Genomic DNA, 288,358 nt, shown 5'->3' with positions numbered 1-288,358 from the left:
TGGCAGCAGTTCTTGAAAATCATTGTTACTCAGGCAGTGGCGCATTTCTAAACGTGAAAAGCAAACTAAGTTGAGGCTCGTTTGAAAATACGAAGATCAGGCTTTAGAGTAATATTATACGATATAAAAAATTCACTCTATACGAGAGATCTTAATTCTTGTATTGATGCGATAAATCGCTTCTTTGAACTATGGTCGGAAAGGAGTGGCTCGGGGCCCTTGGAGTGCAGGCATTACAGCTCAATATTTTTAGGAAGCCCTCATGGCGACTAGAGTTTCGACTCAGTCTGTTGAAGCATGGTCCGCCTGTAGTGAATGAATCCACCAACAAAACGCCCTCCTTCCCCACCCCTCATTTGCCGTGTTCATGAGTTGATACCTAAACCAGTGGGTCATTGTGGCTCTCTTGCCAAATCGAGCGAACGCAGCTGTCCACATGGTCACGCAAGACCGAGTTTCGTATCCCTTTGCTGTGCATGCGCGAGCCGATGTGAGCGAAAACAGGGAGGCGCGGATTCTCGTTTTCCCCAAGGGGGAGAAGGACACGACCGTTTTCGTCATCGAAGCGTTCGCTTTCGAGCGCAGTCAAACTGTGCTCTGTGAATGATGCCAGAGACATCGAACATCCATCCAGTATACGCAGAGACCACGGTAACTTTTAACTTTTTCATCTCGGTGTCTTCCAGTTCATTTAAGTGGGAGGTTAAAATTTTTGATGGAGTTCAGTCGCAGAATGTTTCCGAGTGTGGCTCTGTGTCCTATCGTTTACCTTCACCGCGGTGTACTGGGCTTCAACAAGCGTCGAAGAAGGTGAGCGAAAACGAGTTGTGATATGGGGAACAGTAACGCTAAAACTAACCGCTTACTTATTAAGAACATCTGTGGAAAGGAAAGAATGCCATTGGTAATTACCTTGCTGTCAGGCTAGCGTTCCAATATTCGATTAGCATTTACAATAATTGCAAGCTCCACCCTCAGAGCTGTGACGCAATTGCCGAAAGTGTCATGCAAGGCTGCCATTGATCAGTACAAGGGAGCCTTGGTAGGATATTCTATTTGATGAGTAAATACTTTTTCGCGGCTCATGTAACTACTTATCATTTTAGTAATTCAACTGTTTGTCTTCTGTACTTTAAAGTACACTAAAGAGAAACAATTACTTCGTTTTGATGAATAAACTGCACTCTCACAACTTTAACGTCACCAGTATCACTATCATAAGTTCATTACTAACTGTAAAAAACAAGTTGAGGTTATTTTTTTTTTAATTTCGAACGAACTCTCTACGTGTGGTGTCAGAAGTTTAAATATACATTTTTCATACTTTTGCGACATTGGCTCGACAAAAGTTCTTGAAATTTGGTATGCTAGATATATGGCGCCCACAGATAACAATGCTTTTCATTTTTACCGATTAAAATTTGCGTAAGACTCAGTAGACGCTGTCAGAATTTGTGACGTAACGGTGTTTGTTGCGGGAATATCAATGTGGCGTTTCCACCCGTCCTTTTTTTGTGTGTGTTTTCTCGCTTACAAAGCGTGGTTTTCTGGTAAATGTGTGCTTTTCCTGATCGTGAAATTGTTCTCTACTAAAACGCGAAAAATTTTTCTTTTTTTTCTTTACTGTCCCTTTAAAATTGATAAGTTGTGCTAAGTAGTCAAGCCGTAATCTTCGGCTGTATTTGAACAGGAAGATGAAGGTTTCTACAGAAAATCGACTTCACTAGCACGAGTATGTGTGATGAAATAACGTACCTGAAGTACGCGAAAGGTGCTGGATGTTCCAAAAACTTTCTGTTACAGAGATGACTGTAGGCGGAGCATGCACTTATTGTTAGTTTGTGACCGACAATTACCTCACGTTTATATCGGTGTATTTTTGTTACACTACCAAAACACTTTTGTTTAAGTGTTAATTATGTAGTGATTTGCATGAGTTTTATTTTTTATCTTTAATCAGGAGTTCAGTGGTGCTATGGGCGGCAGGTGCAAGCAATACACAAGGCCTTCGACTGCAAACCGCCTTCAAATATTGCTTTTTTTGAATGTGTTGTCTCTTCAAGTGCATTCACAGTATCGTAGTAAAGGCCCTTAAGGAGGTCTCTGTCATCGATGACGCGGCCAGAGACAGGGGCACGTGGCGACTTTCAATGTAGTACATTTTGACATTGTTCTCAATCACCTGCTGGGGGAGCTCATACAATGGACAGGCTGATCGACACGGACATGGCCTCGAAGCATACCATTTCGAGTAATCCGTTTGCCAGGGCCAAGTACAACGAATAGAAACGACTGGGTTTCTTAAACGCTGTGCATATAATTTCTATTCGCATAAATGGACCGACAAGGCGTCGACTTAGAGAGGGCCATTCTACGCTAAAGCACCCAGAAAATTTTGTCGCAGGCTTAGTGTAGTCAGCAGGCACAAGCGTAACGTTTCGATGACTTTTTAAAATTTTTGAACCTTTACAAAAGCCATTGTGAATGAAGGGCATCATGGGACGCTCGCGCAAGCTAGGTAAGGGTAACTTTTCTTTCTTTTTTTGGCGAATGAAAAGTTGACAAAGCTCCCGGAAGGCATCATCATTCTAACTAAGGGATAGGCTTTTTTTCTCCTTTATCATTTGTCAAGTTATGTCGGGCAGGGCAGCCATCGCAGTTAGACAATCAATGGATTAAGAGGCGTGATTTTCTATGAAGTACAGCTCCTAATGCGGGCATTTCGACACAATAGGAACCCCCTCCCACCTCGGCACCGCCTTTGGGAAATTTCAGTGCTTTGAGATTGTACTACTGACCCGTAGATGAGACGTGAGACTAACAAATGTATTGCTGCTTTGTTACACTTCAATTGCTTATCGATAGCTACGCAATAATTCCCAGTAGGTTCCATGAGGATCTAAATGGCATAGTGCTCTATGTAGCTCACCAAAATATCGACCTCGTTTCTATATCCTCACAAAAAAATAACTTTGATTTATCGGGTGATTGGTGAAATCATTTTTAATGGGTCCTGCAGGACGCGTCGTAATGCTAAATAACCGACAGGGGGGGGGGGGGTATAAATTCATTGTGAACATCACATACATGTTCGTTTTCCCAGAAGTGACTGCACGTCGAGAGACCAGCACGCCTTGCAAGGTGAAAGGCCTCAACAGAACTCACTTTGCTGATCGGAAAGTGTGAACCCTGAATCCATCAGTGACAAGTTCCCAGATTAAGAGAAAGCAATGTGTTTCGATCACTGTTAGGTACACTTTGCGAGTTTGTCGGTACACTGAAATCACCGCACGCTGATCTCGTACTATGTTCTATATCTAGTACTTCCAAACATTCAGTAGGTGCCATAACTGCACGGTCTACAGTAAAATAGGTTACGCCTGAAACGCTGCGTCAATGACTGTCGGGCGCAGCAGTGTTCTGTAACCTAGCTCACTTGACCTTTTATTTATGTTACCTTCTTTCAATGTTTTTATATTTTCACCCCTTAATCCCCTTCCTCCAGCGTAGGATAGAAAACCAGACTCGTGTCTCGTTCATCTTCCTGCCCTTCTTCCTGCTTTCTTTCTTCCTTCCTTCCTTTCTTCCTTCCTTTCTTTCGTCCTTCCTTGATAGAACTGATGAAGAAAAAGCGATAGAAGTAGGGCAAATTAGCGTTACCATGAGGCCATGCGTCAACTCGTGAGGAGCTTGAATAATGAGGATAAATATTATTCTGCTCCGAGAAATAAAAGAAAGGAAGTCAGAAAATGAGTGATGCAGAGACAATGATCACGTGACGGTGTCACCGTATTACGTCGGCATAACTGCAATGTCATCAGAACTTGTGACATCGTTATGACGTAATCGTGACATCACGTTTGACGTCATCATAAGACATTATTATTTAAATTCAACTACGGCAGTTCTATGAAAACCTATTGCAGGAGTGCAGTACATTTGTTGTAAACAAAAACCGTGTTAGCAAAGTTGACATCACAGCAAAAAAAAACAGTCACAAAAAACAACAACACAATTATGCAAGTGCATCTACGAAATATGACACGGATAGTTAATGAACTATGAGTAATTTGTTCCACCTTTTAATAATTATTTCAAAATAACTGTTTTTGAGAATGTTCTCGGTCGTAAAGCGAAACTTTGAAAAGGCTCTATTGGTAAAGTACAACTTCACAATTCCGAAAACACCACCCTGACCTCGACACGACGCTTCGTAAGCGAGAAAACGTGCGAAAATAAAGTGCGGCTGGAGATGCCAGCTTGAAATTCCCGCAGCAAACGCCACGACGTCATCAATTTTGAAGGCGGCTACTGTGTCCTACGTGGCATCTAATCGATAAAGATGAAGTGCATTGTTATCTGTGGGTGCCATTGACCTAGCATACGTAGCTTCAGCAAATACCATCGAGCCAACGTCACGAAAACACGAAAGATACACGTTGAAATTTATGACGTCACTCACGTAGATTTCAGCACGAAATTTCAAATTCAAACTAGAACCTCAATTTTCTCCGCTAATAATAAGCGTACAGTACTTAAATATGTACCTTCTAAGACTACAGTGGGGGAATACTGATCATGTCATTGTTCCCATTTAGTGTTGAGGCTCTGGTGACGTCCAGTTGAAAGAGTATTAGCGTACGAGATGTAATCGTCTGACCAAAATCGATGAGATGAATGAAGACATCGTGGCTTGTTCAACGATGGGCCGATGAGGGAGGCACTGCAAAACCAGATGAGGTACCCACGGTCTTTAGGGCAATGCAAAACTGTGCACATAACGTGCTTTTAATGGGTGGTGGGCCACAATCAAAACATGGAGGGAGACGAAAGTAGCTTTCGCCGTCCAGTCGTCTTTGATGCAGGCATAAGAAACACTGAGTTTTTATGGTGTGACAAGAAAAAGAATTAGCCCCGTATTTGCATGTTTCACTGCAAATGTCGTCGAAAGACGGTAGTGTTGCATGTGAAGAGAGTGGAGAAAACAGTTATTTGAAGTTCTGTGCGAGAAAATCAGTGACTTGCATTCTGGAATCACTGCGTCAGAGAGTCTTGATCCGTGCAGCGAAGGCCAACGAGGGCATCGAGGCACGTTAGACACGAGCGCCATCTGGCAGTTATCTTCTAAAACGAAGGAAGGCGTGCGTCCGTGCAGAAAGATGCGTGCCTGTCTCGGAGGTGATAAGGAGTAGAACGCAAAGCGACGGGCAGGTGCCAACACCGTGTAATCTCAGCAAAGCGTTGGAAACACTTGCCTTTCTGAGCATCGCATTGCACTGTCAGCGCAGCGTGACAAACGCTACAGTTCTTAAAAGTACTTGTTTATTGTTTGATATGTGGGGTTTAACGTCCCAAAACCACCATACGAGTATGAGAGACGCTGTAGTGGAGGGCTCCGGAAATTTCGACCATCTGGGGTTCTTTAACGTGCACCCGAATCTGAGCACACGAGCCCACATCATTTCCGCCTCCATCGGAAATGCAACAGCCGCAGCCGGTATTGGATCCTGCAACCTGCAGCCAAATACCTTAGCCACTAGAACACCGCGGCGGGGCATTAAAATTACTTGTGTGTGCCTTCTCTAGTAAAAAGGCACACATACAAAACATCGAGGTGTTGTTATGGTGCCTCGGATATGTGCAATAATTGCTTTTTAATTGACAATTACACAAGTATGAACGCTGAAACATGACAAATATTGGTGGTAGCTCCAGATAAGGTTGGCTGTTTGAGGTATCATTCGGTGCCGTTAGAGGGATTGTTACCGCGGACAAACAGACAAAGGTACAGAGAGACTAACCAAAACTTTTGCGTCGGAGGTCCTCAAGAAAGGCTATCGTCAAGTAAAAAACTCTTATGTGACGATAGAAAAACGGCAAAGTGATACGCCTCCGTTACCAGTTCAGTGTCTATAGCCCACTCTTCCTCGGCACACGAGCGAGCATGCTCTAGTGACGGAACATTTTCCGTAGCTTTTCCTGTGACATCACGTAGGCGGGCCTGTTTACTGCTTGTCAATCGTATATGTTTAGCCGTTAGTCAGAGTTGTGTCTGTGTGCCCGTTTTTGCGATGCCTTCTTGTCTTACTCTTTCTCACTATTTTGTGCGGAATGCCTCGCATACATGCTGTTGCATAAGGCTTTCACTGGGAGATCGATCGACTCCCTCGTCCCGACCTCTCCACCGAAAACTCGCTGAATTCCTTCTCTCATTGATATTGTGAAACGAGGGCAGCTGCCTTGCATCTGTCGAGCATTCCTTTTCGCCGGTTGTTTGTCTGGGTGATCGAATTTTCTCCCGTCTGGACGACCGTGTCGGCTGTCCAGGCGACATCAGCGAGACAAGGTCACGTGGCTGCCTGTCAGCAGTTCCCCGGAGAAGGCAGGCAGATATTTTGCCCACAAGAGGAATAAAAACAGACACTCAGTACGTTTCGGCAGCGTTTTTCGAGACACTGGGTTTTCTCTTCGGAAGCTGATGTATCGGAAACGGTGTTGGCCAGCGAAGAAAATGCAGCAAATCCAGATTAAACGAAGAGAAGGAAGCGGAAAAGTGTTGAATGCGTTGGTCATCGTGATTGCCGGAGTTCGCAGACCTGTTCCGAGTTGCGGCGGCGCCTTGCTGTCAAAAACTCGCTGGTATGTATTTAGATGTTGTTAGGGCCGTAGCCGAAACTTGCTTGCTCTTCCTCCGGAAGCAATATTCGTTACCCACGTAACATCGTATAATGACTAGTCAGGTGATCAAAATACTAATGTCACCCGAGCAGCCACACGTCTAAAAACACGCAACATCACGTAATGGATATAGTAATATGACTAAAATTACGTGTCCCGTAACAACCAGTCGCGTGACCAAAATCGCGTAGTGAGTGGGTGAGTATTAGAAGGCAGAGAGGTCGAAAAATTGCGTAACATCACATAGCTTGTCACGCGAATGTAATTATGTGACATAAGCTAACTAACACCTGTGTAGCGTAGGGTGAATAACCAAACAAGGCAAGAATAGCCTACACTTAGGTCCCACAAGCAAAAAATAGGCATCTCTAGCGTAAGGCTGGCATTACCGCAGAAACTTCGTTATGGCGAAGATTAACCATGCAACTGGTTTCAAGCTTGCGTCAGCTGAACTTGAGCAGAAAGTGCTGTGGTGCGACGGGGCTCTTTGCCAGCAGTATTGCAGAAGTCGTTTATCAGTTCCTGTTTATTTAAAGAACAGCTACCATCAAATGTGTGCTGATGAGATGTGTATTTGTATGCACTGCTTTCTAATAAATAGTGTTCTCTCGTTTACGAACTTGATTAGCCGCTTTTTATATAGAAATCTGATCGTTTATCGAAGTCCTTTGTCATTTGCTATTGCTACATTTAAATATTTTGATACAAAGTGATGAGTGTTTCTGTTGCTTGTATACTTGGAAGTATTGTGCAGCTAGGTATGTAAATGTATGCCCGATTCCCAGAATACACGAGAAAAACATTTGGGCTTAAGCATTGCGTAAAGCAATGCGAATGAGTGGCTCAGGAAAAAACTCGTGCTCTACCCACCGCTACTTTCATTTACCGTATGCATTTCTTCATACTCTTTACATGTGAATAGCAGATTTCTTCTTGCAAGCTCTTTCTCGAGGTCGTTTTCCTTCGAACTGCATTGAGTTTGCTACGTGCCGCTGAAACGCAGTGACACGTGGCCATCGTGTTGCACTTTTCACGGCAAGAAGGAAACTGACACCACTTTGGCCGCCGCACTGTATTTCCTTTACAAATGCTTAATATACTTCAAAGCGGTTGCAAAACGTCCGAAAACTGAAAGGACTGGCATTCTTCGCAAAGTTGAAAAAGATTATATTCTTCAGCCTGTCCACAAGAAGCGACATTCCAGCACTTTTGTCACATTGTGAAAGAAGCTACAAAACCGAAGAGACGAATGTTTGCTCGATGGACCATGGCGGAACAAATTTCCCTTGCGGCCATTCTTACGCACCTGACCATTGAAACGCCATTCGCATGGGTTGCAGCCTTAGGAAATCCATGAGAAGGATTCGACACCCTCTGCTTTTTGTGTTGCTCATCACCAGCACGCAAAAAGTGCGACGACCTTCGCTTTCTGTTTCTCAATTGCACTGAGAGGGAACTCTGAGGCGATTTGTGTGATAACCGCAATTTCATACCATTCAAGAATCCGCACGTTGCGTTGCGTGGTTCGAAATTTTGAGACGACCTTTGGGCTTCTTCTCCGAAGAAAGGGCATTTATATAGTGCGAGTCAAAGAGGTGATCTTTGAAAACTCCGGCTGTTCTTGTTCTGACACATTTGAGTAGCTTGGAAAATTTCGAGGGGTTGAGACTAAGGTATTTATTGAGAGACTGTCATCTACGTGTCCCAACGGAAGGAACTGGCTTCAGCGTATTGGTGTTAACAGACTTAGGGAAGCTCATCTACTGTTCACTATGCTTGACAAGACAGCACCAACGACTGCTACAATTGCAATAATAGATTACATCAAGAGTATAATGAATTTGACACCAGGCTTTGAGAAGACCATTGTGTTACGTGGTCGTTTTACACATGCATCACCTCTTTTTGTCCCCGTCATCATATTTCTCCCTTTTTTCCTCCGTTTTTCTTTGTGCTGATTTGCAGGACAGAACGAACAAGCTTAGGCTGACCTCTCAGCTTCGTAATAGGTTCACCCTCTCTCTTGGCAATGCGCAACAGATGCTGCGAAACAGAGTGAAAGAAGACTGGTTACAAAGCTTGGTGAACGGCTTTATGAAGGGCTTCGTGAAAGATTCAATGAAAGTGAATTTTCGAAAGACTTAACCAGAAACTTGATAAATTTGTAATGAAACACTGTATGAAAAACTTAATTGAAGATTTTTTGAAGAATGTTCAAGTTTGTGAGAAAACGTAGTCGAGACATGGTGCGAGACTGAGTGCCACAGATTCCATGGCACAGTTACAAAAAAACTTGAAAGACTTGGTGAAAGTCTGTTAATGACTTCGTCTAAAGAAAAGTGCAAAGCGCAAGGAAACCCTGAAGAACGAGCAATGGTATACGCAATCGTTTGGGGTGCATGTCAGTTACAGGCTAATCCTCGCCGTTACCTCGAGTCCGCTATGAGTTTCAGCAGAACGAGTGTGAAGTGACACTTGTTTTCCCTTCGAGCAAATTGAACGAAGCACTAACATCGCGTTTTTTTTTAATTCATGAAAATCCTTAATAACTATGAAAACAAAGGTTGACTAACTCATGACGTTAAAGAAGCGGAGCGTCGAGTTCATATAAAAATGCAAAAGGAAGCAATCACCATTAAAAGTACATAATTATAAAGTTGCTAACTGTATATACAAATATGAGGGGGGAGGAAGCAACAAAAAGGGAGAAGGCAGGGAGGTTAACCAGAAAGACATCCGGTTGGCTACCCTACACTGGGGGATTAGGGAAGGGGATAAGAAAGACGAGAAAGAGGGAAGAGAGGGAAAAGAAAAAAAAGGTAGGGGAGAGACTGACAGTAATTTCACTGCAGCGTGTAGAACTCTACCGCATATCAGAGGCGTTCACACAAGCCTGTCTTTCTCAGGAAACACAGCAGGGCTTTCACTGCCTTGTGGGCTGTCGAGGCATCTGGACGTTGCTGTAATAGCACCTGCACAGAAAGAGGCCGATTATCCATCCGCCGCATTGCGTTGGCAAGTACTTGTCTATCTGAGGCAAATCGAGGACAATGGCACAGCAGGTGTTCGATATTTTCGTCGGTGCCGCAAACATCGCACGCCGCACTGTCAGTAATTCCGATTAACGTGGTATAAGCTTTCGTGAAAGCAACTCCTAGCCAAAGGCGATAAAGAAGCGAAGCTGCACGTCGATGTAGGCTGGGTGGAGGCCGGAATTGTAGTGAAGGGTCGAGCTCGTGCAGTCTTGTACGTCGTATGCTTGGTGTGTTCCACTCAGTCAGTGTGAGACTGCGGGCCAGTTGACGAATCTGCCTCGCCGCATCCGCTCTTGAAAGCGGAATCGGAACGCTGTTCGCTTCTTTATGTGATGTGCGAGCAGCATGATCTGCAGAATCATTGCCGCCTATACCACTATGCCCAGGTAACCACTGAAAGACGATGTCATGGCCTTTTTGTATTAAAAGGTGGTGAAGTTTCACGGTTTGGTAGGTCAACTGGTCATGGCATCCGCGTCGGAGAACTGATATCAGGCACTGTAACGCTGGTTTTGAGTCAGAAAACACAGCCCAATTACCTGGTCTTTTTTCTGAATTGATGTGTTCCAGTGCGTTGCGCAAAGCCTCAAGTTCTGCCGTCGTTGAAGTTGTCACATGTGAAGTCTTAAAACACCGGGTTACCCCTTGTGATGGTATAACCACTGCTCCACCTGAACTAGACAGCGTAGTAGAGCCATCCGTGTAATTGTGCACGTGGTTACTGTAGTTTTGTTCCAGTAGGAATAGACTCAGTTGTTTCAGGGCATGTGCCGGTAAGTCCGATTTTCTCCTCATTCCTGGAATCATTAAGTTAACTGGCGGCCGGCTCAAGCTCCAAGGAGGAAGCAGTGGCTTTGATGCAGGTGCGTATGTCTCAGCAAACGATGAACGATGCTTGTAGACAATAGTGCCGTATGTCGTGCGGGGACTTTCAGCAGCTAGGCTCGCCAGGTGGTGAGAAGGGGTCCTGGCATAATGCCTGAGGTGCATGCGCATTGTCTCGGTGTAATAATATGCGTATTTATCGAGTGATCTTGAGCGATGGCAATGGTTTCAGCCGTTGAAGCACTGCGGGGTAATCCAAGGCAAATCTTAAGTGCTTGGGCTTGAATGCTCTGAATTGCGCGCAGGTTGGTCTTGCCGGTGTTAGATATTGCAGGTAAGCTGTACCGTACGAATCCGATAAACAGCACTCTGTACAGTTGTAGCATGGATGGTATAGGCACTCCCCAATTCTTTCCTGCAAGGAATTTGAACAAGTGGCATGTTGCGATCAGCCGCCTCTTCACGTAGTTCACGTGTGGAGTCCACGACATGTTTCTATCTATTATGACTCCCAAGAACCAGTGGCTTCTGCTGAACGATATGTATTCTTCATTAATCGATATACTGTAAGCATACATTGGTTTCCGCGTGAACGCTACCACTGCACATTTTCCGCAGGACACCTCGAGGCCTTGTTTACGAAGATAGCATGACGTCGTTGTAGCAGCCTTCTGAAGGCGGGCGCGTAGCTGAGGCCTTGTCACACCTGATGTCCAAATGCAGATGTCATCGGCATAGACAGAAAGTTCTACAGTGCTAGGTAGCTGCTCGACTAGACTAATGAGAGTTAGGTCGAAAAGGGTAGGGCTTATCACTCCTCCCTGAGGAACTCCTCGGCTGCTGTAATAATCAGGTTTTGGGCCATTCGCTGTCAGCACGTAAAATGTTCTCAGCCTTAAGTAGCTGTACACCCACATATATATCTTGCCACCAAGACCTACTGTTTCCAAAGCACTAAGGATGGCTTCATGGGTGACATTGTCGTAAGCCCCCTTAACGTCTAGAAACAGGGCGGCGCACAGTCTCTTACAGGCTTTCTGGTGTTGAACATATGTCACCAGATCAACAACGTTGTCGATTGACGAATGGCCACGCCTGAATCCGGTATTGGATACTGGATAGATTTCGTAGTGCTCTAAATACCACTTCATTCGTGTTAGAATCATTCGTTCCATCGTTTTTTCCACACAACTTGCAAGTGCGATAGGACGGTATGAGGCATATCCAAAGGAGATTTACCAGCCTTTAGAAGGGGAATGAGGCGACTTGACTTCCATGCCTGGGGAACCGTACCAGTCTGCCACGAGTCGTTTATAAGCGTAAGAGTGCCTTCCGAGCTTCGTCTCCAAGATTACAAAGGGCACGATAGGTAATGCCGTCAGGTCCGGGTGCTGAAGAACGTCTGCACAGAGCCAGTGCCGCCTCCAGCTCATCCATAGAAAACTGGCATTCCATACGGGGTTCACGTGAGGGCGGTGGGTTGTCAAATGTTCCCGTTCTTGATACTGTGAAATTGGAATCACCGGCAATTCTTCTACAGAAAGATTCTGCGACGTCAATCTCTCTGCATCGAAGGTGAAGTGCCAGAGATGTAAACGGGTGTCGCTGACCCAAGGTTGTGCTAAGACCCCGGACAGTTCGCCATATCAGTGATAGGGGCTTTCGTGGATCCAACGACTCGCAAAAGGATGTCCAACGTCGCCTAGCCAGTTTATCCATGTGCCACTGCATTTTCTTTTGAATGCGTCTTGCCAGCCTCAAATCATCCATGCACTTTGTCCGTCGGTACCTTCGTTCTGCACGACGGCGTACTGCGCGAAGTTTCTCAAGCTCGATGTCAAAATCGGTGCGCTTGTGACTAGTCAAATGTGTATGCGTGATACGCCTGAGTACCGCGTGCTCGTTTCGCACCCGCGGGCAATCTTTGGATGAGGCCTCATGAGCGCCGTGGCAGTTTGGACATCGTAGCAAGGTGGCACTGCAGGCGTCTTTTGAGTGAGACTCAGTGCACCGCGGACACACAACTTTGTTCTCACAGACGCCTTTGACGTGTCCCATCTTGAAGCACTTGTAGCATTGCAGTGGCTTCGGTATGTAAGGACGCACTGAGTGGCGAACATGGCCAACTTTGACATACGAGAGAAGGCTGTCTCCCTCGAACACAAGCCTCAAGCAGCGTGAGTTGCCGAGTCTGGTAATGTGCGTGATTCGGGTGCCTTCAGTCGCTGGCTTTATTAGTATTGGCAGGTCATTAGCTGAGATGGAAAGATCCAAATCATAAATGACGCCTACAGTGCCATTACAACCTGTAGCGACCATTGGCCGAACTTTCACGTTGCCGATTCTGTTATGTGCCGAAGGCTTTGCAATGCGCTACGGTGCATAACGTCTACAGCAAGGACATTCTTTCGTGCATTGATCCTCACGTCTTTGACCTAATTCGGAGCGGTTTCCTCGAGAAGAAGCACAGAAAGAACTTGCCTGTTCAGGAGTCGCAAGTTAGGTGCAGGGTCTTCGGGCATAAACAGCATGGTGTGCGGCCACCGCTGTGGTGCAGTCTTAACGGTGGAAACACTTGCCGACGATGCCGTCCGCAGCAGTCTTCGTTTTGTAGATCGATTCATGACGACCATGAAGTCATCATCTGATGATTCAAAGCCATCCGAGTACAAATCGGTTGCCTCACTGTCGGTGTCGCTCGACGCGTTGCTACGTTTCCTGGACGACGAAGTCCGACGCGATGATTGCACGCCTGGAACATGCTCAGGTGTGTCCTGAAAAGTCACCGCAAAGGAGGGAGTGGCAGCTCCCAGGATTTCCAGGAAAACAAATTGAAAATACTGAGACACGAGCACAAGCGTTCTGTGAGAGAATCACTTCGTCGTCGTCCTCCTATATATATATACGAATATGAAGAGCCAAATTTTTTAATGGCAATGTCGGTATAAAGCAGGCCAATAATGTCGGTATTTCTCGCGAAATCACCTATTCAAGGCGCGGAACTGCCCAACGAGGATTTCGATATAGTAATATTGGCCGAGACCAGGTTGCTTACGAAGCGTTTGTTCAAAAAGAAAGAGATGTAACAGTCTACTTCCCATCCCGGAAAAAAAAAATTGCCCGCAGCTTCCCTCGGGGGAACACTGAGGAGGATGCGGAGCATATAATTGGTTAACGGGGTGTTAAAGTGCGACTTACTTGGGTCGATGGCTAAATTGGTTAACGTGGTTGTGAAATGGGGTGTTAAATTGCGGCTTACTTGGGTCGATGGCTAAATTGGTTAACGTGGTTGTGGGAGGGGGTGTTAAATGAGTGAACACGTACACACGTATGCGAAAGGGCGGCGCTGGTCGAAGGGACGTCGATCATTGTGTTTGTGGATTCGTTGGAATTCATTTCACCGCGACCTTGGACGTCGACGCGCCGTACAAACCAACCGACGAGCGGCAACTGAGCGAGCGAGCGCCGACCTTGAGTATATATATATACAGCTCGACGGCGCATGCACTGTCAGCTGTTGAATGTTCTCGAAGCGCGACGCCACATGCGCGTCCACTGGAGAATCAGGAGAATTGTAGATGTCGAACGCGGTGTGTAGAGGAGGAAGGGTGCACAGATGGTGGAGGAGTGAAGCACGCGCGGTGTGTAGAGGAGGAAGGGATGCACAGATGGTGGAAGAGTGGGCGACGGCGCGACGGCGCATGCGCGCGCGTCAGCTGTCGAATGTTCGAGAAGCGGTGCGGACGGCGCGCACGGCGCGGACGGCGCACTACAAGGCGCGAGTATAAGATGCTTCCGCATCTAAAAAACGGAAAAGCGCTCCCGGCGTAACTCCGTTCTAAAACGGCATAATGCAGTGTTAGAAGGGTGGTGCTGCTTCCACAGTGCTGCTTCCAGATACTGTAGACGTCGTATGAGCAACAGTAAAATTTTCTGTCTTAGTAATTTGTGACAAAAATGTGCGAAAGAATAAGAGCAGATGAAAACACAGGCGAGCTGGCTAGTTCTTAGAATGTCTTTGTACAGTGCACTGGGGCAGGGCAGACAGTGGGAATGAAAGAACAATGTAAGAGACTCTACAAAAAACGAAAACAAAGAAATTACGACAGAAACAAAAACACATTGTAAAGTAGCTCGCAAAGCGTTCTTATTTCTATTTCAACGACTGGTTGTCATTCTTGATGCGGAACTTTCTAAACAATTAAAAAAAGTCCTCGGAAATTTTCATGCGTGCCGGTAATGTCGCTTAACCCGTGATATGAGTCAGATATTCGATCTTACATGTTGGTAAGAAAAAAATATGCCCTTGTTTCAAAGTTTAGTTCAGTACAGTGTATTCTCTTCTTCTTTACCTCTCTTGTTAAGCCTCGTAGTTTCTTTCTGTATCTGAAAATTTCACTTTCTTTCTATCGTTTTTAAGCTACATGTATACCCGCTTCCAATTTTTTTGCAGACCAGACGTCTTGTATAGATATGTAAAAAAATGGACAACCATTTTACTTTCTTCTTTTTCTGAAACGCTAACAAAGCCCGCATTTAGGCAATGTGAATACTGGAAAGTGAAACAAGAAAACATAAATTGTGGTCAATATCACATACGGATGTTTCCATTGACATTGTTTTCAAGCACTCAGCAAACCAACTGTGAATTCACAGACTTCGCGAGGCACGTTTTTGGGGACTACGGAAAACGCGGATTGTACAGGTTATTAGTTTTTTTTCTTTCGTGGGGGTCATGAATCCAATAAGACAAATAGCTAGAAAAGTACTTTATGGCTAAGCAAAGGAAGATTTTCTTTAGATGAATGGTTCAAATCTGCTTTCAATAGCAAACTCAAGGCAAGACCACTTTGCACCGCGAGTCGAACAAAGCGCAAAAGTTTTGCCGGGCAATCGCCGTATCGACGTCGAACAAGTCATAATTAAATTTCCGAGGCGTAAGCCTTTTCCTGGTCACTTCACTTCGGGAATTCCCGCCGAGGCCTCACTTTGATAGAGGCAATAAGCTTGAAGACCGTGTACTTAGATTTAGTTGCATGTTAAAGAGCCCTAAGTGGTCGACATTTCTGAAGACTTCCACTGCAGCGTTTCTCATAATCGTATCGTGGTTTTGCGTCATTAATCCCAAACAGTAACTAGAATTACTTCGCGAAGTCATGGTGCGTAAAAAAGTGAATAAAATATACACTGACATTTTTTTTCATAATTCTTGTTCAGCGAGGTCACTGAGTGCATGCGTCAAACTAGTCATTATCCGAGAGTGGCTCATCAAGAAGCCAAGCGCAGGTGTTAGGCCCGCCGTGCAAACTAGACTAAAAAAAAAAGGACGTTCTGCGCTCGTCTGTTCTCTTTTGACTGTTCTAGCAAAACTTTCCTTTTTTCATGAACAAAGTTTGATGCATATTTGTGCTTCAGCCTCAAAATTCTAGCTCCACAAAATTCTAACTCTACAGTTGCGCATACCCCTAGAAGAGATTTGCCCAAGATACTCAGGATTATGCGTAGAAGTTGTTAGAACTATGTTCATACAGCTCACTTTCCCGCCATAAGTATACATTTAGCCTGCGTAATGTTTGCCTCGGCAGGAACATTGCTGACGGGGCTCGGCTGCCAGCCCAAAGGTTGCGGATTCGATCCTGGCTGTGGCAGCCGCATTTTGAAGGAGCCAGGTGGAATCCCAGGGGTCCGTGTACTGTGCGATATCACTGTGCGTAAAGAATACCAGATTGTCAAAATATCCGGAGCCCTCTACTACAGTATCTTTTACGGGGGTATCGTGTGTTTCAGGACGTAAAATTCCAGATACCATTATTAGAAATATTTGCTTAATCAGACCCTCGCAAATATATTTATGTGTACAGTTCATTTTAGCTTAACTGTAGCATGCGCAAAAGTTAGATACCAGATCTTATAGGCTGATAGGGCAAAAATCGGAGCCTTATTCTGTTCCTACGTTTTTTCTTTCATATTCGGCTCTTTTAGAACTCTTTTAACGCTTACTTGATTAATTTCGCTACGCATCAACGAGCTCAGCAGCCGCTACAACGTTTTGTGTTAACTGTTTTGTGCATCCCTCAAACTTATGTGCACAACAGTGACCTGAACAAGGAGTATCGCGTCATAGAATAGTCAAGACTGCCATGGAATAAAGTTGTGAAAGAATAACAGCACTGACCCTGTTTTTGACACTCGTCTTTTCAATGCTTCGTCACAATCAACATTGACACAGACTAGGGTTTTTCCTCGGACATGCGCAAAAGGAAAGTCTTTTGTAAAACTTTCGGAAATCACACCAAAAGATAAGAAACGGCGTCGTGTTGGCACTTGCTTTATCGCTGTAACGGTTCCTTATCGGCAATCCATCTGCCTGTTACATCACTCTGTCCGATGAAGAGTCCTTTCCCCATCTGCAAAATCGATTGCTTTTTCTCTTGTCCTACAGGCACTTTCTATCATTTTCACGATTTATTTTGTTTTTAGTGCAATCATGTTGTCGAGGCATGCCTTTTCATTTTCTCCTGTTCTGTTTCCGTTCAATGTATTTCGACTTATGCTTTTTGATTGTATTTCCTTGTGTCAGTATTGCAGATAGCGTTGTGCTACTCTGATTGTTTATATTTCAAACTTTACTAACAATATTGGTTATACGATTTACGTGCATTCATGTACGCTAGGTACTTATGTGCATGTACGATTTGAGGGAGTGTGGAGCGCTGCAGTTTAATGAATAACACTGACATGCGCTTACCTCTATGGTACTCACGGCTTCAAACACACCAAAGTTTCAGCATAACAATTTCTTGAGAAAAAGTTTCGCATATCAAAAGAAAAAATGTGTACGCAATTTCTTCCTTATGAAAATATGATTCCATTCAATGATTGACTGATTGATGGATTGATTGATCTTTTGAATGACATCGTGACACCGCCAGTAACCTGGCCACCAAAAGTACTGACTCGTTTATAGGTGTTTTAATCAAAAGTACGCCGATATGACCCACGCCGAAACGTGTCAAATAAGTATATGCATTTTATAGCCCAATATTTTTATATTTAAATTCGTAAGAACTGTACTCGGTAGCACTTTTATTCCTGCCTTTAATAATCGCGAATCGGGAAGCACAGGTCGTTTCAGTTAAGTGAAGTCTAATTCATTACCGAACAGACGCGTTTTCTCGTTCTAATCTTGGGTTGCTGCAAGTTCAAGAGTCACTGGTAGCTGAAATTGTTTCGCCTAAAACTTTAATAAAATACGTTTAGTGGCACGAGCACAGAGTCATGTTTACATAACTAATGTTTGCATATGAACCACATCGGGTTAAGCACTTATTTTCTGTTTCAAGAAGTCTCTTCACTACTGCAAGTGCACAACGCACTAATAAAACAAAAAGATTGTATAGTCAGCACCGATTCTACAGGATTTATTGAAAACTACAGAGGAGCGCCTTAAGAGATTACTGGCGAGGGCGCGAAGGGTATGCACGGGAGTCTCACAGGCAACATCGAGTTCTCTAGTAATCGCCGAAGCTCGTCATCCGCCATTCTCCGTAATGCGAACGGTCGAAACTTGTCGCCATAGTTTGCGTATTGTATTTCAGCACGAGTTGCATCCATTGAGCCTCGCACTTACAGAAAAAGATAAATGTAAGCTACCGAAAATTGCGCAGGAACATAAAGCATTACTACTGAGGTATGAGATAAAGAGAGAAGAGTTTATTTTCCTTCTTGGACGCTGCCAAGACCAATAATACAGTTGTCGGTCGAGGGAATAATATTTAAAAAGGACATGTTCGTGACATTTGCACAGCAGCTGGCACTATTTCAGATTTATTCTCTATATTCCCAATATATTCACGTGTACACAGATAGTTCTTGCAATGCAAACTTCTCTTCTTCAGCTTTTGTCATCTCATACTTGGCAATAGAGCAGACATTTGAATTATGTCTAGTGACATATTCTGCTGCAGCGGAGATGTTTTCAATTCCATCTGCGCTACGTTTCGTAACATCCGGAAAAGAAGCACAGAAATTGGTAATTTTTAGCGATTCAATGGTTGCTCTAGCGTCACTGCAAAGTGATGAAAGCCTCTTTCAGAACGTTTCCCTCTTATATGACACCTTAAAAGAACACGCAAAAGCAAGAAAAAATTAACCACGTGATCGAGTTTCAATGAATTAATGTCACTGCAGCATTTCAGTAAACACTGCAGAGGACGCCGAGGCCAATAGCGCCCACAATAACGAAACGAGATTTGTTCTGCAAATTTCACACACTGAAATGCGTTCACTTCTCGGACAGCTAACCTGTAGCATCACCAAAGACAAATGGTTCGATGAAAAATTTAAAAGATCAGACTTACACTTAATAGACCCTTGCATAAAATTAAGAATCCCATCAGAGTTAGGAGAAAACAGAAGATTTCAAACATTGCTCTACCGGCTACAGCTTCGTAGAGCATTTACACGGCACTTCCTACACAGTATAAAGCGTGCACCTAGTACAGAGTGCCCCTGCGGCCACCCTAGCGAAGATGTACTTCACCTGCTTCTGGAGTGCCCGATATATGACACACAAAGACAAGTATTACAAGGAAGTTGGAAACATTTAGATACGAGGCCCTTCACACTGTCAAAAATACTAGGTCCATGGCCAACTGCAGGTCTTCAGAAAAGAGTACTTGTTGCCTTCTAGACGTTTCTAGAGCAATCAAGTATATTATGAAAATATTGACCGTACGTGATGTCCTCTTCATACAAAAGGAAGTATGTGATTATTATATAGTGTGTTTAATATGTGTAAGCATCTGTCTCAGTGTGAACTGATCTTGTATGTTGAAATTGCGTACAATTGTATCTAGTGTGAACTGACCTTTTATGTGTAGATTATGTACGTATGTAACCATTAGGGGAATATGAACTGTCATGTGAGGAGAACTGGCCTTGTGTGTTGAACATATGAACCCATTAATCTGTATGTGAACTGACCTGTGAAGTTTCGTTAATCTGTACATTCACATCATATGTTGTACAGACTCACATTTTGTGCCATCATTGCTGATCTTACGGCATACCGTACCTGCTAAGAGAAAAAGAGTAGCCGGTTTCACCATAATTGCACCAAGTTCTCCTATTTGATCATTTGATTAAAAAAACACATGTAAACCAGCAGGCAGCCAACAAATACGAACGGGAAAGTGAATTCCAGGCAGTTGCGCGATTGCCCAAAGCTGCTCGGCAAACCAGCTCTCTTCCAACTGACCAGAAAAATGAGTCAATGAGGCATTGCAACGACCTAGTGATTCGTAATGAAGGCTGTACGACATGAGATATGTACCATGCACAACTGCAAAACACATTCTGTGCTAAATACCTTTTTCAAGCATCGGTAAATCATACTCTTGTGCTTTCCGCACTTGTCGTTTTTCATCTTCGACTACTGAAACCCACAAGGATGCTGATATGTGGTAGCAAATATAATCAAACCCCAGAATTCGAATGGAGTCACTTTTTTGAAGACCGAAAAAGGGACCTAGGCAGGCGTCTAGGGAACCTATGAATAAACATCGATATTTTGAAAATTTTAACGCAGCACCTGAAATCGTGCCATACTCCGCAAAAAGTCGTAGACTACGGGATAAACTGTCTTCATTCTTCAAATACAACGTAATGTCACCAGCAAATGCTGTCACCGTCACAATACCACTACCTGGAAGAGGAAGGCCTCAAACGTATGGATCAGTGATTAGCGAGCGAAAGAATGGCTCTAGGCTGAGTACAAAAAGTGAAAGGGTAGAGGACAACACTAGAGAGTTTTAGTACTGCGTACGTTGCGTACGTGGCGGCGTTGCGTACGTGAGGACGCCACGTTCTGCGTAGTGCGCATGCGCAGACCGCAACGCGCCCGTATCGCATTACGTACGCAGCCGCTGCGTACGCACGCATGAGATGCGTGCGTGCGTACGTATGAGGTGATCGCGCCGCTCTCGAACAAGTTCGCGACAGCGCGAAACTTCGTTTTGCAAAATGGCGGCATCGAAGGCAAGCACCGACCGGCTCTGTGGCTTAAAATATGGCCATAATCTGGCTATAACACTTAGATTGGCTCACATTGGCTGTCAACAACACGTGCTTCTATTTTGATCTACCAGATGGCGCAACACACTTCTCGCTCGTTACGTACAGGGGTGCTACGGCGTACTAAAAGCCGATTAGTGCCAAACGACGCCACGTAACGCAAGGCGCTTGCGTGATGCGTACGTAGCACCATTCCGCAGTACTAAAACTCTCTACTGGTGAACCCAACGGGTAGCAGGATAGGCACACTCTCTGAATCATCAAGAACAACGTGCTGCGTATATTTCGGTAAGCGTTTCTGAGAGACTCAATGAATTTTAGGGAGAATCCAAATACTGCCATTGCGCTAAATATAAAGCTTTGTTCGAGGCGACCGAATGCCTTTTCTTGGTCTCGTGAAACCAAGAGTCCCCAAAGCTGATCTTGCTAACGTGTGAGCAACTATGTCATGCGTAACAAAGAAGAGACTGCGGATTTTTCTCCCAGGAATAGAGCACGCCTGATGATGACCTATTAAGGAGGGCATTAGGCTTCTCGAACACCGAGTGATAACTGCTACAAAAGTTTTGTAATCAACGTTGAAAAGCGTTATTGGTCTCCGCTCCTCTGGGCGAACCAACGATGGGTCATGTTTAGGTATTAAACCAATTTCACCATCGGGAAAGCTATCAAGGAGATCAAAGTTTTCAAAACAGCAGCAAAGCACAGAGCTTAAAAGAGCACCCATGTCGTCCTAAAACGACAAGTAAAACTCAACAAGCAACCCGTCCGGCCCGATGGCCGATACATGCATCATGAAAGACAGTGCCTCTTTCACTTCGTCAGCTGACGGACTTGTGCAAAGTTGTTCAGCTACTTTAGATGACATTAAAGGGAGTTTGCTTAACCTTTTGGCTGTCTCGGTGGTACCACGATGTGATGACATTGTCGTGCGGGCTATGTTGGCAAAATGAGCTAGAAAAACTGATTGATTATGAGCCGGCGGCAACGCAGTTGGCAAGGATCTGGCGGCCTGAGTTTCTGGTGGAATCGATGGGCTGAGAAGCGAGCTTTTCGCAAAGCACAGAACCTCAGGGTGAGCACATAATTACGTCTGCAATGCCAAGCAGCCGCCATCAACGGCGACGCTGCAATAAAGCGTTGAAAACGACCCCTTAACTCTCGCTGCCATGCGCGCATCAAGAAAATTGGCCGCTCAACCCGAAGAGCAATACGCAGCTTTGTGGCAGTGTCCGCTAGTTCTTCGGACGTACGGCGTCTAAGGGCACGCCCTGCTACTGAGCAGTGTAAACGCCATTGTGTCTTCAGCGCGTCCCACACCTCCGGACCAGATTCCAAAAGAGAGGCGCGCAAGATTCTAGATAAACTGGAGCGTGAACGCGCGTCGTGCAGAATGCGGATGTCAAGACGCCAAGGTCTCACAAATGATGAAAAGGGAAATCAAGCCTCGAGCGTCACTGGTCAGTGGTCTGTAAACAGGGGATAATGTAATATGTAACAGGGGATAATGGTAATGTTTCTACATCGGAGTGTGATACGTAAGAAGCTAACGCGCTCGGCACATAGAAAAGATCCAACCGACTAGACGACGTGCTACGCCGCCAAGTCCAGGCATACTCTTGTCCATGCATACTCTTGTCCATGCAACTGTGTCTGTACGTATCTATCATGGAGAGATGTTCGACCAGGCGACGCAGCTTCCGCGCGTTCCAATCAGAGCGACCCCATCCTGGACCCTGCACGTCAGCTCACGTGTCTAATGCACAATTATAATCTACATATGTATTTAGATAAAGTGTTGAACGATTTCGAGAGCTTCGTACTAAACTATGGGAGAGCAGTGTGCCGTCGCTTCCTAAAGCGAGCCCAGATATTTAAGAGCATTTTATTTCTGAAAAAATCTTACATACACAGAAGACAATTATGTGATCCATTGGTCGTTCTCACGGCATGCTGATACATCTTAAAAGGCATGGAGCATGTATGAGTAACCATTCAGAACATTACTACTTCTGCCCTCATTTCGTACCATCATCATTATTGCTCAGCCGAAATACGACGACTTTACGCATTGGCCGCTTTTTATGTCATTGAAATATAGGCAACCAAAATTGAATGAATGATCTTTTCGTCTATGCCCTTAGTCTTTTATGAGAGTGTCTCATTAGTTGAGCCTGAAAGCACATTTATTTAGCTTTTTTCAGTGTACACAATGTACGAGCGCGTTATGTATTAAACAATAAGACAGCTTTGCACTAGTGTGGGCAAGCCTGAAGGAAACTTGTAGCTGGGCAGCCTTCCTTGTTTCTCTTCGGTGTTCCTATTCGTTCTTCCCCTCTTAATTTTTCCCAGTTTCTGTCTTTTACTGTGTTCATTTTTAATGTGAAGCATTCCTTGGCAAACATCGGGGACTTTTAGCTTGACGATAGTTATAGCGCGAGAGCAAAACGACGACACAGAGACATGAAGGACACGAAAGTTTTGTTCTCGCACTATAACTATCGTCATGCCATACCAACTAGCCCAAGCTGCCACACTTTTAGCTTGAGCTTTGCATTCAAAACACGCTCGAAGAAATAGCAGAAGCCCAAGAGAGAGCACAGTTTGCAAGGTTATCTACAACAACGTGAAAGAAAATGATCCTGCAGGAGCTGGGCCAACACCCAATGGCAATCAGACGCAATTACAATTATATCCCCTACAACATCAGGAAGAATATCATGGTGTCTCCTATACCAAGAAACATGCATCCAGAACACAACGTCGGAAGAAGAGTAGCGAGGGCCAGGACTATACTTCGTCAAGTCTCAAACGGGGAACGAGAGGTCGTATTTGTTGACGCGGCTTCCTACGCCAATGGGAAAGCGTTCGTGGCAGTGGTGGTCGATGCGGCTGGCCATGTCGTCAACTCAGCGATGGTCAGGACGAAAGACCCAATCAGTGCGGAACAGGTGACATCGCGTTAGCACTCAAGATGGATAACATTGAAGTCGTCTACAGTAATTCCATGGCAGCCCTACGGGCGTTCGCCAAGGGAATGGTCTCTGAACAAACGCTGAAAATACTGCAAGGCAAGAACATAACACATCATCTTCTGAGTTTGTTCCCAGCTCACTTTGGGCAAATCAACGATTCCCCTCCCAATCTCAATGAAGCAGCACACGAGGCGGTGCGAGAACTCTCCAACCGCGCCTCCCCGGGGATGCGTTCTACCGGTGAAGGGGATAACCGGGAAATTCTTACAACATACAACGAGCTCACTAAACATTTCTACCTGTCTAGAAGGATTTACCCTCCACCTCACAAAAATCTAACCCGGCCCCAAGCACTTACATTAAGGCTTTTGCAAACGCGGATGTACCTTACTTTGAAAATGTTACACTTCATGTACCCAGACCTATACCCAAGTAATCTTTGTCCACATTGTGGGGAAACAGCTTAATTAGAACACATTCTTTGGCAGTGCACCAAATTCGCTCATTTATCGAACATCACCTCTGCCAGATGGGAGGCGGCAATCCGCAGCTCGTCCTTTGCAGATCAGCTCTGGGCTGTCCACCAAGCCCGCAAGGCGGCTGAGGAGCTTGGCATCTCAGTCCCCACGTGGGAGCTGCCCGCAACACAGTGATCTGTGTTTTGAAGGACCAAATAAAAGTTTATCCAATCCAATCCAATTTAGCTTATCTATCGATCTAGCCGCCTACGACGTTTAGCTCTCCTGGCCATTTCGATGATGGTATCGATACCTAACTTGGTATGGCATCATATGATTGTATCAATAACATATTTGACTAGTCATAAGATGAAAATTATGACATGTGTGTCATGAATGTCATGATTTACAATTTATGTTCCTGCAGCTCTTGCGGTAGTTTCATTCACATGGCATGTTGCAAAACTGGTATGGTATGACATTTTTGCATGGCGAACACAAGCGACAGACCCTAAATTGAAAATCATAACACCCGTTTCCTGTACAACATGACTACCTGCCACGCTCATGATGCACTGGCGGCCGTTACATTAGCTTCATTTATACCAAATTTGGTATTACGGGACATGAATGGATCACGAAGGTATAAATAATACTAGTGCAAACATGATAAACATGAGATGCGTGTCATGTAACAACATGACTACATGGTATGCTCATGATGCACTCGCGGCCGTTTCGCTAGCTTCACATATGCCAAATTTGGTATCACATTGCGTCAATGGATGATAGTATGGACTGTCGCAAACATGATAATCATGAGATGCGTGTCATGTGAGTACATGACTACATGCCATAGTCAAGGCACCCGTACATTTTAACGTGGTGCAGTTTGCGTGTTCGCCGGTGTTCATTTCGAGGCCTCACGCCGGCGTTGCCACGCCAGGCTCCGGTCCTGTCATATATTCGCAGGCACGCACCACGCTGCGTTTCTTTGACGCATGCGCGTTTGGGCGCATCTGGCGTCCCTCCGTCACGAAAAGAGAGAGACGCAGTGTTGTCTGGGTAACGCATCGGTGCGAAATGCAGCATGTCGCATTTCACGCCGGTCGCCGTTGGGCCCCACCGCGGTACCGACGCTGGTCACGCCTGGCGTCAAACTATATAGTGCTAGCGTTTTGCTAACCTAGCGTTGCTGTGCCCAGCGTGCGTGCGCGTCAATGCTACATTGGAGTAATTTGGGCCCTTCATGATACGCTCGCGGCCGTTTTGCTAGCTCGACATATACCAAATTCGGTGTTACGGTACGTGAATGGATGACAAAAGTATATGACTGGTGCAAACATGATAATCCTGACACGTGTGTCATGTAAGGACATGAAAACATACCACGCTTGCAGAGTGCTCGCGGTTGTTTCGCTAGTTTCACATATACTGAATTTGTTATCACATGACGTGAATAGATGACGAAGGTAAACGACACATCCAAACGTGATCATCATGACACAGAAGTCATGTACAGCATCATTTGCCTCCCCGTTTTAACGGTGTGCTGATTTTAAAGTAGCATAGCAACCTTTCTCATTTGTGCTTCTCAAATCATCGATTCCCACTGTACATAGGATCTGCCATTTTTTTAGTTCTTTCAACTTTTCATGGTATTTTTAAATGCGAAGCATTTCTTAGCGAACTTTGGTGACTTTGAGCGTGTTTATCTATCTATCAATCTGTCTGTCTATATATCTATCTATCTATCAAGCCACCTACGACTTTTAGCTCTCCTGGCCGTTTCGGTAATAGTATCAATACCAAACTTGGTATGACATAACATGACTGTATGAAGAACATATTTGACTAGTTATAACACGAAAATCATGATATGCGTGTCAGGTAACTACATGACTACATGCCACGCCCATGATGCCCTCGCAGCCGTTTCGCAAGCGTCACATATACAAAATTTGGTATTACACTACGTGAATGAATGACGAAGGTATGTGACTGGTGTAAACATGATAATCCTGAGATGCATGTCCTGTAACAACATGACTACATGCCACGCTCATGATGCGCTGGCGTACGTTTCATGGCTTCACATGTGCCAAATTTGGTATTACGCGACGCAAACGGATGACATAGGTAAATGACACATCCAAACATGATAATCTCGACATGCGGGTCATGTAACAACATGACTACATTCCACACTGATGATGCACTCGCGGCTGTTTTGCTACCATCACATAGGCCAAATTTGGTATAACGTGACGCCAATGGATGACGAAGGCATGTGACTGCTGCAAACAAAATAATCATGAGATGCGTGTCATGTGAGAACATGGCTGCATGCCACAGTCAAGGTGCCAATACGTTTTGACGTAGGTGAGCGTGCTCACCGGCGTTCATTTTTTCGCGTCACGCCGGCGTTGCCACGCCAGATGCCGGTCCTGCCATGTACTCGCAGGTGTGCACCGGGCTGCGTTGCTTTGACGCATTCGTGCTTCAGCGTGTCCAGCGTCCCTCCGTCACGAAAAGAGGCAGACACCGTGTTGTCTGGGTAACGCACCCGGCGCAAAATGCTGCATGTCGCATCTCGCGCCTGTTGCCGTGGAGTCGTGCCGACGGACGCTGGCGCGCCTGGCGTCAGACTATAGAGTTTTTTGCGTTTTGCTAACGTAGCGTCGCTGTGACCGGCGTGCGCGCGCGTCAACGCTACATTGGAGTATATTGGGCCCTTCGTGATGCGTTCGTGGCAGTTTTTTTAGCTACACATATACCAAATTTGGTGTTACGTTAAGTCTATGGATGACGAAAGTATATGACAGGTGCAAACATTATAATCCTGACGCGGGTGTCATGTAAGTACATGACAACATACCACGCTGGTAGCGTGCTCACGGCTGTTTCACTAGCTCCACATATACTAAATTTGGTATCACGTGACCTGAATAGATGACGAAGGTAAGCCACATATCCAAACAAGATAACCATGACGCGGAAGTCACGTATGGCATCATTTACCTCCATCTCGTAACGTTGTGCTGATTTGAAAGTGACATATCAACATTTCTCTTACGTGCTTCGCCTATTATCGATTCCCACTGTACGTGGGATCTGCCAATTTTTCTTTCTTTTTCTTTTAATTTCACGCTTGCTACTTCTTGTTTTCAATTTTCATACGTTAATTTTTGCCAGCATTACGTCAAGCAATGATAGCATCGAGCGGCTGAAGTTCTCCGCCCTTCAAAAACAAAATTAGCCCTGTATCTGCATGTTACAGTGCAAATGTCGTCGAACGAAGATAGTCTTGCATCTGGAGAGAGTGAACAAAACGTTCATTTGATGTTCTGCGCAAGAAAATCGAAGAATGGTATTTTGAGGGCACTGCGTTAGAGTGCCTCGTGCATGCAGCGGGGGCGAACTAGCGCATCAAGTCACGTCACACGTGAGACATGAGCGCCATCTCGCAGTTATCTTAGAAAACCGAGCGCGCGCCGTGCGTGCCCGTCTCAGAGGGGATAAGGTGTAGAAGGCAAGACGACGGTTAGCTGCCACCACCGTGTCGTCTTAGCAAAGCGTTGAAAACACTCGCCTTTTCGTGCAAGCGTTGCATGGTCAGCGCAGCGTGATAAGCGCTACAGTCCTTTAAATTACTTATGTATGCCTTTTCTAGTAAAAGACGCACATGCAGAATAGATACGTGTTGTTGTGGTGCCTCAGATATCCGCAATAATTGCTTTTTAATTGACAATCGCACAAGTATGAACGCTGAACCTTGAGCAATATTTGTAGGCGCTGCGGATTGGGTCGGCCGTTTGAAGTATCGTTTGGCCATTTTGGTGCCGCTTAGGGTACCGTTACAGTGAACTAGATTGGGGTAGTAAATGAATCGGGTGAATTCACTCGGCTGTGTATGTAGGATCTGCGTTTTTTTTTCCACAAGCATCTTTTAGCGAGATGGCTTTATGCTCTCCCATAGTAGAGTACCTAGTACTTTGAATCGTTAACCGTTTATTTTAAAAACTAACAAACCCATAGCAGAGTACCTAGTGCTATGAATCGTTACCAACGTTTTCTAAACACAGATAGGGGTAGTGAGACGAGGGCGGTTCTCCCGGGGAGGCCGTTCGCACGGAAACCACTACGTGGCGCTATGGCGCCTTTCTCCTGAAGCGCGCCACAGTGGGCGTTTGTTTGCCGCACTTTGAAATGACGAGTGTGACATGTTTAACATTGATGCTAACTATTTATTGCCTAAGTTGTACACTGAGTCCACAAAAAAAGAATAAATAGTTTGGTGTCGGAAGCTCGAAGACGAGAGATTTTAGGTACAAGCCTGTCAGTGAGAAAGTTTTTGCAACTGCACGTGGCTACTCATACATAATCGGTGCGGCCCTGCACAGCCAATGCCGTCGACACAAACAAAGAAGAGACAGTGACAGAAAAACAATTGAAAGAATGGATCAAACCGTTTGAATTAACGCAAAGACTTTGTGCCACAACCATATGTGTGAACACAAACCCAGGCTTCTAGGTCGTTCGGCTGAGCTTTTTTTAGGGGCGAAGCTCCTTAAGGCTGGATCAGTCCATCCTCGGCATATGTATGTAGCCACCTCTAGTTTAGTTCTTGCATTGTTTACTAGATGGCGGGAAGCGTTGTAATAAAATCCGTTCGCTGTTGGCGCGCGCTCGGAGTTGCCCGATGGATACGGCCGCTGAGCGGTGAGTGCGCAAGGCGGCGGCAGCGCGTGCTCGCAGACAGAATCCCGATGTGCGAGCCCGCTAAGCAGAAGCGCTCCGTGAAGCTACGCGACGCCGCCGCCAAGATCCCAGCGTTCGAGAACGAGAGGCCCAAGCGTCACGGCAACGGCGCGAGGACCCTGCCGTACATATACACACACAGTGTTTCTCACGTCTTTCTTTATGATGTAGTGGGCGAACTTTCACTGAACAGTAACAGTTTTACCGATGATTTCCCCTCAAGAGCTTCGCCCACTCATCATCATTCACCCCCTGGATATGCTTTGAATTTTTTTTGCTCTCTGTTCCAGCGCAGGTGCGTGAAGAGACAGACGAAATAATTCTCACGTTTTTCTCTCTCTTGTGATTGTCGCACAGAATAACCATTGGAGCAGAGCAAGTTGTTCTTCACAAGGGCCACAATCATACGAGTGCTGTTCTTGTGTAGCTTCGAGACAATGGAGTGCGTCTCTGCACATAATTCAGGACCGGGAAGAGACACTCATCAAAGTATTCTGATAGTACAAATATCAAAATACACGTACTGGAAGACTAAAAATATAAATACCGAAAAAAAAAATTTACAGAAGACATAACGGCGTATCACGAAGACAGTTTGAAAAAAAGACGAAGATGAAAAAAAGTATCCCGGAATACACTTCCAATAATACATATACAATACAGACACTAAAATATCTTAAAGTTACATGTGTATTGATGTTCCACATGTACATTGATTAAGTGTACCGTAACAATGTCGATAATGTTGCGGATAATTAAAATGCCGCCAGCCGTATCGCTCTACTCAATAACAAACCACTGATGAGAAGTGATGTATGCGTTTATTTTCCACATATAATTGATCTGTTTTGCCGAGAAGGTTTACACTAACTAAGGTAACAGAAGCTCTAAAAATAGACTGCCAGCAGGCAGGGCGCCGGTAAAGTTTCAATTTAAGACTGGCGATATATAGGAAAGACTTTCCATTATTGTAGGCGAACACAACTTCCTGTTATAACTACTAAATACCGATATTGTACCCCAATAATAAATAAAACTTACAGTGCTTCACCGGCCTTGAGCGAGATCCAAGACTGCCGCATCGATTCGGCCGTCAGTCGCATCAAACACTTAACCATATAGAACATTTAATTTTGTGTCTATGGAGGATTGCTGGCTGATCTCCACGTGTCGCCGACTGGTGGGACGCTTTTGGCTAGCTATGAGCATACAAGCTTTTCTTTCGATATCTGATACACACATGTCAGCTCAGTTACGACAAGAGTAGCGAGATAACCGTGTTTTTGCAGTATTTTGATGCATTCGATACAAAGAAAAAGTATTTCACTATTGCAATACAAATATATTTTTCAAATGTATCTCGGTATAGGAACTCAAAAGTATCTCTGAAATACTACTGCATCGCGATACTGTCCAGTCCTGTACTACAAATTTCGTGAAGGATACAAATGGCCACCGAAGTCATTCAGTGTAGTCAGTATGGCAGCAGTTTTATTCTTATACCCAGTTTTACAACCTGGCGGAAAAGAATACTTCTTCTGCCAAGGTTTTTCTAACTCAGCGTTACTTCAATCACACCAGCAAAAATACCACGCACAAACGACTACAATCTTCACCGCCTGTTGGTCTGTGAGGAAGCAGGATTCAGGAGAAAGACGCAGTGGCGCCACCACGCCATGCAGGAAAATTTTCCTGTGTTTCGCCTCGCCGCCGCTGCTTGCTTCCGCTCTCCACTCATCCCACTACCCCTATCTAGAGCACTGTAGTATAGTTAAGGGCGGACAAACAGACAATTGTGCAGACAGAAAGACCAAAATTTTTGCGTCGAAGGTCCTATCGTCTTTAAGGAAATGGAGCCACCTGAAGATCGAGGTGATGAAAGCCTTAGTACCAAATCGAAATGTCGAAAAAACAAAGGGGCTAACAGCTAAATCCTTTAGCGAACACGTACGTCGCAGCGAGATTGTAGTGACCTTCCTACGGTCTATGCCTTCAACGCAAACATGGCGACGGAAGAGATAAGGACACCACCGCAGGCGGCACCAGAGGTGACACCACAGCCAACAAAATAGGGCACTGGAGACGGGCAGCCCCATTCCTGTTAAATACCGGAATCGGGAAGGGGGGAGATACCCCCACGTAGGCGTGACCATGACGAATACGTCAGTGAGCGTGTTGAAGGCTAAACTATATAATCGGGGCCAGTTTGTGCCTGAAAAATGAAAATAGAACGTGCAAGCGGTGCACACTGTAAGTAAGGGCCAAACCTCATAAGCGCGAAAATGCACGCGACAGCGACGAGCGACGCGACGTAGATCGGCTTCGCGCGATCAGTCGCTAGCGCAGGCAAACCTCATTCACGCGACGGCTTCGGCGAGCGAATTCCACTGTTGCTGGCATGAGGCCGTCTACTCGCACCATGAAAACCACGTAGCGAGCGGTATGCAATTTAAAAACAAGATTTATTGTTGTGTAATGAAACGGAAAGTGTTTATTATTGCCTTGCAGCACTTTTTTATATGCACATGCGTAATAAACATTGCGTTATTTCTTGTTGCACATACGTGACTCGGGCAGGGTTAAGTGCACCTATGTAGTCTTTGTCTTTTCCGGTATTTCGCTATTGGCTGCTTGAGCCCAGCACTTCCGGGCGATGAGCGATGGTTTCCCAATCTGGAGAACCAAGCGATCGCGCGAAAACGAGCAGGCGACACGTCGCGTGAGCGCCCTGTTTTGTCGCTCCTAGCGTCGCTCGTCGCTGTCGCGTGCATTTTCGCGCTTATCAGGTTTGGCCCTAACAGTTGTCGGCCATTCAGTAAGCCGATCATCGGAGGAGCATTCATCCTTTATAAAGCAGTCATCAAAACTTCAGGTGTTATCGGCTGGTGCACACCCAAGCTCTTAAATAAACTTCAATAATGACCCCCGAAAATCGCGAAACTCTCATAAGCACTGTTGCCCGGTCACGCCGAGAGTTGCCAACAGTTCTCGGGGCTTAAACCCTTATGCATCAAAATGAAGTATATCAATGCCTGTACCAACATGCGCGAATGGACGGTATTCGCTGCGTTGGAAAGCTCGTGTGAACACAAAAGTTTGGACATGTGCGTAGAACAAATGATCTACGACGTAAAGTGCGAGGTACTCTACTAAGGGAGAGCAATGAGCTCCTCCTCCCTCGCCCCAAGTATTTTTTATCGCATGTGTGTTTAGAAAAAGTTAAAATTAGGAGCACTAGGTACTGTACTACGAGAGAGCATAAAGTCGTCCTTCATGGGCATCACACTTGATGAGGCCGAGTTGACAAATATTACAGCAAAATCATCCGTCATCGCACTGCTTCCAACGACACCCTCAACCGGCATCTGAAAGAAAGCAAGAGTGTTTAGAAAAAGTTTATTCTATCATGGGACGCAACAAACCTATAGAACCAGTGTCTATACAACAAGCCCAATTACAAAATGACAAAGCACAAAACATATTACACATTCAAACAAAAGTGTCCAAGTCCGTAGGGTGTCCCTATCACATGTTACTAATGACTAAATACACTAAATATATACACTAATCACAATGTGGACAATGTGCATGATGATATATGTAGAGAACCAGGCCAGGTGGAAGACTAATCGAACACGTCTGTCAACTACGGACAGAAAGCGGCACGACTATTGCCGTAGAAATTCTTCCTCCCCAAGGAAGAACAATTCCTTCGATAGAAACGATGGAAGTTCAGAATATACATCTTTTCACAGGAGGAAAAAAAAAACACTGCCATGATGGGCTGCACGTGGGAGTACGAAGGCTAAGGGCACAGCCTTGTGAGTGCACTTTTCATTTATTTTTTTTTATTTACAGATACTACTGTCTCTTGTTTGAGACATTGCAGCAGTGGTGACAGTAAACTAAAGAAACAGAAGAAATAAAAAAACATAAAATTGCGTAATTAGACACCTGTTCAACAAACAATAAATGATCAAACAAAAGGAACAACAGCAAAATCAAAACATCAAATTACATAACTGTACACCTGTTTAACAAACAGCGCATGTGGTAGTCGTTTCAAAGTAGCGTCCAGATTATTCCAAGTGTCAACTGTGACCGTAAAAAAAGAGTATTTATGAAAATCAATAAAACATATGAATGGCACAATGTTCAACGGATTGAATCAGTGAGTCACATGGGTAGGATGATTGTCGATGGGTCACGCCATGGGTAGGATGATTGTTTGAGGGGTCACGCCAATTCGCACAGCCTAAAGAGTACATCCCAATGGGGACAGCCCAAAGCGGACAAAGAGCACGCAGAAAATTTGGTCTGTTTGTCTGTACAATTGTCTGTTCGTCCAGCCTTAACGTCACCTTGAAAGGCACCGGAGTGACCACCCGTTACTCCAAACTGGCCGACCCCATCCGCAGCGCCTACCAATATTGATGAAGGTTCAGCGTTCATACTTGTGCGATTGCCAATTAAAAAGCAATTATTGGGCATATCTGAGGCACCATAACAACACGTATATATTATGCATGTGCATCTTTTACTAGAAAAGGCATACATAAGAAATTCTAAAGACCGTAGCGTTTATCACGCTGTGCTGACCATGCAACGCTTGCACGAAAAGGCGAGTGTTTCCACCGCTTTGCTAAAACGAGATGGTGGTGGCACCTATCCGTCGCCTCGCGTTCTACACCTCATCACATCTGAGACGGGCGCGCACGGCCACGCACTTTGTTTTCCAAAAGAAACTGCCAGATGGTGCTAAATGCCTCACGGGTGACGTGACTTAACGCGCTCATTCGCCTCCGCTGCCCGCTCGAAGCACTATAACGCCGTGCCTATGCGGAATACCAATCACCGATTTTCTTGTGCAGAACATCAAATAAATGCTTTGTTCACTCTCTCCACATGCGAGACTATCGTTTTTGACGACATTTGCAGATTACATGGAGATACGAGGCGAATTTTTTTAAAAGGTCTATAAGCGTTCCAGAATCGGAAAAAAAGCATGACGACGATGGCCTGCCGCAACAGCCTCGCACCTATTACGCCACTAACAAAAAGCTCCCGCAGCTATTAAAGGCGTGCAAAGCGACTACGTGAGCTGCGACAAGATGTGACAAGGCGATTAACACCTAGGCCACGGAAACCAGTGTTAATGGCCTTCGAAGAGACCTTTGCAATCAAAAGAGGATTGGCACCACCAAGAAAACAGTACCAGTGCACGCCCCATCCAGGTATTGAGGACGACTTTAACATCGAGGAGATCAGAAGAGCCTTGCATGATCTCAACGGCAGGTCGGCCCGAGGCCCGGACAGTATATCAAACAAGGCCCTTCGTAACCTTGATGACGATTCAATTGAAACCCTGAAGGATAAGATCAATGCAGCGTGGAAAGAAGGCAAGGTGCCAGAGCAGTGGAAGCTGGCCAGCACGATCCTTATTCCTAAGCCAGGAAAGCCCCCTTACTTGGACAACATGAGGCCAATATCCGTGACATCATGTATCGGCAAATTTGCAGAACATGCCATACTGCACAGGATAAACAAGTACCTGGAAGATAACGACATATATACACACAATATGGTTGGATTCAGGGCAGGGCTATCCACACAAGATGCATTGAAGCTTATCAAACACCAGGTCATCGACAATGAAACCAGAGACGTGCGATCCATTCAGTGCCTAGATCTATAAAAAGCGTTTGACAAAATCCACTACTCATTCATACTCGAAGCAATTTCCAAGCTTGGTCTGGAGAAAGCCTTATATGACTACATATTGTCATTTCTTACAGATCGGAAAGCCATGATGAAGATTGCAGATATCGAGACCGCAGCAATCCAACTGAAGCAAGGGGCACGCCGCAAGGGGTAGTGATTTCACCAATGCTGTTCAACATTGCCATGATTGGACTGTCAAAGAAATTATCGAGCATCGAAGTACTGAAGCACAGCGTCTACGCAGATGACATTACCATCTGGTGCACAGGTGGAAACGAGGGGCAGATTTAGAGCACTCTGAAAGAGGCGATTGACACCGTAGAAGAGTACCTTCGTACTACCGGGCTCAAGTGCTCCTCGAGTAAGTCAGAACATTTACTGTATCGAACTGTACGCCAGGGACCGAAGCCCAGGGGATGGAAGCCGTTAAACCAGATAGACATCCACCTTGGTACAAATCAAGCGGATGCCATCCAGAGGGTCGACTCCATCAAAGTCCTGGGCATGCTGATAGAGTCTTCCAGCGCCAACAAAAAATCTATAGCCAAGTTAACTTGGAAAACAGACAGTGCGGTGCACCTCATACGCAGAGCGGCCAACAAAAGAAATGGGATCAAGGAAGACAACCTCATCAGGTTGATGCATGCGTTTGTTCTAAGCCACTTCACATACGAGGCAGCAATGCACAACTGGTCCTGAGCAGAGTCCGAGACACTGAATGTGCTCCTCAGGAAAGTTATCAAGAAGGTCCTGGGCCTACCAATACATACCAGCACCGAGCGTCAGCTTGAGCTTGAAATTCACAACACGCTCGAAAAAATAGCAGAAGCCCAAGAGAGAGCACAGTTTGCAATGTTATCTACAACAACTTAAGGTCGGGGAGAATGATCCTGCAGGAGCTGGGCCAACACCCAATCGCAATCAGACGCAATTACATTGATATGCACGACAACATCAGGGAGAATATCACGGTATCTCCTATACCAAGAAACATGCATCCAGAACACAACGTCGGAAGAAGAGTAGCGAGGGCCAGGACTATACTTCGTCAAGTCTCAAACGAGGAACGAGGGGTCGTATTTGTTGACGCGGCTTCCTCCGCCAATGGGAAAGCGTTTGTGGCAGTGGTGGTCGATGGGGCTGGCCATAACGTCAACTCAGCGACGGTCAGCACGAAAGACCCAATCATTGCGGAACAGGTGGCCATCGCCTTAGCACTAAAGATGGATAACATTGAAGTCGTCTACAGTGATTTCATGGCAGCACTAAGGGCGTTCGCCAAGGGGATGATCTCTGAAGAAACGCTGAGAATACTGCAAGGCAATTACATATCGCATCATCTTCTGAGTTGGTTCCCAGCTCGCCTTGGACAAATCAACGATTCCCCTCCCAATCTCAATGAAGCAGAACACGAGGCGGTGCGAGACCTCTCCAACCGCGCGTCCCCGGGGATGCGTTCTACCGGTGAAGGGGATAACCGGGAAATTCTTACAACAAATAACGAGCTCACTAAACATTTCTACCTGTCTAGAAGGATTTTCCCTCCACCTCACAAAAATCTAACTCGGCCCCAAGCACTTACATTGAGGCTTTTCCAAACGCAGATGCACCCTACTTTGAAAATGTTACACATCATGTACCCTGACCTATAGCCAAGTAATCTTTCTCCACATTGTGGGGAAATAGCTTCATTAGAACACATGCTCTAGCAGTGCACCGAATTCGCCCATTTATCGAACATCACCTCTGCCAGATGGGAGGCGGAAATCCGCAGCTCGTCCTTGGCAGATCAGCCCTGGGCTGTCCACGAAGCCCGTGAGGCGGCTAAGGAGATTGGCATCTCAGTCCCCACGTGGGAGCTGCCCGCAACACAGTGATCTGTGTTTTGGAGGGCCAAATAAAGGTTTATCCAATCCAATCCAATACCAAAATTTTCCTAGGTACACCGTTTGAGTTAATTATCGGCATTCCAAGAGGGGGGATTTGAAGTTTCTGGCTGCTTTGATATCACTTTGAAGAGTTTGTACAACGAATGACCAGATGCTATCCTGTACACCAAATGGAGTGAAAGTAACTCCGAGTATTGCAATCCCAGGAGACCACTGTAAAGGCGACGTGATTATGATCGCTGGGGTTGCTAATGAAAAAATACTGGCTTTTAGAAAAGTTATACCTTGCACCGGAGATAATGCCGAAATCATGGAAAGTATCAAGAACATGCTGCAGCGACTGTTCATTAAGTACATATAGAGTAATGTCATATGCATATACAGTGACCTTTACTTGAGTGTCACCAGGTAGAGGTAAGCTACGAATTTCCGGATGACGTTCAACGGCCCTTAAGAAGGATTCTAATGGAAGAATAAACAACACTGGTGAGAGGGGACATCCTTGACGGACCCCACGCGTGACTCTAAATGCGTCTCTCACGGGAATCTAACTAAAGGGTACTTTCTTTGAATTAGTGTACATCGCGTGAATGAGGTCAATGGACTTATCCGGGATTCCGAATGCATGTAAAACATTTAGTAAGTAGCCATGTACTATGAAATCAAAAGCTTTCTCCTTATCTAAGGAAACCAACAGTCTTTGCGCACATCGGCTAGTGGTGCATTCAATCATGTGTGTTCAGAAGAAGTGGTTAACGATTTAGAGTATTTGGTACTCTACTATGGGAAAGCTGAAAGCCGTCCCAAATAAAATGCATAATCAATTTGTAATGGCACACTTCGCTTAGTAGCACATCTTATGGAGCTGCTCACAATAAGATGCAGCATCCGGCTTTATTTCGTTCCGCCATCATTGTTTCTCAAACACAATTACAAGGATTCACGCAGTGCACGGTCTTCATGAAAGTAAAATGTGGGAAACCAACGATGAATGAAAGATACTTTGGCCTCTACAGTTCGTCCTTTATGAGAGTATCTCTATAATTGTTCCTAAGAACGCATTTCTTAGCTTTTAGTTGTGTGAACTACACAATGAAGATTTACACAGTGTAGATGGCTATGAGAAGCGTATCTTGGAATGTCATCTTTGGACAGTTCCCACCACGAACATACATTGTGAGAGATTCCAGATTTCTTTTCATTCGTAGGTGGATTAAACAGTTCAAGGTCCGTAAGAATTTTCGCTGCCTAATGTTACAGGATGCTCGCACAAATTAATGGCATGTGACGTAAAGTGCAGGCATGATCGGGAACGTATAAGCAAAGCTCATTTAGGAAACATTTTGGTTTCAAATACTTATTTAGGTGGCGTAAAAATGCACGTTTTTATCCACAAGGCAGTGCAAGATATTGAGTGATAACACAAAGACAATTTGTGTTGCGCTTTGTGTTATCAGTCGGACATAAACGTAACGAACGTAGATATGCAAAATGATCTGCTTAAAGTAAGTTTATTTATTTATTTTTTTATTGTGTAAAATTGTGGAACATGTTACTTTCTTTCTTGCTTCTCCACAGATCACAAGCATGGATTTCTCAAGTCATATTCATGTCAAACACAACTTTCCATATTCACCCATGACCCGAATTCCATTCTTGACTGGAGTTCTATTGTCGACTGCATATTCCTAGACTTCTCAAAAGCGTTTGACAAAAGTTTCTCATCAACTGCTTCGTTTAAAACTCGGCAAACTTGACATCGATACTAACTTTCTTCCATAGCTTCACTTTTTTCTCACTGATCGTTCGCAATTTGTCACTGTGAATAACACCTCATCCACCACTTCTGCAGTTGAATCGGGCCTGCGTCAAGGCTCTGTGCTGGGACCTTAGCTTTTGCTCATCTACATAAAGGACTTACCTGATAATCTATGTTCATCATTTAACCTGTTCGCTGGTGACTGCTTTATATACCGTGTTATTTACAGTGACTCTGACGTTGATCTTCTGCAGTCAAATATAAACCGTTTTCTTTACTGGACTAACACGTGGAAAATAGAATTAAACCCTAACAAATGCAAGCACATGCGCGTTTCATGTCGCGATACAACACTGCCCTCTTATTGTTTTAATAATACTTACCTAGAACCTTGGTCATGTTACAAATATCTAAGCGTACTCCTCTCTCTTGATCTTTCCTGGAAGATGCATGTAGCCTATGTAACCAATAACGCTAATTGTACGATGGGCTTTAAACGCCGTAATTTTCATCTTTCTTCCTTTCCGGCAAAATTCATTCTGTAAAAATCATTATTCTCTTCCGAAATGGCATATGCTGCATCTGTGTAGGACCCCAGCCAAAAACACCTAAAAACAATTCATCCAGACTCGGGCTGCTCGTTTCGTTCTTTTTAACTATCATCGCACTTCCAGCATCACTTCCTTAAAACCAACTTTATAATTTACTCTGCTTTCACAACGTAGGAAAATAGCTCGTCTCTGCCTGTTCCACAAGATATATTACGACAATCCGGACCTCAAGAATAAATTTATAACTCCTTCTTACGTATCCGCACGCATGGATCATTGTCGTAAGGTTGGCATTCACACATACCTCACCAACCATTTTTACAATTCATTCATCTCCCGCGCGTCAACAATTTGGAATCTCCTTCCCCGATCTGCAGTCGAGATTACTAGTAACTTAGAAAACTAAGTTTCAGGCTGTTATAACTAACCTGCTATTGTCATAATTTTAGAAATATCGTATTTCCATTTTTCAGTGGCACTTCTTTTTATTTTTTACCCATCTGTATCTTGAGATATGCAGCTGCAACGATGCTTTTTTTTTTCATAGGCACTTGCGTTTACTTGAGTGTTAGTTTTGTTTGCTTGATTTTTTTTGTACTAGACTTGATAAGTTTTGTAGTTCTTAAATACCTGTTTTTGTTGTTATAATGTGGACTATTTCTTTTTGGATTTCCTCACTAATCCATGTATCCGCCAATTTTTCGCTTTTAACATTGTTGTGTTAAAAATTTAACCCACTGCCCTCTGTAATGCCCTCTGGCCCAGAGGGTATTGAAATAAATAAACTAAAATAATTAAACGTACGGGCGTGTTCCCTATTCAAAATTAAGGCAGCTTCTCACTAGGGATAACAAGTTTGAAGAAACTGCGCAGCCGAGCTGCCTTCTTTGTTCCTCTTCAGTGTTATTCTGTCTTCCTCTCTTACTTTCATTATTATGTTTTATTATTTTCTTGTGTTTTGCCTATCTCTACTTTCTTCCTATTTTTCCTTTCCGTGTCCTTTCTATTTTTCGCTGGCTTCGTCTAGTTTTCGATTTGTATACGTAGCTTTGGAAGTGTTACGCGAAGGGGCGACAGCATGCGACAGCCGGAGAAATTAACTAAAGTGCTCCGCATTTTCAAAAGAACTTACGCCATCTAGCACTAGAGTTAAGCATGAGTAGAATGCGCAGTAGCACATGCGTCGATTTCCATTCATCACGGGCACATTGCCCGATGTCAGCACGCCCTTCCAAGTGATTTGATTGAGAGGTGGGGTTTGATTTGATATGTGGGATTTAACGTCCCAAAACCACCATATGAATATGAGAGACGCCGTAGTGGAGGGCTCCGGAAATTTCAACCACCTGGGGTTCTTTAACGTGCACCCACATCTGAGCACACGAGCCTACAACATTCCTGCCTCCATCGAAAAAGCAGCCGGGATTTGATCCCGCGACCTGCGGGTCAGCAGTCGAGTACCTCAGCCACTAGACCACCGCGGCGGGGTGCGTCCTTCCATGTAGAGCACGCAATCAATTCACTTTATTTTAGGGGCGAAACTCCTCATAGCGGTACCCGTTCGTCCCTCGTAGTCGTAGTCGTAGTCTTAGTGTGTAACCAGTCTTACGCTTTGACCTTCAAGGAGGTGCCGGTGGGAGAATTCTCCTGTGCGTTGTTGAACAAAAAAAAATTCCCAGCGTGCGCGTTAACTAAAAACCGAATTCTTCTGTCTCTCATTCCCCATTAGCAGCCATTGGCATGTTCCAGTAGGGAACATTAGTCGAAGTAGAAGTGTTAAAAGCCGACTTCTGCTGTCTCTCATCCCCATTAGCAACCATAGTTTACCTCCAAGGTAGTGCCTGGTGAGATTTCTCCTGTGCGTGATTAAACAATGAAAAATTTTTCTTCAAAACGCCGTTAATTGATGAAATAAACCAACGAAAGACGCCAGATTTCTTTAATGAAAAGGTATGGGTAGATGGAGGAAACCTTCCAGTAGAATGGAAGGACCCAAACATCATGTTAATACCAAAACCAGGGAAACCAAGAGATATTAAGAACCTCCGACCAATCTCCCTTACCTCATGCTTGGGTAAGCTTTTTGAAAAAACAATATTGACTAGATTGACAGACTATGTAGAGAGAGAGGGTCTGCTACCGGTGAATATGTTCGGTTTCCGACCACATGTATCGGCCCAGGATGTTTTCCTGCTGTTGCAAAATGACGTCATGAGCCCAAACAGAGGTTCAAGCGACGAATTCGTACTAGCACTAGATATCAAGAAAGCATTCGATACAATATCACACAAGGTGATAATGGAAGGCCTCGAATCGATTAACTGCGGCCAACGAATATATGAGTATGTCCGGTCATTTCTGACAAGCAGGAAAGCTACCATTTCTTTAGGCTCGGTTACATCTGAAACCTTCGACTACCCAAATAGAGGCACCCCCCAGGGAGCCATGCTATCCCCGATACTATTTAATATCGGCCTGAGAAAGCTCGCATGTGAGCTGGAAAATATAAAAGGTCTAGGAGCAGCTCTTTACGCAGGCGATGTCACCTTATGGACAAAGGGTGGCTCTTATGCGGACAAAGAAAACGCCCTCCAGGAGGCAGTAGATAAAATACAGGCTTTCGTGACAGCTGCAGGAATGCAATGCTCGCCGGAAAAAACTGAAATGGTTAGAATTAGGGCAAGATACGCAAAGAAAAAAGACTTAATACCGGTAGCAGTACTGCTGGATGGGAGACAAATCAGGGAGGCAGATGTAATACGCGTGCTTGGCATGTGGATACAAGGAAATTCGGGAACGTCACACACACTACAAAGGCTACGGGGAACCACGGCGAATGTGGCCCGGATGATCAGGCGGATAGCAAATAGCGAAATGGGGCTAGAGGAGAAAGAAACCATTGCACTCGTTCATGCATTTGTGATCAGCCGTGTTACGTACGCGCTACCGTACCAGAGAATGACAAACCAGGAGACAAAGCAAATAAACACAATAATAAGGAAAGCATTCAAAGCAGCATTGGGGATTCCGGAAAATGCCAAAACCGAGAGGGTAGAGAAATTGGGCATATACAATACCTTTGAGGAGTATGCGAATGCGGTGCTTTTATCTCAAAAGGAAAGGCTCAATTCAAGCTATCATGGGAGAAGAATTCTGGAAAAGATGGGATATACATTGCGACCGTTATATTGTGACGAGGAAACGGTGCTAATAGATGCGGAAAAACGCACACATTTAACTGTAGCACCTATTCCCAGAAATATGCATCCGACGTATCACGCAGGAAGGAGGAAAGCGAGAGCAGACTCCTTACGCAAAGCATTTCAGAATAGCTCAGAAGCCGTCTTTACAGACGTAAGTAAAGCGAGCAGAGGGTCACATGTAGTGGCAATTGTAGCACAAAATCACACCACAATGGCGTCGGTTAAAACTTGTTTCACACGAGTGGCAGAGGCGGCAGCAATAGCCATAGCCATATCCAACGCAGAAATCAGGGGAGAATCAGTGGTTGTGCTCTCCGATTCACAGGCGGCATGCCGAATGTTTCTCCGAGGAACGCTACCTAAAATAGCGTGTAAATTTTTAAATAAACCCATAACAGGAGACCATAACATTATATGGTGTCCTGCTCACGAAGGTTTGGAGGGGAACGTCGTGGCAGACCGTATAGCTCGAGGCATCACCAACCGAGCGACGGCAGGCCACAACGTTGAACCTCTTTCCAATTCGCGTGACATCCTCCTCCAACAAAGGAAGCAACGAAAAAAATATGGGCTTCCACATAAGGACTTGGATAGCCAGCAAAGCAGGGATTGGAGACGCATACAAACCAATAGCTTTCCCAATTTGTACCATCTAAGTAGAATATATCCCGCAAGATATAAAGACACCTGTCCGTGGTGTTCACAAGTACCAACACTCAGCCACATAACATGGGAGTGCACCCAGAGGCCCAGACACATCGACAGCCCACACATCACGAAGCAACCACACATGTTTCACAGGCAGTGGGAGGCATGGCTTGCGGACGAGGACAAGCAGAGCCAAATAGCTTTGCTTTACCAGGTCCAGCAAGCCGCTCGTGCCAGCGGAGCCCTGGACTGAGGGCCCTACCAAACTGCCTGCATTTCAATTATTTTTTCTCTCTGAATAAAGTTTCTTCCTCCTCTCCTGTGTGTGATTAAACAATAAAAAACTTTTGTTCAAAACGCCGTTGATTGATGAAATAAACCAACGACAGACGCCAGATGTTTCTAAAGCAAAACAAAAAGAAGACGCCAGCTGCTTAACGATAGACGCCAGGTGTTTTCTAAAGCAACGGTTTCAAGTGTGAATACACTTTATAAGCGACCCCAAACCATCCACCGCCGTCGGCGGCGTACGCAGTCTTCTCTCTATCTTTAAAAGAAAGAGGACTTGGCGGGCAGCAGCGCGACGCTCTACCGAATAAGCCACGGACGCGACGCTGATATCGGTGTCAGTAACGTGCCTTATATCTTTAACGCCGCTGCGCGCGTCCCCCTCCCCCTTCGCTCGCTCCTCCGCTCTCCTCGCTCGCTGCAGCTGCGCGCACACCCCTCTCTCTCGCGCGCCCGCCGTCTCTCTCAGTCTCCCGTCGAGAGCGGGTCGTGCGATGGATGTCCCGGAAGCAACGCTACCATCAACAACGAATGCAGTACAACCGAATGCCAGCACTGCAACCGTCGTTGGAGGTCACGGTACCGCGGTGGTTTCGCCGACGTTGGAAGACAAGGCGGCGCTGCGAAGGGCTCGTGAGACCGAACGTAAGCGGGCGAAACGTGCAGAGGATGCCGAACTTCGCGCTCGCGAGGCCGAGGACAAGCGGGCGAAGCGTGCAGCGGATGGTGAGCTGCGCGCTCGCGAGGCCGAGATGAGGCGTCAGCATCGAGCCGCGAACGCGGCCCAAGAAGCGGAACGACAACGCAAGCGTCAGGCGGAGAAGGGTGATAAAGGCCGGCGTCAAGACGCCGCTCGCAATCGTCAACGGCGAGTGGACGTTCCCGAAGTCGTTCGAGTCGGTGAACGTGCCGCGTGGGAGAGGGTGCGAGCCCTGGACTTTGCTCGTCCGGACGCGCGTTTCAAACGCGACTTTGTGGATCGCAGCTTCGGTCACAGCTGCGCCGTGTCTGAGCGGCTGTGGTTCGATAACAACCTGAGCTGCATTTCCGGCGTGAGGAACGAGACCAACAGGTTGAACGCGTTGCGGGTTCTTTGGAACGAGTTCGGAAGACGGTCGGGCGAACACCGATGCGACGACATGGATGCGCAAGACCCGCGGCTGGCTCCCTTCTGTGCGTTCCGGGTGTGTGCGTCTTGCCGAGAGTCCCTGCTGGCCGGGCGGGTTTCGCCGTTGAGCAAGAGCCACGGCTACGCGTACCCGCCTCGTCCCGCGGACCTCCCCGATCTGAACCCGGTAGAAGAGCGCCTCATCTCGCATCGACTCCCCTTTATGAGCATCAGGCGGCTCACGCGGGGCAACGGTCAGTCTACACCAGTGCCTACTCCGGCGATGCCGTCCTGGTTGAGACCGTCTACCTGGCCCCGAACCTCTCGAGAGATGACGTCTTGGAGCAGATGGATGCGGCGATGGAGAGTGAATCTGTGCGCGCGCGTCCCTCGGTTCCGATTGTGGTGGTGGGTGACTTTAACATGGACGTTAGAAAGGACAATGGCTGGTTGGTTGACCACATGCTGAACAATTACTCAATGACGTGTCTGTCTCTCGAGTTTCCGACCACGATCAATGGTGGCTTCCTAGACTTGGCGTTCAGTAGGAACGGTACGGTACGCTCCGTCTTGCCGGATCCGCTCACCGTACATTTCTCGGATCACAAAGCGCTGGTACTAACCGTGAGCTACAACGATAACACGAATAGGTGCTAATCTGTAGTGTAGTTTGTGTGTGTGTGTGTGTGAAGCGCTCGCGATGTGTGCATTTAATGCATCGTACGAAAATCGTGAAGTGTAAATAAATAATACTTCGTATATAATGTATCTGTGTACAAATGCTTCATGACAAACAACACTTAAATTCATTATTACACTTTAATCATCATCATCAGTAATAAAACTCCCAAGCATTTCCCCGAGGGTGAACGTGGTTAAGTGCGAATGCACGGGGTGATGCTATGAGGGGAGTAAAGTTAAAATCCGTTGGCATTCGCCAGCGAATTAACGTAAACTCCCCCGTGTGATTAAATTGCGATTCCCAGGAACCATTACACCATAAAGGCACCATAGTGTGATTAATAAATATAATAGTGCGAATTAATAAATACCCCTCATAGCATCACCCCGTGCATTCGCACTTAACCATGTTCACCCTCGGGGAAATGCTTGGGAGACTTTTTAATCAAAACCATATCGATACAGGTTTATAGTTGCCGATGCTTGTTGCCGTCGGTGTGTGCTCGTATGGATATGTATGTCGAAAGGCGGGCGCGCAGGGCAGCGGCGGCGCGCACTCGCAGACAGGACCCTGAAGTGAGAGCACGCGAGGCAGAAGCGCACCGGGAAGCGAAGCTGTGCGACGTCGCCGCCAAGATCCTGCTGTACGGGAACAAGAAGCCACATCAGCAAGGCAGCGTCGGCAAGATCCCGCCGTACGTGAACGAGAAGCTGCAGCGGCACGTCAGCGTCGGCAAGATCCTTCCGTACGGGAACGAGAGGCCGAGGCAGCACGTCAACGTCGCGAAGCAGATCTTGAAAACGTTCGACAATGGGAAGCGGCGAGGAAACGCGCATATCACCAGGAGAATTAACGGAAGAAACTTTCACTGTATTACTTCCAGGAGCTTCGCCCAATCTCATCATCATTCACCTCGTGCATCTGTCGTTAAGTTTTTTTCTGTTGCTCTTACTCGTCTCCAACTACAATGGCTGCTAATGGGGAATGAGAGACGGAACATTCGGCTTTTAGTCAACGCGCACCCTGCGATTTCCATTAGCAGCCATTGGCATGTACATTGAGCACTATCTGACAAGAAAGGGTTGCTACGCTATACTCGCTAGTTGTAACCTCCTTACTTTTAGAAAGGTTCAGCGAACGCTGAGCCGCAGTGCCTTGAATACAATGAACTAGTATATACCATGAATGAACTCGAGGTGGTTAAAGCTGGGAAGTAGATACGAAGTGCAAGTCGTAAGAAAGTAAAAGCCGAATTCTCCTGTCTCTCATTTCCCATTAGCAGCCATTGGCTTGTACATTGAGCACTATCTGACAGGAAGAGGTTGCTACGTTATACTCGCTGGGCGTAACCTCCTTGGTTTTAGAAAGGTTAAGAGAGCGTTGGGCCGCAGTGCCATCAATACAGTGAACTAGTATATACCATAAACTCGATGTGGTTAAAGGTGGGAAGTAGACACGAAGCGCAAGCCGTAAAAAAGCGTGCGTGTGCCACCTGTCGTTTAGTCCTTGGAATGGCCACTGGATGGCGGTGCTTCTATTTGGGGAATATATGATTGAATATGTAATATGAATATCTATTTGGGGAATGCCTCGCCCCACTCTCCATCATTCACTCCGTGGATATGCTGCCAATTTTTAGAGACACCTCATTCCTCAAATTGAATGCATAACACCTTAGCAGCTTGAACGTATTCTGCGTCTCCTGGAAATAGCTTTCTGAATCCTCCAAAGCGCAATGTCTTACATTGGCAGTGTTTAAAAGAGCACCAGACAGATAGCAATACTGATCAAAAATGTCCATGAATGTACTATAGCTGGACAAGTTACGACAAAATACCGAAGTATCATCGCCGTATGCGACAATTTCAAAGGTTTCCTATCTTGACATCGGATAACCCACTATGCGCTCGCAGTTGCGAGTTTTTCTAATGAAAGGCTCTAGAGACAAGATAAATATTACCGGAGACAACGGACAGCCTTGTCTCACTCCTTTTTTTAATTGCAAAGCTTCTGGTCACTTCTTTGTTGAAATAAAGACAGCTTGATAGATCTTGATAAACAACTTCTACCAGTCACACATACTGCTCTGGGAGGCCAGAGATGCGCAAACTAGAGAAAACATACCCGTGTTCAACTCTATCAAATGCTTTGACCTGATCAAAACAAATAAATACTCCTGAGATCTCTTTTTCTTTGGCATATGCAAAGAGGTCACTGATGATTGTAAGAGGTATGAAGACGAAACGTCCTGGCAGTGCACATGACTGCAAGGGCGACACAATCTTTTCCTTGAAAGGCCGCAGACGCCGTGATAGCAACGTGGCTACTAACTTATAGTCTGTGTTTAGAAGAGAATGCGCCTCCACGATTTCGGATCTGACGGCTCCATACCCTCTTTCAGCAATAGAGTCATCCTCCATTCGCAGAAAAAGTGCGGTTTTTAGCCATCACGCAACAAAATATTCACGAGATCGGTGATCGCATTTCCCAAGATATCGTAGAAACACAGATAAAATTCCGTGAGTATTCTGTCCGGGCCTGGTGACGTGGACGTATTCATTGATTTTAGGGCGTACCATACCTCTTCTTTATCCGTTTCTGCATCTAATATTAAACCAGCTTCCGAGCCTAGCGATGGCAAACCTTCGCAAAAGGCTGAGAGTTTGGCACCAATCTCATCGTCCTGTTCGTCATGGTCTGCAGTAGAAAGTTTTGAAAAGTAGTCTCGGAAAACTTCTTGAATTTTATCCGGGTCATTAACAATGGTACCATTTTCTTTCAGCCCCTCATCGATGTAACGGGGTTGGCTTCGACGGTCTCGGTTTCTTTGCGCATAAGTCAAGTTCTCGGTTTCATCTATCGATGAGTGCATTTCTTTTGCAAGCCTTGTAGCCGGAGACCTCTGCTTCAAAAGATTTTGATATTTGATTTTTTTTGTGCTTCAACGTATTCGAGCATAGCGAAACTGGTTGACCGACCTGTTTCCGTTATTTCGAATGACTCGGAGGATCTAATTCAATCTGGCCGTGAGGCGAGCATGGCGTGCTTTTTCTGCCTGCTGAATTATGAGGCGGCAGCAAGACTTCAAGAGGTTCAATGTAGTCGGATATATGCAACCCACTTCTCCCAGTGAGGCCACCAACTCAGTTTGAAGCACGTAAATGCTTTCGTCATCGCGAAGAATAGTTGGGTCTATCCTCCATGGTTTGTGGATTCTCGTTGTTGTGCACACGATAAAGGTGAAGAGTAACGGAGCGTGATCACTGAGTTTCTTCTGGCTTGGAGCAAGCTGGACCGCCTCACTTGCGTGTAGGTTCACTAAAAAGTCGTCGGTCACATATACTCTATCAATTCGGCTTTGGTGAATGCCAAAAGTGCGGGTTGCGACGAGCCCGACTCCATGAATTAACCACCCATCTGTCAGCTTGAGATCTTGAACTAATTGCTGTAGTTTTCTGGCGTAAAAATTCTTGGCGCCTTGGCCGGGACCCCTGACGTCCAGTGTGGTATCGCGCACGCTGTGGAAATCTCCTACAAGCACATATTTCATTTGGTCATGACGTGGACCAATGGAGCACACTGCGAATCGAATAATAAACAGTTTATTTGAGTGAACCTGTGCCCAGTAAATATAAAGTCGTATTACAGTAGCAGTCTTGAACTGATAGCGGCAAACGGAGCGTCGGCCGTCGATCAATTGACAAGCGGCGAAGCATGTCGGCATTTATACTTTTGTCATCGCATATTCTAGCGTTATTTGTGACGTTCCCGAAGTGGCCGTAATCTTAACGAAACGATCGACTAAACGATAGTGATAGCGCGAGAAGAGAACAACGACAAAGAGACACGAAGGACACGAAGTTCCTTCCTGTCCTTCTTATCCCTTCTTATATCTTTGTCATCACGACAAAGATACAAGAAGGACACGAAGTTCTTTCCTGTACTTCTTGTCCCTTCTTGTATCTTTGTGATCGCTCTTTCATGTTTCTTGTCTCTTGGTCGTCGTTTTGTTTTCACGCTATCACTATCGTCATACCAACTAGCCCAAGCTACCACACTTATAAGATCTACTAAATCCTCGAAACTTCTCGAACATCATAGGCGGGGTTTGCGCTGAAGCTAAACTGTAACCAGGTGATAACAAAACTTGCGGAAAGTAACGTAGCATTATAATATAGGCTTGATCAAAAAATTTCTGACACCTTTATAGAACCCCTTCGTTTCTGTCCTTTCTATGGGCGCATATACGTTGACAAATGTGACTTGTTTGCAGTTAAGTGCCACATAGGCTGTTATGATGCGGCCTTCGGCGTCAGCAAGACAGTGAGCATCCTTCCTCAGCGTTGCGTTCATGAGAAACACTCCTGTGCCACGTGCACGCCCATCTGTGAGTGAGAAGAAGGTCGCAACATGAAACCTTCCCGAAACTCTGCAACGTCAAGCTTAGTACGAAAGTTTACCTACTGCAATAAGAGCCTGTCCCCGTGATGCGCCCGCGCGAGGTGAAGTACTGCCAACTGCTTCACCGAGTTTTAAAAACCGCGAACATTGAACAACATAAAAAAAAGTGATGCCATAGTTGAAATGTAAGTGAGGAAGTTGCTCAAAGGAAAGAAAGGTAAGAGTGATGAGGGCCAAATGCTGAAAGTACATATCGTCGTCGCTCGCAGTTGGTGACGTTTTCCGTGGCGGGGATCCAACGCGGGGTTTCTTAAATGTTCTGTGTTTAGCCGAGTCACTGCCGCTGCTCACACTGCCTGGCTTGGAACAGAGTGTTGAATTCGAAGGACTCGATGCGTCTGTAGATCGTGCGTAATTGGAAGAAACCTCGATGTCCGCCGGTTTGCTACACGTTGGTGGTCGGCTTCTTATTTGCTTCGTCGATGTCGAAGACGTAGCGTTCATGTTCTTCAAGGCCATCGATATTCCAAGGTTAGCGTTCGGTGTGCTGTCACAGCCGTCTGTTGCTGTCGTGGCAGAGGAAATCCAAGCAGTGTTTTCTGCGATGCCTCTTGTAATGGGTAGCTAGTCGTCCGGCGTTTTGCGCTCCTCGGACGCCATTGACGCGCTGCAGCTATGTCAAATTTCGATGCTACCTACTAGTGAATAAACAGGACTGGACGTTTCCATGGAACTCCAATTTGAGTGTTCACGTTGCGTCTGAACGGGCTGTTTATCGGTAGTTGCCCCATTTAACGTACTGGCCGGCTTGACGCGAGTAGTGTCTTCCGACTGTGCGTCTATGAATTCATTCGTCAGGCTCTCTTCATTCCAGTAGTTTTTCTCGCACGAATAATCAGAGTAACGTGGCAACCTTTAGGGCTCAAATAGTGCTCAAAGTGCGTCCTTGTGTTACTAGTTTTCTCTAGTAAGCCTCGAATTTATGGCAAGTTTTATTGGAGATGAAATCACCTGTACTAGTCGTTGCGAGTATTCTTTCGGAAATAACTATCTTTTATTATATTATTAACGTAGCCTTTAGACTAACACATCAAAGCCACTTAATGTCTAAGTGGGCACCACTAGAACATAGCATGTTTCTGAGACCTTTGGAGGGCAAAAGCTGGCTTGATGACTGCTGGAAAACCATTGCGGGAGCTCCCACACCAACAATTTTCGCTAAAACCACCTTGGCGAGAACAGGCAACAACACCCTCTCGGCCAAAATACGGAGCTATATGCAGGCAGCCCCAACGTTGTTATAAATGGGAAGAAGGGACATATAGTCAAAAGGCCCTGACGTTGATGAAGGTATCAGTCAGCGTGTTCAAGAATAAACTTTTAATTTGGGCTGACTTGTTCCTGGAAAATGAAAATTCAACGTGCCATTGATACGCGGGCTTAGACTTTTATTTCGGATAATATGCCATAGGACCCTCCTCCCCGTACACAATGTACACCTAAAGAACGAGAAAGAACTCAAACCTACATTACCAGGGTATCTAATAAAAAATCCACCACCTGTTTTGTTCGTTGCATTACAGGATACGAGGCCCCTAGATCAGTTTATCATCCTAATCTTACGTTTCAGTACCTGTAATTAGGTAATGACATAATGTAGAGTAAGCAAGCAGTGTTCAAACTCTGGTAATTAGGCTGATGGGCCCGCTGCCGCAAGTACCTCCCGTAAAAGAAAAATAATCGCATCTTTCATGAATATTGCTAAAACGAACCAGGGTCGAGAGCCATCATCTCCTTTGTGTTCACAGTCGGTCGTATTTAGCTCTCTACCTCCCCCGCCCCTGGGAAAGTTCTCTGTGCCAAGCTTTTTTTTGCCCTGCCTCGGATCACGGAGGCAGAGCGGAAACCACGCTTACAAAAGCACAGCTAACAAAGGCAACTTCCAATAGAAAAATCTCCAATTCAAAAGCTTCGATGTCGGCAAAACTGGAGCCTATAGGCTACTTGCGTGCTTTTGCAGTGTACAAGAGGCCTACCTTCCATTCCAAAATGTCATATGATGTCGTCATCATTGAAGTAACGTGATTTACATCACGGTAACTTCATGATGATGCCCCAAATGTCGGCTCTGAGCTGTGATGGTGATGTCGCATGGTGACAACACGGGAATTTTTTCATCTCACACGTTGACCGGGAACTCCGATAAAGAACTGCCTTTGAGTGGGTATCTAAGAATATTTCTTTAGTGTTATTCGCTGCTAAAAAACACTGTTCTTGTGCAGGTATGTGAATGGAGCCTTGCAGCGTGTCATGCACATCCTGTGCTGCTGGTCGAGGTCGCCGAGCTCTTCAAAGTGGAGAAATTAGAACTCGTGAACTCGATACGAGACTGGCTGGAAGGACTGGAAACCTTGGACGGATTCATGAAGTTGGCAGGAGTCGCCAAGGAGAGAGTCGTCTGCCATCCTTCCGACGATGGCTGCACGCAACTGGATGCCTTGAATGAAGACTGCTGGAGGCACGTCCGACAATATCTGTTCATCGATGACGTCAAAGAGGGCATCGGGCTCCATAAAAAGTTCTTAGCTGGAGGAAGTTAACACGTGACAATGATGCGTGAACAATGACATGAGCATCACGGTCCGTTCCTGCTCTAAACGAGTACCTAGAAGCGGTGATGCCAAAAATTACGCAGACAATCAGACACCTCTTTCTCCGAAAACAGGCAATGTTGGCAGCTGTGTTGAGAAGACTTGTGCAAATGTTGGCACAAAACATTCCCCTACGTCTACTTCTGTAAGGTAAATGAATATGCATCTTTAAACTCACCCATTGTCATTGTAATTTTCGCAGGCTCAGCACAGTGAATGTGGCTTGTTCTTAGTTCACCAAGGCCTATTAGTACCTCTGAACTGAACACGCTTCTTTGCGAGCTAACTGCATGGGTTAATTTGTCTAACGAAACTTTTCTTCATTTAATTGGGTAACGAAGCACGAGTCACCGAACGTTTCACCCGCACGTACAGCCTGCTGATAAAATAAACGTGTGTGTTATCAAATGAAATTGTTAAGACCTGTTCAAACGCCCTTCCATCTACGAAGAGCAAGCAAGAGATGGCAAGCAAGTGATGAGAATGATGACGAAGAGATGACGAAGTATTTAGCCTGTTTGGTGCTTGATAATCAAATCTCTTCCTTTCAACAGCTCAGTTATTACTATTTTCATATCAGGTGAGTGACCTTTTCTTTTATTACAGGTTCCCAAACCACTCCAAGTTTCAAGACCACAAAGTGGTTTTCTTCTTGGATTTATTTCCCTTCCCACAGGCGCAATTGCTTCCTCGTTACTTGTTCGTTCACCATACACATCGAGAATGCCAGCGCGAAGCGTGCAGCTTGTCAGGATTTCACACTTTTGGATACAGACGCTGGTATTTGCAGTTGCGCAGCTGCAAGCGCACAAACCGACGTGAAATCAGCTGATCTAGCGTGATGGTCCTGCTGGACAAGGTAGGTCTGATCATCGACGGTGATCTACCAGGTAAGTGAATATTCGGGGACCCCGCCGCACACTGTAGAGAATGGTAATTGAGCATGGTTGTGACGACCCACCTGCCGAGGTGGTTTAGGGGTTAAGGTGCTTGAAAGTTGATCCGATGATCACGGGATCATATAAACCTGCGCATTCATTCGAAGAAAGCTGGATGCTGAACTGTTACCGTTTTATTATGTTATTACAGTAAGAAAATTTAAATACATCTCATTTTTAAATGATTTTAAATACATCTCATTCACAGCCTCGTCGATACGGCGTCACGCCTTATCCGTTACATATTTGGTGGAGGTGGAACCTTCTCCGTCCTCACCACGAAGCTTCGCAGTGGCCGCATCGTTCAGTCTCTGGCCATGGCTAACAATGACAACAACCCTTCAGCGCCTCCGTCTGTACCTCATGCCACAACATAGCTAACGATGCCCTAACCCCGTGATTACGGTACATTGTCCGCACAATCTGGGCTTGACGTTGACAAGTGGCTCCGTATGTTCAAGCCACACACACTGATTGGACCCTACCATGATGCTCGCCACCGTAATCTTTTACTTGGACGGCACCCCACGTGTTTGGTTTGACACCCACGTGATCGAGATCACCAGCTGGGATATCTTGAAGGAATGACTACGCTACACTTTTGGGAGCCCGTCTGGTCGCCAAATAGAAGCGCAAAAAGAACTCGCCATATGTTTTCAGTCCTCAACTGAGTCGTATATGTCATACATACAGGACGTGCTCGCGTTGTGCCGGAAAGTTGACGAGCAAATGACAGAGAGTGACAAGGTGGGTCACATACTCAAATGATGATGAGCCTTTTGCTTTGCTGGCACTTGCCCACAAAAGGGGATCGGCCAAGAACCGGCTGGCAGGATCATCGAGTTAGTTATGCATTTAAAATTGTTAAAGAGAATTTTAGTATAAAGCATAAACAAATCTTAAAAATGTATGAAAATGCTACACGAGCTAGCGGTCAGCGATTCAGGTAGTCTCAGAGCCGAAAATATTATTAACAATAGACTAAAGAGGTAATCTTTTTGTTGCCATTATGTACGCACAGACAGCAGAGCGAACCTCTCTGTGGCTATAACCTAATGTTATCCCTCCAAAGGGTAAAATTACTGCCACGTTTATTTTTAAACCTAGCTTCTCAATTGGTTCGACCAGGTATCTTTTCTTTTGATAAGAATATCGGTGACAGAATAAAAAGAAAATATCTATTGTTTTTAATTCCTTGAAAAAAGACATACGGAGAGGCGGTGAGTCCAGCTTTATGTAGGTATTAATTCAGGTGCGGATTTCTGCATCGTAATCTGGTGATTGTAATTTAAAAATGCCAAGATACACACCACTGTTTGTTCCAGTAAAATCTTAGATGTACGAAGTCTTTGACTTTATGCAATGATAACTTTTCTATTTCCTTGTGCAAACAAGCATTTCTATATCTGAGTGCTGTTACATAAGCGAAATCTTGTAAAATAAGTCAGAGTGGTCCGCTTAATGATGCTTTGGCTAACGAGTCTGCCATCTCATTCGGATAAATTCCGCAGTGGTCAGGTACCCATAAAAAGTGGAAATTTCTATGGTCTGCCGGTAATAAACTGCTGTTCGTACTCAATAATGTCAAATTTTTTTGCTGCAGATAGCGCAGTACATACTGAGAGAGAATCAGTAATTATTACTGCTTCTGATTCGCTTGCGAGAAGTTTACAAAGTGCTAAAATTATAGCGAATAATTCAGCGATGAATATATGCGTACGATCTGGTAATCGAACTGAAAAAAAAACAGTCGAGAGCAGTACAAAATATGCCTGCTCCAGCCTTTTCGTTTAATATGGATGCATCTATCGCAATTTTGTTGCTAATTGACCTATGAGTCAAGTAATCTTGTAACTGCTTATTTAAATACTTAAGGGGCATTTGTTTCGCATTATAGAGAAAAATATCATCAAATTCTATTTCAAGTTGTGAATTAGACATCTTCGGTGAGGTAATTTGATGAATATTTACACTCAAGGGCATCGCGGAGGCAACCCTTCGTCTTCCTCGTAAGGCACACATGCGCGTCGCCACCCAGATTATTGCCTCGTGCATGCATGATGCATATTGCCATTTTGGGCGGTGACGCACGTGTGCACCTTACAAGGAAGAAGAAGGGTTGTCTCCGCTCGTTCGTTGGGGAACTGTTCACCGGTCAACGACAACGACAACTGGTCGCGTCATTACTGCTGATTTTAAATATCTCCTATCCACAGCCTCATCGCTGCTTGAATGCGTGCCGTTGGAGCCGTGGTTGGCACACTCGACAACGATGGAGGCACAGTCGTCGCTTCGGCAGTCCGAAGCCACGCTCGCCGCTTCCTCGCAGCCGCCATCATCGTTCGGAGACGCCATTGCCTGGTCCGACTGCAAGCTCCTCTGGTCGTGCTCTTTCGAATTTGTGGCTGCCTCCAGTGGATGGTGGTAGACGTACATCCAATAAGTGGCCTCAAAGTGGCAGGCCAGCTCCCACCAACTTCCGCAGCGCGCCAGGCATTGGACGCAGACAGGCAACTGAATCACGGGCGACGACTCGGCCGCAAAGAGCCGGACCACGTGGCAGCGGCAGGTGAAGCGCAGTCGGCAGCGGTGACGCTTGTGGTCGAGCAGCTTCTGCAGGCTCGGAAACAGCTCCCGACAGTTGCCACAGATGAAGATGTCCGGCTCGGCGTACGTGCGCAGTTTCTTCTTGGCGACGACCTTGTTGCCACCGTTGATGGCGCTGGCTGGCCGGAATGTGAGCGGCTCGATGCGGGCGCATTTCACAGGCGAGGCCAGCTGCCGGAAGGTGGCGAACAGGTCTGGTGCGAGGTTCTGCCGTTTGCGGTTAACTTCGTGAGGCTTGGATTCAGAAACCATGTTAACGTTCAGAATCTGGCCAGCTATGGTGCGTCCGTCTTCTCCGAGCACCGCGTTGCGTGCGTCGTATGCGTCCGTGTACTGGACGAAGGCGTAGCCTTTGTGCTTAAAGAGGCCGATGATGCGGCCGTAGCGCTTGAAGAGCCACTCCACGGCCTTTTTGAACACTACGTGTGTGTTTAGGTTGCCGACGAAGATGCGTGAGTTGACCGCTGCCGGATCAGAACTGTTGGTCTGGTCACCCACGCGCGTCATGCCACCTGTCGGCGCCAGCTCCATCACGAACAACATACGGGAGAGCCAAGTATACCCGCGGTATCTGGACAATATGTGATGTTCATTTGCTGAAGTTCCGGAGTGATTGCTTGAATATTGGCGTGATAAAACCTGTATTCGACTATATTCGATCTTGCATGGCGAGTCTTCTTTTTCTTCTTTTTAGAAGGTGGTGCATTACTGTCACAATTCTAAAGCTGCACCTTTTTCCTCGAAGGCCTTCGCATGATTCGTCCTTGTCCTCGTTCACGTTCTACTGTACGGGTGGTGTGGCACTGAGATCTGTGCATGTAGATGTAACAGCCGTGGTTGGTGGCCGCGAAAATTTAGGCAGGTCACGGCAGCTTTTGGCCATTTCGAAACGGCGGCATTCCTTATTAATCTTATCGACAGTCGCGACGTTAGTGTACAAGATCAAGTTGAAGGCATCGCCCGAGCCGTAGTGGAGGCTCCGGATGACGCCGTAGAGACGCCGTAGTGGAGACGCAGTAGAGGAGGGCTCCGGAAATGTCGAGCACCTGGGTTATTTTAACGTGAACAAAAATTTGAGCAGACGGATCTGCAGCACTTTCGCCTCCATCGAAAATGCGGCCGCCGACCCCGGGATTCAAATCCCGCGACCTGTGGGTCAGCAGCCGAGTACCTTAGCCACAAAACCACTGTGGCGGGGCTTGGGCAGCCACGTAATTTTCCTGATTAGGATGTCCTACTACATTAATTTCACTGAGAACATTAGAAAACGTGTTGATAAGTAGTGGTTATCTCAGCTCCTTTCCCAAGCCTGTGGAATTCTTTCTCAGTTATTTTTTTCTGTACCAGCGTGCATGTGCAAAAGAATGAATTCAATTGCACTACCGCGCAGTGCGTAATAGGGGGGACACAAGCTAAAGACTTAGAAATAAATATACAACAAACGTAACATAGTGCGAAAAACGCAAACAGTCGCCACCAACGTGCACATCCCTTTCAATGACGGATAGCGTCTCTCTGAAAACTAGTGGTAACGATCGGCGAGCTTCATGCAGTTATTCGGCGATGGAAAAACATTACGTGAAGCCTGCTGTCAACGCATTTTATTCACCGACTATCGGCTTACACCACTCACAAAAAAGTGCTGCTGCGCACGTTGGAGTGTGCACCACCAGCCACCAATCCACACTAGCGCGGTGACGGTGCGGCGACCTATATCTTGAACTCGGGGCTAATAAGGACTTGCTTTAGTGTGTTTAGAAAGACTTCTAAGTGACCCTATTTCCTGAAATCCGTCTGGTAGTGGTCCTCAGACGTCTGTTTTCATGTTCACTGTTTTATGCCTCGTGTTATAAACTACAGTTGTCCTCCACATTGGTTATGCACATTGGATTGCAACAACCTGTAAATATTTCGAGTAGCGCAATGCACTGCGTACTTAGAATAAACTTTGAATGTTTAAGAGCACCATACGCACTCTACTATGGGAGAGCTGTAAGCTCTCCCAGTCATCGCCGAGTTGGTAGCAGCCTACTATCCTTAAGGTTTGAGTATATAAAACAAGTGGTTAAAGATTTAGGGTACTCGGTATTATACTATGGGAGAGATGAAAGCCATTCCTTGAGCCTCACACCTGAATGATAGCAGCTTCTGTGTTTTGAAGAAGTTTATAACGATTTAGAGTAGTGGCTACTCTAGTAAGGGCGAGCATAAAGCCATCCTGTTACAGGAACAACTGCGTTTAGAAAAAGTTAATTGTATCGTGGGACGCAACAAACCTATGAAAGGAGCGACTATACAACAAGCAAAATAACAAACAAATGACAAAGCACAACATACATGACGCATTCAAACAAAAGCGTCCAAGTCCGTTGGGTGTCCATAGTTCATGGTACTAATAACTACATACACTTCGTATATACACTGATCACATTATGGACAGTGTACATGATAATATATGTACAGAATTTACAAGGCTTGGTGAAGACGTTATCAAGTGTATACAGCAGGTATCAATATTCGTGCTATTTGTATAATTTACAGCGTTAGATTGAACTGCATGTGTACAAAATCTCACTACCATATGGGGCACACATAAACACATAGAAATAGTAAATACATACAGATTACATGCACTAATCGGACACTGAGAGGTGACCTGGCTATAGTGACCAGGCCAGGTGGAATACTAATCGAACACGTCTATCAAGTACGGACAGAAAGCGGCACGACCATTGTCGTAGAAAGTCTTCCTCCACAAGGAAGAACGATTCCTCTGACAGAAAGGTACTTCAGAGTATGGGCGTTCCAGAATTGAAAAGAGAGGACGACGATGATGATCTGCTGCAACAGCATCGCACCCATTACGCCACAAACAAAAAGCTCCTGCAACTATGAGAAGGCGTGCAAAGTGACTACGGGAGCAGCGACCAGATGTGACAAAGCGATTAACACCTAATTGATTGATTGATATGTGGGGTTTAACGTCCCAAAACCACCATATGATTATGAGAGACGCCGTAGTGGAGGGCTCCGGAAATTTTGACCACCTGGGGTTCTTTAACGTGCACCCAAATCTGAGCATACGGGCCTACAGCGTTTCCGCCTCCATCGGAAACGCAGCCGCCGCAGCCCGAATTTGATCCCGCGAACTGCGGGTCAGCAGCCGAGTACCTTAGCCACTAGACCACCGCCGCGGGGCGCGATTAACACCTAGGCCACGAGAAATAGTGTTACCAGACTTTCAAGATACCTTTGCAATGACACATTGCTGCAGCATATGCTGATTAGACTCCTCTAACTGGCAGTTTGGACAAGTGGAAGATGGGACCATGCCCCAATTCTCCAGTCTGGCCCGTATTGGGAGCACTTTCTTTCCAAGACGCTACATGAAGTCTTAGAGGTGACCAGGCACAAACGATGCCTTTATCGCGCTCCACGAGACATGTATCGATCGTGCTAGACAGGCTGGAGGAACCAGAGGAAGCAGAAGAGCCGCCATTTTATCTACAATGCGGCTCTCGAGAATGTCCACATCGGGACAAACGTGCTGCGTGTGTCGATAAAACGCAGTTGCAACACGTACCAACGTCAATAGAAAAACGAGAAAAGGCGTTGATGCGGACGGCCAATTCTTTTTTCCTTTGCGCATTGGTCATTCTTTTCCCACCTCACTGCCTCGCTCGTCGCCGCCTTATCCCCTTGATCAGCGCTACTCGTGATGCGCCAAATAAAATAAAAACAACAGCCGTATAAGCCCCCCGTAGCCGAACTTGGAATGTTCTGAAAAGTTTCTCCTGTGGTATTTGACAGCAAATGCGTAGTTAGGGCTGTCACCTTCGTTTTATCAATTTAAAACGCACGCGTTCTGGAAAACGCCGCAATAAAGCAATATCAGCGTAAGTTACGCACGTTATATTTAACAGATCATTTCCGTAGGTTTTCCCGCGCCGAAACCGAAATAAGATTACGAGGTGTGCACTAGTGGAGGGCTCTGGATATATCAACCGTTTGCGGTTCTTTAACGTGAACTGGCATCACACAGTGCACGGACCACAGCAATGTACATACGCATGAACAACAATGTATATCTTTTGTGTACACAAGTTATGTAAGATACATCTGGAAATGAAATTCTCTTAAATGACCACAACAGGATACCGCCTCCATGAAAATCCGATTGCCGTGGCTTAAGCCGCGCGATCGAACCCAGACAGAGAAGCCTGTTTCTTTGTTGGCAAAGAAGAACATACTGTGCAAGAAAACGCAAAATAAATAGTTTACTAATATAAGACTGATCTATATCAAGAAGTTGCTGGTATTTGATTTTCACAAACAGTTTAAAGCAATGGTTTTCTAGTGGGGTTCCGTGGGGCCTTAAGGTTCAACGGAGCCGTCGTAAGAGTTCCGCGGTGTCATTGCCTACGAAAAAAATAAAAGTTTTTGGAGGCGAGTTTCGACCTATCCCCACTTCCAGATCCTGCGTATGGATCCATAGCGACATTACGAACAAGATCGCCTCGGCTGCCCCAAAGCATCTATTCAAAAGCAAGCCTGCTAGATGAGTCACAGTAGCACTGCGTTTACTTCGCCTGTTTTGTCTTCCATTTATTAAGGTAGGGAGTGCGTCTCGTAGTGCAGGCGGGCGGCAGACGTCCCACGCCTGGCAACTGGAACGAGACGCGACGGGCGCCAGCATTGCCCGCTACGCGAAGCAGTGAGCCCCGCACTCGCCGAAGCACAAACAATGATTCGGCCGACGATGCGGCCATCTATTCTCACAACACACAACAAAAACGAGTGCACACGTGATTGGTCACAGGTAATCACGTGTCCCGTTACACAACGACATCTACTACAACAATTCACAAGTATGCGTGCGCATACAGTGCACATGCAGCTGAACGAGTGACACCACCGATACACACGTCTCAACCCCTCCCCCCCCCCCCACCTTCCGGTTCTTTACGCCAGAGTCCTTCAGTTACACCAAAGGGTCCGCCATCGCTTCAACGGTTGAGAACCACCGCTTTAACAGCATTCGGATAAGGCCATATAGCCCCTATAGCCACAAGGGTCGAGTAATAAGGGCAAGTTGCTGAATGCATTTCCATGTGCAGGTGTTTCCAGAAGGTAAAGTGACGATTCAAAGCAGACCCCGCCCCCCTTCCACCTCACCCCCCTTAATCCTGTACGCAAGAAACAAGCAAAGAGGAAAATAAAGCCATGAGATGCTTGCAACAGCGGCCTGGCAACGGCCTGTCTCTAGTTCCCGGCTGTTCGGAGGTACAAGTAGGCAGTTCTTCGAATAAATCTGCGGTCTCCTGCCGCCCATAGCGTCAAACACTGCATGACCATAACGCGACATGACGGGCACCTGAGCAACGGTAAATAGCACACCATGCGTCTTTCTTGCGTGATTAGGGATGTACCTATAGTGTCCCCCTCACCCCACTAAAGCATTTACAATCAGGATGAAGTGCAAATACGAGGTATTAGGGGGAAATGGCGCAGACTTTTCGAGCTCCACAATGAAAAAAAAAAAAATCGGTGAAGAAACGGGACAACACAAGCACGGCAACACAACATTTGCGCTTGTGTTGTCCCATTTCTTTTCTTTATTCATTGACTTATTTTCATTGCAGCACACAAAACGTTTACGCTATGTACAACATACTGGCCTTTATCCTGGCTCTTCCTCTTCTGCGGGGAAATGGGCGGGTGCGACTAGGGTCGGCGCGATCAAAGGATAAGGATGGAGGGGGGGGGGGGGGGGGGGGGGGGCTGGAGCTTCGCTAAAATTTTCGCCTGCCCCCCCCCCTCCAGCATATGGTGACAATACAACGCATAAATTTCAAGCTTCCCTGTCCCCTTGAAGGAACTCACTTCTCATGTGTGCCCCCTCTTCCCAGTATGAAAATTCTGGCACCACCCCTGTTGCGTACGCCCTTCCATGTTTCCCTTGTTCGCACGACTGTGAGCTCTTGGAGTGAAGCAGCGTCCTCCAAAATCGGACGGCCTTCCTCGCTCCTTCCACCCCACAGCATCTCTAACTTATGCTTCATAGTCCGGCCATGGCTTCTAGACGTGGGATGTTCGCTGTAGCAACTTTGTTTCCAGTGACCTTAACATCGCCACATCATGTGCGTCCAATGGGCAAGGAAACACCACGGCGTGGTTTAGAAAAGCGCGTGCGGTTGGCGCCATCGAGGGGCTGGTAACCACGCCCACACTGAAGCAACAAAGGGGATAAAATTGGCAGATACCATGTACAGTGGGAATCAATGATATGCGCAGCACGAATAAGAAAGGTTGATATGTCACTTTAAAATCCACACGCGTTAGGAGTTCAAGGTAAATGATACCGTACATGAATTGCGTGTCGTGATTATCATGTTTGAATGTACGTTTACCTTCGTCATCTATTAACGTCACGTGATACCAAATTTACTATATGTGGAGCTAGCGTACCGGCCGCGAGCACGCTATTAGCGTGGTATGTTGCCATGTTCTTACCTGACACACGTGTCATAATTATCCTGTTTGCACCAGTCATATACTTCGTCATTCATTGACGTCACGTAACACCAAACTATGTATATGTGGAGCTAGCAAAACGGCAGCGAGCGCAGCATGAAAGGCCCAATGTACTCCAATGTATCGCTCAGCGCGCGCACGATGGGCAAAGCGACGCTACGTTAGCAAAACACGAGCACTGTATAACCTGACGCGACCGGTGCGACCAGCGTCGGTCAGCGTCGTCCGACGGCAACCGGCGCGAAATTCGCACCGATGCGTTACCCAGACAACACTGCGTCTCTCTCTTTTCATTACGAAGGAACGCCGTACGCGCTGAAACGCACATGCGTCAAAGCAAGGCAGCGCGGCGCACGCCTGCGAGTGGCGTCGCAACGCTGGCATTGCGCGACTAAATGAACGCCGGCGAGCACGCGCACCGCGTCACGTCCAAATGTATTGGCACCTTGATTGTGGCATGTAGTCATGTTCCCACATGACACGCATTTTTATGGTATTCCTGAAACAATCACAAAAGAAAGCTTCGCCCAGTCGGAGCAACTAATTATTGACATCTGTCGCAATCAATTAGGCGCTAGTGTAGACCCAAAGGAAATCGACCGTGCACACCGTCCAGGTAAATTCAGCGAAAACCGACGTCGTCCTATAGTAGTTAAGCTTACCTTTTACAAGACTAAATCCGCAATCCTTTCCTGTGGCCGCAAATTCAAGGGCACAGAATACAGCGTGGGATAGGATTTTTCTGCTGCAGTCCGTACTGCGCGAAAACAGCTTCTTGCATTTGCTAAATCTAAAGCTGCTCCCTTTTCTCTGCGGTACAAAACGCTATACATCGGGCCCCACCGTTACATTTTTTATTCATCTTCCGAAATGATAAAAGAATCTACTATCTAGCAATCACCTCCTAAACAAAAAAACGCACTGTCACGCAAAAACCACCCCTTCAAATGATCTGTCCTTTTCTATAATTTTCACAAACATACGTAGCTTTTTACCGAAAAGAGAGGCCATATCAAATCCTGTATCGTCTTCCGCTAGTAACCTGCTGGTACTCACAGAGACCTGGCTGTCTAATGATGTCAACGACGTCGAACTTCTCACTGACTTGCCAAATTTCGATATTTTCCGGAAAGATCGCGAGGGCTCCCGAGGGGGAGGCGTGCTCATTGCTGCTAGTCGGAAGCTTTCATGATCCGTTATTAATGTCGGGACTGACGTAGAAATATTATGGCTTGTATGTCGAGCTAGACCAAAAACAGTCTTACTTGGCGTATGTTACAGACCACCACGAAACAGCCCATACTTTCCAGAGAAACTGAATGATATGCTAAGCCAGCTTCTTACAACACACAGTAATGCCAGTGTCGTACTTCTCGGCGACTTTAACTACCCAAGTATTGACTGGTGTAACCAAGTCTCCACTATAAACAACTCCGAAGCAACCAAATTCATTGACGTTTGCCTTAATTTCAGTCTTACACAATTGGTCTCTGAACCAACACGCATCACGCAGGAATGGGCAAACACTTTGGATTTAATACTAACAAACAGTCCCGAATGCTTATCATTCATTACTTACCTCAAAGAAGTTTGTGACCATAAGGTTATCCAAGCCATATTTCAGTTTGCGTCAGTTCCACGCCACACATTTTTAAAGACCATTCGTCTTTATGATAAAGCTAACTATCAAGCAATCAATGACTATTTAATCAAGTTTTATCCTCTGTTTGAAGTGAACTTTCAAAGCCGAAGCATTGAGGACAACTGGACCGTCTACAAAGCTAAAATAAATGAACTTTTATATAAGTACATACCTAAAGTCACTTTCCACTCAAATTCTCAAAAACCATGGTTCACAAAATCGCTCAAAAGATTAGAAAACAAAAAGAAGCGGCTTTATCGTGCAGCTAAACTTGTAAACAGTGCGCACGCATGGGAAAAATACTATGCAGCTGAAAATTCTTATTTGAAAAAAACTCGAACCGCTAAATATCTCTTTTTTTATGTTGAACTTTCTTAACTATTAGAAAATAATGCTGAGAAGTTTTGGGAAGTAATTAACCCTCACAGGGCTCATACAGTAAGCCTTACGAATGAGCTCGATGAAGTTTTGTCCGGTGATGAGTGTTCTCATGAATTTAATCGCAGTTTTTCATCTGTTTATACCATGGAGAATGACACGCTTTTTTCTTATTTAGTTCCCTCCGGCCTCATTCAATCGAGAATGCCACCTGTTGTTCTTTCTGTCTGTGGTATATCTTCTCGGATTGAGAACATCAAACTCTCCTCGTCTGCGGGCATTGATGAAATCGCATCGAAGTTTCTTAAAAATAGTAAATTCACCTCTGCTGCCTATCTATGTTTGTTATTTTTGCAGTCTCTTGCCACTGCCACTCTACCCGTGGATTGGAAAGTGGACAAGGTCCTTCCAATCTACAAAGCCGGTAACAAAAACTCTCCACTTAACTACCGACCCATTTCATCAACCAGTGTACCTTGCAAGATCATGGAACACGTCATATACTCTCACATCATGAATCATCTAGACTCGTTCTGGTTATTTCACTATTCACAGCATGGTTTCCGCAGAGGTCTATCATGCGAAACCCAACTAGCCATCTTCCTTCACGATTTACACACTAACCTTGACCTCAACGTTCAGGCTGACGCCATCTTTTTAGATTATGCTAAAGCATTTGACAAAATAGCCCATAAAAGATTAATACTAAAATTTGGTTAGTTGAACATAGATCCCAATATTCTCGAATGGATAAAGGCTTTTCTAACAAAGCGCTCTCAAACTGTTCCTATTAGTAGCACGACATCTTGCCTGCTCCCAGTAACCTCAGGCGTGCCTTAAGGATCCATCCTTGAACCCCTTCTGTTCTTAATTTATATCATTGATTTGCCTTCAACAGTTTCAGCTAACATCAGAATGTTCGCAGATGACTGCGTCATTTATTCAACTATAAATAACCCTCTCGACCAACATGCTTTACAGACTGCTCTTAACCACGTCATAGACTGGTGCCAGCAATGGCTAATGGCTCTAAATTCGAGTAAATGTAAATCTGTAACCTTCTCTCGACGTTCTCCTGCCCTTTTTTTCCGTATTCAATTTCTGCAGTTCACATCGAAGCCGTTAACTCGTTAAAATATTTAGGGGTGACCTTATGCAATGACCTATCTTGGCGCACTCATATTACAAATATCGTAGCATCTGCCAATAAAACACTGGGATTCCTGAAACGCAATCTTTATCATGCCCCCACACACGTAAAACTACTAGCCTACAAATCACTCATCAGATCGAAACTGGAATACGTATACGCTATCTGGAGCCCACACCAGTCCTACCTCGCATCTGCCCTGGAAGCTGTCCAAAACAGTGCTACTAGATTCATTCATTCCACATAATATTACCGAGCTAGCGTATCATCACTGAAAGCGGAATCCGGTTTGTCTAATCTCTGTCTTCGTCGTCGTAATGCCACGCTATCATTATTCTACAAATTTTATTACAGTGATCTCTGTCATCCACCTTACATCGCTCACCTTACGCGCATTCCTCATCGCCGCGGACATGAATTGCAAGTGTCACACCCACGTGCTCGCACCCTCACATTTTCCTCTTCATTTTTCCCGCGAGCAGCAACAGATTGCAAAAGTCTTTCCCACATCATTGCAGCCATTACTAATCCATCAAACTTCTTGGACAAAGTAACAAACTTTCTTACCGGGTGAAGTCACCTGGCTACACTGTATACCCACCCCTTATGTAATACCCCCTTGAGGGGTCTTTAAGGAAATAAAGTGATGTGATGTGATGTGATGCATCTCATGACTATGGTGTTTGCACCATGCACATACGTTCGTCATCCGTTCACCTCTCATTATACCAAATTCATAACAATTGAAGTGATTTATAATATAAGTTAAGTTACAGAAGCAGCCACATGGCCTTTATGAGCATGGCATGTATTCATGTTGTTACATGACACGCATGTCATGATTTTCATGTTACGGTCTGTCACTTGTGTTCACCATGCAATCATGTGATACCATAGCAGGTTTGCAACATAACATGTGAACGAAACCACCGCAAGAGCTGGAGGACCGTGGAATGTAAATCATGACATTCATGACGTAAATGTTATTATTTTCATGTCATTAGTAGTCAAATATGTTCTCCATACAGTCATATTATGCCATACCAAGTTTGGTAACGATACCATTATCGGAACTGCCAGAAGAGCTAAAGTCGTAGGCAGATGGGTCACGAAGGTATGTGACTGGTGCAAACATGATAGTCATGAGATGTGTGTCATGCGAGAACATGACTACATGCCAAATTCAAAGTGCCAATACATTTAGACGTGAACCGTGCGCGCACTCGCCGGTGTTCATTTCGTCGGACCACGCCGGCGTTGCCGCGCCAGGCGCCGGTCCTGTCATATACTCGCAGGCGGGCGCCGCGCTACGTTGCTTTGACGCTTGCGCGTTTCAGCGCATCCGGCGTCCCTCCGTCACAAAAGAGGGAGACGCTGCACCCCCTCCTGGGCACCCCTTGAATGCTGGCTCGTGTACTCTTGCACGTTTCCGTAGACCGAGGGAGCAGAGGCAAGCGCTGCATCTCCGACCAACAGAGGAACTCGAAGAACAGAGACGTGGCCAATTTCGGGTCCTATGTTGACTAGGGGTACCGACTCACCATTCAGCAGGATGGTGCCTCGGTTCTTATATTTCATTGCTGCAGTCTGCTTTGCGGTAGCAGCGCTGAGCTTTACACCTCCCATATGTTGGAGGGACTTTATTCCGGCAGAGCCAGTTACAGCTTCAAGAGCGTCGATGACGTCGTCGACAGTACTGCCCTCTGGAGAACTAAGGACAAACCAGAGGGCTCATAGAGAAACATGCTATACGGAGGGATTTCGGCGGAGGCGTGGCGTAGGTCACCGACGGCATGGTTGAGCCCTGGCTTCCACTGCGAAACGCTGTGGTGCCCGGGCGACGAAGTGGGAGCGCTCCTGACCGATTCCGATGTGGGCTGTATCCAGGGTCTTCCCTGATGAACAGGTCGCAGATGGACAGCAACGTAGCCTCGCTGACTACGGTTACCCCGGCACCAGGTAAGGGCACAATAGGGCACGAACTGTTTTTAAGACTCATACACTATCACACCGCTGCACGCTTTATTGATGCTTGTTCAGGACTTATTCCGTTCCACCATCGTTGTTACGCAAACACAATACCACGGCTTTACGCAGTACCCGCTTTTCAAATGTGGAAAAGATCGGAAGACAACAATCAGTGAATAACAATTTAGGCTGTACAATAGGCCTTTATGAGACTGTCGTTGTCTGTACCTAAAAGCGCTTTTTTAGCTTTTTGGTGTGTCAATTCTAGGACTTACGGACGTGTTTCCAATTCAAAATTAGGGCATATTCTTCATATGCCTGAAAGCTGATTCCACGAGAGATCGAAAGGCGCCAAAATGTTGATGTTTTGGATTTGATTGTTGATTTTATATTAAATGAGAAGCAATTCTTAGCGAACTTCGGTGACTTTGAGCGTATACCTATCTATTTACCCACCTACGAACTTTAGCGCTCCTGGCCGTTTCAATAATGGTATCGAAACCAAACTTGGTATGACATAGCATGACTGTTCGAAGAACGTATGTGACTTCTCATAACAAGAAAATCATGAAATGTTTGTCATGAATGTCGAGATTGACAACAAGGTCCTGTAGCTCTTGAGGTGGTTTCATTCACATGGCATGTTGCAAAACTGGTATGGTATGGCATGATTGCACGACGAACACAAGCGACAAACCCTAACATGAAAATCATGACATGCTGTCATGTAACAACATGACTACATGCCACACTCACGATGCACCGCAGCCGTTTCGCAGCTTTACATATGCGAAAATTGGTATTACGCCACGTGAATGGAGGACGAATGTATGTGACTTGTGCAAACATGATAATCATGACATGCGTGTCATGTGAGAACACTACTACACACCATAGTAATGGCGCCAATAGATTTCGACGCGACGCGGTGCGCGTGCTTGCCAGCGTGCCTTTCGTCACATCACGCCGGTGTTAGCACGCGAGGCGCCGGTCCTGTCTTATACTCGCAGGCGCACGTCACCCTGCGTTGTTTGACACATCCACGTTTCAGCGCGTCCAGCGTCCCTCCGTCAAGAAAAGAGAGAAACGCAGTGTTGTCTGGGTAACACATCGGCGCGAAATGCAGCATATCGCATCGACAGACGCTGTTCGCGCCTGGCGTCAGACTATAGAGTGTTCGCGTTTTGCTAACGTAGCGTCGCTGTGCCCAGCGTGCGCGCCCATCAACGCTTCATTGGAGTATGGTAGGCCCTTCAAGATAAGCCCGTGGCCGTTTTGCTAGCTCCACGTATAGCAAATATGGTGATTACGAAATATATGACTGGTGCAAACATGATAATCCTGACAAGCGTGTGATGTAAGAACATGACAATTTACCACGCTCACAACGTGCTCGCGGCCGTTTCGCTAGCTCCACATATTCTAAATTCTGTATCACGTGACGTGAACAGATGAAGGTAAAACGACACATCCGAACTGAATATTCATGACATGGAAGTCATGTACGGCATCATTTACCTCCACCTCGTAACGTTGTGCTAATTTTAAAGTGACATATCAACATTTCTCATTCGTGCTTAGCATAACATCGATTGCCATTCTACGTGGGATCTACCAACTTCTTTTTTTTTTTTTGTGCACAGACCACCCAGTAGCCCGAAGGTCACGTCGTATTTTATTAAATGCATAGTCAGGGAGAAAAAATATTGAGCTTGTTTTGTACAAAAGGACCTGTTTCGTCTCTTGTCATTTTCAAAAATTAACGACAATATAGAAAGACAAATTTTAGCTTGAAGAACCTGATTTTAAACTAATAAATGTACGCGTAATGAAGAGTGAAGCAGCATTGTTTGAAGTTAATATTGCCGCGAACCATGCATTGGGTTTGTTTATTTGTGTTTTGTTTTAGATGCGGAGCATCTTATACTCGCGCCTTGTAGTGCGCCGTCCGCACCGCTTCTCGAACATTCGACAGCTGACGCGCGCGCATGCGCCGTCGCGCCGTCGCCCACTCTTCCACCATCTGTGCATCCCTTCCTCCTCTACACACCGCGCGCGCTTCACTCCTCCACCATCTGTGCACCCTTCCTCCTCTACACACCGCGTTCGACATCTACAATTCTCCTGATTCTCCAGTGGACGCGCATGTGGCGTCGCGCTTCGAGAACATTCAACAGCTGACAGTGCATGCGCCGCCGTGCTGTATATATACTCAAGGTCGGCGCTCGCTCGCTCAGTTGCCGCTCGTCGGTTGGTTTGTACGGCGCGTCGACGTCCAAGGTCGCGGTGAAATGAATTCCAACGAATCCACAAACACAATGATCGACGTCCCTTCGACCAGCGCCGCCCTTTCGCATACGTGTGTACGTGTTCACTCATTTAACACCCCCTCCTACAACCACGTTAACCAATTTAGCCATCGACCCAAGTAAGTCGCAATTTAACACCCCATTTCACAACCACGTTAACCAATTTAGCCATCGACCCAAGTAAGTCGCACTTTAACACCCCGTTAACCAATTATATGGTCCGCATCCTCCTCAGTGTTCCCCCGAGGGAAGCTGCGGGCAATTTTTTTCTGCCTGGCTGCGCCGGCCTGTGCTATCGCCGTTTTCACAGCGTTTCGATCAAACGCTATCGAACAACGCTTCAGGCGTTGTTCTATAGAAACAACGCTTCAAGCGTTGTTTCTTAGAAACGCTGTTCGAACGAACAGCGTTTCTAACAAACGCTATCACGGCGTTCCCGATACAATTCCACTATTCGGGAAACCCTCGCGCCGAGGGATATCAATTCCCTCACAGCCGATTCCGCGTCATTCGATCGCCGACGCTCACTAGCGTGCCCGTCGTTTTGGCGGCCGCTGCTTCACCGCCTGTGTATTTTTTCAGTTGTTAGGGGAGCACAGGTTTGCTCCAATAAACTTGGTTTCCTCATAGACAACTGCGTCGTCCTTTGCTGCGTGACATCTGGTGGAGGTGCGGGGTAGCAGGGTGACATGATCGTCGGCGATCCTTACAGCAGCACGGTGTCCGAGGTTCGGCTGCGGCGTCGTGGAAAGATCGGAAGAAAACGTTATCGACCTGGTCTGCAGATCAATTATTGCGCCATTGTCCGTCAAAAAATCCATTCCGAAAATTACGTCACGGGAGCAGTTAGGCAAAATGACGAACTCCGAAGGGTACGTAGTGCCGTCTATGGTGACGCGCCATGTGCACATTCCACTTGGGGTCACGAGGTGGCCTCCTGCTGTGCGTATGTGCGGACCGTCCCATCTGGTCGTAACTTTCTTTAGCTTGGACGCGAATGACGCGCTCATGACCGAGTAGTCGGCTCCCGTGTCGATGAGGGCGACTACGTCAAGGCCGTCGATGGAAAACTGGACGTCGGATGCCGCTTTCCTCGAACTTCAGGTGCGTCGGGGCGTCGTATCGCGGCTTGCGCGTGTTGATGGTCGGGCACTATGCGTCGTCATCGTCGTCTTCTCAGCAGCAGGCTTCGTCATTTCGGGTACGCGTCGCGCAGCGTAGCTGTCGTCGTTTTCGGGGGTCTCGTCAGGGTGTCGTCGGGTCGTCGGGATAAGGGCATGTCGTGAATCACGGTCTTGCGTCGTTGGAGGGTTTTCATTTTCTCGCCGTCGTGCAACTTCACCTCCAGAAGTTGCTGCTTTTAGTTTTCCCCTCGTGGGCTGGGGGACCTTCCACGGGTAAAGTCAGCATTGCTGCGACGGTTGGAAAATTGGTACGGGTAAGGTGACGGCAAACGGTTTAAACGGGATGGTCCACGGCTGGTGTTCGACAGGTATTCTTCGATCTCAAATGGGCGCTGGCCGGCTCGCGGGCGGGGTGCGTCGACGGAGAACCCACGCAAACCCAGCCTCTTGTATGGGCAGCGGCGGTAGACGTGGTCGGCCTCTCCGCAGTGGTAGCACAGCGGACAATTATCTGGCGTTCGCCACACCTCGGTCTTTCTGGGCGCCTGGTTTCGGGTTACAGGGGGTCGGGTGGGCGACATTAGGTGGCGGTACGGCGGGGCCTCTTGATAACGGATTGGGACGGGTCGGGGTTGACGAGCCGCCGCGGAGTAGGTCATCGCTTGTGGTTCGTAAGATGCTTCCGATGGCGTAGAATTCCCCAGTGCTTGCTGAACCTTCTCGCGGACGACGTCAGTGAGGGAGGCGACTTGAGGCTGCGGCGTTGCTGGGAACAATTTCGTCAGTTCCTCGCGAACGACGGCGCGGATGGTCTCCCGCAAGTCTTCCGTCGCCAATCCAGGGGCGTTTACCGGGTTTACCGAAAGGGTGTTGAGTGGTCTATTGTATTGCCGCGAAGGCATATCCAAGGTCCTCTCGATCATCGAAGCCTCGGTGACGAACTCAGCGACGGTCTTAGGGGGGTTGCGGATGAGTCCAGCGAAGAGCTCTTGTTTAACTCCCCGCATCAGAAAGCGCACCTTCTTCTCTTGTGCCATTTCGGGGTCAGCTCTCCGGAACAGCATCTTCATCTCCTCAGCAAACAGTACAACACCTTAGTTAGGGTGTTGCATTCGCGTCTCCAACAAAAGGACGGCTCATTCTTTCCGCACAACCGTAGCGAATGTTTTAAGGAATTCGCTCTTAAAAGACAGTCCAGTCGGTTAGGAAGCCTTCATGGTTCTCAAAACACCTTCGAGCTGCATCTTCCAAATAGAAGAAGACATGACGAAACGTTTCTTCGTCATCTCACCTGTTAAAGATGCGGATGCGCTCCAGCTTCTCCAGCCACTCTTCCGCGTCTTCACCAGGAGATCCTCGGAATGATGGGGGCTCACAAGGTTCTTGCAGAACGACGGGAGGGTTCGTAGCGCTGGTCATGGTCACGTGGTCGGCCTCTCCGCATTGGTAGCACAGCAGACAATTATCTGGCGTTCGCCACACCTCGGTGCCTGCGTTGATCATCGTGGTTTTTACGTCTTCTTTCCTTTTTTTATCCGGGAGCAGTCCAAATTCTGGCTGAAGGCCTTGCTGTCGGCAGCTGACATGAGTTGGGCGTGCTTGTCGGCTTGGCAATGGCTTAGGGTTCATGTACCCTGCCACCCCGCGCAAGCTTGATGATCGCCGTCTATTGTGAAGGTGCTGCTCCTGACGTCGACGCTATCGTGGAGACTGACCAAAGGTTGCTTCTAGACCGCGGTGTGTCTGTCGCAAGAGGCATTGCGCAGTTTAAGCAACGCAGATCCCACGTTTTGGTCACCAATTTCACCGAGGAGCACCAGCATCTAAACAAGGGCGCTGCAATTGCGTTCCTCGAAGAAACGCAAGAAGCGAGTCAAGTGATCGCGGCCGCCACCTTTGAACGCGCACACGCAGATGCTTCCAGGCTGCCACATCCTTTCGACGTGAACCCGGCGCTGTCGCAAGAAAATCGGGACAGATTACTGGAGTTGCTCCGTCGCTACAGCGAGTGTTTTTCCTCGAACTCGAAGTTACGTCAGACACCTTTGGCGAAGCACCGGATAATAACCGAAGATGGAGCCCGACCTACCAGACAGTCACCGTACCGCGTTTCTTCACACGAGCGCGAAGCCATCCGGACTCAAGTTGATGACATGCTCAGCGACGACATAAAACAGCCATCAAAAAGTCCGTGGGCTGCGCCGGTTGTACTCATGAAGAAAAAAGATGGCACTTTAAGATTCTGCGTTGGCTACCAGAGACTAACCAAAATCACCAAAAAGAACGTGTACCCCCTGCCACGAATCGACGACGCCCTCGACCACCTCTGCCACGCCAAGTACTTCTCATCCATGGATCTGAAGACCGGCTACTGGCAAATTGAAGTCTATACGAGTTCAAGGTGATGCCGTTTGGGCAGTGCCCGCAACGTTTCAGAGAGTCATGGACACTGTGCTAGCAGGCCCGAAGTGGCACACTTGCCTCGTATACCTCGACGACGTTGTCGTATTCGCCCGGACTTTCGACGAACACCTCACAAGGTTGGAATCTGTACTCGAGGTCATTCGTACATCGGGGTTAACGCTGAAGCCTGAGAAGTGCCGTTTCGCGTACGAGGAACTCAAGTTCTTGGGTCACGTTGTGAACGCCGCGGGAGTCCTACCTGACCCGGCAAAAACATCAGCCATTGCAAACTTCCCAAGGCCGAAAGATAAGAAGGGTGTGCGAAGGTTTCTCGGACTGTGCGCATACTACCGGCGCTTCGTCGCAAACTTCGCACGCATTGCAGAGCCACTCACGCGCCTGACGAAAGAAAGCACCCCTTTCAGCTAAAAAAACGACCAAGAAAAGGAATTCTGCGAGCTGCAACAACGCCCATACGTCTATGGTAGACCATTTAAGGTTGTGACAGACCATCATGCGCTGTGTTGGCTCGCCAATTTGAAGGACCCCTCTGGCCGTCTGGGGCGGTGGAGCTTGCGCCTGCAAGAGTTTGACGTTACAATATTTTACAAATCCGGCAGGAAACACTCCGACGCCGACTGCCTGTCCCGCGCCCCCGTCGACCCACCACCACAGGACTCCGATGAAGACAGCGCGTTCTTCGGAGTCGTGACAGAGAGCGACCTAGCCGCCCAGCAGCGTGCCGACCTTGACCTCCGCGCCATGATCGACTACCTCGAAGGACGCAACGTCGCCGTGCCTAGGGCGTTCAAGCGCAACTTACCAGCATTCAGCCTCAAAAACTCCATCCTAGTGAAGAAGAATTTCAACCCCGGAAGGAGAACGAATTATTTACTTGTCATCTCCGCAGACCTTCGTGACGAAATTTTGGAAGCGTGCCACGACGACCCGTCTTCCGGAAATCTCGGAACAGCTCGCACGATTACAAAAATCAAGGCGAAATACTTCTGGCCCCGCCTTACATCCGATGTCACCCACTACGTCCGGAGCTGCCGTGACTGCCAGCGGCGAAAAACACCACCGACGAGACCAGCCGGACTTCTGCAGCCGATCGCCGTCCCAACAAGGCCCTTCCAACAGATCGGAATGGACCTTCTGGGCCCGTTCCCTACATCCCGATCCGCGAACAAATGGATTGTCGTAGCGACAGACTACATGACGCGCTACGCAGAGACCACCGCTCTTCCTAGGGGAGAGCGGTGGTCCTAATAAAGTGGTTCCTAATAAAGAACTTTGCACAAGAAGTTGCAAAGTTCTTTATTAACTAAGTTGTGCTGCGACATGGAGCCCCTGAGGTCCTAATCACGGACCGCAAAACGACCTTCACTGCGGAGCTCATGCAAGGAATCTTACGCTACAGCAACACAGATCACCGAAGAACGACGGCGTACCACCCCAAAACGAATGAACTAACGGAACGGCTCAATAAGACAATCGCGGATATGCTGTCTATGTACGTCGACGTTGAACATAAGACGTGGGACGAAGTCCTCCCGTACGTCACGTTTGCGTACAACACGGCTATTCAAGAAACCACGCATATGACACCGTTCGAGCTAGTCTACGGAAGACGGCCGACTACGATGCTCGACGCCAAGCTTCCGCACGTAGAAGACGACGACCTCAACGCCGACGTCCAAGGGTACCTCCAACGTGCGGTGGAGGCCCGCCAGCTCGCTCGAGCTCGTATAACGGACCAGCAACTGGTGGATGCCGGACGCTACAATCTCCGACGCCGAGACGCCGAGTACCATCCTGGAGATCGTGTGAGGGTTTGGACTCCCATTCGACGACGTGGACTCAGTGAAAAACTTCTACGACGCCATTTCGGACCCTACCAGATTCTACGACGTGTTGGTGAACTAACGTACGAAGTGATCCCCGATGGGGACTCCCGTACATCACGACGACGCACTCGGTCCGAAGTCGTCCATGTGGTTCGCTTAAAACCTTTCTACGGACGATGACGAACTTTTAATTTGTGTGGACTGTCCCTTATGTTAGCATCGGGTCGATGCACTCTTAGAGGGGGGGGGGGGGGGGGGTAATGCCGCGAACCATGCATTGGGTTTTTTTATTTGTGTTTTGTTTTTTCGGCCTGGTTGCGCCGGCCTGTGCTATCGCCGTTTTCACAGCGTTTCGAACAAACGCTACCACAGCGCTTCGAACAAACGCTATCGAACAACGCTTCAAGCGTTGTTTGTTAGAAACGCTGTTCGAACGAACAGCGTTTCTAACAAACGCTATCACGGCGTTCCCGATACGATTCCACTATTCGAGAAACTCTCGCGCCGAGGGATATAAATTCCCGCACAGCCGATGCCGCGTCATTCGATCGCCGACGCTCACTACCGTGCCCATCGTTTTGCCGGCCGCTGCTTCGCCGCCTGGGTATTTTTTCAGTTGTTAGAGGAGCACAGGTTCGCTCCAATAAACTTGGTTTCCTCATAGACAACTGCGTCGTCCTTTGCTGCGTGACAATATGCTGAAGCAAAGTGTTTTAAAAGATATCTAACAGGTGACATTTTTTTACCTCCTTGATGAGAGATTCTTTTCCTCCTAAGTTACACCAGCTAAAGTTTTATAACTTAGTTAGCTATTACAACATGATTAAAATATTGCCTGTCAATACCATGGCTGTTCCTCAAACAGATAATGTTATAAAGGGTCTCAAGCTTTCAAAATAGTCGACATTAATGCCTAATAAAAATCATTACAAAAACCCCCACCTTTGATCTTTCTTAAAATCTCATAAAACATTGCTCCCAGAAAATAGAAAAAAAAGTATTTAAAAAACTCCTAAGCAGTTCCCCGAGGGTTAACATGGTTAAGTCCCAATGCACGGTGTGATGCTAAGAGGGGGAGTAAAGTTAAAATCCGTTGGCATTCGACAGTGAGTTAACGTAAACTCCCCCGTGTTATGACATTGCGATTCCCAGGAACCATTAGACCCTCTCGAGAAATCTTGGTGAGTTTACGCGTATATGTCAGAGTAAATTCGCACTATAATAACGTTTATGTCCGCGGCCCGCTTCGCCCGCTTGCACTCGGCATCACGGGCCCTTCGCCGCGCTGCCTTGTCTTCAACCGGCGCGACATCTTCAATGACGCGTGCAATGCTCGCATTCGATTGCGTTGTGCTCGTTGTTGGAGGTATCGCAGTCGAGGTTGATGCCTGTGATAGGTCCATACCTATAACGACTTGCCGATCTCGAGCAAGTTGTGGTTGCGCGGGCACGCGCAGCCGCGGAGCAGAGGGCGGAGCGTGCGCAATCACGTGGTGTGTGACGTCACTGCGCCGTTGCTACAGAAGCTCCTCTCCACTTTTCGCGCCATTGCTAGGGGAGGGGAGGAGGCACACCGCGGACGGCGGATTCAGTGTCGCTTATAAAGTGCATTCGCACTTAAAACATGTTGCATTATTTTATTTGCAGCGACAATGTAGCGGGTGGAAGTTCCAACTTTTGGAACATGCACTTAGGCGATAAACGCATGAGAAATCGGGCTTTAATAAGTGGTATTGAGCTTCTGAGTTGTTTCACCAGGACCACGGTGGAGGAATAGCTTAACAGGACCATACTTACGGAGGAGAAGGAGATTAGCACACTGAGGAATAAACTTCTATAAAGGCACATTTCTGGTGGGCTTCGCTCAGCTTTAATGCAGGAGGAGCAGGACATAATGACCCAATCTAAGGCAGTCCGTACATGGCCACGTAAGCGCGGGAGCTTAGGCGAGTACACTTTCGGCCAAAGTACGGAGCTTGAGGTGGGCAGCCTTACTCCTGTTCAAAATTAAAAGTGGGGAGGAAGAAATGTGGTCACGTGGCCATGACCTTTTTGTTAGCAGTAGTTTACGTGCTCAAGACTAAACTTTTACATGCGAAGCGGCTGTTGCTCGGGTCTGTGTCCCTTCTTCCCTGACGCGTCCACTCTCCTGCTCTATGCACATGCGTGTCCCATCCCCCCCTCTCTCTCTCTCTCTTCCGAGTCAGCGGCGAAGACAAAGTTTCCGAGAGACAGAGCGCGTCTGCTGTGTTTGTAGCCGTTCATCGTTGGTCGTGCGGCATTCCACGTCTCCTTGAAACAGAGTGCGCCTGCTTTCGGCATCACGCGATCATGTTCGACCTCTCTGGCGTATGCGTCCAGGGACCAAATATCTAGTCATGGTCACCTGCAGCGTCAGCCAGGAAGTGAAGTGAAACGAACTCTCTTTGGTCCTGGAGAACTGGTCAGACACCCCCCTAAGAGGGGTCCACTGCAGTTGCTGGCCGCATCCACGCTGGGACTGAAAGACCGTGGCCCTCCACCCGCTCGCAGGCCTCCTGGACTGTCGAGTATTGGGCTGAGAGTTCGGGGCTTGTAAGAGCCCTCTCCCAGTCTTCTTCTGTGCTGAAATTTGCGCCATGTAACGCCGGGCACTGCCAGAGCATGTGAGCGAGTTTGCAGTTACGTACCTCACAACTAGGGCATCCTGGAGTTATGCCATCCTCAAAATGATTGAATGTGCTACGAGATGGGAATGAAGCAGCCTGTAGCATACAAAGAACCAACGACTGCGGCCGAGTGAGCTTAGAATGCGGATGATGATAATATATGGTGTTTTTGGCGCAAGGGCCATTTGATGGCCAAAGAGTGCCAGTTCATGGGACAATGAATGTGGATAATGATTGTGATTAGCGGCTGTATAAGGGCCATAAAATTCCTTGCAGTAAGGCAGGTAAAAACATACAAGTAATAAAATCATGACAATGCCGTGAAAGGTGTGTGTGGTGTGAATAGGTGACAAAAGTTGGTGATAATGAAAAATCATGGTGGACATGTATGGCTTTAGCACAAGTACCTCACTCGTCAATAGCCTTGCGTCCAAGGGCTGTGAGGCTAGTGCTTTCCTGTGTAGCCACGGCAGCGAAAACCTCTCTGGAGAGGTTGTGTTACGGAATGCCTGGGTATATGATATGAAAATTATGAATCTCTTTTAAAAACGCTAACAATGATTTATGACTAAAAAGCGGTTCCCTACCAACGAACATTGCAGGGTGTCAAAGTATATGTTGTTGGTAGGGTAATGGAAAATGCTGTTTTCTTAGAGTTTCTAAGTGTTTGGACTGAATTGACATGTGAAGGACTGTTAAAGCTTCACTACATCTGTCACACAATGGTGGATCGCCACCGGACAAAAGATATTTATGTGTCGCGTATGTGTGTCCTATCCTGAGTCTTGTTAGTATTACCTCTGTATGACGCGATTTTGATACAGGCAGCCAATGACAAAGGTGTGGCTTAATAATGTGTAGTTTGTTTTGTGTGTGTGTATCCCACTTGCTCTGCCAGTAGTCCCTGAGGTTTCGTTTGAGAGACGGCTTAAGATCAAGGTCCGGGATTAATATGGGTGTAGGGGCAGTTCTTTTGTGGACGGATGCAGCGAGCTGATCCGCCCTCACGTTGCCTTGGATCTCACGGTGCTCTGGCACCCAGCACACTACAACATGTTGTTTGAGTGTGTAGAGTGTGCACAAAATGGAGTACAGTGAGACAAGGACCGGGTTTTTTTTTTGTTTTTTAAGACTGTGCAGAGCCGTTACCACACTGAGGGAGTCTGTATAAATTACTGTTTTTTGTATTTGTAATTGTTTGATGTGTTTAGCTGCCGCAAGTATCGCGTAAGCTTCCGCTGTGAAGATACTTGTGCCTGGATGTAGAGGGCCAGCATCCGAAAAGGATGGGCCGACAGCAGCGTAGGACGCAGAGGAGTTAGACGTGGAGGCATCTGTAAAGAACTAAGGACGTGTGTATTTGTGTTGAAGATCCAGGAAGTATGTTCGGATATGGGCAATAGGTGCATGTTTTGTAACTTCTAGGAAAGAGACATCGCAGTCTATAGTCTGCCACTGCCACGGTGGCGGGTATGCTACAGGAGCCATTAAACTGTGTTCAAGTGACACTACAGTTCATCAGCTAGACCCTTCAGGCGAACTGAGAAGGGCTGCCTCATCGAAGGCCTGTTTTGAAACAAAATGGAGCTCGACAGATCATTATTAGTAGAGTATGAGGGGTGGTTCTTGTCTGCTTTCACCTTAAAAAATATACAAAGGACATGTAAGTTCTCTGTCGATGAAGCGACCATTCATTTGACTCAACGTAAAGGCTTTCTACAGGGCTGGTGCGAAAAGCACCCATAGAAAGGCGGATGCCCAAATGGTGCACGGGGTCCAGCATCTCCAAAGCACTTTGAGTTGCAGACTGATAAACAACGGCCCCATAATCAAAGCGGGTCCGAATGAGGCTTCGATACAGATTCATGAGGCATTGCCTATCACTACCCCAAGTATTGCGTGACAACACTTTTATACCATTCATTGCTTTTAAACATTTTGTTTATAAATACTTGATGTGCGGTACGAAGGCCAACTTTTGTCCAAGATTAAGCCTAAGAATTTATGCTCGGCTTTGACAGACAGACGTTGCCCATTCAGTCGAATGTCATGTTCCGAGTGCATGCCTCTCCTTCGAGAGAACAAGCAACACGTGCTTTTTTGTGGGTTAAGTCGAAATCCAATTTCATCTGCGCATTTGGAGACCTTGTTTAAACCCAGCTTAACCTGCCGCTCACACATTTCCAAGTTGCATGACTTGAAGACAAGTTGAACGTCGTCGACATATGTACAATAGAACATATTGCAGGGGATGGACAGGTGCAAGGAATTCATTTTGAGAATAAAAAGTGTGCAACTAAGTACACCACCTTGTGGCACGCCTGTTTCCTGGACAAATGTTTGGGAGAGAACACTGCCCACACGGACACGGAATGTCCGGTTTGACAGGTAACTTTAGAATGCGGAAGTGGGCACCTCCTCCTAGACAACTGATAATGAGACGTCACTTCGTTAAAGGTGCCAAGTGAATCTTTAATGTTATCCGCAGACCCACCTCCGTACCCGCCCAGACCACCACGGCACTTTATTTCTCGCGCACGGTTATGGGCAAGTTCGTTGGCGTTGGGAAGAGTCGGATGCACCTATGGGCCCATGTGGGCCGCAAACCAGGTGATTGTGTGGTAGCCTACTACACCCGTGGAATTTAAAATAGCGGCAGCCTTCCTAGAGATTAACCCAGAGGCAAAGGGCCCAGCGGCTGCCCTGGAGTCTGTCAATCTCTCTTTACGCGAAGGGTCCGTCATCTCCAAGGCTACCGCTATCTGCTTTGCTACGGAGGCAGATGCTTTCCTCACGGAAGCCGAGTTGAGTACGCGACCACGATGATCAACGACCACAGCTGCAAAACAATCGGAGCGGCCATACTGCGCCGCATCGACGAAAGCTACACTGCCCGTGGACCTAGCCACGAAATCAAGGAGACTTAACCCGTGCCTTTCGCCAGCCAATATTGGACTGTGGATGAACGTGCCCTTCAATGTTTGTGATAAGAAAATTTTCTGTTCCTCCCCTGCCATATGATGATATTGTCAGTCAGGTGGAGATTCTGAATGCTGCATGGTAAGGCGACGAAGACGAGTTTCTGTGAAACCCGTTCATCATGTCCCCGATGCTTCACATCCGTACATGGTTCTTAACGGGATATGGTGGAATTTTAGGGCTGAAACTTCTTGAGCCGTTGGTCGTGCGCCCACCATGTATGTAGTAGTAGTATAAGTAGTAGTAGTAGTAGTAGTAGTAGTAGTAGTAGTAGTAGTAGTAGTAGTAGTAGTAGTAGTAGTGCGTTGTTGTAGTACGTAGCCACTTCCACAGCCGGACTAGAGGAACAGCACGCGTGCACTCATTTCAATTGAGGAAGAAACCCACGCACGTAAAACCATAAAAACAAGACCGTTCTTTCTGATTAAATAACCTACAGAGACGGCTATCACTGGCTTAATCTGCCATAAAATTTGCCATGAATTTGATGCTTGCTAAGAAAAACCAGTATCACAAGTACGCTCTTTGAGCACTATCTGGTTGCCACGTTGAACTCACTGGACGAAACCTCCCTGGTTTTAGCAAGGTTTAATGAGATTTCGGCCGCATTTCCATGAACTAGAGGCAGCGAAATGTGGGAACAAGACTGGAAGCGCAGGCCGTAAGAAAGTTCGCGCGTGCCGCTCCTCTAGTCCGGCCGTGCCGCCTCTCGTTCACTCTTTGGAATGTCTGCTGGTTGGAGGTTCTTCTATATGATCAATATATGATGAAAAGATGCGAGATGGTGGCACCTGGAGTGTTGACTCGATATACGGACTGATGGGCAGACGCATGGATGGACGCATGGATGATTGCACGAACGGACGGAAGCAAGAACGAATGGACGGATGAAAGCGTGGACGGACTGACGGATTCTTCACCCCACTCATCATCATGCACTCCATGGATATTCTGTGATTTTTTTTATTTGGGTCATCTTTTATCTGGAAAAGGAAAATACAACGGGAAAGCACTGTACGGTGTAACCTGATAGTGGCGTTAACAGTCGTCGGCCATGGACATCTTATGAAAGGCGGAGCACGTCGTCTTTCTCTAAATCACAGAACCGCAATCACGGAATTACCAGTAGTGCTAAGGTAGGTTCTTGAATAAGCTTGGCTATTCATGTCCCGCGTACAATGTTAACATAATGATTGCAAATAATCACGAAGCTTCTAAGAGCAATGCTGCTTGGTATGCACCGAGCATTGCTAACAGTTTTTGTGGTATAAAACCATAATACCTCCAAAAAAGTTCACAAATGCGCGGGCTAATATCAATCACGTGGGAGCATTATTTGTACATAATTTACTCATATCAATATAGAAGGTATTCATGATAACATCTGTGGTTTTACATTCCAAAATCACCATACGATTCCGAGAGTTGTAGTAGTGGAGGGTTACGGAAATTTCGACCACTTTGGGTTCTTTAACGTGCACCCAAATACAAGTACACGGGCTTCAAGAATTCTCGCCTCCAGTGCAAAAAGTATTTTGTACAGTGCTTTCTTGAATTCAACGACATTGTTTATGACATGAATAGTGGCAGTATATAGAAAAATAATACTTGACCGAGTTAGTACTGATCAATGACGGTACTCGGGAGTGCGAAACGGACAAGATGCACTATTGCTTTAATTTTATTACTGAACAAAATGAGAGTTCCCTTACAACTATGGTTTATGCACTGAAAATGACCCGGTTGTATCTTACACGAAAACTTACAGGAACAAAAAAAAACACAAGCATGAATCCACTACAAGTGTAAAATAGATACGGAAAGACAAAGAGGCACTACAAAAGTTCGAACAAAAGGAGGGCGATGGGTTGCTGTGGCCTCTCGGGTCGTTAGACGAAACCTTAAATTGGCAGACAACAAGAACAACTTAAGCAGGAGGGATTTTTTTTCATTTGTAGCCTTTACTTGTAAGTTTGGTAATTATTAGGCATATTGACAAAGCCATGTGGTCCTTTTGTACCACGTGGTAATAAGTTTAATAATAATAATAATAATAATAATAATAATAATAATAATAATAATAATAATAATAATAATAATAATAATAATAATAATAATAATAATAATAATAATAATAATAATAATAATAATACACGTTGGTGTTACATCCCAAAATCACTATATGAGCACGAGGGACGCCCTTGTATATGGCTCCGGAAATTTCAACCATCTGAGGTTTTTCAACGTATTCCAACGTCACCCAACACACGGGTTTCGTGCATTTCATTTTCATCGAAAGGCGGTCACCACTGCTGAGATCGAACCCGCGACCATACAGCATGCATTCGAAACTATAACCGCTAAACTGGCGAGGCGGACATTCGCCTAAATCGTGGCGTTTTCTGGAAGTACTCTTAGGCCCTTCAAAGGAGAAGACCATTTTCTTTCTCAAGCAGATAGTATCCCTACTCATGCGGTGGTCCAATCAACCGTCCGCCTGTTTGGTTTCTTAACCAAGCAATCATAATCATCTCACCAACACTAACACACCGAACATTGGGCAATTCCGCGAGTACGCACAAACACTTTCTTTACAGTTTCCTATTGTGTTTCTTCCGCATTCAATAAGTATGACTCCATGCCCTGCGAGTTCAAATCCTACCATCATGAATTTGTGAATTCAGATACCAGTGACGGAAACATTGGTTTTTCTTTATCTCCTTATATTATTGGTTATAATCTATTTATGATACAGTTTTATTGGATTAATCACCTTTTGGCTCCATTGGTTACGCATGTAGGAGACACAATCTGGAAGTACCACTACTTAGGAAACAGTTTGGACTGATGAAATTGTAGAGGAGTCAGCTAAGGTACTCATCGCAATGATGACATTATGTTCAACGGTAAACTACTTCCTTCTTTTTGTTTTCCTATTCCGTTTTTGTGCTTGTTTATGTTTGTTTCTTTCCCGCTTTCCTATTTTTATTCCATTCTCTTCCCTATCTCTCTGTCTAGATTCCTTGCTTCCTTTTTCTTTTTTTCTCTTGCTTTATCTTTCTATTGTCTTGTGTTTGTTTCTATATCTTCCCGGCTCTCCTTTACTTGTGTTTATGCCCTTCAGAGTTATCACCTCCCACACCAGATAAATCGGCGCAACGGGATATTGACCATCGGGAGCACATGTTGGGGCAGCATGACTGAAAATAACGAAGATAAAGGAGATAACTCAGACCAGCCGAGTTGTGTTGGACGCTTTAGGCGCAGCTGCGCTACGTGCTAGGGAACCCGAGACGCCATACCGGATACAGGCCATTTATGATGATGATATATCGCAGACTTGCAAAGATGAAACGGCTCCGATATTCCAATTCTTACATAATAATATTTCTATAAGTAATTCATTCAATATGAAATGGGCGAATATTCTATTATTTCGAGGCACTTCAATCTTACCTTGAATATCTGCCGGTTTTGAAACCTTTTTACATAATCTGAGTGCGAAATAACTATATCGTAGGGGGCAAGCCCCATGCCTGAGGAAGAACCAAGTAAGGAGCGTGCTTTGAGCGCGTTTGAGCCTTCTCACCGAGGAACAACCGAGAAGCGGATCTACCCCCCGTTCATTGAGAGCCACATGGTCCCACCATAGTCAACACCTCAATAAGTAAGAACGGTGCGGGAGTTACCGCATGCAGATCTAAGTTCCGTTTTTTTCAAGTACCCGCATCCCACACCAGACATCTTGTTTAGGCATAACTTCGTTAAACCGTTCTGTACGTCGTTATATAACACTCTCCAACGTCGCTCCATTCGCTTTTACGCAACAGCTTTCGTGTAACTCCTGCAAAAGACCATTATACTTTATGGCTCTTATTAAGCTCCAAATGAGCCATAGCCAATTGGTTTATCCTTGTGGTATACTAAAGGCAACGCGACAGGGAACGAAGAAATTATTGACCAAAAGAGCACAGCTGCGGCTGAAGGGGGCGCGCTTACACAGTTGTAATCTTGCCTAAGTACTAACGTTCTGGTGCTGTTGTCCGAACAGAAGGCAATGCGTACGTATCCAGGCACCAATGAAATGACGTCCGACTTACTGGGAGATCAGATTGCCATAAAAGAAACAGCAATTCATCAAGAAGTCCACCGTCGAGACAGCGTCAGTTATTGAAAAAGTTCGCATACAAATATGCATACGACCTCCGCACTTTTGAAGGCCACGTTCAGCGCCATGTTTTTCACGTACATCAACATCATCACCAAAGTATAAAAGCCCTGACAATTTTTGCGTATTAAATTCTAAGACTGACGTGTTGTTCACAGTAACAAGCATTGTTGATAATGAATCAAGACGCTCTGCTCTGTATTAATTGGTCCGTCAACAGGCTCCGATCTTTTTTTTTTTTTTTTGACTCCCCAAAGAAGATCGGAAATCTGCGGAGTAGACCGCCGTGATCCCGCTTTCCGAGAATTCCAGCGCTGGCGCACCGCGCAGAGCCTTCACTTCGAAAAACAATTCGTGCACTCTTTTCGCACCCTTAACCAAGCCTCCTTTAACGCGCAGTAACGCAATGTCACCGATCGGCGGCTTGGAGTAGCTCGAAGCCCATCGATTGGCCTAAACCAGTCCCGACGATGGGCTGCGCTTTTTCCTCCCGTGAGGGAGAAGGTTGGCGCGGCCGCGCGAAAATTTGAAACCAGCTGAAACTGATATTATTACTCCTGTAATTTTGTTATTGTAGCAATCATTCACAAAATTATTGCTGGGGCTTGCCCACAAAGCAAAAATGCATATATTTTTATTCACAACAATTTTTAACCTCGGTGTTGTTGACTACTCCATTAAAATTTGGATTATATAGACAATTTTTTTCTGACTACATAGGTTTACATTTAATGTACGGTTTGTTTATCAGTAAATATTATATGAATATCTATTTATCATTTGCCCCTTCTGCAGCTCAAACCGAGAACCCTGCACTACGACAACAACAAGCCTAGTGCTCCGGCCCTGTTCCGCCACGAGTGTGCCCACACACGGCGTCCGTCAAGCTCACCAGCCCAAGAACATGAACAACTTCGATGCGAATGTCATGACTCAGTTGGGGGGCTGCACAGCAACGGAAAGCCGAACGTGTCACATCACTGACAAGCTTTCGGTCATTAACAAGCTGCTGCTTCGTTCCATGGTCGTGCTGCGTGAATGCCCAGATACGTGCATACAGCTGCGCTTGTGCAATACAAGCGATGAATCACCGGGTAAAGACATTGACGCCATGCAGGCGCCACAGTGTCCAGAGCTTCTTCCGTGGTTGCTACGAACACATCGCTGCATTTCTTCAGTGGATGTGACACAATCACTCGACAAAAGCACTGGTCTGACCGTTCTGGAGGCCCTTCCTCTGAAGTCAAGAATAAGTACGTTGCACTTGCAACTATTTGAAGCGTGGGCCATGAACGCTGTTTCCTCCATAAACCTTATCTGACCAATATCGGCACGCTTCATTGCGCAGCCCTCCTTGAGCATGGAGACCCACTTCTGAGTGTCTTTATGACCGCGCTATCGAAACTGCTTGAGTGTTCATTGTCTCTGGAGTCTTTGCACTTAGTGAACTTCACATTGCAAGAACCTCTTGCCGACTCATTCCTTAAAACCTTGTCACACCAGACCCAGCTCAAGGAGTTGAATTTGCTGACTTGTTCCCTTCACTGTAACACCTATCCGTATGCTCTCGCCGAGTACCTCAGCACAACAACAATGCTCAAGGTATTGGTCATAAGCGTGAAGGAGGAATTCGTGCAGGACGCAGTCCTGAAGGGTGTTTCCCAAAATAGCAGCATCGATGAGCTCGTCCTGAAGAATTTCGTTGGAAAGAGAGAAAGCATCACAACCGTTTCGGAAACAATCAGCAGCAACAAAGTTCTGCGCAAGCTGACCATTTCGATCCGAGATAATACAGAGCCTCAGATGCAGAACGTTTACGACTGCTGGATTTCTGCCTTGATTGCAAACCAAACGTTGGAAGAGGTTAAATTGCCGTTGCTAATTTTACATCCGTCCCAGTGGGCTGTATTTTTCCAGGTTCTAACGGCTAAACAAACCTTGAAGAAAGTTCACATCGATGCCGCAGGAGACATGAGTCGGCTCGTTCCTCTCGTGTGTACAGAACTCGGAAGCAGTGGCTCAGAAGAAAAAGTTTCCATCAGCTGTTGGAGCTTCAAATACGACGTTGGCCTCCTGCAATCCAAAGTTTTTTCCAGGGTAAACTTATTTTTTGCCCGTGGACTCGCACTAGCCGCGGAACGTGTTCTGCCAAAATGTCAGCATCTGACGAGCTTAACTGTGCAGATAGAGATTGGTCGACCAGGCGTTGCAGCTGGTCTCGGTCTGTTACTCGAATCGACAACTTCGCTGCGAAGGCTCAAACTGTTCGTCGGTACTGGCACCGAGGTGGAAGCAGGCGGCGATTGCCGATGGTGGTGGCCCGTGGCCGTAGCTCTGTGTCATAATAACAGCCTGAGGCAGCTGTCTGTTTCGTTGCTTAGTGCAAGCGAACTAATGTGGCTGACCTTTGCCGAATCTCTTATACGAAGCGAAAGCATCAGGTGGGTCGAATATGATGATTTCTCCAAGGATGCCGCCACATTTGTTCGTCGTCTCGCGGTGGACATTTCCCACAGCTACACTTTGCTGGACGTACATTTCCACTGTCATGTGCATGCAGCATTCCCGGAAGACTGGCTCACTGTCCAAGAGGCGACGCAGAGGAACTGGAGTCTTGTGGCTCGAGCTGGCCGACTAGAGGCTTCACTTTATGACAGGTAAGTGCACGCTGACTAGTTTTACGTACGCCAACAGCACCGTGGCTTATGTAGAATGCGATGGTAATGCTTTGTGCGTGTTCGCTAGCCCCCCTCATCATTATAGGTTCCGTCGGCTAAACATAGCCAGGTGGCTCATTGGGTGCGTCCGTGACAGTTTAGAGTAGGCCGCATGAACGTTATCTTCCCAGACGCAATATTGCTTGCGGTATATTTATGAGCATACCTGAATGTATGCTGCACTCTGTAGCAATGTAAGCAGCATACGGGCCCTTGAAAAGTTTCACTCTTTCTGCTTCGTCTTAGCAGCAACTGCGAAATTTGGTAACAAGGGCCCCACGCGAGCACTGGCGCACACACGTGCTATCTCGGCAGGCATTGGCAGGCGGCTCGTATACGCTTGTATGTGTTGCGCTGTCAGCGCCTTCACTGGCTTGACACTGTAGACAGCATAACAAAAGCTTCGGCCCCTGCAGCGGCCTTATTTCGTACACCCGCTTTTTGTCTAGTTATGCGAGATCGCATCGAAAAAGCATAGCTGCTAGCCTTACTTCGTATATAACGTTGTGTTTTGTTGCTATCGCATTCATCACTTCGTTCTTGTGGTGAACTGTGATTTTTTGTTTGGTACGACTTCACGCACATCTTTATTTTAAGGTTCCGCAGTCGCACTTAGCAAGGCCCAATAATCAATACAGCCTATTCGTCTTTACAGCTCATTGTAAACTCCCGTTATTCTCGCCCCAAGAAAGGCTCCGTTGTTGTTGTTGTTGTTGTTGTTGTTGTTGTTGTTGTTGTTGTTGTTGTTATTGTTGTTGTTATTATTGTTATTATTGTTGTTGTTATTATTGTTGTTATTATTGTTGTTATTGTTGTTATTGTTGTTGTTATTGTTGTTATTATTATTATTATTATTATTATTATTATTGTTGTTGTTATTATTATTATTATTATTATTATTATTGGTGTTGTTATTATTATTATTATTATTATTATTATTATTATTATTATTATTATTATTATTATTATTATTATTATTATTATTATTATTATTATTATTATTATTATTATTATTATTATTATTATTATTATTGGTGTTGTTATTATTATTGTTATTGTTGTTGTTATTATTATTATTATTATTATTGGTGTTGTTATTATTATTGTTATTGTTGTTGTTATTATTATTGTTATTATTATTATTGTTGTTATTATTGTTGTTGTTATTATTGTTGTTGTTATTATTGTTGTTGTTATTATTGTTGTTGTTATTATTGTTGTTGTTATTATTGTTGTTGTTATTATTGTTGTTGTTATTATTATTGTTATTATTATTGTTATTATTGTTGTTGTTGTTGTTGTTGTTGTTGTTGTTGTTGTTGTTGTTGTTGTTGTTGTTGTTGTTGTTGTTGTTGTTGTTGTTGTTGTTACGTGGACCCTGGCGTAGTTTAATATGAGTATATACGTCGATGCCTCTTAGCTTTACACTGGCTTCCTGCAATGAACACCAGCAGGCCCAAATCTCGATAGTTTGTAATGTTGAAATATGACTGCGGGCATTTTGGTCACGGCACAGAACCGTTTTAGTCTAAAATATATAATACACAAAAAAAGGTTCTATAATAACTTCAACATAAATAAAATAATTATAAGGTGTGCGTTCTCTATTCCCGGCGAAGATCACCTATCAGAAAGCATATTGCTGAGTTGATCTCTACTAAAGAATACCTAGATATTGAGGCTTCTCAAATAAGCCTGTTACACAATGGCACATGTCAACAACCGTGTGTACCAACCAATTATCTAGATCAAAATGGTATTTTGTCATTGCATAGATGGTGGGTTCTTGAACTCGCTTTCAAGGCATATCCTCTACTCAGGCAACATAAATTATTCTTGACGTCTATGCGAGCACCGCAACCACCATTCCGGCACAGAGGCAGGTGGGCAAGAACATTCTGCCGACGGGATCTTTCTGCATAGCAGGACTGCGTGGGTCTGCATTCCTCCGACAAAAATATCGGCTACTTGTTTTTATAAAGCCACTAAAAAGAAGCGTCCCTGCTTATAATGCACGATGCTGTTAGGTTAACGGGCGGCAATTTGCTCGTTGTAGATGGCAGCCATTGAAAAAATATTTGTTTCCTTTTTTCGAAAGCGAACGTTCTGCATGTTGACACTGACGGATGCTCTGATAAACATTGGCATAGTATGGACGTAAACACACTCAATTTTCATCGCGACATGTGCGCTGCAGTTTTAAACGAGGCGCGGCATTGGTGACAGCCTGGTTTTCACCTGCCATTCGAGGTCACGGATAACATTTTCACTCACGTCGCAAAATGCTGATCGAAGATGAATTTTAAAAAATGAGAAAGCACATTTTGTCGTGCGTTAGGCTCATGTTATTAAAAAATCCTTGTGAATATAAAGCAAAGTTGTCGGGGACGTTCTTCATAGCCCACCGAAATTGTATTGAATTTTAAACTAGTTCCTTACTTATACGCGTAATCGTTTGCGCAGTTACAACGCTGCCTCTGACGCCTACAACGTATTTACAAACTCACATTGCTCCTTGATTACCTGACACACAAGCTTGTTGTGCGCATCGTCACGTCATAAATATCAAGCCGTAAAAGTATACAAAGTATATGTGAAACAACAATCTCCGCTTTTTACCATGAAGATATACGATACGATAGATATACTTTTATTGGGTTTGCGTGCTCGCCGGATCGAAGCGTATATGCAGCATCGGCAATTGTGAGCATGCTTATATACGTAATGCGCAGTCATACTTTTATGCACGGAGATAATGCAATTTTTTTTGTTTCTGCACGCAGTGCACTTGCTGAGATATACCCACCCGCCGATGATCACGTGAAACGCAGATTCACCTTGACTGAAATGTCGAATCGGCAAGTTCCGTCGACAACCGGATGCTACCATTGTTTCACAACAAGTGCCAATGTTTGCGCATACAAGACGCGTTCTTATTCACACTGCAGACACCACGCACAATATTCTCAGTTTCACCGTCCGTAAAGGTAAACAGGTATTGTTCATGTCTTTCAACGCACACAACACACCACAATCAGCAGAGCAGCAGAGAACAGGCCGCCGCATGTGTTAACCAGCCAGCGTGGGAAAAATTACATCACGCAGTTCACCACGCAGATATGTGTTCTCTGATGCATACTACAGCTAATATTGCCACTGTAACATAAAGTTAAAGCTTTTAAGAAGAAAAAAGAAAAGCTTGCCCGAAACATTGCAATACTGTGCCAGCCTGAGCCACCTGCGGGCGTGTTTTGCCAAGCACAACTTGCACGTGCGCCAGTGACGTCACGTGGTGACGTACCACGGTAGAGGTGTATTGCCTTAGACGACAGGAAGGCCATATTACTTATAGTTCTATATTATGTCGCTCAATTTACGTTATATATGTGAACAATGTCTGGGTAGCGCACGGTTACTTGCCGATACCATACCCAGAGCTTCGTCCACTCGCTATGATTCACTTCGGAGATAAGTGTACATTCTTTTTTTTTTCTTAAATCTCATCATACACAGCCCCTGACAGTTTTTCGTCATACTTGCACTGACGTCATGCAGCAAACACAACAAGGGCTGAAATTTGGTGATTTGTAATGCGAAAAGCTCACTGTGGTTCCGTGTGAGCAGAATGCCGGAAGTCCCAGTTTCACCAATAAGCATCACTCCTCTCCTGCAGGTACGTCACCCTTGCTGTGGAACGTGTCTCCGTCTATCCGGCACTACTGGACGAGATTGCGGAGCAGCTGAAGACGGACAAAGCTGAAGTGGCGAGGTCGGTGAGAGACCGCCTGAGACGAACAAAGACCTTGAACGCGTTCATGCGGATCACGGGAGTCGTGAGGGAGAGCGTCGTCTGTCACCCTTCAGAAGGTGGCGGCACACAACTGGTTGACTTGAACGAGGACTGCTGGAGACAGATTCGGCAATACCTGTTCCTCCGCGACGTCAAACATCCTGAATAACTCTCAGGAAGAATTCATAGGACTTGTCAACAACTTGCACAAAATACACAACTGTCTGTAGCATTGTTACGAGAGCGAAGTGTGTACAATTGACGCACTTGGACTGGACGCCAAGTAAATCTGCTGGAATGCACACCGTCATCGTCTTACTAATAAACACCAACGTGCTGAGCTCAATAGATTTGGCTTATACCATGTGCTATTACCATAACATGATTGTGCAATCACGCCACACGCGCTATAGCTTATGTGCAAATTAACTGAGGTGACTTAAGTGGCTTGAGGAAACCATATTGGATATTAAGCCATCCATGCACGAATGAAATTTTCAAATTTATCGTTCGCAAACACGTTCACGAAAAATCAGTCACTGCTCATTCGTGACCCTAATGAGATTCACGATGGTGCTTCATATCTTTACAAGCGGGTGTTACTTTTGGGGGCTGCCCATCGGTCCTTTCGTCGTATGCTGTCGTACCTTGTCGTAAGGAATCCTTGTCCACCAATAGAAAAGCCATTTTAGCGCGCTTCCATGCCGGCAAGTAGTCTTGTGCCTCTTTTTTTTTTGATGACATGAACCAAGAGGCGAAGTGTCAAGTTGCGTGGAACTCTGACGGGGCACGCAGAGAAAATGGAAGGGCGTGGGGAACAGGCAGGGAATTTGCAGCAAAGCTTGAATATTTAGATAATCGGCACTAATATTTAGATAATCGGCAATACGCCTATTTTCAGACAAGTGTGTCACAGAGTTGCGCTGAAACGTAAGTTACACGTGAAAATTCCATTTTATGTCAAAACTGTCTTGTCGAGGTTCAGGTAGGAAGTGACAAATGAAAGGGGCGAGGGAGTTTCGACGCTGGGTCGAGGGCTGCATATTATTGCAACGCGGGCCGCAGGTTGCCGACCCATAGCCTGGCCATTTGAGCGCACGCTGGAACCAAGAAGAAATGTTTTTTTTTTCTTCTTTATTGAGTGCCTTGATTTTTCTAGAAATATATGGATATAAAAAAACCAAAACCTAGGAAATAGTAAAATAAATAAGTATAGAAATAAAGTTTTGGAAAACCGAAGAAGGCTGCTCTGCTAAGCTCTTGCGCTCAGGCTTGGAACCACTGATGCGAGCTGCCTCAACTTTCTCCAGCTGACAAAACTAGCGAATTCTCCCGAAGGGCTCGTTTCTCTTAGCCACAATCAAATGAATCTAGAAGGCGATAAGGCTACGAGAAGCACAAGGGATGGTAAACGATCGCAAAAAATAAAAATGGTATAGACGACGAAAAATATTTCCGTCACTATAGGATCCAAACCTAAAACGTTCGATTTACGCTATTCATAGATCACGTTATTTTAATGTTTATGAGGCCATATAATATACAACTTCCGCCAATCCAGGGAAGCCTCGGTCAAAGGCACTAGTCATCGACTGTGTTTATCTTAGCGTACAGTATCGTTTACTCTTAGTACGAACACGGCACCGCGAGGCCGCGCTCCGTGGGTCGCCGGCGCACACGAAGCGGCCGCGCATCGAACCTTATCGGCGCAGGCGCACATGCATTGCGGGATCTCTTGCGACACGCTGGTGCGTCGTGCTTGCTTTGCCGTGAATTAGACCTAACGATCAGCATGCCACCAGCCATTGAGCGCGCCGTATTGTCGTTGCGGGGAAGCTCGCGTCACTATGATGATGCGGTTTTCTGCGTAAGGAAAGGGTATGCAACCTACGTAACGAATGCAGCCCACGGACGTCTCCCCGGCGGCCATGGCTTCTCCAGGAATAAAATGTTTGGGACGTTTCTAAATCACACTCGAATTATCTGCTTGCCATATCGCGATGAATGAAGAGTCGCTGGGGCAAGCCGCAGAGACAGGACTGGTCTCAAGCAATTTCTTCGCAAGGCAGTTCATGTCGTCATTGTGTATTGAAAGTTACTGTGGGACGAATTCTCGTATATTTTGCAATCGGCGTCTAGATCTGTCATTATGGAGACCTGTATCAGCATGTTCCTCGAAACCCGCACGCCAAGTCGATTTTAGAAATGGTACACATATGAGAACTCAGAAATGCGTTCTTTCAATGGGGACTGTCAAGATTCGCTTTGTTCAGCCACCTTCCTCCTTGCCTCCATCTCCCCCTTCCCACTGCCGCACTTCAACTCATTCTTCCCGGTTGTCGCCCCTGCGGAACGAATTAATTTCGTGACTGCGGGTCGCTGGCTGAGGTAAGTTTGATACCTTTGGCCTTTTGCTGTTTTCCTTGACACACACCTTGGCGTTCCGCGTATTTTTGCAAACGTCACAGCATTGCTTTGCATTAACGAATTTAACACAGCGAATTCACTGGACATATATAAGAGACGTTGTAGAGAATGGATCCGGATAGTGTCGAGTAATGTCCCTGCATATGCAGTATAGCACATACGGTAACACTAATTTCGACCGCCCAGGGTTATTGAACGTCACGATACCGTTATTTATATTTTATGAAATAACTTAGATTCGTAATGAGACGAAAACGGCAATATATTTAGGGTCAATCCCCATACTGTGAAGTTATTGCAGTGGAATAAAATACAACGAGTAAAATAACGTCTTAACGCCCGCCCCGGTAGTCTATTGGCTAAGGCACTCGGCTGCTGACCCGCAGGTCGCGGGATCGAATCTCAGCCGGGGTGGCCGCATTTTTGGTGGAAGCGAAAACGCTTGAGGGTCATGCGCTTAGATTGAGGTGCGCGTTTAAGAACCCCAGGAGGTCGAAATTGGCAGAGCCGTCCACTACAACATCTCTTATAATCAATGGTCCTTTTGTGACGTTAAACCTCAACAATTGAAAACGTTCGACTTCCAAAAATGACATTTCGCAATTGCTTAGACTAAGCGATGCTTGCCTAATGCAATCATTTTTTTCTTTTAGTAATCAGGGAAGAAAATTTGATTGCATCAGCCAAACATTGGTTAGTATAAGCAATTGCAAAATGTCCCTTTTGGAAGACGTAATAGCTCGGTTGTTACTCGAGTCATGCCTTGAATAGAAGAATGCGTTAGCGTAACCGAACCCTATCACATTGCCTTCTCAATCGCTAGTTTTCTTTCACTTCTCTGCAGGGACGCAAATTGAGTAGCAAGGACAGGTATTCTACCACTGAGTGCCGCCAGTGGTTGCGAGGAGAGGACCACGTGCGAGCCTGTATTCTAACCCTTTCAAGCGATCCTAGAGCGACTATGGCAAATACAATATCGAAGTGCCCACTGAGACAGTTCTTCCTCTCGCGAATCAGTGAGCTACCCCTTACGCATCTGAATTTTCTCGGTGAATGTTTTAGTATACCTTAATTGATTTAGTATACCGGGCCTGCTCGGAACGTGCAGCTCAGTCTCAGCGAAAGCTGGATAGAGCTTTTTTTCAAAAACTCTATGGACAGCCACTACAAGCCCACTTGCGTGACACACTTGCACGAAAATTAAAAGATTTTCTGTAGTAGGGAAGCATTCACTGTTATTCGTTGTTATTATTTGTAGAAGCGTGACACCCGCTACGCACTCGTAAGGCATCACGCACGCTTTTCTGATGCTGTGGAAAACGAAGATGACGAATTATGCGTGACCATAGCTTCCTCTGTAATCTGCGTTCTTTTTATCGTATAGCCTGCATTCTTCAAAAACTTCATACTTCACATGGTATGCTACATTGTCTCGCATTTTGTGCCCTCATTGGTATTTTTTTCGATATATTTTCTTTGCTAAGCAAGAAGGAGTAGCCCGTACCATGATAATGACACCAACCTCTCCTATCATCATTTCAATAAAAAAGGCACTCAGTTATTAGCCAATCCCATATCGTTAAGTGTAGCACCGTTAACAGGTGAACAAGAACAAATAATTTAGTAATAGGTGAGAATACTCAATGGCCATTATGTATTTGAAATAGTTTTGGTACCCATTGTGCATTATGTGTAGTAAATTCTTACAGAATTCTTTACGCAATCTGAGTTTAGAAAGTGTGATTATTTTCCAATAGTGCGAAGAAATACCGTCATTCATACGTCAACTACTTGTCTGAACGATCTATCAATCATTTTTGCTGCCAGCTTCACCAGTCTCCCGTAGTGGGGAACTGCCATGCACAAGCAGAAAGCAAACGCGCAGACATTTTTGCTCCTTCTCACTGAGGAACAATCCACCTCACGACCGTATTACGAATGCACGTTATCCCCGCCGCAGTCAATGCATCGGTGAGTGAGAGCTCTACACTGCGTAGAACTGACGCACAACTAGAAGTGTCATATGGCTTTCGCGTTGCCCATACCTACAGCCTACATTATGCAATGTCATTTAAGTTTTACGTCAATAAGGCTTGGGCCCTTGCGACATTTTCCGGTAGTAGCGCCCAGGTAGCTTTTCAGACTCTGTATCTCCTAACTCTAGAACGATGAAGGCTGATATTGCCGCGAACCATGCATTGGGTTTGTTTATTTGTGTTTTGCTTTTTCGGCCTGGTTGCGCTGGCCTGTGCTATCACTATTTTCACAGCGTTTCGAACAAGCGCTATCACAGCGTTTCGAACAAACGCTATCGAACAGCGTTTCGAGCGTTCCGAACAAACGCTATCACAGCGTTCTCGATACAATTCGACTATTCGAGAAACCCTCGCGCCGAGGGATATAAATTCCCGCACAGCCGATGCCGCGACATTTGATCGCCGACGCTCACTAGCGTGCACGTCGCTTTGCCGACCGCTGCTTCGCCGCCTGTGTATTCTTTCAGTTGTTAGGCGAGCACAAGTTCGCTCCAATAAACTTGTTTTCCTTATAGACAACTGCGTCGTCCTTTGCTGCGTGGCATCTGATGGAGGTGCGGGGTACATGAACCCTAAGCCATTGCCAAGCCGACAAGCAAGCCCAACACGACAAGCACGCCCGATTCATGTCAGCCGCCGACAGCAAGGCCTTCAGCCAGAGTTTGGACTGCTCCCGGATAAAAAGAGGAAAGAAGACGTAAAAACCACGATGATCATTGCAGGCACCATGGCCAGCGCTACCAACCCTCCCGTCGTTCTGCAACAATCTCGTGAGCCCCCATCATTCCGAGGATCTCCTGCTGAAGACCCGGAAGAGTGGCTGGAGAAGCTGGAGCGCATCCGCATCTCTAACAGGTGGGATGACGAATAAACGTTTCGTCATGTCTTCTTCTATTTTGAGAATGCAGCCCGAACGTGGTTTGAGAACCATGAAGGCTCCCTAACCAACTGGACTGTCTTTAAGATCGAATTCCTCAAAACATTCGCTACAGTTATGTGGAAAGAACGAGCCGCCCTTTTGTTGGAGACGCGAATGCAACACCCTAACGAAGGTGTTGTACTGTTCGCTGAGGAGATGAAGATGCTGTTCCGGAGAGCTGACCCCGAAATGGCAGAAGAGAAGAAGGTGCGCTTTCTGATGCGGGGAGTTAAACAAAAGCTCTTCGCTGGACTCATCCACAACCCCCCTAAGACCGTCGCTGAGTTCGTCACTGAGGCTTCGATGATCGAGAGGACCTTGGATATGCGTTCGCGGCAATACGATAGACCACTCAACACCCTTTCGGTGAACCCGGTAAACGCCCCTGGATTGGCGACGGAAGACTTGCGGGAGACCATCCGCGCCGTCGTTCGCGAGGAACTGAGGAAATTGCCCCCAGCAACACCGCAGCCCCAAGCAACCTCCCTCACTGACGTCGTGCGCGAGAAGGTTCAGCAAGCACTGGGGAATTCTACGCTATCGGAAGCATCTTACGAACCACAAGCGATGACCTACTCCGCGGCGGCTCGTCGACCCCGACCCGTCCCAATCCGTTATCAAAAGGCCCCGCCGTACCGCTGCCTAATGTCGCCCCCCCGATCCCCTGTAACCCGAAACCGGGCGCCCAGGAAGACCGAGGTGTGGCGAATGCCAGATAATCGTCCGCGGTGCTACCACTGCGGAGAGGCCGAACACGTCTACCGCCACTGCCCGTACGAGAGGCTGGATTTGCGTGGGTTCTCCGTCGACGCACTCCGCCCGCGAGCCGGCCAGCGCCCATTTGAGATCGAAGAATACCTGTCGAACGCCAACTGTGGACCATCCCGTTTTAACCGTTCGCCATCGCCTTACCCGTACCAATCCCCCAACCGTCACAGCAATGCTGACTTTGCCCGTGGAAGGTCCCCCAGTCCACGAGGGGAAAACTAAAAGCAGCAACTTCTGGAGGTGAAGTTGCACGACGGCGAGAAAATGAAGACCCTCCAACGACGCAAGACCGTGATTCACGACATGCCCTCATCCCGACGACCCGACGACACCCTGACGAGACCCCCGAAAACGACGACAGCTACGCTGCGCGACGCGTACCCGAAATGACGAAGCCTGCCGCTGAGAAGACGACGATGACGACGCATGGTGCCCGACCATCAACACGCGCAAGCCGCGATACGACACCCCGACGCACCTGAAGTTCGAAGAAAGCGGCATCCGACGTCCAGTTGTCCATCGACGGCCTTGACGTAGTCGCCCTCATCGACACGGGAGCCGACTACTCGGTCATGAGCGGGTCATTCGCGTCCAAGCTAAAGAAAGTTACGACCAGATGGGACGGTCCACACATACGCACAGCAGGAGGCCACCTCGTGACCCCAAGGGGAATGTGCACATCGCGCGTCACCGTAGACGGCACTACGTACCCTGCGGAGTTCGTCATTTTGCCTAACTGCTCCCGCGACGTAATTCTCGGAATGGACTTTTTGACGGCCAATGGCGCAATAATTGATCTGCAGACCAGGTCGATAACGTTTTGTTCCGATCACTCCACGACGCCACAGCCGAACCTCGGACACCGTGCTGCTGTAAAGATCGCCGACGATCACGTCACCCTGCCACCCCACGCAAGCTTGATGATCGCCGTCTATTCTGAAGGTGCTGCTCCTGACGTCGACGCTATCGTAGAGACTTACCAAAGGTTGCTTCTAGACCGCGGTGCGTCTGTCGCAAGAGGCATTGCGTGGTTTAAGCAACGCAGATCCCACGTTTTGGTCACCAATTTCACCGAGGAGTACCAGCATCTACACAAGGGCGCTGCAATTGCGTTCCTCAAACAAACGCAAGAAGCGAGTCAAGTGATCACGGTCGCCGCCTTTGAACGCACACGCGCAGATGCTTCCAGGCGGCCACATCCTTTCGACGTGAACCCGGCACTGTCGCAAATAAATCGGGAAAGATTACTGGAGTTTTTCCGTCGCTACAGCGAGTGTTTTTCCTCGAACTCGAAGTTACGTCAGACACCTTTGGCGAAGCACTGGATAATAACCGAAGATGGAGCCCGACCTACCAGACAGTCACCGTATCTCGTTTCTTCACACGAGCGCAAAGCCATCCGGACTCAATTAGATGACATGCTCAGCGACGACATAATACAGCCATCGAAAAGTCCGTGGGCTGCGCCGGTTGTACTCATGAAGAAAAAAGATGGCACTTTAAGATTCTGCGTTGACTACCGGAAACTAAACAAAATCATCAAAAAGGACGTGTACCCCCTGCCACGAATCGACGACGCCCTCGACCACCTCTGCCACGCCAAGTACTTCTCATACATGGATCTGAAGACCGGCTACTGGCAAATAGAAGTGGACGAGAGAGACCGAGAGAAGACTGCATTTATAACCCCGGACGGTCTATACGAGTTCAAGGTGATGCCGTTTGGGCTGTGCATGGCACCCGCAAGGTTTCAGAGAGTCATGGACACTGTGCTAGCAGGCCTGAAGTGGCACACTTGCCTCGCATACCTGGACGACGTTGTCGTATTCGCCCGGACTTTCGACGAACACCTCACAAGATTGGAATCTGTACTCGAGGCCATTCGTACGTCGGAATTAACGCTGAAGCCTGAGAAGTGCCGTTTCGCGTACAAAGAACTCAAGATCTTGGGTCACGTCGTGAACGCCGCGGGAGTTCTACCTGATCCGGCAAAAATATCAGCCATTGCGAACTTCCCAAGGCCGAAAGATAAGAAGGGCGTGCGAAGGTTTCTCGGACTGTGCGCATACTACCGGCGCTTCGTCGCAAACTTCGCACGCATTGCACAGCCACTCACGCGCTTGACGAAAGAAAGCACCCCTTTCAGCTGGGAAAACGACCAATAAAAGGCATTCTGCGAGCTGCAACAACGCCTGCAAAACTCGCCCGTGCTCGCTCATTTCAACGAAAACGCCGAAACAGAAATGCACACGGACGCCAGTATTATCGGATTGGGTGCCGTCCTCGTCCAAAAGCAAAGCGGTTACGAAAAGGTAATCGCCTATGCAAGCCGTAACACCTACAGGCCGTGACCTGCTCCTATGCCTCGGCTACATCAGCCAGTTTCACGACGCAGCTCGTCGCAAGCCCATTCCGGACCAACTTCGTGCCACTTATAAGGTCGCTCCCATCCCCCGCAATATGGATCCACGACTACATCAGGGCCGGAGGGAAGCCAGAGTGGAAGCCCTCGAGCGAACTTATGCACACAAAAACACTATGTACTATGTTGACGCCGCCAACTACGATCATGCAAACAATAAGGCTGTAGCCACAGTCGTGGACCACACACTCACAGAACGTACCAGCGCTTCCGTGCGGTGCCGCAACATCACCGATGCTGAATAAACTGCCATCGCGCTCGCTCTCGCCCTCGGCTACAGACAACGAAGGTCGCTGACAGTTCTCACGGACTCTCAAGCAGCTTGCCGCAACTACCTACAGGGGCGCATCAGCCAACCCGCTCTTAGCGTCATCATGAGCGTTACAGACACTGGCGAGCATTCCATTACACATCCACTCAGAATTTGGCATCGGATTATATGGACTCCGGGCCACATGGGACTGGAGGGGAATCAGGCAGCGGATAGGGTAGCTCGAGGGTATGCGAGCCGAGCACCTTCCAACTCCGCCCCTGAGGAACTCGTTCCGGTCCCTTGCGACTATTCGGCCATCCTAAACCATTACAGAGGACTTAGGAAAGCTTATTCGCTACCACACCGAACACTAAATAAAGAGGAATCGGTCAGCTGGAGGCAAATTCAAACCGGCACGTTTCCAAATTTGCACATCCTGAATAAAATGCACCCCTCGGCATACTCTCCTCTCTGTCCATGGTGTTCAGCTAAAGCCACTCTGTACCACGTCACGTGGGAGTGTCAGGCCATTACAGCCTTACAACCAGTAGAAAATCCAACAGCGGAGCGATGGGAGGAGCTGCTGGCCGCGAGAACCTGGAAGATCAATTGAGTCTGATCAACCGGGCCCGCAGAGCGGCTGCTGCAAGCGGAGCCCTGGACTAAGGGCCCCCCCCCCCCCCCACCGCAAGCCAAGCATGTCCGACTACTCGGAGCTTCTCCGCAGAAAATTTCATGTAATTAAATAAATAAATGTTTCTACCACCACCACCTATGCAAGCCGTGGTCTGTCGAAGGAGGAGAGAAACTACTCTGCCTCCGAGAAAGAGTGCCTGGCTATCATATGGGCCATTTCAAAATTTCGCCCATACGTCTATGGTAGACCGTTTAAGGTTGTGACAGACCATCACACGCTGTGTTGGCTCACCGATTTGAAGGACCCCTTTGGCCGTGTTGGGCGGTGGATCTTGCGCCTGCAAGAGTTCGACGTTACAATATTCTACAAATCCGGCAGGAAACACTCCGACGCCGACTGCCTGTCCCGCGCCCCCGTCGACTCACCACCACAGGACTCCGATGAAGACAGCGCGTTCTTCGGAGTCCTGACAGAGAGCGACCTAGCCGCCCAGCAGCGTGCCGACCCTGACCTCCGCGCCATGATCGATTACCTCGAAGGACGCAACGTCGCCCTGCCTAGGGCGTTCAAGCGCAACTTACCAGCGTTCCGCCTCAAAAACTCCATCCTAGTGAAGAAGAATTTCAACCCCGGAACGAGAATGAATTATCTACTTGTCATCCCCGCAGACCTTCGTGACGAAATTTTGGAAGCGTGCCACGACGACCCGTCTTCCGGACATCTCGGTACAGCTCGCACGATTACAAAAATTAAGGCGAAATACTTCTGGCCCCGCCTTACATCCGATGTCACCCACTACGTCCGGAGCTGCCGTGACTGCCAGCGACGAAAAACACCACCGACGAGACCCGCCGGACTTCTGCAGCCGATCGCCGCCCCAACGAGGCCCTTCCAACAGATCGAAATGGACCTTCTGGGCCCGTTCCCTACATCCCGATCCGCGAACAAACGGATTGTCGTAGCGACAGACTACATGACGCGCTACGCAGAGACCACCGCTCTTCCGAGGGGAACTGCACAAGAAGTTGCAAAGTTCTTTATTAACCAAGTTGTGCTGCGACATGGAGCCCCTGAGGTCCTAATAACGGACCGCGGAACGACCTTCACTGCGGAGCTCATGCAAGGAATCTTACGCTACAGCAACACGGATCACCGAAGAACGACGGCGTACCACCCCCAAACGAACAGACTAAGGGAACGGTTGAATAAGACAATCGCGGATATGCTGTCTATGTACGTCGACGTTGAACATAAGACGTGGGACTAAGTCCTCCCGTACGTCACGTTTGCGTACAACACGGCTATCCAAGAAACCACGCAGATGACACCGTTCGAGCTCGTCTACGGTAGACGGCCGACTACGATGCTCGACGCCATGCTTCCGCTCGTAGGAGACGACGACCTCCACGCCGACGTGCAAGTGTACCTCCAACGTGCGGAGGAGGCCCGCCAGCTCGCTCGAGTTTGTATAACGGACCAGCAACTGGCGGATGCCGGACGCTACAATCTCCGACGCCGAGACGCCGAGTACCATCCTGGAGATCGTGTGTGGGTTTGGACTCCCATTCGACGTTGTGGACTCAGTGAGAAACTTCTACGACGCTATTTCGGACCCTACCGAATTCTACGACGTGTTGGCGAACTAACGTACGAAGTGATCCCCGATGGTGACTCCCGTACATCACGACGACGCACGCGGCCTGAAGTCGTCCATGTGGTTCGCTTTAAACCTTTCTACGGACGATGACGAACTTTTATTTTAATTTGTTTGGACTGTCCCTTATATTAGCATCGGGTCGATGCACTCTTAGAGGGGGGGTAATGCCGCGAACCATGCATTGGGTTTGTTTATTTGTGTTTTGCTTTTTCGGCCTGGCTGCGCCGGCCTGTGCTATCTTTGTTCTAAAAGCGTTTCCAACAAACGCTATCACAGCGTTTCGAACAAACGCTATCGAACAGCGTTTCGAGCGTTCCGAACAAACGCTATCACAGCGTTCTCGATACAATTCGACTATTCGAGAAACCCTCGCGCCGAGGGATATAAATTCCCGCACAGCCGATGCCGCGACATTTGATCGCCGACGCTCACTAGCGTGCACGTCGCTTTGCCGACCGCTGCTTCGCCGCCTGTGTATTCTTTCAGTTGTTAGGGGAGCACAAGTTCGCTCCAATAAACTTGTTTTCCTTATAGACAACTGCGTCGTCCTTTGCTGTGTGAAAATATTATTACTGAATCTGGGCACACTCAACTCCGTGCTTCTCGAGAGAACAACCATAATGAAAGCGTGATTATGGCGTTAGGTAACAGTAATACGTTGTGCCATATTCTGCGGGGTCATATTTTGCGTAAAGTTTCCCAGTAGCGTGAACTTGAATTCTACTAAAACTTGTCGTACGAAACTGGAATGCGTTAAAGACAGTCAATTGCAGAAGACACTTTGGATAATATAAATTGAAGCTAAAGCTTATCCTGTATAGCAGCACAGGTGTCATTGACCATAAAACATGTTTTTATGTTTCAAAAACATTCCTGACGTTCTGTAGCTGGAATGTCACGTATCTCATTGTTTATCAAAATATAAACACCGATTATACGCACGTCTTCTGTCAACATTTGTCTTGTCTGTCTTCAAGGTTGCCAGACGAGGAAATTGAAAAATATCACGAAGCAAATCTGTCTTGCTGTAATGACGCATCCACCGCCAGTTTGCTAAAACTAAATTGGTCGTATATCTACGCTCAGTTATTAATCTACAAGTGATCGTAACCACTAAATGGGGTTAATAAGGAAGTTCGATGTAGTACTTGTGAAAAAAACGTTTAATCCAGAGGAAGAAAATTGAAACTTTAGTAAGTCTAGACTTCATTTCCTGGGGACACCTATTACTGAAGGTTAACACAAAAGCTCTCTGAAAATTCTCAAACCTATAAAGAAAGTTTTTATCACTCTGCTTTAAAAATTACTTTTCTGTGGGGTGGTAGGCATATGGAGAGGCATGAAGCCATGAATCATGATAGCATGTAGAGGAGCTAAGCTAATTACCTTTTGTTTTACTTTTGTTTTATTGATACGGGGGGGGGGTAGGGGTCAAATAAGAAAATTGCGGCTTATCCTGCGACGAGCCTGTTTCCCCTTTCAGATGTAGCAAAAGAAGTCGCTGGCAATTCTTAACAAATGATAAAATCTGGGCACCGTCATGGGTGAAACAAATGTAGAACTAACACCACTGCAATCACCGTCCTGAAATTCTTTCAACAGTCTGCCAGCTGTGCTCATCGGAAGCTTCGTTTTAGTTTCGATGGCAGAACTTGAGTTCCATTGCTGTGCAGCAACTACTAGAGCACGATTTTTTCCCTTCTCTACCATCAATGGCTTCTTTGCAGCTGGGAAGAACAGATATTCTCCCATTTGACCCAACCAGCTGTTCCCACTAAACTAAAATGCTATTTAGCTCATATTAGTTATTTACTACCCTCATTGCTGTGTCCAGTCATGTTAAAACGTACATTCACAGAAAATTGTATTATAAATACAGTGATGAAATATTGCATTTCCCTTACTTTCGGTGATCTCCCCATATAATTGCTCAAACACCGTGAACATAAAACATGTGTCATGCTACAACGCGATTTTCTAGAGTTAATTTTAAAGGGTTTGCAATGTAACTTGACGCAAAATATTCTACGTGAGAAATGTCGGTGTGTCTTATCATTCATGCATATCAAACAAACTTCGAGTTTTCTAAAATCGTAGATTAGTGTAGCGTTGCACGTGCCGTTTTCTTGCAGGAGTGAGACCACGCAACAGCCCCCACAGTGACCGAGGAATTCCATGGAGAAGTTCAATGAAGACGTGATGGCCCACTGGGCGGAATGCACAGCTGCTGAAAACCAAACGTGTCAAATCGTCGAAAACCTGTCAATCTTGAACAAGCTGCTCCGCGGCTCAGTGAGGGAACTGCGAGAACGTCCAGGAGCGTCGGGCCAGCTCCACCTGGAAGACACAACTGAGACCGGGCCAACCATTCAAAATTTTGATACATTGCAGCTGCCGGAATACCCGGAGCTTCTAGGAAGGTTGCTGAAAGGTCACCGCTGCATTTCGTCGGCCCACATTAAGCCATCGCTCGACAACTACACCGGCCGTACCATTCTGGAGGCCCTTCGCCACAATTCAGGACTAAAATCGTTGTCTTTAATTTTGCATGAAGCATGGGCTATGGACGCTGCTTGCGAAGTAATACCTTGTTTGACTAGTGTCGTAGACCTGCAATGCAACTTCACTGGGTCCGAACCTATTCCCCAAGTCGTCGTGGATGCACTGTTGCAGCTTCTGCAGAAGTCTTCCTGCCTGGAAACGCTACGTTTAATTGGTTTTCCGCTGCGAGCGCGAGAAGCTGACACGTTCTTCACGGCCCTCTCTCGCAGATGCTGGCTCAGAGAACTTAGCATAAATATGAATCTACTCGAACCAGAACACTGTCCGCACGCCCTGATCGAATACCTCACCACGACAGCATTCCTCGAAGTACTGTTCGTGATTTTGTCAGACAAAATGCTTCAAGCAGCGTTTCTCGAAGGCATTTCAAACAACAAAAGCCTCGAGAAGCTCATATTGGTCGGTTTCAGGGGAGACGAAGAAGCAACGGGCATTTTTGCTGGAGTCATCAGTAGCAACAAGGTCCTGCGAAGCTTAACCATTTGGACCCTAGACTATATTCAGCCCGGAATAGCCTCCGCTTACGACTGTTGGATTCCTGCTTTGATAAAAAACGAAACATTGGAAAAACTGGAAATTCCATACCAGATTTTCGAACCACCGCAGAGGGCTCGGCTCTTCCATGCTTTATTGAGCAAAGAAAACCTGAACGTTCACATCCAAAATTGGGTGGACAGGCATCCCGACTTGTCCTTTGTATGTGCCGAACTCAAAAGCGGTGGCTTAAGGGAAAAAGTTTCCATCGGATATTACAAATTTGAACACGAAATTGAATTTTTGCAGTGTAAAGCATTTTCGGAAGTACACTTCTCCTGGCCAAACGACCACACAGTGGCCGCTTTGCATGTACTGCCGAGCTGTCGTCATATCACCTCGATTAACATTCGCATCAACAGGGCCAACGTGGCGGTGTCTTCGGCTTTCGCCGAGTTTCTGAAATCGAGCACGGCGCTGAGAAAGCTCAATTTGTCTGCTGGACTGGACCCTCCGTTGGAAACCGATGGTGACACACGGTGGTGGTCGTTGTTGCACAAAGCGCTCCGTCGAAACAGCAGCCTTAGAGACCTAAGCATCACCTTGTACGGAATGAGCGTTCAAGAAATGGAGGCACTCGCCGACTCCGTTGGACGGAGCACGAGCATCAGATGGGTTCATGTCCAACCCCGACCCATCACTAACGCCAGTGCATTTGTCCGACGCTTTTCAAAGGACATCGAACGAAACCACACCCTACTGACCCTAATCTGCGAAGGTCACATAGACACTGTGGTAGCCGAACACTGGTACGTGGTGCAAGAGACGACGCGGAGGAATTCCGGCATTGTAGCCCGAGCTGCCCGCCTGCAGAAGGCTGCACTTCTTGACAGGTAGGCCAACGCTTACGATATCCATGTGTACGTGCTGTGTCGTGGTGTAATTTGAATGTCACGACACCCTTTTCCTGTGAACGAAATATTTATTCATTTATTTGAATATACTCTGCGTACTGGTTCAGTTAGAAAACTGTTTCATTCGGGTGTGTTAAACTTTCAAAAATGGTCCGAAGGTTGCATACCGTTGTAAGCTACATACACTAGACTGTCTGGAAAGTGGTGTACCATACCACTAAAAAGGGCCCGAAACGTGTCCATCTCGGACCAACCATCAAAATTACATTTCAGTTCCACAATCGGCTGTTTGTGAGTTATTCTTTTAAGATTTGAGGTTTACTGAGTCGCAAAATAGACAGTTATAGTTTACCATTAGTGTGACCACTGGGGTTAAGGGAATGGCGTTATCGTTCAGCAACGGTTCACTGTGGATAGCGCCTTGTAGCTTAGCAGGACGGCGTTTACGTGGTTTACGTGCCCCAGGCATGGAGGAAGGAAAAACTCAGGAGAGGCCTCATCGTACCCCGATGCATTGCGAGAAGTGTGGCGGAAGTGACGTCAAATTTATGGGGCGAACAAACCGGTATGGGGCTAACTAAACAGCAGACTCTCCGTGGCGTGCTCTCAGCGCTGGTTCGCTTCAGCGCGGACCTATCGTCCCGGCGTAAACTTATTCCGTATTGCATGGTTTGAATGCAGTAAAATGTTGCGAGCACACCTTTCCCAGACTGTTCGTGCGTGGCAGGCTCGAGCGCGGCGTGCTGAAATACTTCGTGGACTGTTTTTGTGCAACAGCACAGAAAGCACAGGTACGAGGCGTAATCGAAATCATTCAGCCCCTGAATCATCGCACTCGAACTCACCCGGCAGTGACTTCCGTGTTCTGCTCGCCTCGTGGCAGGCTCGAGCGCGGCGTGCTGAAATAGTTCGTGGACTGTTTTTGTGCAACAGCACAGAAAGCACAGGTACGAGGCGTAATCGAAATTATTCAGCCCCTGAATCATCGCACTCGAGCTCACCCGGCAGTGACTTCCGTGTTCTGCTCGCCTTAATGCCTTCTTTTTCTTCTCTCTTAGCCAGATTTCCCAACCTATGGGCTGATTAGCAGTTCCTTGTTCCAATGTAGCGTCAGTGTGGCTATGCACGATTTTGGGAGCTTGCTTCGTAGCTATTCCGTGCAACGCCAGAATAGTACTTGACCTACTTCACGTTTGTAAGAAGGCACCACTGCCTTGTATACGTGATCGTGCACGTAAAGTATGTAATTCCAGTGCACACACACAACTAACACGCAGCGAGCACACACTGTACAATACAGACACACCTATTTCGACAACAAGAATAGTTTATTGTCATTTCAATGACCGACAGAAGTTCTAAAAACGCGCCACGATGCCTACAACACTAAAAACGAAAGTTCGAGTATGTTCTCGGTTGACACAATAAGTAAGAACCAACGGAGCGTAGAGCTGAGAGCTCCTAATGCAAATACCATGCATTATTGACCAACTGTGAAGCGAACATACGTGAAAAGTGCCACCAGGTACATCCGGCAGTGCATGCGATTCGCACCGAATGTACACTACAGCTGGACATTGTACAGCTTCTCTAAAAAAAACACTCAAAAGAAGCAGCACTCGCGAATCGACTCACCACCGGCAGAAAACACCTACCACTCCGCCGGCGCCGTTTCCAAGCCTGCTGCGATGGCTGGGGCGGCTGCTCACCAGAAATCGCGAAATGTTTATCTGCTTTTCTGCTAGGAGGTTTTCGATGCGGCGGCTTCTTGCGTTACTGTATATGCTACCTTTAGACTACCTAAAAGTAGCATATACAGTAACTCTAGCGGCTTCACGAATATGACGTCATGCCCTCTTAGTTTTTTTCTTCCTCAATGACCCCAGGCCTTTAACTGGCATGGTGGCGCCACCTATCAGAGGGTTGATAAGGTAAATAACCCCGAAAAGGAAAAGAAAACGAGAATGTTTGCCTGTGTCACCACGCGAAGCATCGTTCAAGTTTATTTCAGTATAATGAAGGAATGATGATAACAAAAGGAAACAGCAAGCATCATCGCAGAATAAGGCACCACGAGATCGGCGCTCGAGCTCCTCCATCTTCCTCGTCCTGTCGCTACCTCCAATCTCCGACCTGCCCGTTTGGTTCGCCCAATAAACCTCTTTACATTTGGTGGATCGTGCTGGGTAACCACATCGCCTACAACCTGGAACTCCGATCTCGCACCCTGCCGTCGACCATGCAAGTTGACGCTGCCCAACAAACAATACCTCTCGCGGCCACTACTTGCCCCGGCCCGGTTCATCAGCGAGACCCCCCGATCTTTGCCGGCACCGAAGACCAGGACGTCGAGGACTGGCTGTCGTCATACGAGAAAGTCAGTGGACCCAACAGGTGGGATGACGCTGCTAAGCTAGGCACTGTCAATTTTTATCTCGCCGACGTGGCCAAGCTGTGGTATACGAACCACGAAACCGAGTTTGCGAATTGGTCCGCCTTCAAGGAGGCAATACGTGCCGTTTTTGGTCGTCCTGCCTTACGGAAGCTACGCGCCGAACAACGTCTGCGCACATGGGCACAGGAGCGAGGTGAAACTTTCACATCATATATAGAAGATGTGATTGATCTCTGCCGGCGCGTCGATGCTTCCATGAGCGAGAGTGCGAAGATACAGCACATTATGAAGGGCGTCGATGATGACGTTTTCCAGATGCTTCTCGCGAAGTCTCCAAGCACTGTGGCGGAAGTAGTGACTTTGTGCCAAAGCTATGATGAATTGCGGAGGCAACGAGCTCAGACGCGACGCTCATTCCAGACAATCCAACCAGTGGCCACACTGGACGCTATGGCTGACCAGGCAAACCTTCTCGCACAAATGAAAGACTTCGTGCGAGAGGAAGTGGCTCGGCAGCTTTCTCTGCTGCCTTTTGCTCAACGCCAGGAGCTCTCGCACCAACAGCCACTGCGACACCCACCACCATTGGCTCCCATGCTCCGACATGTGGTCCAGGAGCAGATTTCCGAGGCTATGCCGGTGCCCTTGCAGCAGCCCACCGTCACCGCGCCTCTTACTTACGCTGAGGCACTAAAGCGGCAGCAGCGACACCACCCCCCGTCGTTCCAGGGACTGCCGTATACCTCAGCCCCGACTCAGCCGTCCACCGCCTGGGTTCCTCCCATTGCCACCACAGCCTCGACACACCCGTCTGCCGCATGGACTGGTCCCCTCGTCGCCAATACTTGGAGAACGCGCGATAACCGGCCCATCTGTTTTGCGTGCGGCGGCCCTGGCCATATCGCCCGTTACTGCCGTCGTCGCGTGCCGGGATAGACAGACGCCCGGACACAGAACAGCTTCATGGACCTTTCTCCATCCCGTCTGGAATATTCTGACCCTCAGTCAAGCTTGTCTTCACGGGAATGTCCGCGTACTATGTCTGGTCGCTCACCTTCACCCCGTCGTCGCTCCCTGTCACCCATGCGTCGTCGGCCAGCTCCTGAACACGAGGGAAACTAACCGCCGCAGTTCAGGAGGCAAGAACTGCGCTGCCGAAATGCTCAAGTCCTCGGACATTGCCGTCGAATATTGTCGAAGTTTTTGTAGAAGGTACTCGAGCATATGCTCTAGTGGATACTGGTGCTGCCGTTTCCGTGATAGACGCTAAACTTTGACGCAAGCTCCGTAAAGTGACGACGCCTCTTAACATGATGTCCTTGCAAACAGCGAATGGGGACCCGGTTCAGCCTGTAGCCGCCTGTACTGTCCGACTGATGATCGCGAATGACCACTACACTGTTGAGTTTATTGTCCTGTCGTCATGCTCACACGACATCATACTTGGATGGGATTTTTTATCGCGTAACCATGCCGTTATTGATTGTGCAAGATCGGAGCTTGAACTTTTCCCGTTTTACGACCAACCAACCAGCCGCATTCAGCCCGCCGTACACAAACTCGTCGTCAAAGAAGGCACTGAAATTCCTCCGACAGCAGCTGTGTTGCTCCCCGTGTTCTGTGACGGCATTAGGAACGAAGCTGCATTCTTTGAGCCATCAAGCCTCTTCCTTAGTCGAAGATCACTTCTTCTGCCTTATTCAACCCTCTCTATTTCTGAAGGAAACAGTGCTTTTTGCCTCATCAATCCCCTTCCGTATCCCGTTGAACTGTTTCAAGGTGAATCTCTTGGACACGTGCATGCCATTGATAAAGAACAAATTTTTACCATGCCGCCAGATTGTTCCGGTGACTACCACGCCATAAGTGCCCTCAACCCTTCCAATATACCACCTTGCGAGCTTTTCGATTCATCGATTGCCGACGGACTATCGCCACCTGAACGCTCTGAGCTCCTTCAGCTGCTCTACCAGTTTCGTGAATCCTTTGACGTTGCTCAACCTACCCTTGGCCGAACTCCCAGTTTTTTCCACCGCATCGACACAGGTTCCAACGCGCCAGTACGACAGCGACCATACCGTGTTTCCGCCACAGAACGTCAGGTTATCACCGAACACGTTGACGATATGCTCAAGCCCGACGTTATCCGACCTTCCCAAAGTCCATGGGCATCACCTGTCGTTCTTGTTAAGAAGAAGGATGGTGCAATCCGCTTCTGCGTTGATTACAGACGCTTAAATAAGATCACTCGCAAAGACGTATACCCTTTGCCCAGGATTGATGACGCCCTTGATTGCTTACAAGCTGCCGAGTTTTTTTCGTCGTTAGATTTGCGTTCGGGGTATTGGCAGGTGCCCTTAGCAGATGGTGATCGTCCACAAACAGCATTCGTGACACCGGACGGGCTATATGAGTTCAATGTCATGCCCTTCGGCCTCTGCAATGCGCCGGCCACATTCGAGCGCATGATGGACTCGGTTTTGCGGGGTTTGAAATGGAACATATGCCTCTGCTACCTCGACGATATCGTCGTCTTTGCACCCGATTTCGCAACACACCTTGTACGCCTGAAACATGTCCTCACGTGTCTGAAGAATGCGCAGCTCCAACTGAATCTAAAGAAATGCCACTTCGCTGCACGGACGCTCACCATTCTCGGTCACGTCGTATCAAAGGATGGTGTTCTTCCCGACCCGGCAAAACTACGCGCTGTTGCTGAATTCCCCAAACCAACGACTGTAAAACAGTTACGCAGCTTCGTAGGATTGTGCTCCTACTTTCGTCGGTTTGTGCGCAACTTTGCCTCCATAATTGCCCCTTTGACCCAACTTTTAAGCAGTGCCAACGACATCTCATCATGGTCTTCCGAATGTGATCACGCATTTACCACTCTTCGCCGTCTCCTGACATCACCGCCTATATTGCGCCACTATGATCCCACGGCTGCAACTGAAATCCATACAGACGCCAGCGGTGTCGGTCTCAGTGCAGTTCTCGCTCAACGAAAGCCTGGATCCCCTGAGTATGTCGTCGCCTACGCCAGCAGAACGCTCAACAAGGCTGAGGTAAACTACAGTGTTACCGAAAAAGAGTGCTTAGCCATACTTTGGGCAATTGTGAAATTTCGCCCATACTTATATGGCCGCACCTTTGCTGTAGTTACAGACCATCATGCCTTATGTTGGTTGTCGTCGCTGAAGGATCCATCAGGTCGCCTTGCTCGTTGGGCTCTGCGACTTCAAGAGTATGACATCCGCGTCGTGTACCGTTCCGGCCGCCAACATGCTGATGCTGATGCGCTCTCGCGATCACCACTGTCGACTGAGGCTGCCTCTATATCTTCTATGGAACACGCGCTGTCCGCTCTTGACATCGACACAATGACCTCTGCACAGCGCGACGATCCATGGATAACTTCGCTTCTGGACGTCTTATCTGGGGTACCGACACTTCCCATCACTCGAGCAATGCGACGCCAGGCTTCGCACTTCACCATTCGAGGTGGCCTCTTGTACCGGCGCAATTACTCACCAGACGGCAGGAAGTGGCTGCTCGTTATTCCCCGAAAGCTGCGCTCTACAATCTGTGCATCATTTCACTCCGACCCGCAATGCGCTCACGCCGGTCTCTTCAAGACCTACGAGCGTTTAAGGAAGCGGTACTACTGGCGTGGGATGTTTACTTTTGTTCGACAGTTTATTCGCGGCTGCCACGAGTGTCAGCGACGAAAACAGCCACCGAATGCAGGAGCAGCTCCACTACAGCCGCTTGCGTGCCCTGACCGCCCATTCGATCGCGTCGGAATCGACCTTTATGGACCACTGCCATTGACCACAGCAGGTAACCGGTGGGCTATCGTTGCTGTAGATCACCTGACACGGTACGCCGAAACCGCTGCTCTTCCTACGGCGACCGCTCAGAACGTCGCATCTTTCATCCTCCATCGGTTTGTGTTGCGTCACGGGCCTCCTCGCGAGCTCCTCAGTGACCGGGGCCGTGTATTTCTATCCGACGTAATCCAAGCACTTCTCCGTCAGTGTCATATTGTACACCGGATGAGTACTGCTTACCACCCTCAGACGAATGGCCTGACTGAGCGGTTTAATCGGACCCTGGGTGACATGCTCGCGACGCATGTGGCATCTGACCAAACGAACTGGGACCTGGTTCTTCCATTTGCGACCTACGCGTACAACACCGCTACCCAAGTCACCACCGGCTTTTCTCCATTCTACCTTCTATACGGACGTCAACCATCGCACACAATTGACACTTTGCTGCCATACGCACCAGATGTATCCGAGTGCACGACCGTGTCTGAAGCCACCCGTCACGCCGAAGAATGCCGCCAACTAGCGAAGCAGTTTACTACGGCTGACCAGCAACGCCAGAAAAAGGCCCGCGATGACGACCACCCTGCTGCCGCCAAGTTCGCCCCTGGAACCCTTGTATGGCTGTATGTACCACCCTGTGCACCTGGTTTGTCTACCAAGCTACTTTCAAATTACCATGGCCCATACCGCGTGCTAGAGCGCACATCGCCCGTCAATTACGCCATCGAACCGCTTACGCCACCCGGTCACCATCGTCGGCGTGGACACGACATTGTTCACGTGGACCGCTTGAAGCCGTACTTCTACCCGCTCGTTCCTACTTGTTAGATCGCCAGGATGGCTTGATCTTTCTCGACGGGGGCAATTATAATGAAGGAATGATGATAACAAAAGGAAACAGCAAGCATCATCGCAGAATAAGGCACCACGAGATCGGCGCTCGAGCTCCTCCATCTTCCTCGTTCTGTCGCTATCTCCAATCTCCGACCTGCCCGTTTGGTTCGCCCAATAAACCTCTTTACATCAGTAATAAAAAATAAGTAAGAACCACGCACCAAATGTGAAAACGTTTATGTTTCCACTTTGTTTATATCTATGTTCTAGTTAGGCCTAAAGAGGTTTGGAATGGGAAGCTATCTCAAAAATTACGTTGGCTTATCTGTAATAGCCGGTCATCGAAGCTAACTGAAGGCAAGCAATGTCATTTTAAACCGCCGTGTGCTGCGTACGAAGTGATTCAACAGCTACGCCAAAATCACTTTGAAGTGGGCGTCCAAAAAGCAGCCATGTTTACGCATACTACATACACCACGCTAACACAGTAACGTTAAACCTGAAAAATAGCACGCGTATGGTAAGCGACACGGGTAACGTACGTATCTGCGCATGCGAACTTCAATCCCGCCATCACGGTAAGCCCGCTGTCCCGCTAAGCCCGGTATACTACAACTGTCTATTACTTTCTTTTAAATGTAGCATGCCTAATTTCAACATGTCCATCACAATTGCAATATAATTTACTCGTTCTATATTTTCAAGCACTTGAATTGTGGACCTGTGTGTCTGATATGCCCGTTCGGCAGTTATACGGCTCACTCACTCACATATGATAACGAACCGCTCTAGGTTCACTGCAAGCAAATCGTCACCCTCCTCATAGTAATGCCAATTCACTACAGCCCAACACCTCACTAATTGCTGCGAAAATTGCAATGATCTCGTGAGCTAACGCCGTGCCGCACTAAAGTGAGTCACTCGAGGAGAACGCTCCGTTATTGCTGGAGTGAAGCACATATACGGATTCATATTCACAAAATTGCTCATATCGGAATAATTTGTAACAAAACTGCAGCTATATGTGATAGTGCAAATGCTAGTGACGAAGAAATGGCCATCACTACTTTCTCAAAGGAGATTACTGATCACACGTGAATTCGGCCTTCAGCCCACAGGCATCACAAGGCCCACCCCTTACACTCCTCACACCTAGAGACCGAGCAAGAATGCAAGTCTACATTACTAAGGTATCTAAGCGAAAATCCACCAGCTTCTTCAGTACTTTCCATGCTACAAGGCCCCTACAGTTTATCATCGTCATCTTACGTTTCAGTCCCTGTCATTCAGAAATGACATAATGCAGTTTAAGCAAGCAGTGTTCAAACTCTGGTAAGTATGCCGATGGGTCCGCTGTTGCATGTACCTCACGTAAGAGAGAAATACTCGCATCTTTCGTGAATATGGCTAAAATGAACCAGAGTCGAGAGCCATCATCTCCTTCGTATTCACAGTCGGTCGTATTTAGCTCTCTACCTCCCCCCTCCCCAGGAAAGTTTCCCGCGCCAAACTTTTTTTTTTTTTTTGCCCTGCTTTGGGTGACGGAGGCAGGGCGGAAACCACACTTGCAAAAGCTCAGCTAACAGAGGCAACTTCGAATAGAGAAGTCTCCAATTCAAAAACTTTGATGTCGGCAAAACTTGAGCCTGCAGGCTCCTTGCGTGCTTTTGCAGTGTACGAGAGGCCCACCTTTCGTTCCAAAATGTCATATGATGGCGTCATTGAAGTCACGTGATTTACATCACGGTAACTTCATGATGATGCCCCAAATGTCGGCTCTGAGCTGTGATGGTGATGTCAAATGGTGATAACACAGGGATATTTTCATCACGCACTTTGACCGAGAACTCCAATAAAGAACTGCGTTTTAGTGGGTATCTAAGAATATTTCTTTAGTGTTATTCGCTGCTGAAAACTCTGTTCCCGTGCAGGTATGTGAACGGAGCCTTGCAGCGTGTCATGCAGCATCCTGCGGTGCTGGTCGAGGTCGCCGAGCTCTTGAAAGTGGAAAAATTAGAACTCGTGAACTCCATACGAGACCGGTTGGAAGGACTGAAAACCTTGGACGGATTCATGAAGTTGGCAGGAGTCGTCGAGGAGAGAGTCGTCTGCCATCCTTCCGACGATGGCTGCACGCAACTGGATGCCTTGAACGAAGACTGCTGGAGGCACATCCGACAATACCTCTTCCTCGATGACGTCAAAGAGGGAATCGGACGGCATGGAAAAGCTCTTAGCTGCAAGGATTTAACACGTGGCAATGATGCGTGAAGAATGGTATGAGCACCTCGGTGCGTTTTGGCAACAAACGCATACCTAGAAACAGTGATGCTAAAAATTACGAGGACGACCACACACCTCTTTCTCCTAAAACATCCAATGTCTGCAGCTCTGTTGACAAGACTTGTGCAAATGTTGGCGCAATACATTTCGCTAGCTCGCCTTCTGCAGGAGAAATAAATACGTATCTTTGAACTCGTGCATCGCCATTGTAATTTTCGCAGGCTCAGCACAGTGAATGTGAATCGTTGCTATAGTTCACGAAGCCAAATTGATACCTTCGAACCAAACACGCTTGCTCGCCAGCTAACTGGATAGGACGATTCGTCTAACAAAAGCTTTCTTCGGTTCATTAGGCAGTGAAGCGTAAGTCACAGAAACCACACGTACAGTCTGGTGATAAAATTCACGTGTGTGTTATCAAACGAAAGGGGTCAGGCAGGTTCAAACACCCTTCCATTTACAATGAGCAAGCAAGAGATGACGAATTGCCTCGGTAATTGTGAAGGACTTAGCCTGTTTGGTGCTTGATAATCATGTCTCTTGCTTTCAACAGCTCGGTTATTTTTATTTTCATACCAGGCGAGTGACCTTTTCTTACAGGTTCCCATGCCACTCCGAGTTCTAATACCACAGAGTGATTGTCTGCTTGTGTTCATTTCCCTTCCCAAAGGCGCAATTTCTTCTTCGCCACTTGTTCTGTCACCAAAAACACGGCCAATGCCAGTGCGAAGCGTACAGCTTATCAGGATATAGCACTTATGAAAGCACACACTGTTACCTACGGTTACACAGCCGCGAACGCACAAACCGACGTGAAATCAGCCGATCATGTGCAATGGTCCGGCTGGACAAGGTGGCAAGTTTGCCAACAAGTCCCAAGCATCAGCGTGGCTCAGTGGTAGAATGCTGGGCTGGCAATTCGCCCACACCACTCACTAAAAAGCGCCGCTGCGTACATAGGTAAAGTATTCTAGCTCACTTTAGCATAGGTGTGCGCGCCACCGGCTGCCCATCCACACTAGCGCGGTGACAGTGCTGCCCCCTATAGCTAATTTTCTGGGCAAATAGGGGCTTCTCCAGGTGTGTTCGGAGAGACTTGTAAGTGACCTTAAAGGAGCACTGAAACAAATTTACGCGGCCGAGATAGCCTGTACGGTTGATTTTTAGGAACATTAGTATATTATCTTCAAAATGTCAACAGCGAATATAGCTGGAAAGGTATTTTAAAAGAATTTTGAAGTTTGGGCAAACCCTCGACTCTATCGTGCCATTGACACCATCGAAGGGGACCCCTAGGTGACTCCCTACTTCCAACACGTCACCACGCTGCAGTCAACAAAACAAGTTATCATGACGTCATATCCACCATTTTTCTTTGCCGCATTTGTTACCGCCGTTCCGTGGTATATATTTATCGGTGGCTGGTTGCGAGTGCGTGGCCGTGGCGCAGGCTTAGAAATTTGTTTGTTTGGTGGTATTGCAGTCCCGTTTCTTATTCGAATGTAATTCTTCAAGCGGACCGTGTGGAAGTGTGTCACAGTTCTGCGTGCTGACGTTGTCAAAAGCTGCACACGCTAGGTGGCGACATTTTCACCCAGTTTTTGGAGCTCTCTCAAAACGAAACTGATTCCTAATGAGGAGCCTGTAAATAATTATCCGTCGCGTGCTGCAGCAAACGATGTGTCGTGTAATGACTAACAAAAACACGAGGCCAAAGGTTTTGAGTCAGTACCGCTCTAATTCCTCAAGTAGAAGTCTGGCAGAGGTATCGGACGTCTGCGTTCATGTTGGTTGTTTTGCTATAGCTATAATAAAAGTAAACTGTCCCGCTGATTAGTTTTGCACAGAACTGTGTTTGGAAGAAGTGGTTGACGATTTAGAGTACTTGGTACTCTACTATGCGAGAGCATTAAGCCATCCCGTGGGCCTCAAGCACGATATACGTGATGGATGCACAACCTTCGACGATAGGTTCATGTATGTACTGCGTATAGAGCAGCTCGTAAAGAGATGCAACTTCAGGCCTTAATTCTTTCCGCCATCATTGTTTCTCAAACACAATCGCATGGCTTCACGCAGTGCACGGTCTTCATGAGGGTAAAATGTGGGAAACCAACGATAAATAAATGACACTTCGGGTCCTACAATTAGTCTTTTATGAGATTGCCTCATTAATTGTGCTTGAGAGCGGCTTTCCTGGTTTTCAGGTGTGTGAGCTACACAATGTACGGGCGTCTTTCCAATTCAACAATAAGGCACCTTCTCACCAGGGGTGGCAACCCTGAAGAAACTGCAGCGCTGGGCAGCCTTCTTTGTTACTCTTCGGTGTTGCTATTCTGTCTCCCTCTCTTATTCTCATTGTTGTTTTATTTTTGTCCTTTTTTCTGTTCATCTCTACTTTCTCTCTATTTTCGCTTTCATTGACCTTTCAATTTCTCGCTGGCTTCCTCTAGTTTTCAATTTGTATACATAGCTTTGCCAATGTTACGCGAAGGAGCGACCGCATACGACAGCCAGAGAATAGTACTCCGCACTTTGAAAAAACATTACGCCATCTCCCACCAGAGGGAACCATGAGTAGAATGTGCAGCAGCTAACGGGTTGATTTCCGTTCATCACGCGCACCTTGCACGATGTCAACGCGCAAGTGGAGCATACAATGAATTTACTGTAATTTTTCTGTTGGTGTCTTTTGTCCCGAACTCTTGTTGGAGCACGCCACGTGGGTTGATCGCCACCAAGGAGGATTAAAGAAAAATTGCTGGAGTGGAAGCTCCCGCAATGCCTTGCCAGCAGAAGTGAAGCCACCTTTTGCCACTGCCAAGATGGCGGAAACATGCTCTTCAGATCAAAGATCAAGTGGCTTTGATATTTTATGTAAATGCTACGTTAGTTCTGTATTAAAAGATAGTTGTTCTCGACAAAATAACGCGCAGAAACGAGTATGGATTACTGAATCTTCAAAGAACTTTGCCTCCAATTAGAGGCTCACTGAGGAAAATTAGTAACTGTAAGACGCACTTGGAGCACTATGTGACACGAAAAAGTTCCCACATTAAACTCATTGGGCGTGCGAAGGAAACGCTTCGTTTTTAATCGCTGAACGGTGATACTTTATCATGCTCCTAGTAAGATGGCCGCCACAGCCACTACCTTGCCAGAGGAATGGCTTCACTTTGGCGCAATAATTTCCACTCCAGCGATTTTTTTTAATCCTACTTGATCGCCACGCTGGAGCACGTGGGTTCTGCCAGTCTGCAGAATAGACCTCTCCTTGTTTGCAAACAGCGTGACGTCACTGTCCCGCTGACCATCCCCTTCCTTGGAGCAGGTGCTGGTTAGAATTACAAGCTGAACGGTTCTTCCACGCGCGATCTCCGACGCCAGCGTAGCTCTCACTGACTGGTTCGCCCTCCGCGAGCTCCTGACGCCGTGCAGCTCTCGCCGTGTGGTGCCCCGTCCTCGGACTTCTTCAACCGGCTCCCAACTTTCCTATCTTCTTTTTCTGTCGCTTGCCTGTCTTATTTCTTTATCTCACTTTATCTTTCCAATATTGTTTACATACCCCTCCTCCCATTCCCTACAAGGCGCTGAGCCGTGCTCTGCAAGGGCTGCAGAAAATAGTGTCTTCTTCCTTTTCCGAGCAACCACAAGTTCAAGAAAGTTCCGTTGGCGGGATTCTTCTGCACGGCAGCGCTGCGTGTGTATGCATTCCCTTGACAGTGCGATGATGTTTATTAGAACAGAGGAGTCGCAACGAGGTCGCGACGGAAAATGGGCGAACAGCAAGTCTGGCAAAGGCGGCACAGGTTCTCGCGCAATCAGAGCACGGGCTTCTCGTTGTCTTCCGAAGGCGCATACGCGTTGGTGCGTATGCTCCACTACAATACCCCCGGGGTGAAGGGTAGCCATCCTGGCGACTCAGGGAGTAGGCACAATGAGGGGGTCGTAGTAGGGCTTGAGACGGTCGACGTGTACGGTCTCGCGTCCTCGACGGCGCAAATCTGGTGATTGGGTTAATGGCTCGATGACGTAATTCACCGGGGAGGTCGTGTCAATGACACGGTAGGGACCATGGTACCGGGCCAGAAGTTTAGAAGACAGGCCAGGAACGTGCGGGGGCACCCAAAGCCACACAAGGGAGCCAGCACGAAATGTAGGAGCTATGCGGTGAGCGTCGTCGTGTCGAGTCTTTTGTAGGCCTTGAGCCTCACTTGTCAGAGACCGAGCCAACTGACGGCAGTCTTCAGCGTATCTGGTGACTTCCGAAAGCGGGGAGCACTCAGATGCATCAGGGCGATATGGTAGTATAGTGTCGAGTGGGTGGGAAGGTTCGCGGCCGTACAATAGAAAGAACGGGGAAAAACCGGTAGTCGCTTGCGTCGCGGTGTTATAAGCGAAGGTAACAAAGGGCAATACAGCGTCCCAGTTAGTGTGGTCGGAGGAGGTGTACATCCTCAGCATGTCGCCAAGTGTGCGGTTGAACCGCTCAGTAAGACCATTTGTCTGTGGATGGTATGCGGTAGATTTCCGGTGGATAATGTTGCATTCAGCGAGGATAGCTTGGATGACCTCCGACAGGAACACTCGACCCCTATCACTGAGTAATTCCCGCGGAGCACCATGGCGTAGAATGAAGCTGCGGAGAATGAAGAGTGCAACTTCGTGGGCGGTCGCTGCCGGTAGAGATGCAGTCTCAGCGTAGCGTGTCAGATGATCGACTCCGACAATAATCCACCGGTTTCCAGAGATACTATATGGGAGGGGGCCATAGAGGTCTATACCCACGCGGTCGAATGGGCGAGCCGGGCACGGGAGCGGCTGTAACATGCCAGTAAGGTGCCGCGGAGGTGTCTTGTTCTGTTGGCAAGTGGTGCAAGACTGAACGTATTTCTGCACAAAGCGATACATTCCTCGCCAGTAATAGCGCTGGCGCAGCCTTTCGTAGGTTTTCAGGACACCTGCGTGAGCACTTTGGGGATCTGCATGGAAATTCATGCAGATGTCAGAGCGCATATGAGTTGGGACAGCAAGGAGCCACTTCCGACCACCAGGCATGTAGTTACGGCGGTACAGAATGTTGTCTCGTAAGGAAAAGTGGGCTGCTTGCCGGCGTAGCGCTCTCGTGGAAGGGACAGCAGACGGATCGGTAAGGCAGTCGACTAACAAGGCAAGGTGTGGGTCTTTACGCTGCTCCGAAAGCATGTCAGTCGTGTCGAGCGGTGACAAGGTGGTAAAAGGGGGAGACAGAGAAGCCACATCTGGTGTTAATGGCGATCGCGAAAGTGCATCGGCATCCGCATGCTTGCGACCGGAACGATATACGACACGGATGTCGTATTCCTGCAATCGAAGTGCCCAACGCCCCAGGCGTCCGGACGGGTCTTTCAAGGTGGACAGCCAACATAGAGCGTGGTGGTCTGTGACCACGTCGAAAGGATGGCCGTAAAGGTACGGGCGAAACTTCGTCAACGCCCAGATTATGGCCAAACACTCCTTCTCTGTCACGGAGTAATTCAATTCAGCCTTCTTGAGAGCGCGACTTGCATAGGCGACTACGTATTCAGCTTGGGTGCCTTTCCGTTGTGCCAAAACTGCACCAAGACCGATGCCACTTGCATCGGTGTGAATTTCTGTGGCCGCAGCAGGGTCGAAGTGACGAAGAATAGGTGGTGAGGTCAGCAGGCGGCGGAGCTGGCGAAATGCGTCGTCACATGCAGGTGACCATGCAGATATGCCTTTGCTGTTGGAAAGCAGACTCGTGAGTGGTGCGATGATGGACGCGAAGTTGCGCACGAAGCGACGAAAGTAGGAGCAGAGACCGACGAAACTTCTTAGGGCTTTCAGAGATGTGGGCAACGGAAAGTCAGCGACAGCTAGAAGCTTATCGGGATCCGGAAGAACACCGTCTCTGGTGATGACATGTCCCAAGATGGTTAGTTTTCGTGCTGCGAAGTGGCACTTCTTGGAGTTAAGTTGTAGGCCTGCAGAAGTTAGACACGTCAGAATCTCGTGGAGGCGAGCAAGATGTGTCGGGAAATCAGATGAAAAGACTACGATGTCGTCCAGGTAACATAAGCAGGTTTTCCACTTGTGGGCACGCAAGATGGTGTCGATCATGCGCTCAAATGTGGCAGGCGCGTTGCAGAGCCCAAATGGCATGACTTTGAACTCATATAGGCCATCCGGCGTTACAAAGGCTGTTTTAGGGCGATCACATTCAGCCATTGGCACCTGCCAATACCCACAACGCAGATCCAAAGATGTAAAGTACTCGGCGCCTTGTAAACAGTCAAGAGCATCGTCTATTCGTGGTAGCGGGTAGACATCTTTTTTCGTAATATTGTTTAAGCGGTGATAGTCCACGCAAAATCGTACGGTGCCATCTTTTTTCTTGACCAGAACCACAGGTGATGACCAAGCGCTTTGAGAAGGCTGTATGACTCCACGTTTAAGCATGTCATCTACTTGCTCCGTAATGACGCGGCGCTCTTCGGCGGAAACGCGGTAAGGACGCTGTCGCAGAGGCGAATGTGAGCCGGTGTCGATAGTATGAGCGATAGTCGTGGTGCGGCCCAAAGCAGGTTCTTGAAAGTCGAAAAAAGAACGAAACTTGTTAAGGAGAGCAACAAGTTGGCGGCGATGCGAGAGGGGAAGGTCTGCGTCAATAGCATTGTCGAAGGCTGACGAACTTGATGGCTCAGACGCATGAGTGATTGCAGCAATGTCACATGGCGTTTCGTCGGGAAGAATAATATCATCGAAATGGTCGACAGGTTGCACATATCCTAACGTTTCACCACGAAGTAAGCCAATGGGGTAGTTGCAGTGGTTGGTGACCAGCATTACGGTTAAACCAGACGCAATTGTAAGAACAGCAAATGGGAGAACGATGCCCTTGCGTTCAGTAAAAACCGGAGATGGCGTAAACACCACCGTGCCGTCAGGTTGCGCGAGACATGAAAGGCTAATAGGGACCGAAGCTTCAGGAGGCAAGGTGATGTCGTCGTTAGCGATGACTTTGCAGAGCAGAGGAGAGCGGTCGGGTGGTGGAAATTCACATGTTGGCACAAGGGACACTTCGGCACGGGAACAATCGATGATAGCTTCATGACGTGATAAGAAATCCCAACCCAGGATAAGGTCATGAGAGCAAGATGGTAGAACAAAAAACTGTACGACGTACAAAACGTCTCGGATGACGACGCGCGCCGTACACACAGCCGAGGGATGAATGCGTTGCGCGCTAGCCGTGGACAGCACCAAGCCACTGAGAGATGTGGTCACTTTCTTCAGTTTCCTACAAAAGTTTGCGTTCATCACAGAAACGGCGGCCCCGGTATCAATTAACGCTAATGTGGCGACTCCCTCAACATCGACATCAACAACATTTTGCGGCGAAAATGGAGGCCTTGGGAATTGCGCACAAGTTGCAGTTCTTGCCTCCGGAACTGCACTGATTAGTTTCCCTCCTCAAGAGGTGGTCGACGACGCATAGGCGATGGCGATCGGCGACGAGGTGATGGGAAACGAGCAGTCGATGGGTGGCGATCCGAGTCGGAGTGCCTCTGTTCATATGCAGACGTGGTGGTCTGCTGCGGTGCGTAGGTAGGAGCTCCGAAGTATGCGTGCGCAGGCGTGGGACGGCGGCGGCAGAAGCGTGCAATGTGGCCAGCGATGCCACACGCGAAGCAGATGGGACGATTGTCTCGGGTGCGCCACTCATTAGATGGACGGAAAAAGCGAGGTGGGGGCCTGTAGACTGGAGGCGAGGCCGGAGGAGGTGGAGCCGATAAGGCGACTGGATGCGGTGGGGGCCGCGCGACCACAGCTGCATAGCTGAGAGGTGAAGGCGGCGCGGTTGGTGCGTAGCCAGCAGTTGAGAGATCAGATGGCACCGGAGTGCACGGGTAAGAGGCCGGAACTGTAGGGAGTGCATTGCAAATTTCAGTGCGTATGGCCTGCTGCATATTCGAAGGGAGGCTTGTCGTGGGCGCGTCACTATGCGGCAGCAGGGAAAGCTGTCGGGCGACTTCCTCCCTGATGAAGTCTTTAATCTGGTTCGACAGAGTTCCTTGGTGAACGTTGCCATTGGCGAGTGCGACGGCCGAGATCGAATCTGGTGATGGAACACTCTGTCGGGCGATGGAACGCTGACGACGCAATTCATCGAAGCTCTGGCACAGGCTTACGAGGACTGCCACCGTGGTCGGGCTCTTCGCCAGCAACATCTGGAATGCGCCATCCTCGATGCCTTTGAGAATATGTCGAATTTTCTCTTCTTCAGGCATGGATGAGTTAACACGCCTGCAGAGGTCGAGCACATCCTCAATATAGCTAGTAAAGGTCTCACCAGGTTGCTGGGCTCGGTGGCGCAGACGCTGGTCAGCGCGGAGCTTGCGGACCTCTGGTCGGCCGAACGCTTCGGTCACGAGGGTCTTGAAGGTGGACCAGCTGGCGATGGCGGTTTCGCGGTTAGTGAACCATAGCTTGGCGACGTCAGCCAAGTAAAAGATGACATAGGCAAGCTTGGAGTCGTTGTCCCATTTGTTGCTGGCACTCACGCGTTCGTACAAAGAGAGCCAGTCTTCGACGTCTTGCTCACCAATGCCGCTGAAGATTGGTGGGTCCCGCTGACGGGTAGCACCGGGGCAGGTCGACGGGGCAGCCGATGGTGCTGGCTGTGCTGGGATGGGCTGGTTGGCGACTGCGTCAGTCATGTTGTACGGTAGTCTTTCGGCCAACTTGCGAGAGCGGAGCTCCAGGTCTGCTTGGGGATCTCAGCAGCCTCCACCAAATGCGATGATGTTTATTAGAACAGAGGAGTCGCAACGAGGTCGCGACGGAAAATGGGCGAACAGCAAGTCTGGCAAAGGCGGCACAGGTTCTCGCGCAATCAGAGCACGGGCTTCTCGTTGTCTTCCGAAGGCGCATACGCGTTGGTGCGTATGCTCCACTACAACAGATATTTCTGTGGTTTGCTATTCTCGAAAATCCCAGCTTTCAAAGGGAAGCGTATTGCTGCATACGGTGCGCAATTCTGTTAGGTTAACATGCAAAAATTTGCGCGTCGTAGATGGCAGCTATACACATACTACATTTAATGTTGCCACAGTGACAATAACTTTAAGCTTTCAAAAAGAAAAAAAAACTAGCCCCAAACACCGCGCTACTGTACCACGCTCAGCCACCGGCGGGCTGTTTTGCCAACCACTGCCTTCATGTGCACCGGTGACGTCACGCTGTGAAGTACCCCGGTATAGGTCAATTCTGTTCCCCGACGCCATCGCGCGATTGCTGAGAGAGTGTAAGAGCGAAAGTCCACAGCCACTTACCCAGTCCTTTACATGGGCCAGAACGCTTCAGCGCTTTCTGACAGTGCTAGGGTCAGCTGTTGCACACGCGCAGTAAGCGGTGATTACGCACACCTGATTGAACTCGGTCATAAGCTACTTCGCATCTACAACTGAGCCGCTTTGAGACTGAAGCAATAAATGCGATAGTACCAAAGTGGAATGTCATGCGAAGAATCGCTAACAGCCAACTCCTTTAGCAAACACGGACACCGCTGCGAAAGTAGTGTCCTTCGTGCTGGCTATGGCTTTAACGCAAACATGGCAGTGGATGAGATAAGCTCGCGAGAACAGGCGACGACACCCTGTCGGTCCAAGTACAGAGCTAGAGAAAGGTGGCCTCACTCCTGTTAAAAACGCGAAGAGGGGACATACCGTCACGAGACCCCGACGTTGACGAAGGCAGCATTCAGCGTGTCAAGACTAAACTTTTTACACGAGTCAACTTGTGCCTGAATAATGAACATACAACGTGTAGGAGAGTACGCGCCCCGCCCCATCGAGTGGTCCGTCCTCTCCAAATATTTCGTCCCGTCGAACACGCGACGCGGCCGCGGCACATCCACAAATATTGGGGCGATGCAGCTAACCTCACGTTTTTTTGTTGTTGTTTTTTAAAGCGTAAGCATACGCCTAGCAAGCGTCAACTAAAAAAAATTTAACTGACATACAGATTGTCAAAGCTGCGTACCACCCTCGCCAGCTCGGGCCAACTGTCTTACTTGGTGACTGATGACCGAGCACTCGATCCATCATGAGGTTCCCCCGGTGCTCCTCGGAGTGTGGTCCACGATGAACCGAAGGTCCTTGTACAGCGACGTCGACGGTCGGTGCACGCACAAGGGAAAACCAGTCCACGGCTTACATGACTTGCCACTTGTGGGCTCACGCTTCTCTGGCTCGCCTTCAGAGCCATTGACGTTAGACTTACAGATTCGTCCCAAGGCTTGGAGACACATGCCGAGCATCGCATGGCGGGCGAGTCAGGCAGACGAAACTTGGGAGCAGATATAAATGTCCTTGGCAAGGCGGTAACTGTTTCTTGCACATATCGAACAGCTGGCCGTCAACCTAAGCAGATGGGATGCTGTGGTACAACGTGTCAGCAGGCTTGCTTGGCACGGAAGTTGATCGAAACGTTCCGCTCATATTCAAGGTCCATAGGTTGAAGCTCTTAAAACAGTCCGTGAATAAGTCGCATGGAAATACGTACGTACGTACATACTGTAGTCAAGCACAGCCATTCTCACTGCAACAGCAACAACCCCGGGCTCTGCAGTTTGCACACGTGTACCAACGTCGAGATAAAAACGTGGAAATGGCAGGCGCATCCGGACCACTAAGGCGTGCGTGCGATGGTGTTTAGCGCATGCGTTGATGCGAACGGCCAATCTTTTTCTCTTGCGCATTGGTCAGTCTTGTCGCACCTCACTGCCTCGCTAGCAGCCACAATGCAGTCTTATCGCCGCGATCAGCGCTACTCGTGATGCGCAAAATAAAATTAAAAGAACAGCCATATCTTCAGCCCTTAGCCGAACTTGAAACGTTTTAGACGGCTTCTTCTTATGTTATGTGACAGCAACTGCGTAGTTCGCGCTATCACCTTCGTTTTATAAAATTTAAACGCGTGTTCGCGAAAACGTCGCAACAAAGCAATATCGGCGTAAATTAGGGCCGGTATTTCTCACAAAGCATTTTTGTAGGGTTGCACGCGTCGAAACCAAGATATGATTGCGAGTCACGCCGTAGCGGAAGGCTCCGGGTATTTCGACTATTTGTCGTACTTTTAACGTGCGCTGGCATGACACAGTGCACAATTGCAAATGCCCCGGCAGAGATCAAACCCGCGACTTCCCCATCCACAGAGTAGCACCGTATCCCTCGTCTTCACAGTGGCCAAATGGACCTTAACTCTTTTTCAGTACTTCATCTGCAAGTCTCTTTCTCATATATTGGAGAGATTAGGTTCACTGATAGGTGGGGATTAACTTCCCAAAACCACCATAGAGACGCCATAAGAAACGCCATAGTAGACGGCCCCGGAAATTTCGACCACCTGGGGTTCTTTGTAGTGCACCGAAATCTGAGCACACGGGCCTACAGCATTTTCGCCTCCATCTAAAATGCAGCCGCCGCAGCCGGGATTCAATCCCGCGACATGTGGGTCAGCAGCGAGTGCCTTAGCCACTAGACCACCGAGGCAGGGTGTGCTGCAAGAGTGCAGGCCCGTGAGCCTCCCGCCGTGGTTGCTTGGCAGGTACGGCGTCGCGCCCCAGCGTCTCAATGTGGGGCTTGATTTTCGACCATCGCGGCCACATTTGGAGGGGGGGGGGGGGTAAAAATTAACTAGTGGCGCAGGCAGAAAGTTTTTTTTTTGAGGGGGGGGGATTGGGGGGCACACATTTAACTGTTAATTTTTTCTGTATGCCACGGTGAAAGAACGTTTTGGGGGGAGGAGGGAGATGCCATCTCGCGGCTGCGCCACTCACAAGAACACCCGGGTACTTATACTTGGGTGCACACTAAAGAAGCTCAGGAGCGCAAAATTAAGCTGGAGTCCCTTATTATGGTTTCGATACGTTAAACCCCAGATATACATGACATTAAACAAATGGGTGTGCGAGATTCTGCAGAGAATGATGCCGTTCTTACTCGTTAGTTATGTACGAGTTATCATTTTGTGGCGAAGATAGCGAAAGCACGCAAGTGCAAATGGTATTCCTTTGTTGTTTTTTTGATGGGGGGGGAGGGTATCAGAAGGATAATACTGGAGGGATCAAATGTCTCTGTGTGTGTGTGTGTGTGTGTTTGTTTGTTTGTTTGTTTATAAGCACAGTTGAAAACGTCCGGTGTAGGGTTTGTGTGCGCTCAGTAGACACGCATGACTGCTCATCTGTAACAGCGAAAGCACCCCATTTAGGCCCCTCTTCTGCCTTTCCACAACACAATGTCAAACAAGATACTGTTGACCGTACCAGTTTTATTTCATTATTAGAAATATCCAAAATTGTGTAAAGAAATGACTTGATGCTGTCAAATTACACAGTTGGGACAGCCACTATTGTGTAAAAAATACCTAAGGCCATTCCTGGCAGGCTAAGGATGCCTCACTCAGATATAAAAAAAAAAGGAAAAGAAACATATATACCCAAAAGCATCAAGGCTTGTATCACACGTGAAGAGTGCATCCTACAAACAACAGCAAATAAGGAGTCATTCACTTTTGCAGATGACTCCTTGGTACCAACCCAAGTGGACTGCAACAAATACTAAGGATGAACCCAAACAAAATCGAATACAGATTTCAATTATCGGATACAGCAGGTAAATGCAAAATGCTTCCGACGAATAACAGCGCGAAAAAAATACGGACACGTACAACTTTCAGATATAACATATTTTCACGTTAGACGCCTTCATACCAAAGTTCAAAATATAAACGGCCTTGAACAAAGCACAAAATAAAAGTGCGGTCACCCATATAGGTGATACGAATGTGACTAACTGGTCAACATGTTCTCTTGACGCCATAACACCACAAAATAAAAAATGGACCAGGAAGAAGACTATGATGCAGCAGTTGGGTTTGGCTCCTTTGTGATATACACTCAAAGCTCGATATAACGAATCTGCATATAGAGAAATATAGGTGATAACGAAGTAAAGTAATCATCTTCCAATACATATGGTGTTACAAATATATACCTTCATAAAGAATTTTTGGATATAACGAGCTTACTTTTGTGGGAGATGCAACTTTGTTATAATGGAGTTTGAGTGCACAAGCCTACCCATGGCTGCATTTGCAAGATCATGTGTATTGGACTGTGAAGTGGCGCTCTTTGACAAGTAATGAGAAAGTTCTGTGCACCCAGAATAGGAACAACAGCGGTAAACTGCTAATGTCAGCTCGGCTGCACCGTTCTGAACTGCTAGTACAAACCACTACGTTAAAGCGGGCAACTGAGAACACACAATGCGAAACACAATGGCTATGTTTAAACAAAAAGCCACATTCAGAACAAACAATGTGCTTTATCAATGCCAGCCGTACTACGCAACAGCACTAACGTGCCATTTTACAATTCACACAAAACTCAAAAGACATGCCACTTCGCCAGAAAGTGCGCAATGCTCGCAATGTGCAAACGCTATTGTGGCACATAAGTTTTCAAATATAGTATCAAATGGACAATACAAAATACAAATAACAGCCTCGCTAGCAAGAATTGTCAGAGTACTACACGCGATTGCTAACTATTGACTAAACACGTCATTACCACTAGCTGAAGTAACACAGCACATACGGTTTGCCATCAAAACAACGGCCTGGTATTTCGAGCACGAGACACGTACACTTTTAAAGATGGGGAAATTACGATTACATTTACCCCAATATACTTAGATGATTATATTCTACGTCAAAACATGTGATGTTCCCTTAATCACAACGAAAACGAAAAGCAATCATCAAAGGGGCAAAACCACACGAGCGAATTCATTTTGAGTAACAAAATAAGAGATCCGTTAACTAAACAATAAATGCAAGTCTTCACACCGTATCCTGCTTTCGCCCGCAACTGTAAGCTCAAGAATGGCAGTACTGTACTGAAGCAAGTGAATACTGGACATGTAGCGTGTTACAAGAAATACTTTCGTGGTCTGTTATCTCACATTTCTGCATGACAAATTAATAACTGCACCATATGTTTCTGAAAGATGAGAGCGCATCATGATTGCTTTTAACGAACTCCTCGGGCAAAGCATCAGCAGTTGCAAGGCTCTTTTCCTAAAAAAAATTGCAGTGAAAAACACATCACCTCTGAAAGGGTAAGGATGAAGGAGCTAGGCTTTTCCCAAATGCGATTAAAATGTTACGCAGCTTCAGTTGGGCAGAGTGATTGGCTGTACCCAACGGTATGAGCGAGGCAGTCGAAAGGCCCCCCAAAAAAACCCTCCATCACCTGGGCTGAAAGCAAGTAGTGGTGTATAAAACAAAGTCAGAGTTGAATGTCACGTTCATTTCGTAGTGCCCTAATGGCACACCCGTACAGTTAAAGAACAAAAAATGCACATGTGTTGCTGAAGTCACCCTGGAAGAGTTAAGAAGACCGGAAAGCCAAAAAGCACGACAACAATGACAGCAAATTCCAATAGGACTGCAAGGTCAACACGCTCCAAACACCTACTGGTGCAACGTCCTGAGAAATTCGACGAACGGACTCTCTCGCGCAGAAACATTAAGGCAAGCAGAGACGAGTCACCCATTATGAGATATATACATACAAAAAATAGGCACTGCCTCTCTTCAATGATTTGCGACGAAGAAGGCGAGATTCGGCGTCAGCATCACAGAACCGTCTGTCGCACATCAAAAGCCTTGTGCAGCACTATTTCACTGCACGTGTGATTGAAGGCAGGAAGCTGTACTGGGCCCCTTTGGAGCAGAGGACAGGTTTTCTGTCCCCCGATTAGGTCGTCCCTTTTGTCACAAGTACTCGAGTGCTTCGGTGCCAAAGTACCGATCTCCGAAATTTCCTGCGAAAAAAAAGAGAAAAGAAAAGATATACAAAAAGTTCAGACCAATTCCTTAAGTTTTCGTCACAGACTGACATGTTCCAACAGCTTTTTGTGTACACAAAGGAACGGAAATCAAAATAAACTCTAGCACAGTAAAAGAAACGAACAACACAAGCACTGTCTCAACTGAAAATGTTATAGGATATTGGATAATATAAATGGAGGTTTAAAAAAAAATTCAATACCACTTTGAAAAAGCCAAATCACACACACTGAGTACAATCACTGCAAAGCTGTCAGCGGCAGCTAACCAGTATACAGTTCAGCCTTCTGAAAGCGATACTCAAGTGCCACAAAAGTTTTATTGTTATAACCGATAATTGCTCTAAACCAGTACCACAAAGAAAGCAACATAGGAAACAGCAGGCTGTTGTAAATAACTATAATATCGGATGGGACATGCAAACAGACATCAGTGACGAGGAGGATGACAAAGCTGCCGATTTTTTGGACATGACTGAAAATTCAGATGCTTTACGGGTACCGCCACAGGCCCCATAGCCCCAAGGTATCGCGTCTTATGTTTCGAATGCTTGAAGTCATCGTCGTCTGAATTGCATGCTTTAGCAAAGCCATTGTGCCGCTCCCGTGCAGTAGCGGATTCAAAAGTCAAGTTTGCCGCAATGCCATCGCACTATCATACCGGCCAAGTTCAAGGATTCTGAATCTGGGAGATTTCCGCAACAATGGGGGAGGGGGGATGAATTATTTGCCTTTTTTTTTTCGACGCCGAAAAAAACCCAAAGACAAACAATAAACATCGCGAAAAACAACAGGGAGTGGGGGTCTCAATCACAAGCGCCAACATCAGCCTTGCAGTCTTATAGTGGCTTAGAGTGGCCGAACACACGAGGGTAGGGTTTCCCACTAAGGTTAAAGAAGGATCAACACAACTAACAGAATCTATTTCCGTCAAAATAAGTCGCATATGTCTTCCTGGGACACACGTGAACGGACGGGATGGCGCAGCTCCGTCCAAAGCTTCCTTCGAGTACGCTGCTCTCGGCCTTCGTTCGACGGTTTCCGTACTAAAGTTCGTATCACCCGCCGCCATTAGAAAATGTGTTCGGAGTATTGGAATCGAGGCCCAATGAACATGGTGGAATTAGGCCGCAGATTTTCACAAATTCGCATTCGCCGCGATTCCGCATTACCAAGATCCCACTGTACGTTTAGATGAACGCCTCTTAAGCTCATTTATAATAGAATGGGGTAGGCTCAAAAAGACTGGGGCGGATTGAGCTGCTTTTTTGCCAATGCGGCCAGACACGCACAGAAATTTCGATTTCCGGGATATTTTCATGCCTACGATACAAAGGGAAAAAACAGTCGAAACCCGGGAGTCTCCTCCCGGCCAATCCGGGAGACTTGGCAGGTATGCGCTATGCAGTGAAGCATACCACAACACTGTAGAGGCACTGCGGTGTGCTGTGGTTGTGGGTGGGGGTTAGAGCACTCTACACGGACAGATTTTTCCGGCCTGAGTCGGGCCCGGCCCGGTGTTTTTAAATGCGGCCCATATCCGGCCCCGAGAAGCTTGGGCCCGGTCCGTTTCAACCAATTGTGCCAGGAGCATAAACAGGGCACTGTTCGATATTCAGTAACTGTGATGATACTTGCCGTAAACAAGATATTTTCTAGACTGTCTTGAGAACTTCTTTGAGGGTCATGAAGCTAACTGGTATATTTTGTGTACTTTTGGGTAATTACATCTGTAATGCTTCTGGGAAATAATTGCAGAGTAATTAAATATATTCAGTCTGTACCATGTACGCAGTGATAACCATAAAATCTTGTGTTTTTAATTTTAAAAAAATTAGAAAAAAATGGCAGACATTCATAACTTGAGTGTACATAAATTACATGAAAGCCAGGTTCGTCGAGTACCGTATTTACTCGATTCTACCACGCCTTCGATTGTAACGCGCACCCGATTTCCACCGCGAAAAAAAAAAAACATGTAAGACATCGATTGCAACGCGCACCATTTTTCTCCTGGCCTGCACGATCACACCACTCGAAAAAACGACTCCTTTCGGGAGCATCTTCCATTTAAATATGAGGTACGGCGAAGCTTGTGCTCATCTGACGTGTAACAGAGCATTGCCGTCACTGTAGTTTTACCGAGGACCGATGTCAACACGCGAACTTGCTTCACCCCCTTCTTCTCGACGGTTGTGGTGCCAGGCATGTCGAAGTAAAGAAGCGTCTGATCGGCATTCCCGATTTGCCCAAGCAGGTAGCCGTTGTTGCGCCGCAAGTTTAGGACGAACCTCTGAAAACTGTGAAGCTTTTTATCGTACTCCTCCGCAAAACTTTTCGCATATGCATGTTCCCCTTCGGAGGAAAAAGCCTTTCCTCTTCATAAAGTTAGTTAGCCAGCACCTGCTCGCTTTAAACTGGCTTCGCATTAGACCTTTTTCTAAGACTAATTGCATAGCCTGCACTTGGAGCAGTTCTGTCATCACGGGCCGCTGTGCGGCTCGCTGCTCAAGCACATACTCGCCGAGCAGCTCTTTAATGTGCGGAAACCGACCCTGGTGTGGTCCACAGAAGCCTTTGCGTGAAGTTTTGCTGTCGACAATCTTCTGCTTTTGTTTCCGCCGGTCCCGCACGCACATTTCGGGAACTCCGACCGACCGCGATGCGGCCCGATTTCCCTCCGTTTCTGCACACGCGATGACTTTTCTTTTAAAAGCGGCATCGTGGTGCATTCGAGTTTTTGGAGTCGGCCCTTCCACGCCGTCAATGCTAATGCACTACTAGATGACGAACTCCTCAGCACACGTACGAAGTGCCGCACATGGGAAACACATAGGCAGAAATGGCCGACGCGCCATGCCGACGCACGTAGGGGGCGGCCATTTAGGATTTGCCGATGGCAATAGATTGACCGTAATTTTTTTTTTCGTACTCGATTCTAACGCGCATGCGATTCAAGAACTCGCTTAACCGGAAAAAAGGTGCGCGTTAGATTCGAGTAATTACGGTAAATGTGACAAGTCTCCTGAAAGTGCCATTTATTATGCCATGCAATTAAAAGAGCACACTTTAGATAATTCTGAGAGGACTTCCATGGGGCGGAAACTCCTTATACCTCCCATGTATTCGCTCCCGGCAACGACAGAGCCACTTTTACCACTGGCGGTTGCCGGGCATCCAAGTAGAAATAAATCAAGAACAGAAAATTTCTTTCATGACTTCACTGTTAATGGTCTCAAATAGAGGGAAAGGACGCAAAATTGAGAGGGGAGGGTTTCCGCAGAAGCCATACTTTCCCACTTCACATATATGCGCATTGTGCTCGTGCTTTTTCTCAGGTCCTTTGGCCGCTTGGCCAATGTAGCCATACAATTTTGTTAATCTTTTTTTAAATTTTGTTCATGTTTTCTGAAGAGGCAAAAGTTAAGCTTACTGATTTCCGAGAAAAACGGAACAAGTCCAGGCCAAATAAAATGAAGTTTTTATTGCACCTTCGTATAAAGAAAACAGACACAGTATGAAAGTGTCGATGCATAAAAGCAGCCTTTATTTACAACTGACATACGGGCGTATTGAGCAAACATGAACCCAGAATACCCGAACGAATGAGAAAACTACGTATCAACAATCACGAGTATACGACACGTCACATTTGACTCAGTTCACATCTGTTAGGACGGCACATAGTTTCCTTGCAACTATGCAGCTTGCGAAACTGTGCAACGCAAGCAGGTTGGTCGTCAGCAGACACCAAGGAAATTTATCTTTCCTTGGTGTCTGTGCATGCAACTGTATACAATAAATTTTGTACAGGAGTAGGGGCTCATGTTTCCAGCTTTAATGTGTCTTATACTCATCCGTTCATATGAAAAAGACGGCAGAAGTTGGGGGAAGAAGTTTGAAGGAATGCAAAATTCCTGAACCCCGGTTGCCGCAGGAGCCGTCGCACATTTATTCAGGAAAAGGTGCCAATGCACCCCCGTGCCTATACACCCCCGCTTCCCTGTTTCAAGGCGTACAGTATCAAATCGAAATCATAATCATGAGTTTCCTTATATAGCACTCTAACTCCCACCTCTCAGCACAAACACCCGAACGCCAGAGGTTATAACCGATAATACAGCATGTGGGCATTGCTGTAAGCAAGTTATTTTACGACAGAAAACATACTTAGGTTGATGCAGCTTCCCATTGTTTAAAAAGATATATTGTTAAACTCGATATTGTCACGTTACAACGTAACTGTAACCTGTAGATAATGGCACACAAGGACCTCAAACTGATTCGAACAACGGCAATACGACTTTATTGTTTTTCTCTGCACGCGCATCTTCGTCCTCTTCTGAACAGCGACACATACAAGCCTGCCAGCATCAATGAAAATAATACTTTCAGTACTTGTACTAGTGGCATTACCCCCCTTCCCAAAGAACATCGTCCCGATGTCACAACATAATTACCATATGAAAAGAAAAGACATACGATAAGCAGTACACAAGTGGGTGTTCACAATCACTGTAAGTCTACTCAAGGAAGTTTGACGAATAGTCAGTGTTGGTAAAATGGTTTCATCCTCGAAACATAGACGACGTGTGGCTGTTGTGAAAGGCGGGATTTACGAGCCATGTCCTCGTCAAGAACCTCGTAGTTTACTTCGCTGAGACAGCGGAGAACTCTACAGGGACCAAAATAGCGGCGTAACAACTTTTTCGACAGACCCCGTTGTCGAATGGGAGTCCACAACCGTACTCGTTCTCCGGGTTGGCAAGAGACATCGCGACGACGAGCGTTGTACCGCAGCGAGTCGATGCATTGTTGCTTTTGAATTCGTTCGACTGCAAGCTTATGAGCTGTGTCTGCCAGTCTGATAAATTCGTTCGTCTCGACACTAATCTGGCATCTGTCTGGTAGAGGTATGGCATCCAGCATTGTAGTGACCTGCCTGCCGTGAAGCAACTGGAATGGTGTGAACCCAGTCGTTTCTTGCACAGCGGTGTTGTAAACGAACATGACGTAATGGAGGATCTCATCCCAGTTTTTGTGGTCTTGGTCAACGTACATGGATAGCACGTCGGCGATCGTCTTGTTTAGTCGCTCTCTAAGGCCGTTGCTTTGTGGGTGGTATGCAGTAGTTTTTCGATGTACTGTGCCGCTAAGCTGCATGACGTCTTGTATCATCCGGGCGGTAAAAGCTGTGCCACGATCAATTATTACAACTGCTGGTGCTCCATGTCGGAGGACGATGTTCTTCATAAAAAAGTGGGCAGTCTCAATGGCGGTGCCACGTTGTAATGCCTTCGTTTCGCAGTAGCGTGTCATGTAATCAGTAGCGACTACAATCCAGCGGTTGCCATCACGAGACTTGGGAAAAGGTCCGAGTAGATCCATGCCAATTTGTTGGAACGGTTGTGTCGGAGGAGTGACGGGCTTCAAAAAGCCGGCAGGGCACTGATGTGGCGCTTTACGGCGCTGGCACTCGTGACACGTCTTCACGTAATGCTTCACGTAATGCTTCACGTCTCGATTGAGCTTAAGCCAGTAATAGTGTTGGCGAATCCGGGCCAAGGTACGTGTGAATTTTAAGTGGCCTGAGGAAGGCTCATCGTGGCAGGCGAACAAGACATCGGCTCGTAACACTGGTGGGACGACGACCAGGTACTCAGTCGCGTAAGGGTCGAAGTTTCTTTTATAGAGGATATTTCTGCGAACGCAGAACGATGATGGCGAGCGGGCGAATGCTGGTGGTGGATGCGGCGTACGGCCTTCGAGATATTCGATGAATCGCCGAAGCTCTGAATCGTTCTGCTGTTCAGCCAAGTCAGATACACTAACGGCGCAGAGAAAACGGCCGTGGAGATCGTGATCACCTGACGTTGTCTTAAGAAGAGCTCGGGAAAGGCAGTTCGCCTCAGTATGCTTCCGGCCAGACTTGTACACGACTGTCAAATCGAACTCCTGAAGGCGTAAGCTCCACCTGGCCAGACGGCCGAAAGGGTCTTTAAGGTTCGCCAACCAGCAGAGGGCATGATGATCGGTAACAACTCTGAACGGGCGACCATACAGGTACGGTCTGAATTTAGCTATTGCCCAGACAACAGCTAGGCACTCCTTTTCAGTGGTTGTGTAATTCGCTTCCGCAGATGATAAAATCCGGCTCGCATAAGCAATAGGGCATTCGACAACGCCTTGCCACTGGACGAGGACTGCACCAAGATCGATGTTACTGGCGTCTGTGTGTAGTTCTGTGTCGGCATATTCGTCATAGTGTCCGAGTAAGGGCTCAGACTGGAGACGCTGCTGGAGCTCGGAGAAAGCGCATGTTTGCTCAGGGCCCCACACGAAGGGAACATCTTCTTTTGTCAGACGAGTGAGGGGTTCAGCAATGTTTGCGAAATTTTGCACAAAGCGTCTGTAGTATTATGCGCAGAGGCCTAAAAATCGACGCACATCACGTTTATTGGCAGGTGGTGGAAAATCTGCGACAGCCAATGTTTTGTCTGGGTCTGGCCGAATACCATCAGGGCTAACAAGGTGGTTGAGGAACTTTAATTCGTTGTAACCAAAATGACATTTTGCTAATTTCAGTGATAGGCCTGCCGTGCGAATTGCAGCAAACACAGATCTAAGTCGCTGCAAGTGCTGCTCAAACGTTTGGGAGAAGACAACGACGTCGTCTAAGTAAACAAGGCATGCTTCCCACTTGAGACCGGAGAGCACTGTATCCATCATCCTCTGGAATGCCGCAGGGGCAGAACACAGACCGAAGGGCAGCACCTTGAATTCGTACAGACTATCAGGCGTTATGAATGCTGTTTTCTCTCGATCGCGTTCATCAACTTCGATCTGCCAGTAGCCACTGCGTAAATCCATAGAGGAAAAGTACCGGGTGCGTCGGAGGCGGTCTATTGAGTCGATGCGCGGAAGCGGATAAACGTCTTTCTTTGTGACTTTGTTGAGTTTGCGGTAATCGACGCGAAATCGCAGAGTGCCATCCTTTTTTACTAGTACGACGGGGAATGACCATGGACTGTTCGAGCGTTGGATTACGCCATCTTCGAGCATCTGCCTCACTTGAGAACGTATTGCCTCTTGTTCCTTTTGTGATACTCGGTAGGCGTGCTGGCATATGGGTCGCTCAGCATGGTCAGTGACAATGCGGTGCTTTACGGTTGGTGTTTGTTTTATCTTAAATGTAGACGCGAAACAGTCGCTAAACATGTGGAGGATACAGCGGATTTGCTCTTTCTGCGCACATGACAGCTTCGGATTGACATCGACTGTATCGGCTACCGCGGTGTCACTTTCAACGGCTACAGAAATTGGGGCTATCGTCGTACAGCTTTATCGTCAATGGCTTCGAAATGAGCGATAGTTGTTCGCTTGGCCAAATGTTGGTATGCTCCACTAAAATTGGTGAACAACAACTCAGTCGTCCCACGTTTCAATTGAATTATGCCGCGGGCAACGCAGATTTGCTGAGACAAAAGCACCGAAAGGTTGGCTTCAGCGATATCACTACCGTCATGGTATATGTCACCCTGTACAGTAACGAACATACTGGTGCTTGGCGGAAGTGTGACGGTGTCATCGACAATGCGAAGCGCAGTCTTCTGCGGATCGGTATCTCTAGGCTTCGGGCCATAGTCGTCAGCAAACGTTACGAGGCAGTCTCGAACAGCGCCGTGCTCGCGAAGGAAATCCATACCAAGCATAACTTTCCAGGAGCATTCGGGAAGCACAACGAAAGAAGCAACGAACGTCGACTCACAGATTTGCAGCCTTGCGGTGCATCTCCCATTTGTTGTCAAGAGATGACCACCTGCTGTCCAAAGGTTTGGTCCATGTTCCCAAGGAGTCATGACTTTCCCGAGTTCAGCCACAAGTTCAGCGCTGATAACCGAGTAGTCGGCGCCGGTGTCGACCAGAGCAGTCACTGGACGGTTGCCGACAAGGACGGCAATGTCGGCAGAAACGGGTTCGTCCCCGATGTGAGGTGTCGGCTGAAAGGAATCGTCGAAGGACGGCGGATGGGTCGGAGGAGGCTGTTTTAACGATAGCTTAACAGCGGTTCCACCCCCGGAGGCCGCCGATTCTAGTTTCCCCGGCGTGGACTTGGGGACCTAGCGGATCGTCCCGCAACAACATTGGCAAAAGTAGAGCATTGATTCGCGGACGGAGAGCGTCGAGGAGACAGAGAGCGTGATTGGCATTGCTGAAGATTCGAAGACGATAGACTTTCTAAGTATTCTGCAATGGCGCGGGGTCGTTCCCTGTCCCTGGGTCGACGAGCGTCTGGCCGAAATCCAGGTAGGCCCATCTGTCCGTACGAGCACTCCCGGTACAAGTGACCTGGCTCACCACAGTGGTAGCATAGTGGCCAATTGTCAGAAGCGCGCCACATGCTAGATTTCTGCAAATTAGGTCACGGATTCTCATAGGGTGGCGGGCCCGAGAAGTACTGCGGCATTTGCAGACAAGTCGGTCGTTGGTTTTCATAGTGTGGCAGGCCCGAAAAGTGCTGCGGCGTCTGCAGGCTAGTCGGTCGGGGGAAATAGCTGGCTGCTGGTGCAGGAGTGCGTACAGCTTCTGCGTACGTTAGCAGAGGAGCTTCGGTTGGAGGTGGCACTAATGGTCGTACCAGCTGCCGCATTTCTTCACGGACGACGTCTGTCAGAGCAGCCACTTGAGGCTGTGAAGGCACTACGTGAAGCTTTTGCAGCTCGTCGCGTACAATGCTACGGACTAGCTCAGCAAGGTCTCTCACGCTCGTGACATCGGGTGTTACCAAGGGTGCTGACAGACATGCAAGGTTGTCGGACCGCTCATACTGCGAAGACCGCTGTCTTAGCATTCGCTCCATTGTCGTCGCTTCACGGAGAAATTCTGCCACGGTAGCTGGTGGGTTTCGTACAAGTCTTGCAAACAGCTGCTCCTTGACACCCCACATCAGAATGCGTACCTTTTTGTCTTCCGTCATTGCAGAATCCGCTCGAGGGAACAGACGAGACATCTCCTCAACGAACATGGCCACGCTTTCATTGGGTCTTTGATTGCGAGAATTGAAGAGACGTTCGGCTTGTTCTTTTCGGTCGGCGCTACCATACGTGTTCCGAAGCTGTGTGCAACACACCGGCCAGGTTGTCAGGGCGGCCTCGTGGTTCTCGAACCAAATACGCGACGAATCCACCAGGTAGAAATAGACATACCGCAGTTTCCCGTGCTCGTCCCACTCGTTGGCGACGGCGACTCAATCGTATTGGTCCAGCCAGTCTTCAACGTCTTCGTAGGGCACCCCATGGAAGGGCTTTGGCGTTCGAAAGGCTGGTAGCCATGGAGCTGGCGGAGTCGCGGTCTGTTCAGTCTGGCTTGCAGTTGTCGCATAAGCCATGGTTTTGAAGCGTTCTGGAAGAGGGCTGAATTGGGGTGGTAGGCCTAGTTGCCGCCGACTGCGTCGAAGGTTGGCTGTTTCTACCAAGGCATCAATGTTGGGGCCGAGATCTTTCTCGTGGTAACAGTGCATAGACTATTACCCAGCGCCTCCACCATTTGTCACGTTACAACGTAACTGTAACCTGTAGATAATGGCACACAAGGACGTCAAGCTGATTCGAACAACGGCAATACGACTTTATCGTTTTTCTCTGCACGCGCATCTTCGTCCTCTTCTGAACAGCGGCACATACAAGCCTGCCCGCATCTATGGAAATAATACTTTCAGAACTTGTACTGGTGGCAATATCGTTTCAAGTGCGTTCAACTGCATAACCAAATTCAGCATTACGTAGGGTTAGTGATCCTTGGCTAATGCATGCTTCCATTTATCCTAATGAGAAAAGCTTCAGTTGACAGATTATTTGGTTACTGCTTTCATGCAAAAAGTGGTTCGGATAAAATCAGCTTTCGTTCTGTTCTGTTCCTTTTTCTGTCACTGTGTTTGCAGTGGTTTCCTTCTCTCTAAGAACCAAATGCAACTAGCTCTATTTAACACATGGATTTCCACGCACATATGCAGATAAATAGACTTCTCATACATGATCACAACCAATACCTACCAACAATCATTACTCCTTGCTCCAGCAAACATTACAATTACTCCAACCAACAATCATTACCAACCTAACAATTATTACTTCTTGCGGCTGTATATACATGCCTTGACAGTAGTCACTTCGGTTGCATAGCAAACAAAATCAGATAGAAAATGGGCAAAAATGTGGGATGAATTGCCCATACAGTCAAGCCCCTTCATAAGAGACACTTCGATAACGAACACAAGTATGCCTACATTTGTTTAAGAGGCACTGGTGTGCCTACATAGAAATAGGAGTTGATAAGAAAATGCATACATGGTATCCTGCTTCTAAGGGACGCCTTGCATAACAGACAACAGTTGCCCGTCAGTGCGTGCCTCTCATAAACAGGTTCAGCTTTATCTGTAGATAGCTTTGCTTAGAGCAGCACGGTATTGGCATGGTCAGAAGAGATGTGGTGGTCTGCTAACTAACAAATTCTTTGCGTCATTGACTACACTCCACCGTTTGTCCTGCTTGTTTCCTCCACACACCCTGTTATACACTTTCTGTACACATTAAACAAAGCATAAGTTCACCAGAGCACGCCCAAATTACGAATATTTTATAGTAAGTACTATTCCATTCCTTGATTCATTCATTTGGAAGACTTTGCACCACACAATAACTTTTGGAAAAAGTGATAACTCGACTATTTTTTCCCAATTGCATGAATCTACCTAAAATTAGTACAGGGTACTACATTTACACAGCTGTATAAGCCAGCATTTTTTTACTATATTTGAGATATGAAGTATATTATTACGACGTGTATGTGCCGGATTGATAAGAGGGAATAGAAGTGTGGACTTGGGAAGAAGAAGATCTCTCGGCAGTTTTATCCGGTGCGGCCTCGCCATCCCAGCTTCCGTTCAATAAACCCCCGTACCCCTACTTCAGGCGTAACAGAGTGGTGGAGGTGCTGGGTACAGTATACGTCGACGAACCACGGAGCCACAGCTGTTCGAACTTCGCCGGAGCCGTCGTATTGCCGGTCTGCCACCGACACCAACTGCCATGGCCGAGAGCGAAGGTCACGCCTTCTCAACCACACAAAGGTCAGTGCCAGCTGCACCTCGATATCACTATATGGAACCCCGCCCGTTCGCGGGAAGAGCAGAAGAAGATGTGGATGCGTGGCTGACACAGTACAAAAGGGTGAGCCGGTACAACTGCTGGGATGCCACCGACCAACTGGGAAATGTCGCGCTGTTTCTCACGGAAACAGCTCTGATGTGGTACGAAAACCACGAAGATTCCTTAACAACGTGGGATCGTTTCACTGAAGAGCTCAAGAAATGCTTCGGCGACTCTGATTCAAAAAAGAAGAGCGCGGAGCGCACGTTGGCTCAAAGAGCTCAGACTCCTGGAGAAACGTGTACCACCTACATAGAGGAGGTCCTGATGCTCTGCAAGATCATAGACCCGTACATGACTGAAGAGGACATGGTCGGCCACCTTCTGAAGGGTATAGCAGAGGACGTCTACAACTTTTTGATAGGCAGGGAAGACCTCACTTCCGTCTCCGCCGTCCAACGTCACTGCCGTACTTTTGAGAAGCTAAAGACCCGTCGTATTGCCCCGAAATTTGGTAGGCTGGCAAATGTAACAACGGTCGCCAGCGTCGACGTGAGCCCGCCCGCCGACCTTGCCGCTACTATCCGGACAATAGTGCGGGAAGAACTACAGCGACAAGACACACTGTTCCACGACACCATCCGCCATACGCCTACCTGTTCATCCTACTACCCGGCCCCGTTCGCTCCTCTGCCACCATCAGTATGTGTGACAGACGTTCGCGAAGCTAGGGCTTCGTGGCCACGCCGAGACTCATTCGCGTCTGACCAGCGGTATGACCAACGTCTTCGTCCCGGCCCCGCCCCACAGAGGCGCGCAGCTCCCGTTCAGCAATCTGCTCCACCCCGTTCGGTTAGGCGACCCTACACAGCCCAGCGCTCTCAGCAGTGGTTCGGCGAGCGACCCCTACCCATCTGCTACAACTGTGGCGTCGAAGGCCACATTGCCAGGTACTGTAACTACCGGCAGCCGCCGAGGTACGACTGGCCACCGAGATCCCACCTGTCCGACTTTGCACAAGCACCAACGTTCCCTGGAAGCGCATCTTACGAGACACCAAGGCCGCTGCGAAACCGTTCTCCAGCCTCTGACCGCAGTCTGACACCCCCGCCAGCCCCTCGCTCCAATCGGTCGCCGTCTCCTAGGCGCCGCTACCCTTCGCCGCCTCCGGAAAACTAGGCAGCGCGGCCGCTGGGGGTGAGGTCGCTGGTGATTCGCTGCAAGAAGAGATACCTCCACCGGTGCTTATGTTTAAAAACAAAGTGCAAGTTTTTGTTGATGGTGTACATACGATGGCTTTGGTGGACACTGGAGCCGCCGTGTCGATCATGAGTGCTGCGTTCAAAGCTCGTTTGGGAAGAAAGGTGACCTTTTTGTTGGAGAAAGCGATAACGTTCTGTGGCGTGGGCGGCAACTCGTTGTGTCCGATTGGTGTTTGTACCGCGGCAGTGTTACTGAGTGATCAAGTGTTTGTGACAGAATTCACGGTTCTTCCGCGGAGCACTCATGACATCATTCTAGGCATAGATTTCTTGCGAATGTGCGGAGCCACTGTAGACTGTCGAAATGGCGAAGTTATCATAAGTGACGCTGTTCCTCATGGACTTATCGAGAATTCGGGTACGGAAAGCGGTGCGCTCCGAGTCTATGAAGATACCGTTATCCCGGCCTTCTGTGCTGTGCGCGTTCCAGTAGCTTCTTCGCATATTAACGACAATAAGACCAGTTTCGATGCGCTAGTGGAGCCTTTCCATCTAAGTTGTATAAAGAAGAACACGTTGGTACCCCACAGCATAGTTTCAGTGAGTGAAGGTCGTTCAGACCTTTGGACAACGAATTATTCAAACGAACCGGTGCTGCTACCAGGAGGACTTAAGCTAGCGTCGTTTAAAGAATACTCGCCAACAACAGTAGCTGTCCTCAGTGACGTTCGACGGGATGAACAAGTGACCGCCTGCTCAGACAGTTCGAAAGTTTTACCTATGGTTGATAAGGCGCTGACTGCCGACAAGCGCAGAATGCTTGTGGACGTTTTGTTAAAGTACTTGCAAGTTTTTGATTTCTCCCAGAGTGACCATACGCCTTCCATTCCTCCATTTCGTATACGCCATAGGATAAATACACAAACAGCACAGCCAATCCGACAAAAACCGTACCGAGTATCGCCGTCCGAGCGCAAGATAATAGACAATCAAGTGCGTGAAATGCTCCAAAAGGGCATCATTCAAGAATCATCGAGCCCTTGGGCAGCTCCTGTGATCCTTGTGAAAAAGAAAGACGGTACCTGGAGATTTTGTGTCGACTATCGCCGTTTGAACTCCATCACGAAGAAAGATGTTTATCCTCTTCCACGAATTGATGACGCCTTGGACTGTCTCCATTCGGCGTCATACTTCTCGTCTATCGATTTACGTTCAGGCTACTGGCAGATTCCCATGCATCCAGCGGACAAGGAAAAGACTGCTTTCATAACTCCAGACGGACTTTATGAATTTAACGTGATGCCGTTTGGATTATGTAATGCTCCTGCCACATTCGAAAGGTTCATGGATACCATTCTGCGTGGCCTAAAATGGAACGTCTGTATGTGCTACCTAGATGACATCGTGATCTTTGGGCGCACATTTCGTGAGCACAACGAACGCGTGGACATTGTTCTGGAATGCATTAGAAACGCTGGCCTTGTTCTTAATTCGAAGAAGTGTCATTTCGGCGAGCGACAAACCTTAGTACTTGGGCACCTTGTGAACAAAGATGGGATCAGGCCTGACCCGAGCAAGACAGCAGCTGTGAAAGCGTGCAAACCACCTCGCTCAACGAAAGAGCTTCGCAGCTTCCTAGGCCTGTGCTCGTACTTTCGCCGATTTATTCCCGCATTCGCCGACGTTGCCTTCCCCTTGACCAGTCTGCTACGTCAAGGTACTAGCTTTGAATGGACACATGACTGTGAGACGTCTTTCAACCAACTCAAGTTCTTACTCACATCGCAGCCCATTCTCCGACACTTCGACCCTTCGGCGCCGACCGAAGTTCATACTGACGCCAGTGGCATTGGCATAGGTGCAGTTCTAGTACAACGACACAGTGGAAAGGAACATGTCATTGCGTATGCCAGCAGAACTTTAAGTAAACCAGAACGGAATTACACAGTGACTGAGCAAGAATGTTTGGCACTCGTCTTCGCTGTACAGCGATTCCGTTCATACCTGTACGGTCGTCCATATTATGACATCAGTTATTTTCACCTCAATCAATGCATTTTCAACAAAAGGTAACAAAAAGATGAAGATAAAAACAAGTACCATTTACAGTGAGGATAGCAGGATACGAGCAACAATACCTACAACTTGATCAGACCCACCACATATTTTTTTATATTGCACATCCACAAACATACACGCATATACCACTTTCAAAAAAAAATTATGGCCCATCTTCTCAAAAGGAACCATGATAGAATGCGCAAAGCAGCAGCAACGTGCACGCGGTTGACCTGGCTGAAACGAGCATCGACACAGGTGCTGGAAGAACAATTTGAAGCAAAACTCAATGTAGCCTTGACTCGAGCGAATGTTTCTTTGAAACACGAAGACTCGGGAGGTGCATTAGGTTTCTTGTAAGTTTCATCACAGATAAACGAGCCGAAAGAGTGTTTCCACTCAACGTGCTGTCTAGGGTTGCGGGCGGTGGAGAGGGTAAAGAGAGGGAGAAGTGTGTCACGGGTGGGCAGAGGAGCAACAGCGCCTAGGTGTGTTGGGAGGAGTCGGCAGCTGCTGGGGTTGAGGGAAAGAGTGACGTGAACGCACAGCTGCGCATCGTTCCAACAATGGTGGCGGGGGGGGGGGGGGGATGTGGTGCGGCACGTTGTCATGGAGACATGGATGGACAGCGTTACACAGGCTAGTCAAACAGCTGCTTCGCATCTAATATGTAGAAAGAGTCGTTGAACTGACTATTAAATTGCTTTAACGATACAAGGTGTCAAATCCAGTTCGCCAAACTCTCAATTCTTACATTTTAGTGCAGCCAAAAACAGCCCAAAGGAAAAAAGCACCAACTCACCGATGCCCGGCTCAATGTAGAACTTCTCCGTAACCACAGGGTCAACGGCTGTGGTGATTATGCGAACCTTGGGAAACGCGTAGGCGACCGAGTGAACACCAGACTCAGCCATGAGAAGAGACACGAGCATGATGTTCTCTTCAGGCACGTCATGGTCAAGCAGCACCCGCACAGCCATGATGGATGCCGCTCCAGTCGCCACTGTGGCGTCCATTAGTAGGATGGTGTAGTCCTGTATGTAACAGCACGATATAAATGGAGTACTATACTTCTTTTGGCCCCGAGTCATCTTTCTACCTTCCAAGTTTTATAGAATTACCTAGATAATGGACCCAACTGCCTCACCACTCATTAAATGCAAACTTTCTCGCTACATGCAAGGCAAAAGTTGCAGTGTCGATCCCCACAGTCGCCAAGTTGTGCTTCCATCCTATCCGTCCATCCAATTTTAACCTCTATTTATCTCATAATTGCTCCACTTATATTAACTATAAATAAAGCCGCTAAGCTCTAGTCGACTTTGTAATTTATTGGCTTTGTACAGTTGCATAGTTCGTAACGACTCCTACCTCCCAGATAAGCTATTCAGCACGACATCCGAGTTTCATAGCCACTGTGATGAGCACTGCTCCATGACACTGACCACAGACCAATATGTACTCACATGAAATGGCAAGGCTATAAAACTCATAATACTTATAAAAAATGGCCTAAACAAGAATGCTAGCATCATGCGACTTTTAAAAGAAAATCAGCTCCACCAACACACACACTTAAACAAAACACCAACATGCACAACCTCAAACCCAGAGGAATAGTTCAGCTTGCTATGGTGGGCTATAGCGCGACCGCGTACCTTTATGTCTTTGGGCAAGCGTAGATAGTAGAGCTCAGGCTCTCCTGTGCTCTGATTGGTCTGGATGAGAATCTTTCCCAGCCGGACATCCTTCAGGACGTCGCACAGAGCCTGCTCCATAGTCTCGCCCGCACGAAGGATGGACACACCGCAGATCTTCCCGGCCGCACTGCGCTTTCCATTGTAGCTGATGCCCTGCATCGAAGAGACAGCGTGAACAGCAGTGAGGGTAGAAAGAGTCCAGCCTGGCAGCACTGGTCATCTGGTGTACACTGACGCCTTCCTTTGGATATGCTGAATTACATAATCTGCTTCACATCAGATTGCTCAGACAAGGTAGACAATCAGGTCTTATATGTTATTTCTGTGTGGCGAGATTGGCTGCTATAAAAAAACCCAGAATGGTGCAGCATAGACCACTTATAATGTAAACTGCCAGAGTCACAAATATTCGCACTGTAAGCTGTACATGAACAAACATGACCAATGGGCAGTCGCGTCATTCTGACTATTGAGGACATGCAGATTTGCGAGTAAATTTGCAAATGCTGAAAGGTTAACGTACATGGACAACAATTGTTAACATAACAGAGAGAAAAAAGAAAAGGAAGATTGCCATAGTGGAAGGCCACTGACAAATTTTTGGACCTCCTCCAAGTGAAACTGCGGACTTTGCCACAGTTCCACACAGCACAGAAAGTGTGTCGAACAGCCTTTAAATTCCAGAGCCTTCCGATTGTTCAGGTTGAGGGCACAATGTCAAAAACAGTTCCCACAATGAATCACCCCTCTAGTGCGGCAGATGCGTGCCCCCCCATTTAAGCTGAAAAAACGTGCCATTGATCCAGCCCCCACTCTCGCCACTTTTATAACCTCGGCCACTACTGATCAGGCCGCTATCGCTAGCTAGGCCTAGGATGCAGGCTGCAAGATGGCATGTTGTTGCCGGAAGCTTGCCCGAGACATAACGAATATTGGGCATAAAATATACTCCCAAAGTAGACAGTGGGCAGCACGTGTGAAACAGTTTCGGTTCACAGTCGGGAGAACAGCCGTGCATTATCTTAAAGAAGTCTTCCAAGCTTGCACCTCCACCTGCCGGTGGCAACGGTAACAACTTGTTTGCGTCCTAAAACATTGTTTCTTATATGATATCTGCACTCTGCGACGTCGCAACTTATCCCGACAGAGAACCGAAGAGGAAAACAGCAATATTGCGCACTTGATGCAAGCAGCGGAGCCGGTTCAGAGCAAGGCGCAAGCACTACAAGCAGCAGAGCAAAGGAAGCAAAGGTTTCTCCACTGACTCAGCAATTGCTCCCCCACCTCCCACAACATGCCTGCGTTAAAGCACACTTTATAACTCTACCCTTACAACGAATACCGGATATCACAAACTAATTTTTGGTCCCGAAGTTGCTTTATTGTAACGAGATGTGGCTTTACGCAAAATGAGCTCGGCTACTCACTTGAGGAGTCTCCACGGTGGCATCCCGAAAGGGCAGCTGGGCCACAGTGTACTCCATGAGGAGGCGCATGAGTCGTTTGGAGTAGAAGATGAACTCGTCACGCTGCGTGGCCCGGTTGCGGATGAAAGTGTGGATGCCACGCAGCTGAGGCGTCTGTGGCAGTAGGTGCAGCGAGGCCGGCAAAGGCTGGTCGGTGTGCGATTCGGCCATCTTGGAGCGTAGTTTCAAGCCCCGCTGCAGAGCAAAGACAAAAAATAGTAAAAAAAAACGACCTCCCGTTAACCATCGACCCTTAAGCTCCCAAGACAAAATCGAAATACACAAATATTGGTTGGATGACAACCTTACAATGGGCAAAACAAGGCAACACAGTAGAACCCTACGCACCAAAGCAGATGACAAGATAATAAAAGATGCGAGCTGTTAAACATTCAATGTTATAAAAGATGTGTGGTTAAATTTTATACAGTCAAAGCCCTTTTAGGAGGCATGCTCCGGTCATGCTCTTATAAGCAAGGTACCTCGTATGCATCTTTTTATCAACCCTTATTTCAATGCAGACACACCGGTGTCTCTTATACGCATCTGGCTCTTATATCAGTCTCTCCTATAAAGGGGTTCGACTGTACTTCAATAAACAATTACATACAATATACAGTATACAGTCGAGCTCACTTATAACGAAACTGAGCGTGATGCGGCATCCTATCGCCGTATCCGAAGTTCGTAGTAAATGAAACCCAGCTTTTAAAAAAAGTTGCGAGTGAGAACTTTTTTGCCCCAAAAAGTCCATGATGCATGTCTTTCGAAGAGCAGAAGCGATAAGGGCGGTCTCGAGTTCATTTAAAACAGCACTGTGCTTGTTCACCGAGGCCCGTGACAAAAGCTGCATGAGGCACTGGCGCCAAAGTTTGGTTGTTCTCGCAACCTGATTCCTCCAAATCGCTCTCACCACGTACTTCATTAACAATGCCCCAATCCGTGCACAGTTCCGTAGTATCGGCATCTTCATCGGCCGTAATTAAACCATCGTAACTGATGTCCCACCCACTCTTCGAGGTCGGAACCGACAACGTGCTGCCACAAATCACCGCCGCAGTTCGGAAGCTTCAGGCTCGGCATTGTGCCCGACGTCGACGAAGTCGGCCTCGCGAAAAGTTTCGCGCACATGTTGTCGTCACCACCGCCCACGAAATATTCACCACTTCCAAAGCTGAATACCAGGACGCCCGAAGCGGCAAGTTGGCAGCCAGGTGGTCAACAGCTATGAGCAAGCGCTCCGCAACGTGGCACTTAACGCGCGGATTACGCTCAAGCCAAGCGGTTACACTTACGACGTTTTGTTGAGTGGCAGGAAAAAGCGTGCCAGTCCTCCCGTCGGCCATCACCACCACACACGCATACCAAGTGCGAGCAAGACGCACATGCAGAACACACATGCCAGAATGCGTGGAACAGCTCTGGGCCCGTTTCCAGTCATAACAGACTTGCGAGAGAAGGGCAAGGAGTTGCGATAAAGAGAGGGGAGGATGCGGCGGGAGGGCGACCTTGAAAACCAAAACACACGGGAAGGAGGCAGGTTGGGTAGCTTGCTTGAAAGGTCCGCGAAACTCGCACGTAGAAAAACTTGGAAAGAGTGCTTGCGCGCGCAGAAATCAAAGCATGGTCGCCTGGATCGGTGAGCGCGGCGGTGTTCCAAGAACCGCGGCCGTGGTCAAAAAATCGTTTTGTTGCGCTGGCGGGTTTGCGTGGCCTCACGAACTGCGATAACTTGTGATTCGTTCCATACAAATTAACAGCCGTTTTCGCGCCTTTGCACGTGCTCGGAAGGCATGCTGAGCTGAGTGCGAAGTGAGCAAGAACAAGTCCTAAACACGACACAAATCGCAAATTATCATAGTCGGTGGGGTAGCATACGCGCGTGCACTAGACGCAGACTATCGGATAGAGTCGGTGGCCGACAATGTTGGCATATGATCTGGTCACTCCAGGCCGGCGACGCCAACGACAGTACCAGCGATCAAAAACAGGGTAGATGGCTGACCGGTCTTCGAAATATCGGTGGCAGTGTGAAAACACGGGCCTCGTCTGGGGATGCGGGGTGCTCAGAGTAGAGGGAAGACAAAGGACGGAGGGGTGCGGAACAAAAAGCGGTCGGGGCATGGAGGAAGGAAACACCTTTCCTTCCTCCATGGGTTGAGGCGTCACCCCCGGAAAATCTTTTCAGGCCTGCGCCCAGCAATCTGACGTCATTTCCGGCCGGCCGACTCTTGGGGAAGCCGCAGCGGCAGCGAGCGCAGCGCGGGCGGCGGTGGTGACGGTTCGGCGGCGTGGTGTTGACGGTGTTTCGCGTTTGTTGCTTTCCGTTGTTGTTTTGCGGCAATTTCGTTTCCGTGCGTGATGCTGGAGTGATGCGACAATGCCGAATAAGTGTTGTGTACCCGGATGCACCGGCAACTACAAAACAGGAAAGAAGATACAAGTGTTTTCCTTCCCTAAAGACGCCGACGCTCTCAAACAATGGCTACGCGCCATTCCTAGGAAGGACTTCGTGCCGACTTCGTGCACTAAGGTAAGAATTTGAGATGCTCCTGTTCTTAGCTTGTCGTTGCTTGTTCGGGTAGAAATCACCTATGATGGGAAATACTTGAGCGTGTGGCCGCCGGGCCTCGCGAAGCGCTGACGCCAGCAGCGTTCGCAGCAAGGATGGTCAGCTGCGCTTTGTTCACTAACAGTGCCGTGGTGTCGTCCATTCTTGCAAGCTCTCGGTGGAAGCGCTTCGTGGAGTGCGGTGACATCACGCTCCCGTGTTTCCTTTCATGTTGCTTGTACCGCTTAGCGCAGCGCTTTTATTTAGATGCTTGCGAAACGTAGGTAGACTTTGTTTTAGCTACACGGACTGTAAACACGGTCATGCAAACGGGAGCGCATTTTTTTCTTTTGAGAAGTGGCGTCTCAGACGTTCTTGAAACGTTTGTGCAGGTGTGCGCGGATCATTTCGACGCTTCATGCATCGAGAAGACGACATCGTACACGGATCCAAGGACAGGGAGAGTTATTGAAGTTGCACTCCCAGTACCACGGTTGCGTCCTGGATCTGTCCCAACGGTATTTCCCGGCTGTCCGTCCTACCTATCAGTACGAGACCAGAGCACGAGAGAAACCCCTGACGCCAAGAGGAGCCGACAAGAAGCCTCCCAACTCGCCCGTGCTGTAGAAGAGTCGCTGGCGTCACATGAAGCGGAGCAAGAACGAGACCGGTTTTCGTCCCTCGAAGAACTAAGGGCTCGCCTGCAAGGGGTGTCAGTGTCTCCGAAGTGGACTGTGATTCATAAAGAAGAGTGCTCCATGTTTTTGAACATTATCGACTATCGTGAACCTTGTTTGAATGCGTCATTGACCGTGTTTGCAAACCTTGAAGTCTTTGCCTGCTATCAAGGTTCACCAATCAAGAACCTTGGTAGCGCTGTTGTACCAGACTCAGTTCAAAAAGTAAGTTCCTTGTTGGAAATTTTGAACAACCTGTCGATGCTGTCTGAGGAGCGCTGCACTTATCGCCACCTGGCTCAAGCAATACATTCCCTTCTGGACAAATTGGAAGCCAGCATTGATGAAGGCAAGAAAGAGACGGTGAACTTTATGAAGGAGCAGCTACTACTCCTTTCTGCAAAGCGCATTCAGTATAGCGCACAGGTGATGGTCTTTGCATGCATCTTGCGTACAATATCACCACATGCCTACAAGTTCCTGAGAAGCACAGGTGCACTAACTTTGCCCCACCCAAGCACTATTAGAAATGTGTGCTCGTCTATTCAAATGTGCCCACAAGTTGATTCTTCTGACGACACTTTCCTTCAGTATGTGTCTCAGAGATTCAAACATCTGCAGGCACATGAACAATTTGTTTTGTTTTGAGTTTTATGTGGCAAGATATTGTGTTTTGTACTTTTGGCATATTTTCAGCATTAAGGGCAACATCTTGTGTTGCCTGTCGTCTGCCTGGACCGAGAACAATGCGCACTGTGATATTTGTACAGACGGCGTCTGGCTGTGATAAATAAATATGCATTATTCCATTCACGATATTCATTATTTCTTGATACCTTGATAAGTTCCCCAACCGCGGTGGCTCAGTGGCTAAGGCGTAGCGCTGCTGAGCACTAGGGCGCGGTTTCGATACCCGGCTGCGGCGGCCACATTTCTGATGGAGCGAAAAGCAAAAACGCCCGTGTGTACGAGATTTCGGCACACAATAAAGATTCCCAGGTAGTCAAACTTGATCCTGAGCCCTCCCCTACGGCGCGCTTCATCGCCTGCGTTGCGTCGGCGCGTTAAACCATACAATCAATCGATACCTTGATAAATCGTGCGGACATGGTGTCAAGGCACCTCGCCCGAGTCGGTAGGCGTGAAGGGCGCTCGCGGCAAGCGCTCGCGGCTGGCGCAGCCACCCAGCGAAGGGCGGCCGGCCGGCCGGCGCGATGTGACGTCGTCGACGTCACGTCACGTGACGCGCAGGCCTGAAAAGCTTCCGGGGGTGACGGTTGAGGAGAGCGGCAACTAGAGGGGCGCGGAGGCAGGGTCAGCGTTTAACAATAAGAATGTATGGGCACCTCGCCGATGCCCGATCGGTGGTCGAAATTGGTTTCCCGGGAAGTCGGCAGACCGCTGACTCCGTTCGCTGTAACCGATCAGCAGCGCTCGGAGACCTTCATTGCAAGTGCGATTTCACGCCATTGAACCAATTTATATTTTCACGGTTACGTGGATATTGTTACTTTTAAACGAAGGTTCATTTCAAGTGGGGCCGATATATGTGGACTCGACTGTACATGTTTACTTGGCCAAACAAAATGCACGACAAGGAAGAGAAACGAGGCAAGCAACAGAACCACTGTGCATGCTTTTTCCAATATACATATATGTGAGGCATTGCTTTCAAGAATTGTTCATCTAAAGGATGTCTATATAATATAAATGCTTTTCAAAAACAAACATCTAAGTTGAGTTCCAACTTGTGTTCAATTATGTATATATGCCTAAATAGAGACTGTTATATTCTGCCTTCTCTCGAATTATCTAAGAGTGTCACAATTTCAATGGCTTTACCTGAGCAACAGGGAACTGTGCGTTGCTTAGAATTCCAGTGCAATCAGAGTTTATTTCATGCAAATAACTATGGTGTGCAATTGTTATAAACATCATACTTTTCTTATTTAGTATGATATTCTACAGATTAAGTTTTTAGTTATCTGCCACATTTGTGCCTCACGGTCACTTCAAGGCGATGGCAATGTATATTGTATGACAATTTATTGACTGTGTAGTTTTCGGTCTAAACAGTTCCTTTTTTACATGCTCATCTGCTTTGTATTTTGTAAAAGACCAATAAACAAAGACTTCACTTGATTTAAACAAAAAACCCTCACCTGGGGCTCTTATCTGCATTCTACCTTCGGATGAATTTATTCAATTTCACACAAGGTTGACATTACTAAAGCAACCATTGTATAAGTATTACCAATATTTGGCTCAGTTAAAGGCACTGACAATAGATTTTGCTCAATCTAGTTTGTTACAGAGCGAAAGAAAGCTCACCCAATGAAGCGCTTGTACCTGCAGCGGGTGGTTATTTAGAAGCGGTATCTTTAGATCTGAAAAGCCCCTAAACTATACATGGGCGTCCTCCGACAACACTGCGAAGCAATAGCCCTTCTCGCATTACGCTGAAAGTCTGCTTTCACAGGAGTGTGTGAAACGCCATTTTCAACTGTTTTGGAGTATGAAAAGCAGGAAGAATACTTTTCCGAATGCTTGTCATCACGAGAGGTCTCCTTACTGCCTTGTTTGCACGCGAACTCCGTGTTGCTGGAGCTAACAGCAGAGGTCGCGAGGCACTCTTCTTACTTCTCCAACTCATCAGCAGGTGTGTGCTGCTAGGCCCTCAGCTACATACATTGCTGCCACTCATAGAAATCGAGTTTATGCTGAGCGAAGGTGGCGCCACTGCTCTGCTCAGCACAAACGAAGGCATTTTCACGTTCAAAAAGATTATAAAATCTTTACAGCATTTCAATGAATATAGAGACCGGCACACCCGTAAACGGCAACGTGATCTCCAACAAGTGTATCTTCACCTTTTTGCCGCGACAGGCGCCATAAGTAATTTTGAGTGCAGAAATGAAAATATGAATCTGCATTTAACGATAAGCACAAGGTTCATTTCAAGCAAAACAATGGTCAACTTTTTCTTTGATGGGTTTATCTGAATTAGTTTTCCTAGTGGTTGTCTGTACATTTAAAGAGCAAGTATTTGTTTGACTGAGCACTGCCTCTCATGCTAAGTGGGTGAAGTATTAGGCATTAACTCTTTCGTTAGCACACGAAATGGGTTGTTTTTCATGTCTCGGGAAGATCGTTCTTGCGAGTTTGAAAAGCACTCCAGCACACACTACAACATATCAAACTTTGCACAATGAAATGCTCTTTCTAAAAAGTATATGCTTTAGAATAGATGAAAATGTGAAAATTAGGGAATTTTTGGTTGCTAACTGGTTAACAGTGCAATAAAAAACACTATATGTGCAAAGATATTCTAAACAAAGAAAATTCAGAATATACATTTTGTAGATAAATGACCCAGGAACGGTATGAAAAATATTGAATGTTGTAAAAAATGTTATTTTCACATAAAGAAAGAAAAAAAAGAACCAAGGTGCTACTTTATTGCTCATGCCATGTGGTGAAGCATAGCATTTTTTTTTGAGACACAAGTGTACTCGTACACTCTTCTCAGTGAATTTTGATTTGATTGATTTCTGGGGTTTAACGTCCCAAAACCACCATATGATTATGAGAGACGCCGTAGTGGAGGGCTCCGGAAATTTTAACCACCTGGGGTTCTTTAACGTGCACCCAAATCTGAGCACACGGGCCTACAACATTTCTCTCAGTGAATTTTCATTGCCTTGCGATAAGAGCCTCCAGGTGTTCCAATATAGGTCAATAATCGTGATGTGAATAATCCCTCCATAAGTGAGATGTCCAATACACTTGGCTATTTCATCTAGCGTCACCTCTTTTTATGAGCCACCTCACTCCGCATAGGTTGGCGTTCTGATAAATGCATCCAAGCATACGTCTTTGCATTTTTGCACACTTCGTGTATAAAAAAAATTATATCGTGCGTAGTTCTAAAATGTTTCGCACTGCTCCGTAGTCAAGGGCCAAGATGTGCTCCAGGGGCCTTCCAGTCATTAGGAAAAGCACTGCAGCCAGCGCCAGGACACCGCACCCCAGCGAAGTGTGGACCACGCAAATAGCTAGAGTAGCTATAAGATTGTGCGCAAAGGTCAGAAGGTATATGCACTTGCGGCAGAGGAAACAATTTGGGGATGTAAACAAAACAACCCCACGAATGGCTGCGGAAGTCTTAGGCAGACACAAAACATCGTCACCATAAAACTTAATGCTGAGGTGCTGACATCCTCGCCCTCACTCAATTAAGGTGGGGTTGCAAGACTGTTTCGAGCAGCGCATGTGTTTTGCAGTGCTAGTGCGCACCAATGCACGCGCGACAACAATGCCATAGGAGTGACTAGTGACACTACCGTATTTACTCGCGTAATCCTCGCACTCGCGTAATTCTCGCACCCCCAACATCGCCCAAGATAAATACGAAAAAAATTTTTCCTCGAGTAATTATCGCACCCCGGAAAACTGCCGCAATAAAGTCGTCTGCTCGTTCCAGCCACTGATGATGATAGCGCGCGCCATTTGGCGCCATCTCTTAAGCATCAAGCATACTATTGCACGGAGATTCAATCCAATCCAAGCCAAGCCGAAGTGGCCAGTGCGCGTTGCGGCGTGTTTTGTATGTTGTGTCGGTTATCTTGGCACGTTATGGGGCGATACTGAAGCCACACGGCTGCTTCAAGTTGCAAGTGATAGATCATACGCTAAACAACGGCAACAGGGACGCCGGTAGGCCCTTCGGAGCCTACGAGTTTTGTGTTTGCTACTGGCGACGGCAGCTGAAAGCCATCAAGACGCGTTGGGCCTGCCGTGTGCCTAAAACTGGGATTGATGGTAAACTTTATTTCTCCAGAAGGAAACTACGGACGATTCTGTTAAATAGCCATCAGCCCAATACTGACGTCCTACGCTTACCTTTTGAGGGCTCCTGTTGAGCGCTGACCGCTACCGCTACGCCCGCAACGCCCACAAGCTTCGCGTATGGTATTCTAATTCTCTACTATTTGCTTCCAATTTTTATGTCTCAAATAAATCTTGCCTTGTGTTGAACCTCTGCTTTTATTTTTGAGGTAAGTTCTAATTAGTATTTTGTAAAGCTTGCTGTAAGTTGCTGGTGTGAGAATCCCGATTTGTAGCCACTTCGTTTTTTTTTTTCGCTCTCTGCGTTTTCGTGGAAAGTTTTCCCCGCGTAATTCTCGCACCCCCTAACTTTGCATCAGGTTTCCGGCAAAAAAAGTGCGAGGATTATGCGAGTAAATACGGTAGATGCGGTCTGATATAACACTACAAGCAAAACCAAAGCTGCTGGAAACTATCAGAGGAGGCCACCTCGACACTTTTAAGCACGCGGCGGACCTTCATAATATTTTTTGTAGAATAAATTTTTCCTGACTCCTAGAAACAGCTCTCTACTGAATAGCTGGCATAAATTTCTGGCAAATACTAACTACTGCCCAACATTTTCAAATTGCCAAACTGACCCTTTAATTCAATATTTGGTTTGCAAAGAATCTTTTTATTACCGTACTTTAGATATTACAGTGGCATAATCACAAGGGGCACGCACTTCTGTCAAGTGCGCTCGCCTTTTGCACTTTTCCAACAACACACACACATTGGTTCCCGCAAAGGTCTGTGAAAAGTCACTTTGCTGCCAAAACAGGCAAATTCAAATCGATTTTGAAAGTTGAGTGGTTGGACTAACTACTAAAAAGTGCTGGGTGCACGAAAAACAAATTTAATATGCCAAAATCGACAATCCAAAAGCGTCGATCACTGGTGATCGCTTTGAATACGCATGGTAACAAAAGAGTTATTACCTACACTGGAGAAACTTACACCTTCAATGTTACGCAAAGAGCTTGGTAACTTTTTCAGAGCACAGTACAGTCTCGCTTGGACTTTCATTTTTCCTGAAACGCTTCAAGCTTAATATTACGACAGGACGCATACCAAACATACAAACATTCATGAATCGTAACAGAATCTAGAGGTGCAATTATGTGAATTTACCCTGCACCTTTTGAACATGAGAAACTACAAAGTCTTCACCATGAAGTTTGTTCAGTCGTCCTTGGAACACGATTTATCAATTTTAACTACACTGTTCCGCAGATATGCCAACAAAACTTCATGAGGTAAAAGTTTTTCTTCAGTATGGATGAAAACTGGTAGGTTACACATACAACACATGCCGTTTTTGTGCCAACACATAATATCTTTCAGATTGCAATGCAGTATCACATCACCACAACAGTTAGCAATGTACAGCCAGCCTGTCACATGCAGACATTCTTTCAAAAGCTTAGAAACACACGGGGCGACACACAGACAATTTCATTTGTTTCACGATCTTCACATTCGCTCATTAGGTTCCCCTTTACAACTAATCATCACCCGGCAACAGCTCATTCGGAACTCACTGAACAGACAAACATGCAGTAGCATATCGAAATGCCACTCCTAAACCTTGAGCTGCTACAAAGCCACAACACACAACAACCCAACCAATGTGAAGCAAAATAAGCAGGAATTTATTAGCGAAGTCAGCTAATTCCAATGAAATCATAACCTTGCATTCATAACCTGCTGGCAAACGGCTTGCTGGACATGTCTACTTTCGGCTGTCCAATTCAGCTACGGAACACTAAAATGACATTTCCTGCCATGACTCGAGCCTTGCCAAATGGTTCAGTTCTTCAGTATTGGTATAGACAGACAGCATTAGCTGTTCCTAGTAAGCTTTGGAAAGGAGATGATATTAGCGATAACTGTACGCAACCTAATCGCAAATTTTTTCTACAGCATACTAGTTCAAAACTATACAGCAGATGATCAACCTCTCCCTTCTGTTAGCAAGCATTATGGCATTAGCGAACAAAGCTTTCGGAGAGCCGATGCACCACTATCAGACACAAATGCACTGGTAAAATACTTTAGACTTCTACTTACGATAATATTGCTACGTGCCAGTGCATGGAGATGAAGACTAAGAAGATAGACTGGCGCGAGCTAATATCAACTCATAAATATGAGTTGACTTGCGCACAAACTTCTACAGAGTCCTACATCAGTTACATTCAGGCTGTCCTCGCACTATGCCGCCAAGCTTACAAAACATGTCCGAGCCTGACAAAGTTGTGCATATTCTAGAGGGTATCGCCGACGATGCATTGAACTTGTTGGTATACAACAATGTGTCATCTGTTGATGCCATTATTCAAGAATGCCACCGGTTCCAACAAGCTAAGAGCAGGCGCATCTCCCATCAGTTCCAGCGCCTTCCGAACACCGCTGCAACGTCCTCGTGTCTCGACACCCATCATCCACCAGACACCTGAGACAACCTGATGCGACTCGTCAGGCGGGAACTTGAAGCGGCTGCTCCAGCTAAGGTGGGCCAACGCCCCTGACCCCTCTCCTCCAATTACCTTATTCAAGCCGTCGTCCGGCTGGAAATTGCCAGCTTGGGAATTTACTCTGTTTCACCGCCTCCCCGCACAGACTTCCCGCCTCAATACACGCCTGCACGTCCCTTCCAGACCGGCTCTCCCTCAAGGTTCCGTAATCCATCCACATGGTGAACACACGATGACAAGCCAATCTGCTTCTTGTGTCACCGAATCGGGCACAATTTTCGTTATTGCAGAAGTCACTGGGGTCCTCCTGCACAAGCTTCCTCTCGTACCTTCCATGCACATCCTGCCTACCACTATGAGACCAGCAATCATTTTGCCCAAAAACCTGCTACGGAACACCGGTACTCCCGCTCTCCATCTCACCAACGTCGCCAGTCTCGTTTTCCACTGTCCCGCCGACCATCTTCTCCCACCTTCCCATGCGGTTACCCAACGAAAACTAAGTGTTGCCGCCCCCGGAGGTGGTGCTTTATCGCTCGGACTGACAGAAAGTCTTCTCTTGATGATACAGAGAAAACTGAACCTTAGACTTAGACATACAAGTAGACGACGTACATGTCACTGCTCTTGTCGACACGGGCGCTCAACTTTTTGTGATGACGAGCGATTTTTGCCACAAGCTCAAGAAGGTTTTCGCACCTGCAACCGCTCAGTTCGTCCGTGTTGCGGATGGCGGAATAGCATCTATCGTTAGAATGTGCTCCACTCGTGTAAGCATTTCGGATTGACACACAGTTGTTCTTTTCACCGATCTTGATAAATGCCCCCAATCTTAGGCCTCAACTTCCTGTACGCGCACTCTGCCCTTATAGACTGTTCTACCAGTACACTCCGTCTACACTTGCCTGCAAAAAACCTCTTGCACAACGGCAGAGTCGCCTCTGCACAACGGGACATGCGCGCCTCCCTCCACAGACACAGACCTACGTAGGGCTCGTCTGAATACCACCAGTTCCAGACGGTGACTATGTTCTGACCCCTATCACCAATGTCCTCATAAACCGCGGCATTACATTACCGCACACCATTCTGTCCATCGCAGGGAATTCTATGTGCCTTTCAATTGTCAACGTTAGCTTGAAACCTCAAGTGCTGCCACAAGGGATCTCTTTGGCATTGCTCTGCACCTTAGAAGACAATGCGGTAATGTTTTCATAATAGCCGCTCCTTCTGAACCCCATGCTCAACATCAATCTGACACTTGCTCCGACAGCGCTATTATGTCAATGATCGCTTCCAACTTAACGCCGCAGCAGACTCACAAGCTCCACCGGGTCCTGCTGTCCTACATCGACGTTTTTGACCTCAGCGGCCGTCCGTTGGGGAAAGCTACTGGTACGACCCGCTGCGCAAACACTGGTAATGAGCATCCTATTCATAGGCGTCCATACCGGGTGTCGGCGGCCGAGCGTTACATTATCCAAAGTGAGGTCGACAAAATGCTCGCCAAGGACATCCTTGAGCCCAACTGCAGTCCTTGGGCTTCTCCTGTTGTGCTAGTCCACAAGAAAGACGGTGCATGGTGTTTCTGCGTTGATTATCGACACCTAAACAAAATTACCAAAAAAGATGTGTATTCTCTGCCACGAATAGATGATGCCCTTGATTGCCTCTATGGGTCCCACTATTTTTCCTCCAGAGACCTTCGTTCTGGCTACTGCCAGATAGAAGTAGATGAAATTGACCGTGAAAAGATGGCATTCATCACCCCAGATGACCTATATAAGTTCCAAGGTCATGCGCTTTGGCCTATGCCCTTTGGCCTCCTGCCACCTTCGAACGACTGATGGACTCCCTGCTCAGAGGACTCAAATAGTCCACCTGTTTATGCTACTTGGACAACGTCATCGTCTTTTGAAACTCGTATAGAGTGCCTCTCAGCCATCTTAGGCATCTTCCGCCGCGCTGGCCTGCAGCTCAACTCGTCCAAATGTCATTTTGGGCGCCATCAAATCACAGTACTTGGCCATTTAGTAGACGCCAAAGGTGCACAACCAGATCCGCCAAAAATCAGCGCCGTCAAAAACTTTCTTGTACCACGACCTGTGAAGGACGTACGCAGTTTTATCGAACTATGTTCCTACTTCCGACACATTGTGAACAATTTTCCACACATAGCGAGGCCACTTACGCAGCTCCTCAAGAAAGACGTCCCGTTTTCATGGGAATCCGAAGAGACTTCTGCGTTCTCGACTCTCATCGCTCTTCTCACTACTCCTCCAATTCTGGCACACTTCAACCCTGCTGCCCCTACGGAAAACCGTACAGATGCAAGTGGACATGGCATTGGTGCAGTGTTGGCTCAGAAACGTGGCCATGATTGTGTTATTGCATATGCCAGCCACCTCCTATCTGCCCCTGAACATAACTACGCGATCACAGAGCATGAGTGCTTGGCTCTCATATGGGCAGTGGCGAAATTTCGACCTTATCTATACGGACACCAGTTTCAGTAGTTACCAACCACCACGCGCTCTGCTGGCTCAACTTTCTCAAAAGCTCAACTCTCTGAAAAATCCATCAGGCCACCGGGCTTTGCGCCTGCAAGAGTTTTCCTATTCAGTGGTCTAAAAATCTGGCCGTCTACACCATGATGCCGATTGCCTCTCCCAGTACCCTGTCGACGATCCTGAGGACACTGACGAGCCCACGGAGCACTCTATCTTGTCAGTGTCCTGCTTCGTTAACATTGAGGAACAACAGAAGCACGATACAGTGCTGCTTGACATCATCAGCCATACGAAATCCTCCCCAAATGATGCTTCCGTCCACTACATTGTCATTCAAAAAGGTGTGCTAACCGCCGCAATTTCTGACCTGACAGGCCTGACTTTCTCATTGTTGTGCCTAAGCATTTGCGGCACTCTGTTCTCACCGAACTTCACGTCGCTCCCACGGCTGAACACCTTGAAGTATCCCACAAGTACAAGCGTGTCTGTGCCGTTTCTTCTGGCCAGGCCTGACCTATGCCAACATCGTAAAATACCGTCGCTACTACCTGCTGGCCATCTTCAACGAATTGACATACCCGCGGAACCATTTTACAGTGTCGGGTTAGACCTGCCTGGTCATTTTCCCACATCAACATTGGGAAACAAATGAATAGCTGTGATTACAGACTAGGCTACATGCTACGCTATTACGCGAGCTCTACCGACCAGCTGTGCGACCGCCGTCGCCGACTTCTTGTTACGGGACATTATATTGATTCACGGTGTTCCGAGACAACTTCTCACAGACCGTAACCGTACATTTCTATCCCAAGTCATCGCCGCCATTCTGCATTCTTGTTCCTAGCGACACACACTGACAACTGCTTACCACCTTCAAAAAACGGCCTCATGGAACGATTTAACTATACTCTAACAAGTATGTTCGCTATGTACGTGTCACCCGACCACCGAGACTGGGACCTTGACTTACCGTACACAACTTTCGCGTATAATTCATTCCGTCACGACACGGCGGGCTTTTCGCCGTTCTACTTATTGTACTGAAGTACTTATTGTACTTATTGTACTGGTTTGCTTGGCCGATGGCCTCGCAAACCAACCAATGCCGTCAGTACGATGCGGAACATCAAGACACATTTCGCTCCCGGTACCCTCATTTTACTCTGGTCCCCTTATCATCGGCTGGGCCTATCAGAAAAACTTTCGTCTCATTACACGGGACCTTAACGTCTATTGCGTCAAGTGACACCTGTCACCTATGAGATCAGCCCCATCTATCCATCGTGATCTGCTGCGCAGACCAGTGATATTATACACATCTCACGGATCAAGCCCTACAAGAAAACGTCAGATAACGACCTTTAAAGCACTGGGACGGTGCCTCCGCCGCCGGGCGTCATGCTACGTGCCAATGCATGGAGATGAAGAAGACAAAGCAGATAGACTGGCGCAAGCTAGTCTGTGTGACTGGCGCTGCTTGCTTAACCGGTTGTAAATGCATCTGTGACTACTCCTTTGAGTCGGTCTCCTTCTCGTAACAATATAACAAACATTCCCTTCCAAAACTTATTCCCTCGTAATTGAAAATGAACAGATCATGGCCGTACTACCATGTATATGCTCTCGAGTTGCACATAGACTCAAAATTGTGAAGAACACAAATGCAAGTCATACCAACACAACCTCCCCATTTTTTTTCCTATCTAACCCCTTTTCTAAGGTTCAGGGTTCAGCACAGGGAAAGCACGAAGTGTTTTTCTTTTTTGTTTTCTCAGATAGAAGGTGTTAAGCAAATTTCAATTAAGAAAAATGCATAAAACATGTTCAACCAGGTGAACAATTTTAAGAGCAACGTCGAAGTGGCTACTCACGAACAAATATGATTAAAAATGCATGCAGTCAGGAATCATTGCTGCAAGTCAAACATAAGTTGTGCATCATGCAAAGCTACACTAGGGTGCTGGCATGAACATTTAAAAAAAGTTTTTGAAGAGAACAATTATTGCAAGAGCAAAAAAATTGATGGCAACAGCCTCTGTGAATCTGATGCCAGGCTCACCGAGACTAGTTGCGTGTGGACATGCTGAACGATCAGGTTGATGGCAATGTGGTTGTCGCCACCTAAAAAACAAAATTTTAGGACATTACTGCGAGGCCACAAAGAGCTACAGAAAAGGAGGGCCTGTACAGAAAGAAAATCATTTTGACGAACTATCCTGAAGTTTCAACGACACGAGCAGTAGGATATAAGCAGCAGGACACTGCTACGGTCAGAGTCGTTCATAATCGAAGAAAAAATATTGGCCACCTCAGACAGAGATTGAGCATAAACACTCCATCCAACAGCACTAACTCCTTTTTCACGATGTCAAGCGCTTTCGCAAGTGTTCGGGATAGTTGACTATCTTACACGGATGCACATTTGTGTCACCGGTTTAACGTCGCAAACTTCAACGTCCTGGTAAATTTCACCAGCGATTCTGACATCTCCGCCGAATTAAATGTAATGTTTTAAGCAGGAAAGATGAATCTTTACTTTTTAACATGCATAATATCTATGTTAACCAAGAAAAAGCCCTTTTGGTTCAATGAAAACGGGCTAGCATGACTGTCTTGCATAGGTGAAGATCATGGGTATGCCCAGATTCTTTGAGCGAAGCTCTTTTTTTTTTTTTTTTTTCAAGTTCTAATTAACTGTGGTATTGTGCAAACACCAGCAGCATGAGTTTACGTTGAGCACAAGGACAAAGGAATGTTGCAAGACAACAATTTCATAGATGGTCCTACCAATGATGACCCGCCACACTCACTCAACACTACTTCAAAGAACTGATGTCAATTAATGTTCGGGGTGTGAGGGCAATACTTAGGCAGTTGAAATAGTCATTACAAAAAAGTCGGCAGGCTATTCATCAGCGCATCAACCCACATTTTCATTTAAATTTCTTTGCCCTAGCACTATCATCTTGTAATCTCCGGGCAAACTCCATCATACAAGCTACTTTCATGAAGTCGCGGCGTCTTTTTTTAATTCTGGAACATGATAGTCGCCGACCGATTTTTCAGACCTGGCGGGGACCAAAAAAAAGTCCGAAAAATTCGTTTTTGTCAGAAATATGAACATTATTGCATCAGGCAGGCTTAAAAGAGTCCATGATTCTGCCTTGCTTCATACTAAGCTTGGAAGCAATTTGGTTCGCCTTTATTTGCGCCAAGGTGACATCCTCACCGTAAATGCTCAATAAAAGCGTCACCACGGTGGCGATCTCCACTGCCGACAGCTGCGGGCGATCATCGTCGTCATCATCTGAACCGCTCTCCGGCTGCAGCACCACCTGGCGAAGAATTTCTTCGTCTGTGGGCTCCGCAAACGAAATTGTCATCGTCCGCACGAGCGAAGTTTTTAAATAGGAAGTTTTAGAATAATGTTTGCAAGCGCTGCGGGTGTTGCGGGTATAGCGAACGCATTACGAGTTCTAGAATAGCGTTTGCTACCCCTAGGGCAAGGTCAAGGGACATTCACCCCGACTGCATACTCAAATGCACGGAAGCTACACACACTTCGCGGGCCGCGATCGCCGCATGCTATCTCGGATTTTCTGTGGGCAGGCCGCGAACGGCGACTCGCGTTACGACGCATGCACAGTAGCAGCGACCGCACCGCAAGGGCTCGCGGTGCGCTATTCTAAAGCTCCCTATTGTCACTGAGGCAGGCACATTCACTCCACTACTGCGCAGCTCCGCATTGTCCCTGTACGGTGCGATGACGACAGTGCTGACCACTGCGGCTGACCGAAGACGAGAAAATGGTCCCGTGTCGCGTTTTCTAAAGCAGACACGGCTTCCGAAACTTGAATATTGATGTTTGCTTTCCAATTTTGGAGGCATGAAAGCTATTTTAAAATTAAGCCACTAAGCTTAGTCAAGCCGACAGAAAATCCAACACGACGGCGTTTATACAGGTTTGTGGCGTGGCTCTAAACAAGTGATTTATTCACAAAAATCTAACTTTAGGGGCGAATTCGTCCGAAAAATCGGTAGGAAAAATGCATCAGCCCTATGAGAACCCTGACGGTGCACTTTCGAAGTCCGAAATATTCAACAAGTCCGAATTTTCGGAGTCCGAAAAATCGGTCGGCGACTTATATTTCTTGAGAACTGTAATGCACAAACCTTCCTGTGGGAATCGAAATATGATTAAAATGCTATCTCTATCTAACTGAATTCCACATATGCACTTCCTTATCAACCCATATTTTACTGTAGGCACACTGGTGTCTTATATCAGTGTCTCTAACAGGATGGCAAAGTGTAGTAAAAAGTAGCGGATGTCACGCAGCGAGGTCGCGAATCTCTCAAGCATCTCTTTCGCTGAGGAAACCCTATATGCTTACCTCAAACATTGGCATCACAGATGCCTTGGTAAATAGAACAGTGGTAACTTTATGAACAAGAATCATTGTGTGCCCGTGCTACAGTCGAACTCCACTACAACGAACGCCGCTTCAACGAAATTTCCGCTACAACGAAAAATGCACGATTCCCCGTCAGCAGTCCATAGGAGCCAATGCATAAATATTGTCACAACGAACACTTTTTCTTTGATCTTCCGGCTTCAACGAAATTTTACAATGCAATTCCAGGCTCAGATACTTATTGCTATGTAGTAAACCCAATCTAACATTTTGATGCATTTTCAGGGCGTCAAAATGCGTCAACGAAGCATAAAACACGCGTTGGCACCACCAGAAACCACCGCTATACCACCACTGTTCAGCCAGCATGGGCGCCGCCATTGCACGATAGTGATGGTAATGAGACTGCCCTGCTTTTGTTTTGCCACTGGCTTGCTTTTGAGCCGCAAACGATGCGAAGCTGAAGCTCAGTCGCTCAGTTCATGGTTTCCTTCTCGCAGCTGCTGAGTACAACCGCGGCATGATGCCTTTTCCGATTCCTATGCTTTATCCTTATGTTCGCGCTTGGACAGTGTGGTAACTAATCAGAGCTGCTGTTCGTCCGCATTATCAACAAAATTAGCTAGCCGCGAGTAATGGAAGATAAGAATGGCATAAAATAATGCAAAAGTCGCCGCTCCACGATACCTTGCCTCCATATCGGTGTTGTCGAATACTTTAGATGATGGACTGCTGCTGGTGTTAACGTGTTGATGCAACTGTTTGGTTCGTTCACGAAAGTGGTTTTAGGCGTTGTTTCAGCGTGCTTTTTACCATGGCCTCGCTATGCATGGGTGAGAATTGCGTCGTGATGTTGCTGGGAAAGAATAGGAAGCAGCGGACATTTTTTTAAATAAACGTTCCTTTGTTTTGCTAGCTCAGATCGGCGATATTTTTTTTTCTATTTCACTGCAACAAAATTTTCTATTACACGAAATTTTTCCACGCCCCATCAGTTTTGTTGTAGCAGGGTTCGACTGTATGCGCTTAATCAGGTTAAACATTAGTGGAGCTGCCATATGTATTTCTGTTCTTCTTTTGACACTTTTGACTTGTATTAGCCACAAGTACAGTGCGGCATCTCAAGGGCAGCTACAAACTGCGTGTCATGATGCATCGCTTCATAGATTATACACTGGCACTTGGCTGTGCAAAGGAGAGAGCAACTAATTTCTGTCCAATTGTGCAAGTGTTTAGCAGCACCATGAACGTCCAGCACCATAAGTTTGTTTCCTTCTTTAATCTTTTTTTTTTTTTTCAGCAAGTGCGCTCGTTGGAACACCAAAGGTATACGTATATAAGTGGGTTAAAATGAAGGGTCAAAAGATGTCACTATCAGTCTTCTAACTTGGCACTACACAGGAGCCTCATTTTGGTTGTCTCGAAGGACAGGACGCGACGATAAAGTACGTGTTGTTGCACTGTTCTTGCAAACATCTGGCTTGAATTTGGACAAGACAGAAATCCCAGTGGCACAGCGAAGAGTTTTTGGTGTGCCAGTGACCCACGATGGCCAGTCCATACCAGTATACCAGACACGCTAAATCTCTCTAACGTGACATATTTTAAGGCATCTCGACAAGAGTATAAACAGAGGTCTTCCATGAAGAAAACAGCAAAAGAAAGTGCGCACTACTACGAAAAAGATACAAACCTCTGGGCACGATGAGGTCAGCGTGAACCATGGACGGCGCTATGTAGTGGTCAAAGGCTGGCTTCACAAAACGCTCGTACTGGGCCAGACAGCCCTCGAGGTCACGGCCCCGGTCAGTGATGTCACGCTGTAACCGCCGTGCTAGCCGGATGTCGCTGTCTGTATCTATGAAAATCTTCATGTCCATCATCTGCCATAAAAAGGGAGAGAACGAAGGCAATCACAAAGATGTGAGACACGTTGCAGCAGCCTTACTGCTGCTATAATTCAGCTAAAGCACAAGGCATCTTCGTAAAATCTGAGATACCTGTACATGGGATAAAAATTTGATCTTCACTGAAATAACGCACTTTTTTTTCATTGGTGCGGTTTATTGTGTCAAAACCACGATATGATTACGAAGGAAGCTATAGTGAAGAGCTCTGGACTTTCAACTACCCGGGCTTCTTTATCAGGACACCCAAATCCAAGTACCACGACCTCGGGCATTTTTATATCCATTGAAAATGTGGCTGCTGTAGCTGGATTTGATCCTCAAACTTTCAGGTGGGAAAAGTAGTAAAGCGCATCACTTGACAAGATATCTTTATGAGCTTACGAGCATTTTTGTTCATGGAATAAAAAAAATTCTTTGTTGAAGTAACTTCAAATGCCTGAGCATAATGCCGAACTTTTACAGTGTGCCCTTTATAGGCTGCGCATGCTATGAGCCAATGAAGCGTTGCATTACGATTGCAGGAAGAGACACAGAAGAGTCGCTGGGATGGTGAAACCTATGCCTGCTCGGTGAAAAGAATGTGTCAAGTATTTTAATGCTTTGTTTGCATGCCGAAAATTGCTAAGGGCGTTGCACAACGTCAATGCATGCGTCTCGTCAACAACTTGCAACTTGCCTAATTCGCATTGCACGTGCTACTATTGCCAACATGTACAGTCACCAAGTGAAGAGAACTTCAACTAAAATTAACTGATTGTCTTGAGTACTTGCTGTAAATTATCGGCACAAGGTTTGTTTTTTCACTATGACTACATTAGTCACTAGGTATATGGCATGAATACTAGTGCTACGCACACTAGTCAGCAGAACAAAAAAAAAAAATGTGGCTATCTTACACAAGCCATGCAAGGCTCGACTAGCAACAGAGCTTGTTGTCAACCTAGATTCACAAGCTGTTGATTAACATGACTCTAATTAGCTTGGCATTATTTAATGTACTCTTAATTAACACCATCTAAATTACATTGACTAACTATGAAGCTCTCAGCGAGGTCTTTCTATGTTCCCATCCGTTTTTTTTTTTTCCTTCTGTGTGTCCAACGCTTTCTCTCTCTCTCTCTTCTTTCTCTTTCTGTGCTTCTCTTTTGTTTTCTTCAAAAAGCAATGTGCCTGCACAGCACATAAATCATGTCAACCTCAATGGATATGACTGCCACAGGTCGCAATATCTGCCAAATTACTAAGCAATACAGGAAAACGTACCCCATCTATCTTCATTTCCCGAATGCACGTCACTAAGACCTAACTGTCCTTATTTATAGTCAATCCTAAGAAGACGACGACCAGACTGCGCACCAGCCGAGTTATTGCATTTCATGCACTACGCGCATTTTAGTTCTCTGCGAAACAGCAAATCAAATAGTAGCCTAACAGCTCCAGTGTTAAAAGGGCAATGAAGATTAAATAAATGTTTCTAATTTAGTTAATCTTCCTTGCCCTTAATTCCTAGCATACATGAAAAAGGAACATCGAACCACAGCAAACTTTGAATGCCTTATACTCTAGTCACATGGGCAATCTGAAGGCCTTTCAACTACAGCTGCTACACGGGTGCTCCTGAAGGCACCTTTGTCAAAATTTTGTCGAGTTAGTGGGGTGCGCTATTTTATCAAAACCCTGATGGCCATTGAGCAATGGAGGCAGAAACAGCGCAAACGTGCCTTCTTGTCAACAGCGTGGTCAACTCACGACGAAAAGAGATCACACTAGTATGCTGTAGAAATAGTGTGTAGATGTATCAGATACTTAAAGTATTCTTACCCCCTGAAATATGTGGGCTTTATACGCTCTGTGTTGTCAAGAGCTTGTGGCAGTCACATGAAGTGGCACAATCGTTGCCACTGTTTTGCTCCACAACAAGTTACAAGCTATAGCATACAGTAGACTCCCAGTAAACAGAAATCTCTTATACGGAACTGCTGCTTAAATAATACAATCGCCTCCGGCCCAACTGATTTCATATTTGGATTCTCCGCCCTTGTTGACCTAGTAGTATATGGAACACCTGTAAAATGAAACACATTTTCCTGATTCCTCCAGGTTACTTTCAATGAGAGTCTACTGCATATGCATAATGCATATAACTATTTATTAAAACATTTTGACAAAAATATGAAACATATCTGCAATTTTAGCAGATTTTTAGTATTCAACCTTGGTTCACATAAAAACAAAAATAAAGAATGAATTGATTGATTGAATTGTGGGGTTTAACGTCCCAAAACCACCATATGATTATGAGAGACGCCGCAGTGGAGGGCTCCGGAGATTTTGACCACCTGGAGTTCTTCAACACGCACCCAAATCTGAGCACACGGGCCTACAACATTTCTGCCTCCATAATAAAGAATGAAATAAAGTATAAAAGCGATGCAGCAATGCACAATGTTGGCGAGAAACATGCAAACTACTTAACAGCCATTCAAAACTACCATGTTAGCAAAGCCCCAACTACAGTGAGTTAGAGTTGTGGCATTTCGAAGGCCATCGTTTGCATGACCTTTCAAGATAAATAAGTTGGAAAATATAATAGAACAACTATCATATATAAGAACTGAAACTAACCTGCCATATTTTCAAATTTTGCTACACGGGAGCAGTTCAATGTAGACTGATATTACCCATTTTTTAATGTACACATTCACATAGTTTGCATCAGTGTAATTTTAAATTATTATACTGCATCTAATTATTGCTTCTATATATTCCTTATGCAACCATAATAGCTGCCTAAGCTTCATATTAATTTTATACATGTTCCAGCATAAAGATATAACAACTTTATGTTTTATAGCAGTAAAAGCTCTTTAATTCAACACTAGTTAATTCCGAAGGCCAGATAACTTGGACGTGTACTTCGTTGCCAGCCAGCATGTACATGATTTCATGGCGTCAAACTCTTGCTGATATGGTCCTTTTTGGCCGCAACCCAGTTAATTTGGACAATCCTGGGACGAATTCTGGCTGTACATGGTAAGGTATGGATGCACAGCACGTCTTTACCTAATTAAGACATAGGGGCCTTGCGCCACAGTAGCACTGCAAAAGAAGTCACAGGTTGACCAAACGGCAGCTTTTATGCCACTCTTAAATAAGTACAGCATTTATGTATTCATTAAAAAAATGAACACAATACATATTTCTTTATTAACCTCTTAATACTTATGCTAATTTGGATTTTGCTTAATTCAAGCACTACTTTCGATCCCGCAAAATCCATGTTAACGAGCTTTTACAGTATAAATTTCTTTCATTTCGCCTAACATATTCATAAGTTGCATTTTGTGCACCAGTGCAAATTTTGTTTTTTTTTCTTTCTCGTACTCCTGCAAGAGGGCACTTAGGGGTATAATAATAGAGTGATCCCATATCACATGATTAACCATAAGTTCACTTACATTGAGCAGCTGCTTGTTGGCAAAGCAGAGGATACCCTCGAAGATGATGACGTTTGCGCCGTACATGAACTTGAAGCGCTTCTCACGCGCGTGCGTCACGAAGTTGTAGATGGGGACCTCGACGCGTTTGCCTTCCTTCAGCTTCTTGAGCGTCTCGATGAGCAGATCAAAATCAAACGCATCTGGATGGTCAAAGTTGAACTGGTTTTCATCGGCTAGCCGGTGCTGCTCCTCGTCCAAAACCTGTGAAGGCGTGGAAAAGCGCAAGTTTAGCGTAATTAACGAGCAATTCAAGAGGGCATGCACTGCCTACCAATCCGCTTCACTGTCCAATGCTTTGATTGGTCTCTTTGATATACGTGCCTGAGAAACCAATAAATTGCAGATGCAGCAAACTATGCCTCCCGCCGCTTCGCTATGAGTAAGAGTGTCAGAACAGGTGGCCTTGTTTTAATGCCAGTGCTAGAATACAGGTGCCCCATCGCTTCCGTTTTCGATGAAAGTCGTGGATGCAAGAAATGCCCAACAAGAAAGGATGGGTATCAAAGCTTGAAAACTTCTATACTTAAATATTCCTCACCCCACTGCTTTCGAGATACCTAACCACAAGAAATTTCTGGCAAGAACCATGACGTAACCATAATCTAGCTCAACTTTATTTCGGTGCTAGAAACACAAGTGAAAGGCCACTATCACCCAAATACGAGTGAATACCATTAACAATGTGACGTAATGCAATTTTACTAGGAGAAAAAGCCAGTAAGAAACAAAGAAAATGAAAGTTGCACAAGAAGACTGCCTTGAAGCTTCTGTATCGTCATGCCATGATGTCGTTAATTGCCAAATAACAGTCTCTTGGCACACAACCTTAATGTGGGAGACTGCATGTAAGAATTTGATCGGTAGGTTGTTCCAACATAAAACTCGCATATTAATTATGCAGATGAACAATTATATAAAAAGCATTTGTGTAAACAATGATGTGAGAACTATTCTCAATTGTCGAGCTTAAATGACACCCGGTAATATATCTCATGTATTATCACAGGGAAAAGAAAGCCGAACAGTGCAGCATTCATGCGCTCTGCTGTTTTGCATTTCTTTTCAATAGTTATACCCGGGATGATATTGCAAAGTCACTACAGTTGTCCATCATACAATCAAGAACCCTTCTTGCATCTCTCTATTGTCACCAAGATCAGAGCACAATGAAAACAGTACTGTACTTCCATCGCCCAAGAACAACAACATACCATGCATGCCCCCAAGAGAACAATTGAAAATAATTCAGACCATAAAACTAAGGAAGTATTGGCATCAGTAGCAATGTTGCTTCACCACGTACCGAGACAACTGCATTTCGAGTGGTAAGCACAGAGGCATTACACGCACCTTGTAGAACGAATCCATACTGAGCAATGTGACCCATGGAACGTTGAGCGCCTCGATTATCTTCCTGGCCACAGTGGTCTTGCCCGAAGCACTGCCGCCGCAGATGCCAATGACAAAGGGCTCCACAAGTTGTCCCTGAACATTGTACCAGGGCGGTCGTCCCGCTGTGTAGATGGTACGCTGCCGCGTAAGGAGCAGGGAGTCATCTTTCGCAGAACCTGACCATAGTCTCTCCCGGCGCATGCGACGCGGGGACATGCATGGCGTCTGTGTTTCCGAAAGGAGGTCGCTGGCGTTTGCCACATCGTCGAAGCTACCACTGTTGCAAAAGAAAGAAACAAGTCTTATAAGCGATTTGGTCCTGCCGATAAGAAATTGTTAGGTACAGCGACGAAAGAATATCGCAAAGAGCCTACACCAAGAGCTAACACGATTACCTGGCTTTGCTCCAAGAGTGGCTTGTTCTCCTGCTGAAAGTGGTGCGGCACGAAAACAGTTAGCAGGAGTTAGCATTAACAGGGCCGTTTCATGTTCAAGGTACGAGCACGTGAAGTAAAGAATCGGAATACAGCTTGGGCAATCCTATGTCTGCAAGCATTTACATACGCGTGTTTAATCTATGAGCCCTAGCATTGGCAGAACATAAGGTCTCAACAAGAAAAAAACGTACACATCAAGCCAAAAAGAAAAAGTGGGTCATTTGCCAGTTCAGTTAATGCCAAGTTTGACAGCAGCATCGTGCTGGCTACTGCAATATCATCACTTTTTTTTGTAATTATTACAACCACACCACTGGGATAACTAAGTGGCTAATATCCATACCAGAAGGATCGCAATGCCAAAATTGCGCAACCTACGGTGGCTGTCAAGCTGTTTCACTATTGGAAAAGAAAAGTGTGCACAGTAATTACTCACCGACCTTCTCAACGCAGAAAGGAAACGATTTGCGTACTTACTGCAAAAAGCTGCAATCGAGAAGCAATAGCAAACGTCTGGTGAAGGGCACATTTGCACTGTCGCTGACGACACTGAAGGCGCACGAAACGTGACGCCCGAATCTACGAAAGGCAAAACCTCACCTCTCAACATCATTTGGTAGTTCGGCCCTGCGCGATCGAGCGAAGATAACTTGAGCAAAAGCAAGTATTACAGTCACTATATAGAACTGCTTACATAAGAAACGGCGACACTTATCAAGCGTGATCGGAAAGCTTCCCCGAGATATCCCACCAGCCACCCCCTTATCTTCAAGATAGCGTCATAAAGACAACGAGTAAGCAAGAAAGCCTCTTGAGCGACGAGATGACAGCAATACACAGCAATACTGAACAATCACATCGCGACACAATACACGTCGGGACTCGTAGTACACCTGTGAGACTGCAATGCCAGGCAATATACGTTTTAGCCGGCACCGGAGGATGCGAACGGGACTACGAGGCCAGGGCGGCCGAACACATAGCTTCAGTTGTCCGTGCGTGTAATACGTTCCGCCAGCGCTTTCCCGTGCGATCAAATGAGTCGGGCTGGAAACAACCCCGTTTACGAGGCGATTTCCTCATCCTCTGACAACGTAACGGCATACATCCTACACTGACGATGACAACAGAGCACGCGCGCAAATGTACCCGAGAGAGGTGCACCCATGCGAGCATCAACTCACCTGTCCGAACTGGCAGAGCTCGGAGGGTTCCGCTCGCTCGTCATGGCGAGGTCACAGCCGGCGGCAGATCATAAAGCTATAGCGCTCACACGCGGAGGAAAACAGGAAAGACGAAAAGCTTTAGCAGCTTGTTTCCGCGACCTTTTCCCCACAGCGTGCGCGGTGCCCGAGCGACTACGCCGGACCCCGTATGTGACGGGCTGTTGTAATCTGCACGTTTCGCGAATGCAGCTGCGGCTAAAAATACGCGCTTGGTGCGCCGCGCCGGTCCATCTCTAGAGATCCCACGTGCAACAAAGGAAAAAAAGAAAACGCTCAGCCTCCGCAATATACGGTTTAACGAGTGGAGCAACAGCTAAAACACAGCTTTCTGCGGGCTTTCGACGATTCGCAAGGTCTGACTGGCCGCCGGCGCCTTTCAACAGCGGGAGAAATCGATTATTCGCTCTCCAACGAAGCCGAGCTGACGCACTTGCGCGCGACAGCACACAAATGTCATCGGTCTTTGACCGCTCGTACCAAATCTGCGTTCGTACGCGAAAGGCTCGATTATCGAGTCGAAATCAAGCGTAATGATGTCAAGCGCGACACCGCAGCTTGCTCAAAACAAAAGTCCGTATGGACGCCTTCAACCAAACCCAGGAAATCGCGACCACATGTTGGGCGTCAAACCACTCTGGTCAAAAACGAAAGTCTCACAAACTGCTCACGGACTTACTTCTCTTTGGGACCGACAGTTTTTTCCGACGGCTTGATCGCAGCCACATGGACAATCTTTTCCGGCGAGTCGCAAGCCAGCCTTTTGTTGTGGTCACCGCCGTTCTGTAGCTCCTCTTCGGCTTTGTTTTCCAGTTCTATCGGGGCCATCGCCTCTGCCGCCACTGGTCGCTATGCGGTCACTGTCCAGTCTCTCGACATCCACCCAACGCGCGCCCTAAAAAGTGCAATGCATAGCAAAGAAACTGGAAATCCCACGTGCTCACCGGCTCTGTGCCTACTGCTCAGTCACACAGCACCGTTGCTCTCCGATGGCAGCGCGCCAGTCAGCGCGCAAAACCAAAAGCAAAACCGGACCCGACAGCAGAGAGGTCGGTGTCACGTTGGCTTGACCTGTACCCGCGATTTTACGAATCGGGTATCAGCGCGGTCAACACGCAGTTAAACTGTTTTGATCGTTGCGCGAACTCAACGCCACTGAAAGGAAATAATGCTGGCCGCACAACGGAAAAATCCGTTGCCGCACGTCATCTCGCACGTGACGAAACGCATACAACGATGGTGCTGCTCACGAGCGGTTTCGATTGCCTCGCACAGAGTTAAAATACCGATTATATGGCCCCGCGAGCTGACGGTGGTGAAAAACAGTCATTTCTGGAAGTTATTGCTACCTCGGAAGAGAACCCTGTAAAGGTGTCATATATGCCAGACGTAAGACAAGCAGTCGCTTTAACGCGCGATACTGCGTGGCAGAATCGCACCAGGCATCACAGCAATTGCATATTGCGTGCAACACGTAATAATTTATAATGATCATCAGCAACAGCATGAACTAACTCACAAATGTGGCGGCCCTGGGCCAGGCGCGGCGGGCTGCTAAGGCCAGTGAAGCCATGAACCATAGGGGCCCCACCTACCCGCTCTTTAACCCCCCCCCCCCCCCTTTTTTTTTTCTTTCTATATATAAACGTCTTTGAAGTAAGCAACCTAGAAAAGCACACCTTAATTCTGTCATATCATCAACTTTGAAGCGTTCAGAGAGGAGCGCGAAGCATGGCAAGTACATGAAAAGGTGATGCTAACAAAGCTCGACAATTCTATCGCAACACTATTCTGAATTATAATGGAATAGTCTCCCTAGGTATAGTAGTCCATGACACCTCACGAATCACATGGCCCAAACGATTCCGAATTCAACCTCACCTAACATTTTACGAAGATTTGCCGCACGTTTGAAGCGGTTTCTCTCTGCAAGCGCACTGAACGTTATGTCTGGCCACACGTACGCGTTGCAGCGCGTCAGCGTGAGGCTTTTTGAAGCGTAAGCCACAGAACACCTACATACTACCATTTGCGTAAGCGCCCTGCGAAATATATCATGATGATGATAATTTGAGGCTGATCCCTGTGTATCGGGCGGGCCAGATTAATCTGCCCTAGCCAGAGTAAAAAAAAAACACTTAAAAAGTAATTAAACGAAACACTCCACAGGCGTACACAATCGCATCTGCACACCTTCAATTTTGTCCACATAAATCCTTACCGCTGCGTCGTGCGCCACCACTGCACCAGCCTTGTTTTGCTAGTGCGTACTGCCGCATAGTTCACAGTACCAGCCGCTCCATCGTCTGTGGGTGGCCCCGGGTCACCTTTGTGAACAAACCCCAGAGCCTCGGGCAGTGTGGTTCCCTTTCGTTGGTCTGGGCCCAAACACGTACAGCGCAGAACTAGATGGGGGATGGTTTCTTCTTCCTGTCCGCACACCCGGCACATCGCACTCGTGTAATCGGTATTCTCGTCGAATCGGCGACGGTACACAAGGGTTCGTAGTGCCCCAGCCCGCGCTTCGAACAGAAGGCCACTACGGCCATTGTTGTCGTACATGCGCTCATTTTTTATTTTACTCTTGCAACTTCGATATACCGTCAAGGTTGCCTTGGAACGCATCGCCCTCCGCCACTGCTCATTCTCTTCCTCCCGTACCTGTTCTTGGACGGCACGGGCCCATCCGCACTCTGTGCTTGCCTTCACGGGTTTCGCGAAGAAACCAAACTTTCGGTCGTTATTCCAGTCAGGCTAGTGTATCGGAACAAGCGTCTTGCCCACCTGTTGTCATTCATGAGACGCAGTCGGCCCTCGTAGGCTATCTTGCTCTTGGCTTCTCAGGCCTCATACGAAGACCATCCAACGTCTCCTTGGATGGCCTCTATAGCAACTCGTCCGTGGCATCCCAAGGCCATTCGACCAACCTCCCTCTGCCCTCGTTCCAGCCACTGTCTGGTTCCTGGTTGGAAGGTTAGTACAGCATTGGCAAACGACAAGCATGGGACATGCACACACTTCCACATTTCCTGAACCAGCAGGAATCCGTTACAGCCCCAAAGACTTCGTTTGCGCATGACATAGGCGCTGCGCCATGCCCCCTACCGACCAGGCTGCTGAAGTTAGGCGCCTTTTCAATTCCCCTTCTAACCACTACCACCACTATAGACATACGCTCAAAGCAGTCAATGGCCATGGACCCTAGGTATATGACGCAGTAATTTGGTTATATGGGATCGTTGTGAAGCGAAAAGAGAGCGAGTTCTAGCTGATTTGATAATAATTGTAAACTGCAGGCCGCGTGCACCATTACAATGCCTCGCTCACATGTTTTTTGGTAGCCTCGACTACCGATCATCAGAGTTTTCTGATCATGCTCAAAAAGTGTTGGCGCTTATTTAAATATGAAGCTACAATGTTTTGTGCTTGGTACCTCCACGAACTGAAGCAACTTAGAAGCATGGCAGCTTGGGCTAGTTGGTATGGCATGACGATAGTTATAGCGCGAGAACAATTAAAACGACGACACAGAGACAAGAAGGACACGAAAGACACGAGCGCTCGTGTCTTTCGTGTCCTTCTTGTCTCTGTGTCGTCGTTTTGTTCTCGCGCTATAACTATCGTCAAGCACTGAAGCAAGTCATTTCTATGGGGTACAGGAAGCCAAAGCAACGCATGGTGGCGCTAGGATGATGATGATTTGATGCTGTTCCCTTTTTAGCGGGCGGGTGTAGTGGCACCCTAGCATATAAATAAGCACGGAGGAAGGAAAGGTGCTGCATTCCTTCCTCCATGTAAATAAGTCTCCAGACAGGCAGCGCCATTTTTGGTAGAAAAGTAAATATGGGGATGTAGATGGCGCGTTTTCCCTTCGCTTTAATGCGCTGCCACTCGCTTACGTGCTCGTACAGAGAGCGCGCGCTGCGTTTGAGTCCCCTCACAATGTACCGCCTGCAGTGCGGCTTCACAAAGATCTCTGATCTGGACAAGCACTTCCGAGAAGCGAATCGAACCAAAGGAGTAAAGCTCGTCAGTCAAGTTTATGATGTGGAGCATACAACGGAAGGCGAGGACGGCCAAGCCACTGCGAAATGCAGTTTTTGGGTCCTCCGTGAGAGAGAGAGAATAAACTTTATTGGGTTCCAGCATGCGGGATTCCCTCCGGCCGCGCAGGGCGTGGGGTTCACCCTATCTCACGTTACACTAGAAGTCCTAATGTCACGCGGGCCTAGACCTCAAGGCCTTCGTGCCCCGTCGCCGCTCGGGTTACTGGGGGTGTCCCCCTTTCGCCTTTGCAGCGCCAGTGCGACCTCGAGCTGCCGGACGGCCGACCTCGAGCTGCCGGACGGCGGGTCCTCCGTGATAATACCATGTCGACGCCCCGCCGCGGTGGTCTAGTGGCTAAGGTACTCGGCTGCTGACCCACAGGTCGCGGGATCAAATCCCGGCTGCGGCGGCTGCGTTTCCGATGGAGGCGGAAACGTTGTAGGCCCGTGTGCTCAGATTGGGGCGCACGTTAAAAAACCCCAGGTGGTCAAAATTTCCGGAGCCCTCCACTACGGCGTCTCTCATAATCATATGGCGGTTTAGGGACGTTAAACCCCACATATCAATCAATACCATGTCGACGTTATGCTACGAGGTAAGTCTCATTCTGCCGACATGAAGCCGCGTACTCTGTCGATGTGCTGTGCTGACGTTTATAGAAAGCATATAATTGTTGTTTGGATGTACTAGTTAGCAGTAGCAGCCATGTACTGTCATGTGCAAACGTTTGCGGCGTGCTGAAAAAAAATAAAAACTAAAGTTATAGGGCCATGGCCTTGAAATCCGAGAAGTTTTAGAGTCATGCCCTCCGTGCCGCGCATGACCCGCTGAACATCGCCACGAAGCAGCAAGCTAAGTTTCACCACAGCGAGCCAAGTTGAAGTGCTCGCCTTTTTTTTTTTATTTAATGCGAAGCATTTCTTAGCGAACTTCGGCGACTTTGAACGTATCTATCTATCTAGCCGCCTACGACTTTTAGCTCTCCTGGCCGTTTAAATATTGGTATCTATACCAAACTTGGTATGGCATAACTTGACTGTATGAAGAACATATTTGACTAGTCATAATATGAAAACCATGGCATGTATGTCATGATTTACATTTCATGGTCCTGCAGCTCTTGCGGTGGTTTCGTTCACATGGAATGTTGCAAAACTGGTATGATATGACATGATTGCATGGCGAACACAAGCGACAGACCCTAACATGAAAATCTTCACATGCGTGCCATGTACAACATGACTACATGCCACGCTCATGATGCGCTGGCGGCTGTTTCGCTAGCGTCGTCACATATACCAAATCTGGTATTACGGTACGTGAATGGATGACGAAGGTATGTTACTGGTGCAAACATGATAATCATGAGATGCGTGTCATGTAACAACATGACTACATGCTACTCTCATGATACTCTCGCGGGCATTTCGCTTGCTTCACATGTACCAAACTCTGTATATATTACGCGACGCGAACAGACGACGTAGGTAAATAACATATACAAACATGATAATCACGACATGCGTGTCATGTAACAACATGACTACATGCCACACCCATGATGCGCTCGCGGCCGTTTCGCTATAGCTTCACACATGCCAAATTTGGTATTACGTACGTGAAGTCGATGGATGACGAAGGTACGTGACTGGTGCAAACATAATAATCATGAGATGTGTGTTATGTGAGAACATGACTACATGCCGCAATCAAGGCGCCATTACATTTCGACGTGACGCGGTGCACGAACGTGCTCGCCGGCGTTCATTTCGTCGCGTCACGCCGGCGTTGCGACGCCAGGCGCTGGTCCTGCCATATACTTGCAGGCACGCGCCGCGCTGCTTTGACGCATGCGCGTTTCAGCGCGTCCGGCGTCCCTCTATCGCGAAAACAGGGAGACGCAGTGTTGTCTGGGTAACGCATCGGCACGAAATGCAGCATGTCGCATTTCAGACCGGTTGCCGTCGTGCCGCGGCGACGGATGCTGGTCGCGCCTGGCGTCAGACTATAGCGTGCTCGCGTTTTGCTGACGTAGAGTCACTGTGCGCAGCGTGCGCGCGCGTCAACACTACATTGGAGTATGTTGGGCCCTTCGTGATGCACTCGCGGCCGTTTCGCTAGTTCTACATATACCAAATTTGTCAATGGATGAAAAGTATATGACTGGTGCAAATATGATAATCCTGACGCGCGTGTCATGCCTGAACATGACAACATACCACGCTCATAGCGTGCTCGCGGCCGTTTCGCTAGCTCCACATACACCAAATTTGGTATCACGTGACGTGAATAGATGACGAAGGTAAACGGCACATCCAAACATGATAATAATGACACGGAAGTCATGTACGACATCATTTCCCTCCTACTCGTAACGTTGTGGTTATTTTAAAATGACATATCAACCTTTCTCATTCGTGCTTCGCATGTCATCGATTCTCATTGTACGTGAATGAAATCTGGCTTTTTTTTTTTTGAATCTCGGGTCATGCTTGCTCTATCTTTCGCGAACACGGCTGTGTTCGCCGGCTGTGACTAGATAAGAAAATTATACAGCTTTACACGTGGAGAGTGTCCCTTGGCGTTTTCCGGATTTTTGTGGCAGGCCCCAACAGAAAAAACTGGCAGTGGCTTAGCTCAGCTATGCCAGGATATATGTAGCGTTAGCAAAGGTTCAGCTGATTATTCTTAGCTTTCCAGATATCATGCTTACAGCTGTTCCAATGACACACACACGGTATACGTATTATGTGGCACATGTATATTTATTTTGCCGGGCAACTACTTCAGGATCCGATGAGTTAAGCTTCTCCGCCGTACTGTACCGTTGAGCAGCATTTGCACTCTCCTTCTCCATGGCTATACCACAGTGGCAAACGCCAGTCAGAGGCGCTACCAAGCTGCTCCAGTGCAGTGTCAGATGGCGACTGCACAGGGAAGGCGCGCGCGTCGGCGTCCATATGTCTACCAAGGCTATGACGGCACTCCTCTGGAAAGCGCACACCGGCAGCGGCGAGTCGCGCGCGGCCGCGGCCGAGTGCGAGGGAGGTGCCGTCTCGGGTGCATGACACCAAACATGCGCAGCGCATCGAATTGCGCGCACACCGGCGGCGGCGGAGTATCATTGCGCATGCGCAGACCAGTGCCACGCGAAATTGGCTCAGCGAGACCAGTCTAGATACTGCTACAATACTTCGGACCTCGGCGATGCTTCCGTGGGGCTGCTTCTTCCATCGCGGAAAGACAACTTCGCACAGTGGGCGTCTCGTTTTAGCGCGCCAATCTGACGGCACGACGCTCAAGTTCGCCACACCGACTGCAGAATGCGTTGCGCGCGTGTTGGTGGTGGTGGTAGTGGTTAGAAGATGAGAAAAGGCACCTAATTTCTGCAACCCGGTCGGGAGCACGGCGCAGTGCCTCGCGTGTTGCCCGGCACGCACTCCCGTGGTGGTGGTGGTAGTGGTTACAATGAAGAGGAAAAAGGCACCTAATTTCTGTCTGCCTTCAGGCGACACGGCGCAGTGCCTTATAGGGGTGGGGTGAAGGAGGGATAAAAAGGATAGAAGGAAAGTAGAAGCAGAAGAAGACAGCCAACGAGAGGAAAAAGAAGGAGATAGGAAAGTGGGGATCCGGTCGAAGCAGTCCAAGGGCGGGGTGCCACAGTGCGAGAGCTACACGGCGTCAGGAGACCGCGGAGGGCGAACCAGTCGGCGGGAGCTACGCTGAAGTCGGAGATCGCGAGGGCAAAACACACTCACTCGCCTGCGACCTCTCCCTCGTCTCTCCTCAACTGTTCCGGAGCTCGCCGCCAGGACCAGGCGCGGCGTTGTCATCGCTCCGCAAACTTGAGCTTCGGTTCACAGGCACGTACGTACCACTTAATTGATGTCAACATTGATGATGAAATGCTACTGATGTCAACAGTGATACCTTTGATGTCAATTCAATTGACATCAATAGTAGACCTTTTCACAAACGGCTCCCTGGGCGCCGCCATATAGTACTTGCACTGCGGAGGCTTTGACTTCAACCTTTGCACTCCCGCGCGCAGCCCAACATGGCGGCGTTTTTCCTAGCTCCAGTGAAAAGGCGAGCAGGCGTGGGGTGAGCGTGTCCGCGAAAATTCAGCAATTTTAGTCAACGTAAAGACACATTCTAAGAGAATCGCACGTGGGGATAGCCCTCATTTGGTTGCACATCACCCAGTGAAACGTCACCGTAACTTTCTTAAACCACACTACGTGCCCTAGCTCAATTCATTTGCGGAGCGGCTGAAGAGCTCCCAGACACCTTTATTTCGGATAAGGTGACCTTTGTTTTTTTCAGACCCGGCATTTTGGTGCCGGGTCTGAATATGTTCGTGAAAATTGGTGCACTGCATGCCCGGAGCTGTGGCTAGGCACACCTTCAATTCCTTCGCTTTTATACAGCATGGCCGTTATGCCCGAGGTTTGCCATGTGCCTTAGATGGAAAATGATCATAATTAACTAGCACACATTTTCTTTGCCCTCTTTTTTTTCTGCCTCGCCCCCCGCACACAAGCGCCGATCGTAACGCCGCGCGATGCGGCAAGTCTGATTAGCCTCGAGAACTCATACAGAAAGAAAGAGAAATAAAGATGGTGATAGAGAAATTCTTGGCTAAAAATTCGTAGCGAGGCGAGATTCAAAGCCGCGTGCTCACGACCCGTAAGCGAGCGTCCTGACCACTCTGCTGTCCATGCACGCAAGCGAGGTGGGCCAATGTGAGGGACAGGAGCAGAGCCGGACGAGTACAAACAGAGAAGAAAATAGACAGAAAGGGGAGAGAGAACTACAGAGAGAGAAAAGAATATAGAAAGAGACAGAAGAGGGAGAGAAAACATAGACGGCAAGATAACAACTACTGAGAGTATTTCCATCTAAAAAGCATGCTTTTGCAGCTGACATGGCAATGTCTGGAAAGAGATCTTTGTTGCGAGGCACACGTAATCTTCTGGAGCCATGAGAGATCTGCTGCTCTGGCATATGTCTAAAGCTTTGCAGACGTCCACAGCTTCTGGTAGGTGCCTACAGCTTTGACAAATGTCTATGGCTTAAAGATGGGCCTACAGCTCTGGCAGGTGTCTATGAGCACGTTTCTACAACACTGGTGAGTATACCGTGGCTGTCTGCCACTCTGGCAGGCGTATATGACTAAACAGCTGTCAGCCATCACTGTCTGCAGCTCTGACGGATGTCCATAGCATTGATGGGTGTGTATATTGCTCCAGAAGGTGTCTACAACACTAGTGAGTCCGTCTGGAAGATGCTATAGCTCTGGTAGGTGTCTACAGCTATGGCAGATGTCTACAACTTTGGTGGGTGTTTACGGCTCTAGCGGGCATCTCACAATCTGGCACAGGTCTACAGCACTGGCAGATAAATGTCCATAGCTTGAGTAGGTGTTAACAGTTGTGGCAGGTGTCCACGGCTATGGAAGGTGCCTGCAGCTCTAGCAAGTAGTAGCTCTGGCAGGCATCTACAGCTCAGGAGAGTCTACTATATATGGCTCTGGCAAGTGTCTGTAGCTCTGGCAGGTGTTTTCAATATGCAAACGTCTACGAATGATGTTTATAGCTCTATCTTGAGTTAACTTGGAAATGCAGCACAGATAGAGGAATACAAGACACAAGAGAAATTCTGAATCTATTTCATTTTATTTTTCCTCTATGGCCACAGCCTGCATTTTATACAAGCTCTTGTGCAGAAAAAAAAAGACGCAACAATGTTTCTCGCCACATCATGCACGCACACACACAACAAACACACACACGTTGGAATGTCTCCCGCTTTCTCTGGGCAAAAAATAAATTATAATGACTCCGAGAAAAATACACTATGGTACGACAACGATCGGCACAGCTCGAGAATGGTGCGGCTAGGGTTCCTTCGATGTCCAGCCCCGCGCCCAAACTACTTCAGGACGGCATAGATTCAGAAGGAAAAAAAAAGACTAATTGGAAATAAAAAAAGTAATAAGAACGAAAAACGGCATAAAAATTAGTCCTAACATATGTTCCTTGCATTGCATAGAGAACATCATTCCTTGTCGGTGCCAATTCTAACGGTGACATTTCAAAAGCCTCGTCCATTTTTTTTTTAGTCCACAAATCATCCCTGCATTGCTTGATTCCGCCACCAGTGCATCTCTCCTAGAGTCCACTGATGCATAAAAGTGAGGCATGACTTACTAAATCACTATATATATATATATAAAAAAAAAGCCTCGGGGTGAGCTAAAATGCAAAAACAAAGACGACGAAACCAACAGGATCCGTGCGCCTTAACAAAAGATCACTGTATTTTCATCGTGTAAACGGCCATTTGGACATTAGATAACTGGACATCACCGGAGGAAGGTGGTGGCAAAGAAAGCGCCGCTTTCTTTTTTTTTCTTCAACCACGAACACTACTTCCACTCTATTGCACACTTGCACTTTCACTGAAAGCCCCAACTCACTACTGATGTAACACTCTGAGCACATGCACACTACGACCTGTCGAGACACATGGCCGCCAACTTAACGGTAAACTGCTCCGTGCATGCCACCAGTTCGACGTCCTTTACATAATTATTCCAGCAGTAATTTAATTCCAACTGGTGTTTCCCAGACTAATTTCATTTTTCGAATGAGACTGCTTTGTGTTGATAGTGACAAAAGACAAAAAATGAAAGAAATGTAAGGAAGTAACAACAGCGCGAAGGGTCTTGAAAAAAATCCGTGTAAGCAACAACGGCGACTAGTGGTGTGAGACATTGAAGGCGGTTCCGACGCGGAGGAAGAACTTGCGTAGTACTGCTCGTATCGCGGGCTTCACCTCCATGCAGGTCAGCTCGCACAGGTACGGATAGTAGACCGAGGCATGGGCCCGAAACTAGAAGAAGGAGATAAGTGCACGATAACAATCACTAACTATTGTGAGAGCAACCTTATTTTAATAAATAAACAAAAGCTTAGCTATGACTAAAACAATATGAAATTTTATATTAAAGGGCTTTGCAAAATACTTTTTCAAGTAATCATCTAATGCAGGAGTCTCAAACATGCAGCCCACATGTTTGAGACTGGCAAGTGCGCTGAAAGCTTTGCAGCAAGTAAGATGACAAGAGGACAAGAGGATGCATCCCCCCATCAGTGCGTGGCTTACTTTCACTGAGATAGTGAGAGTGTGTGAGGGTACGTGGTGGCATCTTGTGGCAGCTGCTGTTAACTATGCAGCTCACGATACTTAAATCAGCCAGTGGTTGAGGTCCTTGGGTACGTGGCACAGTAATTTGGGTGTGTATGCCACCTTTTGCGGCAGAAAAGGGAGCGATTTCTAGCCGACTTTTAGATGAATAAACAAATATACATATATAAACCGCATGTAAGGCCCAGTAATATGGTTTCACTGCTGCAAAGGGGTGCCACACCGTGAATAGACCCGTCGAGAGAAAATCTGCAATGCCACGAAGCCCCACTTTAAGGTTAAACAAACATATTAGCCTCACATCGATTCGTTTCCTTGAGTTCAAAAGCTTGTTATAAAGGCTTATATTCTCTACATATTATAAATTTTATAACTTACATTACTTTACAGGTTTTCACTAGCATTCAACAAAAACTCATATCCTGCTACTATTCAAAGTTGTTTCCACTTCGCTATGAACCAAAAAGAATGACGAAAATGCTCATTTTTCATTTTAATACGAGATATGTACAACTTGCACTTGATTAGAAGCTAAAACTTACTACACCCACAAGCCTAGTTTTGCGACATCGTGCACTCACCCGTTCGTCGTCGAGCCGCTGTACACGCGTGAGAAAGAGGAGGAGCAGGGAGTCCCACGACTCCCGGTGACTCTCGGTGGCCAACGCCAGGTAGTACTCGAGCGCCTCCCGGCACACGCCGATGAGCCGGTCCTGCACCGTGTGCCACGCCTCCTGGCGGCCGTCATCCCGGTACATGCGAAACAGGATGCGCAGCACACAAGCCAGGCTCTGTGCCTCCTGCGTGCAGCGCGTCGTGGGAACGACAAACGGTGTCAGACATGCGCACGGCACATTGCGTACACCCCGCCTGTACCCGCCAACTTCCGAACTTCTACAACATGCCCTCTGCCAGGAAAAGGCAAACGTTCCTGGGAAGATGAAAGCTTGAAAAGTTTCAGTTTCAGTTTTATTGAGCATTTTCTTCACAGAGTTGCAAAAAAGAAAACGCAAGGATAAGAGCAAAAAGCTGCTATGTTAGCAGCTTGACGAGGCTCCTACCCTTTTTCACTTGGCATTACAAAAATCCGCAGAGCACAAAACATGGAAAAACAATTTGACGTCGGTTTTCAAAACTTCAAGAAATTAGGAAATAAAAAAAAAAAGCATCAAAATTACATCAGTTTCAGGTTTACATAAAATAAGCAAACCACATAGAGAGAAAAACAACAAAAAACAAAAGAAAACAGCGTGCGGTCAATCATGAAACAATGCATACGTTGCTAAACGGCTACCAAAGTATTACAAAATGATTATACAACGTTTACAACACTGGGTATGCGAAAAGCACAAGTTTTAATGCACAAGAGAAACACTGACGAGTGAAATGTTGCATGTTTTACTCGTAAAAAAAAAAGCAACGAAAAAAATGTAAAGAAAGCAAACATCATAGGATGCCATGTTACACACGAGCACTATTATAGGGTGTTTCTTTTACATATAGAACTGTAGCCGGACAACTAGAAGATGCTAAACTACACGCCGCCATTTTGGATGAGAAGGTTCTTAAGTTGTTTTTTATGTATATTAAAGATGTCGATGTTTTTATTTTCAAACATGTTAAAACAAGCTGGAATACAATGTTCAAGTCTTCTCAAACCGTGATTAGTTCGCGAATAAGGAACGAACCAGGAAGGCCTTTTCCGAATGTCATAATAGGATTGTGTATTTTTTCTGAGGTTACACAGTTTAAGAAAACAAGCGTTGTTTGATAGCAAGCTTTGTTTGTATTTCATAATAAGATTGAAACTGTGTATGTGATCGATCGGTAAAATCTTATATTCTCTGAATAAATGACTTGTATGTGCGTCGTATGGTACATTTGCAATATGACGAATCGCTTTTTTCTGCAGTAAAAATATTTTGTTCCGATTTGCTTTACATGTATCTGCCCACAATAGACTACAATAGTTTATGTGAGATGAAAACAACGTATTATAGAGTAAAAGTTTAATGTTTGTTGGAAGTATCTGTCGAAGTTTAGAGAGAGCACCACACGTCCTAGCTATATTTCTAGTTACTTTATTAACGTGTTTGTCACAATTAAGATTTTCATTAAAAATTACTCCTAATGATGAAACTTCTTTGACAACCTCTATTTTTTCGGGCCCGAGATATATATCCAAACCACGACAGACAGCCTTCTGAACCGGTGCGAATACCACAGTTTTGGATTTTTTTGTGTTGATCATTAAATAATTTGCAGTACTCCATATGAAGATGTCGTTAAGAATGTTGTTGGCTGAGTCTGCAAGCTTGCCTAAATCATTACCATGAAAAAATATACTAGTGTCATCTGCATAAATTATAAAGTCCACATATTTGCTGACACTTGTTATGTCGTTTACATAAATATTAAACAGTAGGGGCCCTAATATGCTGCCCTGAGGTACACCTGACGTCATGGCTAGTAGGGAGGATTGGCTGTCATTTATAACTACAGATTGCTTTCTTTGTGATAATTAAGATTTCAGAAAGCCAAGTGGGGTTCCCCGAAAACCATAATGACGCAATTTTGCATAGAGTACTTCGTGGTTGATTCTATCGAACGCTTTGAAATAGTCAATAAAAACACCCAGTGCTAACAGTTTCTTTTCAAATGAGTTAAGTAAAAGTTGAGAAATTCGTGAACATTGGGTATCACTGGACAAGCGGATTTGTCATCTCGCAGCCTTGAAGGTGAGGAGTCTGCTTGTCGAAATGCTGGCTCCAGCAGCCACCCATGTTCAAGAATTTTTTTCATCTGGCCTTAGCCGAGTGGAACAAGTTTCCATTCCATTCCGTAATCCAATCTAACAATCCCGCAATGTTTCCTAACCATTCTGTAACCTTTTTAACTGTGCCAGCAACATAAGAATGAATTATAGATAACATTCTCTTAGGTCTTGAATGGAAGACAATTGTTGGGAGCTTTGCACCCTAAAACCACAGCACGATTATGAGGAATGCTGTAGTAGAGGACTCCCAAAGTTTCAACCACCTGGGGTTCTGTAACATGCCCCGCCATAAAAAAACAAAAACAAACAGCCCAAACAATGCACAGAAAAATTACGCACAGGTTCAACATTGTGAAAACTGACTCAACAGCGGTGCTAGTGGCATCAGATTTAGCTTGGCCATTGCCAAACACTCCTCCAGAATTGTGAGAATTGTTTGCAAGGCAAACAATTCTCACCTTTTCCGAGATGGTTCACTCCTGCCTTGGCTCTCCTCCTTTCTACCCAGCTTTATCCTCTCCAGGTAGCTACCCTTTTCCTACCGGGCTCAACTCGCTACACCAGACTTCTTTCTGACCAACTAGCCTAATGCATTCGCCCCGTCTTGCCAGGCTTTGCTCTCGCAGCTGAACCAGAAAGCGTGCATGACAATCACCAGGATTTACTGCGACGTTAAACAGCTCCACAGTTTAGTAAAAAATAAAAAGGTAGTTGCTCCGACATGCCTGAGTGAGCAGGTTGGGCTTGACGTTGCCGCGGAAGCCGGCACGCCACAGGAGATTGCGCTGCTCACTGTCGGAGTTGAAGGCCTTGGCGAATCGGTGTGATTCGAGCAGGCAGTCCACCAGCTGGAGCAGTTGAGCCGACGTCAGGAAGCTGTACATGCCTTGCTCCTCCTGCTGTTGCTGCTGGTCGAGCGACAGCGAGCGGGTGAACCGCTCGGCCAGATGAGCCATGCCACCTGGTGCTGTCGGTTGTTGCTGCTGCTGCGACGGTGCCACTTCTGCCTGCGAAGGTCAACTAAATTAGTTCTAGACCATTGCGTGCCAAAATTACAATGAAATTTCTAGGCGCACTGCAGCATGGAACTTCAAGTTACCCTTGACCCTTCAAGTTACCCTTGACGGCATATCATGCCATTTTTTTTTCTACCTGTAAGTTTTTTTATGCTTTATATGTTCCAACTTACCCGTTCTCTACCTTACCATAATTAGGCCTCATGGAGTTTTTAAGCATGCACCTAAATCGAAGTACATGAGTGCCTTTGCATTTCAGCCCCATCGACACATGATAGCTATGGCTAGAAGTGGAACCTGATGAAGTTTTGGTGGTGCACTTAATGCATCGTAGATTATGTTCCTAACACTTTACGTGATTAGTGATCTCATGACACATCTGTTCATGCACCACAAAACCTTATCTTGCACAGAATCAATGTAGCTGTTCCCTTGCAATGAACATATGTACTCACTGTTATTTAGTAGAGCAGTGCGAATAGCAAAATTCTTAGTCCAAAGCATATTCGAATATTGAAGTGTGAGTGCAAATCGAATGAAAATTTTTTCAAATATTTCTTGAATATTTTTCTAATAGTTCGAAGCGAAATTGCGGGGAAAAAGGTTGGAGAGGATCCCTAAGCATATTCTTATGAGATATGGCCACATGAAAGTGTTTCTTTTCGCTAGATTGATGAAGTCCTGGCGGGGTGGCAGTTCAAAGTTGTCTTATCAAGAATGAGGCAATGCCGAGGCCAAATTGTATTAGTGCATGATTTGGTGCGACCAAAGTGCTGGCAAGAACACATTACATGTGAAAGGCAAAGGTGCTATTTTCCCAGTTTCTCCTTTTCTTTCCACTTTTGTGCAAGCCTAACAGATGCAGCAAACAAGGTTGTACTCTCTTCGAGTTACGGGTTTCAAATATGCTTCGCAGACGTCAACATACAAAAACCTTTGAAACTTTGGGTGCTAAAAATTTTCGGCGATTGATTTTCGGACTTCCTGCCCAATTTCAGGTCCAAAACAGCATTAAGCTTACACCTCTGTCACATCTATCATCTCCATGTTGGAGCCAGCATTTTCTCAAGAGTCAATACATTTGCGACCGAAGTGTAGCCTAAAAGGCAGCTTTGTCGCAACAAGGCAGTGATGAGCTGAAGCATTTGAAAATCTGAAGGGGCCACTTTTAATCAGACAATACGAATTGAAAAATTTGACCGTAGCAGAGCCTGAGAGAAAGCGTTGCGGCAGTACGAGAATGTGTTGAGGTGAAGCATATTAGAAATCTGATGGCATCACTTTCAGTCTGACATTGACTGTATTTGTTTTTGGTAAGTTCGTTGTTTCAATATTAAAATTTCCAGTACGAATCAAACTGAATAACAAACACTATTAGAAAATATTCAAAATTTCAAACATTCACACATCCTTAACATTCAGTGATAGAATTGGCTGCATAACCAAGGATTTTCTTTTTATTCCAGGACTATTGAGAGTGTTACAGTGGGTGGCCTTTGGAATGGAGTATTCTGAAGGTCTCATGCACTTTGGTAGGTGTATCATGCACACCTGAAGCACGCTATGATGTGATGATACACTATTGAGCTCTAGAATTAAAAGTGTGCTATCGTTGCTACTGCGATAGCTCAACCAAAACATTTTTTTGGCCTATGTAAAATGCAGCTTTCAACAAATACAAACAGTGCTTTTGACTCTTTTTTTTTTCTACCAGCGGTTGTTTTTCTCTACCAGCAGTTGTAACGCACAGAAAATGGTGTCACGCAAGCGAGTCTAGTTACCTGGGCAGCAGCGAGGTTTTCTGCATCTTCCTTCCGACTTGTGGCCGGGAAGAAGACGATGTTGTCGATTGTCTGAATGAGCTCCAGTTGAACGACACACTTGATCTTTAGAGAGTTGAAGAGCACCTCGTCCTCTGCACATGCAGGCATCAAGTTTTTGTTTTTTGGTTAATTGCAGAATCTGTCGAAAGAGCACTCGTAGAACCAGGTAGAACTTCACAAGGTTGCAAAGCTCGTTCATAGGCTTGTGCGAATATTCAATTGCCTCACATATTAGAACAAATATTACTGTATTTTAATTCACTTCAATTCCAATTTAAATAGTTGAAAATTTCGGAGCATTTCAAATAATAGGACGCATGTAACCCCCTGCAAAAGTGGTTTCACTGCAGGGAAGAGGTAATAAGCCGCAAAAGCATCTATCCAGATACATACCAATTCGCATGTAACTTTTTGTAAAGACGGTTTAATTGCAATGAAGTTGTGCAAAGTTATGAAAACACCTATCCAAAAAAATCTGCACTGCCACGAAGCCTCACTGAAGGCTATATTAACACTTTACCTTCACATTGATTCATTGTTATTTAAAGTTTAAAAGCTTCTTATACTAGTTCATATGATCTAAGTATAGTAAATTTTAACGTAACATATCTTGCAGGTTATCACTTGCATTCTAACGAAAGTCACATCTTGCTACTATTCATAGTTCTTTCCACTTCCCTTGAAAAAAAATCCCGCACGTTAGTTGAGTCGTGACGAATATGTCCATGTTACTTTAAAATATGTGACATTTACTATTTGAATTCGGTATAAAGTTATTGAACCAAAATTTCTATTCAGTTTGAATTTGCTTCGAACCTAAATTTCACTGGTCACACAAGCCAATTCATTCAAGGTTTAGGACAACCTTCTTTAAAAACTATGTATGCAAGCAGCTAACGCAACTTTGCTGCTTTATTTTAAGGGGAGATGCTACTTGAAAAACGATTTTCTTTAATAAGAGTCTGAATTTAACACAAATTGGCATGCTGATAAAGTTTTTTCGCCTCTTTTCAAATATGTCATTTATTTTCATGTAGATTGATTGGTTTACTTTCTGCAGGTCAGATACTGCAAAATTATGGTCATTGTTATGCAACAATTCTGACCTATAAAAATTTGAGATAAAGCATGCAGATATAGCTGACATTGGAACTGTAGAGTGCAAAAAACTATATAAATTTTGTGTGTAAAAAGGTGAAATACAATAATAAAATAGAAAAATTTACTATGGTTCTAGTTGCCAAGGGCTTTCAATGTTATGTAATTTTTGAAAAACATAATCAAGCAGCACTGACAATCTCAATAGATACTTGCACACCATGGGCCTTCATCATGCTATGTGCAAAATTTCATAGAGGTATGACAATTCTGAGTATACGAACTAGCGTGTATAAGAAGCACAAATCACACAAAACTGCAAAAGGAGAAAAATGCATTTGAAAGTTTGAAACCTTTTTTTTTTATCACAGAGTTGTTAGAAATGCATAATCTTTGGCCATAATGTTCAACAGAACTTTGAAAAGCACTGCAAGTTACTAGAACTGTCCTGCAGCATAGGTTGTGCCCTCATGGTCCTTGCGAGCTCTCTCTTCTAGCCGTGCCCTTTTCACTCCATGACGACGGTGGGCCCTTGCTTCTGCTGTCAGACGCTCGGAAATTCTCTTGATGCGCCTCGCATCGGGGGAATCACTGTATGTATTAGATCTCTAGATGGCAGTATGTTGAGCTCTTCCAGGATGTGCTCGAAAGTAGCATGACCCTTGTTGAGCATGACCCAGCTATTGCCATAGCTGCGGCAGTCTCGACAACCGTTCGGGAGACAAACTTAGTCTTGGGGCAAAGTAGCCAAATTTTGCTGTTCAGGGATTCCGATGCGTTCTGGGTTTTCCCTTTGATGCATCGAGCAAGGAGCTTCTCATCCGTTAGCCGCTTATAAATGGGCAAAACAGCCAATCCCTGTGCTTTTGTCAGGAGAGGTGTGTGGCGTGGCGCAGGTTCACCAAGTGCTTCAGCGCGTTGATGTTTGCACCACGACTCTGTTCCTGCAGCGCAAAACTTGTGGCTGCCAGCATTGTCAGTAGAGCATGAGTGGAAGTACGAAGCCCATACTGCAGTGTACATATCCCGTACACTCCCCCTGTTGCTTGTTATGGCAATCTGATAGTATGTTTGGAGCTTCTGAATGACTGGCTCTTTCATTTTCTGCCCTCGTGGTAATGGCACATGCAGCTTTCGTAGCGCGGTGCCAAGTCTCTTGGCCACATGATTAGTGCAGTGTTCTTTTTCTATATTGACAGCACCATAGACTTTTGACTCTGCAACTGCACTATATCCTTTGCTGTCACCATAAATGCAGTGGGGTGTCATAAGTCAATGTTCTCTGCCAAATGCGCATTGCAGCCTCCATTTCCATGGCATGGAAAGAGCAGTCTGCATTTTTTTCACAAACTGGGCCATGGAATGCCTGCCACACTTCCTCGTCTGGGCCCATATCCTTGTGCCTACTGCATGTCAGGCAGTAATTTGATATGACCTCGAAGTCTTAGCAGAGGCCAGTATCTAAGGAGATAACTGCGCCAATCCCGTTGTGGCTTTTGTGGCCCCTCTTCTGCCAAGTGCCGTTGAACATAACAGCCACATCAGTTTCGCCTGCTACTTCTTTTGTCAACTCTCTGGATCGGCGCAAGTTTTCACTCACAGCTGCCATGGCAGCGGTGTGCACCTTCTTTGCTATCGAAAAAAATCCTCGGTGGTGCATTGGCTTTGGGAGTCCAATATTGGAGCAAAATCTCGACAATTGCTCATGCCCAATGCCGACAGCGCATGCAGTCACCACCGCCTTCACATTTACAGCGAAACTATCTCGGGAGCTCCCACTGTCGTACCGTTGGCTCACTCGGCTGCTGCCGTCCGCCGTAACACGCAGTGACGTATAGGAGCACGAAAGAACAGTCGCTGAGCATTCGCTGTTTTCGCAATGGAGTTCGAGGAGCGACGAAAGTCCCTTGCGCCTTTCTGCCGGCTCCCGAACGGCAAGTTTTTGAATACCGCAAGCAGGGCATGCCGCACCTGCCACAAGTGCCGTCAGCAAGAGGGTGTCGCACAAAACTGTCGTTGCACAAACCTCATCGCGCTGTCTTTCGTCTTTTTCGAAGAAGCCGAGCTTCTTTTCCGAAGCACTGATGAAAGAAAGCGCAGCGTCAATCCCTTCATCGCAGCCACTGTCGCTCGCGCACTCATCGATGCCGCCGTCAGGCCTAGCACACGTAGGCGCGTTCTCGTTCGTTGCCGTCGTTCGGGGCGCTTTACGTTGCCTTCTTTTGAACTTGTGCTTCGTTCGAAACTTCTGCGGTCTCACGTTGCACTTTTTCGGGCTTGTCATCGCGAAAATATGCGTAGATGTGCAGAAAAGCGGACGGACCAAATGCCGATGGCCGCCACCAACACAGCTGACAATGACTCGGTAGCCAATGGCGATGCGGCTTAGGGTGCCGCGCATTTTAAACTGCTCAAACCACGTGATAAAAAGGCCTCGTTTTTTATTTTTTTTGCCCACGTACGAAACTAGCGGTCGTCGGAGCTGTAAGAAGAAGGCCGGACGCAACTTTTCCAACCGATCGCGATGGCGGGCGGCACTGCGACGGGGAGCAGCGCGCAGTCAAAGATGGCCAATATTGGCGCAAATTCACGAAATTTTGAGCCACCGCAATGCCTTCATACACATTTTTTTGCATTTTGCGGTTCGAATTTAGTTTTGAAATTTTCACAGATGAAAAAAGAAGGTTTGAAGATTACAATGCAATAAAAATCAGAAATACGAGAAATTTCGTTAAAAACGCGATTTTTCGACTCGCATCTCCCCTTAAATAAAATATTTGTGTATATCTGACACAGATACTAATCTATATGAAGTTAACTAAATACCATGCAAGTAAAGGCAATCTGTAGGATTGTGTTTATGCTCACCTTTTGTAATGTGTAATCTCATGCAACTCTAGCTTATGCACCACAAAACATTATTACATGCTACGCTAATGTCAATGTTCATGCCTTGCCATGTGCAAATGTATTTCACAAAGATGAGCAGTGTTTGAGCTATACTGAGCTATACTGCGAGTAATACAGAATGGAGCCTTTACAACGAACACCTTGTTGCCAAAAACTGTACACAGTGATGCTACTGGCTTAGGTCGTTTTGGCGCAGGTTTGAAGCAGCTTTTTGGAGGTTTCGAGCATGCGGGTCTGGAGCACGCGTTGCCAGAAGCAATTTTAAGACACGTACTGCGTCCACGACAGATGACCGATAAAAGCAGGATTCGCTGCACACCATTCAAGCGTAAAAAAAAACAAAACAAAAAAAGCACAAAATCATAAATATTGCCAACGGCTAACCTGGCCTAGTAGGGAAAGCAAATGGTGAAATACAGAACAATAGCACACGGTTATGAAATTACTGATGGTGACGTGGTTATCACACACAGTTAATATCGAAGGACTAGCACCAGAAGACCCATTTCTGGGCAAAAAAAAAAATGAACAGGAAACTCACTTGATCTTGTGTCTGTATCGTCCTGAGTGCTTGCTGCTTCTTGGCTCGCACCGCCATCTTTGTTGGGCTTCCACGTGAGCAGGCTGGAGAAAAGACATAAGAACAAATGAAGAATGCAGCTTTGCGCACCCTAAACTTGTCTAGCCCCTTCAAGTGTGAATTATGATGAGCTGTCCGTAAATGTCTAAATATTACACAACAACATTCTAAGATGCTCGATATTACATAAAAAAAAAGGCTTTGCTAATTATTCTTCATTTGTGTGTATTTAAATATTTAATTATTCTGCAGTCAGTCATGTTTGAGTTTCACACATAAAAATGGAAATCTTAGGCCCAAAATGCATGCGCAGTTTGATTATGGCTGTGCAAATTTTAAGTAATAAAAATTGTAATATTACATATAAAGTTTGTCCTGGAACGCGGCACATTAAGTGAGCCAGCGAACATCTCAGTGCTTTTCTAAGAATAATCAGCTGCAGATTTATGCAGCACATAGGGGTTGAATCAAAACGCGTCGACTATGTAGAGGTTTCAATCGATCTCATGTGCAATATATCTTGCCTTTCCTTTCTCAATGGTTCGAGAAACTGGAACGAGCAAGTTTGTGTCCACATATGTGGACGCTGTTGAATATTGTGTAGACGAGGGCGAGCACCACTGTCATCATTCTCACCGCCTCATGAAAGCAAATCACTGTCTATTCATCAAGCGAGAAGACATACAAGGAAGACCAGGAGACTAAAGCCTGTCCTCCGCTCTTCTCATGAGTGAGAATTACAAACGAAAAGGTGGAGGAAAATGTCGATGATTGATTGATTGATTTCTGGGGTTTAACGTCCCAAAACCACCATATGATTATGAGAGACGCCGTAGTGGAGGGCTCCAGAAATTTCGACCACCTGGGGTTCTTTAACATGCACCCAAATCTGAGCACACGGGCCTACAACATTTCCGCCTCCATCGGAAATGCAGCCGCCGCAGCCGGGATTTGATCCCGCGACCTGCGGGTCAGCAGCCGAGTACCTTAGCCACTAGACCACCAAGGCGGGGCGTGGAGGAAAATGTCGATTTACAGTCTCTCTCAGTGAAAATCGTTCTTTAATGGATTCCAAGTGAGCTTGCTGAGGTTTTAACGCATCAACGTCCAGGATCCCCGACACTGCTGCAACCAACATCTAGAATGGAGGCACCACCACTGCAGGAAGCAGTGACCTAGGAGATCAGATGAGACACGAGCTTGTTGGCTCTAGTCTCCCTTAGGTTGAGATGCTTCATTTCAACGGAAGCCCAACGCAGTGGCAACCTTTCTGGGACATGTCCATGCACTGCGTTCAAAAAAACCCCAGCGAAAATCCGAAATACTAATACAGTATCACAGCGACCAAGGAAGCGGCAAAGAGCCAAGCGGACGCAGATGCATGATGTTTCTAAGCTGAACGCATTCAAGACTAGAAAATTAAGAACCTCGCGAAGGAGACTGCACAATAGATGTTCTTGTAAAGGAAAACTGATTATCGTCAATGCAAGTCCATCGAGGTCGACTCGTTCAAAATCACGGACATGGCACAAGCGTCTGAAGCATCAATGGAAGATGAGGTGCAAGAGGAGAGCCGGAGGGCTCTACAAGGCATGATTTGGAACTCCAAGGAATACTGTCAAACAATTTGTGTGCACTTAGAACCATGGTGTGTGTTGCGTGTTCTTCATCATCTGGTGTCACTGTGGGGGCGCGAAGGATGTTGAATATTGTGTAGATGAGAACGCGCGCTGCCATCATTATTGGGATCGGAGGAACTGTATTCAGAATAAAGAAGAGGTCGTCGGTGGGCTTCGTCATGGGCACAGTGGATCATCCCTTTCTTGACTGATGCTGTGCCTTAAGGGGCTATACAAAAGTCCTTCCTATGTGTCAAGCATGAGTACGTGTTTCACAAACCACAGTTGTAGATTCAAGGTACAATAAATCCACATGCTTATTTGGCCACTCACACGAAACTAAAGCTGCAGAAAAGGAAGCAGTTTAAGAACAGTGTTCCACAGCATACGTAAAACTTCTTAAGTATACAGTGTTATAGTATCCTCATCACTGTAGATGCTCCATACTTAACAGTAAAATCTCCAAATATTTAATTGATTCTCATGTGAAAAACTGTAACATGCTCTTGCAAAAACATCATGTAAAACTACAGCATTGTATTCTATGTGCATGAACGCATTCTTTACATTTCAATAAATATATAATACAATGCTAAGCTCTGCGGTACCCTGTAAGTATGTTGCTTATTTTGATATTGGAACAGCACAGATATGAATCACAAAGGAAGACTAAGCAACCCGAGCACTGGCTGATAACTTATAACTGGTTGCTTTATTCAAGTGAAACAGAAAAGCAAAAAAGAAAGAAGAAAAAAACATGTGCGTGCAACCTATGCACGTGACAAAAGACTACACTTGTAGCATCATTTAGTCTTTTCTAAATATCTCAGCTCGCAATCAAGTAATGCAATCCACGATGCACTAACACGCGTTACCATGCATTTTTGCGAATAGCAAAGGCTTCAGCTATCTCTCTTATGCGAGACTCAGTGTGTCTGCTGTGCTGCTTCACAAACTCACGTTGCTGGCAGGGTGGTGCGGAAAATGTCCAGCATGCACTGACACGTTTTGTCCCATGTCTCCGTGTTGAACTTGGTTCCGTTTGAGATCACCAGGTTTTCCAGGCAGTTGGTGCCCGACCGTGCAAGCTGCTTGTTGTCTGCAATGGAAAGAATATTAAAGAAGCATGAGTAGGATGCCAACTCAGCTTTGCAGGTTGTGGGCAAGATTCGGCTGCATTTATAGGACGCAAATGTAATGCCCAACTCATTGTATGAGAAACGTCACTTGGCTATTCGGCTGAACCAATGTTACAGTTGAAACCACATATAACGAACCCCAAAAATAAAGAATTCACCATATCGAACAGTTGTAAAAGCGCTATGAAACATTTCTGATACATAAAATATCTCGTTCTTTGAATTACCTATGTCACAAACTTTTTTTGTGATCCTCTTCAGATTATATATATTCGTGTTCAACAGGATGTGACAAATGCTGAAGGAGTTTTCCGGGTGCTCCTTATAGAAAAACTATTCAATAAGGATTGAACGTATGATTTGACTTGGTTCCTACACTATTCAATAGGTATTCAGCCTGGTCTCAAAAATTACCATTTCTGGATACATCAGATACTTTTCGCCGTACTGCCACAAGCATTGATTCTTCAGTTCTCAATGGATGGCAATAGTCTGGCAGCACTAAGTGTACTTAAAGAGAGCTTCGATTGAATGTACATCACCAGTTCAAATTGATTCAGTTATTGCTATTGAGTGTTCTCTTATCCTCACCTTGCTGAACACACCAGTGGAGTTGGACAAACAACTCGTCGAGCAGGAGGTTGCCCAGGACATCGTAGTACTGGGTGAACACGTCCACAATAGCGTACAGAGCGTGGTTGCAAGTGGTGGTCATCCATTCCGCCTTCTGCACACAAAGAAGTGCGCCCACTGCAAATCTGGCGCTTCCGCATAAGGAAGCCCACGCACTCCTCAAGATCGCTTCACTTGCATAGCCCTCTCCTATGGTTTTCACGGGACCGTAAAAAGAATACAGAGTGGCCGGGAAACATACAAAGCAGACATGCGGTTAAAGTTGGGAAGAAATGAAGCTAAACAATAAAACAGATGCACTGTGTGTAGGTCTAACTTTGAAAAACTTATTCATCTGTAGCTTCATTAAAAAAGTCCCAAATGGATGTTTGGTGCTCCTTTTGTGCCTCTACCGGAACCAGTCCCGTTTCGAGAATTTGGATGGCCTCGTGGCAATCTACATAACAAAAGTCGCTGATGTACCTCATCAACACATCCAGCACAGGGACAATTGACAGTGTAACATGCAGAAACGTTGTGTGAATGACGTGTGAAAAGGGGATTCTATTACATACTTGTCTGCAGATTTTTTGTTGGGACTGGATGCCAGACATGCTGTACGCAACAAAACCTATGAGTGAGGAATGCATAAGACGGTTTCTACTGCACATTACTACTTACTCGTGATGAATTTAGCCAAAGCGAATTGAAATAAAACCTTAGGCGTGAAAAGAGGCGCAGGACAAACAAAGGTATACACACACCACAAGAGCTTACTGACCATCTGACTGCATATTTGCACCCTTCCTTGCCCTGTATCTTTCATACTGTGCTCTAAGTTTTATCTAAGCAGTAGCAATTAGCCCACCTGTCTATCCCATCAGCAAAAGCAACATTTTGTTAATGTTGGCCTTAAATTAATAAATTAACAACACTCCATGAAAGCACAGCATAAACACTGTGCTGCACCTCTTGCTCTAAGGAACAACAATCAGATTGTCGTAACACACAGGTGTGCAAGGTCGGCACTGCCACAATACACCCTCGTGATGTCACCTCATTGTGCCGCTCGGGCAGCTTCATGTTGTCGAAGATGCGGAAGATGATCTGGAACAGGTCCTGCCACCAGTGTGGCCGGAACGATGAGCCGTACGTCTTGACCACCTCGAACATGACCGTCAGGGCACGCGTCCTGATGTCCAGCTTACACCTGCCATTGGACGCAATGAGAATGATAATGCCCAATATCAGGGTTTTAATGAGCCAAAAGGGCAATCTGATTATGAAGCACATTGCAACGGAGGGCTACAGAAATTTAGACTACCTGGGGTTCTTAAATGTGCATCTTTGACATCCACAGGAGCCTGTGGCATTTCGATCAAGCTTCAGTGCATAAACAGTCAACACATCAGGTATAAAGCTATGAAGCCAGTTTTTTCTTCCTAAACTTGAGAATAACCAGCCGTGAGCTGCTCACGGCTGGTTATTTTTTCATCGACTTTTCTTTCTTCTTATTTACATTCCGGTGGTTCTAATAACTTCCCCTGTACATTCCTTGGCATTACTGTCTGTTAGATCTCATTATTTTGTGTTAAAAACACGGAAAAACGAGCCCTTAGGTATAAACTTCTTTTCCTTATATATATATATATATATATATATATATATATATAATTATTAGGTCACATAATTAGGTATGGCACCTAAATATGCAACAGCATAATTAGGACATGTGCGCATTATTGCATTCTCAGTAAATAGCCCGGCTTTGATTCTCGGTATATGCTTAAACAGTTACGCAAGGAAATGGACTACTGTGCTGTAACATTGACAGTGCGCAACTATCTTAGAAAGTCTACTACTGCAAGCGCATTCGAAAAGTTGCCGCTATGCCACGATTCTTGCTTTTGCAAATCAGCGAAGGGCCCTCTGTGCGTCCATAAGGCAATGTGCGAACCTATGCAGCACCTCAGATTGTTGATGCTCTTGATGATGATGATGATTAAATATGCCTGACGCTCTGTAATGGGCGGGCTCTTAAGACTCCCACTCATAGCTCAATTCATGCTCAATTCTAGGCTTCTGCTACGCAATATTACATGCGTTAGGAAGACTCCTCCTACTACATAACATTCATACAATGTTTTTTTTTTCCTGAAGCAGTTTCAAACAACGACATGGCTCAGTGGTAGAACACCTGCTTGCCGCACAGAAAGCTTGGTTTTTATACTCACTTGAACCGCATATTTTTATTATTTATTTTTTTAGCATATTCCTTTATCTTATATTTACAAATGACAAAAACTACATATAAAGAAGGTAATAGCCGAGATCTTAAAAGACCCCCGGCATCAAGACTATGTATTCAGTCTGAAATAGGACTCGAACATGTTTCATAACTCACTCAACAGAAAACTATGTTTACATTGAATGGCATGAGTTTCCCCTAATGACAGCAAACAAGTGAAATTACAAACAATAGACATGCACCATAAAAGATGCTAAATTTGACGTGCATAACCATATAGGTATGCATAAGAGTCTCTTAACTTTACGAAAATCATAGTACTGGCAATATGTATAATAAACTGTAACGTGAAATCTAGGAACTTATAAATTTCCTTGGCGTACCCAAGTTCACAACACAGTGACCAATGCTGCAGTGAAACTGCACTTTCAGGTGAGTTACATGCGGGAAAATGTCTCGATTCATTTGTTTCAAATGCTTCAATACTTCCAAAATTTCAGGTTCGTGAAGAAGCGAATGAAAACAATTCAATATTTATTTTGAATACTGCAAGTGCTTGAATACTCACACTGGCCACACCAAGAACTTGCTGTAATGACAGAGTTAATTAAATTTAATGACTCATAACTCTTACAACCACGTCAAGATGGAAAGTGAAGTGTACTTTCGGGGAGTACACTTCTGTCCGCTAGAGTGCACTTTTACTAAATCTAAACGACGCAAGGGAAACGTCATTTGCAGAAGAGTGCCACATTTACTCGAATGTAGCACAAATCTTTTTTTTCAGTGTCGGCTGTCGCATTGCTACCGAATACTGAAATTATTATTTTATTTTTTTTGTGGACACAATGAAAACCTACCTGTGATGTTACAATTGTGGCCATGCTACAAGACAGCAAACACTGTATATCCTGCTTAGTATGTATTGCTGCGTCTCGGCGGTTATTGACTTGCAATGCTTCTTTAAAGACGACTGCTCTTGTCAGTGAAAAAGAAAAGAAAAAAGAATTAACTTTGTTTTTGTTTGTGATTCAACATAAAACAACATACATCTTCATTTTTTCCCTTTTTTTTTGGCGCCACTTTCAACAAATGCCCTCACAGTCTGTCGTCGGTTCTTTTTTGCTACAAGCGCGCTCTGTTATTTGGTTTAGCATCGCTGACTCCGACGTGTAACTTAGGGTTTGTTGTTGTACTCCCCCAGTACACTTAACCTGCCCACTTGACACGAGTATCACTTGATGAACTGTGCAAAGGAACAGTACCTGTTGACAATGCAGGAGAGCTCGAAGAGGATGGGGAACCAGCCTCGCACCCAGACACGGTCCTCCTCGGGCACCGTCTGGTCCTCCATGTTGTGGTCACGAAAGGTCCGCGGCTGTTCCGCCACGTATTTCGCACAGTGCCGGATAAGCCGTATCGACTCCATCGAAGTGTCCGGGAAGTATGCGTTGCACGCAAACTCTGAGAGGCATTTGACTGCATCCTGTACATGGTGACAAGAGCAAAGGGCGTATTTCTTTGAAGCTGTTCGCTTTTCCAGCTATTTCACAAATGATTGCTAGTCCAGGCAGAACAAGAGTACATACACTCAAACCTCACTATAACAAAGGTGCGTCTTACACAAAAATAAATTCCTTATACCCAAAAATTCATTATAAAGGTTTATTTCTAATACTATATCTATTTCGAGACTATTCTTCATTTACTTTGTTATAACCAGTATTTCGTTATATTGAGGTTCGTTGTAACGAGATTTGAGTGTATTTCAAACCTTCATATAACGAACATGAACTATAGATTTATTTATTTTTACATACTGCCAGTCCAATAGAGACTATTGCAGGAGGGCAAACAAAATACACAAAAAATACATATACAACCAAATACACAATAGATACACTTGCACTTGCATGCGCGAATGCGCCTCAACAGATATTTTATAATGATACATGAAGAGTATACAAGCATAACCTATGTACGGCAGATATACACAAAAATATTATACTATGTAATCCACTGATAACACTGACATTTTCAAGAACCACCAAGAACTGTACAAGCGAGAAAAAAGCATAGAAAAGAAAAACATCATTCCAGCTATGAGTGTCACGAATGTGGTTTTCAAGTAAAGTTAAAAAAGTATTCAAATCTTTAGTATTAGTCAGACAAGTGGGCAATCTATTCAATTCTCTAATTGACTGTGGGAAAAAAGAATACTTGAAGCAGTTGGTGCTGAAACGGTATTCCTGTAATGTTAGTGGATGTTTATGACGTGACTGTCTGGTTTCGGAAGCAGATATGAACCTCGAGCTGTCGATGTTTAGCTGCCTATGAATAAGTTGGAAAAGCATTTTTAAGCGTGCGAGTTTAGCACGATTTCATAATGTTAGTAGCCTGGCTCTTGTGATCAGTTTAGAGGGTGAGTCGAGCAAACTGTATTTATTATAGGTAAATCTAACTGCTTTTCTTTGTACCCCTTCTAGCTTTTTAATTAGGTTTGTTGCCGGGAACCAGACTAAGTTGGCGCATTCTAATAATGGGCGGATTAAGGTTTTATAGACTAATAGTTTTGTTTGAGGTGGTGCGGAACGTAGTCGTCTTTGTAGGAAAATTAATCTTTTTAAAACTGAGGATGTAACATAGTTAACATGCGCCTCCCATCTAAGATCATTAGAAATCATTAGTCCTAGGTACTTATGCTATTTTAGGAAACTTAGTGGTGTGTCGTCAATAGTGTAGTCAAAATATGATAGCGTTTGTTTACACGGTATTCTTAACAAAGCTGATTTTTTTATGTTTCGGGTCATCTGCCATTTCGTGCACCAATTAGATACTGATAATAGGGCATTGCTAAGAGCAATATGGTCCGCAGGAGAGTTAATTTCTTTATAAATAATACAATCGTCGGCGAAAAGCTTCAAGTTCGTTCCAATAGACTGGAGCAAATCGTTAATAAATATAAGGAATAAAACAGGAGCTAAGACGCTGCCCTGTGGTACACCTGATGTAACTTTTGATAGCTCCGATGTTTGCTGGTTCACTTTTACGAACTGCGTTCGCTCGGTCAGATATGTGCTAATCCATTTAGTGATTGGTCCTTTACCTAATGTCGCCTGCAGTTTAATTATTAACTTTCAATGCGAAATCCGGCTTCGCCGCGGTGGTCTAGTGGCTAAGGTACTCGGCTGCTGACCCGCAGGGCGCGGGTTCGAATCCCGGCTGCGGCGGCTGCATTTCCGATGGAGGCGGAAATGTTGTAGGCCCGTGTGCTCAGATTTGGGTGCACGTTAAAGAACCCCAGGTGGTCTAAATTTCCGGAGCCCTCCACTACGGCGTCTCTCATAATCATATAGTGGTTTTGGGACGTTAAACCCCACATATCAATCAATGCGAAATCCGGGCGAATGCTTTTGAAAAGTCGAGTGAAATAAGGTCGATCTGCTTTCGATGGTCAATGGCCGATGACAGCTCATGTATTAATTCAGTGAGTTGCGTAAGGGTAGATAGGCCTCTACGAAACCCGTGCTGAAATGGTGACAAAATGTGCTCCTTTTCAAGGTAAGTAGTGATATGGTTAAGAATAATGTGCTCTAGTATTTTGCAAGTAGTGTTTGTCAAGGATAGCGGGCGATAATTAGCGACGTCAACCTCACTACCCGATTTGTGAATCGGTATGACTCTTGCCACTTTCCAGTCATTAGGAAGTGAGCATTTTGTTAGAAACATGCTAAAGATAATGAACAGATATTTGGTTATCCATTCGGCGTAACAGGTGAGAAAATGATTTGGTATATTATCAGGCCCTGGTTGTTTCTTGACCTTCGTTTTTAGCAAAAGGTCAAATATACCTGCTTTGCTTAAGCGGACAGGTTCGATGGGGTTGGCGCTATGATGTCGTTGTCTGTGGTGAAAACTGAATGAAAGTAATTATTGAACAAATTAGCTCGTTCTCTGCTTTCATCTGGAGATATTTTGTTATATTTTTTATTTTTTGGATTCAAATAGTTACCGAAACTTTTGAGGTGCATCATTTATAAAGTTGGGTAAAATTATAACAAATAATAAGTTATAATTACATAAATAAAAAATAGTCTTGCAATAGATACAGTGTTAGCAGTATACCTTTAAAACAATGGATACAGTGTTAGCAGTATACCTTTAAAACAACTTTTCTGATATAACGAACTTATTTTTGTGTAAGTTGTGACTTTGTAATGATGAGGTCCAAGTTTATACGTTGTGGGGATCTGAGGCGCGCCCGCGACCATTTCGCGGGCATTCCGCCACACGGCCACACCCTTTTGCTTTCCTGCTCTGTTAACACCACGTGGCGATAGATGGCGCCACGCGCGGGCACGGCGCACGCCACTGCGCGCGCCGAGGGAGCGCTCTCTTGTTCCGTGGACAGCGCCGGGAAAGCACGTGTTTTCCTTCGTCCGCGTCCCCTTTGGGAATCGCGGACGGTAGCCTGCCTGGGGGGCCCTGGGGCACCCCGGCAGGCGTGTTTACTTGAGTGCTAGCTTCGGAGCGTACGCTAAGCCCAGAGCGGTGCCTAGTGCTTGAAGTGGTCGTACCACAACGAGCCGCACTTGCGTTAGGCCTACGCGTACGAGGTTTGCCCTAACACTCGCGACCAGGCCCAGTGGCCATCGTGAGAGTGCGCAGCATAGCCGCGAGGGACCTTTTCCCGACCGGCGTGTCAAAGCTCGCCATTGCCAGCTGCGACGTGCTCGCGGTTTTCCCCTTATTGTGAACGTCCGCGTGCGGGTGCCTTTGCTACCCGCGTCCCGGGAGCGGACGTTGTACTGTTGTTCGGGGTGCCGCCAGAGGCAATAAAGTGTTGTGTACTTTTACATTAGAACACTGTCTATTTGCCGCGCCGCGCTAAACGCCTTATCAGTTGAGCGCGCACGGAGCGGTGCGCTACACGCGAGTAAACAGAGTAGCGGCCCTGTGGCTCGCTAAGCGTGAACCCGCGGCGATCGTCCGCTGCAGTTAGAGCGGGGTCACCACACTGGCGCCCAACGCGGTATCAAAGGCTCATTAAGCCTTTGATTAGTCTTAGCCGAGTCAGCCCGCCTTTGCGAATCAGACTCGCCGCGTTTACCCGCGTTATGTCTGCTCCGCGTGAGTTCTGTCCGCTGACGCTTTTAGCAGATACCGCATTGCTCGAGAACAGGGCCAGTGCCCCCCTTGAGCATCACAATCGCGCACCCTCACTTGTCACAAGCCCCAGTCGGGATGACACGAGGCGCTACGTATCAGCTCCCACTGGAGAGGTAGCGTGTTTTGGGTCCGGGGCCATAGCCCAACCCGAACAGTGCACAAGGGCAAATTGGACTACTACTGCTCCCTTTGGAATGCATGGCAGTTCCATGTCACAGCGCCCCGAAACGGCTCTCATTGGAGCTTCCGGGGCGCAGATCGGCACCGCGGCCTCAGCCGTTGCCGAATTTTGCCCGGTGGCTGCTATGCAACCTAGCAGTTTGGCACCCAACGCCGTATCAAAGGCTCATTAAGCCTTTGGTTAGTCTTAGCGAGCCGGTTCGCCTGCGCGATTCAGGCTCGTCGCAACATGTCCGCTCCGTGGCATGCCGCGTTGCACAAAGAGGCCACCGCCTCTATCGACGGGCGCCCTTCGGCGCTCGCCTGTGTCGTCACCCCTTTTTGTGGTGAATACACTCCTACGTGGTAGCTGACGCGCTATCTCGTGCCCCCTGTTATCTGCCGAGAACCTGGCTTCCGGTGCGACGGCCGCTCGCGGTGCCTTAGCACTGGCAAGCGTCGGGGGCGAAACAGCGGCGAAAAGGGGGAGTCCCCATGAGGACGACCTTGGCTGCTATCCAGGTAAGCGGCGCACTGCGTAGCGGCCGAGCGGGGGGAACTTTCCGAAGGCCACCGTGCCGAGAGCGAACCCGTGACGCCGTGCACGCGGCGGTTGCTGCGGTCCTGAGTGGGCGCGATACCAGACTCCCCCATTTGGGAGAATGGGAGTTGCTTTCGGCAGCGAAGAGCTACTGAAGGCTCAGCAGAGTGATCCGTTTCGAGTCTCGGAGGGACGGAGCGCCGTATACGCTGCTTGCTTTGCGGCGGGCGCCGTTAAACCGTCTTGAGAGGTGCGCCGTTACGCTGCTTGTTCTGCGGCGGGCGCGATTAGGGGGCTGAAACAGCGTGTGTCGCTGAGTCCCCGGCGGATTCATTTTGCTGAACCATGACGGGCTCCTGCTGAAGTATATAGCCACTGACGACGAGTCCATAGACCCGTTTAAGGTGGTTATGCCCAAAAGTCTGAGAGCCGCACTGTTGCGAGCCTCTTATGACGAGCCCATTGCCGGTCACCTGAGTGGCTCTAAAGTTTTTGCGACACTGAGCAAGGTTGTGACTTGGCTTGGCATGAAGCGTGACATTTTTCGCTATTGCCGTTCCTGCCACGTCTGTCGAACGGTGAAATCAAGGGGTGGCAAGCCGCCCGGGTTGATGAAACCGACTGTCAGTGAGCGTCCGTGGCAAGTAGCCACCTGCGATCTAATGGGGCCGTTCCCCAGGAGTAAGCAGGGGTTCATACATCTGATGGTAGTTGTGGATCATTTTTCCAAATGGGTGGAGCTGTTTCCGCTGCGGAAAGTGACAGCGCGAGTGGTGCTAGAGAGGCTACAGGAAGTGTTTTGTCGGTTCGGCTTTCCGAAAAGATTGATCACGGACAATGCGTCGTATTTCACCGCTCGGGTGGTTGGTAATACGTGCCGTTCCCTAGGAATAGATCACTGCACCACTTCGCCCTACCATCCCCAGTCCAATTTGACGGAGCGAACCAATCGTACGCTCAAACCGATGTTGGCGGCCTTTGCCGAAAGTCAAAGGGACTGGGCAGACCATTTGAGTGAACTCGCGTTTGCAATCCGAACCTCCGAGAGTCGCTCTACTGGTTTCTCTCCCGCCTTCCTTAATTTCGGAAGGGAGTTGGCAAATCCGGTGACCAGTGTCATGCAATGCCAGCTCGGAGACGAGGAAGAACCGGCAGACTGTTCTGCTTGCGCTTCCACACTTCGGGACAGGCTTTGTCGAGCTCTCAGTAGAGCGAGGCAAAGTTTGGCATCGGCCAGGGCCGAGCAAAAGGCCCAGTACGACCGAAAACGTCGCCACCTTTCATTTAAGGTGGGTGACCTCGTCCTGAAGCGTAACCACGCTCTTAGCGACGCGAGCAAGGGTTTCTCAACTTCGCTCGCTCCAAAGTGGCTTGGTCCGTACCGAGTGGAAAAAGCTTGGACTCCACTCGCGTACTTGCTGAAAGACCCGCTTTCGGGAAAACTCAGCTGTGCCCATATCGCAGACCTGAAAGCCTTCGCGTCAAGGTCTGACGAGCCTGCGCCAGCGCCCAGTGGCTCTTCGTGCAAGCAACGGCGCACACCCGGTGCGGCGGACCGCATTCGGACCACGCACCGGTATAATCTGAGGAAGCGGTCACCTTAGTGATTTCGCGCCGGACGGCGGGCTTATTTCCGCAACCGAAGGCCCTCATTTTTACTTTCTAGTCTCAGTTAGCTAACTTCTTTACAGCCAGTGCTTGCAAAGAAGTCTGTTCCGCCCAGCTACTGCTGCTGATTGTCATTGAGTGTTGTTGTTTACTTGATGTTTTTCAGTGTTTTCTTTTTTTCTTCTCGCTGGAGGAGGGGATTGTGAATTGGTGCTTTAGCGTGAGGAGAGGGACAAATGACACTCTGCGCTTCCCTTGCGGTGCGCGTTTGGAGAGACCCGACCATCGGAGGTGTGTGTGCATGTTTGTGTGCGTGTGGCGACAACTTAGGAAGTCACCAACCCCTACACCACTTTGGACTCTGGAGGTGATCGGAGACCTGCACGAGGCCAGCTGTCGCAGACGCTGTGCACGACTCGACTGACGCCGCAAAACGCCTCGCAGCCAATGGATTCGGTGACCATTATTCCAGCAGAAGGGCCGGCTGTCGCAGCGAGGTCCATCCGAACCTCCACCGAGGCGGCGTTCGTCGGACTCGCAGGGCTGTCGTCAACATTGACGAAACGAACGTGAGCCCGTTCCTCGCATGAAGGCCTCAACCAGAACCCTCCCCTTGAACTCTCGCATCCACGCAATCACCCAAGTTAGACATTACGTGACGCTGCCCCTCCGAGCCGTGAACGCGCTCTTGCGTGAGCATCATGAACTCCCGTTACCCCTCTTCCGCGGAGCCCTTGGATTTGTCAAGTGTATTCTTGTGTTGTTTATTTTTTTTCTTCAGCAGCAGTTGCAGAGCGAGGCTGAGGCTAGCTGTTGCCCATCGCATGACGCCTTTGCATGCATGGGCGACGACCGGCTGTCTTTGCAGACCGGTATATAGGGTGAATTAAGGAGAGGAGGATGTGGGGATCTGAGGCGCGCCCGCGACCATTTCGCGGGCATTCCGCCACACGGCCACACCCTTTTGCTTTCCTGCCCTGTTAACACCACGTGGCGATAGATGGCGCCACGCGCGGGCACGGTGCACGCCACTGCGCGCGCCGAGGGAGCGCTCTCTTGTTCCGTGGACAGCGCCGGGTAAGCACGTGTTTTCCTTCGTCCGCGTCCCCTTTGGGAATCGCGGACGGTAGCCTGCCTGGGGGGCCCTGGGGCACCCCGGCAGGCGTGTTTACTTGAGTGCTAGCTTCGGAGCGTACGCTAAGCCCAGAGCGGTGCCTAGTGCTTGAAGTGGTCGTACCACAACGAGCCGCACTTGCGTTAGGCCTACGCGTACGAGGTTTGCCCTAACACTCGCGACCAGGCCCAGTGGCCATCGTTAGAGTGCGCAGCATAGCCGCGAGGGACCTTTTCCCGACCGGCGTGTCAAAGCTCGCCATTGCCAGCTGCGACGTGCTCGCGGTTTTCCCCTTATTGTGAACGTCCGCGTGCGGGTGCCTTTGCTACCCGCGTCCCGGGAGCGGACGTTGTACTGTTGTTCGGGGTGCCGCCAGAGGCAATAAAGTGTTGTGTACTTTTACATTAGAACACTGTCTATTTGCCGCGCCGCGCTAAACGCCTTATCAGTTGAGCGCGCACGGAGCGGTGCGCTACACGCGAGTAAACGGAGTAGCGGCCCTGTGGCTCGCTAAGCGTGAACCCGCGGTGATCGTCCGCTGCAGTTAGAGCGGGGTCACCACAACGTTTGCAGTGAAGATTGTCTGCACGTGTCACAGCAACGTAACACTTCAATTACACTCAAACCTCAATAGAACGAACATGGATATAACAAAGTATTGGTTATAATAAAGTAAATTATAGTCTTGCAATACATACTATGTTAGCAATAATCCTATAACGAATTTTTGGATATAACAAACATTTGCTTGTAAAATGCAACTTTATAGAGGTTTGAGTGTAAACAATCTCCTGTAATTGCAAACAAATTTAAAAAATTTGAGCAAGAAAGTGCTCCCCAGGCAGTGCCTTATGACTTCTATTGGAAACAGAGATTTTTGATGGGACCTGACAGAGGGCATTCTAGTCCAGGCCTGACCTGGACTGGGATTGCTCCTGCTAGACTAACCTCACATAAGCATTTTGACTGACAAATCTCTTAGAAAGCCTACTATAGAGTTTGAAATGATTAAGTGAAAGTGCTAGCAGAGTGTATTAACCTTGCAAACTTTGCCTAAAATAATATTCAAATTAAGCCCCAAAATGAACAAGAGGTGCTCATTAGTACATTGCAATGAAATAACCAAAAATCTCTTCAGGGAGAAAAGCCTGAACCCAATGTTTTTTTTATTAAGACAACAATGAGGCATATATTACACATTCACTAAAAGCGTGCCCCTTGTAAAGGTTCCATGGTACAGAGCACTATCATGTCTCTGTAGATTCACAAAAGTTTCAATAAGCAACTCTGTCAGTATGAGCTAATCCCTACAGTTTCTTTGAACTCTCATTGATCCGAGTCCAGAACACTTAAATCGTGAAAAAAAAATATGCTGAAACAGCTAACACACACCTGAAACGAGTCAACGAGGGACTGGAAGTGTTGCTCATACGTCTGCGTGACAATGCGGCCGGTTGTCTGGAAGGCGAGTTCCACTATGCCCTCGTCTCGGTCTGAAGCCGCCAAGTGGAACACGCTGAAGATGTTTTTCCATCCCGACTTGATGTTTGCAGCCTGTAGAGAGAGAGAGAGAAAAGCCAGCGATACTCAAGACAAAGAAACTTCAAGAGTTGTCCAAGCCCAAAACAAGAAAGAGAGAGAGAAAAAAAAGGTTTCTTCGTTGTTAAAGTGACTTTGAATTCCTAGCATAATAGTTTTCATAGCATGCTCTTTATTGATAGCGCTTTCTATTGGCAAAGCAGCGCGAAAATCGGAGCACACAAGAAAGACGGGTCATTAAGCTGGTAGGGCCCATGTGTCCGTAGAAAAATGCAAATGCCTAAGGCACCGTAACACACGAGTCTGCATGTCAAAAATTGTTAAGAGTGTTCTTTTAACCCTATTGATGCATGCATCCATGATGTAAAAGTCACAAAAATGAGTTTCGTTGCTAAAGGTGGTTGTGGCATCTCTTGTGGAGACCTCTTTTTTTTCCATAAGTCTTAATTCGCTACTATCTATTGACTTTTCATCCCAGGTTCGTTTATATTTTGTTTCATTTTTCTTTTTCTGCTTCAGGCTAGAAAGCTCCGACACTGACAAACCCCATACATTTTTCCCATATTCATAATGATCCTTGTAATACTTAGGCCCATTGCTATGTTTTTTTTTTTTTTTGCAGGTAACCAACACACCCAAACTACAAATTGTGAAAAACTATATAAAAGTTAACATAACCCCCTATTGCTGTGAAGCAGTCTTCTTAGCATCGCCTTGAAGGTGTGCACTGAAGCCAACTTAAGCAGCAAAATTGCTGCATTAGCTGCAACCCCAACCTTAACCTTTGGTTTTCTGTATATATTATGCGGGCTACATGCTAGAACACGCAGTAAAGGACTCAACCGGGAAAACAGAACCCACCTGCGAGTTGACCATCTGTGCGACGCATCGGACGACCATGTCACGGATGGTGGGCGACCTGTTGCGCTTGACAATGTGCTCGAAAGGCCGCAGGAAATCCTTCTGAAAGCGGAAGTTGGGGAACTCGCCCTTCTCAATGAACTTCATCGACAGCTGCCGCAGCGAGTCGAGGGCGAAGAAGGCGACGTCCTCGGAAGGGGAGCACCCGACGCGGTTGAAGTGCTCGCCCAGCACCTCCCAGATGCGCGACCACTGGAGACGGATGCGGCCCATGTTGTAGTACGAGATCTCGACGATCTTCTGGAGGCTGAACATACGCGGGTGTGACGGATTGGCCAGCTCTTCCAGAGAAACCTGTTAAGGGAAAACAAGGCGTAAAAGAAGTGCATCCTGAGAACGAGCAAGAACTGTTTTTAAATTGTGAAAACGACCTCAATATCAGAGATCAAGAACTCTGGTTCCCATAAGAGAATGGCTGCCAATTTGTCAGCAGGGTGCTGTGGACTTACCGTATAAACGCGTGTAAGGGCCGCACTTTTTTTTCAGAAAGTGAGGGCTAATTTTCAGGTTGCGGCCCATACAAGGAACTTTTTTTTTTTTTGGTGAACTAAAAACAACGTACCAGTTAGTGAACGAAGAGCGTTTATTGCAGTATGCCGCGTGTGCGCTTAATCGTCGTCACTCGACGAGTCCTCTAACTCGGAGTCCGAGATAGTGTGTTGCGGAGCACCATCATTCCACAAACAGTGATCTTCGGTGCCATCCAGGCTGTTGGATATCCCAGTGACCTTAAAACTTCGGGACACAATGTCCGTCGACACCGAGCTCCACGCCGACAATACCCAACCGTGAACAGTAGCAAGCGGAGCCCTCTTCAGCCGTCCGGTCGGCGTCTGCTCATGGTTGCCGGTTGCAATCCATTCCGTGTAGAGTCTTCGGAATTCAACTTTGAATGGTCGATTCACGCTCACATCCAATGGTAGCAACATTTCTGTGAGGCCGCCTGGAATCACGGCCATGTGTGTGCCGACACGGCGCAGCTGCTCCTTCACCTTATCGGTAAGGTGGCCGCGGAAACTATCCAATACTAAAAGTGAATGTTTGGCCAACAAAGCTCCCGGTCTGTTCTGCCAAACACTTTTCACCCAGCAGTCTAGCACCAAATCATCGTTCATCCATCCCTTCTCTTGGGCTCTAACTATGATGCCCTTGGGGAAAACTTCGTTGGGAATTCTTTTCCTTTTCAAAACAACGTACGGGGGTAGCTTCCGCCCGTCCGCGGTCACACAAAGCATCACGGTGCAGCGTTGGCGCTCAGCGCCGGTGGTCCGCACAGCGACACACTTCTTGCTTTCTACTTCGACTGTGTAGTTCTCGGGAGAGTCAAACCACACAGGAGTTTGATCAGCGTTCGCTATTTGCGACAACAAATAACTGTGCTGATGGCGCAGGCCGATGACATGCTAGTGAAAACTAAGCACCTTGTCGGTATAGTCTTCTGGCAGCCGCTGGAACAGCGTGGTCCTTCGCCGAAAAGAGAGTCCCTTTCTTTTCATAAACCTTCGCACCCAGCCAGCACTAGCCTTGAAATCCCCGGCCGGTATATTTCTCGCACGTGCCAAGGCTAATGCCTTCATGCGCAGCATGTCTGTATTGAGCGCCAAACTATCGTTCCGCACCTCAGTCACATAGCGGAGCAACTCCTCTTCCAAATTAGGATACTTGCACTGTTTTCCTCGGAAAGCGCGCTTTTTGATATTGGTGTTCTGCAAGGCTTTCTTCTGGGCGCACCAACGTCGAACACACTTCTTCTTGTCAACGTCGTATTTTCTGCCAGCGGCCCGTTTCCCGTGCTCGAGGGCAAACTCGATCACCTTCAACTTATAGCCAGCTGTATAGCTATTCAGCTGCTTGCCCATCGTGCCAAAACGAAAACGTCCCGCCGAAAATTAGCTAGAGTCCCAGAGTCATTCAACGGTGCGCAAAACTCGAGCACATGGCAGGCTGAACAGCACAATGACCGAACAACGCACAAATACCAAAGTTGGTGATGCTAATGCCGATATGGATAGCGCGTTTGTATAGAAGTGTCAAAAGTTAAAGATAAAATCCCGCTTTAACCTTTAGTTGTCGGGTGTATGAACACTACTGAAAAAACTTAAAATTTTTAGCTAACTCTATGAACATATTAGCATGAAGAAAACCAACAAATTATTCTAATGATGTACTATACGGTGATGATGAGAACTGCGTTCTCTAGCCCCATCTACTGACAACGCCTAGTAGCTCACACACGCGCGCGCATTTTGAATACGCATGGGTCAAGGAAAGTGCGGATGCGGCCCTTACACACAACTTTTTTTTTTTAATATGTGCTTCCTAAAAACGGGATGCGGCCCTTACACGGGTGCGGCCCTTACACGCGTGTATACGGTAGATTTGTGCCCTGAACCCAAGATAATCTAACAGAAAGCGCGCGACCAATCTCATTGCATTCAAATTCTTCACATTTCAGATTTCTGGCCATTCCGATGAAGTGAGCACGGGCATTACAAGACAGCAAGTACCGGGAGTCTCAGCTGAAAAATGAGTCTTTTTTTTTTTTAAATAAATCCTGCAGAGCCAGAGCTTTTGGATGGAGATCCAAAAGTGCAGATGAGACGGTTTACATTTACTTCACATGTAATCACTATTATCAGCAGCAGCATCAGCCTGACAACGCCCATGGGAGTCCTCTCCCAAGTTTCGCCAATCAACCTGGCCCTGTGCTTGCTGAGGCCATGTCATCCTGACAAGCTCGTTAATCTCATCTTCTCACCTAACATTCTGCCTCCCCCTCAATCTTGCCTCTTCTCAAAATCCAGTTTGCTAGTGTTAATAAGCGGTGGTTATCTTGCCTACATGCATAAACACAGATAGCGGAGAGGTCGAAGGGCACGGGGTATCTCACCTGACACAGCGCACGGACAAAGTCGACGATGGCATTTCCGTCCAGTCGGGTCGAGCCAGTGAAGATGCGGTCGACGGCAACCACCACGCTCTGGGAGCTGGTCTCCCCCATGGATTCCTGAAGCATCGCCATCTGCTTTTGGTCCATGGGCAGTCCGGGACGCGTCACTGCGCAGTTTGCGAGGAAAGGGAAATGAAAACGCACAAACTGTTCAAAACCAGTCTATTCTGTTATCCAGGCGTCGTCATACTGCGACCATGCAATGAAATAACCTTGTTTCCGCTAGCTGGATCGCAGGACATAAAGGAAAGCACCACAGAGCACCAGCTGATGGCTGGAAGGCCATAAAATAGCCCATACTTTGGAAATGTCATCAATGCACATATCCATTCCCGTAAAAAAAATGCATGAAATTACTAATCAAGAAGCTTTTGTGAATGCAATTCCTCAGCCCAGTCTCGCTGATGGAGGGAGACTGATGTGACAAGTTTGGTGGATGTTCCATCAGTTGTGTCTTACGCTACATTTAACCCCTACAGAATATGCCACTAAAATGCAGCAAATTTAGATAAAAAATAAACTCCCAAGTATTTGTATTCACTAACATTACTTATCATGACACTGTTAACTGTATACGAGGTTTGAGAATGCAACTTTTCGTGAGTAAACCCCATGAAAACTGTCTCGTTCAAGCTAGGCAGCATGTGCCATCGCGTACACCGATTATTGATTTTGGCCAAGTCTCTGAGAATGAAAGTTTTGTCCCATGAGTCTCTAGTTTCCCCATACAAAACAGCATTGTCCACAAACAACTGCACGAGAGATTCTAAGCCTTCAGTTATGTCACTGACACATGTCAGATAGAAAAGTGATTCTAACGCCGACCCTTGGGGACGCTCGACATTACCTGCAATGCGCACGACCAGACACCACAAATGATTCAGTCTCATAAAGTGCGAAACTGCACTCTACGAGACTAAACTTTGCAAGGCAGAACCACTCACACTCCATAGGGTCGAGCACGCTGTCCTGGAGGGCCCCGTGGGCACCAGCCGAAGCCTGAGCCAATCCGGAGCCGGAGCCGCCGAGGTAGCGCGGCTTGACGCCCGTGCCGATGAGCTGGGCCAGCTCCAGTTGGGAAATGCACCGTAGTATGTCCAGCCACGATTTGCCCAGGTAGTTGCCGTCCATGTGTGCTACCGTGATGAGCGTCTTGATGGTATCGATGTTCTTGCTCTTCATCTCCGTGATTGGTGAGTTTGCCGTCAGAAGGGTGAAGCGGGCCAGCGCTTGCACGTACGCATTCCGCTCCAGCTGCAATGTCATACCACAACAAACACTGCATTGTCTACCAACAAACCTATGCGTGTAGAGATGCTGAAGTTATGATTTATTAATCAATAAATAACATATAAATAGTATGCTTCCTGATTTATAAGCTGCTTTATCTTGTACTTCCATTAGTGGCAGCTTGTTTCCTACTTTATATCGCACATTGTTCAACTATTCTTCAGATGCCGCAAAATTTGATTTATGGTAGCAGCACTGCCTTTTCTTTCATTACTTAAAGACGTCTTAAAAAGCATTTATTGCTATTAGTCTGCATGAGTAGGCATCTACTACTCTTTTTTTAGGTTATGTTGACCCCCTAATTCAAGGTTTCGTGCATGATCGAACAAGCCGTGATTAGAGAGTTAAGACATTAGCAGCCAACTGATACAAAAAGCAAGCTACAGAGGCCACATGCATGAAATACAGGAATATTAAGTCTATAAAAGCGCTTTATCCAATCCCATTCACAGACATTTGTGTGCCCTGCACGACCCAAGAGATCATGTGAGCGTTCCGGTTCTATCATCACCCAATGACATGGATAGCTCTGTTGCGAGATGGGCTTGTTTCCCCCTTTATAGATTCTAAACATTGGAAACAAAAGCAATGCATACTTTGGATTGAAAATAATTACCAATTTATTGCTTGGAACAAATATGGCCCAATCCAATTCGCAATAAATGGAAATACCCCAATAAGCATCATTCTTGAAGATTGAGTAAAGTTATTGACTGATGTTCGATGAAAGTTCCATATTTCCCACAGTGCTGAGACGTAATACCAAATTTTCAAGCTTTACAACAAAAACTCTCTGGATAGTTTTTGTGGAACACACTAGTTCCGAGGATCTAAGCAGTCAGGATGAATGCAACCATTTCTGCTTTACTTCAACTATTGCCCTATTAATTGATTTAAACAAGAAAATTTGCAAAGACACAGCCAACTGCTTCTGGAGACGACAGATTACTCACAGTCATGTGAAAGATGCAAGCAATGCGGATGGCACAACGTATGCCATCCAGACACAGAGCCGCAATTTCTGGGTCGTCGCAGTCCTGTAGGCCAACGCTGAACGCAGCCAAAAATGGTGTCCAAGCCAGCTGAAGAAGGATAAAAAGAATGAATGCCTCCAGCTGAAGTCCACAAAAAAAAGTTTCTGGACAATGTTCACTGTTGCCATCGCTTTTAAAAAGAGCAACCTTTGCACAGTCCGACTATAAGCATATCGCCAAATGCAACACTTCGTTGACAACTAAAGAAAATGCTAGCAACATCACTGATTTCTGTTTAAAAGTGTTCAGACAGCAGAGTACGAGACAAGGGCAACACACAAAAAGATCGAAATTTACAAATCGAACAGTGACTTCAAACATTTTTCTCAGTCTAAACACTAACTATAGTTATCACAAAAACAAAAAGGAGTGCAATACTTAAGCAAGTGCAAAATAGACGCACCTTGAACATGGGTCGGACGTGCTCGAGGTGTTTGGCGCAAGTGAAGGAGGCCTGCACGTGGCTGACGCTTTCCATGAGCGCCTTAGCGGTGCGCGCCATCTGCTCCATTTCCATGTTGTATAGCAGCCGACGCTTCTTTTCGCTCGACACATCTGCATCACATTACAGGGAACACCAAACGTTGCAGATCCCTTTTATAATCCACAGGTGCACTTCCCTGCGCCACACGCTCGCCCAACTAATGGCGGCACCTGTCGCCCTATTTGTGGCGATGAGGTCCTAGTTGCCCATGCTGCGCCTTGTCTATCACGCGTGTTCATATCAAGAGAGCGGTGGCTGCATTTTTGGCGTCCTAGCACAAGTAAACTTATGCTGAACACTTTGTTTGCATATGTGACTAGCCGCCATTAGTTGGGTTAACCTCATTTCAGTTAAACCAACTAACTTTCAGTTAACACAACTTATTACCAGACATTGTGGTCATTTGGACATGTATGGAGTATTAAAAATTCAGTAATTTTGTTCTGTATTCATGTAAAAAAGTTTATGAGGTCAAGTGAAGTTTCGTGACAGCATGCCTAGCATCCTGTCTTCCTTAAAATCAATAGGTAGTGGCCATCCCTTGAAAGCTGTTTTTGGGCTGGATTGGCATGGCGTTTTTCATGTTCTGTCCAGCATTTGTCAGCCTCTAGAATGTCCCAATGAACTGACCATCACACGACCGTGTAAATGTGGGTTAGGGATTCTATTTCTCGAAGTTCGAGTTTTCCTAAGATGCACAGTTCCTAATGTCAGCCTCACATGTCGTCAAGCGGATTTCTTCTGGTCTGTCAACACAAAATATCTTAATGCTTCCCATTTCCTAACCGTGCTTACTGCAAACCAGCACGGTTTACCTTCATACACCGACAAGCTGAAAACATTGCAGACAAGCTTCGAGTGCACCAGTCGCGAATGGGTGCAAGTTAATAGCAGTTTCACACTGTTTGAGAGAATTCATAAACACAACCACGAAAAATTATTCCGTCCTTGATGGGATAGCGAAAGGGTACAGCCCTCTCGCTCTGTGCAATTATCAAGGAGAATCGTTTTTCATGCTGTTGGTGTATAGCCATTACATAAAGCAGCCAAGTTTTTTTTGTTATCTAGCCTCACCCACTTCTTAAGTAAGTTATTGAAAGCTTTGCATCGAAAAAGAAAAACAGTGTATAATCGTTACTGCACCATTAACAATGTACTTATGCCAGTAGCTGAATAATATGCCATAGCATGTCGTTGGAGCAATACCTATTCATTCTAAAGCTAAGCTTACTGTTACAGAATGAAGCCCTCAAATGCTATGCTTTTGATAGTGAAGTATAATGTAAATACAACGAATCAGCTAAGTGCTTCTGATCTTTCTAGTTAGTGTTCACATAACCTTGAAGAGTTGCACAGCAGAACCTCTTTAAATGAAACGTGAAAGAAACCAAGCATAACCTAACCAACAGAAAAACACAAGTAGGGGTCCAGTTATAAAATACAAAATTAACCAAACTAGAGGCAGCTCATACATTTAGTCAATGATTGCGTTTTAAGCAATTTCAATTTGCCAAGATTATAATGCACTCTGAACGATACCGACTAGAACCCCGTTCAAGAGGCCTTTTACTTTGTTTTCCAGTCACGCGACTTGCAGTGGTCTTGACTTTGATCTCGTTGCCGGCAATCTCGTCGTAAATCGCCGACAGCTCTTCCTCGGGAATGTCCTTGCTGTCGTTGATCCCCCGATTCATCTTGATGTAGTCCTCTTTGGTCATCTTCGTCTTGACCTGACGAAGAAAAGTTAATCTCGGTTAAGAAATATTACAACTGGCTCGTGAGTAAAGCAGTAATGAGAAGTGTTACTGTCATAATATTGTCATAATTAAAGCAGTAATGAGAAGTGTTACTGTCACGATCTTGTCATAATGCAAGTGATTTGCAGTCAACCTTAAGAGTCAACCTCCAGAGTCAAACCTTCGAGTCAACTCTTGGAGTGAGACTTTAATCTCGTATTCTCCCGACGTATATTAAACCTTAGTGACTACACTATCTAGACTTTTCAGTTAACACTGTCAGACATCTTTATCTTCTACGCTATCACTATGACAAATGCTTCAGCAAGACGGCAGAAGTGAAATCTCATTACTCCACAGCAATGCACAGGAGCCTCTGGGTGCTTACAATTGAATAAAGTGAGCATGACTAGACTCTCATGCAATTACTTTGATAGTGCCCAGACTAAGCTAGTGCTGCATTAAACACTGTTAAAATATAGTGCATGAGTTGCTTTACCTAAAAAGATCGCCATTAATACAGGAGAAGGGAGGAAAAAAAACCCTTCCTTCAAAGCAAAACTTGGAATGCTGACACCGCAGACAAAAACTTGGGCTCCGTTTTTGCCAAAAATTTCCTGTAAACAAACATCTCAATCCTCTCTTTTACACATTCTCCGTTGATGTTTTCAATTGAGCCTGATGTTATTACCAGCCGCTTTTATTCTGTAGTAAATGTCACAAAGTTTTAATATAACAATGAAAATTGCCAACTTTACTTACTTCCCTTTTATCAAGGTTGAAACATATATTGTAATGAGCAAGTTTTTTTCCCCACTAGTTAATATTAGACGAAAGTGGCCTCTGGTTGTTTTTGTGTTTGTATTTACTTTTTCTGTACCCTTAGTGTTGCTTTTCTTTTAGAGAATAATCTTACCTGTGGGCTGTGCAGATCTGTGGTAAGCATGATAATGGAGTATGCCAGTACGTAGGCAGTGTCTGCGCTTGCAAACAGTCGGTTGCTGCAATAACAAACAAACACAACTTATCAGAAGTGAAACTATGATGGAGTCGACTCGAAACGATCACACATGCCATCACGATTAAATCCTAACTAAACAGAAGTTTTGGATGACTGACAGTTGGGCGTGTTGGTAATTGTTCATGATGAGACAAGCGCTTACTAGCAACTGAAATTTATTTTGAAGTGAACACTAATAAATACATCACACGCATGAAAGTCACTTCCTAACTTCCCCTGTCATCATCAAAAACGTGATAATACAAAATAAGCACGCACCCACAACCGGAAACACGTACCAAGAACTAAGAAGAGAATGTAAAAACAAAGAAACATAAATAAAAAACGTAACACAGAGAAAAACACTGGGTTATGTGACGTCCAAAAAAGCAAATTCCGCATCTGTTACTAGAACTGACGTTTGGCTGACGCAACTGTCCCCTCCTTTCCTTATTCTATATGCTTCCATTATTTCTCTCGTCGTCCGCTTGTTGTGCCTGTCAATTATTCATGTTTCGTAAAATTTCGGTTGGCATGTGCATTCCTTGCAGTGCATCGCTAAGTGTGAGTAAGGGGCCCCCTTTAGTGAACTCTCATGTTCACGAAGGCATACATTTATGCACCGACCCGTCTGACCAACGTATTCCTTTCCACATGTGAAAGGAGTTCCGTATACAACATCTTTCTTGCACTCAACGTACGTCCTGCCATGCTTTATGCTGCATTTTTTCGATTCCCCAGTTCCTTTCTTGTTAGCTAGCCTTTCCACTGCTGGACAAATCTTTGATAACTTGTTTTCAGCTGAAAAAACAACCCGCACGCCATACCTTAATGCAACTTTTTTCAATCTATGTGAAATATTGTGCAGATACGGGATCACCACTGTTTCACATAGATTGAAAAAAGTTGCATTAAGGTATGGCGTGCGGGTTGTTTTTTCAGCTGAAAACAAGTTATCAAAGATTTGTCCAGCCGTGGAAAGGCTAGCTAACAAGAAAGGAACTGGGGAATCGAAAAAATGCAGCATAAAGCATGGCAGGACGTACGTTGAGTGCAAGAAAGATGTTGTATACGGAACTCCTTTCACATGTGGAAAGGAATACGTTGGTCAGACGGGTCGGTGCATAAATGTATGCCTTCGTGAACATGAGAGTTCACTAAAGGGGGCCCCTTACTCACACTTAGCGATGCACTGCAAGGAATGCACATGCCAACCGAAATTTTACGAAACACGAATAATTGACAGGCACAACAAGCAGACGACGAGAGAAATAATGGAAGCATATAGAATAAGGAAAGGAGGGGACAGTTGCGTCAGCCAAATGTCAGTTCTACTAACAGATGCGGAATTTGCTTTTTTGGACGTCACATAACCCAGTGTTTTTCTCTGTGTTAAGTTTTTTATTTATGTTTCTTTGTTTTTACATTCTTTTCTTAGTTCTTGGTACGTGTTTCCGGTTGTGGGCGCGTGCATATTTTGTATTATCACGTTTTTGATGATGACAGGGGAAGTTAGGAAGTGACTTTCATGCGTGTGATGAATTTATTAGTGTTCACTTCGAAATAAATTTCAGTTGCTAGTAAGCGCTTGTCTGTGTCCTCTCTGAGTGTGTGTATTTTTTGCGCTTGTCTCATCAAGAAGTTTTGGAACCGACACAGTAACATGGCATACGGATACAATCAATCAGAATTCTCGTAGTGTAGCAAATAGGGCCGAACAGGCAAAATTAAACTATACTTTCATGTTAATGCATTACGAAATTGTTGCACCAATCGTATTTCAACACTGTAAAACTCGCACTGCACTCTGCCTTCCAACACGCCTTCGCTGAAATACCTTTTCAATGCATCAAAAAACACTTTTTCTGAAACTCCGGCACTAGATGTGTAATCGTTCTGGCACTCCTGAGAACGTGTTTTTCCATACATTCCTCGCCCTAATAAAGCGAGAAGAAACAAGAAATTTCCTTGCGAGCATGAAAGCGTCTCAAGAGCTGTTTTGCACACTATCACGTAATATGCATTCAAATCATTTTCAAGCTAGAGGTTAATCCAAAATAACAAACAATTTTCTAGGTGGCGTGCAAATGTTCCTGCTACGTACATATTAAAGGCTCTTATGTACAAGCCAGAGGTCAATACTATGCCCAAACTGCAGACAACCACGCCATGCGCTCTCAACACCTATTCACAGCAAAAATAACCATACTGGCAGATATTAAGCCAAATATTTACGCTGCCTAAGCATAAGGATAAGCACACGAAACAGAGAGGCCACTCACTTGGGGTTGGTCTCGCAGTACCGTGCGGCAAACTTTTCCATAAGTCGATCGATTTTCTGCGCCTCCCCGGGCAGCCAGAATCCTTCGAGGAAGCAGCGCAGTGCGGACACAAAGTCTTTGCCGGCAAAGTCCATTTGGTCCACGTAGGCGCACATCACTTCCTTGTTCAGTCTGAAAACACAGGATGGTAAGTATCACACAAACGCTGTTCGTTTCTCCCATTGCCAGAAAGGCACAGTTCTGAAAACATAAATCAGCCTGCAAACAAACGTCAACTAACCATCTTTTCATGCGTGTAACTGCCACCGGCACAAGATAAAAATAAAGTTATATAAAGGAAACTGAAGTTTCCAGCAATATCCCAAAATTATTTCAGTGATGAATGATCACATGCTTTTGTTTAACTGCTTTCGTAAATCTGCCATTGCATTATGCTCAAATCACATCTTCAAAAGCTTAAAAAAAATAAAATATAAGACTGCCATAGGAGTTTACGAAAGGCCTCGGCGCAGGCAAGTAATCAGAACAGTTAAACACCTTTTAATATGCAATTAGTACATTACATGAGTGATGACAGCATTCAGCTTTGCCAAGCTATTGCCCGAATTCCGTCTTAAGCAGAGTTTTACAGCAACGGCTTTTCAACCGACACGAAACCTCACCCAAGAAAATGACCACACAAAAGTTGCGAAATATTAGTCTTATTTTATGAGCATACATGATGCTCTCAACTTCTAGCACACATTGTGCATGCAAAAACGTAGTATAATGTCTCAGAAATCCATTTTTTGAAGCAGCGATTACTGAAATCAGTAACTGAAAATGTTTCCAAGGAAGTTTAAATAATCTAACAAAATTTGCAAGGAGGTTCCATAGTATACTTAACACCACAGAATGAATGTCAATTATGACATTTGATTTTTTTTCCCCAGCTGTAATGTTGCCAGAAAAAAAAAGTACACCTACTTTTCATTTTCTCCGAGAAAGTCACCAATTTGTTTCTGAAAACAAATAAAAAAAGGTCATGTTGTATGTGTAACAATACACTGGAACAATGTGCCCAGCCATGAAATGCAGAGAAAAATGCAAACGACATAGCAGGTAAAAGAACGTTTAATAAATACGCGTGACACAGTTTGATCTAAGCAACGTTTCAAAAAGAGGATTAAAGAGGATTCATTCTGGACAACTCTGAACTTTTAGTTATTGACTTATATGAAAACACCAGAATACTGGCAAGTGGCTTCGTTATTACACCACAACTACACTTCATGAATTGTTTTAACTAACACAAGCACAACAAAGAGGACACAGTGCAGCGATCAACTAACATAGATTAAAGTTCAAAACCACAACTCCTGTCACATAAACAACACATTTACAGTCTCGTTGTAGGCCCGTGGAAGCATCGCTTTTCTGGTTCAAAGGAAATGGTAATTAGTACCAAAAAATTTTCAAAATGAATTCAAACAGCATCAGGATCTGAGCAATAGCAAGGTGCAAGTTAGAAGCAGAAACAAGTTTTAAAATTTGCTATTACGTTAAAGCCCGCTCAAATGCTGCATGTAGTATACATTCCGAAACTGACAGGGTGTGGAAAAAATTTTGTTGAGGCTAAACGCCAGTGGCAAAAGCAGGGCAGTCTCATTGCCATTGCCATCAAGCAATGTCGGCAGAGGTTTCTGGTGGTGCCAACGTGCATTTGAGACTTGGTAGACGCATTCTTGAGCACTGAAAACGTATCAAAACCTTCAAGATTGTGTTGCCTGCATGGCATTAAATATCAGAGTCTGGAACTGTATCGTCAAATTTAATTTAAGTGAAACGGCAGAAAAGAAAAGTTCTTTGCAGCGAAAATGTTTATGCATTGACTCCTATGGACTGCTGATGGAAACCGAGAATTTTTCATTGTAGCAGAATTTTCGTTGAAGCGGTGTTCGTTGTAGAGGGGTTTGACTGTAGGTCAAGTCATTTGGTTTGAATACTTTGAATATCGGAAAGTTTAAGAAGTTCACATTGAAGCGAGTAAGAATACTGTAATATTCCTTACAATTTTGGGCAGTAAAATATGTGAACTCGTATGTTTCGCGTACTTTGAAATTTTGGAAATCTTTAATCTGTGTTTGAGTGAGTTTGAATGCTGTCATATTTGTTCCAATATTCAACGGCAAAATACATCTATTCTCTTCTTTCAAAATCGTTTGGAACTTCGGAAGCTTTAAATTCATGTTGAACTGAGTGTCTATACTGTAATATTTATTCCAATATTCAATGCGATTCATTATTCTCACAGGCGTATTGCAAAGTAATCCCAATACCGTAATTACTCGAATCTAACGCGCACCTTTTTTCCGGTTAAGCGAGTTCATAAATCGCATGCACGTTAGAATCGAGTACGAACAAAAAAATTACGGTCAATCTATTGCCATCGCAAATCCAAAATGGCCGCCCCCTACGTGCGTCGGCATGGTGCGTCGGCTATTTCTGCCTATGTGTTTACCATGTGCGGCACTTCGTACGTGTGCTGAGGAGTTCGTCATCTAGTAGTGCATTAGCATCGACGACGTGGAAGGGCCGACTCCAAAACCTCGAGTGCACCACGATGCCGCTTTTAAAAGAAAAGTCATCGCGTGTGCAGAAACGGACGGAAATCGGGCCGCATCGCGGTCCTTCTCGAAACGTTCGTGCGGGACCGGCGGAAACAAAAGCAGAAGATTGTCGACAGCAAAGCTTCACGCAAAGGCTTCAGTGAACCACAGCAGGGTCGGTTTCCGCAAATTGAAGAGCTGCTCCGCGAGTATGTGCTTGAGGAGCGAGTGGCACAGCGGCCCAAGACGACAGAACTGCTCCAAGTGCGGGCTATGCAATTAGTCTTAGAAAAAAGTCTAATGCGGAGCCTGTTTAAAGCGAGCAGGTGCTGGCTAATTAACTATATGAAGAGGAAAGGCTCTTCCCTCCGAAGGGGAACATGCATATGCGAAAACTTTTGCGGAGAAGTACGATGAAAAGCTTTACAGTTTTCAGAGGTTCGTCCTAAACTTGCGGCGCAACAACAACTACCTGCTTGGGCAAATCTGGAATGCCGATCAGACGCCTCTTTACTTCGACATGCCTGGCACCACAACTGTCGAGAAGGGGGCGAAGCAAGTTCGCGTGCTGACATCGGTCCACGGTAAAACTACAGTGACGGCAATGCTCTGTTACACGTCAGATGTGCACAAGCTTCGCCCGTACCTCATATTTAAATGGAAGACAATCCCGAGAGGAATCGTTTTTTCGAGTGGTGTGATCGTGCGGGCCAGCAAAAAAAAAAAATGGGTGCGCGTTGCAATCGATGTCTTACGTTTTTTTTTTTTCGCGGTGGAAATCGGGTGCGCGTTACAATCGAGGGCGCGGTAGAATCGAGTAAATACGGTATGTGCCTTCTAGCAAATAAACAATAGTAGTGGCAGAGCGCAATGTATCGAAGCAAGGTTTGAAATTGGGTCAGTTGGTAATTTAACTTCACTAAACAGTGCGGGTGCAGACCCTGTTTTACTACGTGCTTCGTGACCTCGAGTGTGTGTAATGAAACATGATCCCTTTGTTCCCATCTTTGTCCGTTCACTGCTCCCCGAGCTATTAGTTGAAGATGCAACGTACAGTCGGCCAAATGTTTAACTATTGGGCGCAGAATCAACTTTTCGTGGGTCAGCGCCACATGATGGAACGAAGTTCAAAAAAAGTGTTTCGTGGAATTGAGGTATGAGGACATGCACTTGCCTTCACCTTTTTTCAGAATTTCATGCGGCTATACGACAAAGATGCACACAAAATATTGCCACTTGTGAACGACAGTTAAAGAGGCTGACTTCTTAGAGTGCTTCGCAAGTCAACACTGTGCGCAACAACTCCGAACGGTCCAGAGAGCTTGCGAAGCGATCGGGAACCTTTGGTCCCTGGCCCTATCACCAGTGCTTCCCACTGTGGGTGCTTAGAAACCTTCCTTCCAAGATGCAAATAAAGTTCATCGGTCTGTCTGTCTCAAGTTAAAAACTAAACCATTCCATCCATGCACTAATACATTCAAATACAAATCCCCCCCCCCCCCGCACGATTGAACACTAGAATTTTGTTACCTTGAGTTTTTTTGTTACATGTTCCTCAACTTTTAAATGCCATTGCTGATGTATAGTTTTTTCGCATGTTTATATTTTGTTTCCTCTTATCTGTTTCTAAATGTTTTGATCTCTGCTTTCTGTATAATTTTCGCATGTACACAACTACCATCACCCTAACGATCTGCAGCATGAATAAATAAGTAAATAAAAATAAATTCGGGTGTCTGTACCAGGCCATGAGAGGCAACAAGTGTCTCACCTTGTCGAGACGCTCGTCCGAGTGGAAAAACTCGGCGATGTCCCATGGCCGGGGCCCCACCAGACCGTGTTCTTGCAGGAACTGGAGTCCCCGCTTGGGCTTGCGGTTGAAGAGGTCGATGCCTTGCTCCATGATCTCCTTCTGCTGCTTCAGCACCTCCAGCTGCTCCGGAATGTTGCAGCTGCTCGTCGCAGAGTTGAGCGAGTTGCATGAGCCCCCGTGGCTCACCAGCGTCCGGTCTTCCTCCTAAATGGTATCGGAATCCTTCCATAGAGTAGGCCGCAAAATTCAGCATAAAAATATACAAGTCTCTACCAGGCAGGTGATATCTTGAGCATGAGTGAACCTCTGAGTGACTAAACGATCAACTTAATAAAGAGGACGCGGGTTGTACTGCATCTCAAAGAGCATTTTGCTGCTATATAATGAAAGGAAGAGCGCAACAGTGGTGAGCTGTTCCCAACTCAAACATAGGTGGTTTTTAAACCATCTATAACCTAGCTGAGAAAGATTGTGCTATTATATGCTATCGTGAAATGTTTTTACTTTTGCAATATCTTAAAAAAAAAAAACGGTTCGCTGATGCTGGGAGGACGCTAGGATTTTTGTGCAGACTAACTGCATTTTGTAAAAGCAATTTAGAGAATATTACTAATTTCAGCCATACCTGCTATAAAATTCTTTTCATATTCTGCCAGTTATCGTCTCTTACAACTAAATTATTTACTATTCACTTTTGTTTCAATATTAATTCGGCCGGGAGGATTCTGAGCGAGAGAGAGTATCTTCAGCATTTCTTTAAAAAAGACACCTGCTCTTTTATGAGGAATATATTCACATTGTGGAATTTTATGAGCGTATACTGTGACAAAAATACCGCGGGAACAAAGTATGGATGTGACAGCGAATGTTTTAATATACTTGGATGAAATAATGTTTAGACCCATCTGACGTCTTCAATTACACAGCGCAGCAGTCCCGAGAAAAAATGTGCACCATACAACATTGTGTAGTGTTCTTTGTTAATAGCCTGTAGATAAATTTCACAAGAGCAATTTTCGCTTTAAAGGGGCCCTGAAACACTTTTTGCCTCACGAATTCAATGCCGCAAAAATTTTAAGAATCGGTCCAGTGCGAGTGGAGTTACAAAGGTTTGTCGCAGGCCGCAATTGCATTCTCTTCTCTCGCCCTGACGAAAGGGCTGAAGCTAAGCAGGGAGGGATGGCAGGGGAAAAAAAAACGTCACGCCCGCCTCGTGTCCTTGAGCACTCTTTTCTTTTTTTTTATTCGAATGCACGGATTTTTCAGTGTGATTGCACGCGTACGTGTGGACAAGTAGCGGCCTCCTGCGGCGATCTCTGTAATGAGCAAGCACGCCATGTTCAAATCAGCCAATGGCTGATAGATGGGCTTGCTACGTGTGATTTTTGGGCATATTCTGCGATTTGTCGAGAGAAGAGAAAGCAATTTTTAGCTGACTTTGATAATTTATTGCGAATTCCAGGCCGCGTGCTGCGCTATATTTGGTTCGCGTGTTGTCGGGAGCCTCTACTACCGATCGGTGGCGTTTTCTGAACATGCTCAAATAGTGTTGCAGGGCCCTTTTAAGTGAGCAAGAAATTTCCAGACCCAGCAACCAAAGTTGCCAATAACTTTTTCTTTGCTTCCTCTTTCCCGCACAGCACATTGGTGCAGCACTACGGCAGATGCCTTTCGTTGCGACTAACACAACTCGCACAGCTGCCTGTAACTGATTTGTGTCGTATCTCTGAACACGAAGCCATGCCAAAGTGCCACTGGTTCTGGAACAATGCCTAAATAGTGACAGTTGTCAGAAAGAATAGGCCTTAAAGGGGCCTTGCAATGCTTTTTCAGCGTGGTCATAAAACATTGCCCATCAGTAATCGTGGCTCCTCAGAACACACTAGCCAATATGCTATAGGGAGGCATGCCTAGAATTTACAATTAATTCTTCAGGCCGGCTAGACATCACTCTCTCACCTCTCGACCAATGATGCGATAAACACGAATGACCAGCCGTAAACCAAGAGCCTACAACCATTGGCCAAATGGAGCATCACGAGCTGCATAGTTACTGCAGCTGTTGTGGGATGGCGCCACGAGCCCACTCGTGCGATCACATTAAAAATAGGCCTTAAAAAGAGGCCTTAAAGGAGCCTTGCAATGCTTTTTGAGCGTGGTCATAAAACCTTGCCCATCGGTAATCGCAGCTCCTCAAAACACACTTGCCAATATGCTATTGCGAAGCATACCTGGAATTTGCAATTAATTTTTCAGCCTGGCTAGACATCGCTCCCTCACCTCTCAAACAATGATGCGATAAACACGAATGACCAGCCGTAAACCCAAAGCCTACAAAACCATTGGCCGAATGGAGCATCATGAGCTGCATAGTTACCGCAGCTGCTGTGGGATGGCGCCACATGCACACTCGTGCGATCACATTGGAAATGAGCCGCATGTTTGCAGCAAAAAATAAAAATAAAGGTGCCCTAGGTTATGACGCACAGTGAAAAAAAGACACATCTCCTAGCCCACCACTTGTCATCTCTGTTCCTGCGTAGCCTTCGGTGCGCTCGCTAGCATGGAAGGAGAGAAGGTGCTTAGAGTGCGGGAAAAATTCCTGCCACTTCGATCAACAAGAGGTTCTAAAAAGTTTCACTACAGTCAATTCACGAGGCAATAAGCTCTTCCAATAAAGCCCTTTCATGTTTACACTCAAACCTCTACATGATCAACACGGATATAACGAAATATTGGTTATAATGAAGTAAATGAAAAAATAGTCTTGCAGTAAGTACAGTGATAGGAATAGCATATCTAACAAATTTCTGTATATGAACTTATTTTATTAAACTAATTTTATTGCAAGATGCAATTTTGTTATAATGAGATCTGAGAGTGTTTGAAAAAGTGTTGCAGGGACCCTTTAAAAGAACACAAAGGAGCGGAATGATTTTTCACGTATTAGTAAAGTATAATTTCACAATCCCAAAAACACCACTCTTACCGAGACATGACGCTTGGTATGTGACGAAACACGCCAAAAGAAAATTAGGGTGACGACACCACCTTGAGAGTCTCGCACCAAACACTGTGACGTAAGAAATTTGAAAGGAATTTAGTGGGTCCTACGCAGCTTCAAATTGATAAAAATGAAGCAAATTGTAACTCGTGGGTGCCACAGACTTGGCATACGAAGTTTCAGAAAAGTTCGTTGAGCCAATGCCACGAAAATAGTGAAAAATTTGAAATTTTTTACGTCACACGCAAAGATCATGGCGCAAAATTTAAAAATGAAACTTCAATCCCGATTTCCTCCGCTAATAATGAGCTTATGACAGTGAAACATATGGCATTAGAGTTCTCAGAGTGCAGTTTGTCAATCTAAACCAAGTCATTGTCCCTCTTTAGTGTCCCTCTAAACAATTTGAGCATTTCGTGTCACTGTTCCTTTACCTCAGGTGCCTCCAACGTGGTGCCAGCCGTGTTGTTGGCACCAGTTACAGTCGAGCCAGTGGCGTTGCCAGTCACGTTCGTGTACAGGTCCCTGCTCCACTCGAGCATGCACTTGAGGATCGAGACGAGGCACTCCAGCCCCTTGATGCGCATCGACTTCTCCTGGTGGACGGTGGCGCCAAGCTCCAGCGCCTGCCGCCCCTGCGCGATCTTGGACAGGTCGTTGACCAGGCGCTCGAAGATGTTGGCTGCGTTCAGGTCGCAGTCGTAGTTGACGTAGATGTCCACCACACTCTGGGCGTCGGCGCAGATACGCGTCAACACCTGCCAAGGAAGCATAAAAATACCACTTAAGCGATGCCAGTAAAGTGCTACTGAAGCACAGTAGATTCTCGTTAAAGGAAACCTGACGGGAGCAGAAAAATATGCTCTGTTTAACAGGAGTTCTGTTCAAGAAATCTCCCTTTACTGATAGTCTACGGTACTGGTGGCGTGATACGAAGTCACCATTTGTCCTTGGTCCACAAGTACCAGCAAACGTCTTGAAAGTAGAAATAGAGAAATGTGACAGTAAAGTACCAGCAAAATGGCACCTAAAATATCAGTAAGAAAGTGTTAGTACCAATACTGAGAAGGAATATTCAATGTACCAGTAAAGCACAAGTGCTATTCAAGTGATGTTATAGTATGTTACAATACTGTACAGAACACTCCAGCATTGTTAAAAGACCCACTGTAGACAAACGTACCATTATTACATCCAATACTTCCTATTAGCATACAGTTATCAGCGAAAAATACTTGAAATTATGTCCACCAAGGTTTCTGTCGCTATTCTACTGTAATAGTAGAAGTTTAGACTAAAGAAGTACATACTTCAAACTAGAGTAAAAGCAGTTTATTTCACGTTTCCACTGTACCAATACATGTATTTAAAGATACTACTAGTAAAGTGGTAGTTAGGTGACTTACTAAAAAACGCTGAATAATCAGGGAAAAAAAAATAAGACAGGACAGTTTATGAACCAACAGGTGGTGCTGAAGTACCACATGCATGGTATTCAGGTGTACACAGTTTATTTCATGGTTCCACTGTTTTATAATACAGGTACCGTATTTACTCGCATAATCGGCGCACTCGCATAATAGGCGCACCCCTAGTTTGGTCGCGGAAAATTCGATTTTTTTTTTATTCCGCGCATAATAGGCGCACCCCGAACTTGGCCGTGATCAGAAACGATTCTACCCCCCAGCGGTACAGTTGGAACGCGGTCCCCGTACCCTGAAGAAAAAAAGAAGGTAATTCGACGAGCAAATAAAAAAAAATCGAAGTGCAACGACCTAACCAGCATGTTTGTCGAAATAAAACTTGAAAAAAAAAAAAAGCGTCCATGAGCGAAAAAAAAAAAACCGGCTGTTCCATCAATTACTGATACCCCCCAAATCGCTGATACCCCCCAAATGCTGTGCGCTTGGATCGTGGAAGCGTGGCAGGCGATCTCCGACGAAGTCGCCAGGAAAAGCTTCAAGAAGATGGGTATCTCGAACGCACTGGATGCCAGTGAGGATGACATGTTGTGGGGTGCGGATGATTCGGACACCGAAAACGAATCCCCGCTCGGCGAGGATGAATGTGTGATCTCCGACTCGGACTCCGAATAGGGAAAAGGAGGAACAGCTACGACTTTTGTGTAAATAAATTTTACGTGTGTGTGTGCAGTTAACGGCTCTCGCTTGTTCATTAAAAGGTACGTAGGTATGTTTGTTTTATGCTGAATTAATTGGTAAACGATAAAGTCGCCTTTTACTTGACAAGTGTGCAGATTTAAAGTGCGAGAACCGAGTTAAAAAATTTTCGAAAATTTTACCCCGCGTAATTGGCGCACCCCTAACTTCGAGCCAAATTTTCTGAAAAAAAAAGTGCGCCTATTATGCGAGTAAATACGGTATTTAAAACTGGGAGATGATTTAGACTCTAACCAAAAGTTTTGAAGAAACTTGACGTTTCGAAACTGACTTGGTTCCTTCCTCAGGGGTGACTGTGGAACGACGTACCACCAGCGTCTTCAAAGCACTCGCCGGCAGATAATGACCCTCTCTCTCTCTCGTTTTGCCGTGGAGCGCTGTACATGTGTATACACTGGGGGAAAAATTCCAAGAGACCGGTTGATGTTATGGGCTGTTCTATGTATGTGCCACGACTCGAGTAATAACCTTCTCCTCCAGTTCGGCTCGCTTTCAAGAATGGCCGTTGCTTCGAAATTTATCCGATGATCCAACGTCTCCTCTTGTTCGGCGACTGCGCTGGGCTCTTTGTAGAACTTCCGCACATTGTTGGCGTGTTGCTTCAGTTGTTCCGGTAGGTTTTTCGTCTCGCATATATACGAAGAAGGGCACTCGGCGCACGGAACTTTGTAAACGACTCCAGGGGTCCTGTTCAATGTTGGCCGGTCTTTTGGGTGGGGAGGAGGCGGCCCAGAGTACATGAACGCACGTGCGCGATGCGAACCCCTTCCTTCTTGGATCCACCCCATCATCTGGCTGGTTCCCTGAACGTATGGGACCGGCACGCGTTTTGGGGGGCTGCCAATCAAGATTGATTGGGGTTTTCGTATCCTCTGCTGTTCTGCTTGGCGGGTGGCGGCTCGAATGAAGTTTTTTGGGTATTCATTTTTTCTGACATCCGTAATTACGCGGGCCTCTTCTTTCTTTCGCTGCGTGTCATTGGAGGATAAGTTCTTAGGTCTCTGACATTGCTACTCCAGAGAGCTAAGAACTTATGCTCCAATGAGGAAGGCACCAAGTCAGTTTCGGAACGTCGGGTTTCTTCAAAACTTTTGGTTGGAGTCTAAATCATCTCCCAGTTTCATACCCAACCTGACAGACTTCTGTCGAACCTTTACGTTCAGGTATTTAAAAGTACCAGTGAAGTGGCATTCAAGTGATTTATTGCGAGGCATCAAACAACCAGGACAAAAAGACTGAATAGGGGACCGATTGCCTGCCAATAAAGTGGTACCCAGGCACCACACACGTGGCATTAAGGTCTATGAAATTTTTCCCGGTTCCACTGTATTGATACAGGCATTCAAGTGATATTCGAATGACTCACGGAAAAGCCCTAAATAACCAGGACAAAAGAAAGATGGAAGACGAGACAGTCTACGTAACAAGTGAGTGATACTCAAGCACCACACGAGTGGCATCATGTCTACGAAGTTTATACCACGGTTCCGCTGCACCAGTAAAGGTTTTCTAAAAGCACTAATGAAGGAGCACTCGAGTAAAACATACGCCTTCAGCAGTTCACTTCGTGGCACCACGGGACCGATACAGGTATGTAAGCGTTCTGAAAAAATGGAGATTGAGATTGAAGTGACTAAATTGCCAGGATAAAAGAAAGACGGTAGATTGTACAAGCAGCAGAGTGATTCTACTTTCTGTAGACAGTGCATCGCTCTTTGTCCCATATACCGGTTTTATTTTAAGGTGGAAGCCTTAGATGCTTCATCAAATGTGAAATTCGATCATCGATGTAAGAACCTCAGGGCATCTGGGATGAGTAATGGAAAAGTCATCATCCAGTGACGCCACAGATCACAAAAATTTGTGATATCATTATGACATCATGAGATGTAACGCCCAAATGTGACGTTATTAAAAGACCCCATAACTCAGTCGAACGTAGTCTGATTACGAAGGCAATGCAAAACGAGGCAAGGTGCCTCCGATCTTAGAGGTAGTGGAAAACGAAGTTAGGTGTACAAAGCTTTCGAAGGGGACTTGAAGGGTATCAATAGTACATCAAAGTTGAAGAAAATGAAGATGGCATTCCCCTTCGAATCATTGAAGTAAAGGCCGTTTTTGTGAGTTTTTGTCCTGGTTATTCAGCGCTTTTCAATTAATCACTATGCCGCTTTACCAACCCGCCCAACTTGTCACGCTTGTTGGTGGTATTCCAGTACCACAAAAGCGGCATTCACACGAGGGAAATCCTCTATGAACAAAATGAGTAACACATTCTTACCTGAATGACCTTCCATTTGTGGCCGAAGGAGGAGCTGGACGTCTCAAGGATGTTGAGGAAGATCTCCTTGAAGAACACCTCGATCTGCATTTTCAGGTGGGTCTTAAAGTTCTGCAGCAGCGCCAGGAAGATGGTCACCGAGATCTCGAACACCTCGGGCACGGACGACACGCCGTTCTTGGACAGGGCCACGCACAGGTACTGCTTGATCGCGTTGACAAACATGTCGTTGGTGCGAAACACGGGACCTGCGTTCTGCAGGATGAGCAGCAGCAGCTGCAACGAGAGCACCTTCGAGCGGAGTTCGTGGGACCTGCAAAGCCGAGAAAGGGAAAGGGGCATTCGAGAAATCTGTTGAAGGGACCCTCAAGGCAAATTACAATTTATGACAGAATGAAAGCCCAATGTATGACAATGTCTAAAACGGCAATATTATCAACAGCAGTGCCTTACTTACTAAGAAACTTAGCTAAAAGTATCACACGACGGTAGGTGTAACCTTAAGAGACGAGAAGCAAGCAGAGTGTATTAGGGAACAAACTAGGTTTAAGGATATCATAGTTGAAATCAAGAAGAGGAAATAGACATGGGCCGGGCATGTAGCACGTAGACAGGATAACCGCTGGTGATTAACGGTAACCAACTGGATTTCTAGAGAAGGCAAACGGGTTAGGGGGAAACAGAAGGTTAGGTTGGCAGATGAGATTAAGAAGTTTGTGGGTATAAATTGGCAGCAGCAAGCACAGGACCGAGTTGGCTGGCGGAACATGGGAGAGGCCTTTGTCCTGCAGTGGACGTAGTCAGGCTGATGATGATGATGATCACACGACGTGCGTCACAAGTGGGACATTTGTGAAACGATCCCGATGATGTGAGAGCATCCCATTACAATTAATCACTAGTAATCAAACTAGCTGCAAAACTTTCCGTGCATCAAGAGGTGTCATAAAACGCTTTTTTTCAGTTTCTGTTTGATTTATAGAAAAAATAACTGCCGAGCGTTACTACGGGGAGTGACGCCAGTGGCACAAAAGTTCGGTTTTCGGCTGGTTAGACTGGATGGGTGGCTCCATTTAGCAGGGCTCAGTTGAACTAAGCAAGGAGAATGATGGCCTGCGAGATTGCAGAAAATTGTTCATTGGCCTTTGTTGCTACTGTGGCTCTCGCTACTTTCGCTCTGCAGCTACTGGTGTCGGCAGGTGTGTAATAAAGGCAGGCCACGTTGGGCCTAGTAACAGTAACGTCTTAAAGACCGCTTTTAGGTGCGGGTGGTTTGAAGTGCGCTAACGCAATGTGGATCATTAAAACACAATTTCATTTAAAGATAAGCACTTCGTTCATACAAAAATAGCACTACGAGGTTTCTGGACTGCTATTTCAACAATCAACATCGACTCAATATTTGCCTTTAGAGTCCCTTCAAAGTGTAAGTCTTAGACAGCTCATTAAACTTGAAATTTGACCAGTATCCTGCATCGGCGTCATTGGCACCGACACGAGTGATGCGGAAAATCATCATCATCAAGTGATGAAGCCGCCGTATGACGTCACAAATAAACCAAAATTAGTGACGTCATCATGGCATCCCTATGAATGATTTCATCACACGACACCGTCTCTTGCTCAAAAGTGAGCAAATCACAGAGGCAGTGCAAAACCAGGTGACGTGAAAAAAGCGCGACACATTTTCGATTTTGAAGGCTGTGCAAGATCCGATATATTGACTGAAAAGAAAAAGAAGACGGCTTACGTCTTCAAGTTCACTTAAATGAATGCATGAGGAATCGTGATTTTTTTTCATTTATTACAGCGAACCTTTTTGTGCCTCAGCAAAATCAAAATTTGATAACCTACCTGCATTGTCCCGTTTGTTTGCCCGGCCAAGTTGTATTGTGCCACAGATGTGATGCAAGCCACACCCCAAAACATTTGAAGGCTGTGAGCTTGGATCCCGCCGATAGAAAGGGGAACTTTTCAGACACTTAATTTAAGTGAGAATCATTACGATACAGTTAACAGACCTCAAATGATGCTTTATCTGCCTTGCTTAGCCCAACTGTCTGTCCGTTTCATTAGTTGTGTACAATACGAAAAAAATGATCCCCTCGGACAATATCACGTTGAGCAGTCACACCTGGGATCTGGTTGTCCCTCGGGCAGGGGCTTCATGGAGAGCTTGCAGAGCGAGCGGAAGACCAGGAAGGCGTCCTTCTGCACCACGTGAGCAAAGTGGGCCTGCATGGCGGCGCTCCCACCGTCGTAGCTTGCAGCCACGCTCTCCTGAGATCCCGCCCTCGGGAGCGTGGACGCCGCGGATGATGGCGGCGCGTCACCGGAGCCCGCGACTACCCTGTTCAGGATTTCCTGCAGCACCGTGGCCACCACTTCTTCCGAGGACTCCTGCAAGCGATGAGCGTGCATATCGGTACTGAACTTTGTTTTGCACCAACACAAGTTATGAATGCGCACATCAAGAGCTACATGTTGCTCTCACTAGGTCTATGTCCTTTACTACCAACAAAGAGCAAACATGCAAAAGAAAAAAGAAAGCGTAAACAGGTGCATGCAGCACAGAGAAAAACCAGGTGCATATAAAAACGTAGGCAAAAAAAATTGACACAAATAAAAAAAAGTCTTTCATGCAACTTTCATAAAAAAAAAGAACAGTAAACTAGAGCTAATGTCAAAGCACTTGAATCTTTGTAAAGCATTCATCAATAGAAAAGTTTGAAATGCGTCACCATGCACTTCCAACTTGAAATGCGTGCTCATCAAAAATACAAGTAAGGCAAACGAATAAGAGAACAAGTGACTGGCAAAAGCACCGCCTCAGAGGAAGCAACTATGGCAAGTAATACAGAAAGTGAAGAAAAATGGAGAGGAATGACGCCAGCATTCGATATCCACAATTTCATCTGGAAACAACCCTGTTTTTGCAGCCTATATACCACTATCCCATGCATCGCAGCAGAAGACATAACCTAAAAAGATTCTCCGCTTTTCCTGCGCAACAATTTTGCTTTGATAAAACGAGTAGACTTTTGCCTTCGAACAAGCACACTTTTATAATGCAAGAGCGTTAAATAGCTCGTTTTGTAGAAATCCCAACATTGGCGTTATTGGTTGCGAGCGAAAAACCATCATCTTTGTGGGTCCTAAAAAAATTTGGTATCTTCGCGTGACTGAAAAATCGAGAACAATGCAAATAAAATAAGTAATAAAAAATTCTGGGTCGGAGTGGGGCTAGAACCTGGGTCGTTCTCGTGGCAGGTGTGTGTTCTACCACAGAACCGCGCCTCTCCTTCGAAATGCAGTGAAAGTAACTTCCATGCTCAACAAACACATGTGTCCTGTGTGCATGCTCCACAATACAGCATGAAATATTGCCGTGATACGATACAATTAGCGTACATTTGAAAATGACCCTTTCAGATTTTTCAATATGCTTCACCTCATCACACCCTCATATTGCGACAAAGCTGCCTTTCAGGCTTCCCCCCCCCCCCCCCGCCATGGTCGCAAATATATTGACTTGAAAAACGCTGGTTCCAATATGAAGATGATAGATGTGACAAAAGTGGGGAGGGGGGGGGCTCAAATTATGCTGTTTTGCACCTGAACTATGGGGAGGAAGTCAAGTCAGACGCCGAAAAGTTCTAGCATCTGAAATTTCAGATGTTCTTACATATCGACGTCCACGAGGCACAGACTTTGAACTCCGGACTCGAAAGGAGCCCACCTTTGTTCACCACATCCGTTGGGCTTCCCCAACAATTGAAAAAAGAAGGAGCAACCGAGCAAATAGCGTCTTTGCCTTTCACATGTCAAGTGCTGTCGTCGCAACACTTCGGTTGCACCAAATCATGTAGATAAATACAATTTGGCCTCCGCATTGCCCCATTTCTTGGCAAGAAGGCTATGAAACACCAGCCCTCCAGCACTTTACAACAACTTAGCCATAAGAAACTCTCGCATGTTGCTATCTCATAAGAATATGCTTAGAAATCCTCCTTCAACTTTTTTTTTTCAATTTCGATTCAAAGTATCACAAAAAAATTCAATTCAATTTGCACTCACACAGCAATATTCGAATTCACTTCACACCCAAAATTTTTCTATTCACTCAGCTCTAATGAAAACCACTCTAGATCCCGGGTCCTTGGTACTCTCTGAAACCAAAACAACGACTGTGTGCTATAAAACTGTCACCAAATAGTTATTGTCTCATGCTCGAGCAAACAAGATTTGCATCCATGATAAGTGCGTTGTCAGCAACCTATTGCAACAGGAAAAAAAAAAAGATGCAAAAACATTTGTGTTGGCATTTATGTAAGTTATGGAACGTGTTTATCGCTGAAAACTGTGCGATTCTTGTGGTCATGCAGTGTTTCACGTTGCAACAACCTAAAAACAATGCTTCGACCAATTCCCTAGGTGAATAGAATCTTCTTTGAACATTAAAAAAAAAAGCCTAGTAGCGCACCCTGAGAAATTGCTATTTTTGAGCTGCCCTGCCATTCTCATACACAGTTCTTCAGTCTTTTCTGTGTAAAAAAGTTCGAATAATGCCCAGCAAACAAGTTTCAAATACAATACTGCAAGAGCTTATCAATTCCTACCTCATGGACATAAAAAATTGTGTGAATTTAGCTAATGTCAAATTATGTAGACGGTTCCAAGAAAACAATAGACAAAGAAATACAGTTAAACCTGGATATAACGAAATTGATGAAGTTTTGGGAAAATTCGTCATAAAGAGGATTTCGTTATATGCAGGTTCGGTACAAAAATTCAGAAAATAAACGTGCAAATTAAACAAGAGGGGTACTAAAGGAGAGCTAACCCAAAGCATTTATTTTACAGTAAAAAAAAACGGCATTATTGCGATAACAATTACATGGATACACTCGGCGGGTTTTTTCTGGCGCTGTCATGTTCCGTAACAAGTCCAAATTGATAAGATGCCCCAGCACATCGTAACTTTCATGAGCGGGTAACAGTGCACGAGCGGCGCTGGAGCAGAGATCAAATCAGTCGGCGCATTCCTATCATCAGGAAAGTGCATAAAATAACATCTCCTGCGTGTTAGAACTGCCATTGAATGCTCAAACGGAGAGTAAACCATCCGTCTTGAATGAGCAGGAAACAACACGGGGAGGGCGAGGGGATGGGGGGGGGGGGGCAGGGGAAGCGATTGAGTAGCCTTATAGAACTTGGATTTTAAAGGTGGTCCCGATCGCTGGCACACTTGTTATCTCGGCAAGTATCAGTGCGATTTCAACGTGAAGTGAATGTGCGTAAAGAGCACTTCTCCCTGAAGAAACCATATCTGCTTACACCCACAGAGGAGGAGTTTCGCGATATCCGATCCAAAAGAGCTGGCTGCAGCCTTACTTCATATACCTTTACAAGCTTTTGCTATCGCATTCATTGCAATGCATTCAACTCGGCATCGTGTTGCCAAAACTAATCAGCTAATCGCGAAAGCTACCAGCCTGCGAACTCGCGGCGCGGCGCAAGACGAAAGCACGCTATGAGCCGACCACCGAAGATCTGTCGTCACCGTGGTCTCAGAGAGTTTCTCTCAACGCCTCATCTGACATCCCTTTGGTAACGACGACGTGGCTGTCCGAAATTAAGATAAGTCGCAGTTTCGCCGCAAGGGCGAAGCAATTAATGACTGCAATAGCAAAAGCTTTGAATGAAACGCTAAGAACGGCAAGCAGATCAAAACGTGCATCGTGCTGGTCACACACAAATGACGCACGAAAACAATTCACAGGACGAGAGCAAACTAACAACGTTTACCGCTCAACACTTAACGTGCTGTTTAAACAAATCGAGGCACGAAACGTAGTCACAGGTACAGATATGAGTGCGAACGAACGAGTGCCCCAGTTGTTACTTCACTGTTTTTGAAAAGCGCACTCTTTTTGGTGCCTGTCCAGCGAGCGAAGTAATCTTTGTGCACCTGGCAACTAAACGCAATCGTTCCGGTCAAAGTCGCAGGCTCTATTTTCCCCACAGAAAATAAGTGCGCGCGCACAGGCATCTAATCTCCCCTACCCTTTATTCGCCGGGCAAAATGCGTAGGAGATAAGCGCGCATTGGCGCATCGTGACACGCTGAATGCGGAGCGCGGGCGGCTTTTTTTTTTTTCTTTCTTGAGTTTTCATATTGGATACGTGCATATACGGTGAATAACGGCTGCGGTGGCGACAGCAATAAACCAGGTAAGACTCTCCGCATAAATGCTATGGTAATAAAAAAAAAGCGAAGCTGAACGTCGTCAGGGGCCATACCATGCACGCGCAGTGAAACTATGCACGTGCGCACGGTGTCGAAAACGAAGAGCGAACGACATGGACACAGGAAAAGTATTCGGTAAAGCGCCCTCCATAAGCAGTGCGGCCCCACATATGTGACGCTAACTAAAGCGTGGCACTGCCAACGCGCAAAAGTAGTTTTCTTTCTTTTTATTTTCGTTCGGAGTAGGGGGAGGGGGCACATTTGCCTGATGCGCTGTGCCACTTCACGCTTTGTCCGCGGCGGGGCAGCATCGGAAGATGCATGCTCGTAACAAAATGCACGGAGCAAAATTCTTAGCTTGTCAGTGGTGAAAATTCGTTATATCAAGGTTGTCTCTCGCTGTTACTTTGTTACATAGAGGTCGCCAAAACATGTGCTTCTATGGAGCAATGGCGGGGAATAGAAAAACTTTGTTATATGGAGGAATTCGTTATATAGAGGTTCGTTATAAGCAGGTTTAACTGTACTACAACAACACACTTTTGTCTATTGAATCAATCTGCAAATTCTGTTATTTTGCGCAAGAGCAGCCAGCAAGCTGCAAATGTCAAATTTTTTTACTGCCTGGTTCTCTGGGTGCACCATTTGGGCTCGGTGAGATACACCTGCTACAAATTTCGCAGGTTACCTAAAGGCGGCTCGACACCAGTACACGTGAAGATTGCCATGCCAGGCTAATTGACTCACCCCATGACTCCGATCGTCGGTGACGCTGCTGGTATCGTCCTCCTCGGCTGCGCTGTCCTCGGTCACAGACGATGGCGCAGGAGGCGGGGTCTGTGAGGGCTCCACGATGGAAGTCGGTGTCACTGAGCTGCACCGGATGAAAGGAAGATAGGGTGAAAAGCCATACGCATGACACCAGCAAATAGTAAAAATGTAACCGTTAGAGTTGCCAAGAGTAGAAGAACACTCTAAGGCATCAAGTACCAACAATTTAACTTGTTAAAAGCACTACCTATCAAAAAGTACTCTTGTCTTTTCATTACTTTAAAGCAAGTAACCATGTCCCAAAACACCACCTTTAGATAAACATATATGCATCGAACTTATCAACCTGTCTTCCTTTCAATTTTTTCTCTCTTCTATTAAACATGAAGTATTTGCTTTGACTTGACAAGGAGGTTTAGTAGCTGCAATAGAGTAACGTAAAACATAAAAAGTGGCAGTGCTACAGTTATACTACAAGTTACACTTGATAGGGCCCTGCAACACTTTCTAAAGTAACTATCGAATGGCTTGACGAAACGACCAGCCTAAAGCTTTTTGTAATCCGCCACGTAAAAGCGGAGTTACAAAAAAAAAAAAATTCTCGCACGCTGCGAATGCTTTCTCTGTACTGTCGCACCGACAAACGGGCTGGAAGCTTAGCAGGGAGGGATGGCACAAAGAAAGAAGTTACATCACGCTCACGTCATCACCTTGAGCACTTTTTTTTAAACATGAGGCTTACCTTCAACGTGATTGCAAGTGTGCATGCTGGCATGTGGCGGCCTCCCGCAGTGGCTGCAGTAACTTTACGCAACCCGCAATGCTTACATTGGCCAATGATCGTGAATTTTGGTAAATGGCAAAAGTCGTTTTAGTATATGGCGTCATTTGTGGAGAGAAAAGGGAGCGACTTCTAGCAGACTTCGAGAGTTATATGTAAATTCAAGTCCACTCCCTGCACTATAATGTTAGGCTCACGTGTTCTCGGAACAATCGAATACCGTTTGGCAGTGTTTTGTGACCATGCTGAAAAAGTGTTGCAGGGTCCCTTTAGATATAAAATTATCAAGCTGTGGCAAAAGTCACCTGAAAAAAACTGGACACAAATAGCATGTTGTTCATAGCCATAGTTACTGTCTAAGACCAAGTATCTGCCCAATGTACTTGACATTGGTACTATACTATTCTAGAGAACATTGATTTCTGCATAATGTGTGACAAACAACATTCCCATTTTATAATACATGCATTACCACTCTTTCAACAAAACAAATTTACAAGGTACATATTTAGCTTACAGAAGTAGCGATGTTCATCGACAAGCAAATAGAGTTTTCGTTTAATAACACAGCAACTTGCCTCATAAGCTAACAAAAAAACATAATTGCTAAGCTCAAGCATCGAGGACCAACTACAGGTCATCAGGCAAGCCGAAGATGCCGCTAGGGCCCAAGGACTCCTAGCTGCCATCTAAGGGAGGGGAGTCAACTCCTCTAACACTTGCCGTTTCAATAAAAGTTGTTTCTCTTGCTGTTCACAGGTGTGTACATCCAACTTGAAAGATTATATCTCTCCAAAGATTCTGTAATACTTTATAATAGTAGCACAGCTAATGGACCATATTTGTATCACATTTTACCACTTCACTGTCATTAATCAATCGAGCTATATAATATAGTCAATCTAACTCTTTAATAACGTTACGAGCCAAGTACTCCATACCTAGCGCATTAACGAGTATTCCAGTTGGTGCCTTCCCAAGTCTGAGAGCAGTGACTTTCGGTTTAAATCTAAGCAATTCTTATCAAATAAAAACTGAATTCACTCCTTCGAAGGACTTCCGCACCTGGAGTTCTCCGCCTGGTCTTTGACATCTTGGGGCAGACCGATCTTGTCCGAACGCCGCGAATCAGTGTCTGCGATGCCAAGCTCCGTCTGAGATGTGATGCTGGCCGGCAGCGTCGTCGTGATTGGCATGCCGCCGGAGCCCACCACAGGGACGGTGCCGCCGTTGGCAGCGGAGCATGCCTCCATGCGCGCGAAGATGACGTTGAGCATCTGAGTGAGCGTGGCGATGGCAGTGGTCTGATTGACGAGGTTGCGAGAGGCGAGGTAGATGTTGTAGCAGGTGCGCACGGGCTGTAGCACGCTGCCCTCGTGCACCTCGCACCACTGGCTGGTGACGACCGTGAGCAGGGCCTTGATTATCTGCAGCTGCACGCCGTCGTCGGTCGTTGGGCCCTGCAGTGGCGACAAATTTTTAAAAAAGATCTGTTTGGCAGGCTCAGTGAAGAGTTGGCTACTGCTGCTAATTCGACTCTGGCCTGAACAGCTGTTGGCTGTTCTCGCATGTTCCTTGCCATTTGTTGTGATCTAAGTGTTTCTTGGTTCAAAAACCACCCTTCAGAAAAAGCTTACATTTTTTTCGCCCTTTAACACTGAAATACTTACCATGTATAATTTTCTTGCTTTTGGTCTTTTAATTGTGTTGTTTGCTTATTCATGAGTAGAACTCTTTTTTTCCTGCTTGTATTTGTTGTAATTTCTCTTACCGTTAATGTGTCCTCTTGCTTGTTTAAGAGAAATAATCATGCAACAACAAATTTAACTTGTGTTCACTTGACTGATGTTTAGTACTGAGAGAACTATTAACACATTTAATTGTTCTCATTCACGTTGAACTATTACTTATGTGCTCTTTTTCTTCAAGCTAGCAGTACCTGTAGAATAAATACGTTGGTTAGCTTTGTGTGCTGTTGTTAGCTACTGTCTGTGGTAGAGAAGCCAGTACAATATCAGGCCCTACAACATGTCTATATTTTTTTAAATTTTATTTTCTGCTTGCCATGTTATGTATCACGCAGGCCAGAGGGGTGTCCCAGGCGCCTGGCTCCCAAGCAGAGATTCGGAGGGAGGGAAGTGTTTCACCAAGGGTAAATGATGATAAATTGAAGTTCTCTGAGGCCTTGAGTGAAAGCCACCCTCCCGACCCCTCAAAAAATTTCCTGCCTGGCCCCATGTAACCAGAGGTCCTAGTCAAGCTGCCTATCATAGGTAATTTAGTGCGGTTTTTTCCAAATCTCGGCAAAACAAAATATGCTTGATTCTTAAATAGGAAATTTGGAAGACACAAGCCCCATTCCCAGCAAGTACCAGTTCAAAGGATGCAAAAGCCGCACAAAAAGTTTACATAAAATGATTTCCTCCAGATGGTGAAAGCTTCCATTTAGATGATGAAATATGACGAGCCCTACTATGGCACTATTTACAACTGTAAAAGGCATTAAGCCAGTATAAAAACATTCTTTTGGAACCCAAAACTGTTGTGAGCTTTAAGGTATGTGATAGCTTTCAATCTTGTTGCTATGTTTACTCTTTTTTTGTTGCATATGACAATACCGCACTAAAAGAAGCATATCCATGCAGGTAAGAGAAGTGATTGGCTGTGCCACATAAAAAAAAAAAAAAACGCTTTTCTTCTGAAGTACGGTCAGTGTGTAGTTTTCAGAGACGGGTTTTCATGTTCCTGCCATGAAGAATTTGCCCTTCGAACACATCAATTAATCAATGCGACCACTCCGAAGAATCTGCAAAAAGTTCTAGCAACATCCTGCTGCTCTCATAATTACAAGGCGTCCCCGATGCTTTAGGGGGCACAATTTCACTATTTCATTTAAGAAATTGTATTATGGAGAACCAACCAAAATTGATGCCAAGGAAAGTATGGGGGACGTTATTAGTAGCTGTCGTAATGTAAATGCGAACAAAGAAAAGGGCTAAACTGATGTGGCAATCTGGCCGAGTTGTTACGCTATCATGTTCGGGTAGACGTGCAGTGCGGCACAGAGAAAAGACTACAGAGAGTCCGTTTCTCGTCCTTTGTGCCACTCTACACATGTACCTAAAGATGAAAAAAAGCGGACAAAAAGATGGCTTGCCATAGGCAGGAGCCGAACTTGCAGCCTTCGAATAACGCAGCTTCAGCCCGTGCCAATGGCAGGTTCTTTTTTCGTTCACTTTTCTTTTTTCACATGTACGTTAAAATAACCACTAATAACATCTCCTATACTTTCCTTGGCAATCAAAAGTATTGTGTCTAACAAAGAAAGATAAGCCCTCAAATTTCCATTCCTTTCCTTCATCTCTGAAACTAACCACTCTGGACACCGCAAGTGTCCTCCGGTAATGAACAGAAGCGTGCAGCCGCACTGGCAAAACGCACCTGGAAACACCCGCAGATGGTCTCAACGATGCGATCGATGAGCAACTTCTGGGGCTCCATGGGGTCCGGCAGGTTTCCCGTGAGGTGCCCGTAGGCGATGAGCTTCTGGATGCAGTCCAACGCTGTCATGACGATGCGCGGAGACTTGGACTGGCAGGCCAGTTCGAAAGGCAGCAGATATTTCTCCGCCTCAAGGCCCGCCTGGCCCTTGGGCAGCGGAAGCGCCGACGACGTTTCCTGATCACTGAGCATTTTGGGAAGAAAAGCGTTCCATTTTGGCTTACAATTCGTTTACAAGAATCAACATCTCGAATGCTAGAGTGAAACAACGACATAATTAAAGAGAAAAGACTAAAGGTACCAGCAAAAACAGCCGTTGTGTTCAACTGATAAGTTCAAAAACAGTTAACATAGTGCAAAACCTAAGCGAAAAGGGTCAGGCACATCAAAGTGGCAGGTTTGCTAAAAAAAATCGCATTTATTGAGCAAACATCTTTAATGATTCTTCACAGAGTATGCAAATTTGGCAATTGATGCACTAAATGCGGCAAAAATGTCTAAGCAAGTTTTTCACACTTAGCCAACACAGACCCCGGGCCTTGATTCACCAATTTGTCCTAGGGAAACCACAAAACTTGGCTTCCCCAAGTTGTGAATGGAATAAGTGCACTATTTCCTTTAAAGCTTCAAATTATCGTGGTTAGACCACATTGCCTCACATATTTTTTTATAATTAAACATGCAGATAAAATTTTACGACTCGAGGACACAATTGTGAAAAATTCTGCAGTGGGCTAGTCATACTCAGTGCCAAGTTTTTTTCGCTTTGAAAGCTTGTCCCTCTAGTGTTTTTCACAATAGTTTTAGTATTTAGGATATGGTCTGCTGGTGTATTGGTGATAAAACGAGCAAGAAATATGTAAATAAGTCCAGAGGTCCCATTTCTGTCCATAAGATAGGATCTACAGAACTGATAAGGATGTAACCATGACATTGTATTAACCATGTAACAACCATGCATTCTATAAAATGTACAGTAAGTTCCCTGAATTGTTATTAACTGGTCATACAGAAATGTGCACAGCATCATGCACTGTGTTTTGTACTGGGCATGTTTTTGAATGCTGAACTTTTATCTATTATTGTTATGAAGTCAACCAGGATTTCTGCATTCCAGCCTGCTCTGCTCCCTGATAAGCTTTTTCAAGTTCTGTGTTCTCCGTTATCAGTTTATCGCTGACCACTGTGTTGACTGATATCAACATTCTTAAGTGTCAACATTCTTAAATGTTTTGTAGAATTCATTAAACTGTTCTATAACTTTTTTCCTCCTATGCCAGAAATATAATTTTAAAAAATGGTTCCTGGTACAAAGTTGCCAGCATCATATATGCAATGATCTGTGCTCAATTCTTTGCTGAATAAGGTTAACAGGGCCAATTAGAACACAGCAAATTACTTCAGTGACCAAAGCACTGTACAAAAAAACATTAAGCATTACAATAACATGACGGCAACCGTCAGATTGCACGCAGTAACATTCTAAATAAAAAACAAGCCCACATAACGATTATAGCAGATTCAAGATATTTACAGCTTCTTCCGACCACCATATTCTATACATAGACTGCTGTGTTTTATATATAATTACACTTAATTAATGCAGTTGGTATTTAAGTTCTTCAGATTGGCTGAACATAGGCCAAGACATGCACTAATAATTGGGACGCTACAAAAAGTGTTAAAATTGTAAAGATGGCTTCTAAACATGCAAATTTAAGCATGAACATTAAGTAGCATACCTTGGTGCTTGGTTCTTGATTTCATTTTTGATTTCCTCTGCAAAATAGTATAATAGCAAGCATTAATAGAATAGAATTGAACAGCACTTGAGACAATGTTGGGCCAACATACACTGCACTGATTGTTTGCTTTAGACATTACGCACTTGCCATCACACACATCTCACAAAGGTTAAATACAAGAACTTCAATAGTCTGCATCGGAAAGCACTGCTGGTCAGGTCTAATTAATCACTTGAAGTAAACAAATATTCATTACTTTAGAAGCCTTACGGTCGCACATCGGTCACCGTCGCCACTCCCATAGCCTTCATAAAAAATATGGGAGAATAGAAAAATTGTTCTTCTCTGTAACAAAAGTAAAAACTTTGATGAGCCTTTCTGCATATTACGAACAATGTTGGAACTCAATGACTGCACAAAGAAACTTTTTTTAGCCTATATCTTTTCAACAAAGATTTTCAACAATCAAGAAACCAATGAAAGAGGATGCAGGTTTTCTGCTTTTTAAGAACAATGTTGGAACTCACTGAATGCAGAAAGAAACTTTTTTAGCCTATATCTTTTCAACAAACATTTTCAACAATCAAGAAACCAAAGAAAGTAGATGCCGAACCAGAAAACCTAGTCCATGGATAACTCAGCATAAAACTTGTTCAATCCACACGTTAGAACTCTAAACGAGACTAACTGACGCTTTACGCATTGCTTGGAGATGCTTTCACCATCGTCCAAGCAGGATGTTACAGTATTGTCACAAGTTATAAGCAATGTAGCAATTTCCCATAAGCTGTAAACATAAACATCAATTCCCCCTGCTCAAGTTGTCCAATAGATGCAGTTTATCTATTTATGAAATCCTGTTTTTTATGTATAGCTATACATATGCAAAATTCATGTCCATTTTTTATTTTGAAATCTTAGTGATTTTCAGCATTCTTTGCAAGAACAACAATGCTCTAAATAGAAACTTTACATCGACATTATTAGTCAGTTTCTTGCTTGTCCCCCCCATGGTAGGTTAACAAGTACATTTGTTGGTTTAACATTAACTCGATTAGACAAATAAAACTTGGCCCTTTGCTAATGATTTCTCTAAACGTTAAAAGCAAATAATGATGGACTGTTTATGAATGTGTCAGAGATTTTCAATACCCCAGCACAATGAACTGAATTCGCTTTAAGCATATTCTAGTGAGGCATTATCATTATGAAATAATCTATTGATTGAGAAGAAGCATATTAAAGACTTTTCACATAAACAGGATAGAATAATAAATTTAACGCATGTGTACAACTTATCAAAATATTGAGAAGTTGTCTTTTTGACATGGCTGTCATTGGCAGCCACATCAAATGGTCTGTTAAATGTGGTAATAGCCTCTGCCACAGTGTGAATGTTTTGACACTATTGAGAACAGCTGCCAAAAAACAATTTTGTATGAATATGTATGCAAAGTGCCTAGAAGGGCTAAGGTTGCATGTGTTCTGTGCTAAACTTTCTATACATAAGACCTTATGTAGGTATGCAATATTACAACAGTAAAAAAGAGAAGACACAAGCTAATTTTTATGACATCAGCCATGTCATGATCAGTTGCTGCAACACACCTTGCAGGTGGAAACACTTGTTTTTAAACGAGTGAACGATGAAATGGAAATTGCTACAAAAACATACGTCGAATGTCGAACATACTGTTACGCACAAGGAGGACCAGGACGTATGCGTCCTGGCGTAACAATATGTCAAACTTCACGTTGAATAACAATGTCAGAGCAACGGAAACACTAGATAGTAGAAACAATTGGTATTTTAATTAAGCAAGTGCTTCCTCTCTCGTAAACATCACAACTTGTTTAATGTGTTATTGACATATTTTTTTCTGCTGTAATGAACAGAAAGCAATGTCCAAAGTTTGCAAGTTTAACTTTTTGTTGAAATCAATAAAAGATTAACCTAACTAACACCGCTACGAGTAATAAAATGAGGACTGATTTTCAAATAGAGGCTACAAAAATATTTCTTCCAACAACTTTTCCTTTTTCTTTTTTTTTTAGTATGCATGATGACAAGTGGTTTTCACGGTCACGTACAAATATTTCATTGCAGGTGAAGCAAACTGAAACTACTAATTATGATCAAGACTTCATTCAACAGCGCACGAAGGTAGCGTTCACATCGAAGTAGTTCGGCCAGAGCACTGTTGTGTTTTATTATCATATCTTTTGTTCTTTTTTTGCACGCATAGCACAGAGTATTACGCAACATGCCTGCACAAAAACAAGCGCAGCGCGATTGTGCAATCCGGTACAGGCTTTGCAGAGCCTCGCGATTATCAAACCTCAAGCGCTGCGGCATCTTAAGTCAGCTGAGACTCTTTTATCAAACGCGAGGCACTCTAGCAGAGAAAAACAAAAACCGAATTTTACCCACGCCACGCAGAGAAAAGCGCAGAGCGAAACGCAAAAGAACAGGCAAAGTCGCGGCTTGTTTGCAGAGGGCATTTGGGACCAACCTGCGGTCACGAGCTTGTGACACTGACAACACAGCTGGAGCGGAGCTAAACCGAGAGCTCTCGATAACAAAAACGCTGGTAGAGATCGAGCTAAACGGTGTGGGTACGGGCGAATCGAAACAAAAACAAAAAGCTGTCAAGGTTGAAGCGAAGACGCGGAAAAGCCACCACGTGTGCATTCGAAAGCGCCGACGACCGTCGCGTAATAGCCGGAAAAGTAACAGGCAATGTATGGGCGAGCAACTTTTGAGTGAGCGGGCTAGGTCCGGGGCACGGCAGTCACTTGCGGCGACAACGCGAGGACCTTGCACGAGAAACGAAAAATAAGAACAAACTAAACGTCAATAGGGAGAGACACGGCTCCAGATGGTCCCGGCGGCGTCGACAAAAAGTAATAAGCGAAAATAAAACGGGGCACGGTCGCTCCGTTCTGCGGCGTATGTCGAGATCGCTGGCGTGCGCGTTTAATCGAGCCGCATAAATGCACAGTTTAAACGACGAACGCCTTCGGATAGTCACTCTGATTTAGCTTAAGACCCTGAAAATAAACACATCCGTGCCGAAGGATCGCGTAACCGCTACGAGATTGGAACACCTGCTCGCCGTTCCGATTTTCTCCACTGGAGCGATTCAAAACCCAGACTTGCCAAGGCTAGCGTACGGTAGGCGAATGTCGTTTGGGTGTAAGCCGACGTCGAAACGGGAAAGACTGAAACGCGGGACGACGTAGAGGGTTGAAAATAAGAGACTTACCGAGAGCGAGCTCGCAGGCTTTCCTTAGTTGCGAATGATATGATCGCTTGATTTCCCGATCGTTCAGTATCTTCTCCAGAGCACGAGTGATGAACATTTCGCCCGTGTTCGAACCTGTGCGCATTCTCTCGCGTTACCTGATTGACATCGTTCGCACAGTGACAACGCTAGAATCGCCGCCCCGCTGCAGTAGACGACGAGGAGATTCCGAAATAGTTGGCCTAGCACACACACTCGGCCAAACACCACTCGCACGACGCCATGCTGAAACCGAAAGGTGACGTCAAAGTCGGCCGCCGATGCGCCAGACGAAGTTTAGTATGCGCCATTACCATCACCACGTAAATTCGAGACACGTCAGATGAATAATTTGCAGTTCAACACGAACGTTATCTTGTCGATGATCTACATCTCGCTGCAACGTAAGCTGCTGTACGTGTGTTGCTCGCGTTAGTGCAATCTGGTGCTGTACTCATTTGTTGTTGGACGAACAGAAACCTTATATATCCTTACGTGACATAATTAGGCACCTCAGTATTTTACTAAGTAAGTTAGGTGTCTGAGCTGACTGATAACGCATTAGCCATGAATCGCATTTGCGCTAACGAAAAGCACTGACGAGTTTGGTGATGATGATAGCCAGCACCACAGGGAAACTTTCATTATGGCGCCGATTTCAAACTACTACTGTAGGGAAGTGTGCCTCAAATATTACGAAATTTTCCATAAGGGGTTCTTGGGTTAAGAAACCCTAACTGCTCAGCGTATAAAAGGACCCAAGCCAGTTTATAAAAGAACACATGCCAGGTCGGGCCTTTTGAATAGGCAAAGGCTCTTTGGATACCCCAATATTCAATATATGAGGCATAGTTCACCGAAAGTTCTAAGTAAAATGGTAGTTTCTTCATGTGCCAGTTGGCACAATGAAGTTTCATTTTATAAACATATACAGAAGAATCGACACTGTGATAACAGATGAAACTTCTGGCCTTTTTTTTTTATTTCTTGCCAAGGGGAAACAAAACGGACATTTGTGCAGTATTTGCAAGCTGCGCTGCCATGTACTCCTATATTGCGTTGTGTTTCTGCCTTTAAAGAAAAAAAAAATGTGATGTCTATAACTGGACTAGGCCCGGCATAGCACTCGCTACAACGGTTTCGCGTCCACAATCTTGAACCAGTATCCACACTCGCAACGCTTTGGGTCCCCTCGGTGAAGCCACATCCAGTTGATGTGGGTCTGATCTTCTTCACCTGGAAAGATGAAGCCATATGTGCAGCTTGTTAGAACAGTAGTGTTTAGCAAATAAACAAACCAAATATGGATCTGCACATAGGTATGCTGAGCACATAAAGATGTGTTTTAGCACATTCAAAACGGACCATTGAAGACCACCACATTACAAATGTTGCCCAATAGATTTCTTTGGCTTATCCCATGTTTTCTTGTGCTATATTTTTTTATATTATTAACAAAGTTCAAATCAACAGCACCTCATTTGAATGCATGTTTGCTACAATAGAATCTTGTAAAATAGAACTTCATGGGACCGGGAACATATGTTAAATTTAACATGATTTGATTGATATGTGGGGTTTGACGTCCCAAAACCATCATATGATTATGAGAGACACCGTAGTGGAGGACTCCGGAAATTTCAACCACCTGGGGTTCTTTAACATGCACCCAAATCTGAGCACACGGGCCTACAACATTTCCGCCTCCATCGGAAATGCAGCCGCCGCAGCCGGGATTCGATCCCGCGACGTGCAGGTCGGCAGCCGAGTACCTTAGCCACTAGACCACCGCGGCGGGGCATGTTAAATTTAACAAGAGCTCACAAAAAAAAAAAAGATGTATATGCGTGCAGCAAGCCAATATAGAACTATCTCGAAGGTAATGCTTCCATTTAAATAACTTCTATTCACAGAGGTTCTGTTTTATTATGAACAAATGACACAAAAATCAAGGTTGTTAATAGGATGACATCCTAGAAAAAGTCTTGCACCTATTATGATGATTACAAAGCAGAAAGTGCCACATATGTTATTGACTTCACAAAGAAAGAGTTAAAAATGACAAGCCACGAAATCACCATTAGGGGGTACCTCTCATAGCATGCGGTTTTTATCTACCCAGCCAGACTGCTTTTTGTCGAAATCTTTACATTAAAAAGAAAACGAATTGCACCACCTAAAATTCCTCTTCACGAGAGCTGCCTTCATATTTTCTTCCCCAGCAACCCACCATCCAATCCAGCTTCCCTACACAAGTTTCACAACAGCACAGTGTCGAACCAATCGGAGCCTGCACTCAAGCATACTCACAAATGCAACCAATCATTCGTTTCTCTAGGTGAGATGGGATCAGGTTCGGATTGTCCTTGGTGCCTGGGCCCCTCTTGAAGACCTTCATGTCAAATGGATCCTGAAAAAAAAAATACAAGGTCAAAGGCATGTAGCTTGCGCATTTCGTATGCAAAAAACTTATCCCAGTCAAAGCATGCCATCGAACAAAAAGTCATGTGCATTACCAGAAACCTTTAGATCTCTTATTAGGTGAACCAACCGATGAATTCCTGCTAGTTATGAAGCAATTTCTGACTTGGTTCTTTTTGGCTGTAGAAGAAAGCCTACCGGCAGTTAGACAGATTCACCAAAAACAAAAAAACAATTACATAATAGCTGAGGTTTTACATCCCAAAACCACAATGCAATTATGAAAAACGTCGTAGTTTTTGACCACCTGGGGTTTTCAATGCACACCTAAATCGAAAAGCAGACGCCGCCATCCACCGAAACGCAACCGCGGCACCCTGGACTAGATCCCTCCACTTTCAGTTAGAAATTGACTCAATTGTGAGAGTATTGTAGAACAGTATTCATATTCATGATAATAGCATCAAATATTTAACATTCAAGTCGTCAGAAAATTAGCAAGGCACAAGAAAAAAAATGACAAAAATATAAAAATCTTTTTTTTTAACACTCAAGCGAGTTCGACAACAGTACCATATTTACGAAATTCTAAGTCAATTCGAATGTAGGTCGACCACCCTTATATCACACCGCAAAAAGGGGGGGGGGGGGAGAGCATGAGCCCATTTCATAAAATATATATATATTTATAAGATGTCTCCAAAGATAATGAAGGTGTCTTCATGGTAGTGCTTGAAAGCTGTGCAGAAAAGCTAGCTTTGTGAGCATACACTGGGATCATTTTTATGAAGACAACCATAACTTGTTTTCGATCCTAGGTCAATCTATAATCGTGTAAATACGATAAAACAAAAATAAAGAAAATCACATGAAGAGTAGTAAAAGCTTGTGCTAACTCTGAAGTTTATCACAGGTCGCTAGCTATACAGGATATAAACTAAAAAAGAAAGAATATGTGTGTATTAAAGGGCCAGCAAGCAGGCTCAGACTTTTTTCTTACACCCCCCATACAAGCTTGGCAATTCGTAGATTAGACCGCAGCGACCATGTTTTCTGAATATTTCACCCCTGTGTGCCGCACAGAGCCTTTATTTCAAAAAACAATTCCCGTGCATCTTTCCTACGCCTGACCGACCCCCTTGCACGCGCAGTGACGTCAACGCGGCGACGTGTTGTAGCACGCAGCTCGCCGATTGGAGCAGGTGTGAAAAAACAGTAGTGAAGTCAACATCAGTTTCTGTCCCTACCCACACCTACGAAACTGCCCTTGTTTCTGGCACTACGGTGAAAGAACCAGCCTCACAGTTGTCCCGTGCACGTGTACGCTCCTCGCTAAACTACAGCGCCTGTGTGCACGTACGAACGTAATTCGCCCTTGACATGAGCAACACGGGTAAACAGTGTTGCTCTGTCGTTGGCTGCAAATGGAGCGACTGCACAGCGGAGAAGCATCGGCACCGTGTGCCTCACTATGGGGCCCTGCGTGCTGCATGGCTGAAGCGAATCGGCCATTAAGCGACGTACGTCAGGGACCTGATCGTTTGTGGTCGACACTTCGCACCTGACGCTTACACGGTTGACCAGCAGTTGATGTGGCAAACGGTAAACAAACAACCATGCTTCGCAGCAAGCGGAAGTGCGTTGCGACTGATCGAGTACGCCGATGACGTCAATCGCTGACGTGGTGTCATGCTGCCGAATTGTGCGAGGCAGCGTGAAAATTTGCAATCAGCTAAGACCACTGTTCCAACTTCTGTACTTTCCTTAATATAGCACCTATTCGCAAAATTCTCGTGGCAGCATGTTTGCGAAGAAAAACTGCACATATATCTCTTTTTAAAAATCTTTGGATCTCAGGGCTGTTTACTGGCCCTTTAACAGCACACGACAACGAAGGTGTTGACAAAACTTTCAGGAGGAGCTCATGTCTTATACTAAAGACTGATGGAAGGATTGAATTTGTGCTGTGTGTTTCTTGTACTGCTGCACACACTACCACTGTGCACACAAAACAAGTCCAATTATCAGAATTAGAAGTCACATGTCTCCTGCAAAGCTCATCACCACTGCTAATTTACGAATGGCGTTTCCCAGGAGTGGTAGGAATGGGTGAAGTGATGACACAGTGGCAGTCTTGCCCAAAGCAAATGCACTTGGCTGCATTTTTTACACGTCCTTTCAAATTGTAATAGCCCATCACTTACTGTGTTTATTGTGTAGCACAAGATACCCTACGTTTTGATGATGACTACATTTGTAGCTCTTGCATCTGTCAAATTGCTCATTCGTTTTTTTTCTTTTGCGGCATTCCTGTACCTCTGTTTCTCCGAGTTGTGCATTTTAATTTCTTTTTCTGTCCGTCGCGAAACAATAGTGCACTCTTGGTAACGATTTGAGCTGCTCGTGACGCTTTCGGAAATGAAAGAAATTGCGATCTTAAGCCTACGCAATAGTTATTGTGCGTGAAGACATTCGTAATTGGGGTGTGTGCTGAAGCCGACATTTCGACACTTGCTTTTCAAGGCCGATCTGAAACAAAAGACAAGTCTGCTTGTCCAAACGTCGGCTCCAGCACTTGCCCTCTGTTTACGAATTTCTCATTGCAAACTTCCATCTTCCCTGACATGAATTTCTATTGTGCAATAGTAATTTGTAGCGTTCTATGCGCCAAATCCAGAATTTAATTATGAGGCACGCTGTGGTAGAACGCTCAGGAAATTTCAAAAGTTAGCATTTATTAACGTGCACTGGCTATGCACAGTACACGGAGCATGAGAATTTTGCCTCCACTGAAATGAGTACGCCACAAATGGGATTAAGCCAACGACCTGCAGCAATAGATAGAATTGCGACCCTTTTAGCCAGGTTCTGCACTACAAGGGTACTGGGGACATCTTGGCAAAACGACATCGCCATTCTTTCTCAAAGGGACCCTGCAATGCATTTCGAGCATGGTCAGAAAGCACTGCCCATCAGTAGTCGAGGCTTCCGAGATTCACACAAATCAAAATTTAGTGTGGCACGTGGCCTAGAATTTACCGTCAATTCTCAAAGTCGGCTCCAAATCACTCCCTTTTCTCTCCAGAAAGGACGCCATATACCCGACTTACTGTGCCACATACCCCAAGTCTATGGCCCTGGCTGATGTAAGCATCGTGAGCTGCGTAATTACTGTGGCCGCCACGTGCTCACGCGCACGTTCGCTATCCCACTGGAAGCAAGTCGTGTGTTCGAATAAAAATAAGAAGTGCTTAGGTAATGATGCACACTGACAAAGAGATTCATCATCTTTCCCCCTTGACATGCCCCTCACTGCATAGTTTTGAACGTGCTCGCCTGCACGAAAGGAAAACGCTCGAAGCGTGCCAAGATTACCTGAAACTCTGCTCATACTTGGATTCTAAAAATATTTGCAGCATGTGATTAGTGGTGCGTTACTCTTTCGCGAGCTTCATCAGTGGTTTCAGCAGATTGCCGTCCATGCAAACGGAGGGACGGCAATCATTTAATGGTAGATTAATACTGAATGGTATATATCAATGTCATTCTTTACATTAAACAGCCCCAAAGTAATCCGTCATCAATGAATGGCATTTAATCGAAAACGTGCGTGCCATCACTACCTCACATGCGGGCCTTTTCTGAGCGATAAATCCGACATTTCAAGCGAACCACACACATGAAGAGAGAAAGAAAAAAAAAAGATTAATGAACCACACAAACATACATCGTTTCCTGCTGCCATTGCTAGGAGTTCCTGCCTTTCACGCCCTGTGGCATGCTCCATCGAGGTGTACAAACCTGCGAGAGAAGCAAACACAGAAAAAGAACACTTTAAAGGGTTGCGAATTTCGCTAGCGTTTGTTCACGTTTCCGATTAACAACCTGCTCCTATTTCACCAAGCACTTCCCGCTCCTTCCCATTAAACAAACTGCTAAAATTCGCGAGTCCCGAAGTTACAAGTGCTCGTTACCTGCACTGTCATTTTAGCCCTTTGTGTATCGAAAGAGTTATGTAGTTTCGTAACTAGTAATACCTAAACTGTTATCACACGGACTGTAGTTAACTTGGCCGCCAGTCAGTTCAGAGAGGCATGTGCATGTGACGGCCAATTTGAAAGGCTTAGCCAACAGTGACGACATGCGAAGGCAATAGACAGCATTTGCAGACACGTCGATTTATTGAACAGTTTCGATGCGTTCCGAAAGAGCCGGCAATGTGTTTAGGCGATGGTTTCTGAGCCGGCGTGTTTAGCTGCGATCACGAGATCCGCCCCAGCAAAGCATTGACGCGTGAGCTCCAAACGCGAGCTCTCGATTACCTGTTTTGATGCAGCGTTAAAAAACCCGGCTCCAGGAATCTCGCACAATCGAACTTTCGGTTATAAGCTACAGTTTACGGTGCGTGTGGCAAGGCTTAGTCCGCGCGTCCGATGGACGGTACGAATGGTCAAGTTAGAAACCAAGGTGCGATCGAATGGGGGCCAACAGAGAGGCGGCTTACGTGGCTTTTCCTCGGACTTGAACCGCACTGCGTTGATGCAGACGGTTTGCCGTGCACATCGTAGCAGTGACCTTCCAACAACAACCGCTGCAGCCATCCTTGCCTTCGTACCTTCGTGAAGTTCACCGTGTGCGATGCTTGAAGGAGAACGCAGGACCGCAGTAAATGTAAAAAAATAACTGAATGATTACCTATTTAACACTTACATAAAATATTATTTGGTTTTTTTTCAACAAGTTTTAAAGCACATTTTGGTTTTAAATGTATAGTGTTACAAAATACACTGCGGTTCTGCACTTTTGTGAATGGCGGCCGCCACTTGATTGTTGATTGACTGTACACTGTAATTGAGTGATAGTTGTTAACCGAACGAGAAAAGTCGATCGTTCTCGTGGCACTTGGGAGACGTAAACGCGAATCATGGATAACAACATGGCGCAGAAGACCTGGGAGATGAGCAACAATGTCGAAACGGTTCAGAGCGTGGACGATTTGTACAAGTACAACAAGAAACAGCAGCAGGACATCCTCACAGCCAAGCCGTGGGAGAAAGAGTATGTTGAAATTTTTTTTTGTCATTGCTGTGCACTCGTTGCCACCGGTACACCGCGATACATCTCCTGCTGCTAAGTAGTATACGTTCTTGCGCATCTGTATAAATTATTATTGTCGCTGTTGGGCTTGCCTGTAAAAAAAGATTGTGAAAGTTTAGCTTCCGGCCGGACCCTTCACCCATTGAGCTCACACGGGTCAAAGAAACCGGCTGTGGCGTTGTTGCCGCGTTTCAGCTCAAAATTTGCAATGAGTAGATCGAGAAATGTTTATAAATGCGCACTCTGCCCAGCAGCCTTAAACACAGCATGCTCTCCTCTTGGAATTCGGCGTGTGCAGCCTAGTCTTGGGAGCCGAAAACAATCGAGCATGCAAAGGAAAATGAATATTAAAAGTTGTGTGTACAGCCGGGACAGTGGAAAGCAGGAGGTAGAAAAACGCAGCCGCAAGCTTTGAGCTGAACTTCATCTGTGACGTGGTGTTCAATATTTTTTATGTGTTTGCTTTCCTGTTCAGCCAAGTTGCATCTCCTTAAACATTTCTATTGTGGGAAATTTACATGAGAAATGAGATTCCATTTTCAGTCATATGTTCTTGGCTTCGTGTTTTTTCACCCAGAAGCATGTCAAGCAGCATCTATGTATAAAACTCCTTCTACTTCACAAGCGAAAATCAGCGGAAAGTGTATGCTCGTGTTTGTGAACGTTCTGATATTTGTCATCCTACCTGTGCATAAAACCTCCACACTTGTGGAATGCCATCTACTCGCTGATTGCAAACACTTGTTAGCTAGGTAATCACTCACATAAAATAAGCACTAGAATTTGTTTGTGTTGTCGTAATGCGATTGATTTTCACAGCCCTTTATTGCATGTAGTCAGCAGTAACCACAACACTGCCAATTGCACTTCGCAGCCCCCACTACTTCAAGGACATGAAGGTGTCTGCACTGGCACTGTTGAAGATGGTGATGCACGCACGTTCCGGTGGAACCCTGGAAGTCATGGGACTGCTTCTAGGAAAAGTGAGTGTTGTGAATGGGATGCACTTGTGGGGATGATGTAGCAGTTCTTTTCCTGTGCTGTTCATTATACTCCTTTGCCAGTATTACTGCCAGGATCAAATGGCAGTGACTGAGAAATGATAATACAGGAATCGAATTGAGTCGAGAAATCCACATTTTACTGTGCATTTTGTTTACTCGCAGTTCAGGGTGTTGTATTGATACCAGTCCATAGTGCAGATGCAAACATGAAAGTCACTTTCGACCCACTCTTTGTTGGCAAAGCAGGCAGAAGTTTCCTTGTGAAACTGTAGTCTATCATAGTCTATATTTGGAACAGTTCTGCATGATAACAGTTCTGCTTTAGTTCTGCATGATAAGGGCAGGTTGGGGCAGCAGTAACCCATCGTCTTATTGAACGACAACAAGTAGGACAACACATTTGTCCAGCTTGTTGTAGCATGGTTCAAATGAAAACAGTGTAATAGCTGCATATGCTAGTGCCCGTCTTTTGGGCATACTATCAATGTAAGAGCCAGGTCCACACTTTTCACCTCAAGAAAAGTAAACTGGGTATGTACACACTGTACTAAGAGGATGACTGCGGTTACGTGCCTCGGGCAAACTATCTCTCAGGAAATAAAGCTTTACGATCATAAAAATGGCCTGTAGACTGCGTGCGAGTGCTTCACACAACTTGCATCTAATTACCGTCTGCAACTTTTAGGTGGACGCCAACACGATGATAGTGATGGACTCGTTTGCCCTGCCGGTTGAAGGGACCGAGACGAGGGTGAATGCCCAGGCTCAGGCTTACGAGTACATGGCCGAATATACCGAGAATGCCAAGACGGTCGGCCGCCTGGAGAACGTCGTGGGCTGGTACCACTCGCACCCCGGCTATGGCTGTTGGCTGTCGGGCATTGACGTCAGCACGCAGATGCTCAACCAACAATTTCAGGAGCCCTTTGTTGCTATTGTGGTTAGTGCTTTCTCCTTTTTAGAACTGTTCTCGCGTGAACTGTCAGAGTGTGGTTTCCCAGAAACTGCTATCCAATCACCTCTAGGGTAACGTGGATTGTTCCGGCTGTCTTGTAGGGTCTATGGTCAATTGCAACTTGAGAATATATATAAGCTTTGGCCACAGGACTACGGTGAGTCTTTCACTGCTCTGTGCAGGAGAGTTGTGCTATATGGTTTCTGTTCCAGCCATAAGTGCAGTGCATGCTAGAAATTAAAACTTTGTCACCCCTTTTTCAAGTACAATAGATTTTCCCAAACAGTAACATTTGGAATTTGGCAGGAAGGCTAGTTTTTTGACTGAAAACCAGTGACATGAATATGGGTCTGTGTGGGAAAATCATCTACTTGAATTATGAAATACATGCTTGACATTGTGAAAATGAACATGTGCAATTGGATTGAACGTCTGTTAAAATTCTCTCATTGTGGCAGTGGCTCAGTGACAACTGTGTGCAGAGCTTACATTTATTTTTAGCTTGTAATCGACAGTATTGATAAAAAGTGACATTTCAAATGTTAATCAAAAAGTCTGCTTAAGCATTTCTATAACTAATGTCATTAAGACAACACGTTGGTCTATGATGCAGATTGAACTTGTGGTGGTGTCAAAAAAGCACTCTTGTTCGCAGTCAAGCCTGATCGTGACTTCATTTCTCCATCATGATTGGCTGCCTGGCACAATCTACAGAGGGCAGCCAATCATGCTTAAGATGGGTTGCCGTCGAGTTTTATGGTGATGCATGTTTTGTATGGGCAATATTAAACTGCGAAAATTATGTCTGTGTGCCGTTTACGGGCGGAACATGCTATTATGTGTTCTAACTACACTTGTGTCTGACTTATTCCGCAGATTGACCCTGTGAGGACCATCTCGGCCGGAAAAGTCAACTTGGGTGCTTTTAGGACTTATCCAAAGGTATTGAACGTTTCCTCCTTTTCTTCTTCTTTAGTGAGTGCATGTGTGTATGTCATGTAGGCACTAGGAAATACTTTAAAACTTACTGCATAATTGGTTACTCACTGTGCATAGTTGGCAACATAATTGTGAAAGAGAAGGGCTTTTTGGCTTCATTCAATATTAAATTGCTAAGTTCCTGCCACATGCATTGCAATAATAGTATTTAGTATGTGTGTTCACAGAAGCCTTTACTACGAATTGGCAATGTTATCTGACCATGATCATTCAGTGTTGTCAGGGGCTACTGGCAAAGTCAAGGAGCTGTGTGAGTGATTATTGACATCCAGATTGTTGGACAGTGACTAGCGTGCTTTTGGATGCAGTTGTCTTGCAGTAAGTTTTCCGTGACTATAACATACAGTCTTCAATTTTTTTAAGGAACAACTTGTACTGGAATTGTGTAAATACGGCACAATTTTTGTTGGCGTTCTTTCTTGCCTGCCCTCAAGACTGGACCCAATCTCTTATGTTCCTCGAACAGGGCTACAAGCCCCCGGACGAAGGTCCGGCAGAGTACCAGACCATTCCGCTGAACAAGATCGAAGACTTTGGAGTCCACTGCAAGCAGTACTACTCTCTCGAGGTGTCCTACTTCAAGTCCTTGCTCGACCGCAGGCTCCTAGACTCGCTCTGGAATAAGTACTGGGTCAACACGCTCAGTTCATCCAGTCTACTGACTGTAAGTTCACTGAACTTAATATTTATGTATACTTTCATTCATTTGAAGTGAGCAGGAGTGGAGTAAGAAATGGGGTCAACTCTGCCCATTGGGTTATCTGACCCAAGGATCTTTTTCCAAACTCACATGTCCCCCTAGCAATGGCTGGCTGAAGAGCCAGGTGAAAGAGGGCTCAATTTACTATCTTATGTTACCGCCATGTGTTTGAATGGTTACTGTGGCAGAAAGCAACATCGCTAAGAGCTTTCGAACTGTTTTAGGTCAGCAATTAGTGTGCAGGTTTCGTAATTTTTTCAAATGCATGCTTAGAGGCTTGAGACATCAAGTAAGTCGGCATTTTTTACTTTGTTACTGAAAGCACATCACCGGAACAGGCTTTTTGTTGTTAAACATATATTTTGCACCTACCACAGATTCATTTGTTCTCGGATGCAACGCATTAGTATAACATCATATGGGAAGCTTGATGTAAACTTCGCTAAAGTTTTTTTAGTGAGCTGGTGGGTTATGATTCGCAGTGAACAAATAACAGCGCGAGAAGACAGACCTGAGGGTGACACAACTATTACCATATTTACTCGCATAATCCTCGCACTTTTTTTGCCGGAAAACTGGTGCAAAGTTGAGGGGTGCGAGAATTACGCGGGGAAAACTTTCCACGAAAACGTACAGAGTGAAAAAGAAAACGAAGTGGCCGCAAATCGGGATTCTTACAGCAAGCTTTAAGAAGTACTAATTAGAACTTACCTCAACAATAAAAGCAGAGGTTCAACACAAGGCAAGATTTATTTGAGACACAAAAAGTGCAAGCAAATAGTCGAGAATCAGAATACCATACACAAAGCTTGTGGGTGTTGCGGGCGTAACGGTAGCGTTCGTCGTTCAACAGGATCACTCAAAAGGTAAGCGTTGGACGTCAGTATTGGGCTGATGGCTATTTAACAGAATCGTCCGCAGTTTCCTTCTGAAGAAATAAAGTTTACCATCAAACCCAGTTTTAGGCCCACGGCAGGCCCAACGTGTCTTCATGGCTTTCAGCTGCCGTCACTAGTAGCGAACACAAAACTTGTAGACTCCGAAGAGCCTACCGGTGGTTCTGTTGCCATCGTTTAGTGCATGATCTATCACTTGCAACTTGTAGCAGCCGTGTAGCTTCAGTATCACTCCATAACGTGCCATGATTACCGAGACAGCATACGAAACACGCCACAATGCGCACTGGCCACTTCAGCTTGGCTTGGATTGGATTGAATCTGCGTGCAATAGTACACTTAATGCTTTAGAAATGGCGCCAGATGGCACGCGCTATTATCATCAGTGGCTGGAACGAGCCGACGACATTATTGCGGCAGTTTTCGTGGGTGTGATAGTTACTCGAGGCAAAAAAAAAAAAAAATCGTATTTTTCTTGGGCGATGTGGGGGGTGCGAGAAATATGTGAGTGCGAGGATTACGTGAGTAAATACGGTATCTTAAATCAACACCGTTTGACTGCATAATGGCGCACACACAGACACTAGAACCGGAAATCGCGCAGACCAAGAGCGCCTTGGTCTGTGCGATTTCCTGTTCTAGTGTCCGTGTCTGTGATGAACTAATACCAACTAGCCCAATTATCGGTGCTACTGTAAGTCAACACGTTTGTATTGGCATCATGTCTTTGAGTTCTTATGCTGTTGTTCACTCGATATTAAATTTATTGCAAATTTTACATATCCATCGACAGTTCACCAGAGTTTGCATCGAAGAGGTGTTATGGAACGTTCTTACTATACTTTACTCAAGGTTATCGATATAGCTAAGCAAAGAGGATTTGTTTCTCGTAGAACGCCGACTACACGACGGGACAGGTGTTTGACTTGTCGGACAAGCTGGAGCAGTCCGAGTCGCAGCTCGGCCGGGGCGGCTTTGTCCTCGGCCTTGACCCGCACGAGAAGCGAACTGAGGACAAGCTTGCAAAGGCGACGCGAGACAGCTGCAAGACAACCATCGAGGTCATCCATGGCCTCATGTCTCAAGTGATCAAGGACAGGCTCTTCAACCAAGTGAACTGTACCCCTCCGGAGCAACAGTAAATGTTGGACCTGCACGGCGCTCTGTGACAAAAGTTGTGCTGGCAGCTCGCTTTTCAGGGGGCTAACTTGTTTCCAACTTCTCCAGTCCTGTGCAGTGTAGCTTCAGTAAATTCATGCAGTGGGCACACTCCGTACAGTGACTTGCATTACCTCGAAGATTGTTCAATAAATTGCTTTTGTCCCTACATGTGTTCATTTGATTGTTAATTATTTACTCGTATATCTTCAATGCTTGAAGGCACTGCAGAAATGAAATGTTTAACAATGTTGGATAGTAATCATCAGCCATGGTAGTGCACATCAAAACAAAAACTGCACTGAAGAAAGGGATAAACACAAGCATTGCACTTTCTTTTCTAATGTACCATATTCTATCGTGTACAGCCCAGCTAGAGTATCGCAGTTTAAAATGCGATTAGTTTTTGAGGAGGATTTGATGTCAGATTTTGAGAAATATATCGATATTAGTCTACACAATGACTAAAATCTAGACACATTTCTGTAATGGTGTTTTCCCTACATTTCAATTCATAATGACCACATAATTTGTCTCAAGAAAAAAGGAAAAGCTCTTCGCAATGAGGAGACAGTTTAACAAAACTTGAAGTTTGGCCAGATAATGCATAGCTAAGGGGAATTTTAAGCGAAAAAAACGACATTCACAAGAACAGGAGCCAGAACTGCCGAGGAAAGAGTTGTGAGCGGCAGTTAGCACGAGGGCCCGTTTGTCTCTGAGCAATGAGAGAGAAAGGATGTTTCATGTCCACCAAGGTAAAACCTGGGGAGTGGCCAAGTATGCAGTGTTTCCCACAGCAAAACCTTTACTCTTTACTGCTTTGCTTTTAGAACATTTTCTGTGGTTAAATTTAAACCTAGCTTCGCAAATGGAATATCTAGAAGTCGTTTCCTAATTAATGCATAGTTCCGACGTGAGCCAAAATAATGTTCAATAGTTTCTGATTCTTTGCAAAACGGACAAAGGGGAAAAGTGTCAGACCAGCTCTGTGTAAATAAAAATTTAATAGGGGGACACGGCACCGGAATCTCGAGATTATAATTTCAAGTTTTTTTGACTGACTCTACTGGGCTTTCCATAGAAATTCGAGGTGCTGATAATCTGTTCATTGTGTGATATTTTCTAAACTATCTGTAAAAATAGCGAATTTACTATATCTAACCCCTGATAAGTATTCTAACTCGGGAAGTACTGAAATTACTGGTCCATCAAGTGATGCTCGTGCCAAAGCATCTGCCAATTCATTTAATTGTAATCCGCAGTGACTTGGGCCCACACTAATTTGAGGTGCTTAAAATGGGGTGGTGCTAATGTGTGGAACGCTGCTAGGGCACGAGATTGTTCGGAGGTTGTCAGAGCTGCAAACACTGCAAGTGAGCCTGTTAGGATGATTGCACTGGTCTCGGTCGTAGGAAATTTTCGAAGAGCTAAACTAATAGCTACTAGCTCGGCTTCAAATGTAGGAGTGAAATCTAGAAGCCTTACTGAAAAAGACCAGCCGAGGAAATCAGACGCAATTCCTACGCCTGCCTTTTCATTGTTCACAGAAGCATCTGTAGCTATCACATTTTTTGTTTCTGCATGTACCAAGTAATCTTTTAATGTAGTGGTCAAAAATCTAAGAGATTGCAAATTGGCTTGTGGGGGGAAAATTTCATCGTACTCCGTTACACTCCAAAACTTCGTCGTCTCTCGTGCGATATGTTAGCGGCGACGCGATGCAGGCGAAGTCTGTGATAAACCGACGATAATAGGCACAAAGGCCCACGAAGTGTCTGACAGCATTTTTATCAGAAGGTATGGAGAAGTGTGTGACGGAGGCATTTTTTTCAGGGTCAGGCAGAACGCCTGCTTAGCTGACGACGTGACAAAGGAACTAAAGTTTGTGAAAACTTTACACACCTCCTCAAATACATCTCTGTGGCAATGTCCCAAAACGGAAGCACGAAATTTAGAACAGTGTCTGGGGCTACACTTAAAACTTAGCTTCACAAAGGAATAGTTGGTACACAAAACACCTTCTTCGTCTTCCATATAACCACTAGCTCCCACTAGCGGGAGTCTGCAAAATACCTCCATCGTCATTCTCTTCTACGTATATTGGCCTCGAGGACACACCGTGGCACCGCCTACGTGATGACGTCACTCATAGGATGCCGGGAACGACTTTGATTGCTAGAACACCGCATTTCCTGCGCTTTTGCTGTAGACAACCACCGCGCGTGCTTCCCTTTGTTTTGAAGCTCAGTGCTTAAAGAAGCGGTACGTAGGACCTGATAATGCAGGCAAGCAAAGTTTAAACAACGAATCGGTGCCCCTGGTGGCACTCTCATGTCTAATTAGCATCGTAAAATCTCGACGAAGCACCGGTGCTGCCATGGGGGACGATGCAAGTGGTATCGCGAAAGCAAAGCTGCCGCATTCCTCAACTATGCTTCCTATTTCTGACGTCAACACGATCGCAGTGCCGACCTCTCTACTGGAGGCCTTCACGGCCAATTAGTGCTGCAACCTGCGGAGCCCCTTTATCCCTCTCTGGAAAAAAAAAATTCCCTAGATTTCTCTACATTTTTGTGTAGAGTGGTTTTCAGACAACTAATGTGTTTGTGCTGTGAAAAACAATTTCAAAGTTCACTTTTATGATATTTTCACGTGCCACAAAAGGTCTTCAACTAGGAAGAACTGAGCTGGCGGGGAGACGCACCGAAAACTGGCAAGATGGCTGCTTCAATAATCAACAACTAGCCAGAGCACGCGCTGCCCCAGAACATCGTCTTCCATTTTCGCGGGCAGCCATGGCTTACGCTCGCCGTAACTAGCGGCCAAGTGGCATTATTCCCCCCCTGAGAAAAAAAAAAGGCATTACTCTGATGCTCGGAAAGTACAAAGGCAAAGTCGGGGCGAACCAACAGAAAATACGCGCATACACAAAAACAGCGATATGGTTCATGCGCAGTCGCACTACCGCGTGAAGTACGGCTTCAGGCGCACTACGTGGACAATCTCCGAGGAGTGCCTTCGCCGTCGTGGCGAGAAGGCGCCATCAGGCACTACCTCGTAGTTCACATCGCTCACGCGTCGCAAGACTTTGTATGGTTCGAAGTAGCGACTGAGCAGTTTTTCTTATAATCCCTGGCATCGGACTCGAGTCCACACCCAAACTTGATCGCCTGGATGGTATTGAACTTGTCGATGGCGAGCGTTGTAGCAGCACGCGTCTGTACTCTGCTGGTGCGTACAATGTGCAGGCGTGCTAACTGGCGTGCTTCTTCGGCGTACTGGGTAAGCTGCACAGCATCAGTAGTGATCAAAGCATCGCATGGTCTGGACCTCACGTCCGTAGACAAGACGGAAAGGTGTGAATCGCGTAGTTTCCTGGACGGCAGTATTGTACGCGAATGTGACATACGGTAGCACCTGGTCCCAGGTCTTATGCTGGACATCTACGTACATAGATAACATGTCAGCGATGTTCTTGTTGAGTCATCCGTCAAGCCGTTGCTCTGCGGATAATATGCCGTGGTCTTGCGATGGTTCGTGTAGCTGAGCTTGAATACGTCATGAACGAGCTGGGCCGTGAATTATGTTCCTCTCTCTGTGGTTACGCACGACGGGGCGCCATGTCGAAGAACTATCTGGTCCATAAAGAATTGGGCGACGTCGGAAGCCGTAGCGCGTTGTAGTGCCTTTGTTTCGGCGTACTTGGTCAAATAGTCGGTGGCTACTACGATTCACTTGTTGTCGGCAGATGATAGTGGAAAGGGCCCCAGTAAATCAATTCCTATTTGATCAAATGGCGCTCTGGGTGGTTCTATTGATTGAAGAAGCCCCGCGGGCTTTAGTGGCGGGGATTTGCGGCGTTGGCATTACCGGCAGCTTTTCACGTATCGCCTAACTGATGTAGAAAGCTTAGGCCAGTAGTATGCTTGTCGAACTCGAGCGAGAGTTCGAGAGGAACCTAAGTGACCAGATGTGGGCTCATCGTGGCAGGCAAGAAGAATGTCGTCACGCATGTCAGTTGGCACAACTAGAAGATAGGTTCTCTCATTACCGTTGGAGTTTTTCTTATACAGGACCCCATCTCGCAGACAGAACGACGACAGACTTCGAGAAATACATCGAGGTATGGACGAGTTGCGTACTTCAAGGTTTTCGATAACTGCGCGAATTTCATCGTCCGCACGCTGTCACGTAATCAGATATGTTGTAGTAAGGGCCCCAAGGAAACCATCATCATCCTCGGTGTCGTGGCCACAAACTTGAACAGGTGCACGGGATAATGAATCAGCATCTTCGTGCTTGCGGCCCGATTTGTAAGCGATCGTGAAATCGCATTCCTGCAGACGAAGACTCCATCGTGCCAGTCACGTACACGGGTCCCGTAGGTTGGCTAACCAGTAAAACGAATGATGGTCGGTCACTACCTTGAAGTGGCTTCCGTAAAGGTAAGGCTTAAATTTCATCGTGGCCCATACAGCAGCGAGGCACTCTTTCTCTGACGTGGAGTAGTTGATCTCGGAAAGAGTGCGGCTAGCGTACGCTATCATTCGCTCTGTGCCCTCTTGTTGTAGTACGAGGACAGCACTAAGACCCACGTTGCTGGCGTCAGTATGAATTTCAGTATCAGCGTCTTCGTCAAAGTGAGCGAGGACCGGTAATGTCTGCAAACGCTCCCGTAGTTCAGAGAAAGCTGCGTCCTGTTCTTCCTCCCAGACGAATGGAACATCTTCACGAGTGAGTCGAGTGAGCGGTTCAGCAATCCTTGAAAAATTGGCTATAAAGCGGCGATAGTACGCGCAGAGACCTAGAAAGCGACACACTGCCTTCTTATCACGTGGAACAGGAAACGAGGCCACGGCGGTACTTTTGTCAGGGTCTGGTCGAATACCATCCGCACTGACAACATGGCCGAGAAACTTAAGTTCCTTGTAACCGAAGTGGCATTTTTCTGGCTTGAGTGTCAGGTTAGCAGAGCGGAGCGCTTCCAGCACATTCTGCAGACGCTTCAGGTGCTCCTCAAAGGTGGCAGAAAACACGACAAGATCATCGAGGTAAACTAAGCACGTGTGCCACTTTAGACCGGTAAGAACAGTGCCCATCATTCTTCGGAATGTCGCAGGTGCGGAACAGAGGCCGAAGGGAAGCACTTTGAATTCGTATAGGCCATCCGGTGTAACAAAGACGGTTTTTTCACGATCTCGTTCATCAACTTCGATCTGCCAGTAGCCACTTTTCAAGTCTATCGATGAAAAATACTTGGCCCGCCGCAGTCTGTCGAGGGAATCGTCGATGCAAGGCAGCGGATAGACTTCTTTTTTAGTCACGGTGTTAAGTTTCCTGTAGTCCACGCAGAAGCGCAGTGATCCATCTTTTAGGGACAAAACTCCTTATAGCGGCACCCGTTCGTCCCCCGTAGTATGTAACAAGTATAACATTTTGACCTCCAAGAAGGTGCCGGTGAGAGACTTCTTCTGTGCGTTGTGGAACAATAAAAAATAATGCTCAATGTACATGTCAATGGCTGCTAATGGGGAATGAGAGACAGGAGCATTCGGCTTTTAGTTAACGCGCAGGCTGCGATCACCATTAGCAGCCATTGGCATGTACATTGAGCACTATCTGACTGAAAACGTTTGCTACGTCATACTCGCTGGGCGTAACCTCCTTGGTTTTCGAAAGGTTTAGCGAGCGTTCGGCCGCAGTGCCATGAATACAGTGAACTAGTATATACCATGAACTCGAGGTGGTTAAAGGTGGGAAGTGGACCCGAAGCGGAAGCCGTAAGAAAGTGTGCGTGTGCCACCTCTCGTTTAGTCCTTGGAATGTCCGCTCGATGGCGGTGCTTCTATATGGGGAATATATGATGAAAAGATGCGAGATGGTGGTACTTGGAGTGTTGAATAGATGGACGAACATAGACAGATGCATGGATGGACGCAGGGGCGGCTGCATGGACGAATGCAGGGACGCACGCACGGACGGGCTGATGGACGCATGTACGGTCACACTGACGGACGCATGGACAGACGGAAGCAAGAACGAATGGACGGACGAATTCTTCGCCCCACTCTCCATCATTCACTCCGTGGATATGCTGCCATTTTTTTTCTTCACGAGCGCAACCGGAGATGACCAGGCACTTTTCGAAAGTTGGATAATGTCATGTTGCAACATCTCTTTGACTTGAGCATTTATAACGTCACGTTCCTTTGCCGAAACGCGGTAAGGGTGTGGTTTAATGGGCGAGGCGTCGTTATACGTAACTATTCGGTGTTTGGTGATCGGTGTCTGACGAACCTTCGAGGTGGACGCGAAGCACACATTAAAATGATATAGCAGTTCACGTAGCTCGGTCTGTTGTTGTTCCGAGAGGGTCGAGTTGACATCAACTTTTCCAAGTAGTGAAGTCACGTCGCTTGGTGTCGGTCGAAGCCCGTCGTTGGCTGATGTAGATGCGAAGCATTCAGAAACGTCTGCGATAGGGTAGGCGAAAGCGATGGCGGTGTCACGAAACAGATGCCGGTACTCGTTACTGAAATTAGTCACAAGTAGGGCAGAGTGTCCGTCATAAAGCGTGACGAGGCTGCGTGCGGCACAGACACCTAGCGCGAACAAAAGCGTCAAAATGCCTTCGGCGACAACCTCACCATCCCGCAACTTGTCAGACACCACATCAACTAGGACGCTTGAACGCGGAGGCAACGTGATGCTGTGGGCAGAAACGCGAAGCGTGCTGTCACGGATGTCGTCAGGTTTGTAGGAGGATCCAGCTGTCGAAAACGTCACGGTACGCTCTCGAAGATCGATAATAGCGCCGTGCTCCCGCAAAAAGTCGACTCCGAGGATTAGGTCTCGGGAACAGTCACGGAGTACGAGGCATCTGGCGAGAAACGTACGTCCCCGAATGCTCACTCTGATAGTGCACATGCCGATTAGGGTGACTACGTGCCCGCCGGCAGTACGAATTTGTGCTTCGTACCAAGGCGTTACAACTTTCTTTATGTGCGCTGCTAGTTTCCCGCTTATGATCGAGTAGTCCGCACCTGTGTCCAATAACGCACTAACGTCGTGGTGACCGTCGACTACCACATGTATATCCAGAGAAAATCTGCTTCTGGCTTTCGTCGCTGTCGTCGGGGAATCGCTCCGTGTCCACGCTTGCGTCGGTGGGAGGCCTTGCTTGCGTCGAGTGTCAGCGGCCTCGCTCCCGAAGGTCGCTGTCGTTAGTTTTCCCGACTAGGGCTTGGCGAGCGCGCCGGCGTTGCTCCTGGGAGGCTCCGAAAATTTGGAGAAGATCGCCTTGGTGTTGGGGACCCCGACTGCCGCCGCAGTGGCATGCGCTGCTGTAAGAGGTAATCTTCAATAGCTCTCGGTCTTTCGCCAAATCTCGGCCGTGGTGCGCCGACGGCAAAACCCTGTAGTACGAGGCGACAATAATATATAGGTGCATTCGTTTGTGCAATGGTATGAAAATATTCACTAAAATCACCATCCAGAAGATGAAAAAAATGACGCAGTACAAATCGCAAAGCTTTAAACACCATATTGTTCCATGAAATCACAAAGGTAAAGCAGTCATGGCATTAAGGGGGGGGGGCAAGGAGTTTCGCAGTATCTTATACAAATCACCAAGAAAGAAGGTATCATTCCGTCTACGTACAACATTTCAAGAAACAATAGATGTATTACAAAGAATTGCATATATGACGAAGAAGGGATAAATTATCAAAACAATATTCAAGAACACTGCTAGCTGTTCCACGCAAAACACGGAAATCTTACACAGCGATAGATTGCACTTGTAATCACATGCATGTGACAAAATAATTAACAATAATTATAACCAGAACGATCATACAAAGTGCAGTACGTGTAATATTCTGGCGAGCAAGCTTCCAAAATTCATCAATTCTCTTATTTTGCAACTCCTGCAGAAAAAGCTTGGCGGTGTTCATATAAAACATAAAGTGATGCACGCCTACATAACTTATAAACAGTGTCTTGAAAAACGTTGTTACGCCTGCGAGTCCACACCGAACGTCAATGCCTCTGCAAAAGGCAATCTGGCTCAAGCCCAGCAATCGAGCCCGCCTGACGCGATCAACTCAACGACGTCATCAAGCGGCGGCGCCGGTCTGTCACGCAGCGCACCACGAGCTCCCTCAGCCCGCGAGCCCGTTTAAGCAATCGGCGCCTTCCAGCCTGGCGAGTTTTACGCAATGCGTGGGAACGTCACTCGTCCTTGGCTGCAACCACACGCAGCAATCGGCGCCTTCCAATCTGGCGAGTGTTACGCAATGCGTGGGAACGTCACTCGTCCTTGGCTGCAACCACACGCAGCAATCGGCGCCTTCCAGTCTGGCGAGTGTTACGCAATGCGTGGGAACGTCACTCGTCCTTGGCTGCAACCACACGCAGCAATCGGCGCCTTACAGTCTGGCGAGTGTTACGCAATGCGTGGGAACGTAACTCGCCCTCGGCTGCAACCACACGCAGCAATCGGCGCCTTCCAGTCTGGCGAGTGTTACGCAATGCGTGGGAACGTCACTCGTCCTTGGCTGCAACCACACGCAGCAACCGGCGCCTTCCAGTCTGGCGAGTGTTACGCAATGCGTGGGAACGTCACTCGTCCTTGGCTGCAACCACACGCAGCAATCGGCGCCTTCCAGTCTGGCGAGTGTTACGCAATGCGTGGGAACGTCACTCGTCCTTGGCTGCAACCACACGCAGCAATCGGCGCCTTCCAGTCTGGCGAGTGTTAAGCAATGCGTGGGAACGTCATTCGTCCTTGGCTGCAACCACACGCAGCGATCGGCGCCTTCCAGTCTGGCGAGTGTTACGCAATACGTGGGAACGTCACTCGTCCTTGGCTGCAACCACACGCAACAATCGGCGCCATCCAGTCTGGCGAGTGTTACGCAATGTGTGGGAACGTCACTCGTCCTTGGCTGCAACCACACGCAGCAATCGGCGCCTTCCAGTCTGGCGAGTGTTACGCAATGCGTGGGAACGTCACTCGTCCTTGGCTGCAACCACACGCAGCAATCGGCGCCTTCCAGTCTGGCGAGTGTTACGCAATGCGTGGGAACGTCACTCGTCCTTGGCTGCAACCACACGCAGCAATCGGCGCCTTCCAGTCTGGCGAGTGTTAAGCAATGCGTGGGAACGTCATTCGTCCTTGGCTGCAACCACACGCAGCAATCGGCGCCTTCCAGTCTGGCGAGTGTTACGCAATACGTGGGAACGTCACTCGTCCTTGGCTGCAACCACACGCAGCAATCGGCGCCATCCAGTCTGGCGAGTGTTACGCAATGTGTGGGAACGTCACTCGTCCTTGGCTGCAACCACACGCAGCAATCGGCGCCTTCCAGTCTGCCGAGTGTTACGCAATGCGTGGGAACGTCACTCGTCCTTGGCTGCAACCACACGCAGAAATCGGCGCCTTCCAGTCTGGCGAGTGTTACGCAATGCGTGGGAGCGTCACTCGTCCTTGGCTGCAACCACACGCAGCAATCGGCGCCTTCCAGTCTGCCGAGTGTTACGCAATGCGTGGGAACGTCACTCGTCCTTGGCTGCAACCACACGCAGCAATCGGCGCCTTCCAGTCTGGCGAGTCTTACGCAATGCGTGGCAACATCCCTCGTCCTTGGTGCAACCGCGCGCAGCGGCGGGCCCCGTTGGAGGATTCCGACACCACAGCCAGTGGCGCTTCTGGTTGGACATTCGGTTACTCAAAGGATCCACCCGGTGCCTATAAAAAAAGCCCTGCGGCGCATCGCCAGCAGCTGACCCACAAAACACCTATACACTACCATTGGCTGACCTATGTGTCAGAGAAGCCTCTCGTTGGTTCGAGCCCCTTCGCAGTCGGCGCGCCCGGTGTCCTTGACAGCGGCGAGTTTCGTGGCGCCCATCGTAACCTCGTGGGCGGTGCGCCTCGCAACAGTGTGCGAGAGAAGACATCTCGGCTCTTCGAGTCCCTAAACTGTCGGCCCCAGTGCCGAATTTGTAACGCCTCTATTTCTATGCTGTACATAAACCTTGCCTTAACTGACCGTCGTCTCGTCCGCCCGTCTATCAGCACTGCGCAGAAGCAGTCGCGAGCTGAGAAACCTACGCTACCAAACGGCTGGTGACCGTGTCGGCGGAGTTCGGAGCAGTGGCGCCTTCGGGACCGTGTCGGCGTCGCGGCCTTCGTAACAACGTAGTCTCAAGCTTTCTCATATGATATCCGATACAAGATATTGTGACGAATAATAGTCTAACCATGACAGCATATAATGCCAGTTGGCAGTTCATCCCTCGCAACCTGCTGAATGGTTGCGAAAAGGTATGTTTATTAGAAATGTTGGCTGCCATATATTTGTTTGAAATATATTCTTGCAGTTTTCCACCAGCCACTTTGTTTTCAACTTTTCTTTCAGCTGTGCGAATAACTTCGTACATGCAGCCTACTACTCTGGCCACGCTTTTCACGGAAACCTTCGTGACCTTGGCGGAGCCACATGGCTCCACAAGCTCACTAGCAACGTGACAGCATTCGCAAAGAACGGAAACCGATAGGAAAACAGCAACGAGCCAAAGAAATAACGCCGTGGGTGAAAGGCGTGAAAATGGGAGGCTGGTGAATTGAAAACATATGCTTGGCTGGCTCGGGAGAAACAACTTTTTATGTTCTTTGTTTCGAATCGGGATTCAGACATAGAAGTGTGGCGGTTCGCGCTAGTTGGTATGACATGGCGGTAGATATAGCGCGATAACAGAACGACGACAAATGGACAATAAGGAGACGAGCGCTAACTTCCAACACTTGTAAGTTAGCGCTCGTCTCTTTGCTGTCCCTTCGTCGTCGTTCTGTTCTCGCAGAATTCAGGCAATCGACGTCGTACACCGACGGCACAGAACAGCGCCTCGCGCTGCACAGAAGTAACCGCAATGAAGTGGGGGAGAGGAGAGCGCTGACACAGCGTTGGGGGCGTAAACCGGCCTTGTCCCCCTTTGCATGGCATCGCACAGCGCCTTTGGGTGAGTGTAGAAACGGTGTAAAAGAGAAAAGGTGGAAAGAGGAACGAAAAAGAGGTTGCCGGCGGTACGTCTCTTCGTCGATCTGCTTGTTTCGCGGGGAAGTGAAAAGTTCCTTAGATGCTGACAAATTTTCCTTTTTCCCTAAATACGTCTAAAATTCTCTAGATCTAGAGAAATCTCCCTGGAGTTAGCAGCACTGGTTTAGAAGAAATTTATTTCCGGATATATCTTACATATCATGTGCACACAGAAAAAATGGACAGTGGTGATCAATGCGTATGTACAATGCAAGCTGTTACTGCGGCCAATAGATGTAAATATGTTTCTTGGGTTAACGTGGTGACGTTTCGAAGTGATGACATTGCTGTAAAGATGCGTGTTAGTGTCTCCGATTTTAGATAAGAAACTTGAGTGCATTGATAAATTTCACCTGGAATTTCGACACTGCTGCTAAGCCAAACAACATCTTCTATAGGCAGTAACGACGAACCTTAAGCTCGTAATATGCATAGCATGAAACGGTGCCATAAAGTGAGGATTAACCCCATTTGCAAATCCGTTTAAATGGACCGTGGTGGCGACATGACACACTGACAAGTGGAGAAACTCAAGTGCTTTGCCGCTGAAAAGATGCTTGAGATCTGCCGCTCACGTTTGAGTAGGTTACCCGAACAAAGCTTTATTAATCGAAATAGGAGAGAAAGCAATGCGTACATTATTTAGCAAAGTCACCCGCCAGGAAAGCTTTTGTGGCCTTGGTGGTCGATGGAGCTGGCTGTGTCGTCGACTCAGCGACGGTCAGGACGAAATACCCAATCATTGTGGAACAGGCTGCCATCGTACTAGCACTCGGGATGGATAAAATTGAAGTCATCGACAGTGATTCCAGTGCAGCATGCACCATCAACCTTATAGAAAAGAATACGGTCTCAGAAGAAACGCTCATACCACATGGCAAAGACATCACACAACATCTTGTGAGTTGGTTCCCAGCTCGCCTTGTACATATCAACCACTTTCATCTCAATCGCTGTCGATGACTTCAATAAAATTGAAGTCATCGACAGTGGTTTCAGTGCAGCGTGCACCATCAACCTTATAGAAAAGGGTACTGTCTCAGAAACAACGCTGCGAATACCACATGGCAAAGACATCACACACCATCTTCTAAGTTGGTTCCCAGCTCACCTTGCACATATCAACAACTTTCATCTCAGTCTCAATGAAGCAGCCCACGAGGGGGCGCGAGATCTCTCCTCGATGGAAAAGAAGCCGGCTCTCAGTCAGTACCGAAAGGGGGAGAGCAAAATAAGGCAAAAGAGGTTTTATGATAGTTCACGGGGAAGAACTTTATTGTTTGAAGAAGCGAGATCGGGTTGCCTTTAACACGTAGTAATAAAGCGAGATTCAATAAATAAGAACAATGTACATGCTGTGGAGACTCCGAAGAGCTAAGAAAACGACGGAAGATGTCCTGATTGAATGCGGGGATATCCACCCAAGTATACGTGTGCGTACACGCCTACATGAGGATATGGTTTTTAGGGACAAAAAGCTAAACACGTCCACAGCAGAAGCAAGTAAGAGACGGTCAGAGTATTGCATGGTGTCAGAAAAGTAAACATAAAGAACAGGAATATTGGGAAAATGAAGTCATTCTGCCTGAAGAGGCAGAGAGATGAAACATAAAATTATTTTTTTGTTATAATAAGATTGATTTAATCGAAGTAGATAAGACATTAAGCCAACATAAAAAGAAAGTTTTCTTTTTATTTTTTTTCTTGCAAGCATGTTGGCACACACGTCACCAACCCGTTATAAAGGGGACGCTCATAGCATCCATCCATCCATCCGCACCTTCCTAGGCATGCGTTCTACCGGTGAAGGGGATAGCTAGAAAATTCACACAACATATAACGAGCTCACTAAGCATTTCTACCGGTCCAGAACGATTTTCCTCCCACCTCACAAAAGTCTCACTCGGTCCCAAGCACTTGAATTAAGACTATTGCAAACCCGTACATACCCTACTCTGAAAATGTTAAACATCGTTTACCCTGACGCATACCCGAAATCTTTGCCCACATTGTGGCGAAATAGCCTCACTAGAACACATACTCTGGAATTGTGCCAGATTCGCTCATTTACCGAACATCTCCTCTGCCAGAAGGGAAGCGGCAATCCGCAACTCGTCCTGAGCAGATCAGCTCTGTGCTGTCCACCAACCACGCAAGGCAGCTGAGGAGCTTGGCATCTCAGTCCCTACGTGGGAGCTGCCCGCGACACGCAATCTGTGTTTTGGAGAACCCAATAAAAGTTTACACAATCCAATCCAATTACTCGGGAAGCCGCTGGTCGCTAGCGAAAGCTCCACGGGCCGCATGTTGTGAGCCGTGCTCTAGATAAAGGCACTGACCAAAATTTCACTTGTACGTGAAGACACCTCCACTGTCTCAGCATTTATTGAGCCTTCTCGTCGTTATTTCAGTCCCCGAAGAGTCGTCCCAACCGCAAAATATCTCTCCACTGGCATGCCTACTTTCCAAAGTGTGTCTGTCTGCGTGTGTGCACATTGTGTGATCATTAACAATGCAATTGATTCATTGTCTTCACAATACAATACTTTATTTTCACAATACCATGGAAAAAATCGCAGTATATCCATGGAATGAATTATGATGAGTGGGGCGAAGCGTCCGTCAATTCGTCCGTGCTTCAAGGTCCACACGCCTTCAACTCTCGTACTGCAGGGTCCTCGCGGCGCGCGGCTTCGCGTTTCGCTTCGGCCACCCGCGCCCGCATGTGCGGGCCACCCCGTCACCCGCCACCGAGGCCCTGAATGTGCGCGCGCCAAAAACGGCGCTTTTATTGTACGAAGCGGCCGCCAGGTACTCTCTGTCGGTCCCTACGTGGGAGACGCCCGCTACGCGCTAAGCGTGTCCTGCAGGACTGAAATAAAGTTTTTCATTCCATTCCATTCCATTCCATTGTACTATAGAGCTCCCCCTGGCGTACGGCTTCCTGGCGTACCACCCCCTATGGTCGCATCAAGAACCAACGAGAGGAGGTTACGCACAGCAACAAGGGACGCACGAGCCACGCCATAATGAGCTTCGCCCCTAAAGGCAAAAAAAAAATCGCAGTTTTTTTTCCGGAATCAGATGTAGAAGTAACATTTCCAGCTCGTGAATAAAATGCATGCGATTTAGGATTGTATCACGAGTAGCTTAAATCTTGCATTCTTTTTTTGTAAATGCAATCTTTACACTGGTGTGTGTGTGGGCGACGTTTAGCAGTATTTACTTCATAGGTGTACGTACTTGCCTCGGTGAATACACCTGTGAAGCTCCTCCAACTTGCTCAGAGCAAGCCCCAATCAATTAGCTTTGACGAAATCAGAGAAGCTGTAGCTTCACCGGCATAGCTGTCGCGCAAGGCATGCGAGTTGTTTTTTTTTAGTTGCGAGTCACGTATGTGCGCCGACGACTGTTACAGCAAAAAAAAAAAAAAACCGAAATACAATATGACGTGGTGTGACACGAAAGATAATATGCATATGTGCAACGCTTTGGCCCAAAGGACGCTGCGCGCAATTTTTAACGCGTTCATTTTCTGCATGTTAATAGTTGCTTCTCCACAGCATGACTTTTATGCAACGGAGCACCCTTTACAGAAAATAGCACAAATATAGGTATTATGAAGCCACTAATTCATTTATTTATTGCCTTTTTACCAGGTGATCAATTATTTAAAAATGTGAAACCTTGCTGAAACGGGGTGTTGAACCAGCAGGAGTTCACTCGGTGAACAAAAGATTTATTTAGCACAAGGGCTAACTGAATGCAAGCTTGTGATACCAGTGCGTCTTCTTCTTTCTCTACCGTAGCTCCGTGTCCACTGCTCTCGTTACAATCACCCCCGGGCGAAGAGGGAGCCATCCTGACGACCTAAGGACCGGTGTACACAGAAGGGTCATGGTATGGCTTGAGCCGAGAGACGTGTACGATTTATTGTCCCCGACGGCACTTGTCCGGAGATGGGTCCAGCGGCTCGACAAGGTAGTTAACAGGGGATGTTTGGCGTACAACTCGATAGGGACCATGGTACCTGGACGAAAGCTTGTGGGAGAGTCCTGGAGGAGTAGAAGAAATCTATAGCCACACCAGTGAGTTCAGAGCAAAGCTCATAGGCGTGGTTGACGCGTCGTGGCGATGTTTTTGGTGTCTATGGTCATGTGACGTGAACGCACGAGCAAGCTTCCGACATTATTCAGCGCGTGCTGCTGCTCGAGAAACGGTAGTCATCTCTGAAGGGTCCAGTCGATAAGGAAGAATGGTATCCATTGTTGATGATGGCTCGCGTCCATAAAGAAGGAAGAAAGACGAAAATCCAGTGGTGCTTTGCGTTGCAGTGTTGTAAGCATATGTCACAAAAGGCAGTATGCTATCCCATATTGACTGGTCGGATAAAGCGTACATGACCAGCATATCTCCAAGTGTACGACTAAAACGCTCTGTCATTCCATTAGTTTGCGGGTGATAGGCTGTGGTAGTGCGGTGTCTGGTGCGACACTCGCTCAACAACGCTTTGATGGCATCGGAGAGGAAAACGTGGCCACGGTCGCTTAGTAACTCCCGAGGTGCTTCATGCCTTAAAACCAGGTTTTGCAGTATGAAACATGCAACGTCTTTTGCAATAGCAGAAGGTAAAGCAGCTGTTTCAGCGTACCGCGTTAGGTGGTCGATAGCGAAAACCAGCGGTTGTCGCTATCGGTTGCTACTCGAAGCAGCGGTTGCTACTCGAAGTATAGGAAACCCAGCGGTTGCTACTCGAAGTATAGGAAAACGGACCGTAAAGGTCGATTCCAACACGATCGAAAGGTCGTGTTGGACATGGCAACGGCTGCAAGGAAGCAGTGGTATGTTGAGCGGGCATCTTGCGTCGCTGGCACGTAAGGCAGGACCTGACATAATGGCGAACGAAACAGTACAAACCGCGCCACTAGTACCGCAGCTGCAAGTGAGTGTATGTTTTTAACGCACCGGCGTGGCCACATTGCGGATCATCGTGGAACGTGGCACAGATGTCATAGCGGAGATGTCGGGGAATGACCAGCAACCACTTACGGCCGATCGAGCTGTAGTTTCGGCGGTAAAGCAGGTTATCCCGAATAGCAAAGTGTTGTGCTTGACGTCGAAGCGTCATGGGAACTGGAGCGGGCGTCCGGTTTGAGAGAAAGTCCAAAAGGGAAGAAATCCAAGCGTCTTTGCGTTGCTCAGAAGGCATGTCCGAAATGCTGATGGCCAAGGCAGCACTGGTGGAGATAGGCGAACAGACCAGCTCTGAAGCCAACGGCGAGCGTGACAGGGCATCGGCGTCAGAATGCTTCCGACCAGAACGGTAGATAACACGGATATCGAATTCCTGTAACCGCAATGCCCAACGAGCGAGCCGACCATTCGGGTCTTTTAGTGAAGACAACCAGCAAAGCGCATGGTGGTCTGTCACAATATCAAACGGACGTCCATATAAATAAGGCCGAAATTTTCCGATTGCCCAAATAATATGGCGAGGCACTCCTTTTCAGTGACACTGTAATTCTTCTCGGCTTTACTGAGGGTGCGGCTGGCATAGGCGACGAACGAGGTACTCATCAAAGCCATCCTTGCGTTGGGCCAGTATGGCCCCTAGCCCGACACCACTAGCGTCCGTATGAAGTTCTGCTGGAGCAGATGGATCGAAATGTCGAAGTATGGGAGGCGTAGTGAGGAGCCGTCGGAGTTCCTGAAATGCATCATCGCACGCCTGCGACCACGCTGACAAATCAGAACTTCCGGCGAGAAGATTGGTCAAGGGGGCGATAATGGAGATGAAATTGCGGACGTAGCGCCGGAAGTACGAACATAGGCCGGTGAAGCTTCGGAGCTCTTTGATGGTGGTTGGTTTTGGGAACGCCGCGACTGCATTACGTTTTGTAGGGTCCGGAAGAATGCCGTCCTTGGAAACCACGTGGCCGAGGATTACAAGCTTGCGAGCACCGAAGTGGCATTTCTTCAAGTTAAGTTGAAGTCCCGCTGCAGAAAGGCACGCAAGAACTTGCTCGAGGCGGCTGAGGTGGGTCACAAAGTCGCTTAAAAATACCACAATATCGTCTAAATAACACAGGCACGTTTTCCATTTCAGACCTCGCAGGATGGTATCCACCATCCTTTCGAAAGTGGCAGGAGCATTGCAGAGGCCAAAGGGCATCACGGTGAATTCATGTAGTCCATCCGCTGTTACAAAGGCTGTCTTCGGGCGGTCACCCTCTGCCATGGGCACCTGCCAGTAGCCGGAGCGTAAATATAATGAAGACAAGAACTCTGCTCCTTGTAGGCAGTCCAAAGCATCGTCGATGCGAGGCAGGGGGTATACATCTTTGTGCGTTATCTTGTTTTGTCGGCGGTAGTCAACGCAAAACCGAATGGATACGTCTTTTTTATTGACGAGGACAACCGGGGAAGCCTAGGGACTGTTGGAGGGCTCGATGATGCCACGTTTCAACATGTCGTCCACTTGTTCGTCGATGACACGGCGTTCAGCAGATGACACACGGTATGGACGCTGTCTAAGTGGGGCTTGTTGACCGGTGTTAATACGGTGAACGACCGCAGAGGTTCGGCCTAAGCCTGACTGGTCACGATCGAATGAAGAGCGAAAACGGAGTAGAAGATTTATAATCTCTTGGCGCTGAGTTGGGGCGAGCTCAGAGTCGATGGCATCCGAGAATACGTCCAGAACATGATTAGGCGCGTTGGTTGGAGTGACAGCACAAATCGGGAGCGAAACCGTAGAATCGGGTATAGTAGCTGGAAGAATGCACTCGTAAGGTTCGTAGCTTCCCAGGCATTCTCCCCGTAGTAGGAATGACGGGCTGTCCGAGGGATTGCACTCATAAATGGCAGCGTGGCCGTTGCGAAAAACGATGACGGCAAACGGAAGCATGAAATTTTGACGGCACGCAGATGTGACCGATGGCATATACAACACAGGCGATTTCGGAGGAGAGACACACGACACCGGAACAACAACAGCTGAGAAAGGCGCAATGTCAACGTCAGAAGCAGCAAACACTCTACACGAAGAGCCATCGTCGGGGTCATAGCACGGCACATATAACGCGTGTTAGGAACGAGCACAGTCGACCAAAGCAGAATTTGACGAAAGAAAGTCCCATCCAAGGATAACGTCATGCGAAGAACGGAATAAAACTACAAATGCGACGACGTACATCGCACCTTGAATGACTACTCGTGCAGTGCACAGAGCTGAAGGCTGAACATGGTGGGACGTAGCTGTCTGCAAAGATAGGTTGGTAAGTTTAGTGGTCCCTTTCTTCAAGTTTCGGCACAGTTTCTCCCTGATTACAGATACAGCAGCTCCAGTGTCAACAAGTCCGTGCACCTTAATACCGTCAATATAAAGTTCGATTTCGTTCGGGAAACAGGTCTTTGAAATTTTCACTGTCAACGCAGTTCTTGCCTCCGGAACTGCGCCCGTCAGTTTTCCCCTCGTGGTGGGCTGTTGCGACGTAACATTGGAGAAATAGATCTGCGACGAGGAGAAGGCGAACGGCTTGAGCCGGATGGGCGGTGACCGGTACGTACGTCTAGAGATGGATCGGCAGGAGCGGGATATCGCGGCTGAGTGGGCATGTAGTGTGAGGCCCCTGCAATATCATGAGAAGGGAAGCTGCGACGGCGACAATGACGAGCTATGTGGCCTGGGATGCCACATGAAAAACATATTGGCCGATTATCCGGAGTGCGCCATTGGCTGATGGTAGGGGCACTTGTCGCCGAATAAGGCGGCGGCTTCATATAAACGTTCCGAGTTGTTTCGTATACAGCCGGAGACGGGACAGTCAACGGGCGGGCAGGTGGCGTCGACGAATAAACGTGGCGAGTTGCTTCGTAGGTAGCCGGAGACGATGGAGCGCGTGGCCGAGCAACATCAGCTGCATATGTTAGTGGTGCGGTAACAGATGATGGAGCCTGAGCTGGCGGCAATGCTTCGGCAAATTGCGATTCAATGACCTGGTGAAGCGAAGGCGACAAGGGTGCCATCAGCTCGGTAGTTCTGGTGATTATAGATAGCTGCCGGGCGACTTCCTCACGTGTGAATTGCTTTATGAGTGGCATTAAAGCAGAGTGGTCGGCAGTGTCATGGCGATAGTCGAAAGATGAGAGGTCCGCGGTGTCTTGAGCAGCGCAACGTGTGGAAGCACGTTGCCTACGCAGCTCATCATAACTTTGGCAGAGCTGAATCACCTCGGCGACCATCTGGGGACTATTCGCAGCAAGCATTTGGAATGCACCGTCGTCGATTACTTCCATGATGTTTTGTATCTTGCCTGCCTCATCCAGAGTCGGGTTGACGAGCTGGCAGAGAAAGAGCACATCTTCGATGTAGCTCGTGAAAGTCTCATCTGTTCTCTGTACTCTGCCACGCAAGCACTGTTCAGCACGAAGGCGGCGGACAGCAGAACGTCCAAAGACTTCCTAGAGGGTTTTTGCCAATTCCGATCAGGTACTGAAATCACTTTGATGATTCCTGTACTATAGTTTCAGCACGTCGGTCAGGTAAAAATTCACATTTGTGAGCTTATCGGCTGCGTTCCACTTATTGTACGCGCTCACCAGTTCATACTCGGCAATCCAGTTGTCCACATCTTGGTCCTCTGTGCCACCAAATATGGGGGGTCGCGCTGCCGGAGAGCGCCAGCGCAAAAGACAGGTATGGGTGGGAGACCTGGAGTGGCGGCCTGAGATGGTCCCGGATCAGTCATTGCAGAAGGTGGTTGGAGTGTACGGCTGCGAAGTTCCAGGGTGAGGACCAGATGTATCCGAGCACTTCCACCACTTGAAACGGGGTGTTGAACCAGCAGGAGTTCACTCGGCGAACAAAAGATTTATTTAGCGCAAGGGCTAACTGAATGCAAGCTTGTGATGATGATGATGATTCCACAGACATGGCTCGTACCCACTCAGGGGGATCGGCCAAGAATCGATGACTTAATTAAGTAAGATTTTTTTCTAATATCGAAACCACCCACCAGAAAAAAGAAAGAAAAAAGAAAAGATACCCTAGGCAGAATGAAAGGAGTGCAATAGTTGCTTGTCACTCGTTCAGATAAGACAATTATTCATTACCTTGTTTAAGAATCAGCATAGTTAAACAATGCTCTTGTGTTCGTTGGAATTTTTTTTGCACGAATAATAATCACGCAATCAAAAGCTTAATTCTTTTACGTTCATTAAGGTACTTGCAAACTGCGTAGAAAACGTTCTCGTGGCTGAAGCCCAGATCACAAGCACGGAAGGAAAGTATGTTTTCTATAGTGAAATTCAGCCCCAGGCCAGCGAATGGGAGGACTACGAATGTTTTTCTGAGCAATTTGTATCGGCGACATGATAAGAAATAGTGCTCTATTGTTTCCAATTCTGAACAAAAGTTGCATTGTGGTGATATCGCCAGACCAGCCCTATGTGAATAGAAATTTAACGGGGGGACACGACATCGAAATCTGGTTATTATGGTTTCAAACTGTCTTGTAGGACACCAATCAATTTTCCATGGGAATCTTAAGTGAGTGATTTCTGGTGTTGACAATATTGCTTCCATAGCGTCTGCACTGAGCGCAAGCTTTCTGTATCTTGTCGAAGTTATAGTGGCCACTTCGGGAAGGACTGATAGTACTTGCCCTTCCAATGCTGCTCGTGCTAGAGAGTCGGCGATTTCATTTACTTCTAAGCCGCAATGACCGGGTACCCATACTAATTTCAGTAGCTGCAGCTGAGGAGGAACTAGCATAAGGAGCGTCTTTAAAGCCATCGATTTTGTTGACGCCGTAATCGACGTACATACTGACAAGGAATCTGTAATTATGATCGCGTTAGTGGCATTCAAAGGTAGCTTTCGCAGCGCTAGAACTATTGCCAGCAGCTCAGCTTCAAAAACTGGGGTGAAATCCGGTAATCTTAATGAAAAAGACCAGTCAAGCGAATGGGAATATATACCTACATTTGTCTTTTCATCCAATACTGAAGCATCTGTGGCTATAATATTGGTACCACATGTGTAATTTAGGTATGTGCACCTGTGTAGCGGGGAACATAGAGGTAGCAGAAGAGGAGGACGTTCAGTTGGTGGCAAAAGCTCGCTGCTGCCCGTTCACTGTGGTATACCGTCGAGTCGACCGTTACGTCTGCTTCAAATATACCCCTCGTAGACGTAACAATATTATTCGTTTCTGCGTGGGCAAGATAATCCTGCAGTCAGCTATTTAAGACCCTATAGGATTGTAATTTGGGATTAGAGGGAAAAATCTCATCGAATTCTATCTTAAGGATTTGATTTGTATCCTGCGCCACAATCAAATCTCGAATTTTTTACATTTAACCTATCTAGTTGTTTCTGGACAAAAGCAATTTGAGGTGTTCGAAAGCGTGGCCAATGGGCAAGAAAAAAGCTGTCTGGGTCATTTATAAAAACATATTCAGATCATCTTGGCGCATAGCTATAAAATTTCAGAAACGTCTGAACCGTTAGGATACGAAAACGAAACGGCAAGACAATGTAGGTAATCGTGCTTCCTGATACAAAGCATTGTTTGTTACAAACCTCGGAAGTCCTAGACACAATCTCAAGGCTTCTTGTTCCAGCATAACCAGAGGCTTTATTTTATAAGCAGTGCCACCTGAGAACAATACGCACCCAAATTCTAGGATTGGTCACACATACAATTTATAGATCATCACCATTGTGCTTCTGCGTAGACCATATCGGTGGCTGCTCAGTCTACGAAGAATTCCTAAGGCGCGTTGTGCTTTAGATGCCATGCTTTCTATGTGGGGAGTCCAGTTTAGGTTGGCATTATAAGTTACTCCCAAATATTTAAGAGATTCCACCTGTGGAATGGGCTCTTGTTTATAACATATTGAAATTGAGATGGGATCGGATAACGGGAATATCAATACCGCACTCTTATTTACATTTAAGGTCATGCAGACTGCATCTAGCCATCTCTCCAGCATATTGACATATCTCTGTAGCTTTTGATATAAAGAATATATGTCACTATGTGCCGTGAAAAATGCAATGTCATCAGCATATACAAACACCTTCACGTCCTTGCAATGCGGTGTTGTGCTCATTAAGACTTTAAATAGAACTGGCGATAATACAGCGCCTTGGGGGACACCGCGTGTTTGTTAGCACTTTGACGATGCGCAACCATACTTAAAACAATAGAACTCTCTTCCTTTCACAAATTACCTCACCCACGCCAATATATATTTTGGGAGATTGTGGCTCTCTGATATGTCTAATAGAACTGAGTGTTCTACGCTATCGTATGCCTTAGCTATATCAAATGTCACTAGTGCCGCATGTTGTCTTTTTTTTTGCGAGCAAGCTGAATGCGGCTTTCTAAATCTGCGTGTGCACACCAGATTGAACAACCTGTTCTGAAGCCAATTTGATTTGGATTTAATATCAAATTTTCTTCCATCCATATTAGAATTCTTTTATTGAGCACTCTTTCGATGAGCTTCACCATATTAGATGTAAGAGAAATGGGTCGAATGTTTTCTATGACATATCCGAATCCTTGTCTTTTTTGTATCGGCACTATTTTGGCTAATTTCCACTCATACGGAATCCAGGCATACTTTAACGAATAATTTACAGTGTTTAGTAAGTCACATGGTGATAATTTGAATAATATTTTTATCATAGCAGTTGTGATTCCATCCGGACCAGGAGCTGACGAGGGCAAACTTTGTATCACTTGTGCTAACTCTTCCTCTGTACCTTCAGTAACTTCAATCGTTAACGCTGGTTTTTGTTGGTCGTAAGGCTTAGTTGATGTAAATCTACGCTCCAGGCCTTTAGCCATGGTTTCTAAAGATTTATTTGTTTCTTCCAAGGACATAATCTCAAACCCTATATTAGTTGGAGATGACATCATTTTACGTGATCTCATGAACCTAAACAGCGCCTTTTTGTTACAAGCTTTTGAAAGGTGATCATAATGTTTTCTATCATACTGTTCCTTAGCTAAAGAGACTGTGCGTTTAAAACTTGCAGCGTGATACTTGTAATCAGACCAGTTTTGGGGGCACTGGTTATACATAAGTTTTTTCCAAGGTGCCTTTCTTCGTCGGAAATCGCGTGCACAGTCCGAGTTCTACCACGGACTATGGGTTGTGCTCTTTGCGGATTCCACAACGAATTCTGCGTTTTTATATGTTCTTTTGATCAGTGCACTTAGTCTCATGGCTTTGGTATCTTCTTGTTCTTCAGAATGAGTTGCTAAAGCAGATTCTAAATCTTTCCTAAATTTGGTGTAATTAATAAACACTCGAGTCTGAGAGCCTGACATTATAACTTGGCAAGCAATCTCGAATAATATAGGCAAATGATCGCTGTTAGTTGCACAATCACACGCACTCCACGACAAACTAGTGAGTGATGAACTCACAAAGCTTAAATCTAAGGCTGAACGAGACCTATCACTAATGTAAGTGGGTGTTCTTGAATTCAGACAACACAGCTTATTATCCGCTGTCCACTCCCACAATTTCTTACCGCAATGATCAGTTTGGAAACCCGAGCACGTATGATGAGAATTGAAATCGCCGATTAGAATTTTATTTTGATAACTTGAAGTCACTGCAGCGTCTAAACATCGAGTATCTATTACACCTTTAGGAAAGTATGCATTTACCACCAGTGTGTCTTCTTCTTTGTCTACCTGAGCTCCGTGTCCACTGTTCTCGTTACATTACAAATGAACCTAGTTTACCTCATTTTTTTATATTACGGCGTTGACTTTTTATACAAAAAGAAACCAGTTGCTTTGCGAAGTGGAACGATGGTTGACCCCTTTTTTTTTGTTGAAGCGCAAATGACTGTTCGTGACATCCCTGTGATGACCACGCCCCCATATCAACATCCGGCAAAAGATAAAGATATTTATAGTGCGATAGTAACGTTCCGTTATTTGTGCGTGCCCGCGCATGCGTCAGAAATGAGGTGGTGGTGAAAGCTTTGTACCAACTCCACCTCATGGAAGTTCGGCATTGCGTTGAAATCAAGAAGCATGGAAGAGGAGGGGGGAGGGGGACGGAAGAGATTGGCGAAGGGCGAAGTATATGCAGTATTTTGAAAGAGGTTTCTTTG

General features: G+C 46.4%; 5 protein-coding genes across 8 annotated transcripts; 2 read left to right on the top strand and 3 right to left on the bottom strand.

Annotated features, from left to right (window-relative positions):
* Window positions 1-130,037: 130,037 nt before the first annotated feature.
* l(2)k01209 (uridine-cytidine kinase-like lethal (2) k01209) lies at window positions 130,038-174,982 on the bottom strand. 3 transcript variants are annotated; one of them, XM_037415251.2, is made up of 9 exons: window positions 173,737-174,059; window positions 172,074-172,392; window positions 170,682-170,924; window positions 167,007-167,196; window positions 162,958-163,019; window positions 147,773-148,006; window positions 146,304-146,498; window positions 145,448-145,679; window positions 130,038-130,214 (listed from the first exon to the last, which is right to left on the bottom strand). In XM_037415251.2, exons 1-9 carry the CDS (start codon window positions 173,778-173,780, stop codon window positions 130,165-130,167), a joined length of 1,569 nt encoding a protein of 522 aa, XP_037271148.1. In that variant the 5' UTR covers window positions 173,781-174,059; the 3' UTR covers window positions 130,038-130,164. The 3 variants fall into 3 exon arrangements, with proteins under 3 accessions (XP_037271148.1, XP_075729830.1, XP_037271147.1); XM_075873715.1 differs by lacking the exon at window positions 173,737-174,059 and adding an exon at window positions 172,511-172,597 and having other exon boundaries at window positions 130,039-130,214; XM_037415250.2 differs by lacking the exon at window positions 173,737-174,059 and adding an exon at window positions 174,455-174,982 and having other exon boundaries at window positions 130,042-130,214.
* Window positions 150,053-151,687, top strand: LOC142772091 (uncharacterized). The gene is made up of 2 exons (XM_075874227.1): window positions 150,053-150,344; window positions 150,755-151,687. The coding sequence occupies exons 1-2, from the start codon at window positions 150,192-150,194 to the stop codon at window positions 151,685-151,687; spliced, it is 1,086 nt and encodes a 361-aa protein (XP_075730342.1). The 5' UTR covers window positions 150,053-150,191.
* Window positions 174,983-184,224: 9,242 nt separating the features above from the next.
* Sec71 (ADP ribosylation factor guanine nucleotide exchange factor Sec71) lies at window positions 184,225-251,126 on the bottom strand. 2 transcript variants are annotated; one of them, XM_037415253.2, is made up of 28 exons: window positions 250,862-251,126; window positions 247,593-247,629; window positions 245,791-246,034; window positions 243,415-243,809; window positions 241,545-241,671; window positions 236,683-236,948; window positions 234,549-234,861; window positions 230,522-230,845; window positions 227,042-227,287; window positions 223,649-223,683; window positions 222,683-222,853; window positions 220,317-220,401; window positions 219,235-219,394; window positions 217,584-217,735; window positions 217,100-217,228; window positions 215,801-216,110; window positions 214,797-214,963; window positions 211,847-212,200; window positions 210,839-211,000; window positions 202,121-202,341; window positions 199,664-199,817; window positions 198,587-198,722; window positions 197,817-197,955; window positions 195,199-195,281; window positions 190,608-190,741; window positions 188,536-188,817; window positions 185,616-185,834; window positions 184,225-184,719 (listed from the first exon to the last, which is right to left on the bottom strand). In XM_037415253.2, the coding sequence occupies exons 1-28, from the start codon at window positions 250,983-250,985 to the stop codon at window positions 184,585-184,587; spliced, it is 5,304 nt and encodes a 1,767-aa protein (XP_037271150.1). In that variant the 5' UTR covers window positions 250,986-251,126; the 3' UTR covers window positions 184,225-184,584. The 2 variants fall into 2 exon arrangements, with proteins under 2 accessions (XP_037271150.1, XP_037271151.1); XM_037415254.2 differs by having other exon boundaries at window positions 198,587-198,719.
* Window positions 251,127-251,832: 706 nt separating this feature from the next.
* Window positions 251,833-257,963, bottom strand: LOC119163292 (cytochrome c oxidase subunit 5B, mitochondrial). The gene is made up of 4 exons (XM_037415255.2): window positions 257,805-257,963; window positions 257,028-257,101; window positions 253,190-253,289; window positions 251,833-252,115 (listed from the first exon to the last, which is right to left on the bottom strand). Exons 1-4 carry the CDS (start codon window positions 257,899-257,901, stop codon window positions 252,009-252,011), a joined length of 378 nt encoding a protein of 125 aa, XP_037271152.1. The 5' UTR covers window positions 257,902-257,963; the 3' UTR covers window positions 251,833-252,008.
* Window positions 257,964-258,093: 130 nt separating this feature from the next.
* CSN5 (COP9 signalosome subunit 5) lies at window positions 258,094-264,280 on the top strand. The gene is made up of 6 exons (XM_037415257.2): window positions 258,094-258,358; window positions 259,272-259,380; window positions 260,087-260,341; window positions 261,233-261,298; window positions 261,822-262,019; window positions 263,845-264,280. The coding sequence occupies exons 1-6, from the start codon at window positions 258,225-258,227 to the stop codon at window positions 264,091-264,093; spliced, it is 1,011 nt and encodes a 336-aa protein (XP_037271154.1). The 5' UTR covers window positions 258,094-258,224; the 3' UTR covers window positions 264,094-264,280.
* Window positions 264,281-288,358: the final 24,078 nt, after the last annotated feature.

This window comes from Rhipicephalus microplus, chromosome 9, assembly GCF_043290135.1.
Source record: "Rhipicephalus microplus isolate Deutch F79 chromosome 9, USDA_Rmic, whole genome shotgun sequence".
In the NCBI taxonomy this organism is placed as follows: domain Eukaryota; kingdom Metazoa; phylum Arthropoda; class Arachnida; order Ixodida; family Ixodidae; genus Rhipicephalus; species Rhipicephalus microplus.
Note: the sequence above shows the minus strand (reverse complement) of the source record. Positions and strands in the feature narration are given on the sequence as shown.

Excerpts from the sequence above, each read along its gene's own strand:
- Sec71 (XM_037415253.2), bottom strand. The coding sequence starts at position 250,985 with ATGCGCACAGGTTCGAACACGGGCGAAATGTTCATCACTCGTGCTCTG. Across the intron at positions 236,949-241,544 it reads CCGACGATCGGAGTCATGGG|GAGTCCTCGGAAGAAGTGGT; the intron begins GTGAGTCAATTA and ends CATCGCTTGCAG. Across the intron at positions 219,395-220,316 it reads CAGATCTGCACAGCCCACAG|GTCAAGACGAAGATGACCAA; the intron begins GTAAGATTATTC and ends TTTCTTCGTCAG.
- CSN5 (XM_037415257.2), top strand. The coding sequence starts at position 258,225 with ATGGATAACAACATGGCGCAGAAGACCTGGGAGATGAGCAACAATGTC. Across the intron at positions 258,359-259,271 it reads GCCAAGCCGTGGGAGAAAGA|CCCCCACTACTTCAAGGACA; the intron begins GTATGTTGAAAT and ends TGCACTTCGCAG. Across the intron at positions 262,020-263,844 it reads GTTCATCCAGTCTACTGACT|AACGCCGACTACACGACGGG; the intron begins GTAAGTTCACTG and ends TGTTTCTCGTAG.
- LOC119163292 (XM_037415255.2), bottom strand. The coding sequence starts at position 257,901 with ATGGCTGCAGCGGTTGTTGTTGGAAGGTCACTGCTACGATGTGCACGG. Across the intron at positions 253,290-257,027 it reads CAATGGCAGCAGGAAACGAT|GATCCATTTGACATGAAGGT; the intron begins GTATGTTTGTGT and ends TTTTTTTTTCAG. Across the intron at positions 252,116-253,189 it reads ACGAATGATTGGTTGCATTT|GTGAAGAAGATCAGACCCAC; the intron begins GTGAGTATGCTT and ends TCATCTTTCCAG.
- LOC142772091 (XM_075874227.1), top strand. The coding sequence starts at position 150,192 with ATGCCGAATAAGTGTTGTGTACCCGGATGCACCGGCAACTACAAAACA. Across the intron at positions 150,345-150,754 it reads TGCCGACTTCGTGCACTAAG|GTGTGCGCGGATCATTTCGA; the intron begins GTAAGAATTTGA and ends ACGTTTGTGCAG.